The following is a 283,249-nucleotide window of genomic DNA, read 5'->3' on the forward strand; positions in this document are numbered from 1 at the left end:
ATACAATCAGACTTCCAGAGAACTCGTGCTACATTTAAAAAATATATATAAAATTTAACAGCTAAAATCTTACTGAATTTTTATTGAATAATTTAGAAAGAAATACGAATATTTTATATTTTGTATTTGAATTCCATATTTATATTTATTTGGATTTTTAAAAATATTTCATAGCTTCAAATTTTGTTAATTTCCTTCAGATTTGCCTTATAGAAAATATTATATTAATCTACTTGTGAAGATAATTATTTTATTAAAATGTACCTTATTAGATGGAGACATTCTTAGTGTACTAATTACTGAATGTACTAAATAAAATGTTAATTATATTTTTTATAATTTCTAGATAAAATTTGAAATTTGTAATGATTATTTTATAAAATAATGTATAAATTGTATATGGACTAGGATCAAGAAATTATAGCTTATATTACTTAAATATACTGCAATTTAGAATGTAGCACGAACATCCCTATTAATCTGTATTGCTTATTAGATAACTATAATAGTTTGCTGAAAATGTCTATTGAATTCATACATCTCTCTAAGAATACAGCTTAAGAAAGAATTTAAATGTGATACATGTATGTAATTCTACAGGCTTCGTTTCATTTAATCACTACATTCGTTTCTGATGTATGATGCATATATATTTACATACTGTATTAATACAAAACATGTTTCAGTTGATTGTGACTAACTTCATTTAAACAGTTTTGAACACATAATTATGAAATTGTTTTCTTTTATTTCGATTATAATAATTATTATTACTTTACTTGAACACGTCTTTAATTTTGCTTTTGATTTATACTACTTACAATTTCATTGTAAAATTTTGAGTTTTTTGTTTTTTTTTTTTTGGTTTTTTCTTTAATTAAATCATTATTGGAATGTGCGTTACACTATTAATATAATTAATGGTAAGACATATTACACAAATATCTGAGGTTTATATGAATCTTTTAATTCTGCAAAGTGATTTGAAAAAGAAAAATAATTTGGGGTAGCCCTCTGCTATGTTGAAATTAAAGCTTTTTACTATATTTAATATTCTACATATTTTATTATTTCCATATGGAAGAAATATTCTAAGATTATATAACTTAACTTATACTTTATATAAATTGATATATTTATGTAAATTTTTATTGAATCAAAACACTGAGTAAATAACCATATACAATATATTATATAGCAGAAACTTTCAAAATTATCAACAAAAACATTTCGAATTTAACATGAACAATTATATTCTGAAATAATATGATTTTCGTTAATTATACTTTAAGGAAGATATTGTATGTTTATAATTAGAATAGATTAAATATCAATAAGAAGAGCAGTCACAATCATCTGAATTTAAATTTAATACTTCATACTGAAGATGAAGACATAGAAAACAGAAAGAAGTACATGGAAATGTATTAAATGAAAAGAGAAAAGAAACAAATTAAATTCTAGAGTATAAGAGTACAACATTGGGATGTGTACTGGATGGAAACTTTTAACAATCACAACAGAATACAATATAATACAACTGAATTATTGATAATACAAGCATAATGATAATGCTATCATAATCTTTCTAACAGCGACAGAAGAAGTACTTTATTAGTATTTGTAAAGTTATCGATATAAAAAATTTGTGGTACACCAGGAGCAACATACAGACTAGAATAATATTTGCAGATTCATTTTGGCAAGTAAAGATAAAATTGCATATATAAATTTCTGATCAAGCAAAATTAAATGAGTCGTTGAATATAACAATAGAGTACTTTTTTAAAATTATGTTCAATCTGTAATTTAAAATCACAATACATAACAAAAACATTTATTCTATATTTTTTATCTTGAACAAATGCATGAATTGAATTAAACTATGTGCAATATATAGGAAGTACTTATAAAATAATAGTCTACATTACATACTAAATTGTTAAAAATTTATTTTCCAAGATCAATTTAATAAAACATAGAAAACAAGTATAGACACAGAATACTTTGTACACATTTTTTAATATTTTTATCTTCTGTTCTCAACGAATATAACAAGAAAACTTTTACATTTTCCTTGAAATGGGAAGAAATTAATATTTATTTTTTATATACTATTTTTATATTATGTTGGAAATCTGAACACTCCATTTGTTAAGATACCCTCAAATATATTAAATTTTTATTTGAATAAGATTTTCAGCACAAAATGATTAAACATAATATGAAATAATTTATGTTTAAAAGATTGTCTATCATTTCCGAAAATATAGTAACTATTTAAAACCAGTTGAAGTATCTAGTTTCATGTAAAGTACTTCCATTTTGTTTGATCTTCAGTATAACAAAACTATTTAAAATATCTATATCAATCTTTCAATTCAACAAATGTTACAAGAATACAGAAATTAATACTATTAGCTTCATAGAGGATTATGTTGAAACTTTATATTCAATGTTATCAAATTAAACCGAAGCAGACCAATATTGAAAGGAATTTGAAGTGGACACTATTCGTATTTTGGTAATTCAACAATAATTTTATTATCAATTTAATTTTTGATATTGACATTATTTCTTATTAATGTAAAACAAATCGTATAAAATAGTAAAAAAGTGTTCTTCAATTTTAGAAATTTATCTCCCTTTCAAATAACGAATATTCCCTAACACGAATGTATCATAACTACAACATAATATAATATATACTGTAACTAAATTCTGTCATTAGTTTGTCATCTTGTAAATCTTATAATTGCATTAAGAATGCAGTTAAAATAAATAGATCGACTCACTCAGTTTTTGTTAAATCAGACTACATAAGTGTTATTGAAAGTTTGAAATAAGATTTTAAAGATCAGTACATGTAACTATTGGTAAGATTATTTAATACTAGATCTTTGTTAAATTAGAATCCTACCGAATACACTCCATGATAAAAAGATAGCAATGATTTTAAGAAAAGCAGTTTACACTTAAAAAGCATTTAAATTTTACTGTTACTCGAAAGAAATTGCGACAGTATTTATAAGAAGTATAATAATGTGAGTAAAGTACTAAAATTTATAAGTGAGAGAATAACCAGCAATGATTATATTAAAATAATACTTTTTAAAAAAGTATGCAACAAAAACTCTGGACAGAAACTTTATTAGGACGATGTAAATGTCCATACAATAAAGAGAATTAAAGATTATTTTGAGCAGTGAAATATCAATATTTTAGAATGATCAACATGGTTACACCGCTAGAATATAATTGAAAATTATTAGTAACAAGATGCAAAAGGAGGACAAAGTTAAAACAAAAATGAAGTAACACGATATTAAAAGAATAAAATATTTTAAGAATAGTGCGCTATATCTTTCTGTCGCTCTGACTGCCTTCAAATATTGTGAAATAAAATAGCACTATAGACGTTGAAAGCAAAGTAACACTTAGTTTTAAAATTAAAAAAGAAGAAGCTATGATTATACAATATACCATCTTTTCTTTCACAGAGTGTAAATCGTTTCATATCATTTTTATTTCAAATCTTCAATTAGTAAAGAATCAAACATATAACTCGAGCATTACGATTATACTGTTCTTCTTTTATTATAATTGCAAGATATTGATAAATAAATGTCTCTAAACATATTCTGTGGTCACATATAAAATTTTCTGTATGCTATAATAGTTGGCTTGTTTCAAGCCCAAGAATGTTAAGATTCATTCTTTCATATAGTAGACAAGACATACTTAAAAGGTTTTTTTTTTACTTCTATTTACTTGACAAGGTATTTGGATATGGTTAATAAATATTACACTGTTGCAAAAAGCATCTAAGTTCTTCTTCAATATGAAGCTCTCTTTCCAGATAGATCACGTTGACATACTTTGATAATTAAAAAATATGCTGTTACATTAATTTCAGTCCAATACACATTCCCAACCCTAAACCTTTTAGGTCTGGGTCGATGCACGTAACGAGCCAACTTCTGCTATGTAAGTCATTGAATTAAACATTGGTAGACTCGTTATGCACTCACTACAGGCAAACGTACATACATACATATTCTATTAATACGATTAAAATTAAAGACTATTAGGGGGGAAGGATGTAGAACTATTACTGTGAGCCAGACTTAACATTGAGCCACTAAGGCTTTCATCGTCTGGATAAGATTCTTTTGATGCCTCAGCTATCGCCAGAGCACTGCAATAATTCGAAAAAATGTGTATAGGTACTGCCACAATAATACTCTCTTAAATTCTTAGATCTATCGAATATGCTTGTAATGTACCAAAAGATTGTAACGATCAACTTAACGTACTTGTAGCTTTAAATGATGGAAACGTTTTGCTTTTTCTCGATATTATCAAAATACGTTCAAGCAATTAAAATGAATCACTAACTACATACCTGAATCCTATTCTTGCACTTTCTTCATCAAACTGTTGCAATTCACGTTCCTGTCTTTCGTGTAGTAAACGTATCCGTTCGCTACGTTCACGAAGAAATTCCTGAGTTTCAAGTTCCATTTTTTGTTCAAGCAGTGCTCGCCTCACCGACACACGATCTTCTAATTCACGACGCTCCCTGTTCCTTTGCGCCTCAGCTTGCATTTTGTTTTTCGACTGGTATGCCATTAGAATTTCTAATTCATAATTTAATCTTTCCTGTAAACATACAAAAATAATATTTAATACTTATATATTAGTTTGTTAGATTCTCATTCAAATTTTGAAATAACACTGTAATCAAATTTTTTCGTATGAGCAGTACCATCCTTGAGGAAACTGAATGCAAACAACTATTAGGTTCTATAATATTTTCATTAAATTTTAGCGAATGTTGTACAATACTTTACCTTAAGATTATGGCATTCGACTTCCTGTGATTCATCTAAACGTATACTTTGTTTCTGAAGCATTTCAGCAATACTTTGTTCATATTGATCACCCAATAAAGCTAACTTCCTTCTTTGTTCTTCTTTTAATTTTTTAATAACAGTTTTTTGCTCTTCTTTAACCGTTGTTTGTAATATTTGAGCTTTCAGTGCCTTGTATTGTCGTGTTTGTATTTTACATGTCTCTCTAAATTGTTTTCGAATTTGCATTTCCTTTTGCTAAAATAATAAACATGTACGAAAACGTACTATAATTTATTCATATAAAATTTAAGCTTATATAATTCTTATTTATAAGCTATTACTTAATAAAACTGAAGTAGTTCGCTTACTTTAAGACTTTTCGGTTGCTGCTTGAGCTCCAATGCGTGTTTTTTACGCAAGTCTCGTTCTGCTCTTTGCATATAATCTTGTTGATTAGAAAGTTCAGTTGCATGTTGTCGTTGAACTTGATCTTCCCGAAGGGCATGAACTGCCCTTTGTTGCCTATATTCTAGCTCTTGCGTTTTTTCGTGATGCCGTAACAACATGTTATGTGCTTGTTCCAACTGTTGCTGTCTCTTATTTAATTCCTATATGAAACATATTGTACGAATATTAAATAAAATAGTTATTTTTATAGAAAAAGAGAATAATATACTAACTTCTCGAAGCAGTTCTTGCTCCAAACTATGAAAAATGAGCAACTTTTTTCTACGGAATTTACGAATTTCAAGATCAAGGTATTCTCTTTGCCCTCTCGCAAGTCGTTGTTCTTCTTGCGCTTCCATCTGCCGTAAATTATCTTTTTGACTTTGAAGTGTAGCGTCTCGTTGTCGTTTCGGTGTAACTTCATCTTGAGATAACTCCTTTTTCCATCTTTCTTTGTAAGCCTTGAAAACGTAAAACATTGAATTACTTGAAATTACTGAACAAATTTAAAGATAAATTTTCTGAATTTTATTTGAAAAAAGTAATTACTACTAAATTCATTTTCTTACTTTGTACTCTCTCTTCTGCTGTGCCTCCAGAGCTTTTCGATCAGCTTCCTGTCTACTTGTAATCTCTTTATGTAGTTTCTTTTCTGCATTTTGGTTTTGTTTAAGTTTGCGTTCTAGTTCTTGCAAATGCCTTAGTTGAAGTTTCTCCAGTTCTTTGCTAAATTGCTGTAAAAGTGTCTCATACTCTTTATCTAGTAATTGTTTATGGGATTCCATTTCCATCTTACAACGTTCTTCCAGCTTTACCTGTTTGAATAATTCAGATTATTATTAATGAAATTAGTTATAAAATGAAATGCTTGGATACTATAAGAAAAATAAGTAATAGAATAGAACTTACCAAAGCACCTTGATGTTCTCGTCTCATTCTCTTATACCCGCTCATTTGTTCGTGCATTTCTTCTTGCATATGTTCTTTTTGTTGCTTGGTCACAATTGATGTTGTTCTAATTGTTGCAAAATTATTGGCACCATGTTCAAGAAGATTGGCAGTGACACCGCCTGCTGATATTTTATGCCGATTTCGTACAGATCCCGTGGAATAATCATTTGCATCAGCGTTTGGCAGTGGCAGGCTATTGGTGGAGGAACTTTGAGAGCTTGCAGAAACACCCATTGAATGAATTGAATGCTCTGAGGTAATTGAGTTACTCTTGCTACTATCACCACCTGTTTGTTCATCAGGAGTATCTATAAAAAAATAAATAGGAATATAAATAACGAAATATAATTTTGAAATTCGAAATTACGTTCATGGAATTTAATAACATACCATCAGCATCACCAACTGTACTTTCAGTCTCGCAGGCATCGATCATTAAAATTTTCTTCATTTTCCGATAATTCAAATTGTCCAATTCCCTGACAGCAGCTTTCGTTCTCTGGATTAAATCTATTAAAACTTGTAGAGAACGCGTTCTGGTGACGAATTGATGCTGTAAAATTGAAAGCCTATAAGAAAACGACTAACTAAACTACAATATATCTTCTTATGCGAAGCTTGAACATTAAAGCAGCATAAAAGTCATATAATTGCAGATTAAATAAAAATTTGAACCAAAGACTCACTGATAACAGTTTACCAGAGGCTGGTCTTTCGGTTGGACTTTTAGTTAGACACACTTCAACAAAATGACGAAAAACATCTGACCAATCTGGGGAATTTAATGTTGGTGTGTCATTTTGAGCAATATGATACAAAGCACTCATAGCATTCATGTTGAAATAAGGTGGTTTTCGTTCGGCTGGAATTCAAATAATTATAATTATTATACATTTTCGGAAATTAAATTTTGAAATTACTTCTATAACAATGTCGTTCTTAATTGTACATCATAATACCTAATTCAATACATGTTATTCCCAAAGACCATACATCTACTTTTCCATCATATTGTCCTTCATCCATAGCTAATATCACTTCAGGTGCCATCCAGTAAGGAGTACCTACAAAGCTATTTGCTGGACATTTTATGCTTGCAGATCCAAAATCTGCCAGCTTTACTGTTCCATTTTCGGTAAGTAAAATATTTCCTGCTTTCACATCCCGATGAATTCTTCCAAGAGAATGAAGGTAGTGCAACCCACGTAGCACACCCTCACAAATTGCAGCAATTTCATCTTCCTTTAAGGGTCTTTTATGAACTTCAATAATGTCTGATGCAGAACCAAGGCAATATTCCATCACCAACTATAATCAATATAGGAAACATGCATATAATAGTAACCCTCTGTAATAACATATTTAATATGTTGACTACCACTATGCATTTTAAAAAGTATATGCTCTAGATCTTGCTACATTCTAAGTAGCTGTTTTCAAATACAATGCAGTTATTGCCACACATATGTAATGTTAATCTGTCACAAAAATGAGAGTGTTAAATATAAAATACATGGTGGTAAATATGTGAATATACATTCAAATATATATACCCAGGCAGTGTGGTCCCTAAGATAACAACCCTTATACTCTATTGTGTTAGGGTGATTCAACTGCCTAAGAAATCGAATTTCCTTTAAGATATCCTGCCACTTTTCGACAGTTTGCTTTCCCAAATATGACATTTTCTTGATGGCAACAATTTCTTTGGTAACCAAACATCGTGCATAATACACAGCTCCAAAACTGCCATGCCCGATCTCGCGTAAGTCCTCAAATATTTTCTCCGGATCATTTTTCTCAAATAATTCAGCAATCTCTGGGTCCTTGAGGCTACCAGGCCTTGGAACAGCTGGCATAGTAAATGTTACTAATTAAATGGCCGAGGCCTATTACACCGTTAGACGTCTTCTCGTCTTTCGATCCTCTATCCTAAATTTTATAATCTTACTTAATCCTCTGTCAGTCCATTCCAAAATTTAACATTCTATCTGTGAAAAAACACAAGTTATAAAGTCAATAAATAGCCAATAATAACTGCATTAATTACAATTTGACTTGCACATTTTTTTAACATTGTATCAAATCTTCAAGTTTGACATTAATAAATAATCACTTCTTTTTATATACAATATCATATATTAAATATATATTAAACTATTTGTAAATTAATAAGAGAATATTTTACAAATACTTTTGTAACACATCTAATACAATAGATATTTATAATCTAAAAACTTGTTTGATTAAAACGAACATTACGTACTCCACAATATAATAGGACACCCACAAATACTTCATATTTTAAAAATTCCACGATAGATGAAACAGAAACACATCATATACAATAAATGACAGATTATATTGAATGGAATTACAGAAGTTCAACGTTTAGTGTGACAAAATGATAGGATAGACATAATTTACAGAACAGCCGTGTGGTCTATCAAAATCAGATCTTTCATTGCCTGTGTGTATCACTTTTTACTACTTTCTCTTCTATATCATGTATATACTAAAGAAATTCATTTTATCCCCCATATGCCATAACATCAAGAAGCTTAACTCAACATACTAAAATTACTGATTTCTCGATTTCCCCATGTATCTATCTCACTTCCAATGTACTATACTATCGAAACATAGTTCAACATAACATTTAAAACTATATGAATCACTCAACGCTTACAACACATTGCCTCCTGCATCTTTACAATACAATTTACAACTGTTGCAATTTTCCACTAAATAAATAATCACATTTTACCTCCTCACAATCATTTCTCAATTTCCATCACATTTTCCTTCTTCCTCAACTCCAGAACAGTTTTCTCTCCACTTTCATTCAATCCTTCTCCCCATTCCATTCTACAATTAACATTGAATACCACAGCAAAGCAAACTCCCAGCAACTACTCTAAACCCATAAATCGGGCACGTCCAGATCTTACCGCTCGAATATCCGCTCAACTGTCGCCAATTTGTTGTTATCGTAATCTCGGTGCCACTATCCTATCCTTCTGTCGCACCAACTTCAAACACAAACAGAACAGAATCCACGAAAAGCGATGGAAACGATTCGCAACCATCGTCGGTACTTACCTCACACGGCACACGACCTTTGTGGATGTCAATACAAGATGTTTATATGTCGCATAGATTCCGAGAAACATTACAAATATACAAGGGTGCCCTATCTTATTGTCCGCGGAGCGTGTGTTTTTAAAAGGGACGTCCAGAAGGGAGATCGAAGAGGAGCGTTATCGGCGGTGACCGTGCGACCGTCGGCAGGACGAGGATCCCCGTGAATGGGAAAAGGAATGAATCGTATGGGAATCGGGGTTGGCGAGCGAGGAAGGCGGTCGAGTGAAATTCGCAGGAGGTAGAAAATGCGGGCGTAAGGAGGGTTGGGTCTCTGACTCGAGCGTAATCGCGTCAGATTGGTCCCGCAAATACGGCGGAGGGACATCGTCGTGGTAGCCGAAAACGGTCGCCGTGTTTGGGTCGGCCGTGCGACATCGCGTTCGTGTCCCGGTGCGTCGACTGAAAATTTATCCCAGGGCTCCGGCGACAACGGAAAAAAAGATGATATTCACCTCCAAAATGGCGAGGGAGCAGGCACGGAAGCATGCGCGCAGCTCCGAGCACTCTCTTCAGGCGGAGCACCTCTTTTTCCTGAACTTGGCCGATCCTTCGAGCATATTAAGAGGTCCGAGGATATCACGGTTTTTCGTCGCGCGAACCCACCGCACCCCGGAAAAGTACACGCCTCGTACGTGTCACGCACGTACGCACACACGCGCGAGACGCGACAATTCGCGGCAACGCAACAATACGGCACCCACCGTCGGCCCGGACGCACGAGAATTCGCAAACTTTTTCACGCCTTTTCGCCTGGCCTGGCCTGCCTCTACGCCAGACGAGTTCTCCGTCGACGGCGGCCAGCGCTGCGCGTCGCTCGATTTCTGTACTGTTCAGAGCTGTCGGTAACCAAGCGACACCTTCTTATCGATTGACGTTCGAACCGCGAACGAATTTCAAAGTACGATCGTGATACAGTCAAAACGATTGAACGAAAGAAAGTTATCTTAGATTTTTTTTTAATTTTGTTCCAGCATATCGCGTATGTATTATAAAAGTGACCAAACTCGAATAAATATGAGAATTGATTCGAGTGATTTTGAATACCCGCACACCCCTGATTGACGAAATTATTTTTTACTTCATAGAATATTACGAAAGTCTAATCGCACTTTACTTGAAAAATTGAATGTTTTCTAGTGTACACAGCTTACAAAATGTTTATTGTTACATAGACTTCGCTTAAATACATTAAAATTAATCTAGACTTATTTGCTAAAATGTTATGTACAATTATGTTGATTTAATATAAGTATACATAATTTATTATGTACGTACGTAAATGTATAAATTACGTTAGTCGACATCAAGTTAATAATGTCTCGATTTAATGTACACACACGTTTGGAAATCAGACAAAAAGAATATTTATAAATATGTCTATGTATTTATAAAAAATCTAAATGTGCAAAACGTATATACGCGAAATATACAAAATGTCTAAAGCAAGGAACAAATTATAACATTGAGAGGTTCAAGTAAATTTTTTGTAGGTTCCCTTTCTTTAGTTGTTTATAAAAATATGAATTCGCATAAACATCTATAGTTTACTTACATATGAAGAGCTTTGGAAGATATGAATCTGTAATGGTCTATACAATTTTAAATGCATTCCATGCTGTAGAAATCTGCATGGCTCTGAGCAAAAATGTATAGATAGATCACCCATAAAGTATAAATATAAACAGGGGTCATAATATTTAATGTAGATACATATATATACATACATAGAATAAGTTACGTGCTTTCCACATTTTCCATTAACGACTTTAAAAATGTGTTTCCATTTATCAGTTTCGTAGTACAGACAACAAATTCTACGTTTACTGAAAACAGAAATTGTTGATAACATACATTGTAAATACAGACATAATTAAAATAACGTTAATATTTTGATAATATATTACTTACAATCCTCCTGTTGAGACAGAAATCGAAGGGCGGAAATTTCTGCAAATGTACAGCCTCCTATAAAGAAAACCATTACCAATTTTGGTGGTTCAGAGTTAGAATCTTCACTAGTGATGGAATTTCCTAAAAATCAACATACGTAGAAGTTATAATAATATAAGCTTTATACATATCTTTTGTATATCTTACTTACTTCTTCCAGATGACACAACATTACATGGGACATTACTGATGGTAGGGCCTGGCAATAAACCCATTACATCGTTTAAACCTTGCCAACCATTTGGCTGGACAAGTTGCTCTGCTAATCGAACACTTAATGGTGCATATATAGAATGTACATAACTGATATCCTTTGGTGCAACTTCACTTTCATCTTCAACAGTAAGTCTCAACGCTTTCCGTAAAACTGCGTACTGACGAGCAGATTGTTGCTGCCTTAATAATCCAGCTTTTTCTAGGTTTAATATAGTCGGTAAATGTTGATAGCCATATGTTTGTATTATTTCCCTTTTATAATAGTCTAATAATTTTTGTTTAAGCCCAGAATTTGTTAAAGACTGTATACAAAGAAGACGCAAAATTTTAAGAAGTGGTTCTTGTTGTGCTATCATATCTTCTATGTAAGCATTTGGTTTATCTGTGTCAATACAATTCAATAACTCTTGCTCAATTTGTAAAGATTCAAGGAAGTTATTTGTATCAGTTACTTCTTTTATCATTTGTGCTATTGCAGTATCTGAGAATAAATAATATAATGAGTAAGTCACAAATTATGATTAATATTATTAAATGAAATTGAAAAAACTAACGTTTTCCTAATGACTGTTTGGTAGCTAACATATGTGGCAATCGTGCTACAAATTGTTTAATTTCTTGCACACTTTTTTCTGCATGTTTTTCATCAAGTTGTGATGATATAATTTTAGCTGTTTTACTAAGAATGGGTCCTACACCATTAAAATTTTTATCCCTGCAAAAGAAATAAATCTGTAAAAAACAATAAAATATTCAAATATAATCAGACTCACCTTATTTCTGTATACAATTCTTCTGCAGAATTAAGTAGAATTTGCTTTTTTGCATTAACAGACATTGCTCCTGGATGATCTTGTGAGTCATGAAATATGCTTGCTGGCAGCTCAACAACATCTAAAATTTAAAAAAATAAAATAAAATCAATTGCAATACAATAACATTGAACTAATATCAAATTGTAAAAATAAAAATACTTCACTGCATTCTATTCCAACAATTTCATCTATTAATCCTTCATATGTCAACTGTGTAACTAGTGGAGACAGTAAATCCACAGATCGATCCAATAATAATAAATGATCAATGGTTGTAGATTGTACAGATGCTGTTTTATTATCCTCTTCTTCTCTATGTAATCTTTCCAACAATTCCCAAACTTTAGCAGCAGCAGGACCTCTTCCTGTAATCTTTGGAATCTTTCCATATAGCCTTTGTAAACTATGAATAGCTTGTGCAACTTGATATAAGCTGGTTGGATCATTTTCTAAATGAAACTCCTTGAATGATCCACAAAGTTCCATAGAAAGAAGATCATTGTCGAAAGGAAACAAATCACATTTGAATTCTTCAATTAAGGTGAAACTTCCAAAGACTCCCCGATTTTGGAGTTTCTTCTGACAAAGAAGACTTTTTCGAGGTACAAAAAATAAATGAAACTCTTTACGTGGCCTTTTTCCTTCTTCTCTGCAAATTAATTGCCATCACAATTTTTATATACAATTGTAAAGAAACAAGTTATACTTTAGTTTACTCGTACCCGTGAACATTTTCAGCAATTAAATCCATAAGACTCAGTTGAGGTCTAACAATGAATATTACATTAACAATATTTGATGGTATTGATAAGCATCCTCCACGTAAAAGATATATTTTAGCATCATGTCCCTGAAGTAAATTATATTTCTCAATAAGACCAATTGGTCTTGAAAGGGATTGTTCCATTACAATTGCCTATTGAAACATTATTAAAAATACTTTTAGAATTGTATGTGCATTCATAACTCATAAAATATTTATTATTCTAATCGAAATTATAAAGATTGTAATATAAATAAAAATTGTTAATAATTTCTATTTGTCAAAATAAAGGTTATCACAATACCTTTGTACCATCACACTTTTCCAATAAACAAAGTAATTGTTTTCTAGCTTGTTCTTGTAGAATGCCTACATTTAGACGGCCAGTTGACAAATGTGCCGATGACATGTTAATTATTTAATTCAGACACAAAATATCAGAGCGACTGCCGACAGAACACACTCAAACCAAACTCAAACTAGCCTGACATTTATCGCTGATAGAGTGACAGATTTGTAGCTTCATTCATGTGAGTGGTGAACTGCCAATATGACCAACATTTTACAAAATATTAACTATGTACTCATCTAATCAAAAACAATTATTTTAATACAGTTTACTTACGATTAACAACTTGTTTTTGCTTAAAATGCAATAAAATATCTTACTAAAAAACTTTGTTTTCTATTCCTTACCTATTTTTTTTACAGGAAAACACCTCCTTGTCGGTTTACTTTCTGGACACCATGTACAACACTTTTTGATCCCAATTATATTTTTAATCGGTACATTATTAATTCTACAAAAAAATAAATGTAAACAGAAGTTTAAAATATTTTTTCTTGCAAAGATGCAAATGGTTCTGCCTTTAGTTTCTTCTTTTGCATATTACAAATATTTCTAGTAACTGTTGCTGTCACCTACGCAGTTGTACCTCATTCAAGTTCAGCTAATTCGCGCGAAAACTACCGCATGTGACTGCATATGACCATGTGTAAGATTACAGTTGATCATGGATAAGAGAAAATTAAAATTTGGAGGCAGCTTGCATAAAAATCTAATAGGAAGTCAAGTATCCTCGAAAAGTGGACTTTCTAGTACTCAATCACTGAATGAAGAAAGATCGACGAGTACATTATTAAGTGTAAAAACATTCTCAACGCAAAGTAAGTTGATCGAAGAAGTATTCTGAAATCGAAGCGAATTGTCGAATAACAAAATATTTTTAGGTAAAAGTAAATTATTGAGTGAAGAATCGTTTACAAGTAGCACTAAATCATCTAAAGAAAACACGGTGATACGTAAAAATAAAACAGTAATAGAAAGTTCATCGTCGCGTAAACGCAACTCTTCACATTTTAATGAATTAGGAAACGGCAGTGACGATGATTTAGGACTGCCTTTGGCTGAATCTACTGTCTTAAAAAAACGACGAAATGACTCAAGTACTTCGCCAGAAACAAACAAAAATATTAACTCTGGGAATACTTCAACTAATTCATCAAATATTTCTCAGAGAAATGATACTGCAACTAAAAAATGTAAATTTGTTGAATTCTTACATGAAGCAGGTATTAAGTTAAATAAAAACACACCACATATGCTTTGTAAGTATTAATTGAACCTACACTGTTGCAGTCATATGTTTATAAATGATAATAATGTCAACTATCAATATTTGTATTCAATTAATATAGGTAAAGACATTATAATAGTTCAGCAGAAGATGAAAACTTTGTTACATTCAAAAAAGTATGGAAAGAGAGAAATAATTGCATTGATGGAAAAGTATCTTGAAAATGAAGAAAATCTTGAACATGCATTAACTGATATGGAAATATATGTTAATGATGAAGTGTCAAATGTCCTTCATAGCTCATCTCTTATAAAAATCTTGTTACAAATCTCAGAATTACATCCAGAAATATATAGTAGTCTTTTGACTAAACTAAATGAATCTGTACTTATAGCGTGAGTGGATTTCATATAATTGGATTTATTTTTGAGTAAGAAATCTTATGGTTTTTTAATATGGTTTCACAGTAATTTTAAATGTCTATTTCTAGTGATAGCATCGAAGCAGTGCCTTGGGCTACATCATTGTTGCAACAGTTTCGATTTTTAGATGTTGTAACTAATTCTGATGCCTTGACTAGTAGTTTAGAACAACTTCTGGAATCATGTCCTACATGGTTTCAAAGTGAATTGATCCTATTTTTACCAGATATTGTGACTGATAAACAACATCAGACTGTTGCTGAGATTTTAGACAAAGTACTAAAAGAGAACTCTGAACTAACAAGTTTAATACTAAATTGTATGAGTAATCTAAATCTTGGGAAAGAATATTTAGATGAATACAAAGATAATGTGCTGAACTTGCTGAAATCAAATACAAATGTAAATGCTATACCAGCTATTGTAAAGTATGTATAATAACTTAGAAATATGTCTAGTAATAATTATGTCTAAAAATATTAATGACCTTTTTCCTTAGATTTGTTTTAGAAGATTGCACAAATATAGAAATCTTTAAAAAAACATTAACAGTGTTGCGTAACACTGAAATACAGCCACTGATTGGAGAAAAAGTTGAAGAATGTTATCAGAATCAATTGAATATAGTTAATGCCTTAAAAATGAATATGCTCTTCTCAAAAAATGCAGTGAATGCAACAATAACAGTTATCAAAGACATTAACAAAGATCCAAAACCACTAGATATTATCCTTTTACTTCTTACATATTCAACAACAGAAATGAGAAGAAAAAATATAGAAACTATATTTAAACAACATATACGATCTGGATTTTATAGGGCTAGTTTAATGAGTTTACTCTATAATGATTATAAACAGGTCTGTATAAGGTAAATCAAAAATATCGTGTAAAATATCCATATAATTATTTCTTGACAAATAAGTGGAAATATTTTGCTTCAGGTTGTACAAGAATTGCAATTATCTGCGTTACAATTATCAAGTAATTTATTAAAAACAGATGAACGTGTATTTATTGATTTTGCTATTGATTGGTTTCGTTTACAATTCATATCCCATAAGGACAATGTATTTAAACAACGTGAAATTCTAGAAAGAATCATATTTCTTATGGGTGATAATGATCAAACAGTGAAAAATGCTTTAGCATTTCTTTGTAAAATGGTAACTAAAGAAGAAGAGAGACAATGTTTAGCGCCACACTGTAATCATCTTCGCATCTTACTTGAAAAATTAGATAATTTAAATTTAGAGGAAGTTGGTACTCTCAATGATCTATTACAAAACTTATGTATGAATTCTAGTTCTGTATCTGATTCTTTACAAGATGACTTATTCATACTACTTCAAAAGCAATTATCTAATTTTAAACCATTGTACGTATTATTTGAGGTATAATTAACGTACATATTGCCTTTTTTGTTCAAGAGAAAAAACAGAAACGCAAATAATCTGTTTGTATTCCAGAACGAAGAGTAAAGGAGTTTTGGCAGCAGTTATGGCAATAAAACATTTAATGAAGAACGCAGAAACATCTGATAAAGCTTATAATTTATTTAGTATGTGCTGTAAAGTATTTAATTATGATGCTGAAAATAACGTGTTAAACTATTTATATTTAATTGTACATGAAATTTTTTATAGAGACAGTACTGAATAATGTAAAGAATTGTCCGAGATCGCAAGCTTTATTCTACGATCAATTAACACGGATTATTTTTGAAAGTCAAAAAGTTGATATGGAATTTATGAAAAATCTTACAAATTACATTGAAGAAGAATTTGTTAATACAAATATGATTGATAAAACAAACTACAGGTATAAAATATATCTGTTTTTATTATGCTCTTTAACATTTATATTTAGTATAAGGGTCATTCCACGCGAAATCGGGCACGTTTCGGAGCAAGTTCTTGTAATTTGCTCAAATTTGAATATGTTGTAGTCTTTAACGATATTTAAACGTGCCCTAAAGGATTTTTCAAAATTTTGAAAATTGTCGATTTTACAGCTGTTTGAAGTTAAGTGCTACCTTTTTTTTTAAAAATTATAGCTATTGAACTAGTAAGCGGATGGAGATGAGCTTTACGGTGCTTATAGAGAAAACATTGAAGTTTGTAAAAAAAATTATTTCATTTAAAAAAACTTGTTTTTTAATCATCTTTTTTGCAATTATTTTAAACAAATGCAGGTTTTTAAGATGATGCGCGATTTTAAAAATCTGAAAAAAAAGGAGAATATAGTTTGATCCTTCCCCTTGATGGACAAACTTTCAAAAAGATGGACATTTTAAAATTGGCCCTGTGAAAATTGCCGAAAGTTGACGCTGCGTCGAGTCGCACTGCTGTGGCGGGCATGTCGTCGCTGGCAGCCTACTCGTGTCCAGCGGACGAACGTGCGTTATTATTTGCGATCAAGGCGGCAAATATTGGTAACTCACTCTTTGTCAATGATTCTTATTGACAAGTTCACATTCATTTTTGCCATGTGAAGTTGCAAAAAAGTGCCATTCTGCATTAATACCAAAATCTTCGAAATGAAAGCTAGGATTTAAGAGATTATATTTATGTTTTCAAGAATAAGACGAAGATTGTGTTACCAATATTTATTGATTGCATTAAACCTTGCAAATGCTCGGAGATAATGTAGAGTAATGTTGGGTGAAGTCGCCTTGATTCCAAATAATAAGGCACGTTCGCCCGCTGGAGTCGAGTAGGTTGCAAGCGACGACGCGCCCGCCACAGCAGTGCGACTCGACGCAGCGTCAACTTTCGGCAATTTTCACAGGGCCAATTTTAAAATGTCCATCTTTTTGAAAGTTTGTCCATCAAGGGGAAGGATCAAACTATATTCTCCTTTTTTTTTCAGATTTTTAAAATCGCGCATCATCTTAAAAACCTGCATTTGTTTAAAATAATTGCAAAAAAGATGATTAAAAAACAAGTTTTTTTAAACGAAATAATTTTTTTTACAAACTTCAATGTTTTCTCTATAAGCACCGTAAAGCTCATCTCCATCCGCTTACTAGTTCAATAGCTATAATTTATTTAAAAAAAGGTAGCACTTAACTTCAAACAGCTGTAAAATCGACAATTTTCAAAATTTTGAAAAATCCTTTAGGGTACGTTTAAATATCGTTAAAGACTACAACATATTCAAATTTGAGCAAATTACAAGAACTTGCTCCGAAACGTGCCCGATTTCGCGTGGAATGACCCATAATATTTAGATTTTATATTTCTCACTTAGTGGAGAACTAGTTCCCAAGTTTGGATTGAACAAGGAAGAAGATGAACCGCAAAATTGTGTTCTGACATTTGAAAACAGAAAATATGGTGCAATTGTACCAATTCAATTTAAACTTCTTAGAACTTGTTATACAAAAATGAGTGAAAACGGAGATTTAGATGCTATAGATTCTCTCTTAGGATGTGCAGTGTTAATGCCAGAAAATTTTGATGTGGCTGAAAATTCTACAATGGATTTAATAATAAGTTGCATCAACTGGTAAGTTACAAAATTTAATCAAAAGATTAAAGTGTGATATAATATTATAAAGTATAAGTAATACAAAATTTCAGGTTTCGAGAAATAATCAGTGGTTTTGTTATGCAAAAAGATTCCTTATTGAAGAAGCAAGTATTACAACGTCTTGACAATTTGATATATCTACAAAGTGAATTGAGTACATTATTTTCATTATGCGATACAAAGTATCAACCACCTCCATGTTATTTTCATCATTTTCCGTTCCCACCTTTCGTAAAAATTGAGAAAAAAAGTGGAAAGAAAGGTAGAAAGGGAAAAAAAGGATCTGCAGAAAAGTCTGTCACTTTTAATGAAACTGAGAGCTGGGAATTAGGTTCTCTAATATGTTCTAAGAATCCAATGTATTTCAGAAAATTTGACGCAACGGTATAACTATTTATCTTATTATATTTCATTATTATTTATGAGTATAGTTACATATATATTTTAAAACCATTTTTGCAGATAGTACATCTGCTGGATGTAAAAATGGAATCACGTACATCACAAACTACAGAACGTAGTATATCTATTAAGCAAGTCTGTTTCATTGTTAAAGAACTTTTAGGAATTTTTGAGCACGAAAGCAATGAAAATTTTGTAAGAGATCTAATTGAATTATTACCTAAAATTTGTGCAAAATTACAAAGTGTTGTGGACACTTTGAGAGAGGAAAATGATAATGAAAATAAAGAAGCTGTAAAGCTATTGTTATATCTTTTAACAAAAATATTCAATTGGAAGGGGTTTGAAAGTGTTACTTATAATATATTATTACGAGGTATGCTAGTGAATAAATAAATTGAGAGATATTAGGATTGTTATTATTTTAATGATAATTAAATTGCGTTTCAGACGGTTTACGAACTTTAGCAAGTCAAGTAGATGAAAGTAATTGTATGCTACGATCTTGCAAAGAACTTGTTGCAGAATCATGTAAATATTTTGAGTCTTTATCTGATATCGCTACTCAGATCTCATTAGCTATTGCGCTAATTAATATATGTCAATCATTAATGAAACATTCTGAATCTTATTCAAAGCAAAATAAAGAAAAATATGGTAAGTCGTGTTATATTAAATCTACCATTCATTGTAAAATAAATCTATATCTTCAGTACATTTAAAAATAGCATTGAAATAAATGTATTATATTCCAGCAAAAATTGCATTTGGATTTCTATGTCTTCAGTGGCCAGAAGATAAACATTTTAGTCCAGAATATAAAACAGCAGTAGTTGGACTATTAAACAATTGGATTGATAATGAACCGTTACCATTAAAAACAGTTACTCAAATTCTAGAATGGTTACCAGATGAAACTTCGAAATTAGAAAGACCCCAGGACTGTTTAAATAGGATACCTTCTATAAGAAGAAGTAATTTTCATCTTTTATTCAAAAAAATATTTGACGGCCTGATTAATGGTGTAAAAACAGAACTACCATTAGCCGACAGGTACACTTTTTTTAATACTTAAATTATTTAATATCAAGTAATTATTTTATACAGTTAATTTTTTCTCAGAGATCCTAAAAGAATAAAATTATGGTCGGAAGTAGCGTCTAATGTTCAAAAATTAGTTCAAATATCTAAAACATTGACTATAAAAAATAATATATTAATCTTTCTAAAGTACATGCCCATATTATTGAAATTTTTCCTAAATCTTGGAATGCCAGTCCTCGAGCATAACTTAAAATATCAAACTGACGATATAACTACAATACTAAAAGTGATGCAAGGTATAAATTTCAATTATGTACTAATATAAGTATACAATGAAATACTGTAATATAAACTAATCATATCATGCTGGAATATTCATATGAATATTTATATTTAGGAGGTACACGATATTTACACACAATATGTTGTGATGGTGCAGAAAAGAAAGATCTTACATTAACAAAACACATTCCTGCTGCCAAATCTATACTAGAAAGATTACTTTACAGCGTAAAAGGAATGTTAGTTCTTAACAATAGTCCTGCTGCATTCTGGATGGGCAACCTTGTTAATAAAAACTTGGAAGGTCAAGAAATTCTATCACAGGTTTGTTAGCTTAATTTTTAAAATTATAATACATATTTCTAAAAAGGTGATCGATCTGTAAATACTTTATTTAATTTAAGTTTTATATTGTTATTGATATTTCTAGAATTTGTCTTCAGAAGAAAGCTCTTTACCAAGCACTAATATAACTGATGACATAGCCAATGTATCAGATGTATTAGATAGTGATTCAGACGAAGAAATTCCTGAAGATGATGACATATCATAAATTTGATACATCGAATCAGAAGAATAAGTTAAGTATTATTATAATAAATATATTTTTTTATGGTGCCAAGATTTGTATTTTGTTATATTGTGTACTATATTTTTATATTGTAAATATTTGAAATTAATGTAGATCAAATAGAAATAGATGATAATACAATTTACTGTTATTTTAATCGTGCAACAGTACGAGAAAATTTTACTGTATTTGATTTTAAAATTTTATTAATAAGCTTTTTACGTAGGTACATCAAATTAGTTATGTTAGCATTGCATGAAAATTACAAATTTTATATTGTTAATTAAGATATTATAATCATTTCATATAACGGACACATAGCAGAGGCAGTGTTCTCTTGTTATCAAACTTATAACTCTAATATTTTTTTTTAATAATATTTTTTAAATGTATTTGCATTAATTTAGAAAACTTTTTTTAAATAATCCCGAGAAATGAAAAAAGATCTAAACCTGCGAAGAAAATTAAATTTAAAGTTTCATAGTGCATTACCATTGGTGGCTTGTAACAATCTAAAGTACTTATTTCTTTACTACAGTGTTTACTACAGTCATAATTCCATCTTAGACTAAATTTGTGTTAAGTTATTGCTTTTATTGTGGAACTGAATATAAAAATAGTAATTATCATAAATAGTTTCACCTTAATGTCATAATTTCAATACAAACATAATTTTCTCGAATAGTCGCTTTCAGAATATCGCTATATTATGTAAATATAAGATAATATTTAGATGAAATATTTGATATAGTTCTAAGTTTTTCAACGATGTATTTTATCGTAAAAAAGATATTCTAGTAATCTAAAATTTCTTTTTTAAAATTACAGTAAAACTCTTATAATATTCAGGGAATCTTTTTATACTTTTGAAGAAGAAAAAAACATAATTATTTCGTTAAACATTCAGAATAACAGTTTTCACATACTTAAAAATTCTGCATAAAAATTCTTTCATAAAATCACATGTAACATTATTGTACAAACATTGTTGTACAAAATAATTGTATAAACAATGAACATATGTTTAATGATGATGTTACAGTCATGCCATCATCATGTTTGCATTAACTAAAACTGCATGTAAGATTAAAAAATTAAAAATATGCAGTTTCTACATAGGAAAAGCGTAATCGACCGACGAGTCAAATAATCGAACGAAAAATATCAACTTTATATACTTTTTGTTGATAAATTTCGTATCATTAGTTGTTTTCGATCACGAAGAGTAAAAAGAAAATATTTTGAACTTCCAAGTACTTTATACTGGAGTTTCATATTAAACTTTCATAGGTATCGCGATGTTCATTAAAATTCTTTTATTTAGATTTATATTTTACTTCATCCGGAAAAGCTTCTCTTGGTGGTACCAAACTAAGCATCATTACATGACGTTGATAGGCTCTAGAATTACGAAATTGTGTATCCGTTCCATGAAAGCGGTCTAATACTCCCAAAACTCCAAAACATTGGTTAAATCTGGAACAGCAGAATTTTTTTAACGATGTTCAATTTACAATATTCTGAACTTAGGGGAATTATAATCTTCTATATGTAAGAAACACTATGAACTAATATTATGAAGCTATACTGGCTATTCTACGCCACTGGATAAAATAAATAAGCCCTTACGAATGAATGTGGTACAAGTTAATTTCACCATATTCTAAAAGACTGATGTACAAAAGGCAATAACTCCGAAAAAAAACCATTAATAGTCTTCTTACTTACACCACTGTCATTCTTAGGGGATCAAATGTTTCTGACTCTGTTACAATTACTTACTTTAAATGATGAAAGTCATGTGCTTCTGGAGATGGGAAGAATGGTAAATGGTAACCAGAGTGAGCATTCAACGTGGAAAGAATAGCAAGCGAAAACCAAAGCCAAGCAGTAGCCACATGAGAACCTACGATAAAAACTCCCAAAAACGGTGGCAATAAGTTTGAGCCAATGTGTTCTAAGGGATGACAATATAGCGACGTTACAGCTATGGGAGCTGTCCATTCATGATGTTGTTTATGTATATATTTATATAGATAGCGGCTATGTAGAAATCTGCAATACAATTACATCGTTACACAGGCTAGACTGTCACAATGTACAATATATTACCCGAAGCGATTAAAGTCGTACAATAAATTCGTAGAATATATACGGTGTCTCGTAACACGTGGGCTATATTGCAGGCACTGGTTCAGTACCTACAGTCAATGAAAACAGTTCATATAAACATACTATGTCTTATTTGACCTTTCTGTACGAGATACGTGAAGATACTCGAAAGCCCTAGTAAAGACTTGAAAGTGTTAAAATACTCCAAATCATAAAATTGAATAAGGGTTTCAACAAATTCGGGGACCATCAGGGGGGTATTGGAAGAGTAGTATCCACTGTGAAGAAATCAGATAGGAAAATATGATGAACATAAAATTTGCTATATCTAGTAAACAAGGCCAAATAGAACACATGTTCATACGAACTTTCTTCATTGCTTTTAGGTGCTGAATCAGTCCCTGAAATATGGTCCCACATGTTACAGGACACTCTCTGTAATGCACTTTCTGTTTGCGTTGAATAAAACAAAAAGGGGTATTTTAACAAAAGGAGGAATTCACGTACCTGTGCGAGTAATAAAATCCAATTTCCTCGCATAATATGTGAATAGCGATTTCAACGAGTACCCAGTGGAAGGTCGGCAATTCGCGCACAGGGGGGTAACCGCGCCATTCCATAAAGTGATAACTGACGTACGCTAGAGGAACTCCGACAATGATCTGATTGAACAGTACTTGAGCGATTACTTTGCACAATTCCTTCGTGTCGACAGGCTCGTTTGTGCCGGGTTGTATTTTATATCTCCGCAAAGCAGCCGGTCGATTAGTTATATCTAAAATTGTATAAATGCCACCGAAAACCCAGTAGACGATAAACGTCAATCCTATCGATCCTGAAACAAATCAGTCTAAATGTGACAATTTTTCATTCCAGCAAAAGAGGGCGTTAATATTTTTCTATTGTTTTATTTTCTCTTACCGTAAACCCAGAGCGTTACTGGATTATCGCTTAGTTTATCTAATATTTTGTCCCATTGCGCTTGCCAAAAATCACCAGAAGCACCCCAGAATCTTTGCAAATGCCTAAAAAATAAAGGAATTCTAATGTGAATGTAACGATCTCGTTTATTATCGGAGAAATTTCTTTCTGAACGATGAAATCTTTGAAATTTGATCTTCTAATTTTAGAAATGTAGAATATATTGTTTGTATACCTTATGCGATAAAATTTACCATGTTAATGAGTTGCAAAAGGCGGCGAATCCGATTACGACAGTACCGATTACGAAGAGGACGCTCCTTAAGCTGGAAAGAAGGGTTGGGGGTGTCTGATTCTTACAACCATCGCCGCTCGCAGCCGCTACTGCAAAAATAATTGACTGTTTTAAAAATTTTATAACCATGGTGATCTTGGTGACAGCTTTAACATAATCTAAAAAGTGTTACTTCACCTTGGTTTTTATTCAAATGAACGAAAAATACAGAAAATATTCCTTATTAATATGAAACAAAATTTTTGTTATTTTATACATTATTTTAAATGACATGATAACAATAAATAAGAGATAAGAACCTTCTTGCGAAATTATGATAAATTTGCTATCATTCAAACTTCAAACTTAGTTTTGAAAACACTGTATAATGATTAAACATTTTGTACTCCTTTCAGTGAATACCTTGATCGTCTAAAGTTTCAGTCCCTTTGTTTTTAATATTTCTATATCTTCAACTCGTTTTTAATCAGTTAATTTTCGTAAAGCTACGTATTTAGCTATCAATGATTTTGATAGAGACATGGATAACAGTCGATAAGCGTAATGATGACTACACCTTAATATATTTTATTTATTAAGTATTTTAAGAACGAGTTAAATATGAAAATTTGTCGATCGCGTTTGGTAAAATTCAACAGAAAGGACAGAGTTTGCACAACAGGACGTTGCACAAGATAACCCGGATTCGATCGACAATGCGCTGAACAACCACTCGACTTCAGGCCCTTTCAAACCCGCGATTACATGCAATTACCGTTTTTAGCGCTTCGCAGTTAAGTTGCAGAAAAGAGTACTCTGTTGCCCACGATACGTGGACCGAAATTAGATTTTAGAAGAAATTTTCTGTAACATAAATTTTACGAAATATTTTGAACCGAATGAAAAGTCAGATAATTATAATTGAACTTATGCAAATACTTAGATATTTTCGTGAACACAGACAAAACAGTGGAACTTAAATAACAATTTGTTTCAGGCTGCAAATGCTGTCATTTTTCCTTTGCTTTTTATATTCTTTCGCATTTCTGCATATTATATGCATTCTCTATATTTTTACATATTTTAGTTTCTCATACATAGTTTCTCATAATGCATACATAGCCCTTACTTTTCTACAAATAAATACAGATGTGAAAAAATGTATCGATTTATTTCATAAGAGACGCACAAAATGGTCCATTATGACATACAAACGATGACTTGTGACTCTATAAATTCAAACCTATTTGAATGTACACAAAATACGATTGAGATTCTAAATAATTTTTATTTTTGGACAATTTTATTATTCGATTGATGAATCTCTCATCAAAAACTCATAGAAAAATATTGAACTTATATTTCTAGTTGCGAATGACTCATCCTTATCGTATTTAGCTGCAGCTGACAGTTGCACGTGGACTCGAGGGTCGGTCACAAACTGAAGAAAAGGCATCGACTTTCAAAACGTAAACAATGACGAACATTGAACGTCGAACGAAGGTCATCGTTGATTTCTATCTGTATATATCTTGATCTGAGACACTATCCTATAGCATACTTAAAACAAGGCCTGAACTGAACAGACATTTACAAAACAATCTAATTGATGAATGATTTTCATACGTGAACTCGATAACACTGTTTTATCAAGATCAACAAAACATGCATACTTATTGACTACTAGAAGAATAAAAAGAAATCACAATCTACGTTAGTTACGTAGCGACGTTGCTCACATGGCCACTTGTGACATAGTAAATGCACTATTGGCATTGATCTTAACTCAAAACATTAGAAGTTATACAAACACAGATATTCGCTGAAATGCAAAAAGGTCTATACGGAAGTGTTTTGACCGACTTGATAAACATGTTGTTTACATAATTTAGTGATAGCGCGTCAAATCTAAATTTATGCTACCGATCATTATAATATAGTATATCATCTCACAGATACTGTAATGAGGAAATGTTTACGAATAGTTTCATTCTAGGCGAGTTGTATAAAAGTATAGTAGATAAGAGTACAAGTAAGAAACGCTTTTTTCTTCAAGCTTCATGTAATAATAATTTACATAATGCCATTAATAGTTTGATTGGCTGGGAAGCCATCGTTTGGCTACTTCTACTTACTACAGTAATCCCTCGTTACAAGATCGTTGTTAATTCGCTAGAACTTGAAATTATTTGACGCAAAATATGAAATGAACCCTTCTTCAAACAGTCGCAAAGAATAAATATCTACGCATCTCGCGTTAATTCTTAGTAAACTGAATCCTAATATGACTACATTAGCACTTACATAATTGACGAAACGCTTAACATTAGATATCGTTAACTCTTTTAGGCATAGAGAAATAATCAAATTTTTAATGACCATATTGCATATGTATTGCGATAAAGATGATCCTTCAATTCAAAAAACATACTTTTTTAGTTATAGCTATAAATCAGTCTACTTTTATTCATTATGCAACATCAAAATTATAGATTTCATTCGAAAAAATCTTCGTGCATAAATTACAAATTATTTAAGTAATGACAAGAAAATAACCTAATGCAAGTAATGCATAACTATTTTTAAGACCAATTATTCAAGTAAGATTACTCTATATCAATCTTATGTATTTATTAAATAATTTGTTTCTAAGTTCATAAATCGATGGCTTAATGGACAAACGTTGCATGTCTATTTGGTCAAATTTGAGACTTCATGTTACAAAATAATACTATAAAATATATTATAAAATCTCAAACTTGAGCAAAAATGGATACACAACGTTCGTACATCAAATCATCGAAATAGACTCATACTTGCCTTGAAAAATATACTTCTTCGACTTGTGTCACTTTTAAAATACATTTTATTATTTAATACAATTTGTACATACAATGACGAGAAAAAGTCCCATAAAAATTCTACCATCGTACCCAAAAGAAATATCGAATCTATGTACCGTTAAAATTTAAATTCTACATCACGAAACGTACGGTTTCGCAACGTCGTGAATTTTAGAAAGTATTCGACAGTAGAGAGCACGCTTAACTCACGTTTCGCTGCGTGCTCTTCTTCGTATTGTCGCCTTTGTTGCCTCCTACCTTTTTTCCGGAACAACATTTCGAGTAGAGTCATTGCGAAGCTGGTCCCGCCAGGATCGAGCAAAGGGAGGCACTGTTTTAAGATTCACGCTTGTCCAACTGCGAACGGCATCACATCGTCAAGTGACATGCACTGACCACAGACGACAATGTTTGATCGTCGACTACGCTTCAGATAATAATCGCCCCTCCACCACTCTCCTTTTTGTTCGCGCCACTTAATTTTTTGCGGGCCTACGTAAATGTTAGGTCGCTACGAGATTTTCATCCAAAACATCTTGGAATAGGAATTTCGGCTTTGCAGAAACTGGTCAGGCTTGTGCTGATGCATTTTGAGATAACTAGAGAAATGCCATGATTTTTATGCTTTTTATTTAATTAATATTTTTTTAAAGTTTGAACATTTAACAGATTCATTGTTAAAGATAAGAAGAGTAATAAGCTAGAAGGTATATTACAATTATTGCATTATTTGTATATATTTAATACTGATGAATTCTCAAGTACTTTTTTGTGTATCCGTACCCTGACCTTACCGTATTAGGAGGAGCTATTTATTCGGTATTAATTTATTTATATTGTCTATGTATACGTACAGTCTTACGAGAGTATATTGAAACATTACACATTTACGATAATGACCTTCGTATTATCCTTTTTATTACCTGACGCGATTTATGTTGGATTTACGTGAACTAAGTACGGATTTACATCACATATTCGAATTAAGATTTTAATTACGATGTTCATGATAGGATGAACTCGTTAACATATTAATATTAAACACTTTTTTGTAATTTTTGTTTACGCAACGTAGTCTAAAAATTTTCCAAACGTTATTGTACGAAATTTGTTTATACCTTATATATATGCATAATTTGTTACTAATATGATATGTATAGTTAAGATTTGTTATTAGTTCATATGCAAAAGCTAATTGAATAGTATTTTTGTCGTACATATATTTTTTTTAAGATCACCCTATAGGAGAAAGCTGATGCATATCAAGCACTAATCTGCACTTAACTGTAAGTTTTTTCATCTAATCTCATTTCAGAGACAAGTCCCTGAGCTTGCATTTAAAATACCCGTATGAATGTAAAGGTCTTTGAAAGGAATATACATATAATCCAAATGTTACACACCTAATAGCTTTCTTAAATGTCAAGCTAAATTGAAGGGAAAGTGGAACACCCAGGTATTATAGAAACCAAATTGGATTAGGTACAAGCTATTAAAAGCATTTAGTCTGTTGTAGAATAATTTTGTAAAATATGAGTTTAATAATTAAATCAAATTACAAAAGATACGAGAAAAATATTTGAAAAACATTTTCAACAAATTTTATGTATTTGAATTCTGAACTGATGAAAATTTATTAGAACAAACTTTTTCCGTATTAAACTAATATCGTTTTCCTACGAAGAGAGATAATCTTAATGAGAGGTTTAATGAGTAGAATTACGTAGTCATCTATTAGAATAACAAAAAACAAAGTGGAAAAATGATATACAAGCAATTTTCCATTAATTAACCAATAGAATATTTTTATTTAAAAAAACTTTTTATCAATAAAAATAACAAATATTCTACCTTCAACATTATAACTAATGAATAAAGAATAAATTTATTTCCAAAGATTAGTAATGTTCCCTACTTATAGCTTTAATTTACATATACCTCATGAATAGACATAAATTTAACAGCAATACACATTTAGATAACGTATATTTCATACATATACATAAACATCATTAAAAATCTAATTACAGCATAAACTATATATTCTCGAATACATTTTCCATTTCTCCTAATACCACGATTGTCAACAAAGAAAGTTTCGCAGTGTAAACACATTACGTGACTGGATCAAGGACCTGAGCCACACACGACAGCTTAATCTTATTAAACTCAACATTGCCTTCGTACTATTCATTCTATTATGATCACATTTATGGCAGTTGCACGTCCCCCCATTGTTTTCGACTATTCAATGAACAGGGTCACGTTAAGCGTTTTAACGCAAACACAAATTTCGTTATTGATTAAATTCGTATCGGTCATCTCGAGTTTGCAAAATCAAAACTGTGGGATAGGTCGGTAAAATAGAAACGATCCTTCCTGAGACGCGTCGTATTTACCGAGTTGATACATAAGTTTTCACTTTCCCTCTTCACTTAACGAAAACAATTTCTAATGGAAGCAAAAAGTAGAAATACAACGTAAGAAGTCAGTAGTTAAGGGTTAATCATGTGATCTATAAAGATCAAAAATAATGGTGTGAAATTAAAAAAGGAAAAGAATATCTGTAACACTTGTTTTTTACCAGTTCAATAAAGGTATAAAAATTTCCACCTCTGAAATGAGAAAAACCATTCCTGGAGAGTCCTCTGAGTTAATGTTTCCCTTAATCAACCCAAATGTTTTGAACAGCGTCAGTGACGCTGGCACCTTGGTAGAACTTCGTCATACAAAAGCAGGTGTCATAAATATCCTTTTCCCAATTTATCGCTCCGTCATTTACGAGCTCTAAAAAACGCATCAATAACTCAATAAATTGAACAACCACGCGTATCTGTACTAGTAAGGCGATGTCATAAAACAACACAACCCGATGCGCAAATATCAACAACTGTACCGAGAGGAAAAAAGGGAGAAGCGACGCGGAACGAAGTTCTGCATCCAACCCCAGAGTTCCAGGAGACGTCCAAGCGTTCCTGTCCATAAAATCTAAACAACGTACAGCCATGCTCGATCAATTAGCAGGTGTTTTATTTACATTCCCACCCGAGAGGCATTCTTCCCTCCAAAAGCGAATGTCACTAGCCGACTGTCTGTTGATACACAAAGCGACGTCGCGTTTTCGTTCGCGCAGCGATGGGAACAGCGAACGCGACAAAGCAAACTACTCAGCGGGATTAACTGTCGATGAACCGCGGTGCGCTAAGGCGAAACGAAAACAGACAGGTTCGATGGAACGTAGTTTCACACCGAGTCGCAACTGTCACAGAGTGGCCGTCTCGGTGTTCGCTCGATGCCCGAGCGATGTTATTGTTTTCAACTGTCAACAGGAGGGGAGTCGTGAAATCTTCCTACCTTTGTATTGGCTCTGCACGTCCATCATGGTCGACGATGGTCGCGTCTACGAGAAAGACCACGTAAATCCTTGTATCTGGAGCCAATGGATCGCATTTGCCACAGTACACACGATAGTCGATAAACGCGGACCGTTGATACTGGCAAATGCGCCGTAGCGCTCAGACCGCGTTCCTCTCAACTTGAATATATGTATATACGCTACGCTTTCGCGTCTGCTGGATATACAGGGTGTGCGTGCTGCAAATTGACGTTTTTGCACGATCGAGTATTGGCGGCAATTATTGGGAATAGGGTACGGTACGACTCATCGATTTCAATGACCTTCAGATGTGTCGTCAAGGTCAATGCCCTGAGGAATTTTTTGTCGGTCGTTGCAAGGATTTCGTTTCCGAAATATCCGAAAGTGTTATGAATAATATGTAATGTATTCCGTCTTGAGTTGGGTTTGAGTTATCTTTGAATTAGTTTCAAGAAGAATCATATAGCTATGTATAAATTATATTAATTTGTGTTGTTGATGGTATCGTTCTCAACTAACACTGATAACAATGTAGTAGAGCAGTTTGATAAAATGTGTAATGACCTTTTTTAGACTGATCGAAATCTAACTTAAATACTAAAATAATACGATAAATAATACTGGAAATTCTTTTTTGTGAATTTTAATAGGTAGAATTTCTTTTTTATGAATTATAACAGGTTTGTGGCATAGCAGAAGGTATATTAGTATTGTTAAAAAGGCAGACAATCGAGTAAATAAATGTATACAATTTTATCGATATTTTTCTACCAACTACTTATAAGGGACAGAGAAAGTATCCAGGGGCTGAGATTCCAATAAAAGTCTTGTGTAAACAAATTTATTTGCAACCTTTTATTTGATAAAACAAAGGTTATCTTTACACTTTTTATCACAAATTATCGTATTTAAAAGTTAATTAGTTTTTTCAAGTATTAATTACAAAACATGAACATCGAATATTAAACGTCAACAGTAACTTGTAAATTAATGTCAGTTAAACCTAAAAACAAAAATAATCGTACACCTCTTTAGAACGAACAATATGTTTAAAACAAAAACAAGCATACATAACTTAAAATTTCCTGCTTAGCATCTAACTATTACAGTCAAAATCAATTGACTAGTCAGCTTAAAGAGGAACTGTTTATTTTTCGTGAATACCGATGGAGTCTTTGAATTTATACAAAAAACTCGTCTAAAAATGTTAAAGTTAAATGTGAACAATTTTCAAGGAAATGACTATTTAATTCTGTTATAAAGATAAAGTTGAATGAAGCTGAATTGGATTAAAATGCATACATACCAATATATTAAAAAGTTGACCGGCTCAAGCACGTGTTTCCCAACGAATCTACGATTTTGGCTAAACAAAAATGGCCGCCTATCATACTCATAAAACGTAAAATGTGCACTAACTTCACTTCGTACTTATTAATCTTGTGAAATGATTACTTTTCTAATGCTGTAGATGTGTCGTTATTTAAAAAATAATTTCATAAATGGGAGACTGACATTTAAAGCTTGTAACAAAGATTATAGACGTTTTTCGTTAGTTAGTTTTAATCAAGTAAAATAGCAAAAAATGTAAATGATAAATATGACTAATTTCGAACTCAGGAGTTCAGTGTATTAATAATAGACACGTATTACAGAAGATTTTCTTTTTCAACACATATTCAATTTTCTTTTTGAGTCGTCTCTCGTGAACATCTACCTATTATCGTATACACGTTGAATCTGCAGGTTGCTTCTGACGTATGAGTCAGCTGTTATCACCTGTTGTGTCTTGTTGCAATGTATGTTTAATATTTGTATATATATATATATATATATTTCGTCAAGCAGTAATGAGATTACTTTCTTATACTTTTTGCAGCCTTAAAGCATGTACATTTTTATTGGTGAACCACAATAATCGAACACACACAACACAATTGTAACACACAAAATGTTAACAAACAAGAATGTAGGATATTTTCCCAAGATAGAAACTTATGATCAGTTGAGTTAATATTTTAAACGATAAAAAACAAAGCATAACAAAAAAACAAGCTTTACCGGACACAAGCATACATGAACTTTTCTTATCATTTTAATAATTACAACTAATCTTCTATAAATCTCCCTCATTTTTGTTAACACCCTGTACATACAACATGATTTGAAATCTGACACTGCACTCATCACTACTAAGTACCAAAGATTTCTGTAATGAGGCAGCACCTACATATTCGTGCGACAACTAAAATTGAATTAGGAAAGCAGGAATGAAAGGGAAGCAGACATTAAATTCTGTCTATGGTATATTAGTAAAAAAACATTCAGAGAGTTTAGATAACTCTATTTTAACTTGAGGATTAATGAAAATCTATTAGGTTTAGTAACTTGCGAGAAACGATTGTACAGCTTGGCCATCTGACGGCAAATTTGAAAAATATCGACACACTAAACGTCCAACTGTTTCCGGCTGGAGGAGTGATGTAGACTTCAAACATTTAATGTATAGAATTGTGAATTCTTTGACATCCATGTATAATTAGTAATTAAATTGTTGTAAATATTGTAAAGTTAAAGTGGCATATGAATATGCGTCGATTTGTGTGTGGTTGTAATAAGATGTGAACGGTGAAAGCACTCTAGCAAAATATGTGTACGAATAGTGACGTGTTTCCATCTTGACAATTACGAGAATATAAATAAAGGTAAATTGGATTTAGAAGATACCTTGTCTCAATAAAATTAACGAATATTTCGAACCTATTTTTAAGTCACTTGGCTTCTGCATAGTGTTCACCTCTCAATGCCGCTGATCATTGGGTTAAACACCTCTTTTCCATAATACAGATTACGTCACTTTGCTACGTGTTCAAAGCTATTTCTCCAATTTTATTTATGTGTTCTGGCTGGCTGTACGTTTCTTAATTTTATTGTAACATGGGCGATCAATATGATCAAAAGTACTTTGAGGTTAACTTTACAGTATCATTGCCGAATATCATTACTAACATCTCTTTTAAATTATTTTAAATATTCCTTTTTGTATGAGCCCAATGAGCATTAAATAAATAAATAACTTAATAAGTATGTATTATTTGCATGTGTTTAAAATTTTGTAATGTGTCAAAATAATGTATGGATTTAGATATAAATAATTAACGTTAGAGTGTCTATGATATTAAAAATTCTAATGTTACGGATAATACAGGATTTAGGTTTTTGTTTTGTGATATTCATTTTCCACAATGAAAAGTCCTATTGTAGATATATATAGTAGTAAAGAATTTCTTGTTTTTTTTTGTATTTAACACTTTACATAAGATGGCATTGAAAAAGTACAGGGTTTCCACTTAGATGTTTTGTCGTAAGCATTAAATATGCTACAAGGTAACCTGTGGGTATTATGACATTCAATATCTATACAGGTGGATAATATAATTAGTTTACCCCAGTCGTGCTTTCATCCAATTAGTCTATGAAAATGAGAGCAGTGGGTGACACACTGTCTGATCACTTTATAAAAACTTTCACTGCCATTGACTTCATTATTTCTTACTTGTAAAAGTTTCAATTTATCTGATATAAATTATGATAAAGTGGTTTCTGTTGTTGTTAATTATACAGTTCACAATGTGGGACACATCAGAAGAACCACCTGGGACAGCAGAAGGAGAGTCATCTGAACCTGCTGCACAGGGAAAAGAAGACAAGTGTGAAGAAAATAAAAGCCAATTGGAATCTTTTAAAGAAATCATGTTAAAAAGTAAACCAAATTTAAAAAAAGAAGAGGAGGTTCAGGTAAATAACATTTGTTTCATAAATGTTTAGTAAAAGCTTTCTAAATATGGTATATAAATTTTGATTGAAATTTAGGAATATGCAAGGAGACTTTCTAAAATTAAATCTAGAGCTAAATTGTCACGTAGGAACAAAGAAAGAAATTTGCCTTCTAAAAATACGTTAGATACATCTGATGCAACCTTAGCTAATACATCTGAAGAAACCATAGATGATATCAGCCAAGCAAAAACTGCAAAGGCAAAATCTACTTTACTCCAAAAAAAATTGGCAGAAGATAGAAAAGTGTTTGAACAACGTACAAAGGAAAGAACTGAAACCAAGCGAGCAGTTGAAGAAAAAGTTGAAGCTATCAGACAACAATTAGAAGAGAAAGACATGTCCAATCCAGAAATAGGGATAATGGGTTTGCAGAAGGATCAACCATTCGTTACACCAATTAAACCAGTCATGATCATTTCGGATGTTAGTATTTGTTGCTTTGTTACAATATTTTAGTACAAACATTAATTAAAATAAAACAAAAATATTTCATTACAGGTCATGTCACCAATACAGGTTGAAAGTATCAGAGAAAAAGAAAATAAAATTACAGAACTTAATAATAAAATTTTAGAATTAGAAGCTACTGTTTTGGACTTGCAAGAAAATTTGAAAGAAAAAGATTCTGTCATTGAGTCTAAGACGAAGGCAGTTACACTTATGTCTGCAGATCTTTCTAAAAAAGGTAAAACAACATTGGATACTCTTGAAGATACAAAAGACGAAATGCGAACAATGCAAGAACACTTTGTACTTTTGGAGGAATCACTGAAAAATAAGAATGATAATCTCTTATTGCAGTTGCAAGAAAGAGATAACAAAATAGCAGAATTAGAAGAATCAGTTAACCGGTAATTTTACAAATTTTGTTAAGGTATATATTATAAAAGAATGTTTATTTATTGCTCACTTTTATTTAGGTTTGAACAACAAGTTAGTGAACAAAAGTTATCTGAATCAGCAAGTGCCGACTTCTCTCGTACTACAATGGATACTTTAATGGAGACCAAAGAAGCCATGAAATCAATGCAAGAAAATTTTGTACTTATAGAATCTTCACTTAAAGCAAAAAATGACAATCTCCTTCAGCAACTGAAGGAATACGAATTAAAATTAGCAGAAGCTAATGAACGAGTATTTAAACTGGAATCTGGTATTGGAATAGAAAGAGATCCGAAGGTAGATGATTTACAATTTAAGTTAGAAAAATTGGAACATGGTAATAAACAGCTGCAGGATGAAAAGTATGAATTACAAAAAAGTATTGCTGATCTACAAAATAAAATTATAAGCATATCTAGCAATGGCAATGGTGCAATAATAGAAAAGGATAATCGAATAGTTGAACTTGAGAACTTGGTAGAAGAATTAAAGCAATCTAACAAGCTTCTTGAGGAAGAATCTAAAGCAGAACTACAAAATCAGTTAGTGGATTTATCACAGAAAAATGAAGAATATGCGAATAAAATAACTGATCTCGAAAATTTGGTGCACAAGCTTGAAGAACAAAAAAGTGAAATTGCAGCAAGATTGCCAGATGAAAGTGCTCCTAAAGACGATGAAAAGCTAGCAAAACTGACTAAGGAATTAGAAGAGTTGAACAAAAGCATGATAAAAATTAAAGCACAGCATAAAAGCAAAGTCAAAAACTTACAAAAACAATTGGAGAACTTTAAGAAGGTGAGACACTTAGTACATTTCTATGTACTGAAATTTCATGATTATGATAATGTTCAGAAATCTTTACATGTGCTTTCATATTTTAGGTATCAGACACAAATGCGGAACTTGTCCGACTGGCGAACCAAGTGGCACTGTTAGAAGAAGAGAAAGGTAACCTTCAGCTGAGTCTGGTAGACTTTGACGAGCTTAAAGGTAGGAACCAGGACAGAAATTCTGTTATTGCTGTTTCCATTGTTCTAGTTTTGTTACCAGTTATACGTGCAAGGCATTGTCTATTTATATTCTGAGAACAATTTGTTGTCCGCAGTCCTACTTTCCTTAATACAAAAAAATTTCAGTGTTTATTTATATATGTATATAAAGAGAACATATATAAAGCACTTCTGTTATTATTGTTTGAAAATTCGTTTCGTACGAAATACTTGTTTATTGTGAACTGTTAGTACTGTTTTTTTATTCTTGATGCTTTACTTTTTAAATGGAATATTGGTACTAGAACAATTACGTTTGCGCTAGTTTCTGGTGATGGAATCCTGTTATATGATTATTTATAAATATATACTAAATTGTAAAATTATTTATTCAGAACACTAATCAATTATATTAGTATATGAAATATTTTCTCTGTTTTAATATAACATGGTACCTACTTTTCTTGTCAAAGTTTGCTACACTGTAATTTGTAGACGACTTATTCCTTAGAATACAATGATAATATTTCAAATAATTTGTATATACTTTTTAACATAATTATTTTATTTGCATGAAAAATTAGGAGAACAATATCCTTATTTTTAAAATGTCAATCACAATATACTATATCCAATTTATATAGTATATTATTATCAATATAGTATCGAACATAGTTAATGCTTTATTACATTAACAAACAAAGGACAGTTAAATTAACAAATAAGCCAATATATACGTGCTTGTAATGATTGGCTAACTGCTTGGTAAATTCATAATTTTAAAACTATTAATCATGCTTTATGTATAATTAAAAAAAGGGAATAATATTCGGCGAAGAGTCAATATATTTAATTAAAAATGTTTCGTCTACACTTGTTAAATTTCTATCTATGTAACATTTGAGTTGCTTGCTTTGCACTTATTATCAGTTAATGTCAATTATACATACATCATTGGCATGTTGTAAAATCTGCATAGCCTCGGCAGGAGACTGGCAAGAACGCATTGTTGACCTCGAAAATAAAGTATCTGCTCAAACAAAAGAAATTCAAATGCAAATTGAAGCCATTGCCGCTTTAGAGAACCAAAAATTGGATCTTATGCAAGGTAAATCATTGTGTAGTGTACTAATTAGATTAAATTAATAGTGAATATAAAGTTAATAACATTAACTTCATGAGACATGTTTCCATTTAGAAAAATTAATTCTTTTGTAATATATATTTCATCTGCATTTCAGAACTTCATGTAACAAAACAGGAGATTTCGTCATTAGAAGCGGAAAATGCAGAGTCCGAAAATCTTAGAGTTACTGCGGAAATGAAAGTTGTGGACCTTGAAGAACAGTTGGAAGCTATGCACAAATTGCAGAATGAAAGCAAATTGGAATCATCGTCGGAAGTTGATCGTACAGAATTAATTAAACGAATAGAAGAGAAGGGAGCTTCTGATTCTGGATCCACTGAATCGTTTGAAGCTATACAGGAATTGGATAAAACTGAATTATTGAAGAAGATTGAAGAGTTAACACAGAAAAACAATGAATTAACTCTCAAATTAAATAAATTCCAGGAGAAGGAAAATTCACAGGCAGGGTCTACGGAGTCATTCGAAACTATAAACGATACAGACAAGAATGAATTACTAAAGAAAATCGACCAGTTGACGCAAGAAAATAGTGACTTAACAATGAAGTTAAGCCGAATAGACGAGAAGGGATCTTCGGATACAGGGTCTACAGAATCTTTTGAACGTATTCCAGAACATAATGAAAGTATAACAAAAATAGAACTTCTAACCCAGGAAAATAATGAATTAGTGATTAAACTTATCAAACTTGAAGAACAGTTACAGCGTATGCAAACTGATCGAACGGAATCGATGTTGGATGTAGATTTGAGATCAAAAGTTGATACCTTGGTAGAAGAAAATAATAATCAGTCTTTAGAATTATCAGAACTTAAAGTTCAATTAACAGGTCTTATAGAAGAGAATAATAATTTACGATTGCAAATAGAAACTTTGACTGCTAAAGATGCATCCATCGAATCCGAACATTCTTCTGGAAGATCCAAGAGGGAAGCAGATTTTATGTCAGAGATTGAGACGTTAAAAGAAGAAAAAAGTCGTCTTGAAAAAACGGTAGCAGAATTACGCGATCTCGTAGTACCCGATCTTGAAAATAAAGATTTGAAGGTAAGAGTAGACGAATTGTTGAAAGAAAATGAACAAATACTCGCGAAGGTGTCGGAACTTAAACAATTTAATGAAAAATTGAAGGAAAATTTGATTGATGTGGAACGAGAGAAAGAAGAATTACATGTAAAAATAAATCAGATGTTGCAAGACAGTGAGAAGCAAGAACTCATTGAAAAACTAGACAAATTAAATCAAGAAAACGAAAATATCATGCAAGAAAAGCAAGAACTCTACGAACAAATTAAGGTTCTTTCAGAAAAATCTAATCAAGAAGTGTCTGACTTGCCTCAAGGAGATGAATCTCATTCTCAGCATACGGAGTCGCTGATTATAGCTTCCCTCGAACGTGAAATAGAAGAATGTAAAAAATTGATCGCTGAACAAACTGGTATAATCGAGGAAATGAAAATTAAGCTCGCAAATAAGGAAGAAGAATTAGAAAATAGAGCTGAAGGGCACGAAACATCTGGTCTTAAAGTTGAAAGTTTAGAAAATGAATTGAAGGAAATGTCCATTCTTATAGAAGAGTGGAAATCAAAGTACAATGAAATACATGAGAAAATGGAAAGATTAGAGGAAGAGAAAGCTTCGACGGAAGAAGAATATAAAATGTTGCGAAGTGAAAATGACATGCTACTGGAAGAGAAGAAAGAAAAAGATACACAAAATAATTTAATAAAGCAGCAATTGGAGCATACTACTTCGTTATATGTTATGACAGAAACGCAACTTCGAGAGCAGCTTGAGATAATATCCGAAAAGGAAAATGAAATAGCGAGTTTAAAAGCTAATATTGAAGATAAAGACCATGAGCTTCAAGCAAAATACACAGAATTGCGGAACAGGATGATTACGATAGACAATTTGCAAGATGAATTTAATAATTGCAAGATGGTAATGCAAGAGAAGGATACTGAATTAACGTCGATGTCTAATGAAATTGCAGATTTGAATAATATATTAAAAAATAAAGAGGAAGAAATGCATGTGTTAAAACAAGATATTGCTGAATTGAATGAGAAGATACAGGAGTCGAAACCCTTAAAAGATTACAATGATCTGATGGAACAGTTGAGATCTAAAGATATGATTCTGGATGAAACTCAGTATCGGCTCAATGCCACGATAAAAGAAAATAGTAATTTATTAGAGCAATTGAAAGGTTTGACTCAGCAAAATAATGATATTCAAAATCAACTGGCTGAAAAGCAACAGGAACTTACTGATTTAATGGCAATCAAGGAACATTTGGATGCGCAAATTGAAGAATCGAAAAATGATAAGAGTACAGCCGATAGACGAATTTGGGAGCTGCAAAACATTGTAGATAACAATGCTAAGATCGTTGAAGATCTACAAGCGGAATTAAGAACCGGATACAAACAAATAGAACAGCTTAAAATAAAGCATACAGAGGATATGGAATTACAGAATCAAAGACTTGAAAGTCTGATTGAAGAACTAAACACTAAGACACACGAATGTGAAACACTGAAAGATGAGCTACAAGAAAAAGAGAAACTTATTGGACAGAATGTGACAGAGGAATTTAAAATTGCATTGGAAAGTAAAGTCTCCGACTTGGAGCAGAAATTGAAAGATTCCGAGGATAAAATACAAATGCAACTAGAAAAGATGAAGAAAATCGCAGCGAACTTAAAGAAGAAGACGGCAGTGTGTCAAGAACTTGAGACAAGAGTAACTGAATTAGAAGAAAAATGGACCACTGAAAAGGACGAAAAGGAGGCCAAGAACAAACAGATTCAGGATGTAGAGATCTTGGTGCGTGAGAAAGATAATAGAATAGTAGATTTAGAAGAAAAATTAATGCAAGCAAGGGATGAGGCTACAGAAGCTTTCAAAACTATCCAGAAACTCACAAATGATTTAACCAACTCAAAGGAAAAAATGTCTTTACTTACACAACAAGTTACAGAACTGGAAGAAGAAATTGTAAAACTCCAAACAAAAGCTGAATCTTTAACAGCTGAGCTTGCAATAGAAAAAGACACCAAACAGAGCATAATCTCGGATTATGAAGCTTACAAACAACAAGTTAATCAAGATAATGAACAGAAGCAGTTGGAATTGGAAGAAATGAAGGAGAAAGCAAGAGAGCTTAGTGTGCGAATGCAAGTTATGGAAGCAGAGTATGTTGAACAGCTTGCATTGATAAAGAATCTTAAAGCTGAAAATGGTTTGTTGCTGTCAAAACAAACACAGATCAATGAAAAGTTGGAAAATGTTGAGAAAGAATCCGAAGAACGAAGAATGCTAATTGAGCAAATGCAAAAAGTAACTGTTACCACTGTGTCAGAGGCTACACAAACTTCAGATGAAGAAATTACTGAGGATGTCACGAAAATTACTAATATACAGCACTGCAGTCACTGCGAACAATGTCAAACACTGGTACAAGCGCTAGAGGCCAAGTTACAGGAAAGAGAAGCTGAAATTGAGAATTTGGATAACGAATTAGCTAATTCTATTGGTAATTTTGTTCAAATGCGCGAATCCCTCAGGTATAACGACTTGATGAATCAAACTACTATGAGAAACAGGTCTTTAGAGGATCCTTACAATGATCTTCTATTACAGTATAATGAACTAGTAACAAGTAGTGAAGAAATAAAAGCAAAATTAGACGAAGCATTGAAGGAAAATAAGAATTTATTAGACAAGATTGAAAGTTTAGAATCTGCAAATGCTACTTTAGAACAGAAAGTAATTGAAACAGAACAAACATTAAACGAAAACAGACAAACTATGGAAAAGTGGGAGAACATTGATTCATTAAATTCTGATGTAATAAAGCAACGTGAAACGGAATTACTAAGTATGCATAAAGAGAATCAAAGTGTTCAGGAACGTGCTATTCAACTTGAACAGGAATTGAATTCTCAAACAGTTTTATTGAAGTCCGAAGAAGAACAACGAATAGAAATAGAAAAACTGTTACAGGACACCAAACACCGTCTAGAGCAAGAAATTGAGTTACTGAAAATTGACAGTAATAAAAATGAGAAAATAATAGAAGATCTAAGAATCGAATTGGGAATGTTTAAAAATCAAAGTACAGAATCCACAATAGTTAAAAGGGAAGCGCCTACTTTTGACCATCCATCAGACAAACAAGATAATGCACCTCAGCTGTTTGACGCTTCTAAAATTTTTGGTATGTCGTTTGCTGCTGAACCTGATCTTCTAGCTGAAGCAGAAATAAAGAAGTTGCAAACATTGTTAGTTGAAAAAGAAGCTCAATGCTCTAATCTCACTCAAGAGATTAATCACTTACAGAAACTAATGATTGAAGAAAGATCACAGCTATCACAAAACTATAGTCAACGTGTAGAAGAATTGGAAAGCTCACAGAAACAGTTACAGGTAACACAAGAAAATTTGGAAACGTTGGAACAAATTTTAGTCGACAAGGATAAGCAGATTGATTTTCTAAATGCAGAATTGCGAAACCTTAGCTCGCAAATAACACAATTGCAAAATGATACAAATAATGAACCAAGAGAAGAAACATTAGTTAAAGATAGCCAGATAGAAGAATTAAGGATGAATTTGACTTCTACGAAAGAAGCTTTGAATAGACTAATCGTTGAACGAGATCAACAAAATGTTTTATTAGAATCATACAAATTACAAATCACTAATTTGGAAGCTGAATTAAGAAATTCGACAGATTCTGAATTAATACAAGATTTGGAGAGCCGTATTTCTAGTGTTACGAAAGAGAGAGATTTATTACAATTACAAGTGAATGATCTATCCAGATCCATGGAAGAACTGAAGGATTCTATCGAAGCTGGACGTAATTTACGAGTCGAAATCGAGAACACTGCACGTGAAAGGGATGAAGCCAAGGAGCTCGTTGCAAATCTTACACGGGCTTTAGAAGAAGCTTATAAAGCTACCGATAAAACTCCTACTGTTACAGGCTCATCTACTAAAGAATCGACACCTTTAGAGGAATCTACAGTTACACAAATGGCACCAGATACTTCAGAAATTGTTGATAAAGATTCTAAGCAATTAACTACTTTAGAAAATGAGTGGGATGTAGATCCTATGGAAAAACTTTATGTTGATGCAGAAACCTGGGATTGGAATGCGGAAGATGCACAATTGGCTAGTGAACATGTTGCTGCCACTTTAGTTCCCAGTGTAGAAGCGCAATTACGTGCGAAGGTAGATGATCTTCAAGATCAAATTAAAGATCTGGAAAAGGAAAAGGAAAAGATGCTGGAAGAAAATAAAGTAACACAACTCAGAAGTACTAAAGTGATAAAGAAGCTTAAGGAGTACAAGGTACAAGTAGAAAACCTTCAGCAGCAATTGAAAATACAGAAATCCACAAGTGACTTTTACGAGCTCGATTCTGCGATAGAGGAAGAGCTGAAATCTCAGATTACTAAACTGGAGAAAGCTTTGAATGAAACGAAGGAGGAGCAGAAAACTATGATTGCCGAGAAAGAGGCTTTAATGAAACGTTTAGATGTTGTTGTTTCTGCAAATGAAAGGTATATGGAAATGAAAGAAAGGCAGGATATGGATATAGAGGTGTTACGTATCCGAAATAAAGAATTATCTGACAAAGTTGAAGCCCTAGATAAACGATTACAGGAAAGTATAAATAATTCAGAAAGTAGCCAAATTGCTCAAAAAGAAAGTGTTCTTGCAAGCGAAGAAGTTAAACCAAGTACACAAAATTCTCGCCAGAAGAGTTCTGATGAAGAACACTATGAAAGTTTATGCAAAAAATACAAGGACGAGATCGATGATCTTAAAGACGAGATGGAAGCCCTTGCTACAGAAAACGAACAACTACAGCACTTTTTGGAGGAACAGAAGATTAAGTTATCCACTTTAGAGTCAAAACGTACAGCAGATGAAAATGAATCTATTCAAATCGTTGACGACTTAAATAAGAAGATTTCGGAATTACAGGGCATGTTAAGTAAATCAAGGGAAGAATATGACTTGTTGAGGAAACAATATGAACAGAGCTTAATGGATGCTAACGATCAAGTATCGGCAATGAGGCAGAATGCTGACTTCCTAAAAGAAGAGGCATTCGAGAGGACAAGTAAATTAGAAATGGAAGTAACCGATTTGCGACAACAAATTGAAGCGTCTGAAGTGAATGCAAATGAATTGCGAAGAAATTTGCAAGAAGTTCTTCAAGAAAAGACAGGTCTAGAGGAAAGATTAACAGACTTAATGTCGTCTTCTGAAACGCAATTATCATCCATGAGTACATCAATGGCAGAAGTAACTGATCTCCTAAATATTAGAATACAAGAAGTTGCAGATTTGAAGCAAGAACTTCAAAGACAATATGTAGATCACGAGGAGGCGAAGACACAATTGCAGGATAATATACAACAATTGAATCAGGAACTTAACGAAAAGAAACAGCACGTAGAAAGCTTGAAAAAGTCTCTTAACGATAAGGAAAATGAGGTCATTCAGCAGCAAAGTGTAGAAACTGTCAGTGCTCTTGTAAGTCAAGCAACTCAAGAGCTAGTGCAGAAGCATGTGATAGAAATTGAAGAGAAGGAGAAACAAATACGGTATCTTCATGAAAAGATATCAACATTGGAAGCAACTATGAATGAATATCTAATGGAGAAACAAAATAATGTTGACCAATTTAATGCTCAACAAAAGGAATTGGAAAACTTGACACATACTTTGGCAGAACAAAGTTCAATACTGGAGTCCTTGCAGTCGACTTTGGCTTTAACAAAGGAGCAGTTAAGTAGGAAAGAGTTAGACTTATCTGAGAATGAAGAAAGAATTCAGGAACTTGCAGCGCAAAATCAGGGATACAAACAAATGATTGAAGAATTCCAAAAACGATTAAATGAATCAGAAATAACTTCAATTCGTGCGTATGAATATGCTTCACGCATACAGGACCTAGAACAAGAACTTCAAAATGTAAGAAGCGCTCTGGAAAAGAAGGACTTTGTTTTAGAACGGTACATACAAGAGTCCTGGGAACACGGCAAAAGCTTGAGCAATAGGACTGATGTGGTTCTTGAACTCCAAACGGAATTACAAAAAGTTGATACTTTAAAGAACGAATTATTAGAAAAAACCGAACAAATAAACCAATTACAGTCGCAATTAAAAACTAATCATGAGATTTTAGAAGAAACTAAACACAATTTGGACGAGAAGGTACTGTTACTGGAAAAAAGTAACCAATTGTTGAATGAGAAACAATTGGAATTAGATAGGCTATCTGCTATACAGTATGATTTGCAACAGCAGCAGCAGCAACAGCAACAACAACAACATAGTTCTTCTACTATAGTTGATGGTTTTCCTCTCTTTAGAATGGATGACGATAATCAGAACTTGCAACATACTATAGATACTCTGAAAGTCGAATTAGAGAAAAAAGAGGAGGAAATTGAGCATCTCAAATATATTTTAAATGAGAATACTTATCCCTCTATAATTCAAGAAATGCAAGAGCGAATTAATAGTCTTTACAATGAGAAGGCCGAAATAGAATCCTCTTTGGAAGTGGCTACTTTGAGAGTTGCGGAAAAAGAGCAGCAAATAGATAGTCTGAAACAACGAATTGAAATACAGAATCAAGAATTTGTTTCTAAAGAAGAGACAAATCTAGTTACTAGGGAGCGAAGATCTGTTCAAGATCAAGAGGAAATCGTTAAATTACAGAACGAAGTACATGCCAAAGAGCAAGAAATAAATGACTTAAAGTACATTATCGCTGAGAAGGATTCTCAGTTGTCACTTCAAGCCAGTATGGAACCTCAGTCAGACGACTTTGAATTACGTGAAATGGTACAGAGATTATCTGCCGAATTGTACGCTAAAGAGCAGATGGTACAGCAGTTGAAATCGACTATTGCAGAACTGCAGAAAGAAATATCGCGTCTACAAGAATTCGAGAGGCTATCAGAAGAAACCAGAGAAGCTATAAGAAGGCTTGGTTTGGAGAAGGAGCAGATCAGGGTAGAGGCACAGGAATTCTTAGAGAAGAAATTGAAAGAAAAAGAAATAGAAATTGACGAAATAAAGCAAAGGTTGGCTATCGAGAATCAGAGCATCTTGGATGAATTGCGATTGAGAGATAGAGACATAGAGAATTTGAAAAAACAACTAGAAGAGTCTTTTGCTAGAGAGCAAAGGACAAAAGCTAAGTTAGATCAGAAAGAAGAAGAATTTGTTCGAGTTAATACAGATTTAACAGAAAAGGAACGTAGATTAGCGGAATTGAGTATTACCAAAGACACAGAGCTCCATAATTTGAAAGTTCAAATCCATGAGAAAGAAGTTCGCATAGAGGAACTTCTAGCTCTTTCCGATGAAGAAGAGAAGCAGCTTGCCGAGTTAAAGAATACTTTGGAAGCGAGAGAAACGGAAATAAACTCATTGAAGAAAATTCTGGAGGATAAGGCGAAGGAATATGAGCTAATTCAGAATGTGTTGAAGAAGGATGTTCCTGTTGTTGATATATCTACAACTCAAAGTTCAGATGCTGGTGACGAGATCAAAACCTCTACCTCACAAGAATTAGACCTTGCTTTGTACATGCTTCATCAACGAGACGTTAGATGCGAGGAATTGACCCACGAATTGATGCAGTTGATCGAAGAACGTGACACGTTGCAGTTGCGTTTATCTAATGCGATCAGAGTAAATGAGGACCTAAGGAAGATGGTAGGAGTTAAAGAATCAGGTAACCCTGATTCTACTCTGAAGAATGAAGATGCCTCTAGCACTATGGAACCACTTGTAGAACATCCATCACCTTCAAAGTCAGAGGGACCAGTCGAGATAGCCAAAGAAGCTCTTGATACTCCGATTGAAGAAGATAAGGAGACTCTTGCCTTGAAGTACGTATTAGATACACTTTTGGTTTTAATTAAATTCGATTTAATTATTTGTCTTACTATATGATGATTCTATAGAAACAAAGCGTTTAATTAATGCTCTTCTTCTGTATAGCCAGTATTAAATAGATTTATTAGTTTAAAGATAAGACTCTCCGTATCCTGCTAATTCAAGAACACATTTGTTTATCCCCTAATTTTGCTTAGTGTGTAGAAGATCCTGGAACAAGTTTTCCAAGTTGATCCACCCTTTCCTCCATAACTCCATAGAATTTTCAAATGTTTGAAGCTCCGAAAGAATTAATCTGAGATCAAGATATAGATGTTTTGAGTTGCTTAAATATGAGTTCGTTTCAAGAATACGCGGCAAATATTGGAGCTCCTAGAATCTTCAGAATCTTACAAACTCAAAGGTTTGATAAAACGTTTACTTTAAGATTCTGTTTCTGAGATGAATTCGTTGTGTTACTATGAGGGTTGGTCAGGAACTGAGATTCCTGATAGTCAGTGTGTTGCTAGGAAGACTTATTCTTCGTTTTCCATAGTCAAGAACGTGTTAAAGCTTTATTGGTAGTATGTATGCTCCTTACTTCACTGTACAAGCTAGTTTTCCCTTTAGGCTGTCGCAGTTGCACTCGGTGAACCACGCAAAAGACGTGCGGTTGAAGGATGAACGAGAGTTGAGGCATACACAGCAAATGTCTTTGTTAGCGCACAAAGACGTTTTAAGCACCTTACCCCCTGAAGCAGCTGCCAGGCTCGTCAATGCAAATTATACACTCTGTATGTATCATCAAATAACTTCGATGATTGTATATAGCAGTATGTTTTGAATTCTTAATTACTTGTGCTTTTCAAAGTGTAGTCATATTGAAAAGTTGTAGTAGATACATCGCTTAGTTTGAAAACGGATTCAAAGTAGAAAGAAGAGTATATTGTTTAATGTAGATAAAATATATGTTTACAGCTAGGGACGTTCAGAGCCAGTCAAGTGTCCTACTGAATTGGCTGTGGGGTAAAAGGTAAATTTTTAATATGAAATATTGAAGCTAGTTAGATTACGATTGAGTAGCAGACATTAATGTTGTATTCTTTTGCAGCACGCCAAAAGTTGTACACATGTGATAGGGGACACCAATAACATCGAAATGGTTTCTGTATTTGCCATCTGGATACATTCCTGCCAAGTGCCAACTGCCAAGACTATTCCTGCAACTACGCTAGACCGAAAAACGTAATTGTAATTACTTTTTAGTAAGGTTTCGGCTAGTATACCGTCGTTGTAAGTGCATACTTGTGAGAAGTTACATGCATCTTACACAATCCCAAGGGTCTAAATATCTTCATATTTTTGATCTGACAGTACACAGTAATGTTACTGAAGTCGTGCTTATCGAAGGTTTCTAAAAAGTCGCTCCTCTTCGAAGCAGAAGAGAGTGCGAGGAGATGACTTAATTGTATTATAATCGTTGTATAGCCACCGTTCTTAGGTACGTTGCAAGCGAAGTATTGCCTTGGAGAAAAGTTTATATTTCAATTATTTTATAAACTATAAAATTGTTAATAAAAGGTATTTCTCCGATATCGTTAGGTATTTAGGGGAAGTGTGTTCGTTCTGATAATTATTCTTCATAGTTCCAATCACTGTTGAGTTAAAACGTATTTGTGTAAAATATCTGTATTTTGTCAGCTATTTGTTGAGTATGTTTATAGAGAAAGAGATGTTGCTTGCCGCATGAAAAATGAAAATACGAAAAGAACAGTTGACAGGTTACACGATAGTCAAAGTATGATGTTAATTAATGACATTTCACCCGTCAGTGGAAATGCAATGATTATCTATTGCTTTTTCAACGCGATGATTCGAATTTCCTACTTCCACAAAATTTTGTACAGAGAAAAGAAAACGTTGACGAATAAAGAAATTATGAGACGAAGTATTTATTCATCGATGCGTTTTCATTATGGACATTGCTGTGATGAAACATGGATAAATGTATTTCTAATCTTGTTACAGATGTTACTAATATTTTATAATTATTATAATTATTTACAACAAACATTGTCGTTATTTTACTGGGATTGAGATGTAATTGTAAGAGTATTATAGCCTATTTACAAATAGTGGAATGTGTTTCATGCACCTCGTGAAAGTACAAGCTTACTAAGCAAGCGGTACCTCGTGACTTAAAGAAGTTTCTGGTCCTATTAAAATCATCCTATCAATAGTATAATTCTAATATATACTATGTGGATGACATTTCATGAATTAAAATGAAATGAGATGACACGAGGTAGAAATCTTAAAAAAAAGTGTTTTCCTAAATAAAACTAATATTTCTAATAAGTATACTCATTGAAATGGTTTCACTATTAGTTGTATAGAAAAATACACATATGTATATTAGAGCCTCTATGTTAACTTTTGACTGATATAATAGATTTTTACTGTGACTAATTGAGGTCCACACCTCGTGCATCTCTGACGAAAACATCACTTTATTTCTTCCTGTTTAGGTGTACTATTTTGTTTAATATCTACAGGTCTAGACATGGACAATAATTCTTCATTAGTATTCGCAGTACATGTGGTCATTGCGTAATCACCGCCATAATCATAATTTTCCCTGTCATTTGGAACAGATTTTCCACATTTCAAAGCGAATAACGTCATTACTCCAACTATGAAAAGACCAAAAATAATAGACATCACCGCGACTGCTGGACCAGAATATGGTTGAACCTCATCCACGTTTGTGTAGCTCAGCGCTAATGGATTAGGTTCGTCCCAACTGGTCCAAGTGTTATTCCAAAGCGATGGGTTTGCTCTAGGATCTCCATCCAAATTTCCAGGAGGTATGACAGTTATTCTATACTTCATTAGGACCCCTTCTAATATGGCTAAAATCACGGGTCTCTTTTCAGCGAGATTTACCATTTCACAAGGATCTTTTGCTATATTAAAAAGGCAAGGAGTTCTCATTGGGTCACAAGGAACCTGTAAATTACGTATAAGAAAAAAATTAGTTTCTTATTGTGTATCTCACCATAAACTTCAGGAAGCATTATACTGTCTTATAATTATTTTAGTTTTACTTTTACAAACCTTGTCTTCTGTGTTGATATTACATTTTATTTGTGCCTTTTGTCGTAACTCCAAGGCCTTGTCAGTCGTGAGTATCTCCTCCTGGAAATTTTTTTTTAAAACAGTATCGTCGACGTTTCTCACATTCCTCTTCCTTCTTTCATTCAGTTCCATCGCTTGTCTGGCGGTGATAACGCCGGAAATAGCAACGCCAGTTTTGCTGTGCAACACTTTCTTAAGATCGTATTCAGGAGAAATACCCTCACTGGGGTGTCCACTTGCGCCAACCCAAGCACTTCCGGTATCTGTCTGACCGATAACGTATTTAAAATCACCTCGCCTGATAGCAGCGTAATTACTAAGGTCATCGATATTGATCACTATCTCTGATCTAGAACTAATCTTGTCTGATACTAAAGCTGGCCAGAGATCGAATCCATCAATATTTTGAAGTTTCCTCGTATCCACTCCTATGAAATAACTTTCTTTAATCATAAGTTTCAAAATATTTACATTGCTAATTAATTTCTAACAAACCTGCTGCAGATAATAGCGTAGGAAGCCAATCAGACACGAACATCATTTGATTCGAGACCCTTTTTGACGTCTTGATCAAAGGACTCCAGATAGCCGCTACTCCCCTAATTCCTCCTTCCCATGGACTGTCTTTCATCTGTTAAATTATGGAAACCTTAGCTTCAACATTTGTACCTGCAGCTTTTGTAAAGTACTTAAGAAGAATTTACGCCTCGGAGAGGATAATTGCTGCCCTGATTGCTCAGTATGCCTTCGGTCGGTGCACCATTGTCACTCATGAAGAGCACTATACTATTGTCTAGCATTCCACGGTTCCTTAAAGCGTCCATCACTTCGCCCACGCTTTGATCCAACTTCGAAACAACGGCTGCAAATCGGTGAGTTTCAGTTCCTTATTTTTCTTACATTGTAAAGTGTTTTAAAAATGTATATACCATCCCTGGCAAAAAGTTTTGGACCAAACGCAACAATACTAAGTTACTTTAAAACATTGTAGTTTCTTGAAATGTAAAATATTGTCTATCTGAGTGGTACAGTATTTACCAGCTTGAATCCTTCTTCCAGGATCAATAATATAGGCGAACTTTGCGATTTCTTCGTCAGGCGCGCGTAAAATCTGATTCTGATTCCCTTTATGAGGAGCCAGATGAGCTAGATACAGAAACATCGATTCGTTCGTGTCGTGTTCTTTGATTAACCGTATCGCTTCGGCTGTGAAAAGGTCCGTCGAATACTTCCCTATAGTGTCCCAAGCGACTGTGAGATTTCGCCTCATATCGAAGCCTCTAAAGTCGCTGAATTGAGGATCCTAATAAAGACCTCTTCAAGATCAAACCTATTCGTCTTTACACAGTGAAAGAGTTAGTATTCAGAAAGCAAGCAATGCCTATTTACCGGTTCTTGAGTAATATGCGTGTAATAATCTTGAAGACCATTCCAGTACCCAAAATGGGTATCAAATCCGCGATACGTTGGAGTATATTCTTTTCTGAAATATCCCAGGTGCCATTTGCCTACGGCGTGTGTCTTGTAGCCTGCTTCTTTTAAATACTGTAATCAGTATATATTTGCCTTCATTATCTTTATTAGTTGATTAATAGAAATGTAATACAAAAGTGGTAGCTGTTGGAAAACCTACTTCAGGCAAGAGTTTCTCGTTCAACGGAAGCCCTCGCGGTTCAGCTGGGAAAAGAACCGAGTGTTGCATGCCAAGATGAATTGGATTCTTCCCCGTCATCAGAGCCGATCTGCTTGGCGTGCACAACGCGGGCACGTAATGATTATTCAAGATAATACCATTATACGCAAGGGCGTCGATGTTCGGCGTAAGGATTTGATCGGATCCATGGAAGCTAACGTCGTTCCACCCCTGTGCATAATTTAATTATTATTTTGCTTCGTTGTGCTCATTTCTCGCATTGCTATCAGGGCTAGTCACGCAAATTTGTTACGTTGTCTGATTGTTATAATTAGACTGCGGATGTTCATGCAAATTCCTATTTTCATAAACATAATTGGAGAAGTGCAATTTAAGTAGAGATTTGTCTCAAACTCCAAATACTATGTATAATTATAGTTAACTTGAAACTTCGCCTTGTTAACACCATGTTGACGATGGTTTGCAAACACCAATTAAACATATAGGATATTCGCTCACCATATCATCAGCAAGAATCATAATAATATGAGGCTTCTTCTTGTTCCGCTGATAAGAACCACGTAGATCGTCTCTGAAGTCCATATGATCCTTCCTGAACTTGGTAGACTCTTGGGACTCCGCTGTTTTCTTCAGTTTCAGTGATGAGAAGAAGAACGCCGCCACTTTTATTACCAAAAATTCCGAAAGGAACAGCAGGACGAATATGTGTGTTAACAATGATGTATTCATTTCGGAACTTTCTGCAAAAACAGAAACAAAAAGTGTAGGTATTCAATGTCCTTCGTAGAAATTAGCTTCACTTCCACTGTATGCACAATGTTGCAATTATTAAAAAATAAATTTTCAGACGTAGTTAAGGACGATTATTTCGCCCAACAGTAACATTATTTTTAAATAAGAATTATTACGTTGGCAATGAAGAAGGGCTACCGCCATGAGCCATGTCAATCGCGAAAAGTTTTCCATTTCTTTCCTCTCATCGCCCTTTTCGGGCGAGAGGGACTACCTGTTCAGTTCCCCTTTTGCAACCAACTGACTGGTAAACTGGAGATGTCCTGCTTTATTATCACTTTGGTTTTTCCGCCTGGGGGGAGGCGAGGAGCAAAGCGAAGATTTAGAGCATAACGAAAACGCTCCTCTGGGGAGGAATAAGGAGCAGAGCGCGAAAATTTTCAACGATATCAGCTCCTTCGACGCGCTGCCTGGTTTTCCTGACGAAATCGATGCGTCTGATAAGAAGGCCCCTTGATATTAGGTACCGAAGGGAGATCGAGTGTCAGAATGTAAGTTTATGTGCATTTCAATTTTTAAATGCATACTGTTGTCACTTGGTAATAGTGCATAGACTTTCTGATAATTTTTCTATGATTTCTTTGCCACATATAGTGGAAATTTAAAAACAATTTATTATTTCTAGAAGGATCATGAGTTTAAAATGACTTTTTAATTTAAATTTATTTTATGAGGAAATGGAACAGTTATAATCTGTTTTTCAAGCTTTTACATTTTCTGATTAAGTGCTGCGGCAATTAGTTGCACATCTCTTGAACAAGCTTCGCGTACTTCGTGCAATAGTAGCTTCGAGAAAATCTAAATATTGAGGATACTAACAAGGTTTGATAGGTATCTCCAAGATTCCTAAAGCGTTCAGTCGAAGAGTATATAATTACTGGGAAATTGATTATAAACAGAGCGGTTAATTTAAAGGAAATGATCTGAGGAAAAACTACGTTGCACGCATAAAAGGTCATTAACGCACAGTTTTATCACGAAAGTGTTCTCTAAAGAACCAAAAAAAAAGGAAAGTAACGGCAATGGTAATTGCTTCATACGATCTAATAGATACACGCGAGCAAAAATTTCAATCAGTGGAGAAACTTTGCTGCGTTCAAGATTTATCACATAAACAGATTTATGTACCTTCGTATTCAAATTAGGCAGTGAAATATTACGTAGAAATTTCGATTTCAAATATTCGCCCAGTCGTGCATTTACTTTCCCATTGGCGACCAAAAAGGAAGGTGGAGGAACCGCTATGTTTAATGCATAGTTTTGAGATCAAATTGTAATTTCGCGAAAATTTCTACCCTTCGTTAATATAATTCACATTATTACGCGGAACGGCAGTTGGCCAAATACGATTTGAATAATTAGACGCCAACGTAAATAAAATTTTGTACACTGGCCAATGGCTTTGCGCGCAATTAAATTTCCAATAGAGGTAATGTCAGGACTGTCATAAACGAAATGGCTGGAAAATCACCTCGCTAATTGCCGTTAATTCGATCGTTGCCATTGTCCCACCCCCTTCCCACTGTTCGGAACGCGATATTCTATTATTCTGTGATGGCAGACTTTTCATTGAAGCTTCTTGACGGGAAAAATGTGAAAAACTTAATTATGTAACTGTTTTCTGTTTCTGGGACAGATAGAAAAACGGAGTGCAGAGACGCATTTCAAGGGATTATTATGAAACTTAAAACAAGTCTCTTTCAGTTAGTCATATTGATACAATTTTTTTTTAAGCTCATTGGAAGTAACTATCCACATTTCCATAACAACTTATTTTAATAAAATGAAAATAACATAACATTGGTATGGTTGGAGCTGGAGGCCCCTGCTTGCGCCTAATACGCTTTTTGGTAAATGCCTATAATTATATAAAGGACTATTTAGTATTCACTCGAAATATTATGTCTACATATTATATTGATTTACGCGTTGAACGAGTAAATCAAAAGTTTTTGCTGTTACGTGTTCAAAGAATGTCTTCGATCTTTATGTTATCGACAGGCATCTGTTCTGTACTGTGGCTGGGGTATTTCTCTTAAAATACGTACGTATTTGTTTCTGCCATTTCTGTATATCCTTTGAATACGAAACAGATTGTATGTTCTTTTTAAAAGTCCCGATACATATAGGATTTTCATAAAGTCCAGTTTCTCAATGCAAAGTTTTACACTTTTTATTTTACAATTATTATTTCTTGCACACTGGTTGATTATTTGTAACAATGTTTCATAAAGTGGGCGCCACTAACGTCACTAGAGTGACGTTAAGATTTTGCAGTTTGGTAGAAAAACGGTTTAAGATGTGACGGTAGACAAATGGACTCAAACAATTAATTTTTACGTTGTCATTCTCTGAGTAAAAATTTGACTGTTTTATTTTCAATAATTTCCCCCAGAAAGTGTGCCTAAAGAAATTAAAAAACAGTATTGATAATATACGGGTACAGGTTGTCTACTGTCTCGTCTTAATAACCTCAGCGTTCGAAACAGTCGAGGTTCGGTGAGAAACATAACGGAGAAGAAAATTTCTCTTCTCTTTTTTTAAAATTACGAAGTCTTCCTGTATAGCAGTTAATCGCAGTGTGGCTCGTGCAGTGCATTAGACGTATAAAAACGTTGCACGAAAACGTGGCTTTCTCATTACGCGGTTATGGTGCTAGAAAAACCGTATGCTGATTAGCAGACGGATCATCGTAGATGGTATTCTGGTTAATGACTTTCTTAATTAGTAATTAGTCGCCGAGTTACCCGTTCAGACAGGTACGCTTTAAATGACACTAAAAAAAAAATTTGTTCGTTACTAACAGTTTTTATATAAACACGCTATTAGCAGGAGAGTAGAGACGCGATTAATATGAAGTATGTCGTTAACAGAAATTATTAAACAAGATATAAAAGTGTATAAAAAGCTGACAGATAGTTCGAGAAAAACAGTTTTTTATGGGTAAGGAGTTTCATTATTGAATGTTAGATGTGTGAATAGATTTTATATGAAACGTATTTTTGTGGCTCTGCTTGTCTGAGGCTTTGAAGCCTCATTACCATTTCCATGTCACTTGCAGCGTTATCAACGGACTGTAGAAAGCGACCATAGCGCTTATTATGGTAGGAATTAAAGTTCGAATAAGATTTAAGTTGGCCTTTCGTTTTGTGACGAAATTGAAGCAATAGTTCATGTTCGTATTCGTGGAGTGACTGCATGAGTGTATTATCTTATAATTAATAATGAATTAGATAGGGCTTGAAATAAGCGAAAGTAAAGTATTAGTATTTGAAATGCTTCAGTAAAATTTTTCGAACGAATGAGAGACTCAGAATATTTTTAGTCACACCAATCTAATAATCGAATTGAAACTATCGTTACTTCCAAATGATTTTCCAGGTATGTACTTGAATGTATTTTTATTTAAAAGCAAAATCTAGAATTTCGACATCTGGTTCTTGGTTATAAGTTGAATTCAGACAGAAATTTCTATGTATAGATAAATTATAAATACAGCGTGCAGCAGAGATCATAGTATCACAAAACATGATTTTACGTGAAAAAATAAGAATAAATTTAATATGACATTCTCTCATCCAAGACTTCGTTTTTGAGAAAATCGATTTTAAAATTTAATTAACTACGACTAACTTAATAGACGATTAATTAACTACGAATGGACGATACTCAAGTTGTACGTCGTACACAATCGTTTGGGCACTGTTCGCGTCTCGGAAGATGTCTCGTGGAACGGGTAAGGGACAGTGTTTTTCACGAGACTTCTCACGAACACAAGTCAATCTAATTTCAAAATCAATTTTCTCGAAAGCAAAACCTTGTATGAGAAAATGTCATATCAAATATTTTTGTTATTCTTTCAAGTAGAATCATCCCCTGCTTAATTGTACTATGATTTTCGCCACCAGTGTAATACAGCAGTAGCCATTATTTTGGTAGAATATTTTATAGAAAGGAAGTAAATCGAGTTTAACGTTTCTCGAGTTGTGGGTATTGTTAATGCTTAACACCCCTTCCAAGAGGGCGGAAACACGTACTTAGAGAAACACAGTCGTGTCGTAATTGCCCTACGTGAGTGGTAACGAAATTCTACAGTAACCAGTAAGTAGTGCGTGCAAAAGTTGTGTGCAACCCCAATTACTGTAATAAAGTGTACATTCACGCGACAAGCATTCCAGGCTTTTTATTAAACAGCTACACTGCTATACGCTTCTTTCACACGTGATTCTCACATTTTCGTTTATGAGCAGCTCTGCTTGCATCCTCTCTCGATTTTTGCTGACATTCATCGCGCACAATCGTGCAATGAACTGCAACTGCAGTGTTACGTCGAATATGTACAGACCGCTCGAATTCGGATGTATAAAAATGAGGTTATGCCAGCGAGGTGTACTATTATCCATAAGTAAGTATTTGGACACTTGCTGGAACTTGATTAAAACAGTCATATCTTTAAAGCTGTTCTAGGTTATACATAAATATATATTATATTACCACGATCTGTTAGTTATTAAGTTTCTCAAGTTTAATAATTCATTTAAGAAGACTTTTATTAAAATAAAAACATGAATGTTTTAATCAGGTTCCAGGAAGCTCCCAAGTACTCTTGGACAGTAGTGTATATTCATCTATTTATCCATTGTAGAATATTTCGAAAGGTAGGTTAAGCGTCTTAAGATTGAAAAGTGAAAATACAATGGATTTATTTGACAGCAATTCATTTCGAATGCAGCAGCCATTGAAAATTAACGTTTTCGCTGAAAGCGTTATTGTTCGGCCTGCTGTATTTTTTGTTCCATTTTAACAAGCGCATTTCATTATATGAATAAAGTTGTAGAGTCTGTCTGGCAGCGACTGAATCACCGCGAGCGAAATGAAAAAAATCGAGCTGTATAAACATAGCCAGCATCGCTGTTACATGATAATCGATTATTTCCACCAAGCGCGATAGATCGCGTTCGATAGACGAGTCTGTTTCGATAATCGTTAGACGTTAACGTATTAGATCAGTATACGCTGTGTATTGCAGTTCAATATAAAAAGAGCAGGCAGTCAACGACCAAAATATTGACGTTATCTCTGCGACCTGAAGGCAAAACGACGTAAGTCACGTATTTCTGTTTTCGAGATAGTGGCGTCCGCAGTTTTGAAGCTTAACCCATCAGCGAAGGGCTTATGTCGTTTTACTTTACAGCGGTGTAGCTATGTAGAGATTCGTGACGATAAGATTTGCTTCTTTTTTTTTTAGAATAGTGAAAGGATGTGTTACTTTGGGGACGAAAATCGTGTCATTGTGTACTGTGGAGGGAATCTACAGGTTTGCAGCGACTGTGTATTGGGTGAGTACTAATTAACTAATTGTTTATCGTATTTCTGTCTTTTGAACTATTGTTTCAATGTGCATATTCTCTATTTGAATGAGAGATTAACGTTTGAAAGTATATCGACTGAAAAGTTGTGTTGCCTACGACTTTGTATGAAAAATTCACGATATTTCGTTATTGAATCTATGCCAAGCGTATTTGAAAGCCATCATCGAGTTACATTTTTTCATGTGTATTCTTCCGCCATGTTTCCCATTTTCTGAATTTCACATTTGCGCCTAAGGATTTATATGTAGATTGAATCAGGATTTTTATAAATATCGTATTTTGATTGATATATTAATTTTGAATTATTACATATACAGTAATTACTATATACAGTAATTTTTGAATTATTTTAAATAATATACTAGAATCAGTACCTACTTGTTCGATAACACTTTATCACAAGACGATCACAGTTTACTTTTCAATACGCCTGCATCTGTATGCACAGTAACTCTGCAATCTGACGAGAACGTTAAATATAAATGATTCGAGGTACTAGTTGTAGATAATAACGTTGAGAAAAATGCATAACAATTTAGAGATTGACCTTAATTGTTGGGATTATGATTGAATCGAGGATACGCGATAATATTGAGAGATATGAGTGCAGTCTCACCTCGGGACGCAATCTTAGACACTCTCCTATTCACTAGTCCAATGGAGACTACAGATTCCTTGGCTGCATTTAGGCGGGCTCGATCGTGGTAACCTCGAGTTTTTGCAATTGAGCCATGATTGACTCTGCTGGAAGGGAAACAATCGAATCCAAGGCGGAATAGCTGGAAAGTCGACACACTGTTACTGTTTGACCAATTTTGTTAAACATCATCAGATTTCATGCCTGATAGTAAAACTACTCAAACGGCGGTCAAGGATTGATTATATAGAATCTACATAATCTGTTACAGTTTCTGTAATTTGACATTTTCACATCCGAGGCTTCTTTTACGAGAAAATCGATTTTGAAGTTCGATTAGCTAGTGTTCGCGAGAAGTCATGTGGGAAGCATTTCGCCTTACCCATTTCGCGAGACATCTTTTTCGACGCGAACAGTATTAGTTGTTTTTTTACGAGAAGTCTCATGGAAAGTAGTATTCTTTAGTTTTGTATGAGAACCCTGTGTGTATGTGATGTTAGCACTGACTATGTTTATGTTAAAAATAATTCAGCTGTTCGAACAATATGTATATCGTATAGACGTGTCTTTCTCCAGTAGGCGTAGGCTGTTGTCAGTTTTTTCAAACGTTCTTTGATTACCTTTCACTTTCTACATTCCATGATCGAAAAACAGACAGATTATTGGGATCTCAATTGTTACCAAAAACATCAGAGTAATTTGTTACGTAAACGCAACTAGCTTTAAGGAAAGAGTTTAAAATTATAGAATATAGGACATTTCAATGTTAGGTGACTTATGGATTTAAAATACCTTGACTATGTAGTTATTTACGCCACAGTGGTGCAGTACTGTGATTACTCATTATGAAGGTGCTTAAAAACCGCAATTTTGAAATTTTTATATTTTCAAATATTCAAATTATGAAATTTTCAAATATTCAAATTTTCGAGTTTTCGAATTTTCAAATATTCAAATTTTGAAATTTTGAAATTTTGAAATTTTCGAATTTTCAAATATTCAAATTTTTAAATATTAAAATATTCAAATTTTCAAATTTTTAAATATTTAAATTTTCAAATTTTAAAAATTTCCAACCTTCAAGTTTTCGAATTGTCGAATTTTCAAATATTCACATTTTTAGATTTTCAAATTTTTAAATAATATGTGAATTATCGTAACGTTCTAACATAATGTAAAAGTCAATTCAATAAATAGTTTCAGTCTTAACGAATTATTAATAAATCCGATTTCTCTCAGAAAATCGCTACAATTGCTCACCGTCGAAGCTACAGTTCAAAAATCGAATGAATACATAAAACAAAAATACCAGTGTTTTACGAGGAGCAAGTCTCTCCAAGTGTTTCCAAATTATCAATCGGAAGCGTTAATCGTCGCGATAGATTCCTACTCCTACAGTACGTGATCCCTCGTTTACGAGCCTCGAAATTCAACATCTGTGACAGTTTCACGTGACACATGGTTCGACTATAAAACGTCTCCTTTCATAATTCCATCATTTCATAGCTGAAAGGATATGAATAGATTTAAATCTTCTAATTGTAGCATTTCCATTTACTGTATAGAGTGTCTTATCATAATCTTTCTAAATAGCCAACTCGTAAATTATTTACTATTCAAATGATACTAAAAATCTATTTTCTGTTAGTAAATTTTTGTTCAATCTACATGTTTAATTTCTTTTCAAATAATAATATTAACACACTCGAATATTCAGTATTAATTCATAATACTAAAATATTCATACAATATTAAATTATTCGAATACTTCCAGTCCGATAAGTACCTATAATAATTTGAGTAGTATCGTAACTCAGACAAAAAAGAAAATTGAATCTATCATTTCATGGTCAGAATGTCTCTCGCCACTTCCTTGGGCACTTCCCTATCAAGTGAACGTACTATTTGGTCCATAAAAACGGTGACCATTATTTTTTACGTGCTGTTCATGCGACTTTTACGAGTAGTCGCAAGCAGCGTTGTCTCGATGCTCCTAACAGAAGAATTCCTTTGGTTTAGATGTATCAAAGGGACTGGGGCAGAACACTCAATGGCCTCTTCGTTAGCGACAATTTTACGGACGCGGTCAGAGACTCTTAGAAGCCTTTTGGTTAAAATAACATCCAACGTAAAGTTCGCACAATATGTCCGCCGAAACAGTGCAAAAATTTAACGAGCGTTTTTCCCTGATTTCCGTGTTACATACATACATAGCTAGCGGAGTGTGTCGACAACAGTGTCGGTTCAGTGCTCCTTTCAGGCTCGTTCTGTTCGCGAATGGAACGAATTCGAATTGATACACGTGGCATCTGATAGCGTCTAGATCACTTAATCGTCTATTATTATGTTAAAATAGGATTTAGGAAAGAATAGGAACTTTTAGAAGCCAGAGTCAGAGTAGGAATAGAGAAATGAAAAAAGTATTCGTTATAAGCATGCAAGTTGATATAAACCTCAAACGTGGTGCATGTTGTCGTAAAAAAGAATCGATAAAATTGAAAAGAATATTCCTAAAAAGTAAAAAGAGAAGCGACGAGAAGTTACTGGGAAAGTTTCGTGAATTTAAATTGGTAGGAACTCTGATCAAAAGTTATAATAAAACTGGGATGGAATCATGTTATTTTAATGCTAATTATATGTTCGTTGGTAGAAGAGTTATAGAACGGTCCAATGATCTTTTAAAATGCTAGTCGTCCTGGTTTCCTTCGTAGATCTTTGTGAATATATTAAAGCGTAGAACATGATAGACGTGAATCCATGGAGTGTCTCGAAGAAAAAGGGAGGATGTTGTCTCATAAAATTAAAGCTACAGAAGCGTATAATAAATGGAACCGTATAAATTATACATTCTTGATTTAATGTTCAATGATAACATACAATGTAAAATCATTTCATAGGACAATAGCGTAGCCTGTTGCCTATTGCCTAATGCCTAAAGGCCTATTGCCATTTTTTGCGGCATAATCACTATCTCTTGGATCTGAAATGAAAGTTCACAAAGTTTCATTTTTTACATTTATTGTGTGGTAAATTCTAAATTCAACATTTGTGCTCACACTTACCTCAACATTCTCTGGCGTTTTTAGCGTAGTAATCACTGCATCGGCGATATTTTGATCTCTTAACATTGGTAGTTTCTCAAGAACCTCTTTACTGACTTCAACTAGGTTCATTAACATGTCTGTTAGCACTGGTCCAGGACTGATGCTCTGTCGAGAAACAAAATGTAACGCCGCGGGATTTGACAATTTTTAATTGTATGCTTCAAGTTACTGCTTTAGGGAATTAAAAACTTACGGAGACTTTTATGTTCAGCTTAGCTAGGATTATTTCATGACGGATTTCCGTGGTCAAAGCTCGCAGACCATATTTACTAGCTGTGTACATTCCAAAGGGTTTGTGTATGGCCTCAGCGAAGTGTCCTGCTACGCTGTAAATAATAAGCTTGGATTAGTATAACTTAATTGGATCTACTCGATATCTCTAATCCAGGGAGAGTATATTTTCTAGTTTTCTCACATGGAATAGTGTTTAAGGGAATGTTCCAGCTTTTGAAGTTTGGAAATTCTCCGTTTCAGAATTTGGAATCTCTTTTCTTGTATGTTGCTTATGAATTTAAATTATTACCTGTTAATATTAATTATATGCCCCTTTGCGTTACGTTTCTTGATAGATTGTGTAAATTCTCGTGCAAATATTGCTGGAGCTATGAGGTTGACGTCTATCACATCACGGTATTTTTCAGTTGGCGTTTCTGCAAGCAACATTTATTTATATTATACCTTCTTACGAGGGAAGTCCTTTTCACTATTAAGTTCATACGTTTTGGAATTTCAATACTGTCCGCGTATTTTTAAACGTGTTATCTATCTTTTTTTATTCATGTGGTGTCTGACTTTAATGCGAATTTGATATACCTACTGCAATAAGATTTTTAAAAGGAGACGGTTCTAGGAGGAGATATTTCTTTTTTCCCTTTTTAAAAAGTTAACAGATGATAAATGTCAGCAATTATAACAAACGTCTAAATAAAAAGCCAGAAAAGGTTGAACTTAGTTATTTTTGTTACTTTCATTTACATCGCAAAATAAGTGATAAATTTAGTCTCTGTAAATTCACACTTTTACAATTCTGCTGAAGAAGTATTCTACAAACTGTTCTGCAGGGATGAAGGTTATTTGCGGTCACTGACCGGTACAAAACAGGTTCATTGCAACTGTACCATCCACTAAATCAGGCGAATTTCAGATATTTCATTCTTTTAGGGTTCTTTCGTATGATTTTTTCCAGCAGCTATGTTCTTTGTGCTATTAGATCTTATAATCCTACAACAACGTTATGATTAACTCTTATGTAAATAATCATATAAACACAATATTAATATTGCCATTACAAATTGCGATAAAAGATAAAAAAGATGCAGTAAATGAAGGGTGTGCTGAATGATAAACCTTTATCTATTTATTTTAACTGAGATAATGTAATTACTAATATACATTTATGCGAACCAAGGAATGATTGTACTCTTGAATTATTTATTCTTTGGAGGTAGGTTTTGAGCAAGTCTTTCTGAAATCTGTCGAACTATCTTTTGAAACTTAGAATGCTCTGGAAATAGAATACTCAGTATTCGACTGTATAATTTGGAAGTACATTAAACTCCAGAAAGAGTGACATCGTTCAGACAAAGTGTCTGATCTGAATCTGACCAACGTTGTTGCCAGTAGGCTTTGATTACATCGCTGGCAAAGCATAATAATACTTCCAACACATGATTTTCATTGTCTATTGTAATGGTTGTAGAACGTGGAGATTTTCCTGAGACGACGTGGAATGGGTGAAATACTTTATTCGCCTCAAGTGAATGAATTTTTATTCCAATAATACAAGTATGATGAATATTTTTATCTGGATGTAATATTTCATTGCAAAAAAATACGGGCAAATAATTATGTTAGATAAATAGGTATTGTAATACTCTAACATCAGACTGATAACTCTGATTATCTGTATCATGTTCTATACTTGATATTCAAATGAAATATTTGAATAAAGAAAAATGTGTACGAATTAGTATTAGTATCTTAAACAAGGGTTAAATAATATTCAATTCTGACAAGTTCTAATATTATTCCTCAAATGATACACTTCTCAGATACACTGAAAAGAACAAGATTTGTTAGGGAAATTAGGGAAACAAATTTTACCGATAATAGGGGACCTAGTGCTGACTCCCGCGTTGTTTATAAGAATATCCGCGCCGCCCAGCTCGCTTTCGATCCATTTGAAGGCTTTCAAGATGTTCTCTTCCTTCTTGACGTCGCATTCGAAGGGATAAAAATGATTTTTGCCAAGTACCGCGACCAATTCTTCAAGCTTGTCTTTTCGCCTCGCTAGACCGACAACCTTCACAGCGTGATTCACAAGAGCTTTAGAAGTCGCTGCACCGATCCCAGTGCTGGCGCCCGTCACGATCGCTACTTTGCCAGCCCAACGCTCCATCGTTCGCGGTATCGTTCTTCGAACTGTTCCCCCGACGTGATCTCTCCATAGCTTTATAGTAAGGACTGTCTCGCTTTCTGCCATCGCTGGCTACCAATCGCAGTTACACGTGTGTCACGTTCAGTTGATAACTTAATAGCACTTTAATATTGTTTATATATTCATTGTATATATTTGTATGTAAATACATTTATATTTCTCGTTTGCTTCTTTCTGATATAGTTTAGCATTTCTTCGCTGTAGACACACATGTCACATCGATTTTATTGTTACGTGTTAGTTCAGTCATTGAGTGTATCCAGTCTTACCACAGAGAGATGCTCAATGAGCGATATGTGTACATACCTCAAATAATTCTTGCTGCACTGATACATACACTCTCTCTTTCTCTTATTCAGTGGCTCCCGTCTAAGAGAGAGAGAGTATCGCAGCGACCAAAATTGTTTGAGATATATGTAGCGTTTATTGAGCCGCTCATTGAGCGATGGTTGTACTGGATGCATCCATTACATATACTCAAAAATTTAAAAAATTCAAAAATTCAACCCTTAAAATTCACAAGTACTCAAATATTCAATTCTTTGTGTACGCAATTATTCATAATATTTACTATAATCTTATAAGCTATTTTAAAATTAAAAATGCATTATGTGTACGAAGTAGTTAGATGCACATATCAGTAAAAGAGGCGAGTTTACATACAGTTTGAAGTTATTATTATGTCTGGCTGATAACTCGTAAATGATAGTTCAGTTAAGAAGTATGGACGTACATTCTTCAGTACATATTATTATATACTATCAGATGTAGATTAATCATTATCATGATAGCATGACAACGATTTTTGTAATTTTGATGATAATTATTTTCGGTAACGCTGAAGTACATGGTGTTAGTATTTTATATGAAGCAATTATATTTATGCGTAAGATATATAACATGGAAAGTACTGTCTATGAAAGCGATATCGATGACTTACGATTAGCGGAATTGTCTGCAAATTATTTCTAAGCTTACGAATATCTTGTTTTAGAAAGTATACCTCGTTTATTAAAATTGAAAGTTATTGCTATACAATGATAGTCACTAATAGTAACAAATTCAATGATTGATATAATTCATGCATCCTTGATCAGAAGTGGAGAACTATATCATTTTGTACGAACGATAGGTATATATTCTTTTATTCGTTTTTCACAATGTATGTTTGAATTATAATACGTATCTATGATTAATTTCAAATATCCACGTATTGGCAAAGCATATAGAATACTTAACGGTCAGTGGTCGCTATGGATGCAGATTGTGCCATCACTGTTACCTCCAGAATCTAAAAGAAATATTAAAATTCATGGCATTAACTTCTTAAAGTATTCACGCAAGTACTTGTAATTTATATTATTTTATCATAGTACCTCAGCACCTTCTGGTGTTCCTAACGCGTAAATTGCTGCATCTGCGATATCTTGATCTTTCAACATCGGCCAATTTGATGATATATTTGGGTCGTCATTAACAAATTCTTGAATCATTTCAGTATTTACTACACCAGGGCTGATGTTCTGTTTAGAAGCAAACATTATCATAATAATATTCGGTGATTTGAGAAATTTAATACATTTTGGTCAATTATATGTTTGCTATAAGCTCATCACTATTTTCCAAATTTGTACTTATTCCTTTTACTATACACACGAGTATAATAGTTTACTATTAGAAATGAGGCAAATGAACATTTGAATATATTAAAATAGTGACTTACTGTGACTTTGATCTTCAGTTTCGTCTTGATGAATTCATGGCGAAGCTCTGTACCCAAAGCTCGTAGTCCATACTTGCTTGGAGAGTACATACTAATTGGCATCGTGATTGCTTCCGCATAAAGTCCAGCTATACTGTGAATTGAATCTCCATTTACATCTACCCCCATCTTTTTCGAAATTATTGTGCAGCTTGATTCGTGAATTTAATGAGAGTTACCTGTTAATATTTATGATGTGTCCTGGTACATTACGTTTCTTGATAGATTTTGTAAATTCTCTTGCACAGATTGCTGGAGCGATCAAGTTGGTGTCTATAATTCTACGGTAGTCAGAGGTGGGTGATTCTGTAATATCATCATAGTATTTGAGGCAGTGTTTATTTTGTATAATAAAATGTCTCGTTCACTTTTTTATATCTCGTTCTTCGCTCATGTATCGTGATGTTGAAGTCAATAGAAATTGCAATAAGAGTTAAAAGTCATAAGAGCGATAAAAGTCAATAGAAGTCATTGAAGTTAATAGAAATTACAGAAGAGTTGAGAGCGATTACGTTATATCTCGTGGCCTTAACTCCACTTCTGATACATGTGTTTACCTAAGTTTATGTATTTAATGGCTGGAAAATTCTATTTATTATTTTTCTTTTCGCAATGAAATTGATCAGATAATTTAAAACAACGTGAAACAATTTGAAAATAAATATTAATTATAAGGCCATTAATTCAAACCACTATCGAAGTAAAAAATCGGTCATTTAATAAAGAAATAGTTATTTCGCCTTTGCATTCATTGAAATATTCATTTTAACTAATAATGTAAATAATGCAAATAACTTGCTACTTCGTTCGCTATTATGTGCAATTTGCAGCTATGTTAATTATCATCGACTTTACTCAAATTATAAAGAATGAGTTGGCTTGAAGCTATCTTATGATGATGTCATATACGCGAATGTTAAGAAAATATTAATAACAGAGTACAACCAAACTTTCCTGTTGGATGTTTGAAAATTTAAACAATTGAATATCCGACTACTATTAATTTAAATCTTATGCTACTACTGAAGCTGTCGACTATTTTCCAGAATAAATAATCATCAAATCCAAATATTTGGAATTTATTTGCAATATTGGCAAGGAAAATTCATTTCTGTATAACATATTTGAATAATTTCAGTTAGGTTTAAGCAGAATAGTAAAGAGGAGTTTTAGATCTGGTTCAAAGATGACAAAACTCGTACAAATATTAGAAGAGCAAAAAATCCTTTACCGATGATCAGTGATCGTCCAAAAATTCCAGCATTATTAACTAGAATATCAGCACCACCTAACTCCTCGGTCCTCTTAAATGCCGACAGAATTTCTTCCTCTTTCTGTATGTCACATTGAACAGGGTAGAATTTATTCTTCCCGAGTGTCGTGGCTAATTCTTGAAGCCTATCTAGTCTCCTTGCGAGACCCACAACGTTAACACCATGGTTCACAAGGGTTTTAGCAATTGCTGCTCCGATTCCTGAGCTGGCACCCGTTATGATTGCTACTTTTCCAGCCCAACGATCCATCGTTTACGTTGTCGTCTTAGAAACTGCTCTCAGTGTGCGATTCGTGAGTCGTTATATATCACATTTGTAAGAGGTATCTTCGTAACTTGAACAGTACTGAGATATGTCATGAAAAAGTAGAAGAGTGGGGGCATCGTCTACCATTTGACTATATTGCCTGCGGTACCCCTACTCTTCTACTTTTCTCCCAGCATATTGCAACAGGGATCTCTAGCTAGATACTAGTCAATGTTGAGGTGTTAAACTGATTACAGCGATTATCTTGTGCGATGTGTATCTCATGTTATCGCACACTCGGATTACTGTAATCGCTTTGGAAAGTATCTTTGTTGTTGTAAAGATATCGATATACTTCTCATGTTAGCATTTGAATTCAGAGGGTTTTCCATTAATTAACAGTAGACAGTATTTAGTAAAAGAGACACGAGGCAAGGAGGAAAGTTTTATCAGATGTGTCGATAAATTTCGTTGGGTGAATCACACCTTTGCTCTTATCGTAATTGGGTGAGAATGATTCTTGTGACGTTGAGGATAACGTTTTTCCTTAATTGGAAATTATTTCCTTAGTTCCTAATAAATTAATTCCTTAGTTGGAATTTTCCTTAGGGTTGAAGTAAGACGGTGTTAGTACTTTCTATGAAGTAATTAGTTTTATCCCTAACATAAGTAATATATTCGTTTTTTGTGAAAGAATGATATGGAAATCGATAATTGTTATTAAATTAAAAGTGAGATCGAAGTAATTTCTTTAATTAATTATTATTTCTGTGTCTTAGTAGGTTTTTTTATTGATCAGGTATTTCTATGTTTATAATAATGTGAAAAAATTATTGTACAAGATATCGATTATTTTTATTGTTTTATTTCTATTTTTGGACAATGTAGGTACGATATTTTAAGTGTCAAGTATAACCTAATTCACCGTAATGTGTATTAACTATTCGTGATAGAGATTGCTGTATTTTCTGCCATAATTGTTATCTCATGAATCTAAAAAAATATTGAAATACATAGAATCAATTTCTTTAAAATATTCTAAGAAAGTTTTGTTCTTGTTTAACGTGATAGATTTGTTGTATTACCTCTACTCCTTCTGGTGTTTCCAACGCGTAAATTACGGCAGTTGCGACATCCTCATCTTTTAGTACTTGGGGGAATATCTTTTTTCCGCTCTCATCATTCAAAACATCTCGAATCATGTCTGTTAACACAGCTCCAGGACTAATATTCTGTTGGAAATCAAAAGCATTATTAACGCCGTACGATTTGATTAACGTTGGAGTTGCATTTATGAAATATTTCAAAATTTTTTAAATTTCAGGTTTTTAAATATTTCAATTCGTTCTTAAAGCTAATAGATATTATTTATCTTTTTGATCAATTCGTGGAACAGAAATGCCTACTTTCTAGCACTAAGAAATATTAAGTAGTTAACATTTTGCGAAATGAATAGGATGTTATTACCGTAAGTTTTATCTTTAGCTTGCTTGCGATAAATTCATGCCGAAGTTCTGTGCCCAAAGCTCTTTGACCATATTTGGTGGCAGTGTACAAGCCCAGTGGAATCGTGAGTGCTTCCGCAAAATGTCCAGCTATGCTATAAATCATGAATAAAATGTTTATATAAGCAAATATATCAAGATTTTTACATTGACCTTAAATTACACGTATTGAAGACTTCTATAAATTTCAGCACGTAATATAGACAAAGTCAATACATATTAATTAATACAAATGTCTACAAGTGATTGTGTCATTGGTAACTTATTTTTGTAATTCTTTTTTGTTATAATTGTATATATTTCTATATTATATAATCTTTTGCTATAATTATATGGATACTGTAACAAGAGATTTATTTAACGATTTACCTGTTAATATTTATTATGTGTCCGCATGCATTGCGTTTCTTGATAGACTGTGCAAATTCTCTTGCACAAATTGCTGTAGCTACCACGTTGATGTTTATCAATTTATAGTATTCTGAGGTAGGCGAGTCTGTAATTAAAAACAAAAACATTTACAATCATTTATACACAGATTCAAGGTCCAGAGGTAAGGTATATTCAAGGTAAATGACAGATTAGCACCTCACATATTAACGTAAATTTAAAAAATTCACTAAACTATTTTAACTATTTAGTTCAAGACTATATAAAAAAGGAATGAACTCTTAGCTAATATGATCAGGAGTCACAGTACAGTAGTTAAACTTTTTAATATTTGTGTGAATGTCTTGTATCCTACTATCAATTATTTTCACAATAGAAACGCAATAGTCTCGCTTAAGCACGTTACATAAAAATGCAGTAGAACCTCTATTAACCGAGTCTCAACTAAATCGATAAGCTAAATAACAGTAGAAGTCCAAAAACCACATTTTAAAATACTTGATTCCAAAACGTAGTTTTATGTATTTTACAAATAGTTTCGAGATTATTGAACTCTTATCGAACGTACGTCACCTCCCACGTGACATTACACAACTCAGGTCTGAGAATCTGACGTCCAATAAGGGTTAAACATAGCTAATTTTGAACTTGTGTCGATCTTCATCTCATCGATTCAATTATTCTCACCTTTTTCGTTCAGGGTCCCCGTTATTCAATACAATGACAATAAATCATAACAATAATCGCAACAACTTCATTGCATGCTAAAACATCGATCGAAACAAAACAAAGCTTGAACTGTGGCCGAGGTGCTACCGAGGTGCACTAATTTCAAAGAGATCCTACTTGAAAAATCTCGAGAGGCACGTGATTACTAAAAGAACAGAAAATCCTTTACCAATAATTGGCATGCTCGTAGCGACTCCAGCGTTGTTTATGAGAATATCAGCTCCACCTAGTACCTTTTCGACCCATTTGAACGCCGACAGGATGTCTTCCTCTTTCCCAAGGTCACACTGAACAGCATAGAATTTATCCTTGCCAAGTGCCGCGGACAGTTCTTGAAGCTTGTCCAACCTCCTCGCAAGACCAACGACTTTAACACCATGTTTCACGAGGGATTTTGAAATCGCTGCGCCGATCCCTACGCTCGCGCCCGTCACAATTGCCACTTTTCCAGATAAACGATTCATCGTTCGCAATAGTTGCGGACAAACTGTTCAGCGAGCAGCTACTGCACTATTTTATATAACGCATAGTTAACTACGTAGAGGGACGTCACCAATTACCGTCCAATGCAATGTTTGGTCATAATTGATTCAGTAACTCAAGTATACTAGGCATAATACTATCATTTATTTTCGTCCTTGTGGAATTAAATTTACGAGATACGCGATGAGGTTAACTTTTTCTTGTGATTTAGTAATGTTCCTCGATAGAAATAAAATATTTATCGTGAAAAAGAACTTTGACTCTAGAAAACAAATCGTCATTGTTGTACTCTCTGGTGGTGGATGCATCTTCTTAGAAATCTGGTGGTGATTGCTATGACTTTAGAAATGAAAATTTATTGAATCAACTCTAATGGTAGAGTAAGAATTCCGAGGAGCCTTATTTCTTATAAGAATTCTTATATATTTTGTAATGTCATTGTAAATGTTACAAAAATAGTTAATAATGTTACAAATAAATATATACCAATATTGAAATACAAAGTTAACATACATATTATATACTGTACAATTTATAATTTTATAACCTTCGTTAAATATAAATTGTACAATATACATTATATCATAAACTATAAAGGTTTATACAATTTTTGCTGTATAGGCTATCATTCTTCGGAGTAAGTAGTACAAAAATCAAATCTAAACGTTTAATTTTTTGGTATCTTATCTTCTGTTAAACCGAATGTTCCAATTGCTACGTTTTGTGGTAGAATCGTGATTTCGTGAATCTAGGAAAAATGTCCCATGTTAATATAACAATATATCAATATGTTAATATACAATTATTCCTAGATATTATTATATTACCTCTACGCCTACTGGCGTAGATAATGTGAAAATCGCTGCATCGGCGATGTCCTGGTTATGCAGTTTCGGCATGGTATCGAACACTTCTTCGTCAGTAAATAGTCCTTGCAACATCTCTGTCACCACTGCTCCAGGACTGATACTCTGTCAGAATATCGACGAATTAGAACGGTCCATTGAATTGTTAGTACTTGAAAATAATTTAAATAGAGTTATTCCTATGCTCTCTACATATTTGTTATAGACTTACTGTAAGTTTCACACATAATTTATATTGGATAATTTCATGACGAAGTTCTATTCCCAAAGCTTTCAAACCATATTTACTGGGACAGTACATACCAAATGGCATAGTTATAGCCTCTGCAAAGTGTCCACATATGCTATAATACGGATACATACGCGTGATTATTCGTAATCCCGAAAATTTGGAACACAGAGACATCAAGATTGAAAATCAGTGATAGAAGTCGCGATCTTATCGTATTAATTACCTGTTAATATTCACTATGTGTCTTAACATATTCGGTGAATCGCGTTTCTTAACAGACTGAATGAATTCCCTCGCGCAAATTGCTGGAGCTACTAAGTTCGTCTCTAAGACTCTCTTTATTTCATCGGTAGACATATCTGTAACAAAACATTTATCTTCATCTTATTTTACAGTCCACTCTCTCGAGAAATGAACGCCAACAGTGGCACTTATTAATTCCTCAAAAACGTGTTCCCCAGTTAAAAGTTCGCAAACCAGATCTACCTATGATCGCTTATCTGGGATCAGTGCCTTTTTCACATTCGACTTTAACGATCAGGAAGTATGTCTATATTAAGGTCACAATAAGTACTTTACCAATGACCTTTGCTTGATGGGCAGCCCCAGCGTTATTTATTAGAATATCAGGTTCGCCGAGCTCCTTTGTGGCCAGTTTGAACGCCTTCAAGATATTTTCCTCGTTCCTAACGTCGCATTGGATCCCGCAGAATTTATCCTTTCCCAATGATTTTGATAACTCCTGCAGCTTGTCTAACCTCCTCGCAAGACCAGCGACTTTAACGCCATGTTTTACGAGGGATTGAGCGATTGCTGTCCCAATCCCTACACTCGCTCCTGTAACGATCGCTACTTTTCCAGCCCACTTATCCATCGTTCACGTTATTCTACGAACAGAATTTCGAATCAGTGATTTCTTGCTTCGTTTCGCGTAAGGGTTGCGTAAACATTATTGTCACGTCACGTGAAACCATGTCAGATATTATAGCAAAATAGGTCTAAAACAAGGGAAGAAACTTCGGCACACGCTATGGATTTGCTATAAGATGTGACGTGATTTCAAGTAGTATGACAGTATGCAATGTGTTCATACTGTTATTGAACATGTCATTTAAAGCAATTCAGTTTTGTTTTTAATAACAAAGTGTTTTACCTGAGTATGTAGAGAACTTTGAGAAAACTCAAATAACTGGGTAGACAAATTTTGACACTGTGTTCTGTTCTTCGTGAGGATGAAAAAAATCACGTAAACATAGGTTTGGAAATTCTTCCTTTTCGAGATGCTGTATGTCACGGAATTCGATGTATTCGTAGGTGTTGCATATTGCATCACGTTGCAATATTTGATGCATGTATTCACACTCCTGCATGATAATTCTGTTTCGCTATAAGATACAGTAACATTCAAGTGTATCATAGTAGAAGTATAAATCAGAGAAGTCGTTTTATCTTTGTACTGTGCTATGCGTCACTGCTCTATTACGTATGTAATTCTGTGCAATCTGTAGTAGGTATTTAATTACTACGTGTCAAGGTTTGCAGATAACTTGCATAAATAGGAACAATGCAAACCCAGGAATTTATTTAGAATCATTTTTATCACATTTTCAAAAATATGCAGAATTAATCATGAGAATAATGTCTATCTGCATAATATGCATTTCGCGGTGTTTTTGTAATGTTTAGACTTTGGAATCATGTTTTATGTATATTGAATGCTCTTCTTGCTGATATGCTTTAAAACATAAAAATCTGGCACGTACTTCCCTATAGATTACTCTTTTTACATGGTTTTTCGTTTATAGAAGTATAGGTGATAATCCTGACTTGCGCTTTAATTTAAGATTGTTATATTTCCTGTGAAACTGTGGTAGATTGTTCACCTAAGCGTCGCAATATAACTATAAGTTTATGATATTACGTAATTTACCTTTTTTTTTTGTTGCGAAATATTGTAGCTCATGACTTTGACAGGTACTTATGTAACTAGCAGAGAGGAATTTCATTTAGTCATCGTAAAATAGCAAGTAATAGACAGCAGGATGATAGTGTGAAGATAGAGTTACATGAAATATAGTTAGCTAAAAGTGATTGTTACAATGCATAGAATGTTAAGGAAATATTTCTACCTGAGTATAAATTAGGAAAAACAATTCTGTGATTCAATTACTCCTACTTACCCATGTATTCAAGTATTAGTTTTAACAGTCTAATTATCATTTTTGTAGTCAAATACTAAAAACGATGCCAAAAGACGTAAAGTAATATTAATTATTTTTTTCATTTCATAGTGTTTTGTTTTTTTTTTCCTGAATTTCCATTCGAAATTCATGTTAACAAGATTCGTAATCATGTGAATTATGCAGTATTATACAAATTTATGGATATTTAAAAATATTATTATATGAATAAAGGAATTTATCTCATAATTGAAACGTAGGATTTCAAATGAATCAGATATATTAATTGGCATGGAACTACTCCTTGCTTAATTGATATTCATATCCTAAATATAATATCTCGAGCTCTGAAACCCAACTTCGAGGATACAGATACAGAGTCGGCTTGAATGAAAGCAACGAAGTTGCCGTACGAAAATTAATTTCTTCATCGAAATTCATCTGTGGAACAATTAATCTATTTTGCAGATACAATTGCCTCTGCGTTCAGGTTAATTGCAAATTAGACGAACCTTAATTTATAGTACACGTATATGTATACAGTTTATACATATATTGATTATTTAATGTTGTCAATGTATATTGTACAATGTAAATACATACAATATTAATATTTAATTAAAAATTGAATATTTTAATTACCCATCAAGGGGCTGTTTATATTTCTCTCATCTATAGTACTTATGTAATGTGATATAAGAAGAATGTGTATAAATCGATAGCAGTTAATGATGTTATTTTCTGATTTTTGAGCTATTTTTCTATATGTATCTTGTTATTCAGAGAAAACAAATTGTCAGAGGAAAAAGGAATTTAAGTAAGAGCCTTGTTATTCTGAATAGGGTGTTGAATTTTGTATATGCGTATTCCTTAAAAGAGAAGTTTGTGGTGAGAAATTGTGCAAATAACGATCTGTCACAGGGTCGTTCCAAGTGATTCGTCAAGATGGATTGTGCTTATTCGTCACGTTGAGTCCACGCAATTTTCTAGCATCTCATACAGGCGATAAAAATAGCACACTTTACTATACGTATGAACAGAATCGTGTGAAAACACATTTTTATTTAATATTCAAACACATCAAGCTGTCGTACTTGCGTGGAATTATCAAATAACTTTTTTAAGATATTGATAGTCTAGGATAGACATCAGCGTTTTACGACTTCTTTGCTTCGTCATGGTCTTTAATTTCTGCAATGTTATGCTATTGAAACGACTGAAAATGAATTACCTCATCGTGCATCATAAACATTTCAAAATTAGTAGATATAAAATGGAAAAGTACAGTGTTACGACTAAATTAGCATAATTAATTCATCTTTGATTATATCTAAATATACGGTTTTACATAGAATCTTAGATGGTGAGGTTCCTAGATGGGCTACATCCAAAAACAAATTAAGTATTTAATTAAACTTAGGACTTTGTTAATAATTTTTAATCGACACTATGTCGGTATTGCGAAACGAGGATGGCAGAAAAATGCATAGTAAGAAGCGTCCCACGGAATCCTTCGACATGTAACAAGCCTGTTCTCTGGCGTCGTGCCAAAGCCAAGACGGTCGAGCGAGAATCGACCTCTGGAACTCGACGGGATCATGTCCCATCCGCAATGACGTTTCCCATCATGTCTCCGTTGAGGCAGTTCGCAATTTCCGGCTCTTCCGGAAAGGACGCTTCCACGTATGAACCAACTCGATCTCACCGATCGACCAGGAAATAATGAGAAAATTATTTCACGTGTCCCTTGGGTGTTAAATTTTTATCGACCAGTTGCTTCAGCTCCTTTTCTTTCATATTAAAAATAACAGAGTAATTAATCAAATATCGTTAAGTTAAAACCTAGAATACTTTATTTAAAATTTGGAAAGTCTTCAAATTTTTAAATATTCGTATCCTCAAATATTCAAAATTTCAGATATTTAAAATTTCAAATATTCAAATTTTCAAATATTTAAAATTTCAAATGTTCAACATTTCGAATATTCAAAATTTCAAATATTCCAACGTTCATACCTTCAAATATTCAAAATTTCAAATATTCATATTTCTTAATTTTTATATTCACCTTTTTCAGTTTTCAATTTTTTTAATTTTGAACTTTAATAAATATAATATTCAGATATTCAAATCGGAAAAATTTGGATGACATAAATTATTATGTTAGACTATTATTTAAATGAAAGTAGGTACTTACATCATATCAGTATTGGCTACAATATTCACGTAAAGTTGCAATATTAATATAAAATCGTGAAATTCAATCGGATATTATCTACTACAGCATGATTCAGCTTAATGATTGCAGAGAATTTTGTCGATGTTCTACCAATCGATTCCAACCACGGAGAAAATGATAACCGAAAAAGCAGGTGTCAAGGGCGATATCGAGAACCCTCGAAAGCGTTCTGCGATCAATCGTCCCAGGATTATCTTCGTTTCGCTAGACTGCATTCCTAACTTACGCTTGGAGATGTGCTAAAAATGGAACACATATAATAAGCAAAGTAGAAAAAGAAAAGGAACATTGGTAGCAACGCTGAAGAATTAAAAAATTGAAAGATAATGTTCTCAGTTGCTAAATCTTTCGTCTAAGTCGACAGATTCCAGTCGAAGCGGTATAAATATTGGTATCAATACATGACACTGACCTTTTCGATACATCTTACAAATTTTTCGTTCCCCCACCATTTCTTCGTTCAGTTATTCCAACTAAATTCTGCTACTTATAAGTTCACTTCGGTTTATATATATTGAAAAGTTGTTTCGACGTTCCCCTCAGACCTAAACTTTCCCACAGAAGTAATTTGACTATGTTGGCGGACAAAAGTGAATTCGATACCGAACTTTCTGCATAAAGACATCGAGCTTGTCGCGTTACCCGCGAGAACTTTAAAATTTGAAACACAATTGAAGTTAGATAAAATATGAATGTTGAACAAAAAATTGTTTTAATTTCGTGAATTATTACAAATTTTATTTTTACGTAAAGTATAATGAGTCTAGACTTCTATATTCAATCGATTATGTGTATTAAAAAAATTTGTAGATATTGAAACTTTAATCGTTCTATCACTTCGTTTATTCATTGTGTTAATCCTGTAGTACTGCCTGAACAAAATATTCTAAATATAAAAGACCTGCTTGATGCGTGATTTAGCGACAGGCGTTTATGAATTCATTCCACCAGATAACGAAGCGACCCAAGACTGAGAGTATCCCTGAAAGTGGAGTTCCTAGAGCACTGCAGCCCAAGCAAACATGGAATATTGCAAATTAAGCTCGCCCTCGTATCCAAGCTCGTTCTGTACCCTTTTCTTCTTCTCTGTAAACGTGCAGTCGCAGTTTATGCAGTCAAATTCGGGCTTACTTTCTTCTATCCACGATAATTTAGTATTGCCTTAGAATAATTTTTTTTTGTAAAGAATTTTATGCAACCCATGAGGAATAACATTGGTTATCATACATAATTTTAAAACCATAATTATAATTTCAAATAATAAATTAATATAAGTATTCATATTTAAATAAATAGATATTTTTTTTCTTTTTTTTATTGGGCACTTGAAACCTCTGAGGAGGTTTATTTTAGCTTATATACAGTTTCTAAATTTTTAAATTACATTCTTTCTCTTGCCACACGACATAATTACTATCTTCTTCCTTTTGGCAATTACATTTTGGGTTGCTTATAGTATTTAGACGAACTACAGAAGCAGCTAGGTTGTAATGATCGACGCGGATGCGATTTATTGTGGTTATAAATTCTCTGAGATTTTTAGACGATATTAATGGATATTATAATATTTGTTAATAGTAATATTAATATTACAAGAAAGGTCGACACAATTTCAAATTCCCGCGTAAAATAAACAGAGGTCCTCATTTATAATTGCGTTCGAGTGTTTATAAAATTAATCAGTTTGCCAGGCAAACAGAGCCTATGTCCAAATACACGGACTACCAAACACTTTGGGAACACAAGTTTTCGAGTACGTTTAATTGTGTTGATACGCGCGTTAATTGCTTGAGCAACTGTTGCTAAACGGCGAGTGTGTATGTAGTTTCCCAGATATGTAAGACTACTCGCCGAAACAGAATTATTCATTTAGACGATTTCAGGAAATTGGCAATACGTTGCGTCGCTCTATCGCTACTCCTGTTGACATTTATTACCTGGAAATGGTAGGCATGTATTTCTTGTAACTTCAGTAAATATTTATGAAATAGATGTTATCGCTGTCAGTCCAGAATTTATTATAATTACAGTAGGCATTTTAAATTTGGGTCGAAGTTTAATTTTCTTTTTTTTTTTTTTATTTTGACGTTCTTGCAATGGTGTTTCTATTTCTATATTTTTTCAAATGTCATTCTGTATAATGTATGTAAATTTTTTATGAAAAATTGTCTCGTTGCATCGATAATATGGTTACATGTTCGAATCAATATGGAATTTCCTTTTGCATACTTTATGCGTTTTTGACCACGTGCAGGGAGGAAAAATGATTTCGTGTGTCCTGAACAGAGCAACACAGAGGGACCGACCTGCTTTTTTAACCTTAACAGCTAACATGTTAGTTATCGTCGAGTGACATTTGCTGAAATTATTGCGAGAAAAATGATGAAAATTAACGAACTGCCAAGACATTTCAGATTGAGAAGATTGCAATTGACATTGGGATTTTTATATAAATAAAATTACATCAAATACGTCAGTGGCTTAGCAGTCAAGCGTTTTCCCAATATTTTTCTGGTGGTAATAAAAGTTGACGTTGATATCGAATGTTAATGAAACTTTGAATATGAAAAATAACGTCGAATTCGTGGAAAATATATAATTTGAAATACTTTCTATTCTATTTTTAATAGTTTGATATATCCTATAATATAATATATCTGTTTCAAAAATTCATAATGTCTTATTTTTGCAACGAGATCTAAGATTTTGTGGACTAAAAAGTGAGAATCGAGGATTGCATATAAGAAATCTTATCTGCTCTAGTGCGTCTTGTACTCCGGATACACAGAGTTTCCGCTACAGAGATTTAGTGCATCTCTAGAGAATACTTCGTGCAAAATCAAACGTTTTCAAAGGAGAATTTTAGGACACCGACATTCTTTGTTTGTTTTTTTCTCCGATATGCTCAAAGGGAAAAGAACCAAGTTTGGTAGAACGCATACGATGAAATAGATAACCGCAATATCGAAACTCTTGAGAATTGAATACATTCTCTAATAGAAAGCGTACCATTCAATTAAATGGCACTCGTCTGTTGACGAATTTCGAGAGGAAATGCAATTCTTTTCATTTCAATTTTTAACCGAGCATACATTTGATATCAATGTTCTTTTCTTTTTGTAACTTACGAAATAAATTACCTAAAGTATTAGATTATTTGTATTCATCTACGCGTTTTAGTTTTATTTAATTTCTGATGCATCATTCAAGTATACAAATTCCAAAATTTCAGAGCGAAAATCCATGAGTCGATCTTGAATATGTAGACCACGGAGTAGGACTATGTATATACAGGGTGATCAGTTTATCTGGAAACGCTCTAATGAGTATTGAGAGAGTGAGGGTTTCTAGATAAACTGATCACCCTATACATATATAGTCTGTATACATATACATACATATACATCTATAGTATATACATAGTCCTGCTTCGTAATCTGCATATTCAAGATCGATTCATGGCAATAGTACCCCTTTCAATATTACCAAAAATTGCGAGTGTCAATACACCCAAATAAAACTCTTGTCTAAATAATTTCGAACTATAGCAAACACAAGAACGAAGCTGCGAAAATACTGTTCTCTCGAAAATCCCCTACCTACTCTCAGGGCTGCTCGAACCTCGAGGATAGTTACGAAGAGCGTTAGTAAAAACCTAGCAAAAGGGTTCCTAAAGAGATTTCCTAGTTGGTTCCACCGACGCTGACGGAAATCAACGAGTTACACACCTTATGCAGCTTAAAAGAGAAATTCTTTCCTTGAGGTTTCGCGGGCCGCTGCGGCGAATATAGGTTATCGGGGATGTAAGGCGAAGAGAGGGTGAGCTGCGTTGGAGGTCGAAGTCAAAGTGTAAAGAGTGAAAGGGTGTGAGAGGGAGCGAGAGTGAAGGGTAGAGAGGGACAGAGGGGGCGGTAGGACAAAGAAGATCCTGAATATTGCTGACGATGCCATCTTGGAGCGCTCTTCATGCGGAGTTTCTCCGTTTAACTCGCTGTTCCCTCCTCATCCTTGTTTTTCGTCATCCATCTTTTATCGCGATTCACCAGCTTCCTCAGCCCATTCGATCCACGATAAGATAACCTGGCCATGCAGGCGAACCGAGAACTGTCGCGACGCGATTCTCCCCTTGGGCACCTGATCGAAACCTTCCGCTTTTATGATTCACCTTACGACTACATATATTCGGTTTAACAGTTGACGGGCTCGTGCACCACTGACTCGCTAGAATTCGATGATGCTGTGACTCAATTTGTGATTCTGGTTCTTTTTTATGTACAGTGTTGCTCATAAATATTCGAACGGTGTTGCATGTAGAGGAAAATACAGGTTTCCTAGTAGTAGCTGATGTATATTTACATTTACTTCGTATTTCTATTATATCTTACAATTAAGTATTTTTAATGGAGTAAACTAAAATTATTCAATCCATAATTGCCATAAGTATTGAATACAACAGAAACCAGACTCGGTGACGCCCATTCACTCCTGGTGCGCGTGAAGTGCTCGCGTTCTCTGGGCCTTGAACCTGCTTAACTATGTCCTCGTGTATCTCTTAACCGCTATCTCTTACGCCACTTACGGCGTCATAGTTAGGTCATTTGAGTTTCAGAGTTTTTAGGCTAATAGTATATAATAATTACAGTACCTGTATTTTTAGCAGTAATTAATGGTTAATCTAAGCAATAAGTATCAGTTGCTACCAATAAATCAGTAATTTTTCAAACTTCTGAAATCGTTCGAATACTTATGCGCGATGCTGTACATATGTTTCATGTTGTTGGATTTTTATCTATTATTTAGTTGGTATTGCATCTCATGCTGTCAGGATTTTATTTATTGTTTAGAATGTGAAAGAAGAAAAAGGCTAAAAACTCTGTCAATAGGTGTCGTCAGCGAAAATCATGCAGAAAACATTATCCATCGAATGGCTTTTCGCGGTCATGTAGAGATTTTCCCTTCGACCCCTTCGAAATCGTAAACGAAACCCTCCAACGTTTCTCCGAGCGATAAGGGCAAGATATCCTCGCGTTTTAGCACCTCCTCGCAGATTATCCGATCTCCGATGTTTTATGTCGATACCAATAGATTTCAGCATATAATTTGCGCATGTACTCCGTTTTCCCTCGGGGAACGTGTAGATAAATCAGCAGCGAATTCGTGGACCTCGAAACCGATAGATACAAAATATGGGGTGTTTAAAAACGTCTGGACGTAAGTTCAAAAAGTAAACTGAGGACATCGTTTGTTAGTATTGTTTCTGAACTAGCTAACTTTCCATGAGCAACGTGTCCCAAAAATTCAGAAATTTTTATCAATCAAATTTTATCTTAAGTTATAGAAACTCAGAACTACCTGTAACTAAGAAAGTAATACCTATAGACAATCTTTAATGACCCATAACTTTCTAACTTATTCTAGTAAAATTAAAGAAATTAGATTAGGGATAACTGGAGAGACTGGAACTAAAACAGATTAAAAAATGTAGCACAGGACCAGTATATCCACATGCTTTGAAACGCCCTATATAAGCGTTACTTAATATTCTCAAGTCAACTAATATAAAATGCTAACTAAATATAAGGTACCAGTTTTCACTTCCAACTGTACCCGTTTCCACTTGAAATATACTATAATGACTCGAAGAATCTATTCTACCAAGACAAATAAAAGAGATTTGCAGGTCGAGCTGTAAGATAGAAACGTTGGTAGAGAATCGACGAGGTTTCCCAGGTTCGCGACGAAATCTGAAATTACGTCTCGCGATTTCGTGGTTAAATCTACCATTAAGTTACCAGTGGAGGAGGAAAGTAAGAAGGGAAGTAGACCGCGCCTGTATTTCTTTGGGAACGACAACGAGGGAGAAGTCGTAAGATCGATTTCCGGATGAAATTACCAATTCTTCAGGATCGTGCTAGAATTTCCGAGGGAAAACGTAACGTAAATACGAGTACCCAATGGGAACCTCCATTTAGGAACTATTTTTCCCTGAATTGTCCATTAAGGAAATAATAATGAATCCTTAAATGGGTTGAAATATCCATGGGAAAATTCGAAGTCATTCTTTCCCTTTTAAAACTATTTAATTGAGAAATAATTTGATCGATTTGTATTAATTTCGTTATAATTTTTTACCGATGCATCTTCCAAAGAGTAACATAATTATTATTACAGGATATAAGTGTGTATTCAGAGGGTAAAGATTATCGTGAGGAACACTCGACAACGACATTTAACGATTTAATTACGAAGTATAAAATAGGGTGTCACAAAAGCACACTCACGTGGGAGGGCCATAAAGGGAGAGGTAGATAAAAGAACATCGGCGATTTCAGTAAACGATAACCGCGACATTAATGAAGTGTCCAAGGGTGAAGTTCCTCTTTGGCTCAACACTTGTTTTTTACCTAGTATCCTTCCATTAAAATTTGCCACAAGGAACTCTCCTATCTTTATCAGGTCTTCCTATACCCTCTGCAAAACATCGTTCCAAAACAGGATGAATTAGAAACCAAGAATAAAATTGCAAAAATTGCTAAATTTTCAAACTAACTCCATAAATTTTTTCCTATTAATATTAGACAATCTCTTCTTATAAGAAAGTTTCGAAAGTTCAACAATCTACAATCTAACAATCCTCCAAAGTTCACTTTTGATTTTTCTAGAACGTGTCTCTGGCAATTTTCATTTCTTCCTGGTCACTAGAGAACAAGCTTGTAACTTTTCGAGAGTTTTCGAATGTTTATTCGGTCCAGCGATGATTTGTGGAAATTTAAAAAATACCTACTAATTTTTTTTCTATCTGTACATATATCGTGTACGACGAACTCGCTTCCGACAAGGTTTGTCGGATTCTAATAACTTCCGTTCAAGGCCTGATGTCGATAATCCCATTGTCGGTCGGGTATCGAGAAAACTCCGGTGTTGAATGGAGTGCCACGGCACCGCAGGAGACTGCTAATGCACTGTCAACAATGGACCTTTCGCCTGGAAATCTCTTCCTCCTGTGATGAATTCGAGCACCACTGACTTCGATTACTTCGCGCGTGAATGCTACCACGCTCTCATAGGGTACGATTTTTAATAAAATCTCGCTCACAATATTGTAAATTGAACGTTGTACTTCTATCTGTCACGTTCTCCTTCATCTTTTTCACTATTGTACAGCATTCGTTTGGCTCTTGAAAACCAGTTTCAGAAATATACTGATAATACAGTGATACCTGGATAAAATGGGTCTCAATAATATATTCAGTTTCATTTTTACTTGGAGTTAAGACTGTTTGGTGCATAAACAAGGAGAGTGCAGTAGTACATTGATTGAAACTTCAATTATGTTTTAATAGTAGTCTACTTACGAAAGAGTAATAAAATTGGACATTAAAAGTGTGGGTACTTCAAACTTGACTTTCATGTTAAGTCAATGGGGGTTCTGCTACTACTAATTCATTGCCTAAATTAACATTATTGTATTGACTAATTATATTAGTATTTATACTATATTTTAAAATTTTAAAAGTTTGTTACGATAATAAGCAGAAACCATTTCGTTCTACAACTTCTTTAAATATTCACAGTATATGAAGATTATATTGATATACTTATACTCGTAAGTCTCTAAGAAACTTGCATGTTGGAAACTAGCTTGGACCAAAATGACCTATATTTACGGAGCAAAGGTTAAATTAATAAGAGTATCATTAAGATGTGAATACGCATTTAAAAGGCTGCAAATAGAAACTATGCAGAAATCATCTATTAAGATTCATTTGCAACAAACTTGTCCTAATTGACAAAGTATCAAAAACACTGATACAGAGGAAGTCCTCCTACATTAACTATTTACACATTGACATTAACAGTGATCAGACCAAAATCCATCAAAACGTTTGATTACCAATAATTACCATTTCGCAGAGCACAAATAATTTTTAATACCCTTCCTTCCCAAGTAAAATAAAATTTACCAGAATCAGTCAAAATTAAAGGCAACGTCCTGGTTCTATATCTGCCTTCTTGAACGTCCCCGTAAATCCTTAGATGAGAGATGTTCGGAAATGGGGTAAATAGCTTTCACGACCTGGTCGACAAGAATTCTTCGAAATTCTTTCTCCGTTTTCCCTCAATCCTTTCGATTCCTCCGATCTCTCGAGCTTCCTCCCAAAATACCACCAGGCTACCCACAAGGTTACCAAGTTTAACGAAAATAAAAAAAAGAAATACGGAAAAGAAAAAAAAAAACTCGAACCAAGGTGTCATAGTCGGGGAAAAGGGACCTTGGCGAAGCATACGTTTCACTCGAGTTGATAAAAGTGATAGTGATGGTGGTGGCAGGGTACAGAGTGGGAGCAGGGGGCGGTCATAGAACGCTAAGGGAGGCAGCGTGCGGGAGAAAGAGGGAAAGCGCAGGGTGGCAAGCGCGGAGTTGCCACCCTTCGTCAGCTGTCCTGTACCAAGTCGTCAGTACGCGTCGTGGTTTCGCCACGTGCTTCTCGTGTCTTTGGAAAGTTTATGCGAGCCCAAATGAACGATCATCTTTTTCGACGATTTTGATATTGGCGATACACTCTGTGTCTGGTGTCAGAGGCTTCGGACAGTCCACTGAACCTGCGTCTTTCACCGATTTCAGGATGCCGCCGATCGAGAGGATCTCGGGGACTTCGCCACTGTCCACTATCTGGCTCTCGTGACCCTGCGATGAGATCGTTTCGACGTCGTCGATGGAGGTCCAAACGTGCGAAGATCGAGCGGAATCGGTGAGTGCAAATGTGTGTGTTCAGATAACGGGGGTGGTACGACACGGGGTGGTCTGTAGGTGATGTGTGACTTTCAGATTAGTGCATGGATTTATTGGGTCATCTGAAAGGCTACTGTTGCTTCTGAGGAGGGTAGCAAACGTTTCTGTGAAAGTGGTGTCTTTATTAATAATTAATGTTTTAGAAGATCATAGTTGAAACTATTTTATATTAAATTATTTTGTTTTAATCTCTCGGATCTTTCGGATGACCTAATATTAATTTGTCTTTGGGTGGTTGTTTATAAAAATTGGACGAAGAGGTTTCGTATTTGTTCATTTGTAATTGTTTGATTTGACATTTTCTATTTATGTGACGGAATTTTATTTTTCATGGTGCATAATTGTAGGGTAAATAATTATGTATAATAATTTAGTGTATCTTCAAATGTTTGTTAACAATTGAGTTAAGAGTACATATTAATCATTGTCAGTTCCACCATTGAAATGCTATGTATGTACATTGTATCGTGAGCAAAGACGTTTCGTAGTGCAATAAAAAGAACACCACTTATATAGGTGTCACGAAGAAATTCCACACGAGACTTGTCGTTTCTCGATGTAGCGTCGATAAATTCACTAGGGAGAAATAAATTCGCGTTCCAGTCTCTCGTTACATGTCATGTTCGGAAGTAAAAAAGGATGATGATAGCAGCAATATATTTTATTAATTTGTCCTCCCGTCATATTTTCGTTATTTAATACTCTTTAGTCATACATGAAGAGAACTCATTTTCCTAAAACGTTCTATCTTAAAAAAAATTTATTTGAACGATCTCTCATCCCGTTATAATCTTCTCGTAAAGTAGATATTTAACGTACATTATTTTCCATTCGTAGCAATGTGTTGCATATTCAGTAGACTGTGTTCTAATATGCATGAATAAGTGTTCTAAGGGTCAAAGGGCATAATAACTAGGTTTTATAAGAAGATTAGTGAAAAATTAGAATAGAGCTGAATGAAATCGTTCTTTAAGTAGTTTAATAACACTTGGGTATACAACAATTTTTCATCGAAACTGACTTCTAGAGAGCTAAATTTTTAACTCTAAAGACTTCTTGCATTTTTCTCATTTATCATAAAAAATGTATCAGACAGAATTATACAAGAAACTTAGTACTTTAAAGATTTTTAAAATAATATAAATCTTAAAATAAAATAAAAAATTTTAAACGACAAAGGGGAACGATTGCCCAGTGATATGCAAAAAATATGGAGGGTATATATCTTGGCAAGAATTATTTGCCAGAAAAACGTCGGAAACGTAATTAACACGGAATGAGAATACTCGGTTGCATTATTTTTTTTCCTCGGTCATGAATATACTATTACAATCGCGTGATAAGAAATTGCAACATGCATTGGAATAATATCATACCGATCATAGACATTCTGTCTCTTCCTGTATACATTGTTATACAACATTTGCACACTCAGCTTCCCAAGCTATTCTTGTCTTGCCTACATAACTCGAACAAACTCAATGTTTCCAGTGATTCAATGTACCTGGAACAGACTCTTCGAAATAACTTTTACCTGTTGAAATCCCTTCCCACTATCGGTGAACGTGTTTGAGATACCTAGATAAAATATTCATCACTGTTTCCCTTACTTTTTTAAACGAAACTTTTTTCGAACTTTCCCTCAGATTTTATTTTAAGTCTCCATATAATTGATCACAGAAATGCATAAATTGATTTTAGGAAGATGCATCTTCTGCTTTATGTAAACTCATTGTTGATAGAACATAAGCTTATACCAAGTAAAGACTCTACTTGGTCACAGAACTGTGTTATAAAGCAAACCTACGCAGATCACATTTTTCTATTTTTGAAAGTTGTCTCACAGACATGCATATTGTATTCTCGTTTCTGGAAAAAAAGTTCTTTCGATCTAATTTATTTGTATCAAATATATAACTTTCATTTCTTAGCCTTGAATTATGGCATAAACTCAGTTTTGTTGAACATGTGACTTGCGTCGTTCTGCCTTCCAGCCACAGAACTATTCGACTTCTTTGTGTCCTCCTTTCCTTTTATAGGGGATCTCTTTCAAAGCTCGATTATTTGTTAGCCTAAAATTGTATGCGATAATTCGGTTTTGACCAAACGAACGTGCCAGTTATACTTATGTCGATGAGAAAGTTTTATTATAAAAGTTGCACTTCTCTCAGGAAGATCTTTATTGTGGAGAATTAGGTCGTGGGTATTCCATTTGCCCCTTTGGGGATCGGTTCTAAAAGCACCCTTTTCGCTCGCTACACACGACGATGCTTCACCGAACTTTCTGTTTCTGTACGTATCAATTAAATGGCATCGAATCCCTCTTAAATTCCCTCCGCGACAAATTCAATTTAACGAAATGGTATGGTCCGCGAATCGTGTCTTCGCGAACCTTGCCACGTTCACATATTAAAATCACAATCTCTCGTGGAACACAGGTACTATATCACACACGCGTTTGATCGCGATTATTTGCTCACACAATGAAGGCATAGAAATCTCCTGAAATAGACGTATCTGTATTTATATAATTTATTTGCGTTACATGCGACGCGTATGCAAATCAAACCGAACCCTCCGAAGTCAATAAATGTTTGACTCGAGTTCAAAGTGGAGTCGAAAATAATAACGTAGAGAAGGGTTTGTTTGACAATTTATTGGGCTGTTATGTAAGTAATCTGTTTTTCGTTGTGACAATGATATGACGCATAGGGATTAGCGAATAATGAAGGAAATTACTGAATAATAAACAGCGAAACGTGAATAATTCGTGGTAAATAAATGGACTGTAGTAGTATTAATGATTAATAAAACGTGAATAGTAAACTTGGTGGTAAAATATGTAAATACATAATAACTCACAGAAATTGAATCGGTGAATTGGTGAATAGTATAAGTCCAAAATTAGCCATTTTCAAATAATCTCAAAACTGCATGCGAAATGCAGATAAGTACACATCAGAATCAAATATTTCAAAATGTGGTTGTTGAACTTATACTGTCCTTCAATTGATCGATTGAATTTTTCAGGGAATTCAAATTCTGATCCATTCCACGCCATAACTGCGGACAGTTTAAACACTTATGTGTCCCTTTTTGAAACTGATATTCCACGCATGATACGCACCTTTACAAAGCAAACAAAAATATACAACATTATAGGAATTGAATCTGAACAATCGCGCAAACAAAAATCTCTTTCAATAACGCTCAACTTTGGCTTGGGAAAAATCTCTCGAAATGAAATTTCAAACGTGTTCTTCCATTCTGTCTCGCATACATAAACCGTGCAACAATAAGCTGTCACGAAGCCACTATGGTATCCCGATAAACAGGAGTTCTTCCTTGGAACGGGAGAAGAAAGTCGCTATCGTTATTTATCGCGACGTTCTCGCGGCAGGGGTTGGCGAGGGATGTAGGGGGTGGCTGGAGGCCTTGTCAGCGTCGGGAGATTTCGTTTTCTGGAGGATCGTTCGCGGCCAAACCATGCGTCCTGTGTTCACAACCGTGCGATGTAATTTCTCGTTGACCCACCCAAGATATACAGGGTGTAAAATTAAAAGTATTATGGGCTAATATCTTTCAAGCCCGCGGAAGGCACGAAATCTTTCTTTCTTCTGAGTTATAGTCCGCAACTTTAGGATTACGTTCGTCCCTTTTTAAATGGAGCATGATTTTAGAAACTGGGACAGGCTGCGACTTTTCCGTGCAGAAAAATGGAAGTAAATGTGATATCGTTTAGTACAGTGACCCACGAAGTATCACTAAATTCACATTATTTAAATTTTACTCTGTGTGCTCAAGCTGAGAAAACTAGACAAGAAACTTAAGGAAATGAGGAGAATAAATTATAAAAATGCACAGTAGTTTTCATAATTATGTAACTGATTTTGACACTCACCGTATGTTCCACATCCTTAAGATCTTTTTTATTATTCTGTGAATAGTCTCACACATCTATTGTGAATCAGTTACTATAATATTAAAAAAAATTGTCAATTTCCATAAATAATGAAAACCTTCGATTTTTAAAAAAATCTCAGAACATCGCTTGATGTAACATGGATTATGCATTCTAAACAATTTATTCTTATTCGTATAAACGAACTCGCTGGTTAATTGGTTAGATCAATCAGATAAGAAAACGCGCTTTTATTGATCATTGATATAATCTCACTGAAAATGCAGTCTATTTCTCAACCAGACAACTAGAAGCTGTTAACATAAATGTAAAAATACTATATCACATTTCTAACGCAACACACGATAACTACTCACGTAGTTGTTTGTCAATGAATTGGCACTTTATAATCTCTAATTAGGATTCTTTTCAGCTCTTCTCAATCGTTCTCCAGTATTTTTTCTACCATATTTTTACCTTGAGGAAGATGATCGCTTATAGGTAACAGACACGTTCAGATTTAAGGGAAAAAAGATGAGGAAGGAGACATATGCAAATTACTACGTTATTTTCGTAGACGGGCGCGGTATGAATTTCAAGCTATTCGAAACAAGGTAAACGAGATTTTTATTGGTCACTTAGCGACCCTACCAGAAACTTCATGTTTAATGCCACGCTTTAAGGAGACACCGACGGGTGAAGTCGTGTTCTGCTGGTGAAGACACTAGGTACTTTGAGAGACAAAATACGAGTCTAACGTGCGATACAATCTCTGCTGTATCCGAATGGTGCTCTTGGACTACGTAACACTACATTTACTCATAACGAGAAAATTGTGCCTTATTTTTCGCGGAGATATCTTGAAGTTATCTTAAGGAGGCAAGATTTCAAGACTAAGAACTATCGTGATAGTTTGAGCTGAAATTTATCGACAAGTGTAATTTTCAAATCGTGTTTTTCCTGATTGTATTAAAATTAAAAATTCTCGATCTCTCTAAATTTCTTTGAACCTCTCAATCAATTTTATTTACAGAAATCCAGAGTCTCTGATCGAAACATACAACATTCACTGTTACATTCTTCTTTTTATTACTTTTAAGGGAATTAACGAAACAATTGGTTTGTTCTTTTCGTTTTATCAGTTTGAAGAACGTTATCTTTTAATGAGCTCGTACTGTCGGCACTCAATAAAAAGAAATTTCGTATTAATTGGTTTCCCCTGTGTCCCAGCTATCGAATATTGCGAACAATCTTCGTATTACTGTCGCATCGATTAATCGAGAAGGACAGTCGAAAGAAGTATCGGTTTCACGAGACCGTTAATTGCAGGATACTTCATTAATTTTATACTCCGCTGTATTCTGTACAATTGTGACTTACGCGAAAGTTAACGACGCAATTATCACCCCCTCGACGAGGAATTGTTCACGTCCGCGCTTCAGTTAACACGATGTTTACGTCGCGCGGGGAATTTTATGTAAATCACCCACGCACTTTGCAAAGTGTTAATTCGATGGTAGAGATAGAACGTCGACATCAGAAATGAATCGTCAAACAAATATAATTATTGCTAACCTATTGTTTTACGAATAAGGAGGTATAGGTATAATTTCAGGGATATTTATTTTTTTTATACATATACTGTATTTTATATAACTCTATAAGATTATTTATGTGGAGAAACCTAAGAAATTTAGTAGCCCAAAAAATGGGGCTCTTTAAAAGATTGGAAAAATTGTCAATTTTTTTTCATTTCTGTTTGCATAAATAAAATTTAATTTAATATAATAACAGTATTGTGTGCTTATTAGATCTGATACGGGAAGTTCTACTGTGATTTTATTTGATGAGTAATTTGTGATAACTGAGAGCAGAGACATTATTTCTATTATTATATCTGAGAACGTCAGGTACTGCATATAGGCGTCTCAAAATAGTGTAGTCTAATATTAATAGAAGAAGATAGGTTGTTGATTAATGACGAAACAACAGATGGAATTGTTTCGAAACTATGCTTTGCACCTGTTGCGATGATTCGTTGTATCTATATGTTATAGCCACCGTTTCGCTATTATTAAATTTCGTGTCAATTCTCCACTTAGTTCAATAATTTATTACTGGCATGGAAGTGGTATAACCCAAAATAGATTTATAGATAAATCTCATTACCTCCGCAAACTTTCTTCAATTTAAGCACTAACTTCTACTCCAGTTAATTTTATTTTGTTTAAAAGCACCGCCTTCAAGAATACTTTACCATCAGTGAAAGTGCTTCAGAGTGTAAGCACATTTCCGCGTCGATCTTTTATGCAGTAAAAATTTTACTGCTTTTATATGCTTTTGTAGAGAGTCCGAGTGCCACAATAAATTTCACTATTTCCAAATATTTTACTGATGTTTCGAAACTTCTCCAATATTTCCGACAACGTCGATGCTCTCGGTGATCTCGTTAAGCAGTGAAACTTTTACTTCGATTAATTAAAAGAAGTAGACGGCTGGACAACGGAAAATAGACTCTGATGCTTTTATCGGTCATAAAATTGAAACTCGATCTTTCGAAAGAATCTTTTGAAATCGTTAAGAACGCATAAAAATGAAAACGCTTGAAATAAAGTGGAGAATTAAATTTCGGCGAATTGCCAGAACACTTTATGATTCGAAAGTGCAGGGAGATGAATTAAAATAAAAAAGAGTTAAGATTTTCATTTATACAAAATTCAAATCGTCAAATATGCACACCTGTGTTCACATTGTTAAATATGCAAATATTTAAATTGTCGAATATTTAAATATTAAAGTTTCTATATATGAATAGATGAATTCTATTTGAAGTGTCTTTTTATTCATTTCAATTTTCGAATTCCGATTCTAGTAAGTGATCTCTGTCTACTTCCAGAAGACGTAACTGCAACCAGACGTCCTTTTAACTTCGAAACTTTTATTTTACTCGCTTTCCCAACACCCCATTTCCTGAGACATCTCGCGAATTAAAGCACAACTTAGTTTCTGTCTCTTCTACTTGAATCTCCACTAAATTTTTTTCCCGTGCCTTCCTAATCCTTTTTTCTCCGCTGTGCGATAAAAAGAAACAGAAAAATGTGCATTAATCGTCGGTAGCGTAGCCTGAAATTCGCGAAGGAGAAGCAGCACACGGTGTAAGCTGCCACGACGTGAAAGACGCCACTGGCTAAACCGATAAACAGCAGAAAGCTTTACGCGACTACGTTGAAAAATATTTTGCTTCGAGGCTTCCGCCAGACTTGAGTTAGAAAAATCCTCGTAAAGGATGGCCCTCGCGATCGTATAACCACCGCCAAGGTTGGGGTCCTTTCTTCTGGGGCTAAAGTGCAACACAGGTACACGTCGAAAGTACTTCCTCCTTTCTATCAGCGATATTTTACTCCGCGCTCTTTCGCGTGGATCCTCGGGTAAATTTTTGTCGATCATGTCATAAAGTTTCGCCGAGGTTCATCATCAGTCCCGCGTTACACCACCTTCCAGCGTATCAGAACACGAGGATAACATGCTGTCTTCTGCTCTAAATCGACTGGGACCTCTGAAGATGGCGCAGTCCTTTCGAGATTAAATACGGCCTAGGAAACGCGATCAGTTTATCGAAAAATACGTGAGCAACGTGTCGTAGTTTAGGCTAAGATCGAGTATCGGAGGAAATGAATTACCTTTATAGTTTGAGGAGAGATAAATGAACAGCGATTTGCGAGAAAATATGAGTACATAACTTGGAGAGATATTATGATTGATCTTGAATTAACATTTGGGAGGTAGGGTAAAGTAGCCAGGAATTTACACACTTAGTCATGGTTAGACTCAGTTATGCCCCCAGTTATATGCTTAACTTAAAATTATTATGGGTCTGATTTGAAATTTAGTAATGTGAAATGTGCAAAAATGTATTATAATATTTAGTGATACTATTGTTCTATAAATTTTTAACGAGCAGATACTTGCTAAGGTTTTGCTCAAGATGTCAATTATTATGGCTTCATCCAAACGTTCGTGAGAAATATTCACCTGTATTCGACACCAGAAAAATTGAAAGATTAATTAAACTGAGATTTAACTGACCAAGTAAATATATTTAAAAAATATTACAGCAAAGACGAAAATATTTTCGTTGCCACAAAAGGAAACTATGAATACGCATATATATAGAAAAAGAAGATTTATATACGGTTAATAATTTGACAAAAGAGTTGCATGACCAAGGACCAAATTCTGACACCAAGATAAGCACAATAAATAGTATCACAAAGAACAGCCGCTTCCACTGTTATGCTCGTGATCTTTGTCGACGTTCTGATCATGCTCATCGTTCTGATCGGCGTCTTTGCAATTCTCAGAATCTAATTTATTGCTTTTAACATCTTCGCGAGATCGTTTCGCTTGCAGCTGTTGCGACTGTTGCCTCTGTGGACTGCGATTTCGGGACGCTGATCTTCTTCCCTGTTTTGCGTTTCCTTCGTATTTTGGCTCTTGACGCGCTGATGATTTTGTTGCTAATAGTATGTTAACATAAAATCTTTTTCAGTTTCACAGCAGCGAGGATTCGTTTGGTTTGAAAGCCAGCTTTAAGGCTCAGCTTTCTCAGATCATGTTAAAAATCGCGAGGCAAATGGTCGAATGCATTGACCACAGGCTAACCCTGACCCCGATACTCACGTTTCGTATCCTCGTCCTCGTAGCTGCTATCCGATAAATCCGAATAGTATTCTTCGTCTTTTCGCTTCCCTTTGCTCCTCTTACGATTACACGACGACGTCGACGCGATATCCATTTTCATCCTCTTGTTGTCTGTGATCCTGCGTCGCGGAGATCGACTCCTGTGCCCCTTCTCTTTGTACTTCAGCTTCCGCATCTCTGCGATGTGCTCGCATGGTTCGTCGCTCTTGTCGGATCCACTGCGCCGTCTTCGTTTCCTCTGACGGCTTCTGCTGCGCTTCCGTTTCTTATCGCGACGCGATTTTCTGTGCTTTCCCCTGGACACAACACAGTATCGAAGATTAGTGGATTGTAACAAACACTCGCTGACTAAAGGGCAGTCGCAATACTTGTTTCAGTGTTCCATTTTATTTGGGAACAATTGCTTCGGATGCTTTCACTTCTTGAAGGACTTGAAATGTTTGGAAAATGAGAAATTTTTGCAGTTTTTGAATATTCAAATTTTCAAATATTCAAATTTTCAAATATTCAAATTTTCAAATATTCAAATTTTCAAATTTTCAAATATTCAAATATTTAAATTTTCAAATTTTTAAACATCTATAATTTCAAATATATAAATCATAAAATCCTTATAAAAAATTAATCACTATTACTCGGCGAGCTCTTACTAGAAGGCTCTTTATTTAAGAAATTTCGATATTAATAACTAAAATAGCTGTGAATATACATTTACTGTATCTACTAACAATGCATCTAACACGATACAGAAATTAATAGCCAGAATGTCAAAAGTTGCAAAAGTGGTAATAAAAGGGCAATAGAAATATTATGTATGCAAGTTCTTAACATCTAATGAAATTCATTACTGCTCTTTTAACATCCTGTAAATATTTCGTGTGATCAAGCAAGTGTCCCAATACTCTTTTGATCGTTAGTGTACATAGAGTCATGATACATCAGGAGGAGAGAGCATTCTCACGTCCAGCAACTAATATTAATCTTAACATCTTCGGTCAAATGTAATTTACAAGGGGTGGTAGGACAGAAACTCGCCTAACTGTATTATCCAGAGGATATTAATTAGATCGTAGCGTCACGTCACGTAGAAAGTTTCCGTGTCCGTTAGAGTGCAATTAAATAACGGGATACCTGTTCTCCTCCTTTCGATCGGCAGTCTTGCCTCTTGCTTGTTGTGCATCGAATGTGATCGTTCCATCGACCGATTTCCCGTCGTTACACTCATTCAACAGGGACTGCTTAACTGGAGCGGGATTTAATGTGAACAGCGCCTTGTAACGACCACTTCTGTGCCGCAGAAGTCCAGCATTTACTGCGTGCTTCAGGGCTCGATGAACCTAAAAATGAGTTTCGCAGAGAATGAATGGAGACATTTACAAGGAATTGCATTCGCGAATATATTTATTTCGTGTACTGTCTTTGACATTTGATTGTAAATAGAAATGTGAGATTGATTGTAAATAGAAAGATTGAGTGCAAACAGGATTGGGTATTTGTAGGATGAATTATGGATTATATTTTATCGTACAAATTTAAGAGAGATGAATTATATTAAGATCAGCAATTGTCTTCTTTATTCAAAATTTTTCCTTCATACAAAAATCTTCCAGAGAAAATTTTTGTTTATTAGCTGATCTAACATGAGACTGTTCACTGTTCTAATATTTATGCAACTTAAATTTGAAATTATTGCGATGCCTTTCCTCCATTTGACTATTTATTATCGAGAAAAGAGGTGTGCAAGAAAATGGCCTGTATTACGTAAACATCGTGTCGTGAAATGTGTCTGTCACCTGCATCGTTAGATTCCTCGGCGTGCCCTTCGTGCCCTGTCGTAGAAAATCGAGCACATCTCGAGCAGTCGATCCTTTACCCTCGCAGAGATGCACGACTGCATCGAGAACACGATTCATTAATCGCGGATTCGACGAATGCACCATGCTTACTTCGTAATGTATGCTGTAAAAAAATGATATATTGCTAGAGAGAACGAGACGAGAAAATTTATGGAAAAAGAGGGAGGAAACACCTAACATTATCCCATATAGTTCATTCAAATTTGCAGAAGCATTTTGTACGTGATAAAAAAGAATTGTACTGAAGGATCTCTGTATTACTATTAAAATGAAAATAGAATTAGGACGAATAAAAAATTGAGAAATTATTCACTATGTATGAATGTAGAGTAAAGTTAAATCTTGCCTTTTGGTGGTTTAAAATGACGCAAACGTTTGGGCGAATAAGGTTCTACAAATCAATCAATAGATCATCCATTCAGTAAGAGGAAAATGCAGCCTCGCAGTGGAAACGATGTACAAATTGGAATTTCTCCAAACCATAAATTTATTTAAAACATCTTGAATTCTTGAAATGACAAATTGATGTTTAATGCAGGACGTTGCTTGGCATTTGTGCTGTCTTTTTTTTCTGAATTTCGATTCAAAGGATAAAGTTTCTATCTTCAGTACGTTTTTGTTGTTGAGATCGAAGAGAGTATGATACTGTTATTGATTGATTAGTAGCGTAGTTACAACACAATAGAAAAGTAATATAGTATTATAGTACAATATATTATTATTGTATAGTAAAGTGCCTATAAGAAACGTGAAAGAAGGAGGAGATCCTAGAACTAAGAAGAAGAGAATCTCATTTTAAAAGATCATATAGAAATTTCGAAACTGCCGAATCCAAAATTTACCAGAAAACACCAAAAGCCATCAATTACCGCTCCAAATCCCACGTGCACAGAAGCATTTCCTCACAGATCCTCTACTAACCGCTACAGGAAGAAACCCCCTGTAATCCTATATATCCTCAAAAATTTCCTACATGTAAGATTATTTACGATCATTTAAGATAAATCCACAAATATCAAAAATTAGCTACAAAAATACTCATCTCCGACAAAATGACTCCCTTAATCCGTCAAACTAATTCAACCTCAATAACAATCTCTGCCTCATTTTCTTCTTGCAACATAAACCAAAATATCAGCGCTATCTGTTACCCTTCCTTTACCCCAAAGCAAGTAACTAGTAAATACTAGCAACTTCGTGATAGTAATTCCAAATTATAGACAAATTATGTGAAAACGTCACAGAGTAATCCAAGTTTACTGTACTCTACGAAACCTTCACATTGCAATTGAGTGGATAGCACCTGCGTTCAACGTAGCCTGAAATGTGCAAAAGGCTCACGTTTCGGGCGCAGAAGTCGCGCGAACGATTCTAGCGACTGGATTATCGTCGTGCATCAGACCGAATTAAATTGCAAGTTAAACGCGTCGTTGAGAGTCGCACGTTTCCCGTGGCGACCAGTTTCGCGTGTACACACTTTGCCACGGGAAGGGGGAGCGTGTTACCAGCCGTTTTGTTTGCCAGAACTGCGGCCTGCCCGTTTCCCAGGGAGCCGCGTTTTGTGTCCCCCTCGAACGACGCTCTCAGAGAACGTTGATTTCCTGACAAAGGAGCGCCCATCACGGCCGAATTAATTCGCTAATTCGATTCCTTTCTGCGACCGTCGATCGACTGCGCCCATACTCCCTCGCCCATCCAACCGCGGTTAGGGGATAGTATTAATTATCGTCGATTCAACGTGTAATGGAGACGTTCTCGTCTTCGAATGAATCCACGCGCTTGGACGTGGCAGAGGTTCGGTCGATACGCGTTCTTGAGGAGTCTGTCTTTGAGGGGGATTCTTATTGAAACTCGGAATTGATATTTGGGCGATCAGTCGGTTGGATTCTGGTAATATATTGGATTGGGACGGTAATGTCGCCAAGGTAAATAGTTTCGAGTGGCGGGGCAGTCGTGCCTGTTTTATTGCTTTCGACGTCTATATTTTGTGTTATAGGAGGCTTGACTTTTATCTGAAGAAGGTGGTGTAGGCTAGGGGGATTCTAGGGTGAAAGGTGGCGTGAGATTCAATTTGGTATCTGTTAAAGTGGTGTTCTAATTAGATAATTTTAGATTAAAGAATTTGACCTTTTTGAATCAAGTAGGTAGGTATGCGCGAATTTGAGGAAGAACTCAGTTAGTGAATTTTATTGAGGAGTATTTAAATTAAGTTCAAGAATTCATAATTTAAAAAATTAGTTTCACAAATGTTTTAAAAGTTGGTTTCACAAATTCAGTTTCACAAATGTATAATTTAACCCTCATATATTTTTCTGATCCATATCCCTGAAACACCTTGTACAGCTCCCAGTCGCTATACTAAAGATATCACGTACAACCACTCAATAATTCTCAAAAACGTCAATGGTTAAGACCTACCTATGCTTCAAAACGTTTCCCCCGATCAGTTCTACAGAAACTACGTTACAATGGCGCTCAATTGTGCCCCGCCATACGTCAAATTGAAAAATGAGGAGAATCTTTGCGAAGTAGCGTCGGTTTTGGGGGCTCTATTTGGTTTCTCACCCACACCCTGGCTCATTCCATTCATTTCTGTCCCTATCAGGCATTCGTTTCGCCATCCTTCGCCAAGAGGTCCTTCTGTCATCAAGATATCATTCGTCGAGTCATTAACGAACTTTCGCGCCAAATTTCCCCTCGTTTCTTCTGCTTCGACCACGTGCATCATTTGCCGAGCAATCAAGCCGGAATAATTCCGCGCTGGATTCTCGGTCGTCAACGTGAATCGCTATTGACGACGCGGCCAACGAAGTTTTATCGTTGACGCTCGTATTTCGAATAACATCGAACTACGTAGACACTCGAAAGCACGTGAAACGTGACGGTACTCGACGAGCTAGGAGTACAATCGGTGGCATGAATACCGGTTGAAAAACAAGGTGGAAATGCGCTATGGCTTTTACCCATCTGACCTTTCCTTTTTGCATAAAAAATTAGGTTGAAAATGCACGTAATTCAATATCCCAGAAAATTTGTATTATCGTATTGAAATGGTGTTTGTGAATAAGAATTGCGTGTAAATAGGATTAATCAGAATATTTTTCTCATGTTTAATTATCAGTATTTCTGCTAAGAAATTGTAATTATAAACTCAAACACTTTTTTTTACTTTAGATTTGTTTTTTATTTCCTTCTCTGGTTCCAGAAACAGAAAGTGTCGGGACGCTCGGTGTTTAAACCGAATTGATGAACGAGTCAAGCTGCGTTTCAGGGGAGGATCAGTCCCAGGACACCATGAAGCAGCGAGTCCTACTGGCCCTTGCCAATTTGATCACTTCCTACGCATCATTCTTGTGAGTGAATTTCAAATTATTAAATATTCCCAATTGCAAATGTTTAAATTGCGAAATACAGGGCAATAGAAAAAATCTCGCTTAAATAATTTCTGTGAAAATTTCACCGTCAACCAAGTAGAGAACTCGTCTTACCCTCGCATGGAGCAGAGAAATTATGGAAAAGGAAATGGGTCGAGGAGACGCTGTTCAGCTTGCTGAAAAGAAAAGAGTTGCAAACGGGTCAGCCAATTTTTAACGATTTCGATCAAATTGAAGCGTAAATATGACTGTCCTCTCGTCATGTATGGCCGAAAGGAACCATTGGACTATTCGTTGGATCGGAAAGAACACGAGGGAGAATCGAGAGATCGAAAGCCGCGTTGTCAGCAAACAAAAGCAACCGCGGTATAGGTGAGCCTGGAAAATAGACTAGGCAACAGCGGCAAACAACGTGTCCGATCAAGCAGCTGTTTTCATTGTGACCTAAAAGAACCGACAGCCATTAAAATGTTGCACTTTGTTTCGATTTAGAAACGATGCCACGATTGCAAGACGATAGATTGGCGAAAAACGTCTAAACATTGAAGCTTCACTTGAATATCTTGATGATTAAAAACTTTATTCGTGGAAACAAGCATGAATGATATTACAGTATTTTCTTTCTCTCTTAGAAAAAGACAGAAATTGACAAGGATCGTTTTTGTTATAAACCCTCCAATTATAAGGGTGATTCAGAATCAAAAGTCAATCGAGAATGCATGTTTAGACATGAATCGCCCCTCAACGAAAACTAATTAAGCCCCCATTCGAATATCCCAAGAACCCCTGCAAAGAATGTTAAAAAAATAGAAATATGCAGTAAATCTATAAATGTGAAGCACGCGTATTTAAGCGCGTGTATGTAAAATATATAAGAGTATGTAGAACAATGCGCAACTGGAAATAAAGACTTTTGTCGCCCACTGATGCGTTTATACCAGTGTGCATTCGTGGAGAACCGTGCGAATGGATCGAAGGGGTATAACGTATCGACGTTCCAGGGTGGAAACCGTGATATTCCGAGACTAGTTGCATCGCAGTTCGCTAAATGCGCGAGGTCAATAAACGATTTGCCCTTCCACGCACTGAAATTGATAGATCAATTAGGACGCTCTTTAGGCAATTGACGGCGTCACGAAATGTCAATTATTCAGGGAAAAGTCTCGGGAAACGCATCGTCTCGCTGAACGTACAACATCGTGACGAAAGGAGCGTGGAATGTTTATTAGATGCTGAAGAGAATTTAGGGAGAAGCGAGTGGGCTGAGTTGGGATAATTGATATTATGCCGCAGAAGTAGGAAACTGGAAAGTGGAAAATCTTGGGAAACTTTTGATGGGAAGATTTTAGAGTTAATTATCTGAACATGTTTACAGTCTTACGACCCACATGTGGGTCAAGACGGTTTGTGATCTAGATATTTGACTTCCGTCAAATTCTGGTTTAATTTTTGATAAAAAATATGTGTAGATTTTTTAATACTTATAAAATTAATGCTTATAATTTAAAGTATGTATATTATATTTTGTGAGGTATTTAAACATTTAATGAAAAATTGATCATTGAAGTGAAGTATAAGAGATAATCTGAGAAACTTCAGTACCTAAGCGGAAATGGTAGACACATGGTCTTCAAAAATCGCTTTTCAGATTTTTATATTTTTGAAGAGCCCACTTTTTCCTATGTAAAATGCTTTTTGTATCTTCCAAATCTGATTATTAGCTTAGGGGATATGATTTTTTTATTTATGCATTACGTGAGTTGTCATTTAGATTAATTTTTCTCTGAAACACATCTTCATACTTTTAGATATCGTTAGAATCAACCAAGCAACACGTTCAGATAAAGATAATTCTGAATACTTTGACAACGTTCTTTAGCAACAGAATCAGGCAAGAAGGAGAATAATTATCGACTTATTATTTAAAAAAAAAAAAAAAAAAATGTTTCAGAGCGGCTACAGGGGCAAGAACGTCGACGAGACAAAGAACGCAGAGCAACAATCACAGCAACATCAGCGAACTGCTGGACAATCTGCTTCGCGGTTACGACAACAGCGTTAGACCAGATTTTGGTGGACCGCCAGCCACTGTTGAGGTCGACATCATGGTTCGCAGTATGGGTCCGATTTCCGAAGTCGATATGGTTCGTATCTCCTTGTTTCCTTTTGTTCCATCTCGAAAGATATTTCACGAGGATGTCCTTCGACTATTCATACAAAGTTAACGCCAGCAGAGATAGATCTACTTGTTTCATGGCACGCCACTGAATGACTGAAATGGTACACTTTCTGCACACTGTATGGACAGGGTGCTGCAAGAATATATCATCAGTTATATTTCACTTGAGTTTAACCCTTTGAATATAGAAATAGAAGTTCTTAACAGGATATGTAAATAGAAATATTCTGCTCGTGTCCATTGAGCAGGGATACCTGAAGGATTAAAGACAAAATACATTTACAAATGTAATACACGAGGTGTTGAACGACAGATGTTAGAGATAATTCGAGTGGTATTTCTATATGCTAAAATAAGACAAAAATTAGGATAGGCGAAGAAAACTTGAGAAAACGAAGAAAAAAACATGATCCCAACAAAATCGTGCGTTAAAATATCGCTCGTGTGCATTGGCCCTTACGAGTTTGCATCATTTTAATGGTTAGCACAGTGTCGCCTCAGAGTGTAAAGATATTTGATAGTTGACTGAATATTTTTTTGACCAGATGTACATTTCTGTGCAGACTTATTCCATGGACTGTTACTTCCGGCAGTCGTGGGTGGACCGAAGGTTGGCTTTTCAAGGCGGCAAAGAAACGCTCGCGCTCAGCATATCGATGCTGGCGAGAATCTGGAAACCCGATACGTACTTTTACAATGGCAAACATAGCTACCTGCACACGATTACCAGCCCGAATAAATTCGTCAGGCTCTATCAAGATGGGAGAGTACTCTACAGTTCGAGGTAAGTGAAAATATTCACTTAGCGTAAAAGATCGAAGAAAATGACTTGAAATTGAGGATTCTTTAATAAATCTAATATTCGATGCAGAGATGGACAATATTTTATTTAGATAAGGAATAATAAATGAAGATAATGAATAAATTATTGTTCTTCATAATCGAATATACTTCTAATCGAATCGTGGTATTATCTGTATAATTTTGTATTGTAATGATTTATTCCAATAAATTATTCAAATAAATTTATGGAATAATCTACCACAGAAAAGCAAATGATTATTATTCATATCTTCAACGTCCAACTCTGGCTCGAAAATATATTTGGAGATTCCGAATGGATCTTAGAACCTGCTGATCTAATCCATGCTAGAAATGTAATCAATCCTCGAAACCGTGCACGTGTTAATTATAAAAGTTTGAAGTTCAAGTTTTAGATCTGAGACACTGAACTTCGTATCCTTCTAATCTTGAAAGTTGAGCTCTCGTCCTTGATAATACAAGACGAGCTTTAAAAGTTTATAATTGCAAAACTTAAACCGTGGCTTTGAAAGCATAGAACAGGAGATTTAAAAAACATTAGAGTCCTTTTATCTCTAATGATTGAAACTTTAGTAGAATCTGAAAGACACAGAACTGATGGTCTTCCCTTAACATCTGACGCCGCAAATTTCCCTTGCTTCCCTCGACTTGCATTTATGTTAAACAAGTCTGTTCAGTTTATAGACAAATATTGTACCACGATATTCAGGAGCCAAAGATGAATTCGTGCGTAGTTCCTGCATTGCATTCAAAAAATGCTTTCAGCTTAGTCACGTCGATTGGCTTGCGAACTGATTACATTTCTTGTGAAGCGAAACAACCAATTCTTCTTATTTGCGAGGGACTATCAATCAAAGGGATAGTAAACAGAACAATCACCTTTTTATTTATACCTTACACGACAATTTTCAAAGAATTTTGAGGCAACTCTATCTCGCATCTTGTCAGCTTTGTCATGTTGGCAATCCCTAACACTTGTGCTCCTAATTAATTTCAAGAGGATTAATTCTACTATGATCCTCGGGTCTCTCCATTTCTGGTTCCTTGATATTATACTAAAAGCTCATTAGTTGCGTTCAAAATGACATAATAATACCAAACATCGTTGAACATGACTTCTTAGAGAAACATAGCAGGAATAACATAACCATTTTCTACATTCTTAAAATTCTCCAAATTTCAATATTTAACTATACCAGGTGTATTTATTTACTCTCGACTTTAATAAAAGAGATTGAAACAGTTATTCAACAAAAGTAACATATTCAGCATGCTTCATTTAAAAAACAAATTAAGAGCTCATTGAAACCCTTGTAGCTACTAATCTCAAAGAAAAGGATTCGAATCAAGTCCTGTCGACGTTTACCTTCGCCTAGAGAACGTAATTGTGCGCACACATTAAAGTTGGTCGTACGGTCCTTTGCACAGGGACAGAGTTTCGTAGAACGATGTACCTTTCGAAGAAGAGTCGACACGCGATTCTTAGCAAAACCACGTAGACAAGCAAGCCGTGTGGGTACGTGTACGTGTACATAAAGTGCCTTGAGCTCAAGGGTTAATTCTGGCGTGCACAATGGAGCCGATCCAGAAGACTAGGTCAAGAGAAAGGGAATGGGTTAACAAAGGGGAAACGTACATCGCTTGATTCCGCGCCGCGCTCCCTATATTTGTATTTGTCTTGTCGGACAATTCGAAATAGCCGAATTGTCGAACCTTTTGCCCTCGAGCCAGTCGCGACGAATTCAGACGTCATATTCCGTCAACAGCGTACAGGCCCCCTTCGAATCTGTTACTCTTTGTACACTTGACCGAAATGTTCTTTAGAGGACTTCACAGGTAGCTCGCCATTGATCGTGTAAACTTGAACACCACTGGCTGGATAATTTACTTTGAGAAAGCGAACATAGGTTTGAATTGTGAAGATGGAGAAGAAGATTGAATATTTCACTGAATGCAAAGTATAAAATTGTGAGGGTGAATCAATAACTGTTTAATAATTATATAATAAGAAATGTAGATAGTTTCGGAGAGAGAACTTATCCATTTTGATAATTCTGGTAAAAGAGTAGCATTGACAAGTGATACGGTTCAATCCTCCAAAGAGTGGAATAATTGGTAGTACGCCAGAAAATGGGTTTGGTAGGAAGTGATCGATTCACCACGAACTCCGTGTTAATTTTTTGTAAAATCGGTTATAGAAGTGTTTGTAGGAGTTCTCTCGACACGGTCGACCTGGAAAATCGAATTCCTTCGGGAACTTGGTACACTTTCGCGGCGGATTGGTGGCCATTAAACGTCAATCACGTTGCACTATTTGCACAGTACTTTATTAGCTACTACTACAGCTCACCACAAATATTTATCCGGACAGGCTCTAGTTACTTTGTGCGGATCGAACAGGGCTTAGTCTAGTATTTTTAAGTATTTGTTCTTTCTCTTGAATTCTCGATCAAAAAACTCTGTGTAATTACTTTCTACCATCCACAATCTGATCTTCTTACCGGTGGAATCAAAATTATAAAGCAGTGAAGTGTGATAAAGATTTATTTTTTTTCTGTTATAGACTTATACTCAAATTACAATTTATGAACATTTTAGTATTAAAACAATAGACAGGGTGAGATATGAGATCGGAAAAATAATAGTATATTATTAGATTGGTACAAATAAATTATTTACATTTTGTTATCTTTATTAAATGACAATAATTCACAAGAAATTGTGTATATTAAAAACTAAAGCTAAATTAGAACTAAAGAAGTAGGTATAATTTCAGGTGCTTTAATATCACAATGCATAATACAGATGATTATCGTTCACGTCTAACACAAATTTAAACTGAAGAAAGGCGATACAGAATACTACTTCCATAACATTATCATACAATTATGCTTATTATGACAGGCGTTGGTTATAACACAGAGCTGTATTCCTAGACTTAAGAGTTTTTAGTAGAAAAAGTCGGCATAAATCAGACATTCCATTGTAGCTCGAGTTTTACTCGCGATAAAATTCCAAAGGTATAAAAGTTTATTAAGCTTTTTATGAATTTGACACTTTCTTGTTCGCACGAGGGTGGGATTCGTTTATGTTAAAAGTACATATGTAGATGCATAGAGTATAAGGATATACATCAATGCAGAAATGGGTCGTCTTGTCGCAATAAACTTCGAGTTTTTCGGCTGAATGGAAAATCGTCACAGCTTCATAGAGAAAGCAACTTTACGCGTTTGGCTTTGTTACCATTGTATAAAGTGTCTACAAAGTATTCCATTATTAATGAACGCATTTCCAGGAGGACAAATTGTACACGCGAAAATAATAAAATTCGAATAAACGCTCTTTGGTTTTGCTTCTCAGTTCGAAAACATTACGATCGATTTTCACTTTTTGCTTAGACGATGATCGAAATGGTTTCAAACTTTTCGTTATTATTTCCACGGAAAACATTGCTTGCAAGATAGTTTGTAACTTGTGTGTAGCTTAATTCTATTGGCAACTCGAAATGACACGTACAAAAAATGTACTTGTTGAACTCGTAAATATGATCAGTAAACTGGTTGTAGTAAATGGGATTTTGTTTTGTCCTGGCCCAAAGCTAGTCTATATCACACAGTAATCGATACATAACTAAAGGCTCTTATATTTATGAGAGTATGGCACAGTTCTTTGCATAAAGAAAATGTATCATTACGAATACTAATATTTAGCGCTAGGGATGAATGCCAGATACTTTCAGAATGGAAATTAAACTATAAGATACGCAGAAAACATAATATAACATACACTTCTTTCTCTAAATATTAGAATCTTACAAACCAAACAATTTTCCAATAATAATCCTATTACCTAAAGATGGGTCTGCACTACATGTTATATGTATACCAAAAGTATATAAAGCTGGGTCTACACTACGTGTTACATAATAAAGTTACACAACTTTTTAGTAAACAAGAAAGAAAAATGTTATACACATGTCTTTTTTCTGTTTTCTAAAACACTTACATAACTTTGTTACATAACACATAGTGCAAACCCAGTTTAACTTTACCACTTACATATACTGTAGGCCCACCTTAACAACTGTAATAATTGTAAATAACTGATCATCATATTATTACTCAAACAATGGACATCAACTCCCTTGAAATATTCAAATTTCCCTCTTCCAGTGCTTCCAGTAATAACTTCATCACAACTTTCGCGACTCCCTCTGCCACCATCATTACGAAAGTCCCTAAACGCAGCGATCCCTGTTATAACGTAATTCCACGCATCGAAAACCTCGAAAAGGAAAACAGCCGCGGAATCCAAAGCGTTGGCGCGACGAGATCGCGAAATCACGGCACGATTTTCGGGACGGATGAGCAAGTAGTCGGATGCTCCCTTGGTGGGTTAGCATCCGCTCATTTCCGCGCGGAATAGACTTAAACGTGGCGCTATCCGTCACAGATAATCTGCCGCGTTCCACGGGATCCATCCATCCGTGTGCTGGGGATTTACCCTTGGAAAATCCACGATTTCAGATTCTGCCTACGTGGCGCGGGCGACGTGGAGGGGCGGGGACGTACGTGACCCGCGGATGCGCCGCGGCCGAAGCTGGGTTTTAGGGTTTCGTCGTGTCTGTATGCTAATCGGGTTCGTTATTTTCATGCAAACGAGAAAGACCGACCGCGAGAGCCGCTAAAGAAATACATCATAATAAACACCGTCCGACAAAGCTTTCCCAACCCGTATCGTTTTCCCTCTCTCGACCCCCTCCACTCTGACTCGACAACCACTCCATTCGAAGTTTCTTGTATTTTATGAATTTCTCGCGTGGCTGGAGTGCATGCCTCTGGCTTTCGGGGCATTTCTTTGTTTTATTCATTTCGAGACGGGCACGGCGAAGTCGGCTCGGGCTCGAGTTTACTGGAAACGAAGTGGACGCTCGCTACCCTTCGCGCGAGGGGAAATATTATTTTTTGTTATGTGGCAGCTCGATGGAAATTTCGTGCAAGTTAAATTTTGACGAGGCGATGCGGCATGGGCGGCGGGGGGTGGACGGACGCGATGGTTTCTGTTTAGACGGATTGATCGAGGTGGTTGGGCAGAGTGTGATCAGTGATGGAGATCAGTGCTTGGGTGTTCAGCGGTGATTTTGTATTTCTGGAATTTTTGTGGATGGGTTGCGTTGGAATGCAAAATTTATGAGGATATATTAGTTAGGTGTGTTATAGGAGAAGCTTCTTGGTTTCTAGTTGCAATTAGAAATGTAGAAAATAGGGAAACTATGTTAAATAAGGGATCTACTTCAGGGATAAATAAAAAGGTTGTATTCTGCAAATGAGAGTACTGATTTTTTAAGAATGAATCTTAGAAGAAACCTTGAATATTTGAGGGCTTCACTTTAGCACAGAAGCTTGTGGGACGTGTACATATATCTTTATTTTAAGGGGTGAGACAGCTTTCCAAAGATTGGAAAGTGTCATTCCATAAATGGAGCGTTTTGCCTGTGCAAACTTCAACATCTCTCAGATGAAATATACTTCAGTAGAAGTGCAGATTATATTATAAATCATCATCCCTTATTGATACCAGAAATGACAGATGAGAAGGGGGGAGAAAGGAGGGTGAAGGAATCGAAGTCTGATAGGAGTAGCGGAGACCATTTCATTAAGTTACCCTCGTTCCCTTATTTTAAATTAAACTAATTGAAATAGAAGGATGATTTATAATATTATATACAGGACACGTAGGAGAAGCTTAGGATTGACTCTTACACGAAAGAATAATAAACATAATTTATATATATCCAAATATTCTCAATTCTCAAATCTATTTTTTATTCTATTGTTTATTTTCTACTTTTTTTCTCTATTTTTTCAAATAACTTTTCCTTTTTCATTATTCCAATGATCATCGCCACAAATTCAAAGTTTTGAGGCTATAATGGTAAAAAAATTGACAATTCTACGTTTTCCCAATGATAAATAGACCTTCCATTAAACCAATATTAGTTTCCATTATATTAGAATAATAATTACACTAACTGATATTTTATTCATCTCATTTTTCGGCGCTCAGAAGTGGAACATTCAATTCTCTGCTCCGTCAGTCCCCTTCCAGTTACGAAATCAGTCGATTGTCTACAAATATATTTCTGCAGTCAACAAACACGCTCAAAGAGCATTCAGAATTGTGTCGATAAAGGTGCCAATAGCCCTCCGTAGAATCCTCAAAAGGCGAACATCGAGGTATGTAGAATCGTCCTTTGAACCGAGAACAACTTCGTAAATATCACAGGCTCTAGATATGATGCAGCCAGCGAATTCTCCGGCCACCCATACATGGTTTGGCAAATGCGAAGGGTTCCCGTAACTCTGTAGCGTATGTACACTTCACGCTCGAGATGATTTATACCCTCTTGGACGAAATCGAGGATCTCAAAATGCCGGGTTACTGCAGCGATTCCTTCGTCCATGCGCACAACAAGCTTGAAATTCTCGTGCCAGCAGCAGACAGGTCCCAATACCATCAACTCCCTAGGTCTGGTCTCGTGTCGATGTTTGTTCTAGTGATTATTCACGTTAACTGAACTCCTAACGCCAATTACTAGGTGGAATCAACGTTTGGCGGATTTAATTCGCCCCGAAAGTCCAATTTTCAAGTTGCTACCCTTTATCGCCCGTTTAAATTCGTTTTCTATGCTGCTGCGGTTGTTTAGACACTCCTCGAGTATTTTTCTTTTATTTTTTGTAGTACTTTTTTTTATAGTACCTATATTAATATAAGATTTATTTTGGGGCACACGTAGCTATGTATGTTAGTGAAAAATTGAAGTGGTTATATTTCAGTGACACAAATTGAGAGGCTCATAATTAAAACGACTCTTGTGAATTTTTTTTTTAAGGAAAGCAAAAGTCACTCTGGCACCTTTAATTCGTGTAAATTAAAATTCCGTTTTTATGGTACAGGTTTAACTATATCAGAAAGTATTCTTATAAAAAAAATTGTTCAATTTTTTACAATTTCGATTGAATCCATGTTCAAGTATAATATGAATCTCTAGAGTGATTTTACAGTGACCCCATTTGCATTATCAGTGACATCTAATTAATATCTACAGACCAATTTTAATCAAATTTATTGCAATTGAAGTAAACTGAGTATCTCTGTCAAAGATTTTTTATTATACTTTAAATTCCAATTACTATTAGTATCTGCGTTTTGCATATTTATGTGTTGTCTATTTCTGATAGAAGAAATAAAAACAAACGATTAGTGAAACGATATGGTAACCGAAGAGGCCGTTTATCTTGTACGTGGTATCTACACTAAAATTTCACGATTAATTACAAGCCTCTGATGCGCGTACTAGATGACAATCTACGGTCAGATTCAATTTCAAACGATCCAACTGATACACCCGCTACGTCGAGTAGATATGCGCGATTCTCTACTTCATCGTTGTGCACGCGCTTGTCTCGTTCGCTAATGTCAGTTGATTTGTGACTGAAGGGATGGACGTTAATCCCATTTACGGTAGACGTATTATTGTGGGGAAGGTGGTACGTAAGCGTTTAATGAATTGAAATTATTATAATGAAAATACGTGTCCACGTGAACGACGAATAATTCGAAATATCGTTTAATACTTCCCCCACATATCCAGGGAAATATTTTCACGTCAGATTATATTTTCCCAACAATTTCTCAGGTAGATTTGATTTAAAGTTATTTCGTTCGTAATCCTCGATATTTTAAAATAAAATATCAAATGCCGCAGCAGATTAACACAAACGTGGGAAACTAAAACTGTATTTCACATATTTTAATTTTAACTGTCTCTCTTTATGTGCTTATCCAGCGGATGTTCAATCTCAAACTGCGCTTACTTTGCATTTGGAAATCATAATCTAAAATCTTCATCTAATTATCGCTCGCTTAATCATGTCGGGTCATTTGGGGCACCGACGAGACCATTAGAAAGTATTAAATCCGACACTGATTACCACGATTCTCGACATATATTCGAATCCGCAGTTTGTTTCAATTTAAGGCGTGCTCATTTGGGACACAGCCAGCATTTTAATTACTAGATCTCTAACGTTAATTTCTTTCAACGTCCCTGTAACTGTAACAAACGATCGACCCAACATTTATTTATATAAACTGGCAAAGAGGTGTAGCACAGTCGTATTTTTAATATATCGCTGAAAAATGTTACCACTTCCTATGGTTCATAAAGAGTAAATAACTTCTTTGACTCTCGAAGTGCCATCGAAACTCGATGGTCTGTGGCTTCATTGCACGCACCGTGGTAATTGCAAAGAATCTGCCAAAGGGGAAGCTACTCTTCTTTCTTTGCGGTCCGCTGAGCAGGTCTTCCCGCTCCTTTTGATGTCCCAACGAGGCATTTTCCAGTCCTAAATCGTTTCCGTGTTCCGTGGCAGTGAATTCAGTGGAACTTTGTCGCTTGTACACCCTGGTTTAATCTTCCTTTAGACAGGTATGCTCTTAATCGGTATCAGTATCGTGCTACTAACTTTTGGAAGCGGTGGACAACAGCTTTGAGAATCGTCAATGGCAACTGATGTGAGAGTGTTAGTGGACGAGACTGATTAAGAAGAATTGCAATAAAAAAAAGTCGTTAAAGAAAGAAATTTTAATAAAACACTCGAAGGAAAATATGAAAAAATAGAAAAGAATGATTGTCGATGCGTGTGAACTCTGCTTTATAAATTTTCAACAAATTCTGAGTTTTTTAGTTAACCTTTTACCATAGTTTAACAAGTCAGACTAGTATACTTTTTACAGTACCTTCGCTGCCGATTACGCGGTAACGCGTGATGAGGATATTTCGCCACTAACCGATCACGCACTATCGCGTGAGGGATCTATGTTCGCTAAATGGGAGCTCTATAGTTGGCAGTTTAGGATAGTCACCCTTTTCAGATCGGCAGCGAAGGTAGACACAGTACGAAAGAAAGTTGTAAATGAAGGGGTTAAACGTATTCGTGCTAGAAGCGGAGCAAAGAATAGTGATGTAAAGATAAAAAGTGGAAAATGTCATCATTTCGACTATCCCAAAGATATCCCGCGCAAAAGGCATTGATAAATCTTGCAGATGCAAGGAATCTGGCAACGGTCCGAATTTCCGTGAAAACAGCTCGTTCAGCGAATTCAGAAGTTAGTCTGAATAGTGAATGTAATATCTACACGTTCCTCCTACAAATTGGCCGATCGCGATCGTCAGGATGATGGATTCGATTAGTCACGGATCGCCTCATACCTCTTATCTTCTAACTTATTCGACTACAAGATAACTCGGCCAAACTGCCTGATCTGCTATCCTTGATGCAGGTAGTCAATGGAAAACGTATGAAATGTTAAAATTGTTCTTGTTTCGGTACATGATAATGTGAATACTAAACTATCGCTTAAATTAATATTTTTTAATAGCGAGGGTAGACATTCAACGTCCGATTAATCTTAATTCCATTGTACATTTAATCCTACAGTGCACAGAGATTCAGAAATTTAGGCATCATTCGTGCTTTTTCTTATTATTTTCGTATTATGAGTATAAATACGAAATTGTGAACTGTTTCAGATATACATTTTAAAAACCATAATATTTAATACAAATATATGAAAAAATGAAGAATAACTTTGCTATTATTTTCTCCTTATTTTCCAGCATATATTAAAAAAGAAAATAGTTACTTTAGATCAAACTCAAAAATTGCACATTGAATGTTTAATATCGACAGAAAATGTGAACAATACGTTCAGTGATAATTGGGTCCAAATGGAGGACCCAAAATTCTATACGATATTCCACTATAATAGAAGAGACCTAGATTTCTTTTTAAGCGAATATTAAAACATGGCACGTATAGATAACAGCGGAAAGGGATGAAGAACAGCTTCCATAAATGACCATTCTACATATTGCCGCGCCTTTTGTTCAAATCCATCTGTATTAGCTATCCACCGCGGTAAAAGAACAATGGCTAGGCTAGACCATGCCCATGTTTCTCATCGTCCGTTGCTTTGGAAAATGCTCGTTCTACCGATGCTAAACAATATTTTCCGATAGTACGGTCCGCTCGACGTTTCGCTCTACGTATGTATTGTACAATAGAATTATATACAGTCTCTGGTCAGCGAGGCGCGACAGTACGCGCAGTAACACGTGGCTGACATTGGACACGGCTCGAATATTTCGGGGATCGGGAGGTGGTTGGGTTCAGCACGTATCCGTCATTATGTTTACCACTCGCAGCGATAGAACATTGGTGCTAGGATGGCGGATGTTGGTCAGATCCGTCGAAGGACCGTGTCAGACAGATGGTCGAACGTAATGGACATGAAGCTGATTTCACTGGACACGTAGAAGCTACTTAGTGGAAGGACATGGTATCAGGAAATCGGCTGTGAGAAAAATGAGGACGTGATTGTTTGCTGTCTTGACGTTTTGTAGAGTAGTTGTTTACGTTTTGGTATTACAAATACAGTTGAGTCTTCTATAATCGAGTTTCTATTATCTGGTTCACCATTATTCGAATCTCAATTCTGTGGTTGTAAGGCAAAACGATCTAAGTCATGTGTTCTTGTTTTTGAGATATTGGCGTTTAAGGTTTCCAGCTTCGATACTGTTTTGTGGACTTGTGTCTTCTTGAATCCTTACTTTTAGATAGGAAAATTCTTTTAATGTAATTTCTTCTTTTTAAAAATATAAATTCTATATTTTAGATGTCAATGAAGGCCTTAACCCGATTTTTTTGAAAATGTGACATAAGTCGTTTTGCCTTACAACCACAGAATTATCCGAATCTCAGTTATAATGTATAGAGGTAAATTTACCAAACTAATTTATAGCTATAATTAAAAACCCACGTTTTTTAAGTTGTGTCACTTTTGAAGTACATCTGCGAAGTATTATAATATCTTTACCTTATTCCATTACAAATATGTAACATTTAAATTCTTCTAGTTCCTCCTATTCATCGTATATAATAGAACAATATACAAACCTATATTTTCAGTGGCAAAAGCGATAAAAGTGATCAAGATACCATCATTATTATTATCACGTCGTGTATATAAATTTTATGCAAGCTAATATAGCAAGCAAACGCGATGATAAAAATATGCTTTCTCATGCTGAAGCATTCGAGACATTTGAAACAACGTTTCAGTAGTTCGTAGTACATTATGTACGAAGATTATCTTGAAGTAAAAGCATTTATATCTTTATAGTTTATATTACATTCTTCGGTGAAGTTCATTTATAGTTTTTTATACAGGATATATGATAAAATTATATACATTTTCCTATTAAAAATAGCAAATTTTATAACATTAAGTATTGAAATGCCAAAGTCTAAAGTCTAAAGGTACATATTTCCGTTTTTAATTTATTCCTTAACAATGTTATGTTCACTGATAAGTAGAATTGACGTGCTATGAACAGACAAAAGTAGTTGAATATCAGTGAACTTTACTTTTTAGATACTAACAGTAGCCTACTTCGAAGTTACAAATCGGTCACGTCAGACTACTTTAAAGTAATTTTATCATAAGTCCAGTTTTATATAACAAAATAATCCAACATAAACGATTTTTAATTTAGTACAATCATTGTCACCATGTTAGTTTCACTTCGTCACTAACTTAATTAATGTCTGCTTGCAGGCTGACGATCAAAGCAGGATGCCCTATGAACCTCGAAAACTTTCCGATGGACACGCAGAGATGTCCACTGCAGTTTGGTAGCTGTACGTCTGACACTTGAAAATACTTACGATTAGTGAGGATATTTTCAAATCCTTCGAATGAAACATTCTTCTTATTTCTTTCGCGTTAAAAGCTTTCTTTTTCTTCATAAGTCGATTAATAGCAGATTCAATTTACTTAATTCAAACAGAATTTTAAATAATTCCCTTCTTGAAAAGAACAAATTCAATTTCATTCTCTGACATTGAGTCTACAAATGGAGACTAAGTTTCCCACGGTTTTAATCCAACAGATATAATTTTGTGAGTAAATTAACCCAAGATATAACAATATTTCTGAGTTACTATCTAGTTAACAGCATACACAGTACTGCACCGCTGTCGCATCCTCAGCATCACGTTCATACGCGAGTAAATTCGTCGTCTTTTCGCGACACCTTCGCGAATCGAGTAAGAAATATTCTGATTGCAGTTGGCTACACGAAGCGAGACGTGATCTACAAGTGGAACAGCGCGCGACAAGTGGCAATCGCAGAGGACATGAAATTATCTCAATTCGATTTGGTCGCCAATCCAACGGCAAATTATTCTACATCACCGACCCTTTCACACGGTGAGTGAACCCTTTTTTTTTTACCAATGAAACCTTCGTCAAATCAAATCTTTTAAAAAAGTATTCAAATATTAGTTATAAGGCAAAATGACATAAATCGCATATTTTTATTTTTGAGAAAAATTGAGATTAGTAGTTCACAGTTCTGCATTGTGAACTTGTATTTTATTATATCTTCGTTATTTTAAGGAAGAGATTCCTTTAATCTAATCTTCTTACGTTAAAAATAGTTTTATCTTTTAAGAGTCACAGATATATTCAGTGCATAAAATATGACAACCCATCGTCATCTGAATATTTCTAACGTCACAAAGAATGAAGAAAAATATTCTTATTTAAATCGTTTTAGATACTCGTACGATAAATAATTGTATTTAAAAATGACAGTAGTTTAAATCTTCTCTATCGAATATCGATTTGTCATAAAACTCAAGAATAGGTCGGTCAGTTGAATAATGTAAACTACGAAAAGGAGTAGTCCTTCAAAAGTTAGGTGGTAAATTATTCATCAATTTGAGTTGAAGACGCCAGATAATTTATCGACGAAAACCCCTGACGCAGGTATGCCAGATTTCTTAAACGAGAAGTAGCCTAATTTCTCGTCCCATTCAAAAAATGGAATATTCATTGGTTGCGGCAGTCTACCGTGAATCTAATACCCGCCCTCAAATGCATAGAAAATTCGGTTTGAAGCATCTAATATTTAATATTTATTAATTTTCATTTTTACCTACCTGAAGAAAATATTAGCAAAAATCTGGAATAATTTTTAATAGAATTGATCCATTAAAAATAGGTTCTTTATTGTAATTTTATTATGGTCATATTGGTCTGCATGACGCGTCTGACTACAGACCGTCTGTTTTCCCTTCACGCGGTACATCTTTAATCAAATTGATTAAAGTTACGTAAACGTGTATGAAATTATGGGAAATTCCATTTGAAATTCTGATCGTTCCCAACAATTTGAAATTTCCTTCGTCATATAAAACGAGGACGAGAGGGAAGCCTCGATATGACGCGATTAAAATGAAAGTTATTCCGGTGCGGCGAGCGTGTTCGCGAAAACTGGCCGTAACAAAGTTAGTGAAACATCTTGTAGATGAACGCTTTTATTGAAATAATTAGACGGCACGATGGATCAAAGGATTCCCATTATACGATAATCAGACTTTTTGTTACCTAGAGCTGCACAGATTAATAACAAATTGTATTACCAGAAAATTTATAGCAAACCCTTATACAGAAAGTGAAAATTAAATTTGAAAGTATTCAAAAAATAATCCCACTCGTTCGTAGGAAACACACCACTCACATCTTCAATTATTTATCCAAATACTCCACTCAGTTTCGTTAAACAGCCCTCCACTTTACATCACATTAAAATAAAAGCAAGCCTCTAAGAAGATTACGCAAATGTACTACAGCGCAAGATAATAATTAATAATTAATTTAAAATGGACAAAGCGACAGGAGAATATTCGATGAGGAAGAGAAAAATAGGCGATAAGAGCTTCGAATTGAAAAGCGTGGACAGAGCAGGGCTCCACGCAGATCAAAAGGAAAGAAGTGTGAAGGGGGTTATGATCCTCTAACGATTGTAAAGGAAACTCAATTCGAAAGTTTAGTCGGCGATGCATTCCCGAGGAATATCGGTTCTAGGGATGGAGCGGGAATCTGAAGTGACGGGAGGATTGAAACGGCGAGGAAGTGGCGCGAGGAAACGAGGGTATGAAGGGAACAAGAAGCGAGATATCCCCGTTGAAAGTTGGCAGCGAGAGAAACGCCGACTAATTGCTGCATCCTCGGGCAGAGAACCCCGTTCATCTTGCGTCTCCATTGTACACCCGCTACCCCCTTCGAAAGAGGGCAGAAGGAGGGAAAGACGTCGAGCTGCTAAGACACTTTGACTTTTAATTGGATTAGCATCGATTAATACTCTGCAAACAAGTGTCGCGTCGAGACCGATCGTAATTGCACCCTGGAAACGTCCGTAAGCTCAACGTTTTCGCGACGCCAACGAGGACGAACTTTGTTTTCGTTCACACCAACCGAGCTGCGATGATGGACGAAAATAACTCGAGAGTCGCGTTGGAAAAGGGGAAATAGATAGCGAAATTCGTTGATATCGATATGATGGAAATTTAATCACCAAGGCAATTTTATTTGGATTCACTTGTTTGACAAGGGGACTATTCGAAAATTATATTAGACAGTTTTTGCTTTAGAAGAGATACACAGAAGAGAGTGTTCAGATATTGCTTGTGAAATCATTCTGAATAGAAAAGGTGAAAAACATTGGGTTTTCTGAAAAGAAATCTGTCGAAGATTATGCATTTATGAGAAACAGAGGAATGAGCATATAGGTCAGAATGAAATAGATAAATGATTACTCGCATTTTAAATGGTATCCTAGAATTCGTCTTCATAGATTTATCAACATGTCTGGCTCTTAGTGTGTGCTGAAATTTGCCAAAAAGGTTCTCAAGAGGTTCCAGAGGAGGAGTAAACTCCTGGTTATGGTAATCCATAAATTGGCTATTAGAGTGTAAATATACTACGTGAAAGTACATAGGGGCATTCCTGACGTGAGTAGTCAAACAAGAACTTATCTTACTTGCCGTAAAGAATTCTAGGATACAACCATCTTTTTGTACTTCTTCTCAGGCGATACTCCACAGTAACAAATTTGTAATTATACTCAAAGTATTGTTTAATTTCAGCCAATTACTCCATGCTACTAGTCTACTTTCACCTACAAAGGCACATGGGTAATTTTCTCATCCAAGTATACGGTCCCTGTGTTCTACTTGTTGTTCTGTCTTGGGTATCCTTTTGGTTGAATCGAGAGGCCACTGCTGATCGTGTTTCACTCGGTAATATATTTATTATTAGAAAAATGTACACAACATGAATAACACTTTTCAGAAATAGTGTCACCAAAAGAGTTGTTATCCTAATTTTGTTCAAGGAATAACAACCGTGTTAACCATGACGTTTCTTGGATTGGAAGCACGAACCGATTTGCCAAAAGTTCCTTACCCCACTGCTCTGGACTTCTTCGTTTTCCTCTCGTTCGCCTTCATCTTTGCCACCATCATACAATTCGCAGTGGTTCACTACTTCACCAAGTATGGCTCTGGCGAATGTTATTTCAGCTCTGATTTGAGCGAGAGCGAGAGTTCCAGCGACGAAGAAGTGGAAACACAATCGTCGAAAAAGGAACCGGTAATTCTGACTCTATCTCGTGCTTTTCTTCTGCCTTTTTTTATCTTTATTCAGTCTTTTAGAAGATGATCCTAAAATAAAACACTTCAGAAGTATTATTTTATAAACCATAATCGTTAATATGTTGAATGCCATGGCAGTCACAAATTATTGACACTTTAATTAAATTAAACACTTTCTAATAAATAAATCTGAGGATTTATAAATTTTCAAGCAGAAGTAATGTCTATAAGAATAAAAATAGAAGTACCGAATGCATCATTGAGCTATGAAATTTTATTTAAAAAAAAAAAAGAAAAAGAAAATAAGTACATTTGAATGAGTGAAAAAGCTTGAAGAAAAATGTTGAAAAATTATGCAGTCTTCACCGTATTAAAAAAGTGTTGCAAAACGTTAACTTAAAATAAATAAATATTCTTTAGCAAAACTCTACGTTCTGCAAGTCTAGAACAGTAATAATTCTTACCCACGTTTAGAAAACTATAAGCAGAAATCGTTTGGGAAGATTTCGATAAGAATTTGCACAAAGAAGTATTACCTTGGCACGATTCCACGATTATATCGACGAACCTGATTCCTGTTTCCGGTAAAAATTGAAATCGTTGCTTTGCCAACGTGACAATCTATCGAATGTATAGTACACCCTTTCATATTTGGTTTATTGCGCTGGGTATATGCATACGCGAGAACTTCATACCAGCCGTTAAGAAGGGGATGATCTAGAAACCGAGAAACATTTTTCAGTTACGTAATCATGATATTGTGAAACTATGGACGCTGATCTTGTTGCTTCTTCCGTTTCCCATTTTGGCACTGAATCAGAGCCACTCTTCATTCGTTAAACAACTCATTAAAATTGTCTGTTTTAATGCTACGTATAAATACGTGTGTCTCTACGGAAAATGTTTTAAAGTCGCGAGATACTTTTACGCGCCAACGAATTAAAAATTTTCATGTGCATTAGAGCAAGAAAATCTAGAAACATAGTTTTAATTTTCTGAATTTCACGCGACCAGGCATATTTCAACACTGGTATTTAAAAACTTTGGTCTGTGAGTGCTATTAGTTCGACAATTCGAGAAATATTACTGTTCTGACCCTCAATGAGTTCGAAAATCACCTCAGATCTTTCTTTACAAAAGGATTGCCTAAAAGTTGCTTAAAATCACATCCATCGTATCGTAAGCCCCAGTCCTCTTTGAAATCTTAAGAAGCAACACTTCCAGACAAAAGAAACTCCGTTTCAGGTGACGCAAGTTCATAGAAAACTTTCTGAAAACACTGCTGCCAGAGGACATCCGAGTCGCAACTCCGCGATGAGCGATGATGGTATGATCGAGATAATACCGTTGTCAGCGATCCCAGAGCCTATCAAGGACCCTAGTACGGGGCACTGGCAGATGTCCTGTGTGGCGTGCAGTCCACCCCCGCGACAACCGCCTCCAACCAAGAAGACATCAGGCAGGAGACGACGCAGAAGAACGCCGAGATATAATTCAGTTTCTAAGATCGATCGCGCGAGTCGTATCGTTTTTCCTTTGTTCTTCTTGGCGATCAACGTGTTCTATTGGTATGCCTATCTGTCGAGGAGCGAGCGTATAAACTATTACAACGCGAATGACGCGTGAGAAAATGTGGTCGATTGAATGGAGATTCCGATCTTGTCGGGGAAACTCGAAGTATCCGTCTTATTGATCGACCAATTTATAATACTTTAGGTGAACATGTACGTAGAAGGAATTATTTTCAATACGGAAGAATGGATAATGAAGATATGGAGGGTGTCACTGTAGACAAAGACAATGGTTACGCTTTGCATACAGTAATGGCGATACGTGTGGGATGTCTCAAGATTGATGCCGTTTGAAATAATTAATCGAAAGTATTTAAGTATTGCCACAGGTTGAATCGTTCAGGCGTCTTCTTATAGTCCTTGGAATACTCACTTCGAATTCTGTATTTAATTCTAATCAGAGAATAAGTACAGTTATGTTTTATCATACATGATCGAATGTCTTGTGACATCCCGGATCTATGTATTTGAGAGAATTAATATTTACCTCCTTCGATAGGGGGAAAGTTTTCAAGTACAAACGATGCGATGTACATAATAAATATACCAGAAGTTGTTTTAAAGGATGCTCATCGAATGTAAGTTATGTATATTAATTGACAAACGAATCGCGATGAAAATTTGTCGGCTTAAAACAAAGTACGGAGTAGGTTTCAAGCCCTAGAAGAACGTTTAGCGAATGTGAATAGAAGAATTCAACGATAACGCGTATTAGTTGGGACAATAAAAATCAATTTTGAAAATAAAACTTTGTTATTTATTACAACGACTATTGAAATTTGTGATATTTATATTTTCTGTTGCAGAACAAGTACAAACCGTTTTATTTGTTGTATTAAGTAACAACCTGATTTTATTTACACAATATAGGTAAGCTATAGGGAGCCTATTATGTTAATCTAACAAAAATAAAATTTATTATAAATGTTGCCCATGAACTTTTATAGCGATATTATCCCCAAATTTTATCATGCATGCATGCATGCATGCATGTGCAATACAAATGCATAGCTAGTCCGAGTCTGAAGACTAATTTTAGGACTAATCCTAGGTGTAGTCCTAGGGTAAACCTTACGCCAAGGGCTAGTCCTAGAAGTAAACCCTAAACCAAGGACTAGTCCTAGGGGTAAACCTTAAATCAAGGGCTAGTCCTAGAGCTAAACTTCAAACCAAGATGGTTATCCTGGACCAGTCCAGGAATAGTCCAAGGAACCTCATCAGAGGATCGCCAGTACGACCCGCACCCGCCGGAGACTCCGAAGCGAGTGACGAATTCGTGATCCTTCACAGTATATATATCTTCCCGACCAAAAGAGGGGAACCAATGAAACAAGTTTTTCGTATACAGATATTGCGAGTGAACGAAAAATAATTTGAGAAAAATCGATATTTTTCATAAAATAATAATCGTAGCAAAAATTTGTGCTATAGATATTGTTGATAACAATTGCACACAGTAGCTCATACGCAATGGCAAGCACACATTATATTGTTTACAACTAAAAGTGTTATTTTATATACATTATTTTATATATGTATATTTAATATCTATATACATATATGCTGTATGCTAGCAACTTTATTATATCACCTACATTGCGCATTCCAAAAATTCAATGTAAATTTATCTCTACCTGCAAGTTACATTTTTAAATTTCGCTCTCAATCAAAAGTTATACAGATGTCACGTAGTTCTGTATCTATATTCACTTGATAATGCATAGTGAAAATTGTCTAGGGGGCTTCGTTCCGCGAAAAGAAGTAAGAGGTTATAAAAATATTTTGCAATAATATTATATAATAACTATTTACTGATATAAAGTAATAGGTATTTCTGTTAATAAGTAATAGAAGAAAAATTAGAAATCTAAAAAATGAAAAAATGTAATTAAATTCACTTGAATTTTCAAACTGTTACGTTTAGAAAAATCACTGCAACGAACAGCTAATCTTCATCTATCTTCACACATGTAATCATAGATAAATACAAAAATACGCGGTGATTTTGAAACATTATGTTCTCCTTCGCAAAAGTGTCTAAAATAAAACACAAGTTTGTATTCTCATTTGTTTTCTATTTCAAATATATTATTTTCTTAGTGTTCATTTTATGTTTCTTTGTATAGGTTATTCTATGTACGTTAGTATAACGTGTATGATATCACTGTTCAAGAATATTGTTTAATGTGAAATAACTAACAGTTGTTTTTCACTTTACAGTCCAGAAATACTAATGCTTGCATTGTTGGCGTTTGTTCATTAGCAATAAGGATGAAAACATCTCCTCTACTAGATGATGCAAGGTATAACATATAATCGTATCGATGACAAATTCTAATACGTTGTTATACAATTAACTGAATATTTTTTCTTACAGAGAAAATATGTATTGTAGCTTGCCTGAACTACAAAAGTATTATTGTTTAAAAGTGACACGAATAGTAATTTAAAGTTTAACTAACCTCTGTGCTTTGGCAACAGTTGTAACTGCCAGAATTTATTTACTATCATGGTTACTAGGGTTGTGTGTAAATTCTTAAGTGCTTCTGTACAATGTGCCTGTATTGTACATTGTGTATGCGAATACATAGGCAGCTTAGTGATGGTAAGAAAATTCAACATGTATAAAATGTTTAATATTTCTTAAAATGGTGATGGAAGATCTATATGTTACGATCTACATGTTATCTATATGTTAAGCCTTTCTTCTAAGATATTCCATCTGAGAATACTTTATGTAGATGTTTCTTATTTCTTTCTTTATATACTTTTGTATTCTACAGTGTGTAGGTCCATCCATGGAGCCAACATTATATGACAATGATGTACTAATTACAGAGCGTATATCAATAACATTACAGAAACTCAAGAAAGGTGACATAATTATCTCAAAATGTCCTTCTAATCCCAAACAATATATATGTAAGAGGGTTGTAGGATTACCTGGAGATAAAGTAAAACATGGAGTTATAGTATGTAACACAGGCATTCAAATTTTCTCTAATGCAATACTAAAATTCTTAAAACGATCATAACATTTCAGGTACCAAATGGACATGTATGGTTAGAAGGTGACAATACCAATAATTCAACTGATTCTCGTGTTTATGGACCTGTCCCGCAAGGATTGCTACGAGGACGTGCATTCTGCAGAATACTGCCATTACGCGATATTACTTTTTTTGATACAGAACACTCACACCCTAATTAACGTTTTTCTTTCATAGGAAATCTTGTACATAGGATAACCAACAGAATAAACGCATCATTCTTATTTTTCCTAATTTTATCTCGGATTATTTAACCAAATTACGTGTTAACCTGAAGTAAGTAAACGGAGGTAGTTGTAGAAAATTCCTATAAAGAAAACGATAAAAATATTTGCAACTGAACAAGGATATTTATACGAAATGCAAAAGGTTATACTTCTATTTGTTTTGCATTAAGCGCACGAAGAAACACAAATACTTAGTACATATGTTTCCATGCTTAAATGATGATTCATAATCACTATTTTGAGTTCATAATCATTATTTTAAGTTCATAGTTACAACTATTTGAATACGTTTCGCGCATTTTAATTTTAATAAACCGTTTACGCGCTAAAATCATTCACACAATATTTACAAATTTGCTGTTGCAAACTTTACGTTTTCACGTGTGATAATAGGTAAAGCATGATACTATTTGTTTATTTTTCTTTTTTTAGGATGATTGTGAAATGCATTCCGTGTGTGCAAATGCGTAGGGATTCCGAAGTAAACAAAACGAATAATATGTTTACACGTGGGAAAGGTAGACAGCATTGATGAAACAATTTTGTACTCTCTTGGGGTATCAAACTGCGGATATACTGAACTCGTGTATCAATGCCAACGATTCTCGTTGGTCCAATGACATCGCGTGATTTTATTTACATGCTGAACTCTTCCAAATGCGTCGGAAGCTGTTTTTATATAAGTACAATCCAACGCAGCAAACTTAGTTTAGAAACGGTTTAGCAGTGAACAGCTACGTTCACGCGTTCAATCCGAAGCGACGACGAACAGTGTAAATACTGAATTGATATTATCGGTTCCTTTCGATAACAATCAGTTAACATTTATAAAGATTATAGAAATCAATTGAAAACAAAGAACGTTTTAAAATACATCGTATCGATTGTGGATAATAATTATTAGCGTGAAAAGTTGTAACTTTCTTTTTTTATAGTTCGTTCCTAAAAGAAACGAAAGATATGACACGGCCTTCCATGTATCATCGGAAATTCCTTCTTTTATCAAGGTAAATTCGATGTGTCAGGATTACAGTTAAATTCTGTTTTCTCTGTATAAATGCATGCATCATATATTCATACATACGTATGTGCATACGTATTTGGTGTACACTTATACGCTGGATGATGTACCACGTCCGTATACTTACGTGTGAGCCTGCGCACCTGCGTAAGGGGAGAAAATTAGGCTTATGTCTAAATTAATAATAGTTACACAGTCATACTTACTAACTAAACGTTGTGCTTCGCGAAAAGTCGCTGTTAAATTAAGAATTCGGTAGAACATTCTGCGATTTTCCACGGGTCAGCTGATTTTGACAGCTGATCTGGATAAGAATGGCTCCCAGTACGTACAAATTTATTCATTAATAACAAAAGCTTCGATACTTAACTCCTGTGTGTACGAATAGCTTTATAGCGAAAATAATATAATAAATTTTACAAGTTTCGCGGAATAATTATTCTTATCATTGCGGCATGATCACGTACTTTCGTGAAATGGTGGTGTAATATTTTTGTTTTAATGACAGTACTTCTGAGAATCCAGTATATATTATTCTCGTAGGTTAACTTATGTGTTATAATTCTCATAGTTTGTAAACATAACAAACCAGTTCAATGAAAAGTTCATGTTTTAGCGTAAGTAATACGCGATATTATGACGAAGATATACGAACGTAGTATTGATAATTTACAGACAATTGACGAATAGTGCAGCAAGTAGAAACGGTGGTGGAAACTTTGACAGAAATAAATTATTGGATCATGTAAATGTCCTATGGAAAACGAAAATGTCAATGCAAAATTATTCCAAACTCTTGGCACAACTCAAGGACTACTTGCATAAATCTGGTTACGATAAAAATATACAAATCATTCTATCCAAGGATTGGATAGATTTTCTACAGAAAGCAACCTACGCACGAATTAATACTTTAAGGAAATTATCACCAAGCAATCATGCAAAGGATTCAAGTCCTGAGAAGGAGACAATTGCGGGAAAGCAGAACATTGATAAAATAGAAGACGAGAAAGTTATATTAAAAGTCATAGAAGAAGAACAGATAATGGTACCTAAGGACCTTAAAGAAAAACAAATATACCAGGTACTTTAATAGAGTTCAAGAAATACTTAAAAAATGATTAGATAGACTTTTTACTAATTCTTTATAATTTTAGCCACAAACTGAAGAAAAGACAACAGGTGATAAAAAAGTGGAAGTTAAAGAACAGACATATGATCTTTCACAAATTATTGATGTCTTGGTTTTCAAATTAACTAATAAAAGCAAAGCAGCTACTTTGGTTATGCCACCAAAGTGGAAAATAAATATCCATAAAAATATACCAAAGCACAGCATTACCTCTAGGACACGTCATGTCTTACACAGTATCGTAACTGCTGAATCAAATGCATCAAGGTGGAGGAGAATTGAAGATTTGTTAATTCACATTGATCAGTATCCAGAAGCTAGGCATTATGCAATCAAAGAAGGAGCAATTAGAGTGTTACTTAATACGCAACGAAAAATTAAAGATGAACAAATAAAAGGTGTGTAAATTATTTATTATCAAGAATTTGGCTCCTTGGAGTGATCATTATAATAATTCTGAGATGTGAATATTGCAGCATCTATTAGAGAAGCCCTAGCAGTATTAGGCTACACAGATCCATTGCCTGGTCGAGGTATTAGAATCCTTTCTATCGATGGAGGCGGTATGCGTGGAATATTAGTTATAGAAATGTTAAAAAAATTGGAAGAACTAACAGGGAAGAAGACATATGAAATGTTCGATTACATATGTGGTGTGAGTACAGGAGCTATTCTTGCCGCCGCGTTAGGTACGTATACGACGTAAATTCCCTTCGATTGATCACTAAATGTGTTTTTAACAAACGTTTGCTTGGTTTTCGATTGCTTTAAAATATTAAAATGCATAAGTGATGCATTTTGTCTTTGAAAAGGATTTCATAATTATTAATTCTATTTCTATGTACAGTCCTTTCAAAGGATTCTATTGAAGGTAAGTTGTTGTACACTTTTTGTTATAACTTTTGCAATTATATTTGTGGCTCAAATGTACAACATAGTGTAATAAGAAGAAATTTGCATAGAATACAATTTTTCAGGTGTACATAAACGTAAATCATTGAATGAAATATCAGAATTGTACAAGGAACTGAGTATTAAAGTGTTCACTCAAAACGCTATAAAGGGCACGGGTAACATCTTGTGGAGTCACTCGTATTATGATACAGCGCTTTGGGAAAAACTATTGCAAGAACACTTAGGTGATAAGATTCTCATAAAAACTATTCGCGATCCAAAAACACCAAAGGTAAGATTCGTGTTTCATTTACATAGAGAGTAACAAAAATATTTCTTATTCTTTTCTCAATTAAAGGTCCAGAACTTTATTTTGAACAAAAATCCCTTCTTTCAGTTTGCGGCCATATCTGCTGTAGTAAATCATGCAGGAGTAATGGCATATGTGTTTCGAAATTATACTTTGCCCCATCGGGTAGAGAGTCAGTATCTAGGATCCCATAAGCACAAATTATGGGAAGCCATAAGAGCATCTGCAGCTGCACCATGTTATTTCGAAGAATTCAAATACGGCACATTCCTTCATCAGGATGGAGGTAACGTTTAATTCGTTTGTGTAGTTACAAACTTTTTTACTTAAATAAACTAAAAAATGTTGAAAGCTTATTCGTATCATTTTCACAGGTATACTCGTAAATAATCCATGTGCAGTTGCACTACACGAAGCCAAGCATTTATGGCCGAACAATCCGATTCAATGTGTAATTTCATTTGGAACTGGAAGGACACCATACAAAATTCAGGAACCTGACAGTGAACCTTTGGAAGTCTCTACTTCAAGTTGGACAGAAAAATTTACTAAAATTGTGGAGAGTGCGACAGATACGGAAGGTAACATTTATTGTTGATATATTAACGATGTACTTGTATTTTTAACAATGATATTAATAATTATTTTATTATATAGCCGTTCACACAATGTTGAACGATCTTCTTCCCGAAGAAGTTTATTTCCGTTTTAATCCATACTTGACGGAAATGTTGTCGATGGTAGAGAATCGACCAGAGAAGATCGACCAACTAGAACAAGATGCGAGAATGTACATACGTAGGAATGAAGAGAAATTTCAAAGAGCTGCTGAAGTTTTATTACAGAAGAAACGAATCCAACAGAGGATCGCAGACTGGATTAGACTGCGAAAACTAATGTCAACTCTATGAATTGCTTGTGGATCATTTTATGAGTTACCGTGCATTCCATAACTTATACAAATACATCAACAATTATGTAAGCATTAAGTACAAATTACTATTTAATGTAGTAGTAATAGTGTTATTAAATAGTATCTGTGTACGACATAGTAACATATACTATTTAAAATTATACATGTAACATGTTTCGATATTGATATTTTATTTAAAATCTATGCCTGATATATTGTTATACTTTGTACAGTAAAAAATAACAAGATTCATATATAATTGAACGTTTGTAAAACAGTTTTTGTTAACTAAAATTTTCTAAAACAGCAGCGAAAGAAACATGTTTGGCATGAATGTAATGAGTCTGGCTGATGTCTTGGTAATCGACTTTTCAAGGAAATAGCGTAATAAGTCGATTAAAACCTTTTAAGCGATACGAACGTACGATTACGTCATGTTTCTGGAAATGTGTAAAGAAACTCACTGCTTAAATGGTTAAATATGGATGTACATGTGTGTGTACAGATACATACATAATGTACAAATTAAATGTACTCTCTTAGTATTAATGTGTAGAGAAAGAATCTTTTATCGTACAACAAAGTATTATTAGTTAATAAAATCTTACAATATTTATATTACTGTGATTGTTACTATATTGGAGAGATTTACTGTTTTCTCTTTCTTTTTAAATTTTGCTAAATATATGATAAAACTGATATTTTTATTCTGTGGTTAAAATTTTGTGTTACCACAAAAGTCAGAGTGCAATGTTTTAGTGTATGCGCACATGCGTATACAAACACGACCAAAGTAGCTTAATATAACTTGATCAATTAAATACCTCAATCATCAATGTATATAATTTTAAGTTTAAATCTTATACTACAGTATTTACTCGTTATAAGCTTGTTGTTATCTCTATTGATTCTTTGAATTATTATGCCATTTACGACAGAAGCGACTGTACGACGTCTTATAAGCTTGATGCTTGTAACGAGTCGTGAGACTATAACGAATAAAAACTGTAACCTTGATTTTCTACTTAAGTAATACAAATGTATTAGTACAAAGAGAACTTTAAATAAAAGGAACACTTATTTATTTGTGTAACCTGTTATCATAATAATTACTTATACTCACTCAAAACAATATTATTAATTTATATCGTTGAAGTTATATGGTTATGTCTTGAACCTTAATATTCAGGGATTGAAAGATTACTTTTATTAATTAATTATTAAAAGATTATTAAAACATAATTTTAAAAAAACCTGATATGATAGTTATTCAATATTCAATAAAGAAACACATTTGGCGCCACTGTCTAGAGAATTTTCCTCTTTCTTCGCACTTCCGTTTCCGAGCTCTTGCGGATAGTCTTTGTAAGTATAAATTATTATTTTGTGTATCCATATAATCTGTGAATATTTAATATAATATTGACGATAAATTACTTTTGAAAGTTAAGCAAATGTAATTTACAACCGTCCTTTATATTTATTTTCTAAAAATCCTTTCAGAGATATGATTGTACCTAAACAGACACCTAACCTCTAATTTTGTTTATAACAGAGTATGGTATAATTGACTGAAATAATTTCTGTTTCAGATTCTGTGATACGTGAAAATGGCAAAGTCTAAGAATCACACAAATCACAATCAGAGTAAGTACAAAAATTATTTACAATATATTTTTGTGAAGTATAAAATTTATATCGATGTAGCGAAAGTATATTTTGTGAAAACATTTTATTTGTTTACAGCTAATTTTTGTGTTACACTTAAATATATTATTACATTAAATTAATTGATTTTCACGTGGGACATATAATTATATGTTATTTCAATTTACAGACCGCAAGGCTCACAGAAATGGTATTAAGAAACCTAAGCGCTATAGGCATGAATCCACACTTGGTGTAAGTTTTTAAGTATTTTTATGAATGTAAATAGATGTTCTTTAGCTGCCTTGCATTAGTTTTAAATCATTTACATATTTAACTTACATCCATGCAAACAAATTGTTCAAAGTAAAAAATGCATGAGTCTGTTTTGTAAATGTGACACCATTCTTTTCATTTCATTTGTTTTCCAGATGGACTCGAAGTTCTTGAGGAATCAACGTTTTGCAAAGAAGCACAATTTGAAACCAGAATTGCAACTGAAACGGGCGCAAAAACGTAAAGCTCTTCGTGAGGCTAAAAATAAATAAAATTCTTATAGAGAAATGACTTTATTATAATAAAAACTAAAAACAATATTTTATTGTGTCCACTTTGTTGTGTTATATAATCCCGTTCTTGTTTATTATACTTGTATAGTGATGTCTAAATTTCTTTGTTATTTAAATAATGGAGATTCAGGTCAAGTAACTCCTAAAAATTTAGAGGATCATTGTTGCAAGACTTTCACACCTTTATAATTAAACAAGGTGTTGCTTATGAAAAAGCAAGAAATGGTTTTTCATATATTAATGTTGAAATCGAAAAAGTAGCGATTTTATTTTTTGATAAAAACATTCCTATTTCATGAGCTTTAAATATGTACATATTCATGTCTGATATAACGTAACGAGTGTATAAAATAACTGCAATCTGTAATACTTGAACAATATTCAAATGATTATATCGCAAAGTCAATATGGCGACTGAACATAGTGCAGGTGAAGAGTGCGCGATAAATTTTAAACATTCATCAAAACCGCGATCAATTTTATTATTCAGCGGTAAAAGAAAATCCGGCAAGGACTTTGTTACTAACATTTTACATGAAAGGTAATAAGTTTCTAACTATATAAAGATAATAATATTAATGATCGAGATCTAATCTAATACGATTGGTAATATATTTCTGTTAGGCTCGGCTCTGACAGGAGCGTCATCGTGAAGTTATCAGGACCCATCAAATCTCATTGGGCTAAATCATTGGGACTTGATATTGATGAATTGTTAGGGGATGGACAATATAAAGAAAATTATCGCCTTGAAATGGCCAAATGGGGGGAAAGTGTAAGAAAGAACGATTACGGTTATTTTTGTCGCGCAGCGATAGATATGTATAATGGTAAACAATTAAATTTCATACAAAGTACCTTCAAAAGATCACAATCAATGATATACATCATTTCCTTTCAGCATACGGTAAACCGATATGGATAATAAGCGACACACGAAGAAAAACGGATGTACAGTGGTTTTCTGAAAACTTTGGTGACGTATGTAAAACAATTCGAATTGTGTCGGATGATTCGATTAGACAGAAACGAGGTTGGACTTTTGTTCCGGGTAAGTATGAAACTGCGACAGAAATAAAATTCTTAATTTACGAATTTCACTGAATTTGCACATATAAATTATAGGTATTGATGATTCTGAAACTGAATGTGATTTGGATGATATAGATACGTGGGATTTAAAAGTGACTAATAATGATGAGAACATAGAACATATATTACAACAGATATTGGAATTAATTAATTAAGATAAGATAAATTGCAATGTATGTGTGAATTGAAAATAATCATTTCTATGCATACTTGTACATGTGCCACTGTTAATTTTGGTATATCTTGTAATAAATGATAGATAGAAGTGAAATAAAAGATATTCAAAAGTGTATCGATTTTTTAATCAGTATAAACATACATACATGCTAGTAAGTAAATGGCATAAAAAATTATACGATAATTAAACAAATTAAACAATTGAAATCGTGTCAAATATTGTACACGATTGTATGCACGTTTGAAATTTTCGTTACGACCTTCCGTGTTACGATTCAAAAGAGCGCGAACTACTATATTAATCAATACTGACTTAGCAAAAATTCTTCCTCGTTATGTGTACAAATAAAAAAATAGTATTATTTTAGAAACACTACTTTTACAATAAAATTTTATTTTTATACAAGTTTTAAAACATTGCAATATTTTAAAAATATATCTAATTTTTTATCTATCTGTCTTTTTGTAATCTTATCAACTACATGTATATGTACATATTGCAATTTGATACTTTTATACAATTTAAGTAGTTATATACAAACTATATTATATTACTTATTACGCTTTATTAATATATTATAAAGTTCATTCCTATGCTCGCCTAAAATTTCATAAAATTGATCAAAAAATAATTTAGCAGATTCTTCTATGTATGTCCTTCTTCTACGAACGGCTTCTAATTTATCCTCCGCTTCTTCTAATTCTATTGCTAATTTTTGTTTATCTGGCATCCGATCGTGAATCTCTTTAATATCATTCTGCAAAGTCCTTATTTGTTCTTTTAATCTTGCCTCCTCATTTTTGGCGCCGGTCTTGATTTTATTTATACGACTTTTCTTTTCTTGAATTTTATTAGCAATATCGCTACTTTCATCTTCTAAAATCTTCATTCGTTCCTGAAAATGTTCTAATTCGTTAGATTTTAATTCTACTAAACGTTCTTTTTCGATCAGTTGTTTCTTCATTGCATCCTTAAGCTCATTCATTAAATCTGCTTTCGCGTTCAGTATCTCCATAATTTGAGGATCTAATAGACATGTATCTGGCATTTTTAATTCCTCTAAATTTACACCCATGTCATCATTAAGGTGCATTATTATTTCTTTATTATACGCTAGGATTTGTTTATTTAAATTATTATGTACAGATGATAACTTCATGTCCATATTGTACAATTCTTTTCGTATCTCTTGTAAATGTTCATCAAATTGAATAATGTAATTTTCAATTTCTGTACATTTCCCTACTATTTTATCTCGTTCTATTGTAGACATTGGCTGTTCTTTAATAACTGAAAGTATCTCATTCTGTTGTTCATTTTGCAAACGGATTTGTTCACACAGTACATTAGATTCAATGTTTATTTTATCTGTTTCAAGATTAATTGTTTTTATAGACTCCTCTTTTGTACTTAAATCACTTAGCTGCATTTTTTCTTTATTTTGCAAAGATGATAATACTTCTTGTAAAACTTTTACTTCTTCATCAATTTTATTTCCATTTTCTTCAGCTGCCTGCAGCTTAGCCGTTTCTTCTTCTATCTCAAAAAGTACATTCTTTAAATCCTCTTCATTCACTCCTTGTTGAGCTTCAATTTCTTGTAAATATTTTTCAACCATTGCTGCTTCTTCCTCAAGTTTTTCCTCATTCCAGGCATTGTAAAAGTCAAGCATTGAGAAAAAGGCATTCTTATTGCTTTTGGATTCCTTATCATCACCCACAAAGGGTAAATTACTTAAACTATATTTTTGAAGAGCTATTTCTCTTACTTTACAGATTTCTACCAACCAACAAATCCAGCCCAGAACATTAGGCCAAGACAATGTAGCATTAGCAGTCTTTAACCATGATTTTGTAATAACACCAGGATAATGAAGCTTTTTTGCAATTTTTGGCAATTCCTCTACATAATTTGATACTGTAAGAACTTGTTTAATATCTAGCATTTTTACTAAATGAGCAGAAACTTCTACAAACATCTTTAAAGTAATTGGTTTCAAACTACCATTGCTATTAAGCATAAAAGAAAGTTGATTCATAGCAAAGTAATTATCTATTGTAGTCAACATGTGGGCTTGAAACACTTTATCTGTGAGAGGTCTTGTATCTTTCCTGGAACTTTTTATGCCAAGGCTACTAGCACGATCGGCTGATAAAGATCTACGCCCTGTTGGAAGGGCCGCATGAACCCTATTAGAACTTCCAACGGTAAGGAGAACAGAATGTTTGCTAGCATTTGTACTTGGTGTTCTAGGAGTTGTTGGTCCATGTCGAAGGGGAGTTCTACCTAAAAGAATGACAATAGTCACAAATATTTTCGAAGTTAATTAATTCATGCTGTATATTCAGAATGACAATGTTACCTGTTGCCTTTAGAGTTGTTCCTCTGCTTGCTCTATCATTCGAAGAAACTGGAAGACGTGATCTAGGTATGTGAGAACTGTCTGCCGTAGAAACTGAATGCTTTGATTTTAGCGTTTGTGTTTTCCTCGAGTCAAGTCGTGTTAAACTTCTATCTTCTCTCTCGAACATAGATATTCTCACAGGATTTGTGGATGACCTACGTCCCACAGAACTACTTCGCATTTTTTATGAAAATACAGTACACTTTTTCAATTCAATAACTGCAAATTCTATTACGACAATTAAAACGTTTTTCAAAGTCCCTCACATTTTGAATTTCGTCGTTATGCATAGAAATGCAAGATATAAGATGGATAACACAATGTATATTAATGAATTTATGTCCTACTTCAAGTCGGTATAAAACATGTGCTGACTTTTTAAATCTAATAAAATTTATCTTACAAAATAATTAACAGAGCAATTAAAAGCAGCGGAAGAACAATTTTTTGGGGTGTATTTTATTAAAATTGGTGAATGTGAGCTGACTTCACACAGGAAGATTGAAGTTGGTTAGAGTGAAATTCTCTGTACAGTTGGCTACTTTGAAGAAACGAATATTGTGTATTACTAACTTCAGTTCAATCTCTGCTAATAAGTCTTTAGTTGTGAAAACGTGGTGGTGCTTATCAAGATGCAAGTTCCGCCGATTTTTATGGAATTACCCTTAGAAGACCAGGTATGACATACCAGTATTATATTAGACAATATAGTGCTCCTAATAATGCTTATAATATCTTATAATATGTGATAAATGTAATTATTATTGCAAACGTCTGTAAGGTATAGGTTATATTTCTTCCCTAATAAATTTGCTGTATTTTCTAGGCACAGGAACTAAGGGTATATTTTAAGAGCTTGGGTGCTGAAATTAGTGAAGAAAAATCTCCAAAAGGTATAGAGGATGATTTGCACAAGATTATTGGTGTATGTGAAGCTTGTTTCAAAGAAGGAAATGAAAGTGAAATAGAAACTGTTTTAAATGACATTGTGTCTATTATGATAGTAGTAAGTACTCTGTGCTTGAATAACCAAAGCTTGACGTGTAATCAGCAGATTTCCTTAAAATATTTCATTGTAGATACCAACTGAAAGAGCAGAAAATTTAATATTAGCATTCTGTGAGAAACTAATAAAAGCCCCTGGTTACAAACTTGGTTTAGTGTGCTTAAAAGCGTAAGTAAATAGAAATGGAAGTATATTAATAATATTTGAAAGTGTATACATAATTTAAAATTATTTTAGATTATGGTTGTTGTTTCAATCCCTCTCTGATGATTCTCCAATAAGATATCATGTTTATTATCACATAGTTCAAATTGCTCGTAATGTAGATCAAGTGAAAGCAGTATATGGTGGAATACAGCAGCTAAAACAACAATTTGCATCGTTCCCACCATCAAATGAACAAATGCAAAAGTTACTTCGATTGCTTCATGAAGTATTGCTAAGCTGTAAACAAGGGTAACTAAAAGTCTTATTTCAAAGAATTTTAAAATGGAATGGTGTATTAAATACAGGTGAAAATTATGCAGAGAACAGGCTGCTGCAGTAATGGTAGAACTCCTAGGCACTTATACAGCAGAAAATGCCTCTGATGCTAGGGAAGATGCACAACGTTGCATTTTAGCTGCATTAGCAGATCCAAACACATTCCTACTTGACCCATTACTGGCATTGAAACCTGTAAAATTCTTAGAAGGAGAACTCATTCACGATTTACTTCTTGTATTCGTGAAAGACAAATTACCTGAGTATTTACATTTTTATCAACATCATAAGGAATTTGTGGAGCACCAACTTGGTATGTAAACATATGACTAGAATCTTGAAACAGTGTTATTATAAACATATTAATATTAATTAAAATATATACTTTATATGATCTTTTTAGGATTAAATCACGAACAGAACATGAAAAAGATGAGGTTACTAACATTTATGCAACTTGCAGAAACAAATCCAGAAATGTCATTTAGCACAATACAGGAAGAATTGCAAATTAATGAAAATGAAGTTGAAAGTTTTATTATTGATGGTAAGCTAGTTTAAAGTTGCATATAATTGATACTAATACTGTAGAATAAATAACACTTATTCACCCTACATAGATAAGATTGATCTCTAAATTTAATTATAAAAATGGAGACAATGTATGCAGGGTATATTAAAGAATTATTACTGGCTTGGTAGAACTTCATTTTTACTAAGTTATCGAGATATTCGACATTCATAGTATAAATTAGATTTACTTAATATTTTTGGTACTATAAATATATAAGAGAAATAAATATTTCAGTACTGAAAACGAAACTCGTCAGAGCACGTATGGATCAAGCTGGTCGTAAAGTTCTTATTTCAAGCACTATGCATAGAACATTTGGCCGACCACAATGGATGCAATTACGTGATTTACTTGCAGCTTGGAAAGCAAATTTATCTGCTGTGCAGGAGGGTATGAAATCCGTAGCTACTGCACAAATGGAACTTGCAGCCAAAAACAAAGCCATTATCAATCATTGATAACATTCAAGTTATGTATATAAAACTCATGACTTGCATATATGAAGATTTTACCTGAATAAATAAAATGTGTCGTGATTACAGTATTATGTTTCTGATTAAATCATACGGTTAAAAACGATTGCGATAAAAAATATCTACTAAATTTGTAACTATTACACAATATTTAACGATTATATAATATATTTTTTTATTTTTAATTCAAAATATGCAAGAAATGTCAATACTATTCAGGAACAACATTATCCTTCAAAATAGATTTTTTATCTGATGATTTACAACTTTTGTAATCAATTTTAAGACTATTAAATTTTTTAGGTATCTTTTGATATACACTAAATATTTTTTTGTAACGATGTAAAATAATAAAATATAGAAACTCGGTAGATTTTACAGTGTAAACAATCACAAAATAAAAATAATGGTGATAATCTGATTATGCATCTTTTTATTTCTTTTTTTATCATATAGCAACATTTTATTATTATCAATCAATTTTATATGTGACATAAAGCTTTATCATAGGAGCATTTCTTATATCTTATAATTTGACCAAATAGAACGTTCATATACAATTTTATAACTGCATTACACGATTAGAAAAGCCACATATCTTTTGTACTAGTTCGCCTTATTGTTTGTTTCTAATCTGTAACTTGTTGCTTATCACATGATGCATTTAAGTAGTACAAAAATTACAAATCTTAAGAAACTAACGATACAAATCTATAAAAAAGTAACACAGCGGTGGTTTGAAGCAAATTCATAATGTAAAAGAAAAGTAAAAATATTTATTATAATATTTATCGATACTTGTACAAAAATCTATGTAAAACTTTTTACCTAGGTGTTCTACATATATTTTTGTACAGCGACGCATATACTTGTATACTGTTTCAAGTTCAATTTATATACGTTTACAGAATATGTGTATCAAGAAAATTGTTTTTTGTAAACATACATATATTTCATTCATGATTGAACTAAGACTTGTCAAATAATAAAAAATTTAATACAAAATACCAATAAATGTACTAAGTCGTATAAGAAACATGAAAAAACATTGAACTTATTGCATGAACATTCTTAGATTTGACATTCGAGACCAATGAAAAATAATAATTGATAAGATCATTGAAAACTATTCATTTTGACTTAATAAAAATATATACTATGTAAACATTTGATTATACCAAAGCACACTTTGTTGTACATAATAATAATTAGAAAGTATAACAATATTCATGCGAGAAATGTGCAATTCTTGAATATGATAAAGAATTAACTGGTAAAAGAAACAAACATGAAAAATTAATGTAACACAGTGAAACATTGTATAACATGTAGGCAGTCTATGACTGTAATTCGTTTCGAGAGTTACCGATATAACTTATAATAAGTGTTTCTACATCTAAAGATAATAGTACGTTGTAAAAATAATAACTATTGTAGTAAAATTATCTTTCAATAGCTTAGTTACTAATTGATACATAAGAAACTTTCTTTGTTGTCCCTTGATTTGTTTTTAGTACGATTTTTTTTTCAGATATGGCATCATAAATCTCACGTTGCTCTAACTTTTTGTATTCTAAATATTTCATTAAATTAAACAGTACATGATTAATTATAACTGTATAGCACACCTATAATATAGCCTCAAGACAAGTATAAAAATCTTTTTGTATTATAAAATAACAAGTTAACAAAGCCATGATTCTAACTGATTTTCGACTTTCAAATGTATTCAAAATATGTAAGATATTAATAATTATATAGAGTTTTATATTTATTCTGTCTTTGCATACATCAATCTCGTAGCATTTACTGAAAGATAAATTACGAATAATAGGTACTGTACGTGTATATTGTTTTCTTAACACAAACTTATTCTGTTTCTTTGAAATTGTTGCAAAGTCAGATTTGAGTAGAGAAACGAGGACGTGGCAGATCTCCAAATACTGTATCACCATGAACGCTCTTAGCTAGAGCTTTAATTGAAGCTCGAATGTTATGTGGATCGTGTGGATCTCTTGACAACTGAAATAATATTTCAATCATACTAATAAGAAATGTTCTTGTATAACAATACGCAATATTTGAAAATATGAAACAATATTTTAGATTGTAAAATAAGAAATGTACCTGATCATCATCTTCATCTTGAATTGTTTTACGTACGTATGAAGGGAAGGATGGGACACTAACTGGTAATGACTTAGCTAATGTAGGATGACCTCCTCTCTGTCCTCTTGGCATGTGAATACCTTCATCTTGACCAGAATCTAAACATAATATCAGTAACATTACAGGTTTATTACACTCCAATTAATATTCTAAAGTTGGTAGTTTTGAAAAATGTAAAATAAAAATGAGAAATCTTGTGAGCAGTCTGTCAAGTATTAATACATATAAAGCAAAGTGTAAACTAACCGTCTGTATCAGATCCATCTTCTGAAGATTGAATTGTATCAGTTGTAACAGTATCTTCTTCCATTCCTTCCAGAGGAAATAAAGTTTCTGAGTCAAAACTACTTGTTTCTTTAGTATATATGTATAAACGGTCTTTTTTATCTATGTTACCATTCTGTAAAACATTGATCAAGCGTTTGTGTTACATTAAAAAAATTAAAATATATGATTTTACAGTGATATACTTACAATAAGAAGATTAGGAGAATATTTAGCACCTGATTCACGCTTAACATTAGGACCAATAACAATTTTCGCTTCATTTGATATTACTTGAGATACTGTATTTACTGCATTAGTTGTAGAGGTAGTTAAAGTGGTTGTAAAACTGTCTGGGGTAGTAGGAGGAGTCTCTATATTATTTGTTAATCTATTTGTTTCTTGTCCACTGCATATTAACCTGAAAAATATATAGAAGATATACATTTAAAAATATAATCCAACATTAATACACTATGTATGCTAATTTATGAATAAAACCTTGTTAATAATCTATGTTCATTATGAACTCTTTCACGAAATTGCTCCAGTATTCGATGCTGCTCTGCTGTGAAAGCACGAATTTTATCTTCTATTTCTGCAGACCGCCGTTGAACAGCTTCTTCAAGCTGCTGTTGGAGACCACCCAAAGCCACTTGTATATTGTTGGGTAACTGCGACACTGGACAGATAAGATGAAATATGTAATGAGGATATATTTCCCAAAGATTGAAATAAGTCTATAATTTTTATTTGGATTATACTTGATTAATCATTAAATTAAATTGTTAATAGATGTACCAGAAAATTTGGTAGGTTGTTGAAGGTAATCGAGGTCATCCAAAGTATTATGAGCAATTATTATTCTAAATACTGGGCTATAGTCTGGACTGGATTTTAACTTGTTTATTTCTTCAGGGAAAGTCTACAATAAAAAGGCATGACATGACAAGAATAAAGTGTAAGGTTTAAATTAATAACATAAATGTACAACTAACATTATAAATAAAATAAAAGTTTGCAGAGAAAGGTTTGTACTCACAACAATGTCACTATTAATAAGAACTAAAGCAGCACCAAAATCTCTGTGTACAGCATGTGTGTACATCGAGCAATTGTAACAACGGTGAATAGCCCATACTCCTACATTTCTTATCTCTACCAAACCCGGTTGTTCCTTAGTAATACCTTCCAATTCAGGTACTGTTGCAAGATTCTGTTCAAGATATACAAAAGCTAGTTCTAGTAAACAGTTTCACATCTTTGCAACACCACACCATAGTCTCCAAAAGAAAATCACCACATCAATCACACAAAAAAGCTCCACAAACGACTTATTCATCGTTCACACTCAAAGTAAATAAACAAATCGTAATCGAAACATTTCACGAAAACAAAAAAAAAAACATCTCACCTGACGGAAGAAACCATCGGTCCGTTCTTGTGGTGACACTTCGATATTATCAATGTTGACCTTTTGCAGTTCAGTGCCCCTCGATTTTATGGACACGTTCAAACATTTGCACACAATATGCATCTTACACAATCAGCGCGGAACGTTCTTGAAAAGAGACTCAATGGAGCGCACTGTTTCACGACGCCGGGACTCGTACACTGTGTATGCACAGCTCGCTCAAATCCCTTCAAATCTCGCTTAAATCCTTTGAAATCTATCTTTGCGAGGGTCTAGTCCCTTCGACACTTTCAATTTTTAAAATTCGAACAGATCGAAGCTCTCGTGAATGATCGCACAGTGCAAGACAATAGAAGGTGCGAAACGGCGGTTCGAGAAGTAAGGTTGTCGCAACACTGTGCGTTCCGCGCTACTGTTGAATTTCAAATCGTGTATCGGAGAGTGCGTTCGACCGAAGGCACCGCGATCGGTGGGATATTCGCTACAAAAGAAAACGACAGACGCTTCGTCCGCGGCTGTGCTGGTATTTTCGATTCAGCTGCGTTCTGATCCGGTCTGTGGTTTAATTCGTACACCGTTGACAGGCACGCACACTCGAGACGAAGTATATAAATGAATTACCGATTTACCGAAGAGGCTCGGTGGCTAGTGTGTATTTGCGTTCGAGAGTACGTTTTCACCTTATACGGAGGCAGTTTTCGGTTTTAATATGCGGCTATCTCGCTTGTACCGTCCTGTATGGATCCACGGGTTAAATAACGAATTCCTACATTTCTTGGCTACAGAATGCGTATTTACAAGTATCTCTGAAAATCTTCGGAAGCTTCTACTAAAAATAAACACTGATTTATAGATGCGTGCAAATGCGTACGTGATCACCCCAGACAAAAACATACTTGCCTAGTCAATTGACCGACTTTACCATATGACATCGGTTCCGTTAGTGTGCGGCACATGAATAGACACGCACGTGCGCACACTCAGGATGACAAGGTTATTTAAAATTGGAAACGCAATACATTATTATCGTTTTATCTATTTCATAATTTTTTCTTTATTTTATGGCTTCCAATGATGCGTGAAAACCGATAATTCACTCGTTCAATAAATTTGTAAGTTGTTGATAAGATGTCTCTTGACTTGAAACTGGTCAAGCAATTTTACTTGTACATACATTTGATTGCAAAGTGGTTTAGAATGTATGCTCGAACTGTTTTCTTTCTTTAATTCTAATTTTTTAACGTAAAAATATGGTGAAAAGTAATGCTAATTTGCGTTCGTTAAAGTTATGGGCTAGGATATAACGGGTTGTATAAAAATATATTTCTATTTATGAAAAGAACAGTTTTACATTGTTTTTTAAACAACATATATGTATTATGAAGATAGCACCGGTATGCATATCCTTTCACATAGATGCATATATAATCATTTATATAATACTGTTTGAACATATTATACGATATAGATTAATAACAAGATTATATAGACATTATTTAGTATAAAATCTTAATCTGTACACAACAGAATATAAAACAATATCATAATGTAACTATTGGAATGTTTGTATGGTGATATAACAGATCATAAAGATATGATTATCTGTTTAGGTATTACTTTGATAAAATGTAACAAACAATAAAAACAAAACAATGATAGGTTTAAATTTCATACATTCATATCAGGGAATGCTTCTTTCCGCTTGAAATATTCATTAAACCGTGTTGCAGCATACCTACAAAGTAGCGTACTAAATGTTACATGATACTGATACATCGCTTCATAAAATTTTTATCTTGATGTGATAAATAGTATTAAGCACATTTATGGGTTTGTATGTACTTACTCTAAAAAATCAAAGTCGATGTTTGAATGTTCGCTTTGTATAAGCCCCCAACAACCCCAAAAAAAGTGTGCTAAAAGTACGAATTTATTCACTTGCGTATACAGCAAATTAATTTCATTTTCAGGTACATAGTTTACATTATTGTATTCCTGAAGATATATGTTTAACCACGTTTTCTGCAGTTCTTCTTCAGGATACAAAGCATAATCAGGATTGTCAATACCTAAAATAATTTTTGTATAGTTGTAGTAACTTAATAAATTATACTCTTCAAGCATAATTTGACATACTTCAAAAACAGATAAAGACTGAGTACTCAAAAATATATCTAGATTACCAGCAAATTCTGCAAAGTGATTGGCTATATCAAAAGCCTGATAATTATACGCTGTGTACTCAAAATCAATAAAGGTTACAATATTTTCCTTTTGATTATAAAGTACGTTTCCTAGCAGTAAATCATTATGAGCAAAAACAATGTCGCTATTTAAGTCGGTCAGTGTCCTTTTCAAATTCTGATAATTTTGTTTTAACACAGTAAATGGTTTTATAAGTTTTTCAAATCTGAAAGTGTGAAAAATGGATATGGAAATAATATGAATTAAAAATTTTTATTCTTTATAGTAAGATATTACCTTGTTTGTTTGGTTTCATTAGAGAATTCCTTTGGCATTATCTCCATAAATTGTTCTACTTTGTCCCAAATAAATGCTTCTTTGGGAATGTCAATGTGACTAGGTTTAAGCTTATGCATTTGAGCCATTTTTTTAGCAATTAAAGTATATACATCAGGATTTCTTACAGATTCTGTTGTAAGTGTAGTACCTTGAATAAATTCATATGCTAAACCATTATTAAATGTGGCATAAAGTGAGTGTGTGAAACCTGCTCTGTTCAATATCTGTTAACAATATGAATGTTCTGCCCATTACACTTATTTGTTTAGCAATATTATGTATACTTTGTACATAATACTGTACATCTGTATTATGTATACTTACTCGAATATTTCTTGTTTCATCTTTACGATTAATGAGCAAATCTGTCTTGTTTCCATATACTCTGACCAAAACCATCTCATTATAATGCCCAGGATACCATACTCCCACAAGCTTATTTGTGATCCCATCTGTAAATGTCTGAAAATAAAATAGATCATAACTATACTTTTCTATTGAATCTAGTTATTAAGTGATGTTACAGAATAAATGAAACTTCAAGCAATTTAAACTCTTGAAACACATATTTGTTATCAATAGATAACGTCACATACCAGATAAGCCGTACATTGACTTCAAATTTTTCTTGACTATTAGTTTAGTACTATAATCTTCACTTCAATAACTTTGTTTTTGCACCATATTAAAAAACAAAATACGAAGTAAATACAATTATAAAAAATGTTATTGCCCGTAACATTTACTTATTTGACTATATATTGTATTTTAGCTAAAAAAATGTATAATCATGTTTTTTTCACAATATAACGATTTTAAAGCATGAATACACGTATATATATAAAAACTTGATAATGTTATGAGTCTTAAAATTATTTACCTTGAAGCGTAATTTATCCAAAGGCCACGTAGGCCTAAGTTTCTTAATTATCTCTTTGGCACCATTAATAATTTCATTTTCATCTATTGTCAGGTCAAAATGTGGTTCCTTGCATAGTTGATCCATGATTGAACGTTACCTATAAATAAAAACTTTTCATTATGATAAATATGTGAAATTACATAGATATGTTAGTTTCCAAGTTTAAAATGTTTATGTAAGAAATGTTTAAAAACATCGAAAGTATTTAGAGAATTATAAACAAAAAATTAAATGGTATATTTAAGTTAATGATACACATAATTGAAAATTGAATTTAAATAAGATTTATGAGGTATGAGTGACATACAACTATGAACTGCTCTGTGCAGTAGTTCCACTTTAACTGGAAGAGTCATACATATTTCTACATAGTATATACTGACTGATAATGATTGAGCAAGAGAAGGCTAGGGTAATAGGTATGAAGACCTTGAATTCATTAATGATTCCATCCCCATCCAATTTCCAACCCCAGCGGAAGTCATTCTGATTTAATATATTAAACGACTTCGTGTTCCACGTATCTATATTCAGAAATAACAAATGGAAAGATACACCATACATTGTTGTGTTTGTTTATTGATAACAAAATTACGATTACAGGATTTTGTATGCTCGTGTAAATTCAAAAAAATTCGATCGTGACAAAAACAATATCGCAAATTTTAGATGAATTCTAATAATTCCCGTCTAAATGTATAAATAATAGATAATGGAATAATTAATGGTTTGTTTATTAAAGATGATTTATCAGAAACAAAGGAACTCTACTTTTGTATTCGATATTTCATGTTCCACGCGACTGCAGTGCTTATGTTACTTTGCACACAATTATTCACATGTTATTTCTATGTAAACAATTGTTGTATTTCAAAAGAACGTAACAATTAACACAATTTACATGTGTGTTTACGCTTACATTATAGAGTAGAATGAGTAAATTGAAATAACGCACCATTGATTTTTATCCTTTTTGAGTAGTAACTAGGGACTGTTGTTATGAAAATGTTGTAAGACTGAAAAGATTGATGCTATTTGAATCTATTGGTGAAAATATTAACAAATTCTGAAGCTAATATAAGTAAAATACAAGATATGTAGAACTTTGCAATATAATGACATTCATTTACTAAATTATATCAATATATACATATTTACATGCATTTGTAATATTTTACAGTCATCTTTGCAATTTGTTGAGCAGTTTGAAATCTCTAACAGATAGAAATATTAAACTTCATAAATGTCCCTATTATAGTACTTGATCCCAGTTTTACACACTTTTGTATCATATTATACTTTAATTTCATATTATTTATGGTTCATTTGATGTTTATATATATGATATATGTTCATTACAAAACATTCTTAATTGTTCTCATATATTTTGTGTCACATGTAGAAAATTTGTAGCCAATTACAATTGCTAACTTCACGTCAAACAGTATGTATTTATAACTAACATTTGGCGCCTGGAATGTGGCACACGAGAAAAATACTGATTGCTCTGAGAAAATAATATAGTTTATTAAAATAGTATGTTATTATACATAATTAAAATACTCCAATAAACTGTTAAAAGTCAGTTGTGTAATATGTTCTTCTGTATTTGTGTTAATACTATTTATTTCGAATTCAATTTTGGTTGTTTGTTTCGTAAATACAATTAAAGGCATCATTATACTACATAAAAACACGTTGTTGCAATAAAATGTATATTTCTCCAAAAACTATAATTTGTTATCATCGATGCTGTGTTTCGTATACCCATATGTAATCGCGTAATACAAAACAAACGTTTACAATTTTTCGTTCACTACGTATTTATGTATTTTCAAAACCAGAAAATATTTAAATGAGTGTTAAAGTTTTAAAAAAAATGTCAAAGAAAAGCTCAAGTTTAAGTGATATACAACCCACGTTTAAACATTTTCTCGAAAAAATGAAAAATAAAAAGAATATGCAATCCAGGTATGAAAAATATATTCACAATGTAGTTTATTAATATCATTGTTACATTATTTTAATACATACACTAACATTATTACATGTGAAATGAAAGAATATATTATTTTTGCAGCACTCCTAAATCATCTAGCACAAATTTAAATGAAAACCAGAATGCTCAAAGCACCTGTGAATCTCATAGTAATAACAAACAATTAGAAACAAATTGTAGAACATCCATCATATCTCTTGTAATCAAATTTTCTATGATTAATACAAAATATTATAAATTTCAATATTTTATCGTGTGATAAATGGGTTTCAGGATAGTTCAGAAGATTCATTATTGTCTGATGCTAATAAGGCTTCTAATAAGATAAATGATTGTAATTTAAAGGAAGAACATAGGGAAGATTATATAGAAGAAGTGTTATCCGATGATGAATTTGAACAAAAATTGTCTAGATTCAGGAAACCAAGACAACAGTTCATTCGGTCATCGGATAGTGAAGATGATGTAGGAGTAAAGCCACTTTTGAGTTTAAACAGAAAAAAAAGAATTCCCACTGATAGTAAACAAAATTCAGTATCAAATCAATTATCTTCATCTATGAACAGTGAGCAAGAATCCCTTGAAAACATTTCTAGAACAGAAATTGAAGAAACCAAGTCAGTAGACAGTGATGGTCCAAAAACACCAAAAAAGTATTTGAAGACAAGAAAGAAAGACGACATTGTGATATCAGATTCTGATAGTAACAGTCCAAGTTTTAAAAAGAGTCCTAGGGGAACTCCTAAAAAGGAATGGGTAGGACCAGATTTTAAATTAAATTTAAAACCTTTGGGCTTAGGTAAGCAATTAGAGTCTTGGATAGAATCTGCGAAAGTGAAACCTATAATGTCTTCAGTACCCGTGAGTGTTCTTTTGAAACATTTGTTATTATTGTACTAAATATAAAAAATATTTAAATAATCATACTGTTTCCAGATTACGAAAGATAAATTAGAAGATAGATATAAACAGTTAAAAGATTTTCAAATAGAAATTCTTGAAAAATTTTATACTGCCATAGATCGAATTCCACTACCTGTTCTAGAAAAGTTTCCAAATTTTAATGCCCGTACATTTCAAGATTTAAAAATATTATATCAACACGCTAAAGCAAAAACACGTTTAGTTGAAACAAAGTTAATGCACGTAAAAATTAACGAAGATCAGAAACTTACAGATGAAAATTCGTGGGAAGTTACAAATACTTGTTCAAATACTGCTAACTTACCTAGAACAACAGTAGGAACATTAAATCAAGAATTAGTTGTAAGCATTTCGGATGGCGACAGTTTTAACACATCTACTTTTAATACTAATGATGTAGAACCACATTATAGTAATGCAATAAAATCAGGAAGTACAGTATCACCACCAGTAAAAGAATTCTACCAGTCCTTACAAAAAAACAATGAAATACAAATAAAAGAACAGAAAAATGATACAACTTTTCATTGTTCACCCATTGAAACTAAATTAAATGATTCTACAAGTCAGGGCAAAAAAAGTACCTTTCAATTGAAAAGACCTATTAAAGCAACTGTGGGTTCACAAATTTCAAAGCAGATAGGAGAAATATGGGAAAAAGAAGAAAAGTCTAAAACTACCAATATTAAAATGACAGATTCTAGTCTTGACTTATATGCACCTTCCAATAGTTCCTATAAACCAGGAGGAGTTGAAATCAATAAAAATTTGTATTCTGTACAAGACAAGAAAGAAGATATGCCATTGAATGATAGATTAAAACAAGAAAAAGTTCAAAATAGTCAAAATAATAGGATGGATACATATGGTAAACTATCATAAACTCACAATTATATTTAAAGACTTATTATAAACATTGTGAATTATACAATTGGTTTATTATAGATAATAGTTCATATTCTGAAGACATAGTCGACTGTTTAACTCAAGAACTCGAGCTGTTTCCTGCATTAAGTAAAGATTGTAATATAACATCAAATTGGAATTCATCTGGTAAAATTATTCTAATCGTAATTATAAGCTACTGTACTGTATTTCATTTTTATTCAGGCATCAATAATTAACTTATTTCAATTTGTAGGATTTGAAACAATGACCACACAAACCACTAATAGTAATCAAGGCGAGAAAGAACAGAACAAATCAACTAAATCTAACACTGAAATTGGTATTTTTACTGGAAATTACAAAAATGACGGTATTAGCGGTGAATTTGATAGTTTAACGTATCCACATTCACGAGAGATGTTGAAGGTAAAACATTCCTGTTTTCTTCGATCTTAGAAGTTTTCTACTTTTAGTATATTAACAAGTGTGAAGATGTGTGTTAATAGAATGGTCTTTTTATAAAATATTTGTGAAATCTTTAGGTTTTCAGGCAAAAGTTCGGACTGTACTCATTTAGACCGAATCAGTTGCAAGCTATTAACGCTGCACTATTGGGATTCGATTGTTTCGTTTTAATGCCAACTGGAGGAGGAAAATCATTATGTTATCAACTGCCAGCACTTTTGTTAAATGGAGTTACTGTTGTAATTTCGCCATTAAAAAGTCTAATTCTTGATCAAGTACAAAAACTTACCTCTCTTGATGTAAGTTTTTCTAAATGCCATATTTATATATTATCATATAATTATAAACTAATAACAATTCTTGCGTAGATTCCAGCTGCACATATGTCTGGAGCAGTAACAGATAGTCAGGCAGAAGGAATATACAGAGAACTTTCAAAACGAGACCCAGCTCTGAAATTATTGTACGTAACGCCAGAAAAAATATCCGCGTCACAAAAATTTTGTAGTCTTTTGACTACATTGTACGAGAGAGGATTATTGGCAAGATTTGTTATTGATGAAGCACATTGTGTAAGCCAATGGGGTCATGATTTTCGACCTGATTACAAAAAATTAAAGTGCCTCAGAGAAAATTATCCTAAAGTACCAACAATAGCTTTGACAGCAACGGCCACTCCAAGAGTTAGAACCGACATATTACATCAATTAGGCCTTACTAAACCAAAATGGTATACAATTATATAAATATTGATTTGATTGTTCATGGTAAAAACATCTTTGTTTTTTATTTTTAAGGTTTATGTCAAGCTTCAACAGACCTAATTTAAGGTACAGTATAATTGGAAAAAAGGGAAAAAATTGTTCAGATGAGGTAATAGCAATGATAAAAACGAAATATCAAAATGCGTGTGGTATCGTGTACTGTTTATCTCGTAAAGATTGCGATGATTATGCCACGCAAATGAAGAAGAATGGCATCAGAGCACTAAGTTATCATGCTGGACTTACAGATAATAATAGAAGTGATACTCAAGGTCGATGGATCTCAGAGGAAGTATGAAAAGTTTGTAAATAATTATGACATTTGTTTATATATGCAGAATTATATAGTGTAACAAATTTTAGATTAAAGTTGTTTGTGCAACAATAGCATTTGGAATGGGTATTGACAAACCGAATGTGCGTTTTGTCATACATGCAGCTCTTCCGAAGTCGATTGAAGGTTACTATCAAGAAAGTGGACGCGCAGGTCGTGATGGTGAAAATGCAGATTGCATATTATTCTACAATTACGCTGATATGCATAGAATCCGAAAAATGATTGAGATGGACAATTCGAATCCTGCTGTGATAAAAACTCATATGGATAACTTATTTAAAATGGTATCTTTCTGTGAAAATCGAACGGATTGTCGTAGAGCGCTGCAACTTAATTATTTTGGAGAAGTGTTTGATCGAAAACAGTGTATGGCTAATAAAGCAACATCATGTGATAATTGTAGATGTAAAGTGAGTAATATTTAAAATGTCTATTTTATGATCGTCAATATTTTTTTCGATACAAATATCCTATAAAATTCTGTACATTTTTTAGGATGATTTTATCATGCTAGATGCAACAAGCCAAGCAAAACAAATTATGAAAGGTGTACGTGACATCAATCAAATGAGAAACTGTAATCTCACATTGGTATTTCTTACAGATATATTTAAAGGAAGCGATCTTAAAAAGATTAGAGAATCAGGTATAAGATACAAATTATAGTTTTACACGCATATTTTTCTTGTCTGATATAGCATACACTTAACTACATATTTTATAGGTCTTAATAAGCATGCTTTGTACGGTGCTGGAAGATCATGGAACAGAGGCGATATAGAACGATTACTACATCACATGGTACTTAAAGACTATTTGCAAGAAACTATGTACATTAATAATGAAATTGCTTGTGCATATATAAAGATTGGTCCAAATGCCAGTGAACTTATGACAAATAAAGATGTAAAGGTAAAAACAACATTGCTACTGCATGAACGATTAATTTTTCTTAAATATAATACAAATATGACATCTACAATTATCTCAACAACAGGTTCAAATTCCTATGAGATCGTCTAATAGTACCACTGCTGCAGTAGCAACAGTATCTACGGTTACCAAGAAAATTGATAAGGTTCTTGCGGAGTTACAAGAACGTTGTTATAAGGAACTGATGGAAATAATAAAAGGAATTGCTGGGGCACTTGACATTTCGGCATCTTCGGTCATGAATATGATAGCAATCAGGGCAATGAGCCAAAAACTTCCAGATAGTGAGGAAGCGATGTTACAAATACCACATGTTACCAAAGCAAATTTTGAAAAATATGGAAAGGCATTACTGGATATCACACAAAAATATGCTGCAGAAAAATACGGTAGATAGATTATTCAATTTTAATAGATTAAATATATTGATTATGATCCTTGAATGTTTAATCAATTGATTAATTATAGTATTACTAAATGAAGAGCAAGAAAATAATGACGACGATGATGACAATGATGACGATGATAACGGTACATGGAACTCCAATTCTTCTACGTATTTTAATACACAGAAATTTGGTGGCAGAAAACGTAAAAGCAAAGGCAATTACCGAAATACTACTAAAAAATTTAAACGGGCAGCATCAGGGTAAGGCACATATACATATATGTACCTGTATGCATATTTTACATAACAAATATATCGCCTTGTTTTCATGTTGTTTATATCAACAGTACACGAAAAGGAAAAGGTGCAGCAAAGACAAAATCTGCAACTTCAAAATCTACAACTACAAAGGGCCCAGGACTTGTCAGTTTTTCACAAAAGAAAGAATTTGCATCAAACCCACATAGGTATATGCAATTTGGTTGATGCTATCTGTGTACTATACTTGTGATCGTAGATTGACTGACATAAAACTTGTAATTATTTTATGTAACTCAGGATACAGTGTATCCGTGTTTGTAAAAAATTGGCGATTTTGCCATTTTATAACTCAAAATAATGCAGTATTATGTATCATTTTTGTAAGAAATGTTTGCAGCAGACTTGTATATATATGAAATTTTGTAATAAAAAGATATATTTTTGATTAACAAAAATGTGTATTTTCTTTTACAAATACACATTATAGATTGTTTATAAAGTTATTTAATTCATATTTACAATAAATACAATGTACCTATATACATATTCTAGAAAAATATATTTTTTAAACAAATAAATAATACACTACTATAACTACAGAATACTGATCTATAATTCAGGCTGCATTATTCTCGCTTGACGATCCTCGTTTTTTATATGTTTCTTCAGTAGATCCATAACTTCATTATCAAATTCAGGTGGAGTAGGTTTAGCTCCCGTAGCCCAGTAAAATATATCCCAATCATTGGATGGTAAATTTATGAGATGATCGTACAATTGTAATTGTTTATCATCGAAGTTAGATAAATACTTTTTGGCAAATGTACTTAGAAGAAGACCATTCTCTAACATACCACGTTTACGAGACTGATAGACTAATCTGTAACATAATAACATTAAAATATTTTGAAATTATTATTTTGTTGTAAGAGCTTTCTTTATTAATACCTAGCTCGTTTAATATCTGTACCCTCTTTATCACGTTCAACGTATAGCGGTATGCTGGGTTCACGACTGTCTGGGTGAATTATGTCTTCAATATTATCTTTACATTTTGGATAACATAAAGAGATACTTCGTACCAAAGGGGTCGGCTTAACCTTACATGACATGGTGCAATATTATTTACATGATTCAATAACATTATAATTGTAGCTGATTATGTTATATTTTATTCCTTACCGTAGATACTAGAGATTTCATGAGAGCACTCATTTTCCTCAATTTTCCTTGCTTTATTCTTTACGTTTGAGAAATGAAGATTAACACGCTCGTGGTTAACTGTGGTTAACTGAATAGAACTGCAGCCTGCAGCCCTGCAGCTTCGGAGTGCAGGGTGTGGCGGGGTGTAGGTGTAGGAATAGGAACCAGCTAATATTAATAAATATAATTATCAGTATTAGCTATAGTATTAATATACTACTTATATTGTTATTACCAGTTTATGCTTTTTATTTGAAAGTACAACTTTTCTGTATATATGAATTGTAAATACGTTTCGTTTCGTTTATTTGACATACTGTCATCAATGAAGTTTTTCGTTAGGTTAAGTATAATCCTTAGTTACAGTCGGCTTTCTCCTTTAAAATGATTTAATAATATGTAATGTGTTAAATGTGAATTTAAATTGTGAATTTAAATACCAATCATGTATAAAGAGATAAATAAATATACAAATTTCAAAAATCATGGCAAACTTTCTCCTGAACCGGTAAAAAGAATTGATTCAATTCTTTGCTTGGATTTGGATGATACAGTGCTAAGAGATATTGAAAAGGATAATGATAATAATAAAGTTGATGGGGTAGCTTCTGTCAGTCCTGGCATGAATGACAAAACAATAAACAATCTTGCTCATGATGAATGGAGCACTTATGATAAGTTTGAATTACATAAAAGTTCTGTATCACACTGTACTAGTATAAAAAAAGAAATTAAAGCAGAAATTACTGAAGAGGATTTAAATATTTCCTATACAGCATATAATGATAAATCTAATAATTGGGGAGATGAGACATTCATGAATGAAGCTTTTACACAATTGGAATCTCCTAATGGTAAAGATAATTGTGGGAAAGATTTCACTCAGGTCAGTGTTTGATGACTTGAACAAAGCTTTAGTAGAGAAAGTTTGTATGTAATATTTAAATATACTAATTATGTTTTATTTTTATTTATAGGTTGTTATTGAAGACTCTAAGAATCATATTAATAAAACAACTCTCACACAAGACATACATTCATTGTATTTATCAGAAAATGGACAAAATGAATTTTCGTTAAAAAGAAACCTAATTGATCATACTCATAATATACCAAGGAAAACATGCCGTATAAGTGAAAAGGAATTAAATGGGCAGCAGAGGAGCACATCTATAACTCCAATTGATAATTATACATTTTATGGCTTGCCAAATAAAGTAAAAGAAATTTTTTCAAAAGTTAGGGGCATTGACACACTTTATAGTATGTATTTCCATTAACATTAATCAAATTTACTTATAAATTATTTATTATTGTATACTCTTAACAACTGTTTAATTTCTTTAGAGTGGCAAGATGAATGTTTAAATTTAGATGCAATAAAAGATAGGAAAAATTTAATTTATGCTCTTCCAACAAGTGGAGGTAAAACATTAGTTGCAGAAATTTTAATGCTGAAAGAACTTATATGTAATAAGAAGAATGCAATATTTGTACTACCATTTGTTGCTATAGTACAAGAGAAAGTTAGTATTTTGATCATTAATTGCAGTCAATATTGTTCTACTATTGAATAATATATCCTTTATAATTTGTAGGTTCAATCAATGGCACCATTTGCATTAGAATTAGGTTTTATGGTAGAAGAATATGCAGCATCAAAAGGAGTTTACCCACCAAAGAAACGTCGTCAAAAGAAAAGTGTATACATGTGTACTATAGAGAAAGCATTAGGTTTGATAAACAGTTTAATAGAAGAAAAGCGGTTTCACGAAGTAAGTTGAGACATTCTGAGAAAGAAATATATGAAATCAATAAAGAATCATACTACACAAGCATACTTTAATCTATTTCAGATTGGTATTATAGTTGTGGATGAGTTGCATTTACTAGGTGAAAGTGGAGGAAGAGGTGCTTCATTGGAAGTTCTTTTAACAAAAGCATTATGCGCTAATGGTACAGTATATATCAAATCATTAGGTCATTTTTATATGTACAACCATTAAATAATTGACTGGTTTTTAATATAGAAAAAATACATATTATTGGAATGAGTGCAACAATAGGTAATTTAAACGAAGTAGCAGAATTTTTAAATGCAGATTTGTATACTGGAAATTTTCGGCCTATTGAGATTAAAGAATATGTAAAATGCGAGGATAAAATTTGGTTGGTCGATTTACGAACAGAAGAATTGTTAACGGATGTAAAAAAAATTAATTATAAAGTAAGTTTGTATACTTATGAATTTTGGATTGTATAATTATGAAATAATTAATATTTGTTTCTCTAAATAATTCCTTTTCTAACAAGTATACAAATAAAGCAGCAATCATAGACCCAGACCGAATAGCTGGTTTAGTAACGGATGTAATTCCTCAAGATTCGTGTCTCATATTTTGTTCAAGTCGAAAAAATTGTGAAAATGTGGCTTTGTTATTAAGTAAAATGTTATTTACGTAAGATACTTTCTCATAATTGAACTGTTTTCATTATATAATATAATTAAATGTAACTCATATTATATTCGATAATAATTTTAGATCATTGGAGAATTTTAAAATAGATGAAAAACAAAATTTACTGAATGCTCTACAAACTGAAGAAGGACTGTGTCCTATTTTAAGTAAAACTATAAAGTTTGGTGTAGCTTATCATCACTCCGGTCTTACATCCGAGGAAAGACGGTTATTGGAAGATGCTTTTAGAGCAGGAACTCTATCTGTAATATGTTGTACATCGACGCTAGCGGCTGGAGTAAATTTACCAGCAAGAAGGGTACTGCATTTATTCGTATATTCTTTCATTATGGCATTAATGGATTCGTATTTATAATAAAAACAACAGGTGATACTGAGGAGTCCATATGTTGGCAACCAGTTTCTGAATTTGAGTAAATATAAACAAATGATAGGAAGAGCTGGCCGTGCTGGTATGGGAAATGTAGGAGAAAGTATAATTATATGCAAAGAGCATGAATTACCAAAAGTAATAGTTACTTTATTGGGTTATTATATTAAGTATACATAGGATTATTTTCTATTAGTATTTATTATACAGGTAAAGGAACTTTTAATGTCCAAGATGGATGATTCATTAAGCACTTTACACGTGGACAAAGATAAGGGCTTAAATAACTTAATCCTGAGCTCTGTATTGTCTTCTTTAGCAACAACTAGATCTGAAATACATGAAATAGTGCAGCGAACACTTCTTAATATTCAACAGCAACGTTTAAACGTAAATGTCAAGCATATTGCGGATCAAACAATGATTGAGCTTTTAAAAAGCGGTGTAATGAAAGTGAAAGAAAAAGAAAAAAGTTTGGATACATACAAACCGAACATAACGGTTGAGATTCCAACACAGGATCTGTATCCTGATAATGAAAGTGTAGAAATAAAAAGAAAAAAAGTAGTAACTCTTAGAAACGATACTGAATTAGAACTTTGTAATCTAGGACGTGCAGCTATGAAGGGTATATTTAATTCGTTTAATGAGTGAATTACTAATACTCATAATTTATAACACGTAATAATAATTTGTACAATTGAACAGGATGCATGGATATGCAGGCTGCATGCATGTTATATCAAGACCTAAAAAAAGCCCAGGAGCATTTAATACTTCTTGATTACTTACACCTTTTGTATCTTGTTACCCCATATGATATGTTATCTCAAGTAAAACCAGTAGGATCAGTTTATTATGATGTGGTAATTTTTTATTATTATTATGTTTGATACTTTTATTACAAATAACTTATATTTAATCCTTTTATTATACTTGTAGGTACTAACTTTATCAGAGACACAAATGAAAACAGCAAGACTCCTTGGGATTAATGAAATAACCGTGGGTAAAATACGCAATGGTATAATACCTAAAGTAAGTGCATAAATCTGAATTTCTTTATATTAAACTTATATTAATCATTACGTTATTTGTATTTAACAGAGCACTGAGCCAATAGTTAATAGATTCTATATAACGTTAATATTGTATGACTTATGGACACAGCACGCAGTTTACAATATATCTGAAAAGTATCAAGTGAATAGAGGCATCATACAAAATCTTTTGACTGCAGTGTCATCCTTTGCATTTTCTGTAGTTCGATTTTGCCAGGTCAGTTGATGAATTATTTTATAAAACCGATTATGGAATTAGTTTTGTAAAATGTTAATAATCATTCTAGGAGTTAGATGAGTTTTGGGCATTTAGAGATTTATTAAATGAGTTCAGTAAAAAATTATCTTACTGTTGTCCTGCGGAGTTAGAAGCGCTGATGGAATTACCACTAGTGAAAATTGTAAGATATTCATATCACATTTATTATGTAAATTAAAAGATTATAACAAACTTGGATTGTAAGAATATTTTAATTAATAGGGTAGAGCACGTCAGTTGTATAATGCCGGATATAGAACAATAAAGTGCATAGCTAAGACAAAGATAAATGATTTGCAAATGAAAATTCCATACTTAAGTAAAAGAGCCGCACAACAAATTATTGAAGCTGCTAAGGTAACTGTTTTTTAGACTGAATTTTAATATTTTGGATTTTCACATTATATGTTTTGTTTTTACAGTTGTTAATATTAGAGAAGATAGAAGATTTAAAAGATGAAGCTGATGATTTTTTAGATGACATAGATGTGAATACTTTAAGAGAATTAAAAATTTAATATTTAAAAGATAATTCATGTAAATCAGTAAATTGTATAATATGAACTCTGTACATGTAGATACAACTTGTATGAATAAATTGTTTCATCTCTAATTATAAAATTTTTTTAGTCACATTACGTTTACTTTTTCCTAGCTTGTTCATGAAAATTGTGCCAAACAGACCAATGTGTTTTAAGGATAGCACATTGTTTAAGCTGGCACATATATTAAAAAAATCCAAGCTGTGTTTGATGTCATTTCAAGGAAATATGACCTCACCACAATATGGAACAATTTTTATACATACAAATAAGTAGTCATATTAAACACAAATATTAAAAAAATAATAACTTTATTAAAATGCATATTTTTCTAATATACATAGTCCACATGTTAAAAAATATCTTAATTTCTGTTTCTTCGTATAAAAACGTAGTTTTAAAGCAACAATCTTTTCTTAATATTATTAACCATTTCTAATACAAATATGGTTTTAAAGTAATAGTCTCTTTTTTTATACAAACATAGTTCTAAAATAATAATCTCTTTTCTTTAATACAAACATAGTTTTAAAATAGTAATCTATCTTTTCTTGTACAAACATGGTTTTAAAGTAATGGGAGATAACTTAGCTTTTTTATTACCTATGTCCTTTACTTTCTTAAAATCTAAGAAATAAAATAAATTATTAGACAAGTCTTTCCAAGTATTTTTAAAACCATATTCACTTAATACTTTTATAAAGTCTTCGATTTGTTCAAATCGGCTTTCTACTTCAGCTATTTTTAAAATACCGCTGTAAATTATATTTTCATACATTTTTAGCATGTTAGTAACATATATAATATTATTTAACATTAATATATATAGTATACTTACTCTTTCTTAAGAACTCTATTTGCTTCTATGATGTAGTCTTTAAGATTAGTTCCCATAAGTGATAAACAGAATACAACAACATGTACTCCATTTGTTAATAAAGGAGTATGTGCCATATCACAGGCAGTTACATGATCATTTAAAGACACAAAGTCAAAAGAATGCACTTTATGGGCAACAGAAGTAGCAAGTCTACCTTCACCACAACCGAAGTCTGCAATAATGTATTCTCTTGGCCTAAATAAATAATCAGACATAAATAAAAGATTTAAAGATTAGTGAATCGAAACAAATACTTACATCGTTTTGATTGATGATATTATAACATCAAGAGGATTTAAAGGCCACTGTTGAACTTGCTGTTTATATCCATCATGATATGCTTTAAATGCATCTGGATCATCTTTAAAATATTTCTTGGACTCTTGACTGTGGTTTTTGTAGATAGACTCATTTAGAAATCTGAATCGGGATGTACGTAACTTTTGTAACATTCTATCCCTTAAAGTTACAGGGTTTACAGTCTCTTTTTCTTTCTTAGTTTGCTTTTGCTTCACGTTAAGTATTTCTTCTAACTTTTTAACATCTAAATTATGACGCTTTTTAGCTGTTGTAGTATTGTTCTTCTTTGGGGAAGTCATAGAAGATTGTATTTGCTTCATAGGTTTCTTCTGTTTCTGTAACATTGAATTCATTTTTGCTGTTGCATTATTTGAGTTTTGATTTTTCTTCTTCTTATGTTTTGTTAATTCAGAAACATGCATGTCATTTGCTTCAGGCATTTGAACATTATTTTTTTTCTTCAATTTGTTAGTAGTATTATTGTTTTTATTAAATTGATTGGTAATTAAATCACCAGCATGCTTTGTCCCTTTTCGTTGTTTTTTAGTCTTAACAGAAAAATCAGAATCTTTAATTTGGCCCTTGTGTTTTGAATTTAATTTTGCAAAATCGTGTTTTTCTTGCTTTTTCTTAGTATTAAGTGTATATTCCAATTTTTTTCTTTCTTCCTTAGTTACCTTTGCTTTCTGTTGTTTCTTTTGAACAGAATGATCTAGCTTTTCAGTATCAAATTTCTTTTTTATATTTGCTACTTTTACGAGTTTAGAATTAACAAAATTTCCTTCAGTTTTCTGTACTTGCTTCAATGTTTTAGACAACTTATTCATATTTTTCTTTTTGTTGCTTTTAAATTTCAAGTTATTATCTTTAGCGATACCAAGATTCTGTTTACCCACGTTATTTGCTTTCTGCTTTTGTTTCTAGAACAAAGCATATTATTTCGTTAAAATGAATGTAACGTTATATTCACAAAATGTACATGCATGGGATTTTAAATAATCATACATATTTTTATAATTCATCATAAGCAAAATTATGTACAGCTCGATAACTTTGAAAAGAATCCAACGCCGCAGTATGCGATTTCAAGCTTCTCTTCAAAGTCGGCGAGTTTGAACAAAAATATGAAAAATATATGTAAAGTTATCATAATTTACCTTGGACATATTCTTTTTGTCAATATTACCACTGTCATTGGTCAGACTAGCTTTATTCTTTCTTATTTTCTTACCCATTATTCTTTACACAAGTATAGCCGCTAGCTTTGAGAAATCTCGACCGTTTCAACGTTTCAACTGTTACTGGTTACTGCACGTGGTCGAGTCATGTACCGCGCACAAAACTACAATGTAGTCGTCCAGAAATAGACTGTTACTTACATGCGTTTTCCACAACTCTACCAGATGGCGTTGAGTGTATGAACCGACAGCTGCTGCCACCTGAAATATAAAATACGTATCAAAATTACGTGTGGTTATATCATCTATGGTAATATCACAGGACCTATCAGTGGCTATCAATTATCAACACCTTTCATCCTTCTCTTTTAGCCATTTTTTTAATTTCATCTGATATACATTTGCACCCAATTGCGATAATTAATTACAATTGCTACACCTGTATCCGTTTCCCTTTAAAATAATTGAAATTGTCTCCATGTCTGTTTATTCGGCGGACTCATTAGAGGATATATCTGAAATATCTCCAAGGATCCAGGATCCTTTGCATAGAAAAAATGTCGAATCTAACCTGGTACCATCCAAAACTTCAATCAAATTATCTTCAGATGAATCATTTTATTTGAAACCGACAGCTGCAGTATTAGCTCAGAGACGAGGTTAGAATTAAATTAGCAATAATTCATACATTGCCTATTTTGGAAGTATTATCATTGCTATAATAAATCTTCCTACATCTGGCGATATTGGTTCTCGACTAGTACTAAACGCTATGGTTCAGAATCGTCAAATTTTATCTAAAGTTTATAGAGAATTCTATCATTAATAACTGATACAAAATTGTGTGAAAGAGCTAAGCGATGTTCTCATAAAATTGTTTATTTAGCAAGAAAGGGTTAGCTATGAAAGAAACGAGACACCAAGTCATCGATCCAGTCGAAGCGTCTGACTTTTCTGTTTTCTCCTTTTCCTTTTTTTTCATCCGAAACGTTTCAGATACCGGATCTAATGAAATCGCACCGAGTGCCGGTACCGACAAAGTCACGGGGACAGCAGAGGGCAGGAATGCGATAATTGCGAATGGGGGATTCACAGACGCGCCTAAACGACGACGCTCTGCGTCCTCAAGGAACAGGAAACGAGACGTCACGGATAGCCTTAAAAGAAATGTAAGTCCACGTGCTAAGAACTGTCACGAAACTAGAGATTAAGTTGCAGTGGTATTCAATTTAATGACTGTAACAAGAAATTACGGCAATGGAGTCGATGACTGAAATAATTACATTTAGAAGAAACATTTGTAAAGCATTTTTCAACTTATTAAAAATTCTTAATATACTAAAGTTAATAGGGATACAAAAACCTTCGGATAAGAGACTTTTCAGATAACAGAATTAAATTCTTGTTTAAGTCTAGGTTCTTAGTTATGTTTCAGAATATGAAGAGGTGTTCGCTTATACAATCTATGTAACTACGTTTTTCAGCTGTAGTATGATGTACCAAACAGATTTTGAATACTTTTAATTAAAAATTCGAACATCTAAATATTTGAAAATTTGGAAACTCAAATACTTGAATAAGCATCAAGTCACTTAACGTTTTCCTTTCCTCCGACTAGCTTCATAAACATCGATCTACCTTTGAAAAGGAAAACGAGATCAGCCATTAAACAATTTTATTTTCACCTCGCAGAACAGCCCCAAGCAGGAAGGCGGAAGCGTCGAGAAAGGAGTGACGTCCAACCGTTCGAAGCGTTCCTCGAAGGCGTTCTTAGTGAAACGAAGTTGCTGTTCCAAAGAAAATTCGATGCCTATGAAGCCGGACAAAAAGCTTGGCAACGTGCTCGGGCCGAGTGTTCAGCAGGCGAGGAAGCCGCGCTCTTATTTGGAGCTTTATCGTCGTAGATTCAGTTAGTCCGAAACGAGATGACGTTCCTCCTTCTTGGTTCGTGACCGTCACGAGGGAAGGGACGGGAGGGTGGGCCAGGGGATGGGCGTTTACGCGAAGACGCTTGAAACGGCACCGGAATGATGCAATTTTCTCCGAGGACGTTTACTTTGGGTCGTGATTAGATGTCATTTCCACAGCGGTGATATATATCTGTACCCGGCGAGGGATTAGAACGTACGCCAGCCTTCATACGGATCTCCCTTCTTGTTTGTTTCTTCTTCCACTCTGTGTTTACCCTCGCTACCTTGCTTTGCTTTATTGTTATTCGGAGCCGAGCTGAATCTTTCAGTAATTCCAAGCACCATGCGTTAGCAGTCTGGCTCTGTAAAAGCAGAAGATATTTTTCAAAGCGTAGGTGTCTTGAATATATAGGCGTTTGAAGAATGTTTAGGGGTTACGTCAAAAATGTCAGATTTTACAGGGATCTAGAGGGTTAAATTGGATTCGTGGCCTGGGGCAGGGAAGTGGCTTGAGAGAGACTTGGTTACATGGACTCTGACAGTCTTCCAAGTGCCCGTTTCAGCCATTGATCTCGAAAGTATAATAGAATGGCAAAGTGCAAAAACTGGTCAGTTTCATTTTTTCAAAATTTGTAGTGTTAACAACAAACTATTTAATTAGCTTAGTAAGATTATTGATCTATAAAAAAAAGGTTTCTGCTAGAGCTGACTGGTTTTTGCACCAAGTTCCTAATAAGAAGTTTCTCACATCCACACTTCTCATATACCTATTTATCTAGAAAAATTCTTTCAACGAGAACTATCGAATATTCAACCCAAACTGTAATAGTATACACACTTCAAATATTAACATGTTTCGAATAGTGGGTTTGAGAACCCCTCTTTCTTAACATTTCCAGGATTAATTTATCCTCCCACAACTGGCGCAACCCCTGCCCCCGATTGACTGTAGTTTCTTCGTGACGCGACACGCGTGTATGTCGGGTCTCGTTCCAAGGCGCCCCCAATTCGAACATGAATAGAAAGATGCATCCTCTGTTTCTGGTTGCTGCAGGTGGTGGGCCATCGTACAACGCCAGGTCCCCAGAGGGTTCCACCTTGTCGGTTTGCGGAGACAGCCAACGAGCAGAGCTCACCGACGAGGATACGTGCTTGCCGTCCACCCCGAGGGACGATCGAAGCGAGCTGAGTTTTTACCGTCGTCTAATCGAGGGATCCACCGATCCTGCGGCCACGACCACACTATCCTCCGAAACCGTGCATCAACACGTGTCAGAAGACACGAACAGCCACCCACGTCTGGGCAGGGTTAAGCGCAACGGCGATAAATCGAATGGCCTCGGCTACCGACCGTACACCATCGAGGAGTACAGGACTTTGCCGATACCGAAGCTCGATCGATCTCTGGGGCCCGATAAAGTTGAGATGCAGGCGAAGGTAGATGGTCTGCAAGTTTTATTCTTTTTTCTGTCCGTTCCCTCAATCCGTGTTACGCTATTAAAGTGTCTGAGATTTGGATCTCCAGTAAGCTATAATTAATTAATTATTATTCGGAGTCTTGACTGCTATGATCGTGGGACTACTAGGTGGGTAATCGAATATTATATCATCCGAAAAGTGCATAGTGTTTCATGTTTCTATTCAATAAAAACGGAATTTTTAAATTGGTAATATATTAGAGAACGTAATTGAACTGCATAGTAACTGAACGAGAATTAAAAGTATTTTATATTGGGTTTCATCTATAAAGCTGTAGAAGGTAACTGAGCTACACAGCAACTAAATCAAAGTTAAAAGTATTTTATATTGGATTTTGTCTATAAAACTGTAGGCAATTTGTTTCGAATTACGCTTTTCGGATGAACGAATTAAAGTACCGGAAACTGTATTAAAGTTTCGTGGATTTTAAAATGCTGGCACTGAAATTAGAATCCGCCAGTAACACGTTAAATTTAGATGAAAATCTACTTGATACAATTTTATATATTTCCCAGAGCTAGTGCAGTATCCTCAATACTAGGAGTTAGTCGAAGTAAGCTTTCGCATTCACAAAACGCGAATTGTATTTTTGATGATCTGCGCACGATCTCGACTATTCGGTTCCAAAGTCGAGTCGGCAGAAGTTCGAACAGAGACGTTTCGCAATCTTGTTTCCTTGTCCCGTCGGAAGTTAACCCGCCAGAGTCGAGAAAGCGAAGTAGAAGAAACTTCGCTTCCGTCGACCCATCGCAGTTTACAATTTCACGGAAGACCTAAAGCGAGTTAGCTTGTCGCCTCGTCTTCGTAACTTCAATTTAATAAACATGCGGCCGTTTCCTCACAGCTACCTTATCATTCACCGTCTCCGACTCTTATAAGTCATATCGCGGTCGTATATGTATGGAGGAGCATGCGTGATCGAGTGAGTCCGAGATGATAGTCTTCAAGGCATTGCTATCTCAACATTTTATAACATCGAGAGAAATTTCAAATCTAAATTAATTAAAGTAGGATCTGTAACTTATGTCTCTAGATTTTCTCCTCTGTTTAGATTGTGTCCTTAGATTTAGGTTTTCCTTTTTAGATTTTCTTTAAACTTGTGTCTCTAGATTTAGATAAATCAATTTTTAGAAGTTAAGTGGATTAGATTTTTAATAGTTTCAGGGTTGATTTCGATAGTTATTTCTAAATACAGATATTAGTAGAAATGGGTGCAACAAGGTTTAAAAGTAATACTTTTCAGTATCTACATTTTCATCTCGATGGTACTACAGCAGTGTTGATTTTTTCAGTTTAAACACAATTCTTTTAATCGTAAAACTGAGGTATTTTAGGTGACGTGTCGCTGCAGTAGCAGTTGTGTTAGACAGACGACAGAAAAGAGTCGTCGTCATACTCGAAGAAATAATTCTTGAAGGCAAATACTTCAGTGGTTGGCTGGGGGTGGTCTTAAATTTTTCAGCAGGAAGTAGATACATACAGTGTCCCATACGGACTCAATCGCGGTGTCCCATAGGTACGTACCCACTTTATTCCTCTCGAAAGGTGGAATTCCATTTCATCGTGAACTGTTAGCACAGGAAACGATTTTAGTGGATTGGAAATTAAAATTTCACACAGCAGTTCAGCGGAGCACCTTTATCGAAATCTGTCTACTTGGGTAGCTCTTCTCTTCGATTTGAAACTCGGAAGCAGTAGTCTCCCGGATCTCTTGGGAACATCTTTATGTTTGATGTCTTAAAACCTACCCGACGTGTTCAAACGTCGATTGCAGAAGATTAAATTTAACTCTATAACATTCTTTTCTTGTATTCTGTCCAGAGTAAATTAATTAAAAAGTTTGCTCAAACTTGATTATCTTCATCGTTTGCCGGAAGAAAGTTCAAAAAATGAAAAGTGAGACTCATAAAACAAGAATGTTGAAGTTTTTCCTGGATACCACTGTGTATCTGTTTATAAACGTGTTCTCAGGGACCGTTCCCTCGTAGACAATTTAAATGAAACATCAGCTGAGTGGAACAGAGGGATGAACCATAATGCCACATAATTATACCAACTCCTGAGAGGTTGTATTAATATTATCCGCAGTTTAACTCGCCGTGACGGTAACAGTACAGACGCGCATTAACGATGGTGGCTGGAGAATGACAGCACGCGTACTGGGAGAAACGAAACGACGACGTGGAGGAGGAACTGGCAGGTCGTCCGTTCGACGTCGTTCGTTGGTTCATTTAACTTTTAAGGATGGCTCGGCGTGATGCATCGAGCCTGACCCTTTCGCCAGATACAATTCGTCCTTTTGTTCTTCCTTTCCACCCCTCCCCGCCACCCTCTCCCGCTTCGTCCTCAACCCCTTTGCGTCGTCCTCTTTCGAAGAGCATTTGCATAATCTACTTTGCGCTGGATTCGGCCGAGGTAGTCGATTCGGTACTCCACGATTTTCGCTGTAGCTCGATCGATCGATCTTACTACACTTTTAACTGGCGAATCGGATTCTCGACACTGAAATGAGGGAGGTACTGTGTACAAGCGTCTCCGTTCGAACATTGCTGGGGGTGTAGAGGGTGTCCAAAAGAATGGGCTACAAAGGCTTAGAACAGATGTTGGCGGTCCAAGTAAAAGTGATAGCAGATGTATGTAGAATAGTAAAATAAGTAACAAGTAGAGGATAATAGTGGTTGATAGATACGATGATTCTAGTTCATTTGTAATCGTATAATTATCTGTATGAATATTATATCGTATTTGTATAGATAATTCAAAAGAATTTTACTAAAAGTGTGTCTATAAATATACAGGGTGTTCGACAACAGACGAGAGAAAATTTAAGAGGTGACTTTATATAAGGATATAAGACAAAATAAGAGCGATCAAGTTATGATCGCTTCTTTATTATAAATTCAATAACGAATTTATAAGGGACCTAATTCTCAAGTTAATATGTATACTAATACCCCATTAAGGTCTTCTTAAAGGCGTGAAAGCAATTTACAACGAGTAAAACTCGTCTGTTTTAACTAATTTCAAGGTATACAGAATAATAACAATGAGCTTATATAGGGACAGCACCTACATTCGAAAGAGGAACGCCTTGAACTAGGCAACCCGCCGAGTAAGAATGTACGTTCGATGGATCACTAGGCGCGCGTGTACTCTCTTCATGTTGCACAGTAATAACTTTTTTTACTCGCTTAGGTAGACTGTATGGAAGCTCGTTGTTTTTTTTTTGAACACCCTGTATACATGTCATGTTCACGGAAGGGAGGGCAGGCTGGTCGTGGAGCTTTCGTAAAAAGTAAATAAAGCCCGCGGCAGCCGTCCGAACAGTGGGTGTGTTTAGTTTGGAAAGTTTCATCGAAGCGATGGCAGCTTCAGGGATTGTTTGTTGTTGCAGAGAGAGTGGCTGACGCGGCGAAGGTCATACGGGAATTCAGTTAGTGCACGTAATCGCCAGCGGATACTGGTGCAAGCACAGAAGCTCGAGGTACGTGTCATGTGCACGGGTTTTGATGCACGTCCCTGTGCCTGGGATATAACAATACCAACTTTTTAATGAGTTAAAAAACATTTTTTGGGACGTTTCGTAATTGCAACGAAAAGGGAGTTGACAGTGAAATGGGTTTACGTGGAATTTCCCATTTAACAAGTAGTGTTTCTTCAAATCTGTGTAAGAATCTTTGATATAGGCTGTTTCAAAAGTATAGTCTAATTAAGTACGGTAGGGGACAAGTGGTCATTGGACCATTCCCTAAAGAGACGAATATTCACCATTTACTAGTAACTATCCGAGTATGTAACGATCTGCTCATGAATCAGAATCAAATGTCCGTGGGAAATCGTTATGATACCGCAGGAAAAAAAGAGTCGATCCGTGACAGCATGAAGCATTAACCAGTGTCGGCCACTCGGTTGATACTTAATTGCCAATTAGAGGACGCAAAGAGGCATCGCGACGAAAATTAGTTCGTTTTACTCGTTCTCTATGCGCGAAAGTCAAGCCTCTGTGGTAATGGTCCCCTAGAAGATTTATAAATGAAATTAATTATGTAGGTACTGCTTTTGTGTTAACAATGGCGGGTGTCGTTTTTTCTCTGCTTGCTGCCAGTTTCGTTTTCCCTTGATGGCGCTTTCCATCCTCGCGTTGTTATTCATTTTTTATTACTCTGATATTGTTATTATCACCAAAAAAATGATCTTCAATCCATAGATGTATTTTTAATTACCACTACAATTTAAGCAATGAAGTGAATCAAAGAATATGCGATCTCTTGATCAAAAATTTACTCAAATAGATTAAACCATGAACGACAGGTTGCATTCTCAGGCGTCAAATGTACAGCGGGTTGCTCGCCGATAGGCGCTCGGAACCTGCAAATCTCAAAACACAAAACGTACTTTTCTCATCGTTTCCCAACACCACGTGCCCAATTTATCCATAATATTCAATTCTCCTGCATTGAATTCTCCTGTATTAATGAAAACTGAATTCCTTTGTACAGAACATCGTTCCCAGATAAGTAATCGCATTACCCACGCTTTGTTCCTGGCACAAAGACCGCTCCCAGTTTTACGTTCGAGGCACTTAAAATCCGCGTGTACCCGAATAGTGCAAACAAGTTCCCAATTTATTAATCGCGCTCTTATCACAAGGCAGTACCTGGTAACACGATGTACGCGAAATTAGTCGTCGGATGGTGCTGTATCTAATCATAGGACTCGAGTAGAATAGGTGGGCCGTGAAAGGCGGTGGAAAAGGACGAAGGGCCGCGTTGGTTGGCCGTCGGGCGAAGTAGAGACCGGTATCCGAACCTAAATCCAATTATATGCACAAAGCGAGGACTGCAGGCCGCAACTACCACAGGGACAGGGAGGAATTGAGGATACGAGGGCGAGAGGAGAGCAGAGAAATTCTCTACACGTGGATAAACCTACGTTACATCTCTGGAAAGGGGTCCCTCGGTTCCCGTGACTCGCCTACCGCCACCGGAATTAGATTTTGCTTACTTTCGTCCTTGCGAGAGTGGCCCCCTGCTTGTATCCTCATCTGTCTGCTCCCTCGGTATCGATAATCGCGGCCTGAATATCAACGAGTTACCGCCCCTTTATGCATATTTCGCCCCGGGAATGGGTTCTTTGTTCGGCGGCTGCGTCAATACACCAGTCACCGCAAAACAATTTGCAAAGGAATTCGGCGCGGGACTACGCTTCTGTTCCGCGAGACTGTCGCGTCGAGGAACTTCCGAGGAGAAACTATTTCTAAATAATCCTGCGTTTAGACGGCGCGGCGTGTCGGGCGGAATTGTTACGTGAACAATTGAACTACAACCAACTCACAGTTTGTAAGATTCTGACGGAAAGTTTAGTATTTCTGTATCTGAGAGCCAACGTCGCCTAAGTCTTTTTTTGTTATTTTTTAGGACAGCCATAAAATAAATGCAGTTATCCATTTTTTAACATAGTATTTGAAGTAGTTTATGCTTATTAATTTCCTTCTCTTATAACATAACTTAACTAAATTCCTGTTATTATAATAAAATGAGGAAAAAGCAGTAAGGTTCTATAAAAAACTTAATTTTGGAAAAATGGATTTGGGCTAGTCTGGCTCTCAGATACAGATTTATATTCGGTCTCTCATGTTAACACATTCGTGCAGAGTGTATTGCGTTCAATGTATGGTAGTTCAAAATTCTGAATCAAATATAACATTTTTAAATGGGATGTATTCGTATAAAGCACTAAGTGAGATGAATGAAATAATTGATATAATATTCTTAAAAACGACTAGAGTTTCCTACTTTATCTCTATTTGAAGTGACTTTTCAATTCGCTACAACGATCGACTTGTTTATGTCTACAGACGAAACGCAGTGCAGTAGAGAAATGCTTTCTGCCTCCTTTGAAGGATCAGGAAATCGATGGAAAGGTAAATCAAGATGATCCTTTTCTTGATATCTCTTTGTACGTTTGTCCGAATGGCGGATATTTCCTGTATTTCTCCTGAAATATCCACAATCGACTTTGATGTTCTAATTGCTTTAAGTTGCTTGAATCGTTGCTGGCTTGTTAGTTGTGCAGTATTGTTTTCAATCCTCAAAGAGAACAAAATTTCGCATTCCCTCTAATTAGAGACACATTAATGTAATTCTATGTTATCTTCTTAAATCTTCATAGTCTATATTTTAGAAATCTTAATCTTTTTGCTTCTCATTTTTTTATTCTATTTTTGCAATATTATAAGAATGGATTTTATTTTCTTACAGACGCAAAGTGATTCAGTATCTTCAATGGTATCCGTGAACCGAGCAGCTTCTCAGAAAAATGGCAGCGAAAATTGTGGCAAGTGTTTTCAGAAGAGCATCGATGTCTGCAAGATATCGTCGTCGAGGAAACTGAAAAAATTGAAAGGAACATCTACTTTCAGTTCGTCGTTAAATTCGCACAGAATCATTGAAGATTCATACGTAGAGTCCCTAAGGCAACGTCATCTTTACGAGAAGGAGATGGTGGATCGTATTATAAGCCAAGCACTGTACCCATGATTATATCGCGAACGATTTCTTGCATAATTTAGTCTTCTTTCAGAACAACCCCGCGCTCGAGGCATATTTGAAATTGATCTTTAAATAAACTCGAGGATCGTCTGAATACGATACGAAATCAAATCTCCATTTTCTTTCGAAATTACGCGTTTCCTCTATGTTCGTAGCTCTATTCTCCGTCAATTTCTATTGCACAATTCTCACACTCTTCCTCGAGCACTTGTTCCATCGGTTATTTCGATCTTTTCGATTATCCATTCTCTAAGAATACGATTTTACGAGAAGCTCGATATTTAAATCGGTTCTGGAGCCATTTGCATAAATCGACTTCCGTCTATCCTCTCGTCTGTCAGTCACTGCTTTTTTCCAGCAGTCTCCGCTCCAGACTTCTTGCCTGGAACTCTCGAGTTAGGACCGTTTTTCTAAGTTTAGTCGCGCCGAGACGCTGTCTACTACCGTGGATGCTGCTTTCCTAGATAAATCATCCCGTTGAGATTAGTCGTCGATGAAATATTTAAACTTAATTCCATCGCGGTGACTTATTCATCGAGCGTCATCTTGGAATTCCCTCGGCTGGGTGGGCAGTGGTGACATCAGTCTTAGTGGCGGTTACATTGCTTGCCACGCATGAGTACGCACACTTTCCCATTCATATGGACCACTCGGTTGGACGACACACTGGGGACTGCATGGACCAGCAGACTGTCTCGTCGAGTGCAGAAATTATTCAACGCTTTTTTGACGTCTTCGCCATATACGTTCGGTCAAGAGCTGTAAGCTGCGCGAGGCTCTTCCAGGCGGACATAACCGAGGCTTGCCATTTTTATCCGCGATCATGCGCCAAAATATCCACGGGGAAAAGAATTTAGAAGCTCAGAGGGCTTTCTTTACTGTCGTCTGGAAGCTTCATGAATAGCTAAACGAGCACACGTATTATAAAAATAACTTCACCCCTGGTCAACTGTCTGACCTTTTTCTATCTGAACTTCCGCTAATTATCTCGCGTAATAATCTCGCGGAATATTCGGGGGTCCGCGTGCAGCGGGCAGCTACAGTCAGAAGTTGGATTCTGATGCGGCTATTTAATTTCCGCGCCGCGGAGTGTTGTTATCGAGTTCGAGTTTTAACGTGTTATCTTAGAGTGAGGGGGAGGTAATCATGCAAATATGATAACACCTGTTCACTGTTTTCTGGGGATTTAAATGTTTCGTTGGATGGAAGTTAAACTCAATTGCGAGGGAAAGTTGGACAAAGGACGTTGGACATGGGGGATATGAAATTCGAAGGTGAATATTTTATTTCATTCGGATTTAAATGCTTCTATCATATGTGGTGCTTGGGTGGAGGTACAAAGAGGGTATTACAACACTTGTTTTATGTTTTTTGACTTTTAGAGACCCTCAGATCACAGTACATAGTGCTACATATATGTAACTTTGAATTTTTATTCGCTAGAGAATTCTGTTTCTTTTATTAATATTATTTATTTTGTTACTATTGTTTGTTTATTGTATATTTATTGCTATCATGTTTTTGAGCTCAAAGAAAGCGTTGTATTTTCCCTAAAAAGCATACTTTTTTAAGCCGTCCCTCTCGCGAAGCATACCTGCGATAAAAAATTTAAATCAAATTTATATTAAAAGTGAATTTAGACTTTTCATTTTGTGAAATATTGTTTCCATCTGCATTTCATTCAAAATGAATTTCTAAATTCGCCTTAAGATCCATTTATTTGAACGCCAAATTTCAAAACTCTCAATACCTCAACCTACGCTCCCATGTTTCGAATGACCTCATGCATCACGATCTCACCCCCGCTCTATACCCAATAAACAATTCACAGCAATCAACAAATATGCTTCGAATAAAAAGTTAGCCGAACTCTGAGCCCATCTCGAGGAGATTTATCGCGGGCAGATTAAGATTGAGCGCAGAAGAGCGGCGAGCGATCGATTCTCGTTCGCTCGCGCCAGCGCGTTTCGCGCGGTCGCAGTGGCGCCCCTGGCGAGGGGTGCGCGCACTAGTTCGCGTACGGTCACCGATTCGGCATAGGCGTAAACAAACGCGCGCATTTTTTGTTCTGACGGAGGCGTCGGCCTCGTTGCCTGCGAAAAGTTCGTCGGCGCGTGGGCGTGAACGAGCGGCGGGTCGGTTGCGTGGCGTGCGGCGGTGTTGTGCGGGTGGTCCCGATGCTGGATGTACGGGGCGCGAGGCCAACGACAGGGGTTGGCACGGACTGACTTCGCCATCAGACTGCCGCCAAGCGGGGAGGTCTGTCTCGCGTGCCGATACACATCAATGGTTCAGGTGAGTGGCGCTCGACGATTGCTTCTAAACAAGAATTTCCGCTGTGATCGTTGCTCGGTGGAGCGAACGATGACGAACGTGTTGCAATGACACGCTTCGAACTGCTATATTCGCGTGGTCGTCGTGCGTCGAAGGGGCGAGCGATCGTCGCGTTCGAGAGGGCGCTACAGGCCGCGAGGTCGACGGTGGCACTGCGCTCACGTGGCCTCGTGTCTTCGAACCCACCGTGCATGACCTTGCGTCTGGGGTGGCTTTTGACCCCACTGGTGAAAGCTTCTGGACGCTTATTTGCTTTGTGCTACTTCGTGTTTGATGATTCTTTTCGTTTGTGGTAATGGGCAGAGGGTGGAGCTTTGCAAAGGCGCAATGTATTGAGGTAATATTTAGGCAACATGTGGCTTGCCGCAATAGAGAATTTTTTTAAATGGTTTTTCAATCATTGAATCACGACAAATGTATGGAAAATATTAGGAAAATATTAATGAATTATATTAAAAGTTGGGTATTTTGTTTTGTATCACATTAGAGTCTATATGTTGTGACATGTGTCTGACTAGGAGACTTATTCTACTGACACCAGGCATTAAGTCAGGCGTAGCAAAATCAGTAGAATAAGTCGGTAGAGTAAGTCAAGTCAGACATATTTTATTCTAGACATCTTTTTGATCAATTAATATGTTTGAAGAATTTCCAAAACATCTTTTAAACTGATACCACATATTCCTGAAGCATCTATAAAATATTCTTTGAAAGTCTTTGAAATATTTTTCCTTAGGCCTCTTAAATAGTGAACAAAATTTCACCCCATGCAAATTCAGTATTAATATCAATAAAAAACCGCAACAACTGGTAACATATTCCTTCAGGCAGGTATAAAAAATACTAAACATGTACCAGTACTCTACTCGCTCTACAACAGAATGTCCCCGACTCTCCCAGTACCCGTACATATCGAGTTAATCCCGACCCTCAGTTGCAACCCCTAAAAATGGTGTTGCCCTCAAATTCAGCAGCTATTAATCCCCCCCACGAGTCCCGGAAATTCTCAAGGGTTAAGTGAGCGGTGTAAACCCTTAGCTGGGTCGTTGTGGCCCTTTATGTAAATGGATAATGGGTCCCGCCAGCACTTGGCTGGACTCCTAGACGAGGCCAGTACCAGCGTGCATCGCAACGCCGAAGGGCAGTTCATTAACTGCCGGACTCTGGTTCGATGAGAGCTACGGAGAGAGGCGGAATAGCTTTGAAGTGGCGGACGCCTCGAGGGCGTCCACTGCTGGAACAATGAGAATTATCTTGTCTTTCTCTCTCTTCGCCACCCTCTGCCTCTCCACCCCTGCTGCCTCGTCCCTGGACCCCTTCACATCTCCATATTCATCTCTTTTCATACATGTGCCGCGTGCATGTTGGCGCGCCTTTAATTGAGCCGCTTCGGGCGAGGAAACAATCATCGCGGGATCGCCATATATGAAAGGCGATCTTAATGAATCGTCGGACGAGAAGTATCGAAGTGTGTCCCTCGCTGCCAATTATTGTGGCTGGCGAGCCGTACGGAATGCGTGCTCCTCCTATCGTCGATACGGTTGCATAATTATGGTTAGAAACGAAGTGCGTCACTCTGTGCGCGATCACAATAAAGGTAAATTGAAAATTGCCCGACTGAATGGAAATTCGTGCCCCTACGTCCGATATACGGCGTGGACCTTCTGCACGGATTGTCTTCCTGCGTCGCGTCGGGCTTTCGGTCGAGCTTATCACTGGCTATTTGTTCGGAACTCTGACCCCACAGTGAAAGCGTGAGTCTGTGGTTTTCGGAGGTATACAGAGTTCTATAACAGGTTCTTAACAGGTGGGAGAAAATTTAAGGAGAGTCTATGCGAGGAAATAAGACTATGCAATTGGAGGACTCATAACAGAAACAGCTTTTGTCAATTTTTGTATGTTTTCAGGAAAGTAGACAGATATTTTAGCATCTTTAAGGCTTGTTTAATAGATTCATATTAGTAAGTCTTACTTTTTACTGGAATCTGTTTTTTGTAAAAAAATTCTAGAATTTAACGAGGCTTGTTTCTGTTACGAGTCTTTAAAGTGTTAATTGGTTATTAATGTTTGCGTGGAAAGCTCCTGAGAGATGGCAACCATGGTTGTCTCTGTAGAAGCACTCTGTAGAAGTTGATTTACTTCTGAGGTTCATTATTTTGAGAAATTAAATGTTTTTGAGAGAAATGTTGGCAATTTCTGGCTTCCATTACACCTAAATTATTTAGATATATTAAAATTGTGAATGTTTTATGCAAAATCGTTATAAGTAGTTTAGAGAAAAGTATTGGATTATTTTTTAACAAGGCGTCCGGCATACAGAGTATTCACAAAAAAGGGATTTTATAAAGAGGGAAGAAGGTGAAAGATTTGTTGGTAAACGTAGGTCCGTAAATCATCCCTTTCAGAGATACAACCCCCTTTAAACCGTATAAAAACTTGCCGTTGTTTCGCGTGAAATACGACGTCTGCACAATCGAGGGGAACTTTGTTATTGCCGTTGATTTGAAAATGTTGTTTCGACAGATATTTCAAAGTTTTTCATTCAATCAATTTCGCAAAAATTTGAAATATCGCTGGCGTTGGTTTAAAACCGCCTTGGCTCAAACAGTCGTCAAGGTTTAATAGCTTTTCTCGTATCACGAATGCTTCCTAACATTTTTTTGTAGCTCCCAGTTATTCGTTTCCAATATTTTTCTACATATTTTTAGTACGCCCCCACCTCCCGCTGTATTTGAAGCACGAATTTTTTTGGAAAATATTGTGAAATATTGTTTTGCATGAATTTAGTGTATTCGTATTGCTATCTATTAATATTGATATTGGATAGTTGATTATCGTTATTCACACGACAATATCATCGCAAATTTATTTTTTCATTTTTAGTTAGCATCGAAATAACATGAATTCTTTTCGTGTTGTTCCGATGTAATCTTTGCAGAGCTTCGTGAAAAGACTGGCAACTTGTAACTTCATGCGTGACTGTTCTTAACTCTAAAGTCTCACTGTTCGTAACTGCTACGTATCTGATCATGGCTGTGGCAGCTTACCTAATAGCTCGCTATCAAAATAATTGTCGACGGCGTAATAATCACCCGGGGTGCATAAATTGTCGTTCCCTAAACGCTGAATTGTAGACGATGATTTCATGTGCCTGTGCTTCTTCGCTAATCGAGCTGCTGCCTTAATAATTCTTATATTTTCGTTTTCATAGATAAAAGTTCTCAAAAATTGATAAACAGAATAAAGCCATCAGAGAACTTTGTGACCGTGAATTAAAGGCAGCTTTTTCTAGGGTAGCAATTTTTATAATTTGAAACACTTTACTTATTTTCCTTCACCCACAAAAAGAAGATTATATACTTCAAATTAAATTATAATTCATAAGTATCGTGTCACAAAAAGAATGATTTGTAACTCTAATATGTTCATGATGTTACTTTTAACTAATTAAATAAAATAAGGAATAAAGAGTACTTACATTAATTTAGCTACGTCAGTCTTATGTTACTTAGTGTAGGATTAATTAAATACTTTGATAAAATTCAAGTGATAGTGGAATTAATCACATATTCTGGTGTATACGTAGAGTTTCGTTTCCCATCCACAGCTTGGTCGTCTATTCAGAGAGAGTATCAATGCAGCATGATACGCCCTCCTATAAATCATGAATGTCCAATATATTCGACGTGTCACACGTGACCATAGGAAAGAGAATATCGTGTCTGGATATGTATTATACGTCTTCTACGTGTCCATATTTTCTGTTACGCTTAGACAAATCTATACCTTCGCTATGCATTCTTAAAACGGTGAAATATTTCTCTCCCAATATATTTCTAAACACTTTCAAATTCAAATTTGAAGGTATCTTAGATCCTCTTAATTATCTTCTAAAATAGTATATAATATGTGAATGACAATCACTACAATCTGATTGAAATAATCTCTGAAAAATTTGAAACTTTGGAAATTAGAATCTTTAGAAATTTGAAAGTATACATATTCGAAAATTTGATAATTTAAAAACTTCTTCTTGTTCTCTATACATATAAAAGGTTTTTCACTATAAATAATCTTAATTCTCACAAAGTCTCTACAAATGGATAAACGCCTTACCATCCATCATATCTCACCTTCTCACACCACAGTAGTCGTATCAATGATGTAAACCTCCTAATCTACTCCCTAAACAACAACAGTAACCTCAGGCTCCTATTTCCTCGCGCTAACAAGCAAATCATTGTCGAAACTCGATCATCATTGTTGACCGATCAATCGCTGCTGACAAACTACTGGTTAACTCACGGCTGAGTTACCGATCGGTTGACGAGTTTCCATCAGCTACGATACGCGCAATTTATCTGCTTCATAGGTAGTATCACACCGCGGCCGCGTGCATCCGAAAACCGTGCATTCGATCGGGTGGCGCGTGCCGCAGTTGCGAGCGATTGGTAGATAGATTTCCCTTGTTCCTCCGGTAACTTGTTTGATTTCAATCATTTACAAGTGTTTTCAATACATTTTCGAAGTGCTTTCGAGGGGGAGGCTGCCAGCGGCGCAGGCCAGCTACGTATATTGTTTTATCGTTTCCGAACGTTTTCAATGAGACTTCGACGCGGTTGCTACACAAATGGGGAACAACGAATTACACTTTCCAGTCAGCTGGCGTCGATCAGCGTTTTCTGATGTCCACCGTGTCCATCGAATTATTTTTTCAATGTATCACGCCTCTATTCCCCCTTTTTCGTCGCGCGTTTCGTTCATTTCGAGACAGTCTGTTCGATTTGATACGTTTCAATCGAACGAAATTCGTCGTTCGTTCGTCGGTGGATTTTGCATTCTCGTTGTTTGTTTCTGTCGAGGTTCCTCGCGAACGTGGTATTTTGTAACATTTTTTTTTCAGTAAAATCGGTTTTCCAGGGGAATATAAGCTCGAACGAGATGAACATCGGACAAGGATTAACGAACGAAGTTTACGCAAGGATTTTTCGCATATAGATTTAAGAAACGGGTAGCTGGTGGAACTGGTTTTTAAATTAGACGCGTTTTACTTATTGCCGCATGCATCGGTGAATGGTTAATTGTGTTTGCTTTTCATTAGTCGAGTCGCGCTGCTATTTACTTTAGCGTGTTTTCACGTGATTGTAGAGGAACGTATTTTTCGATCATTTAAGTGTTTAATTATGAAGTGGCTATGCAAATACTATGACCAGTTTTTATTTCTCGAAAAGCAAATGTGTATTTTTGTGACCAGCAAAATGTATTTACTGTTCGAGAATTATTTTGAGTTTGGCAGGGATACTATTTATGGGAATGAGATTTTATTCATCGCTCGATTCACTGCACTTTCTCCGAGCTTGATATCTAAATTGTAGCCAAGCATCTGGCTCTATGAATGCTGACACTAATCCAAGTTCAAAGAGCAAGAAAATTATTAGGCAAGTGAATTACTTATGCGAACATAATCTCCAATTATTTAAATTGGAAATTAAAGGCAGCATAGACTCAGAAAATTCCTCACAAGCACACGTTTACTCTTCTCACGAGTCACTGGTACTTCAATCGAATTTTCCCACAGAATACAGAGCATCTTGAAACTCAAAAATCTATTGCGAGCTCAGCTGCTCGAGTTCCCGTGGCACAGACAATACAACTCTGCTTTTGGAAGCCTCAGCGAAGTTCTGGCACGTGTTCGTAACAGTTCCGTCTTGTAACAGTCGATTTCTTCACCCTCTGTTACCTTCCAGTTAAAGTTAACTGGAGGTTCAAATATAATGAGCCTCATCGATTCGCGATTCTCTATTAGGCTAGATACGTTACATCGCTTAAAATAATAATATTAAGCTGCTGTTGTCGGTCAGTGTCATTGTCGATAAAGACTTGTTGGGAAAATCTGAAGTCGGTGAAATGTTAGAGAAAACAGTATCGGGGAAATCTGTGTCGATGATTTCAGTGGGACCCACGATAACTCAACATTGATATTTTTGGATGTAACTAGCCTAGGGAGTCATAAATCGATAAGACTCAGCGTACTTGAATTTCCTTGAAAGTTAATTTTAACTGAAGGGTAACTGGATATGAAGAAACCAGCCACGACTCTGTCACCATTCCCTATACTCACACTAGAAGGTATTGTCCTCCCAAGGTCGCTCCATCCCTCACCCCCGCCACTCCATCTCCCTCAGAGCCACTTTCCTTGCACTCGCGACACTGCAACGCTTTCGTTTCACCTCTCGCTGGAAGGGACACGTATCTTCTTAGAGACACAGTCACCCGTTTCTTTCGCGAGACGCTGCACTGGCTGTTTACTCACCGTGCACGACAAAGCACGCTAATTACTCGACAGGGAGGCCCGCGCGTCTCTCGACACGATTTACACTTGCAGACTGAAGGGGTGGGGATCTCGAGCAAGGGATAGGGGTTTCGTACAGGCGCGTGTCCCCGTCGACGGAGTGGGTCTTGCCGCTCACTTTTTTCCCCACCCCGTCTCTTCCAGCCCCCAGTGTCTGTCCGTGGCGGATCTGCGAGTCATAGCTTGTTTAATTACCTCGGTAGTTATGCAAAGCAAATACGCGCGCCGCCGAGGGGGGAAAATTGAAGACCTGCTAATTATCGCGTAAAGACGTAAGAAGGAGGGCGGGAAGAAGAAGGAGGCGAGGATAGAAGGAGCCGAGTGGAGGGGGCGGAGGAAAAGGAACTGGGGTAAAAGGATGAAGGAGGGAAAGAGGGGCAGTCGTTTAATTGCAGCGGTTCGCCACTCGACAAAAGTGGCTTTCGTGTTTCCACGGACTACGACAGTCGTGCCTGACCCACAGCCATGAAAAGAAATCCCGTTTTGAGATTTCATCGGGGCTAACTAATTATTTTTTTTTTTTTTCTTCTCCTCCTTGTACATCCGGAACCGAGCGCGGGCAATTAGCCCTGTAATTGAAGAGGGGACGGTCTAAGCCACAGACGTAAATTCTCATGTTTGTGGTGCTCGTTCGTGATTGGTCATCGTTTTTTCGACGATTCTTTGCGAGTGGTTTACGTCGAATTGGATGAAAATGAATGAGGCCGGTGTGTACAGAGCTTTTGAAAGTAGCTATTATTTGTGGTAGCTTATGAAACACGGTTATATGTAGCTTTCTATTTCTCTTTGTGGTTTGTATTTCGTACGAGGCAAACATCAGATTTTCATCAAACTTGAGTTTATGACTTAGGTGAACTTTACAAGATAGAAGCATGCCATTGATGGAAGAGTTCATTGGCATTTCGTGATTTATAGACTGTTTAGATATTTATAAGAAATTTAAATATGTATGACAAAAGTAGAAAGAAAATATTTAAAGTAGAGTGCACGTTGGGATACTTAAAGAAAAGCTCATTCAAAAATTTTGTACAAATATCGGCAATGCACATCCCTTTGCCAACGATCACTAAAGAAGAATAAAGTTGCAGCATAAAGAACCGTTCCACAGAATCCTCAACGGGAAGCCCCGCAGGCGTCGAAACCGTCACCTATCGTTACAGCTCCGTGGTTAAACCTCACGAGTTCGATAATACGCAGTTTGCGTGGTCCTTAAAAATTTAGAGGGAGCTGTCTGCAATTCGTTTATTGTCAGAGACCGCAATCCCTCTCCAATAGCTCTTTCAGCGGTTGCATTTGAATAGTAAGAGAGGTCGAAGCCATAGATGATGCCGCGACGTTTGGTACCGCGTAACAGGGAAACCAAGAAAAGGTAGAAAGAGAAAGGGGATTGGATGGGAGTTCCAAAGAATTTCCAATTCTCAGCTTTTCGCCTGACCGCGTGGGACGGTTCGTCTGTGAGCGCGGGGATCCAGGAGGATGAAGATACGAGGCTGGCGAGACAGGAACGTGCACAGGGGTGCGGTGGGGGATGATGCTGGAGAGTCGTGGGAGGGTGTTGCTGTAATGAATGGTATTCAGTTTATTCTGGGCTAAGTTACGTTGCAGCGGCGGCATCCAGCCACTGAACTAGAAGTAAAATGGGACTGTAGCGGAATTGAAAGGCGGAATTTACCCTTTATCCCTGGCCACGATCTTCGTGTTCCAGCCTACGACGGGGCCCCTTTCGTTATCCCTTTTTTCGCCCTGTCTCGCTCCCTTCGCCTCCGCCCGCCAGGAGGTCTCTGTTGTCTCGACGAGCAAATAGAGAAGCAGGAGTGAAAACTCCGACGTGTACATCAACTATTCACCACCTCTGAGAACGGCTTTCAAGAGGTAACCGAACCACCGTGAATACGGCTATCGTTAACGGAACCGCTCTCCCTTTTCTCAGCCACGTCTATCATCGCGATACGCGCGTTGGCCTCTCGCTTTTGGACCGCCGCCACCGTCGCGATTTTCGAGCAAATTTAACTTCCACCTTCCGTTGAATACCTCGACGAGGCGAACCAGCCGCGGTTCTGTTGATTTTCGGATGAAAATCGGGGAAAGTATTAATTGCTCGCCGCCCGTTCGGCCGAAAAATTTCATTCCTCTGAACTCTGCCACTTCAAACTTCAGATGAATACCTGTCTTCGTGGAAAGTATAAATAGTAGACTGGAGATATTTCAGTTGTTAGAAGTAGATGGATCAATGTTCAGGGAAACGTGGAGAGGATTAATAGAGGTATGGGGAATTTTTTGTGTATCTCTAATGAGGTTCAGGTTTTCAATCATGTTCTACTGTTTTAAGCGTCAATCGAGGGCGCCTGTGGAATAGCAACCAGCATTAGTTGGATATTCTCAGTAAATGTTACACGTTGTAGGTTTTACTTTCTCAGTAACTGTTGAAACGAAATTAATTAAATTTCGGTTATTTAAATTACTCATCGCTCCATGCTTATTTCTGAACATTAAAGATATTACTAAAACCTAGTTTTAGCTCACAATAGCTGTAACAACGTGTAACATGGCTTTCGAACGTTTTGACTTGGGATCTTCGATCAAACTTGAGATGTTGCGATACTAACTGACGTAGACTTAATACCGAAAATTCTGCTACCCATGTTACAGGATGTTATAACTATTACCAGCGTAAGTTAAACTTCAGTACTACCTCTAACATTCACAAATCCATCAGATACTATCAATACTGTTCTTTCAACCCTTGTTCACATAATTACAGTCTATTTCTCTAATAACTTCACTCTAGTGACATAAAAAAAGGGTAAGCTCAGCAACGAGTAACATTAGTCGACAATATTCACTCAGCTGCTACTGGTTGCCATTCTACAGGCGCTTGAACCAATATTTCAACAATACTGTATAATTGAAAACCTAAACTCCGTGGGGCATACAACCTCGTTTTATTACTTCTACTGTCTACAACCCAAGAAAGTGTCCCACATTTTTATTAACATCCTATATGAGCTCGGGCGTGCTCTTCAGAGGGGCGGCATATTACTTCAAGCATTGTAAGTCACGGTTCTCTCCTCGTACAGGGTTCTGAGGTAAAAAAAAAACGAGGAAAAGGTGGAAAAACGAAATAGAGTAGTCGGTGCGTCCGCTGCAGCCGGGATTTTTACAAGCCAAAACTAACCTTCCGTACAAACGTGCGCTGTACTGTGAAATGTGAGAAAATTCCTGGCCGCCCCTCGTGCTACCTGAACCTCGAGAGGCGTTTCCGTCGCGGTTTACGCAGACGTATTAACTTATTCTGACGCGACACGGAAAAAAAAAAGGTCGGAAGACGGGGAAGAAGAAGAGAGACGGCCGTCTCCATATTTAGCTTACGGTATTTATTTGCATACTGTTCCGTGGGACACCATTTGCATACTATTAGCCGTGACGAGACCCGACGAGGGAGCAACGTGCGCACACACGCGCGTGTGTATGCCAAAAGGACTGTTTGTGCGTCTCTCTTAAAAAGTATACCTTGCCCATTTAATAATTAATATCTGTGAACACGCGCGACGATGTGCATGGAATTTGGTTCGCTTGTTATTGAATTAGCATGTCCGAGATGAAAGCGCGAGAAGGTTTGAGTTATTCAATTTTTTAATTCTATGCGGGTATATGCATAGAATATTCCGACAACAGGTGTCAGAAATTTTGAGACCTAATTTTATGTGATCGAATAGAAAAAAGAATGTTCAAAAGAATTTTCAGGAGAAATGACGAAGTTCGTGTGAAGCATGTCTGACTTAGGACTTATTCTACTGTCGGTGTGTACTACTTAGAGCGATGCTGGATTAAAGGTCTGTAGATCGGGACCATATCTGGACCATTATTAAGGGTGGTCCTTGTTCGAGGAAGACTCGAACGTTTTTTTATCGGGCTAACTTTCCTTCATTTCCTTTATAAGTAATCATTACCTCTATCAGGACCTTCAACGCCTTATTTCCCCACAATTTTCCTCGCAAACATCGGTTCAATAATTCTTTCGGAAACAAAGACCAACACGGCGACTACCAGCGGCTTTTAACACTGCAAACAGGGTAGGACGTATACGTATCTGAGAGGATAATGTCATCTGTCCTCAATCTTCTCTCGTCGAAAACACGACGTCGTAACAAGAAACAGGAGAAAGAGCATGATTGATTATGCAAACACGTTGTTATTACTGATTCAGTGTATCCCCGTTGCGCGGCGTGTACCACGGCCGGCGACCGTGTGCACGTTACACAGCTAACCCATTATCAAATTGTGTACCCGGGCTTTCGTTAGGTCACACACGAACCACAGTGCAGGCTTTGCCTGTTACCGAACGTACGATGCAGGACGAAAGCTTGAAAGCACGATTCCAGCACCATAGCTACTACCGCACGGTTTTCGAGCGGAACCTCTATCCCTCCCTGTAATCACGATCCCCAGCGTGTAACGAACGGTACAGGGAATGCATTTAGCAAGGCTACGTCCGCGGTATCACGCATCATCGGACCGGATGATTTTTAGCGTACAGTGAAACCACGTGAAGTGACACGCTTTTTGCCAGTTTTTCTTCCCTTTCATTTCTACGATCAACGAACTTGTATAAATATATTAGTGAAATAATTGCTTACTGGATTTTACGAATTTTTAAGCATTAAAGTGGATATTTCAATATTCAAACAACTTTTTTAATTTGCTGGGATACTCGAAGTTCAAAATTTTTAAATATTTGAATTTTCAAATATTTAAATATTTACTTATACGAACCGTCTAATTTGCGAATTTCAAATTTTAGATTTATCAGGTTTTCAAATATTGGAATAATCAAATTTTCGAATACGTATTTAGATGCTAAGACTAGGCGAATATTCAGAACGTAAGATTATTACTCACTATCACGTTGTGTTAGGAGTTTCCACACACCTGTATGAATTTCGTGCGTACTTCAGCTGTGCTCTAACTTCCCTTACGTGCCCAAGTGCCGATTAAGCCAGAATCTAATGAGTTTCGTGTATAGAGTGTACTCACTTGTAGCTAAGTCGTATCACTAATGCATTCTCACATTATTTGGTACTTGTAGTGTTCCACACGACCGAAGAACTTCACATTTGATCTTTGGATCATAGATGGAATGAAAGTACTTAAAACTTCTCAAGGAATATTAATAACGTTGCTGGCTCAAAGAGAGAATCTGAATAGTATTATTGGACACGGTGATTATTTTTGAACCTGCGAAATATTGCGTTCATTAAACGTTTGGTTTGTCCATGTACTGTAGCTTGTAATATGAGCTCGATTTTAAAGGGCCCCAGGAAGCTGTACGATCCATTATCGTTCTAGTCACTATTTCCAAGCGAAATCTCAGCGAATCCCGCTGGGAGTTCTGCGCACTTCGGTGGCTACTCCACAATACCTACAATCTGTTTCTTCCGTTTAGCACCGTAATTGCGCTATTATTACAAGTATCTTGGTCCCTCGTTCACTGTTTCCCATTTTTAAGGCGTTTATGTAGCCGCGAAACTCTTGTCGAGGAGCCATCTGGGACGTGTGTATACCTAGAAATGATATCGAGAGCGCTGGTTGCTAAGTAGGTTCGAAATAGTGGGTCAGCGTTTATGAAGTGGCTGCTTTAAAGGAGTCAATTCAATTTACAGACTTTCAGACTTACTTCATACTTAAATATGTAAATTACACGCTTCTTTGAGAGTTCATTTAGAATATCGAATATGTCAGGTAATGAATTAAAAGTAAAATGAAGGAATTTCTGTAAGAATTGCTCCTGCATCGATTCCATAAAATATTCTTCAGTAGCTTTTTTTATATCGGGATCTTTGCTTCAGGAAGTCTGCATAAAATAATTGTGTAAATTGCTCCCCTTTTTTCCACGACGGGAAAAAGTAGAATCCACATGGACAGGAGAGTTAATGAAGTTTTACAGTGCAAGGAAAAGGCACTATTTATATAGTAGAACTTCATTAAAGCTGCCAGTTCCCGCGGGTTATATCCATTCTGCTTTATTGTTTCTGTTCCCGTGAAATACACTTTTATAGAAATCATCGTGGACCTCTCATACATCACGCCCTTGAGCCACACAATTTTAGCACGACGAGTTTTAAATTAAAGACCTACGAGTAGCATTCGTCCGTAATTAAATTATCTCGAAATGTTTATAATGTGGATTTGAATCATTTTCGTAACTAAATGGAATAGAAAGCGATAGATTTGATAATTGCAGAGTGTGTGAATATTCAGGTTTAATCTACATTGGACATTAACGTATTCTAATGGGTTACCAAAGTTTAGTGCCCGATTTTTACATTGCCGCTGAGAGTAAGAAACTGACGTCGTGGTAATTAGAGCGATAAAACAAGCAAATTGCTCTGGTTTGGACAGACCCAATACACTGTTCCACGGCGGGCTTCATTTCTTATAGCAAAACTTATTTGCACGGTGTTTCACAGCGAAATAGTGGTCGTAGGATTTTTGCTCCGACAAACTCTGCTACAAAGTTTCAGAGTTGTAATGTTAGCTATCATTCGCACAACGTTTAATTTCTTACGATTGAAGTTGCACGTTTCCTTCTTTCCAATTTTCTCATTCTCAGTTCCATTATAGTCTTTCATATTCTTTTGTTTGCAACAAGTTTTTCTGCATCTAAATTACTTACTTAGAAGGAATACAGCGGCGTGATATTATCGTGGAAAATTCGAGAGGGATAATTCTGAAAAAAGAACGCTAGGAACTGTGACAACTAAACCGCTTAAGAACTTCAGGTTCGTGGCAAAAGTCTATTTCGTGGCAAGTTCTATTTTCCACTTCATTTGTATACTTCGTTTCCCTGTTTAAACACACCTAATGGCACAATTTTCCAAGTCCCACTAGAGTCACTAAACCTACAAATAAATTTCATTTTAGAAAGCACAGTAAACATGACTGAGAAGGTTTTTGCAAGAAAGCATTTAAGCGGCACTTAAACTTTTTTGTTTCTAGTACATATTACATCTATATATTCATAGTATAATGTTATTTTTAAAATGGATTAATAGTCATATGGACCCTTTTACCATAAATTGAGGAAAAAGAAGTGATCCAAAAACAAGTGTCCTAGGAATAGGCAACATATTTACAAAATAATAATTCAATAATGATAACTCAACAATCTAAAGAAAATAATAGGCTGACAGACCTCTGGATCCTTTTCTCAGAAACCTCCTCAACTATTCTTCCATCTTTCAGTTCGGATGCCGACCATGGAACCTCAGTCTGACCAGCGTGGTGGTTCTGGCGCTCTCGAACATGCTGCTGACTTTCCTGCTGCTACAGTCGGAGACCTGTATCTCCGAGAAAGCCCACAGGGACATGGAACCGAACGTGGCGACCGAGTGGAGCCTGGGTACCCTGATGAAGGAGCAGCAACCCCAGCAGTCGGACTGCACGACACAAGACTACCAGCCGCAGCCAGTTGACGGGAGCAGCTTGAAGCTGGACATAAAGCTGGGCAGATGGGACGCCCGTAAGCTGTACAGGACCTTCGACCACGTCCTAGTAGGGTCCAGCTTCGTAGAGCTGTCGCAGACCTATCGTGTCTGTCTGGCCACTCAGAGCTCAGTGGAGAAGCTGCACTCGTTGGTCCAGGGTGCCCATCACTGGACAGGACCCATGTCGGTGGCCCTCTACGCGGCTGGCGACGAGGAGTTCGAGGTCCTTCAGAAGTACCTGGTGTACCTTAGAAGATGCTACGAGCCAATAAGGGAGAGGGTCGCGTTCTCGTTGGCAGTGCCAAAGGTCAGGCCCCCCAGGAAGCAGCCCCGCGATTACGAGCTGCCCGAGCTGTTGGATTGTGCCAAACCCGAGGCGACGTTGAACGAGATGATGAACGATATCTCGAACGAGCAGACCAACTGGCGGGTACGGAACGTCTATCCCCAGAATCACATGAGAAACCTGGCCAGAAAGAACTGCCAGTCGGACTACGTGTTCCTGACGGACGTCGATATCGTGCCCAGCTTCAACCTGACTGGGACGCTCGATGAATTCCTAAAGACCGATACCTGTGATAAGTGCGCCTACGTGATACCGACGTACGAGCTGGACTCGCGCGTCAGATTCCCTCAGAATAAGACCGAGCTGGTGCGGTTGGCCAGGAAGGGGCTGGCTAGGCCCTTCCACCAGAAGGTCTTTATACATAACCAGTTTGCCACCAATTTCACCAGGTGAGAATAGTTTCTGCGAGGGGGATTCAGATTTTCTGGGGCTCGATTCGGATGTGGATTAACGCTTCAATTCGTTTCGAATGGGGAAATGTTTCAGAAATTTAAATCATTAGTCTGATTAAACCTTTGCCTTGGAATAACGATTCATACTTGGAGTTTGAGTTACGTTTCAAATATTTTATTAGAAGTCGGAGTTGAAATCTATTTGACTTTCAGTAATTATTTAGTTAACTGCTAGTTAATTTGGGGGTTTTATCTGTGGGGTGGTTTAGTTTAGATTTCATAATTTAGAAGGGAACGATGGTGATCTATAATTTTTTGATTACTGTTTCAGGTGGATTCTGGACACTTCTCAAAATCATAAGAACTATGGCAATGTAAAGACTGGCAAGGTCTATATTAGTCATGATGTGACGAATTTTGAGTTCCTCTACGAGCCCTTCTACGTTGCGAAGGATATTGTCCCACCCCATGACGAGAGGTTCATGGGTTATGGATACACCAGGAATACTCAGGTACACATATTTCATTCTATCTCAGACATCGATGAAATTCTGTAATCAACTTGAAACTTAGTTGCTTTCTTTACCTTTATACTGATACAAAATTATTTAACAAAAGTTCAAGCCTTGATTACTTAATTTACTACCACTGAAACTAAGACCAGAAGATTGTTTATTCTCTATTAGTTATAGTACTCACCTTACTATGGTACCTTTAGCCATAAGCTTCTTGATATTTCCATCAACTTTACATCCTAATATTTTTATTTCGGTGACTGGAGCGTAATAAAAATTCTATTACGAGCACTTTGTCCCGATTATACCTCGTGGAATACTGAAACAGATCGAGATCCAGATAAAAATGAAAGAGTGCATATTTGCCTAGCGCATATAGAATAGTGTACATAGATCGCGTGAACATGTTCGTGAGGTTCAGAAGGATCACCGAGGGTGATGGGTGAAACGAATAGGAGAGCGACAGGAATGGAATGGGGTAGTTTGGGGAGTACGAAACTCCAACGAGCAAATCCCGCGCGCCTAGGAACATTAATTGAATTACATATTATCATTGCCGCTGTTATCGTGCGATGGAGGCCCATTTTGCAGAACAAGCATTATTCAATTTAAACTTGATACATCTTGCGCCCGTCTAATCGAACGTTTGCATATCGAGGACGCGCGTACCCTCGTTCCAGTACTCGTTGTAAACAGTAATTCATGTTTCAAACTGCACTTTCCGAGCTCGTTAACAATTTACGGCGAACATCGCGTCGTCAGCTAATATCTACACTAGTGTGGTACTTTCGTGTCCTCGCACTGTCATGCGCGGAAAGGATTTGAATACTGTTATCATTCGTCTGTCAACGTTGAAATTAATGATAATTCAAATATTCATGTACTGAAGCAATTATATATAGAGTTAAAAGTAATTATAACCTGTATCGACTGAAGTTGATAGGATTTTATTTTCGACTGTTCGATACAAGAGAAACTGGGTCACAGTAGTTCAAGTGTGTGCTTGGTCAGACGATTAGATGACGTTCATTACTGGGATTTTTATTTGGAGATTCATTTTGTTTTATGACAAACTGCGTTCTAGTGGAATAGATTTTGTGTATAGACAACTTATGATGTGTATTTCATAGAGATTTCTACCGAGAGAAAAAAATTAAATCACCTGCGGTTTTGATTAAAATTTTATTGTATGGTAAATCTTCCTGCATTTTGAAGTTAATATTTCAATGAAATTGGAAAGATTAACACATTTCATTTATTACTAATAAGCTATTAATAAGTTAGTACAGTTTTGCCGGTTCACGTTCGTACAGTTACATTTTGACCGTGTTGAATTAAATATTCATACTTAATTATATTTTACTAATATTATCACTTTATGAACATTAAGTTTATTAAGACATTCACATTTCTATTGATTAACTATTCATTATTGCACACTATACTTAACGAAAACCAGCGCTTGACTTATTGCTAGAATCACAGTAAAACAGTTCCACATAAATCAGACACCCTCGCAAGTAGTACATTGAACAATAACTCCTCCTTTCCACTATAACCAGTACCACACAATAAACTACTAAATCAAGCACCTCAAACCACACCTGCGGAGCCCAATAAAAAACTATCTCTTCAGCATACAAACCTGCTCTCTCTACCCATTCCATCAACAATATACTACAAACCTCATAAACTCAGACTATCACTTATTTCAGGGCTAGTTAACTCGCGGGGCTCGCGAGCCCTAGGCGTCTCTTTCCCCCACTGACTTGCTCCTTACCTCGTCCCCACTATTCAACACAGACATCCCTCCCACTTGCACCATCGCTCATGGAAAAGTAGTGGTGGCTACGGGACCCAAGTAGTGGGGAAAAAGAGGGACTGATGGTGGGAGCATGTGACTGCCGACGTAAGAAGTTAGCTAGCTTCCTTCAACAATCTCCCAACACCAATGCACCCTCCTCTCAAGATACGTTCCTCTTCTTCTCCTAGCGATCCAAACCTCCCATAAAACAGAAATTCCACTGAAGTTCCATCGAAGCCCTCACTCTGCGTCCCGTCTACCTCATATCCAGGTCACGCAGTGCTGCCATCCCCTCGTAACAACGTCAGGAATCACCGAAGCCGCGTTATCCCGCGCGTTTGAGCGGGCGGATAAACCGTGGGGACGTATCGCGTGTGCTCGCGTCGCGGGTTGCGCTACGCCAGCGCGTCGAGGGCTTGCCAATGACGGGTGACGTCGCCGCCCGTGAGCCCGCCGCGGGGCTTGTCGGCTGGAAATAACGGAATTCCATCGCGCGGCGAAAATCCGCGCGGCGACGTTCCGTCGGCTTGCTCGTGGAACGAAGTATGCGCCAGCGACGGCAATAAAACGGGCGTAAATCTACGCGGGCCACGTAGCGCGGCAACACCCGCGCGGAACAGGGGCGAATGTAAGCTGGTGTACTGTTACGAGCGTTACACGCTCCTTGGCTCCCGTCGACCACCTAACCGTACATTGGTATTCGCGTCTTCTCTGCGGTTCGTTCGCACAACATCCACTTCCCGCGGAGGAATGAGAATGGATATCGTTCGCTTTCCCTACACCCTTGTATTTCGAGCTCCTGCTCGAGCAACCAGACCCTCAGTGGCTGCATCCCGATCCAATGCAATCCTGTCGTGTCGTTCTTTGCTCGTGCTAGCCCTCCGCGAGTTTTGTGCTCCTACGTTTGCCCCGTTTTGTCATCGTCCTACCCCCGTTTTACGACGATCTCGCGTAAGTTTGAACGACTCGTGGTTATTCTGAGGGGAGTTGTGGGATTGTGAATTGGTCGAGGCGAATTTGAGAAGGGGTATATTGTGGATGAGGAGGTAGGGGGAGAGGGTGGTTTGGGTGTTGGATGGTTGCGAATGGAAGAGAAGGTTCGTCTGTTGGGTGATTGTGAGTGGAAGGGGAGGATTTTTGGGGGGTTGTAGGAGGATGGGGAGGTTGGGTGGGGTGCTTGGTTGGGGGATTTGGAATGTTTATGAATGGAGTGGGAAGTATAGGTTTCAGTAGATTTTAAGGTGGGTGTTTGATGTGAAGTTCTTTCTTTTTAATATTTGTGGGGATCTTAATTATTAACCTTATATTATATGCCTAAGAACGAGGTATTTTATTCTATCAATCAATTATTTGATCATACTCACTAATTATTTAGTCATCGAGAAGTCAATTGCATTCGATATTCAGATAATACTTTCGAGTAGTATTCGAGGTGATCGATTCGCTATCGTGATTCGATTCTACAGATAAGCCCACCCTTGAAAGATTCATTATTGTCGTATTTATCGGGGTTCCGCAATCATCGTCACGAACGAACCGAAGTGATATCTAATCGTAGCAGCGAATCAGATTGATTGCAATTTCTCGCCTGGAAATGTACTTCTCCGTGGTGTAGTCAAGATTCTCTAAGATGGTCTATAATTTTCATTCATTCACACCCCGATATCGTAACACGCTAATCCTCCTAGCATTTAATTTAGCACTACTGAACTGTGAAAATACCTTGGTGCCGAATCAAATAAATCAATTGAGTTTTTAAGCCAGACGAAATCGTATCGAAAGCTTTATAATTTCAGCATACTGAGAGAATATTGAAAATTATTCTGCCGAATAATAAAATCAAAAGTTGGGATTCTAGAATTATTGTTCTCATTTATCGGGCAACTTTTAATTAATTTCTTATTATATCGAAATTTGTGCAATACAATTTATGCTTGATGGATTGCATATACTTTATACACCATTTTTAAATCTGTTTTATTACATAAACAAACGCTGACGTTGATTTTTAAATTAATTTTCCTGTTTCACTTCTTTAAATCTCTGTCAACAAATCTCCTCATTACTATTCATAACTATATTAATTAATATTATGAGTTCTCTACATAACGCTGTCATCCACATGTCACTGGCACGATACTCAATATCAAAAAAGATATTTTTCTAAAGAAAACGCTACATTCAACATAGAAATATCTCCAATCAAGAAGCGTCGAACCTTTTAATCAGAATTTAATTTTAGCACCTCCTCTTCGAGAACGTTTCATCGTCTCGCTCTTTTACCATCAACTGTAGCGAGGCACGCCTCCCGAGATAGTGCATCCAGCCAAACAATAAAGATGGACGAGTGCACGCCGAGTAACAGCCCGAACGTCGCTCTTCAAAATATTACTCGCTCGCAACTAGCAACCAGTTTCCTCAATGAATTTCGAACTGTCTCGTTTCAATATTGACTTTTCGACGTTCATTTCGAAGATTGACTTTCGATCGGCAACGAAATTGATTCCACGACGCGGCGTACTCGTAGCTACACGAGACACGCGAGCAACCTGGGCCTAGCTGGCGTGAGTAAAACGGGCAAAAGTAGATATTGTTGGGACGAGCTAACTTTGCATTTGGATCTAGTGATCGTGTTGAAATTCCTCTGACACATTAATTCAGTTATTTATAAATATACTTATATCAATACGAAATTAGCAAGATATATTCCTAACAATAAGGCTTGAAGCTTTTTAAGTGTATATAAAAAAAATTGGAGGCATTAAAGAAATTCACAACCGAGCACTATTCATACAAAAACCTACAGAACTACATGACCCATTTTCTCTTAAACCACTAAAAGGGTTTCAATCAAATTTTTATTGAGCACTGTACTAATACTGCTAAATAAATTGTATCAGCGGCTTTTCAAAAACCCCTGAAAAAAAAAAGTTACACGATGTTCAATAAATCGCTAAAAAAGTGATAAGGTGATGCATGAGGATGCACGTTGTCAAAGTTGATAATAAAAAACTGATCTTTTGATAAGTTTTTTAACCATAAAGTCCCTTATACAGTTTTGACCACTAAATAAAATCATAATTCTTTTCCTACATCTTTTTCAATTTTTGTATACAAAATCTCTCTTCCTTTCTGCCTCACGTTGTCGATCACCCTACATACCTAAGCGTAGCTCTTTCTTCCAGAGTCTTTTTACCTCGTAAATAGACTTACAATCACGGTTGATAAGCGTCCTTTCGCCTCAGAACTCGTTCGACTCAGAACTCATCTGCCCTCAGTTACAGACCGATTCCCTTCGACTTCGTCGATCGAGCGATTACCTAGACGCGAAGTCGTCGATCAGGAAACGGGTAGTCGGGTCTGAATGGCGCGATTCGACTGGGCTCATTGAAAGTGAGCGAAGCACGAAGCTGTTTCCGCGGCACGGACGTCGCTCGGCGACGAATGCGAATTAAATTTTGTCGAAAAGATTAACGGGGTCTATTAAAAGTTTACTCGACGCTGATTCGGTCGCTGAGTTCCGAGACGAGCCGTTTCTCCGTCTGCCCGATATTTCGTCCTTTCGCTTCGATTCCGCCGCTTATTAGCTGGATAAAATTGCTCATTAAACGCTTCCTGGTATCGATACGTTGTAATTAACTCAATTCCGATACAGAAGTTGCTCCATTCTCCGCTGGATTGTTCCAGCGAGGAGTTTTAAGATGCGTTGACCTGGACGGGGCTGGATAAAAACGGGGAGGCATCGTACTTGTAACTTCGCGAGTTAATGAAACGCTTTAATGTTAGATTATAAGTTCGTTCTGCATAAATAATTGTCAGATCGTAGTTAAGCATTTTTGCGAGGAGGCTTGTTTTTGTTTGAACGATGCAGGACTTCATTCCAGTTCAATTCACGTTCGGGGATATTCGGTGATTTCATTGCGGCAGAGATTGCAGTATTTTCGCTGTAATGTTTATGAGGAGACTGCGGACATTTATGCAAATGCATATTTTTAGAAGCACAGCTAAAGAAATGGAATCTGAACATTTGTTTCATCTTCCAAACACTGTAACTTGTACTTTACCTTTTAGATTTTTTGTGTATCTTGTACATTATTAGCATTCTGTAAGTGTTCATACATTTAAACTCCTTGCAAATGCATAGAGATTTGCAGCCTATCCTCGAATTTATAATTGATAAGGAATATTTTTAAACTGTGTTGTGGATAATGTGACGTTTCGAATCATAAAAAATGAAAAATGGTGAACATATTAATGAGTGTGTAGTGAAAGACTACTGTGCAATAGGACCTCGATAATTGCAAATAAGCAGGGTTAAAACTGTATACCACTATCAGAGCATGTATCAGATGTTATTTAATGTGCTATTTTATTGCCACTTTTGTCATCTTCTACAAATTAGCAATGTTAATAAAACACAACTATGAAGCCTGTACATTCTACAATATTATATATACAGAATAATCAGCTTAATTGAAAAACCTCTAATGGGTGTCTTCAGCACTTACAATGCTAACAGCATTTACAATAATTGCTGCCAACACTCAGAGGGTTTCCAGATAAACCGATCACCCTGCAGTTGACCACACCATTCTCTCGCTACAAGCTCACTTTCTTAAGCCTCCACTTCCAACAATTTAAATCTCAGTGACGCCACCTCAGAACCGTGTCTCGTTCACTTTACAAGATCGTTGCCAGCGACTGGTGAATTTACATCCATGAAATGTCGCAAATCGTAACCACCCCTCTTCGTTACTTTTACGCGCAAGCACCAAAATTGTTTCATCCCCTCGAAAAGAAACGCTACAAGGTTTCCCTAATGAAATCGCCGAACGTCCCAATAAAATTCGGTATCGGTGATAACAACAGGACGTTTACGAGTCTCCACTCTTAACAAACTCTATCACGGCGAGCTTTACGATCGGCGCCGTTTAATAGATAATAATCCGAACGCGTTATTCTTACGCGTTCACCGTAAAAGCCTAATGAATTCACTGAAAGCTCCGTTATATTTACTCGGTGAACGTACCAGCTGTTTCAATCGAATAATAAGGCACTTATGCGCCTTCGTTCGCGGCTAACTCCATCGCGAAGGGGGCTTTACTGTCGGCGTCGTTTAACGGTTGGTAATTTGAGTGGCCACGCTGGAGGAGGTTTATATCTCCTTAAAAGAGTTTACCCGCATAAATCCAGGCATTAAAATCTCACGGTGATTTCCATCCACGTCGAATCCGTCCAAATGGAGTGGATCGTTTTAACCATCGGTTTCGTACACACATGGGCTGGCACACAGACGAGCGAGCACGTGCACCGACGCAGGCGCGCAGCGGGCCCCGCGTTGCAGGAAACGTAAGATAAGCGGAGTCGCGCCTTATTCGGGAGGATTTACGCCGACGTGCGATCGCATAAAGCTCAATTATCAGATTCACCCTGCGGTTCCCGCCACCCCTGCTGCATTCCGCGCCCCCTTCGCTCGCTGCTGCTATCTGGAAAAATTATGCGCCAGTGTTTACCAAACTTCGCTGCGATCTGCTGATGCATCGTCACGTATGGTCCTAATGCGCGGATCTTCGCAAATTCATCAGCGAATTTCACGACGTTCGTGGATTTTTTCAGGGAAATGTAGTTACAGTTCCTGGAGTGTAATTAGGCGGGAGATTGATGGAGTTGAATCGCGGCTCATTCGATCGGATTTTATAATGGATTATTTGTACGTGAATATTGTTAGGGCTACAATGTTGTGGGGGAAGTGGTGGGTATTTTGGGAAATGAAATGAGGGAGGTTTTGGTTCCAGGAATATTGAGTTAATGAGTAAACGTACTCTTGAATATTGTATTGGGTATTTCAGAATGGAGGTAAACATTTAAATACTTTAATGGTATTAAAAATACGTGTTTTAGTATTTCTCTCAGATCCACGGTATACTAGCATGAAAGCATTGAATATCATACGATTAATATTTTAGGATTCTCTGAATTTTGATAAACAGTCGATTTTTACTCTATGCTTTATGATATACCTAATATTCAATTTTTTATGTTCTTTATAATATCGTGAAAAAACTGTATAATTCTGTTTAGAAAAAGAAATGCAGAAAATAGGAATTAATTTTCGTGTACAATGGCTATTGGTTTCCCATTAAAAATGAATTGTGTTTCATTGGAAATATTTTTTAACCATCAAGTACACTTCAATAATCGTGGCAGTAGTCTCAATCAATGTTTCAAGCTCCACACACACTATTCACAATTTTCTACGACTATTTCCCACGCCATTCAGACAGTTCATCCTTTCTCGTTTCACTGAAACGAGATCACTCATAATTTCCCCCAGAAAAGTTATAAGTTTCGAGTGAAATTTTTCCGATCGCTCTCCATCGCATAACTATAACCATTACTTTCAATCGAACCACATCGACAACAGCCGATACACCGTCAGCCACGTGATACTCAAGGCGAGGATAATGTCTTCATCCCCTCGTTAAATTTAATCACCAAAATTCTCCAGAAACAGGGGATCGAATAAAATGTACTAGCTGGTAGCATGGCGTGTCATGATCGTAATGGGTCGCGGTGGCGGCGGTGGGTTTCCCATCGATGCCGAACCGTGAAATTAAACCCGAACACATTTCCCCAGGGTACACGCGACGTAAACCAACCCCCTTTGCGATGTCCAGTCCCATCTACCTTAGCTATCGTGGTCAGGAGTGTCATAAAATTGTAACCTTCTGTCAAAAATCGATCAAAGATTGGATGTAAATTTCATGCCTCTCGGAGGATCGTGAATTTTTAGGAGTCTTTCAGGAGAATCTCGTGAAAAGCTCGATCGGAACAGATTTGATCGCCTTTTTTACGTGACATCAGTATTTTCTGTGAATATTCTTCATAATTATATGAAATTCTAAAATTCCAGATATTTTCATATTTCTGTCTTCTATTCATATCGTATAATTATTATAATTAAACTCCCTCGCTGACAATTCCTCTCGAGCTTTAAATAACAAATCAAGTACTAACGTTGTCGACTGCGAGTCAAATTAACGTAGAAATATATCGTTCTAATTTTCTCTGTTCCTCGTCCTGTTATACTCTTTTAAGTAAAGCTTGTAGCTTTGTGGATCAGATTTTCGTGGAAATTCGAATCAACGTCGAAACAGCGAATTTCTAATTTTTCAGCTGTTTAGTAGCGTGGAATTTTCTCATCCTGTTATCCTTCTCTCTGTTCTCAAATCAGAAATAATTTCATGCTATTCCGTTTGATGATCTCTCTCGCGAGTGCACCGACGTGTGCCCATAAATAAATAGAATATTCCGTGTGTGCGGGAGCTAATGACTGGTGAGAAGGCTGACCACACCAGGCCGAGCTCCAACGTTCTGAATTCCTGCTAGTGCCCCATAGAAGCCCCAGAAACAAGCAAAACTGAATGGAATATGCCAGCAGTGGCCGCGGGAAAGAACGATTGCTCGCTACATCTACGGAAATTGCGTGAATTTACATTAGTACAACGCGAGGATATCGTTTGAGCAGACCACGGAAAAGCTAGTCGCGGCTACATTAAATTTCTGGAATGATTTCGTTTGCTCTCGAAAAGTTCCCCTTCGTTTCATCTCCAAATTTCATGCATTCGAAGCTTCATTGGCTTTGAGGTACACTATCGGAAACGTATCATATGTTTGTTTATAGAACAGAGGAAAGATTAGTCGAGTGTCGCTGCGTTTGAAGTTTGGGGTTCCTAAATGCAGGGGTTAAGGTACGAAAATTGATGAATCTTCAGAAAATTGTGAGTGTTAAACTAGATACGAAAATAGAACCTGTGGTGTGTACGAAAAGTTCTATACACTAGGATGTTACAGTTAATTGTTCTGATAACAAATATTCACCTAATATGGCATATCAGAATATGAAGAGATTGCAGATTAAAGCATATTTCTTGAAACACAGTTAAAAACGTACATATTGATAAATTGTGTGAGTAAGTTTTAGAAGGCGTTATATTATTTATTCACAGAGTAAAATATATTACTACTATTATATATAATTTAATTTTCTCTACTCCAGTCATTTACTTACTCTACTTATTTTCTCTCATTTTTCTAAGGCGTTATTTTCTCAGCCTATACTCGTTATAGCTTCTACACTATAAAACTCACTATTATTCTCATATTTCTCTTCGTGCCTGCTTCGTAGATAACGATTCACACAAACCCCCTCGTGAAACTGTTAGCCCGCTGGCGTGCAATCATTCGAAGCGGTTCTGTCAGCTGGTCTCTATAGTGAAAGCAAAGTGTCCGGGTCCCGCTAATTAGGAAGATGCGTCAACTCGTTATGTTGTTTAATGTAATCTGTGTTACCTCGAAACTCGGGACAAACTGGGCGAGCTCGTGTCGTCAGAGCTGGAAATGCTTTACACCCTGCCCGCAAGAATGTGACCCGCGAGGAACGCTGTAAAGGGAATTAATCCCTGTCCGCTGACTAATTAAGACGAATAATCGTGTGTAACGTATATTACGCGGACAATACAGTTTTACTAATCAACGAAACAAGCGCTTACATCAAGGAGGCGTAATTCAACCTGATCAATTCCATGTTTCATCTGCATGATCAGTCACAAAGTACGCTTTGATGTCATTAGTTTAGTAGAATGTGTCTTTGGATACTTTTCGTTGGTATAATTGATACCTTAATCATAGAGAAAGATTTATATTGAGAATTGGTATATTTTGTACAATCACTAGTGCATCTCATACATTTTTTGGTTTCCTATTAGTAATGCACAAGAGACTAAGTCCTCATTAAACATGGCAAGCGATGACAAGTCTACGTTCGATTCGATGTAATCCCAGTTCGCAAGATTCAGTTCTTGTTCATTAACGAAAGCATATACAGTTGATGTTGTGATTATTATTGTGTCAGGGCTTACGTGTAATTAACGCAATGCTTGTCTGAGAGGACAGTCAGAACGTAAGAGAACCTGTCATAGTTTGTCGTTGTTCAGTTACGTACGTATAATTATTCACTGACATTTCCCCGAAACATAGGAGCCGAAGATTACGTGCTGCCTATCAGTTCCTTTTCATCTTAACATATCTGTCATGCATGTAATTACGACTATTCTCCTGTGGCACTAAGAATATGTAGTATTATCTTCATTGTCTAAATAGTTTTCTCTAGATCATTGTTTTTTGTGAGGTATGTCGACTGTGGTATCGTCATTTCCAATTAACGAATTTTTAAATATTCAAATATTAAAATTTCCAAATCCGCAAAGTTTCAAATGTTCGAATATTCAAATTTTCAAGTATTCAAATATTCAAATATTCAAATATTCAAATATTCAAATATTCAAATTTTCAAATATTCAAATTTTCAAATTTTCAAATTTTCAAATATTCAAATTTTCAAATATGCGGAGTTTGAAAGTTTCAAATTTTCCAATTCTCATGTATTTAAAATTAGAAATTTTTAAATATTTAAATTTTCTCCAATTTTTTCTCCAGCTGTTTCATCCAGATTGCAACTAAAATAGAAAATTCTTAATTTTCAAATACTACTGAGTAATCATCAAACAACCTTCACCCAAACTCCTCAAAATAATCCAGAATCGATGGGCTCACCAACTCACACTTCGAGCTCTTTTCACGTCCCAATCATCCGAGTATCCATTCACTCAAAAGTCCTTACTCCCCCACGTCAATCTCCCAGCGAATTGAACCTAAACCTTTAAGACGATCTCCGCCACCTTAATTTCCACGGCAATAAATTTCGCCCGATGATAAATCGCTCATTGAAAAGCGTTCGTCCCGCCATCTCCGGCTGGTAATCACTACGCGTCTGTTAGGTTTGTGGCCAGCTGTCACGTATCACTTGCCATTGTTACGTACGATTATTCACGAAGACGCAGCCAGACTGTGGAACACCGAGGCCGGATCCCGTCTGTTAGGTCTGTCTGGCCTGTCTCGAGATTGCCAACCGTGCTCTCTTCCTTCTTGCCGTCTAGCCGACGCAATGTCGGAAACACGGCGTTTCCCGTGGAAATGTCATTATCCGTTGCATATCCAGGGGACGTTTGCGGAGGCTGCACAACTCGCACAAAAAAGCCCACCGAAACAAGCGAACCTGGAATACCGAGGCTGCGACATCAATGGACAAAGTTTCTGAGGTGATAACGTTTTTCGCGACGCTTTGCCGTCGAAACGGTTTCTAAATTTCAGGGATGGGATCTGGCAAAGTGAGGACGCCGAGGGTGGAGAATATTGGGGCGATTGGAAGTTTAAAATGTAAAATGCAAGTGAGATGCTAGCATGGTAAAAAGGGACAGACAGATCCTGCAGAAGTCTCCCAAATGGATTAAAGCAGAGTTTAGAGGATTTACTATAGACCTGTGTAAAATTAATGAAGGTAGTTTGACTACAGTAGGAGCAGCTTTGTTAAATCTACAAAGTCTACTGTTATCGATTCTGTTAAACTCAGGCCTGGTAATGTGCTATTATAAATTTTACCTACCACCTTTTTGTAGCTGACAGGAAAATTAAAACCATATTATAAGCACAAAATTATAGTGATTCTGACACCATTACCAAAGGTCCTTTTTCGCCATCGTCCTTCATGATAACATTCACACCACATCAGCTAATTGTAAGATATCATTAATTTAAATCTCAATAATTAAACTCCCCTTGAAAGTGTATCTACTTTTTTGTTTAACAGGTGTACGAAATGTACGTGGCAGGTTACCAGTTCAAAGTCCTGTCCCCAGTCTTCACTGGCCACTGGGGCCTGCAGACAAGGAAGACCAGGCCAGCCTGGCGCGAGCGACAGAACAGTGCCAACAGGAAGCATTTCGAGACGTTCAAGAAGGAAGTTTTCGCGCGGTACATGCGCGACCCTCTGAAAATGATGAAGAACGCCAACTGACGAAAAGTCCGTCGGAGATATCGTTGATGAAACACGGGATCTTGTTCGCCGTCCTTTTTATTCGCCTCAAGGCACGCGTCTGGCAAGTCGACATAACCATCGCGTCCTTTTATCCAACTATATTAGCCCCCACGCCAACAAACTTTATCCGACACGACGCTTTAAAGTGTAAACTTTTTTTTTCCTTGTACGCTGCAATATTCGTTTTTTATTAAATTTTACGAAGATGAGCCATGGTAGGACGACGGATGGCGAAGATGGCCGAGGAACTATTCAGGGCTATGGTTAGAGTAAGGTTTTCAGTTTCTGTAGGTTTTTGATTGTTGCGAATGGAGTGAATTTAATGAGGCGTTGGCCACTGTTACTGTCTCAGTGATTGTTCATACTTTGATGTTGTTTCTTCGAGTTAGTGATGCATTCTTGATGTATTGATGATCTTGAAATGTAAATTGTGTCTGTTCTTATGATCGTCAGGTTGATAATGTTTGAGAAACTGTGAGTTGTGAAGTAGATAGAGATGATGTATCTTCAAAGTGTCTCACGTCTGAGTACTCTAATCTTGATAATGGAAGGCCTATTTCCACTGACATGTCACTGTCGTTATTAATATCGAAAATTATTCTTCTTATCCCTATGAATATTTTCTAGTATCAGTTATTTAGTTAATTTCTAAACAACGCTGTTTATAAGAATCCCAAATATTCGATTGATTTATGCAAATACATCTCAATGTAAGGTCTTTGTTATGTAAGAGGTCGCTAAAATTGCAACCCACACGATTCTTCACTCAAATGGTATTTTTTAAAGCAGCAATACTTATACAATATCCAGATTAACCTAGGATGGCTAGTTCATCATTCACTCAGAGGTATTCAGTATCAAAGTTCAGTCCACAAGCCTCTCTCGTTTCTGGCTGGTACTTCTCATCAACTATTCTTGCAATATCCGTCCTCAGTCAATCGGTGACATATCATGTGTAGAGAGACAGCTATGAAGGCAGGAGGAGTCAAATTCTGAGCTGTCTTCTATTCACGCTGAGGACTAACCTTGCCATAAGACGACACGAATCTCAGACGCCAGGTTTAATGATAGATAGGTTGTTATCAATTCACGATTTCAGGTAATGGGTGTCTTGGAACTGATGATGCAAGCGAAAGGGATGTGGTTCTGTATGAAAAAATAAACTGAATGTATAGAATAAAATTCTTTGATATAGCGCTTCGTTTTCGAGAAAATTGAGTTTGATTTTTGTATATTCCTAGTTTGTAGTAGATTGAGTAGCATCGGTGATCAGGCTGCCACTGGTCTAGAATAATTGAGTTTAAATTGTGAAAGCTTCTAGTTAACAGTGGAAGGAGTAGAGTCAATGGTCAGACTACTAATGTTCTGGAATTGGCTTGGTATTTTTACTGTTTCTGGTTTACAGTAGATAGAGTAGGGTCAATGATCAGACTTTCAGTGTTCTAAACTTACTTTTGAATAAATTGTGAAAGTTTCTAGTTTCTAGTTTAGGCTATTAGACTACCGGTGCTTTAAAATTGACTTTGAATAATTTTGAACACTTTTAGTTTACAGTAGTAAGTAGATAAAGTAGAGTCAATGGTCAGACTCTCTGTTATTGTGTACACCATTCAAGCACCTAGAATTGATTTTTGTGAAAGAGGAAATACAATAAGAAAGAAGTTGTATTTTATATTTTTGACTCATTTTTTGACACAGAATCACCAGTTTACCGCTTGTAAAATTGATTCTGAGACATTTTGAATATGTGGTAACGTTCAGGTCTTCTGACCGCCAGAACACTTCCTATTCAGGTTGTATCAGCACCATTAACAAAATGGTACTATAGTTAGGGCTTAACGTACCTGTCTTGAAGCAATTGATATTTAAAAGAACGTAAACGTTCATTACATTCAAGAATAATCGCTTGATATAGTTTATTACTGCCATTGATAATATGCTTTAGTATTTCGTTAGTTATTCATTATCATTATTACTATACGTATGAAATCCTTTTAGAAACGAACCTTTCCCACTTTCAAAGAACTGCAAGCGAATTTTGAACCAACGATTCCTACTCACGAAGACTCAACAATTCATGTCGTTCAGCTTTGAACTACACTCGAGTCCTTACAATGTTACACGACTCGAAAATCCACACGAAGTTATATTCGCAATTTTTGTACCCAGTCTAACACTATTTTCTACCACAAACAGAATCCTCCCAAAAACTTCGCAATTTTCAACAACTTCCCCGAACAACTGGAATTGATAATCCCAAACCACAGAGAACCAACAACCCCCGGCACTGAGTAGCGAAACATACTCGGGTAACTGATACCTAAACTATCTGTAAACTCACACAATCGAGACGCACAAAGTTTCCACCGAAAAGCAAGAATTCCTGAGTGGACCTAGAACAATTGCATCCCCGTGCCAGCGAAAAATCACGGGAGGTCAACGACGGTGCAACATTGAAAGGAGAGATGGAAGCAAGGAGGAGAGGATTCGCGTACAGAGGTGCGGGGGCGGGCAATCAAGTAGCCGCGATCAGGCTGTCGACGTAGCTCCTCGAGGCTTTCGGTGCATCGATTCCCCTGGCCGAGGAACGGGGCTAACCGCGCTTCTTGTTGCTTCCACTCACGAATCCCCAAAGTCATCAGGGACCGCCATGCGGGATCGCGGAATAAATATCTACCGCGGCACGTACTCGACGCATGGGCCAGGAAAACGAGGCAACTTAACGTACCTCGTTAGCTGTCTGTGATTTAAGAGGGCAGCGTTCTAAGTTCAAGATCGATCTGACTGAGAGCGGGCGTCGGGGCGTTCCTTTGAGCGCAATTTGCGAAACGACGTTGGGGATGCCTGCCCTCGTTATCCTGGACACGAAAATTATTTGGAATTGATTGGGGGAGTGGTGCAGCGAGGACTGGCTGGGGTTGGTATGAGAGATTTATAATAGTGTAAGAATGGACGCGCGTGAAGATGCTATAAGGTAACTCAGGCGATTAGTTCACACGATGCGGTTTTTCATCGATTTGGTGATTTTGCAAAATCGATAATAAGGCAGTGTTTATATAATTGCATAGGTTCATTTCAGCGAAAATTCAACTGACAAGTGTATAAGTACTTTCTTTCAGCAAGATTACTAAATTGGTTACAAACTGCATCGTCTGAACTAGCTGTAAGGGTACCAATTATTATGCCCCTCTTCTCCTTCATTTTCATATACATTTTATTACATATGTAACAAGTTGTAGATTTGGATTGGCCATGCAAAAGACATAGGTAAATATGTTCAGTTTTATATTGCTACATCTTATTATGTGAGAGAAGAAAAGGGAGGAAACTTATCAGTTAGCATACTATTATTAGTAATTGGTACTCTTATTCTAGATGAGTTACAGGGTTTCTTCTCTGTGGACTCGTGGTTATAAGCCTACCGCAGAGACGAGGATTGAAACCATAAATTATCCAGCGAAGAATTCCTGTGCTCGTTTCCCCCGTGGTACTGCTTTTGATGTTACCCAACTGTCACTGACTCCCTGATACCATGAAACGACAAAAGACTTTACGAGTCCGCTCCCCACACTGTCTTACTCTAACGGCAATAACGATTGCTCAATGACACGTCACCAGTAATCTGTGTGTATCCAAAACATTTTAAGGCAGAGTTATTATATATTATAATGTTTTTACGAACACGTGTAAACCGCCAAAGAATAATTGTGAAACGGGAAGAATACTGTTAAAATGCAATAAATTAATACGAAGCGTGTGAACGAGTTTTATTTTGTTTTAATCTTTCCAGATCCTAAATCACTGGTGGCCAAATCCTGTTGTGACAGGAGGCAGATTTATTAAAAATACTCGAAAGCCACATTCTACATTGGGACAGTATTTCATACATATGAATATTAGTTCTTATAAACTTGGAGGCAACATTAAACATAACTTTTTTATAATAATAAGCACTAATTTAGAGCATTCAGTAAGGAAAGATGACTGTAACTGAACTCTTCACGTTGATATACGCGATCTTTATGATATTACCTATAGAAACATATCCCATAAAAAATGTTTTCCACTAACCAGGTCCGAAACTGATCAATTTCTACCATTTTCCTTTCACACAGAAGTCAATAGCAAAGCATCCAGACGTTCTGCACACGGCAACAACAAGTGTCAAGCTTACACTGAGCACACAGATGCTTGGATTCGAGGTAAGTGAATTCCCGTGCATTTGCCAATGCATCTTGGTGTGAGATGGAGCACTTAAACCGTTTCCAAGCTTTCACCGATCGTTTCGGTTTAGCGAAGACTGTTTACGACTTTCGAACGATAGTTAGAAGGCATAACCATTGCTCTCATCGTTCCGCGAATAATTCTTTCGCCTTGACTCCCTTCGACCATGACTCCAGCGAGCTGGAACACCGTAAAAGGGAGGGACAATTAAATATAGGGTGTTCAGCGTCGTTCAAACTGCGCGACAAGTTATTTCCTCAAAGTAACTAGCAAACTTTCACGTGACGTGATGTAAGTTCCGAGCGGGAACTTCGTAATCGGCTGGTATATTGGTTTCAGGGCAAGTGTTTTCAACCGAGGTGGTATGTAAACTTTCCGAAGAATGTGCTTTATTACATTTTTTCTCGTTTTCCTGGCGCAGCGGCACGTCGCGCGAGGCTACGCTCGTCGAAACGTGAACGTTCTTAAATGTCTGAGGTATCTCGTGTTTCTTCCAAGGAATAGCTAACGGTTGAGGAATTTGTTAGAAGCTATCGTCACTTCACGGTAGCGAAGTATTATTATTCCAGGACAGCCTTAACTTCGTGCAATTTTTTACTTTTCTTGCTTTCTTCGAATTTTTGAAAGTTTTATATGTTCAAATTTTTTAAGTTAGAAATACACATTTTCAACTATTTGAAACTTCAAAATTTCATATATTTAAATTTTAAAACATTCAGATTTTAAAATCCTTAATTTTTTGAAATTTCATATCTTTAAATTTTCAAATTTTTTAATTTTTAAACTTTTAAATTTTCAAATTCATCAACACTTTTTTTTCAAATTTTTAAATTCCTATGTATTTAAACCTAGAAACTTAAATATTTACAACTTCAAATATTTAGAAGTTTAATGTTTAAAATTCATTAACATGTGTGTTACATTTGGAAAGTCCTTCTCATTAATGGAATATTTAAAGTTCTACTATCTTATGTCCTACTGTCCTAGTATCTTATTCGCTTCCCTTATCTTATATTTCATTGTCCAATCTGAGTGCACGGACTGCATTTGCGATTCAACAAAAATTAATATTTTCGGTGGAACCCTGACTACAACTTCAGCTAATTGTCTCGTCCGTTTAATGTTGACGATAATTCAACGCTTGCGTCGAGCTGCGCGTTCTCTTACGCTTTCTGGTCAGACAACTCGTTTCAGAATGGTTTAATTTCCCTAGCTACACGTGGCTGGCTATCTAGTTGCTTTCCAGGTGGTTATGCATTAGCTCAGAAGAGAAGTAGAGGGTAGAAAAACGAGGATCAAGAGAGGGTGCAAGGTACATATAAAATACGCAGTATGTGATGAATATTATACTAATACAGACACTAACTGTGAGAAACGACGGAATTCATTAAAAAAAAAATGGTACATACGTGTTCAGTAAGGCTTCTACTTTCCTGACTTTTACATTTTTTTTCCACTTTCATAGCTACTTCATATCAGTTTCTAGTTATTGTCAATATTGCAACATTCTACTCGTGCAAAAGAAACAAAGTGGTTTAAAATCTTCCCCAATCCTCTCCAAGCGTCAATCACTTAATATTCTACTCTCCACGAAATCCCCTAACTGTTTGAAATATCAATCTACCACCATAAATAGCTGCAGACCAATATCAAAACCCCTGCCTCACCAACAATTGTTAACTCAAACCCTCGAATATGAATTCTTCGAAACGGTCCAAATTGTTTTTATACCCATAGTCTTCCAATCGTCCATTTTCCCGCCATTGAAATCACGAGATCGAGTGAACGCGAACACTGTCTCCTCGGATCACAGAGGCTGAACGTGAATCACGCTCCCCTAGCTTCGTTGTTCCCGCGATATTCGCAGCTTTGTACAATTTCGATTTGCTTTTCTGCCCCTGAACGAAGCCTCGTCAGCCGAAACGGACGCATGTTCCGTTTCGTCGCGCGTCGTTTCGCGATTCGTTCGCGCGTTCAGCCTCGTTCGAGCGATCGAGGGGGGATCGAAGCAAGAAGGCGCAAGTGGCTGTCGCGAGGCTCAGCATCCCCTGTCACGACAGGGGATCGTACTAATTCTCCCTAATCTCGAATAATCTGGATTAATCTCGTGCAATCCAACGACAGCTTCCACAGGCGCTTGGAATAGGTTCGTTTTCAATTAGAGGGGACGCCTCGCTGATAGCGGACCGCCTTCGTTCGGCGAAACGCGAAACTTCGCGAATTCGTGGCCGAACCGACGACAGAACAAATTGCACGGATAATCCGCGGTGCACCGTGAAATTGCGAGCCATTATAACTTCGGTGGAAGTCTGTCCGCCAAAGGATGCGACGGTGAAGTAATGGTCACGTGATGCACTGTAGTTTTAGCGAGAGAAGAAATTGGTTTTGGGGTGCAGCCACTTGGGGAGGGTGGTTCTGTGAATTCCTTGACGAGCTTTGGAGAGCTTGATTTTAGGATTTTCTTATTGTGATCTTTCAGAGGAAATTTAGGGGGTTTCAAGAGTGAGAGTTGAGAAAAAGTTTCGAACAATAATGGGGAATAGTTTTATCTGTACTAAGTGTGAGTAAGTTAAACAAGGGAGGAATAGATTGTTTGACAGACTTGGATCGAATGATTCAGTGCCATGGTAGAATGGATTTTTTCTGTCAGAGGTGTGAATAGAAGTGGAATAAGAATGAATGAAGGTTTTAATCCAGCGCCAAATGGCTGTGGTAGTTCTGAACGATAACTAGGGGATTTTCTGGCTTCAGCGGTGTCGACAAATAATTACATTATATCGTTAAGGTATTATTAAGCAGCTAGTTCCGGGGAAATGGCCGTGTAACTGTTTAGAGGATCGTATGCTTCAGACCTTTATCCAAGGGAATTCTGTTCTACGAGTGAGTCTGTTTCATGGTACCTTTGTAGCTTAGGTTAAAACGATTATGCGTTTATACTAGTCTGTGTACTATTCTTAAGCGGGTGTTGTTAAATATCAATGAATTCCATGATAATCTCTTAAGGTAAATAATTCACAGATGTGTACTTCCGTAAGTTGTTAAATATAAATTGTTTTTTCGTTAAGAGCTTTTTGTCGTTTCCACTATTTCCCTAGAAACTAATAAGAAAATTTAGAATTTTGATTCAATTATTTCTTGGCGTTATAAGCTCGTTAAATGGTCACTTATGAGATCAGGACGAGAACACACTGCCCCGCGAATTTTTATATATCCTCCATCACTTAACTTGTTACTACGTATCTACTGACATTATTACTAGATCTATCTGTGTCTTAAGCGATCTAAATACCTAATAATTGAACAACGAAATCCCTGTTCCAACATTCTAGAGGGTTGATAACCTCGCGACAGCCGAAAATCTCTAGTTAAAGCGTATTTCACGACCCCTGCATTGCAATTGCCACTTCGTATCCGTTCCAAGCTGTTCTCTCGGAGGGACCACTGCCAAGAGCACAGCAATTGACCGTGTAATCGTAGCTTTCTATCTTATCGTAGTACACCTTTAATATTAATCTGGAAAGTGCTCTTCCGAGCTGCACAATAATAGGCTTTGTTCGGTGGGATCAACGACGACGGTATGGGGCTATTCAACCGCTTGGACTTTTAAGAATATTCTCGTCCAGATTTCCAGAATTTCTCTACCGTTCAAAGAGTCGACGTCTTGTTCCCTCGACGATCGATTCGTGGACGAAAGCCCACGATTTAAACAAAGAACGACCGACAATGGTAGTCAGAACAAATGGAGTATTTACCTATGTCCTATGTTGAGTACTGTTCGATATAATCGATTGATAGTCGATAGCTCTGTACTCATAGGTCAGTGATGAAGTAACTATGAAAGTTAAGAAAGTTCGTGATGTACTTATCTTTTTTGTCAAAGTGATAATAGCATGTGGAAGAGATTTGTTTAGATGACTGCTTTTCTAAGATTTTGGAACTGGACCTGAGCTTCCTTTACAATATTTGCAGTATTCTGTGATTAATGCATAAACCTTGCAGCCACGTGCACATGTAAATTCTATGAAGGTCTGTTTTACTTCAGGCCTATGGAATGAATCTATCGAGAGTGAAAGAGTCTGAAGTATCTGCTTATTATTTTATTACTATTACTATTTTTAGCAATGGATTTACGTGATGAAAATTTGTAGAATATTAATGAGAGTTGTATTCTCTTCAATGTCTCACTATTCATTTAGCTTTATCCACACAACTTCACTTTAACTTCTGAAAATAGACTTTCATCGAGCATTAGTAATCTGCAACAACAGTCTCGTCTCGTCTTAATGAAATAATTCATCGACCTTCTATTACTTGCCCACTACAATAACAAGAAATTGTTTTTCAACGAGCGAAGAGGAATGAACTCCAACAAAAACATTTTTTCGTGGAATTACTCTCGCAACAGCGTCACGCAGGTATGTCTAAAGCTCGAAGCTGCAGCGCACAATGGTCGAAACAAAAGCGATCGGTTTCGTGTGACGAACCGTTGCGTCGTTTCGTCGCGTCACTCGGGCCCGAATTTTGTGAGACTTGGCGGAATTCTCGTTTGATCGCGAGCCAGCGCGGAATTCGCGTCGAAGGGCTTCCTCGAATAGAAGGGAAACACGACCGCGAGGGGCGCGCTAACCGACGCAGCCAAACAATTCTGTCAACGATTTTAATTTCCCCTACGCGCAATGTAAATTTCTATCCGTTCGACCGAGAGGAGAAAAAAGGGAATCCAATTAAAATGGAATACCGTTGGCGACCATGCGCGGAACGCTCTTGAAAAGCCTGGGTAACAAGAGCACGACGACTCTGCCTTTTTTCCGTCTATTCGCTGGTCAAGATCTCGATCTTTTTATTACAACGAAAACTATGAGTTCGTTCGTGGAATGCTTTCAATCTCGACAACGAATTTTATTTCGCGGAAGGGGCTGGACCTTTTGCTTTTTGTGGCATTGTGGAAAGATGTGAATGGCGATGGGTGATGTGTGAGGGTTGGAAATCGGTGAAGATTGGGAGCATTTAGAAATGGCCAAATATTCAAATTTTCAAAGCCACAAATTTTCACTTTTTCCAATTTTTCAATTTTCCAAGTTTCAAAATTATCGAATTCTTCAATTTTAGAGTCCTCGATACGTTCAATTTGGTCTGGAATCCACCTACAATGCTCCAAGGAAATTAAATGTTCTCCATTCCCATCCAAGACAGTGTCTTTGATGAAGTAGAATTCCACATCACCGACACCGAGCATCGTTTATGGGGGTTCGAGGGCTTTCTACTAAATGTATGAAAATCCCAAAACGGTCGTTACGAATAATACCTCTAGAACGTTGGCCATTGCTCTTAAGGTCTCAATTGTTAGGCCTCCCAGGTAGAGAACTTCAAGGCGAATGATAAATAGCGAAGATTATGTTCTTCCATGATAATTCTATATTTTTCAGAAGATTCATTTTACTCTAGGAATCAGGTAGTGTTTCATCTATGGATCAAGCGGGAAGCATACGAACGATTCGTCGTTATCGCGATAACATCGTTCAACTGCCTCTCCAGAACTTGGTCACTCGACCCCTCAACTTTCCACTTTACCTGGGGCACGAACTTTCAACTGTGTCTCTAATCCAAGTTTCACGAGCCACTGTCAAGCGAGCCACGTTATACATGTGATCGAGGGCTGTATTCGTGTTCTGCGAGAGGAACTGAAGTTCATTGAGCAGATATTTTCCTTTAAATACTGGAGCTTGATATTTCTGAATTTTGAGGAGTTGTAATTCCTTGCTTAATTAGATTCTCCTTCTGGGAGTACCGCTTTTAGACAGATCAGTGAAAATGTCAGGGAGAGAATATTCTTTGTTTAAACTGTTAACGAAGTAGAATATTCTGTCAGAAAAGTAGACTTGAAGTTTTTCAGTAACTACTCAAGATATTTCTTTGAAGCCGACAGTAGTCGTCGCTGTGATTTTAAATTACATTTTAAAGTACTTACATACATCAAGTAAAGTTTCTTTTCCATGGAATTGAATAATGGATTCCACTTGCCATGTTGTTATCCTAATATACACACTTTGGAGAATTTTCTAGCAGCACGTAACGGTGGATGAGGATATAGTAAGCTCTTTCTAGGAACTCTACAGTATTTCTGTGATCTTTGAACTTTTCTTGTCACGTCGATATTATCGATTCACTTCAGAATATTTCTCAGCACAGTTTATTGTTAGTATTACCATACTTCTATAATGTATCATTGTATGTACACAATTATTAAATATAAATTATTTAAAAATATAACAGCTTTTGGCAAAGTAAAATACTACCGTACGAAAGCCATCTAATATTCCTATATGTTTTATATCCATACAGTAGCATTTTACATTTTAAAAACTATAATATATTTTTCTTCATAATGTTGCGTTTGATCGAAAACTTTTTGCCACCCAGGTGTAGCAGTAACTTCACATAGAGAAGCGAGTTGAAACTAAAGTTGCATAAAGTTTATTAATATCGCGCTTCATTTTAGGGAAAATTTAGTTCGAATTTCACTCAAGTACATCGAAGTACAGTTTTAGGTGCTCGAAAAATACACAGAGCGAGAGATGCTTCCAGTTCACAGTAGACAGAGCCAGTAGTCAGACAGACAGCCTCAAGCACCTAGAACCGCACTTGGCTGCACTCTCGACGTGGTCAAAGTTCAAACTCCATTTTCTCGAAAACCGAGCACGATATCAATGACTTATATTCTACATTATTAAACCATTATCGAACTTCTTCATACCAGATAATCATCCCCCACCGTCTCCCATTTCAACTACACCTCAATTTTCCTATTCTCCTTCAATCAGCCCCATACACTCCCGAATCGCTTAATCCCATCGAAATCAACAATCTCAACCTTCAGCTCCCTTTCCACTCGTTTCCGTCGCCCTCCTGATTCACAGCGTCATCTTTTTATCCCCCGATTTCTGCTCCCGTCCGACGCGGTCCGACGCAGAAAGACCGCGTCGCCTCTTCCCCAGTCGTCGAGCGTCAAATATTTGCGAAGCCCGGGGCTCGGCAGGATCGTTCGCGAGATTACACGGGAATGCGGGTGATCAAAAGTTCGTCGCTCAAGTGGAGAAAGGAAAGACGGTGGGTCGAGCGAGATGGGGTGGTGGTACGAGAAGGCAGAAGCAGGCAGAAGCAGGCAGAAGCAGGCAGAAGCAGGCAGATCGGGAACGAGAGGGTTAGAGTGTGTAAGGGGAGGGGACAAAGATCGGGCTTCAGGCTGGAAGACGCTTCCGATGCCTGCAGCGAGGGAATCGTTTTGTAATTGATAGAAGTGTTTGTTCGCGTTTGTAAATACTGTTCCATTAGAGGCGCGGGGAACACGAACTACATGAACTTCGACGTACATCGAAGTTCTGAGCTCCTTCGATTGTCGACGAAGTTACCACTACCTTGCGTGCATGGGGACGTGGAAGTGAGAGGAATGGAGAGAAATCGAGAGCCTCTATCGCTTGCATCCTCCCTTTGGCTTGTACCCCTTCTCCAACTGATTTTTTTTCCTTTCCTCTTTGCCTCTTTTTTGGTTCCTTTTTTATTTCCCCCTTTTTCTCCTCTGGTTTTTCCTTGTTGGCCACTCTGATTACAGATCTCCCAGCTTTCATCGCCTCACCTTTGCTGGTCTTCTGTGTTCATTCTTCTTTTATCAATTTTCAACTGCACCCCTTACGGTGGTATTTTTGGGTATCCTTTGTCTTCTCGCGTTTTGTCTGCGGGCTCTTAATCTTTGGCGGAAACGCGACTATTGTGTGAGATAGAAATACGTGTATGAGAGTGTAATAATGTTGGGGGAAGTTGAAGAAACTTGGATGTTGCGATTAAGTGCGACTCTACAGATTTTTAGCGAGATGAGGACTGATAGCGAAGTGAAATTGAAAAACTTCGACCTCGTGTGATGAATTTTTAGCTTTGCGGTGACTTAAATTGAGAACGTGGATAAATAATGAATAGTCAGTGAAAGTCACAGTATCGATTAAAAGATTTTTCTTTTCACCTACACAGATGTTCCTTTAGATCTGAATTTTTTCACCTTCACGAGATAAAATCGTGACCAAAGGAAATTAACCCTTCGTTGGCAAGTAGGCATACTCAATTTTCCTACCTTTCATGGACTACATCTTGTCTGCAACTAGTTGCCTTATTGTTCTAAGCTTTAAAAAAATCTGAAAAAATTCTGTGATACTTACTGAAGTCTCTACTTTAATATACAGTCAGTATTTTAGTCATATGTCCAATTAAAAAAAATAAGAATTCAGAAGTTTACCAAAAAAATCTGAATTCACCGTGGACAAAATGGACCCACTGTGCTCATAAGAAGTTAACAATTCAAAACTCGACGATTGCTCAATTTCCCTTATTTCCACGACACCCCATTCGTCTCTATCTCAGCTTTATCTTCCACTGACATTAGCTGATTTACCACGCCCACACCGTTTTCTCCACCTTACATCCTATTTATTCCTCTTCCTCCCCCCCGATCTCCTCCATCCCCTCACCATCCCAGCTCTCCCTTCCTCGTCAGCCCCGTGCCCTTCCTCCCTAATTCCAGTTCTACTTCTCCGTCTGGCGTGCTCTCGGGCGAGCAGCCTAGCGCACAGTCCCGCAAACACGATCGCTGCAAGTGCACCCCACGTGGAATTACGCGTGCCACGGTTGCCCTGGCGCTCAGGCAAAATGCACACGCACGCTGGCCTCGGTTCGCACACAACCGCATATCGCCGTCAGGCTAACTCGATGGATTATGCGGCTAATTTCTAAAGTGCTCGGCAGCCTCCCTGAATTATGCGCCGCTGCCCTTAGTGTCCCGACAGCCGACCGATCGATTAATATCGGTCGTAAGGCAACCTCTGTCTGCGCTGCACCGATCCCACCCCCGCCGCCATGTCGGCCGTGTCCTCCGATTTGTCAGCGTGATGCATACGTTCGCGCATTATACCGGAAATTCCGCAGGAACGACCTCTGCCCAGGCTCGATTCCGGTTTAAGGAGCGCCTGCTCGCTTCGCCCTTGCCTCGAATGGAAGGGGTTCTGTGGGGTGTTTTGGGATTGATGGAGGGAGTTGCGAGTTTCTGAGAGTATAGTCGTGTGAGTGCTTGAGATTTCTTTCGAGGGATTTTGTTTCGAGTTTTAATTGAAGAGTGTTTTGTTATGGAGTATAATTTTCACGGTTTGGGGAGAGTATATATGAAGACTGCAGAGGAAGAATTTGATAAGTCTATCTTTTACGATTTTCTACTTTTTATCGTATCTTTTATTGTATGGTGGGTGTACAGGGAAATGTCTTGACAAATCCATGTGAAACGTAGGTTTGTTCAGGTGTATGTTAATTGTGAAAATTAGTGTAGTTTGTTGATTCTAGTATATGTCTCATTCCTAAGTTTTAAGTTTAATTTCTGTGAATTTTAATTAATTTTAATACAAAGATTGAAGCATTTCTCGAGCTTGAATATGTGAAATTGATATTTATCTTGAGGTTCTATTACACAATGTTTCCTGGTTATAGATTTTCGACTCCCTGAAGCATGTGTAGATTTATTTATTTACGTTGTAGTCCTTTGGCAAGCAAAGTAGAGATAAGAATGAGTAATGTGAAGTGTAAGAATAAAGAAAAACGTATAACAAAAGTAGACATACATAAAGCAAGGATATAAAAGACAAAACGAAAACAGCAGATAGAAGCATAAAGGAAGACATTACAAGGAAAGCAATACCTAAAGATTAATGTACCTGAGAATTTGAAACTCAATGCATAATACAAGCTAGAAAAACCACTAAGAAAATATAAGAATTATTCATAGTGAGACCCACGTGTCTAAAAGCAACTCATAATAAAAAAATTCGATTTGCTGTAAAATAAAATTTTTTGGATATCGTGTTTCCTTTTCAAGAAAATTGAATTTGAATTATTGTCGAGTACACGAGGTAAGTGGAATACCACTCACGGTCTGACCATTGACTGTCTCTACTTACGCTAAGCTAGAACCATTCCCCTTTTCTCGCTTACCCCTTAAGTGCCTGAAACTATGCTTTGGTAACCTAGTCCTCCGTTAAAGTTCAGTCAATTTTCTTGAAAACGAAGCATGATATCAATAAATTTCATTGTATATTTTCAACTAAAATTCTCATGTAAAATCACCCTCTTTCCACTTGTACCACCACTTCTGGAGCATCTTATATGTATCGATAGTTATGAAAGTGGTCTGAGTAAAAAATCTGGAAAAGTTGATCTTATCACTTATTTAGTATAACATTAATTCAAATTACAAAATAAGTAATAAATTCAACTTCCACACTGTTTTACTTAGACCACTTTCATAACTGCTAACACATATATTACTTTCATTATGACAAATATTCACTTATTTTTCGTAAAACCCTCAATTGGACCGCTATTAATCCTAGAATAACAATGAGCTTCTAACGAGGGAATCTTACCACTTCTAAACTTCCCATCACCAATATAAGTGACTACTGACAGAGGCAATAACCATAAAACATTTCTGTTCCTACTTCTCTATTTCGACTCGCCGTCAATCTCGCTCCTCGTAAGTCCCGAGGTGGACGACCGCGTAGAAGGGAAACGATAATCGATGAATAGAAAGCGGCGTGGCAGTAAACAATGGTGGATAGTTTTATCCCGGGCAGGGTATCCGAACAGCCACGATCGTAGTTGGGTCTCGCAACCGTGAAAACGAACGCGAGATTTTATTCGCGCAATTTCGAGGCAGCCTCGGCGACAGCGTCATCCCGTGGCTGGAATTTTACGACTGATCACTCAGCGAGACGTCGTCGTCTTGGTCGTCTTCTATCGCGGCCACCGACCGTCGCAAAAAAGAGAAACGAAATTCCACTTGCGTATTCTCCTCTGGCCCAGTCGAGATGGAGGGCGAGATTTTACATCGAGCGTGGGAGGTGCTGTAAAATCTTTGTTTCGACGGAATCCAGGTACCCACAAACGCTGTCTGACGGATAATCGAGTCAGCGAAATCGTTGCCATACCTTCGGCGAAAGATGAATCGTTCTGGGGGCAGCTTTGCTTGCAAATTTTACTACTGTGCTATATTAAATTCATTATTCTTGAGACATTGTTGAGAGATTACAGTGAAGCTTGTACGATTTGATAAATGCAGTATTGCGGGTGCCTTGCAGTTGGAATTCTAGTAAGAATTATTTTATTTTTTACCACTGCCACTATAACTCCTTAAATCCGAGGGCATGTTTGTTATATAGTTCCTTACAGTGCACAGACCTGCTAAAATTTTCTGCAGAGATGTCGTTCACAGCGATATAAAGCTCAAATTCTCCCTTTAATTTAAAAAAAGAAGTGAATCGCTGCAATTTTTGTTCACAAAGTTAGAGCACTTTAAAGTAACCCTTGCAACTTTTGTGTAACTGTTTTTTCGCAATGTTATCACACTGAGCTTTCTATAATACCTTCACTAATAATACTGTCACTATACTGATCATATTAGAGGTGAAAATCTCCAAAGAGGACATTAATGGGTCCAGCTCAATTCTCAGCTGAATTTTGAATGCAATCAGCTAAAACATAGAGCGTTCTAACTCTACAGCTACAGTGGATCACGAACTTCTCAGTGGTACGTTTGTCGATACCACCACGTTTGTGGATTAAGGAACCAGTGATGGTGGACTTGTCAGAGTCGATGTGTCCAATGACGATAATGTTAATGTGAATTTTCTCTTTACCCATATTGAATGTTTCTAGAGAGTGATGATTAAATCTCTAAAATCCACGACAGAAAGAGCGTGTTCTGACGAATCTGTGTTCCGCAGCCTAAAGCTTTGTTCAGATTAGTCAAGCCACTTGAATTCAAGTAATATATCAAGTATATGAACCAATCTAGACGAAACAGAAGCTTAAAGGGATATTTCAAGTCAAGTAAAATAACAGGTTCACATTGGTCAAGTTGCTCCAAATTACTTTCACACAACCCGCTTGAATTCCAGTAACTCGACTAATCTGAGCAAAGCTTAAGTCACAAAGGAACATTTCAAAATATTCAACTGTGACGAATCTTCTGGTTGAAGGATTATACCATTGATCGGGGAAATCCTCTCCTAGTATCGCGGCAAATTGTCGTGAGCGTAGACGGCGCGGTCTGTGAGCGAAACCTAAACCCCGCCGCATAACGAACCACGCAATATTTGTCCTGGCAATGAGTAATTAAAATGCAAATTACGAGTCGCGAGTAAATATGTTTGCACGAGTCGTGCCAAATGCAGCAACGATCGCTAGGATTACCCTTTCAGCGGGATCTGATAACGCGTCGCGTCCCTGCCGTTTGGTGTTTTCCAAGCTGAACGGGGTGGAAATGTCGGCTCGTTTTCGGGAAACAATTGAATCAACGATTTACACGGTCGTATTTTTTCAGACGCCTCTGCCAACACGCTGTCGCTATTATTTTTTAATCTAACTGCGCCGGCCAGTCGGGAAACGCAACACTCCGGCGATAATATCATCAGGTGCTATTTTCTCACTTGTCCAGCGCACAACTGGAACTTTTGTCGCGCTGAACGTCGGGCTGGAATTTTTCCATTCCACGAGGGCGCTTGTAATTGAATTTAATTGCGATCACTGCGAAGAAAGGGCAGAGTTTTTGAGAATGTTCTATTTTTAGAAAACAACCCCTTTCTTTTGTTCTGGCCTGAATGTCTAGCCCTGCGTTGCCACTGCGTCTGTCTTCGCGCCAGGCAAACCATTTCATTGTCTCCAACCACCCCCTAAACTCATAACTCGCGGCATTACGGAGCGTGATAATTACTGCGGTTCTGATTACCCCCAGAGTAGAAGGGAGATAATTGTGTGCGACGTATTCGCCCCTGTGAAGCTATAACTACGAGAAAATAACGTTGCACCCTTTCCCTTTGTATGGTCGTTGTGTATATTGGCTGGCCTGTGAACGAAACTACTACTTCCTAGTAATTTAAGTTAAGAAACTTCATTTTAGTTTTACACAAATTTGAATAGCTACTATTCGAAGAATAGTACGAGATTACGTAATATTAAAGGGTTGGGTAAGTTTACGTCTATTATTTATGGTCTATTTTAGGGTAACTCATAGTAGTCTTAAGTTTTCAATAATATTATTTACAATTACACTAATCTTCTTCTATTCTATTTAATTTGAAATTAAAAATTCAAAATTAGTATTATATTATTTCATAAATTAACTATATAAAATCAACCACAGTATTTTACCAAGAATATTTTCCTCATCGCAAATAAAGGCAAATTTTGTTCAAAGATCCTAAAGGTTGATATAAAATATCCTAAAGTATCGCACCACTCCTGATTTCCCTCGTTTCACAAGCACCTATTCAACCTCGCAACCATTCTTCATAAACAAACATATCTACTTAAAACACTTTCCATATTTCTCCTAATATGATAATACCAAGCATTAGCATCTGTTTATCCAAACACGTTGCAGGAAGCAGGACGCCGCATTTATCATCGATTCGCGTGCTGTGTGTGTGAGTTGGCGCTGTAATTACGAGTGTACCGTGTTGGTCACGGACGGGTGAAATTCATTTGGCACCCAGTAATAGAAAACCGGGGTGCAAGTTCAGAACTCGAACCTTATCGAGGGGAGGCCGGTTGACCGGATGCGAGAACGGGTTCGCGGCTAGCCATCCGGTTCCGTGAGGTTGAGGTTAACCTGCTGGTCGCCTCCCAGAGGCTTTGTACTCGGAAATAGACTGTGGTATATACGGTTGATACTGTAACTCCAGCAGGAATTACCGGCGCGCTATTGATAACACCTTACATTCCACTTAGGTACACCTCGCCGATAAGTTTCCACTTGGATTTATTCGCCGTTTCCTTTGGACTCTATTCCCTGGATCGAGCTGTGGTCATCTAAATTTCTGATTGAGAAGCATGTCTATCGTATATAAATAAGCATTTTATCTGGATTTTTACTTTCTCCTCTTGGTTGAATTTTTGTATCATGAACTAAAATTTTGGAATTATTTTAGTGAACTGATGAGGGCATGAGCTTCCTTATTGTGTAATAATATTTGATTAGAAATTATTACTTGTGTTCGGTTGTTAAATTTATTTAGAATTGTAGCTGTATGATTTAATAAATAGTGATCCATTGTTATGACTCGAAATAGAAATATTGTAACCTTAAGTGTAGTTATTTTCTGTAGTGTTGATTCTATCTGTATCTGATTATGAGAAAAGGGGCTTGGGGATTGTATGAATATTTCTTATTAATTTCTCGCCTGTTTTAATAGACTTCTTCTTAGAGGCTTTATGAAACTATTAAGATCTACGAATTTAAATCACTGTGATAGGCATGGTTGTATGAATTCGACTAATGCAGTCGTAATAGATCATAATACTGCAGGCTGGAATACGCAATAAAGCAATAAGCGTCATATTTGCTTCTATTCGAATCGGTTCTCAAGGAAGGTTCCACAGGCTACGCCAAGAAATATTGGTCAGCTCATATAGCAAACTGCCCATAAAAGTCTACATTCCGTGGTACGTAAAGTTTAAACGTGGAAATTATTCAGGTCCCCGCGAATATATTTAGTTAACGACCGTTCTGTTGACTACCGCCAAGCACTAACTACTCAACTTAAGACATTAACTCTTTATACACCAGACGAGAATTCCTCGATAACGTCTAGAAAAGTTTCTTTTCGATCCTGGGTATGCAAACTGATTCGAACGAAGGTGATTCACAGCTGAGATTTTATTAATCGTTATTAACAATATCCTACTTGGAGTTTCAGTATCTACAATTTTCATCGACAAAATTGTCATGCCTCATATTTCCCTCAATTTACGATTTCTTCCAATAGCTACACTATTTTTTCTACCTTTCTCCGTGATCTTTCACCCCCTCATCCCTTCGACTTTCTCCTGAATACCTTAGGACACTACATACCATAAGAGTCACATTAAGAACATGTTTACTGTCCACAGGCGTTTTAATTCGACCAGTCGACCTTGGCAGGGTCAAGTTAATTCTATGTCCATTTGCGTGGAGCGAGAATTCCTCGCGCATCGAAGACGATGCTGTCGTCGCGTGAGGAATTTCGTATTAAAAGTTTACCTCGTCGTCGTTACGATGGGCCAGTTGCGGGGAACAGCTGGAATTCCGTGACGCGACCGAGCTGCCCAAGAATTCCGCAGTTACGTTATCCGCCAGCTAGACGTCGCCTCGTTGTCGGCGTAATATAAACTGGACCTTTGGACTTACCCTGAAATCGCTACCCCCTCAAGGTCCTATTCCCTTTGGCGATGAGCTATCTTGTTCGAAAGAGTATTTCACTTCGGCGAGGTCTTGCAGAGGCGACTTTGGTTTCTTCTCTGATTTTCGTGCTCCTTGTTGCAAAACAGAGGAATAGAAATGTAGAGCGATCACCACACAAAATGAATTTAATTGAAGATTTATTCATTAAATTCAAAGTGAAATGAATCACACGTATATTATTTATTCACATACTTCACAATTAGAATTAATTAACTCTACACAAGTATAACACTAAACTGGTATAGATTTAAAAAAATGTGGATTGCTTCCGTTCACTTCGACGTTTCGCGAGTGACTGTCCTGATTGCTCTCGTAATTCTCAATCGGTTTCCTCGAAAAGCATTGGTTCGCCCTCCCTTTTTTCTCAACCACTAAGACCTGTCATAAACTGCTATTGGTCCCAAGTAGGGATGTCAGGCGAGCAGAACTTTCTGACGTCACTATAATAACAATAGAAGTGGGGTAGCATGGGGACCCAATACGGTTGGATGTCGTCATTCTCCTACTGTTACTCTTAATGTAGTGGCGTCAGAAAGTTTTGCTCCCTTGGCATAGTTCCCTTTCTCTTTTTTCTTTTTGTCACTATTCATTTCATACAATGTAAATTCAAATTCAAATATTTTATATAATATAAATATTATAATACGTACTGCATTTATATTATAATATTTCCTTTTTTCATTCCAGAGAAAATTAACCCTACTATTTAAGTAAAAGTCTCAAGAGTGTATATTCTGAATTTGATGGATTATAGGGTGGCTTATATATTTGACTAATAATTTTTGCATTCTAGTTATGTGCCACTCAGTACACATGAGAGACAAGAGTTTCCTCAGAAATATAAATTTTGGTAAATGTGCAGCATTAAAGAAATTTTAATTCTCGTAGGATATTTCTCAGCGGCTTTATATGAAAAATTCAAATGAGTGTAATACTATTATCAACGGTGAGGATTTTAAGAAGGAGCTTTTTAACCATAATAACTGTTTTATTTTAGTTTGTAGAATCAGGGAATTCGTGCCATTCGTAAGAGATGTAAAGTTGCGACTTCGTACACCGTCAGAACAAATTTTAGAAAATTTCTGTCGTCTCAGTGGTATGCACCATACACGCAAGGAATGTGTGGGACATAAACACAAAAGGGAATTGCTGGAGGGTCTCATGTAACGAAGGCCGCTGTACTTACAATAACGCATTGTTTAAGAGCACCGTGTTAGTAGCTGTACTGTTCACTAGACGCTTTAACCATCTACTGCTGTAAACAAGTCAACAGCTCTATAGCGTAACAATAAAGCTGTTCTGTTTTGTCTATTATGGACATTGATAATTTGTAGATTTTTCACAAAAATTTATGCTAATTTCGTTGCTTTAAGGAAAAGTACTGTAACTTTGAACACGATTAATTTTACTATACTACAGTTTTTTATTATTCTTACACGTATTTAGTGATTGCTAAAGTTTCCCTTAAACTGCAATCTTAACATTATTCTTCCAAAATATGTCTGTACCTCAGAGCCAGACTAATCCAAGGGTATTTTTTTCAAAATTAAGTTTTCTATTCATTTTATTAGAATAGTAGGAATTTAGTTAAGTTACGTTATAAGTGAAGGGAATTAAACAGTATAAACTACTTGAAATAATATGTTAAGCAATGGGTAATCGCATTTATTTTCCAGCTCTCCTGAAAAATAACAAAAAAGGATTTGGGTTACTCTGGCTCTGGGATACAGATATGTTACGAATGAATTTTTCATAGAGTATGCATTGGGTACCTATTTATAAAGGCGCTCCATTTCTACAGCTACTGCATCGTAAAAATCAAAGATTATATCAACCATACAATTTGATGCTCCTCACTTTTCTCTTACGTTTTAGTAGCTAAACAGTGAAAGAAACTACCTAAAATTCAGATGTCCGATGCGATATGTCACACACGAACTCTGGAAGATATAGCAGAATATGTGTCCCAAAAATGACGCTCCTCCCCTGACGATTCGGCCGGTTTTCCCGTCACGAAGGCCGAATTTAAAGGAGTATTTTCAGTTACGAATTACCTCCCAAAAGTTGACTTCGGGTCTCCTCAGCCATTCTACTCTCGCGCACTTTCATAGCATTTTACTTGCAATTTCTATACCTCCCCCGTCGCCGCTAACATTCTGAGGGTCGCGCGGCGCATAAAAGCGACTCGCTCAAGGAGAGTTCACGCAGGGACGAGAGAAGGAAGGATAACCGCCTATACCTCTGCCCGTGAAACGTGGGTACATACGTTACGACGTTTTATTTCGTCATTGTTTTCCCGGAACTTTTCGTCCGCCTCTGCGAGCACGCCGACTTGCTATTTCCCTCGGCGCGCCTCCTTTCACCTGCACCCGACACGTTTCTCCTTATTTCCCGACCCTATTCTCCGTTCCTGTTTCGTTTTGCCCCTTCCCCACACTGCCCTTGATTTATTGCTTCATCGTGTAATTTTTATGCAACGCCTTGAACAGACGCGAGAAGTTCGTCGCCCAAGTTTCGCACCTCTTGTACATGTATGGGAACGCTGCATGCATGACATATTCCCATCCTTGAAGGGACTAATAACTTTTCGGTAGTACGTTGCTTCAGCTTGTTTCCGTTTGCATCGCAGTTCTGCCACGTTCGTGAAAACTGAGGGTGAGCACGTGTGGAATTGCAAGGGTGGTGAACTATTCTTTATGGATCGAAGTTAGTAAGTCAGATTTCTTTTATTTATTCATGGGCCAGTATACCCCTCAACTAATCCAGTGCAGATTTAGTATGACCTCGTATTGACTCAATATGGATTCAGTTTGACCTCGTCCTCACTCAATGTGAACTCAGGATGAACTCAGTGTAGCCTTCTACTGATTCAGTACAGTCTCGTACTAACTAAATATGGCCTTGTATTGACTCACTACAAAGTCAGTAGCTATTATAAGGTGACCCTTAGTACTATCCTAATAGTATTTTATTTTTGTAAATGAAGAAAAATACGAATTAAGCATTCCCCATACTAGTAGCTTCTCCAACTGCAGTAGAACAGGTCAACATTAATCAGCCATCGCAGACATAAAAAGATTCTCCCACATAACTCGATCTTTTCCTCAAACGAAACACGAAGCAAGCACACCTCACCACCACAACTTCTCCATTTCCTATCTCAAATAGCTCTCGAAACGAACAAATTAGCTCCACTCAGGAATCACGTTTGACGCGTACCTCCTTATATTTCTGCCAGTAGCGCGACTCAAGCTTTGTGCAGTCACCTCTTCTGAAGAGCTGCATCGAGGTGTTCGCAGCTCGTCGCTGGCTAATGGAACTCTTTTATCGCAGCTCTGTCCAGCTTGGTTGATACTTTATATTCTCGTGGACGAGTCGCGCGTCATATTTCCGGCAGCTAAGCAGTGAGTATAACGGGGCTGGGCGAAATGGAATCCTGTCTGCGGGCTCGTCACGCGCGATGGGAGCCACCAAACGGCTCGGTTTTGCGAGGGTCGTCCAAGTGGAACGGTAGGGAAGCAGAAGACGAAACGTCAAGGTCTGTGGGGGATTATTTGCACATCCGTCGGGGGAGCTTTGCCAGGATCTGCAATCGTACACATCAGTCGTGGGATCGCACATTTTGGTGTGATTCTGGACGATGTCTAAGGAGTACATAGACACACGAAAACATGGGGTGCCTTTGGAATGTTGGAGAATGAAGATTAGAAAGGAGACTGTCACAAGTCGAGAACATCAGATTCCTGAGGAGAGAGAGGAGGACAATTTTAATATCTGCAAAATTATTCAATGACTTAGAAATACTAAGGGATACATCTGCTTTAATTGCAAAATATCAGTCGACCTAATACAAAATGTTACGTACCTAGTTTCCAAAAAATCTCTGAAGCTTCAATATACCTGTGTACATATTATATATAGGATGTTTTTGAGTAGCACGACATAATTTTAAGGGATAAATTTAGATACCAAAATAGGACGAAAATGACAAAAAACGATTTCGCGTTTAAGGTTTCGTTTGTTAATTATAGACGTCTGAATATCTGGTGGAAATCACCAGGAATGAGCCTATTAGTCGCTTGTAGGTACGTAACATTATATGATTCCAGAATTTTCTGGATCTCAGTCAATTTGAGATTCGCGAAGACTCGAGTCTGAGCGACCGATATGAATGTGCCGAGTTGCTGAATAGAGTGGGAGGATGTCTGGTGTTTGTTTCTCCGTCGTGTGACCGTTTTTCTTACTTTACGTCGTTTAGAGGGGCGGCGTGGCCGTCGCGACGCGCTAACGAAAATTTAAAAGCGTTATCAGACAGAACGCTCGCGAGTTCTGAAAGCGGAGACACTCGTTTAAAGAGTGGCTGGGAGTCGTGACAAATTCCTGATTTGCAACTCCATCCCGACGCTCATTTATCCGCGGGACTCTGTAAAATTTAACAGCTGACGAATGGCCCGCATTTCTTAAGATTACGCCTCCTCGCTTCTTTCTAAGGACTCAGGGACCGCGGTGGGAGCCTCGTTTCCGGCGTTGTGCTGCTGTCGGTTAATCTGACCGTAAGAGAACGGAAGTAGAAGTAATACAATGATAAAGATGCGCGGGAAGTTCGGAAATTTGTAGAAACTCTTTTCGTAATTTAAGCTTCAAAATGGAACTTAATCCTTGTAATACTCAGATTATAAGGCATTATTATTCTCTGTAGTATTATATCCCTGTGACAGAGTAACCAGATGGAGAATTAAATCAATAGTACTACCTCGGCCAGAAAGTTTTCAATCAAACCAAACAATATGGAGTTATTTAAAAATATTGCAATTTTTGAAATGTAAAATTCTTGTTATATGAATATGAAACATATGGGAATATTAGATCTATATTGGTGATGCATTCTCTTCATTTTCTTATATTTGAAATCTCCAACAATATTGTGAAACTCGCATCAACGATAGGATATTTCACAAGGGGATGAATTATCCTTTTGGTGTACTGAATGTATAAAACTGTGGCAAAATTTTCACATAAATTAAACATTGTTCAAAATATTGCTTTCAGTTTCTACTTCAAATCTTTATAATCCACGAGCTTGCGATTCCCTTTCTCCTTTTTCCCTTCCTTCCTTCTCTTCTCCCCTTCGCCGACAAGTTTCCGCTGCGGCGTTGGAAATCGAGAAACGTCGGTGGAATCAATGTCAACATGGGTGCGTAGAACGAGGGGTCGATGCAATATGTATTTCGATACATAAATCATAAAGCACTGGTATTAAAACTGCGAGACGGACGCGTGGCGGATAACGTCGTCGAGCGAGAACGACCCCTCTATCGGTGCACGTTTCGAATCCATAGGGGAAAAGGTCGAATCCTAATACAGTATGAAAAACGGAAATGCAACGGGCAGTATTTTCAATCCGGCGACCTTGCGCGTAATGTTTCAGATATCGATTCTTAATATCCGTGCTCGGGAAGCGGAAAACACGATATCGGAGTCGCGAATGGAAATTCCGCGAAACGGTCACTCCTAGGCGGAAAGAAACGTGAGGGACGAGGTTCCTCTTTTCGCGAACGCTTGTGGTAAAAGTAAACCGTGGAAATGTCCATTTTTTTGGTTAAAATTGTACACTGACAAGGAGGGTTTTGTTCCTTAGAAATTTCACTTCAAAGTTTTATCATAAATATAGGCAATGTTCAACGCAGACACTTTGATAGTTGTATGTATGTATATTTCTGATGTTTATATTTGGGGGTACGTAGAAAAAGGTTTCGTATGTGTACTTGGAACTATAGTTGGAACTTTTATTTTAAAGATACCCATTTCGTGTGAAACAATTCGATAGTTCGTTCTCGTGATGTCAACGAGACAACCACTTAATTACTGTTTACCTTCTTGTCCCGAAAGGTTATGAACACATCCTGTCAGACGATAGTCCTTCACTCAAGTCTGTGACTTCTTGAATTCTTTAGACCTCTGTGATTGGAAAGTTACTGAACCCCCAATCCACTCCACAGGGTCTCCAGAGGCCTTATTCCCTCACTTCTGTGTTATGTCCTAAGTACCTTCTACGACTACACCATAGAACAGTAGATCGTTAGGTCGTAGGTCAGGAGTGGAAGGACAAATTTTTAATCCTCCTCTTCTTCTGCTTTTTCTTCAAGGGACTATAGTCCTCCCACCCTTTCTAACAGACGACCCAGGTCCTACTGCCTCGAGAAACAGGATTGCTGTATGAATTTTCTCCTTAGGTATGGCGGGAGAAATTGGAATGTGGGAAGAAATAAAGGGTGTTCTATTGTATCGTGCTGGATCTAGTGCCCAGACCTATACCAATAGGACATCTATTACGTCTTCTTTCACGCTCTAATTTCCCTTACTATATCCAAGGAGGGAATTCGTGCGGCAACTCTGCTGAGGAATAGACAGAAAACGTGTGGAACATAAGACAAGGGTGGAGGCACAAGGTCTCTAGAGATTATAGGGTCAGGGAAGATTAGAAACCTTTTTTTCTAGTAAAAACTTAGAACAAGGGAAGAAGGGTATTGTCTGATTTTTCCTGCTTATCTTTTCACTGTGGCTCTCCCTTCTAATCCATGATACAAAACTATGGAAGGAAGTTGGAAGTATTCTCTTACCCTTCTTTCTAGTTTCCCTTTTTCTAGTGGGGACAAAGAAAGAAGGACTAGGAGCTCGTCCCACAGGGGAGTTCCAAGAGTCTTGACCTCTCCTAACCCACACTCCAAGAGGCTTCTACCTCTACATCCTTGCACTTGACATATTTTTTAAGTATCACGCACTTAATTTAAATTTCCCTAAATTTCGTCATTTTCCAACGACCTACAATTTTATTTCAAGCATTCCATTCGAGGAAAATGTGTTTTACTTTGAAACCCGCTTTACTATTCCAAAATCATTCTATCAGAGAATACACACCACGCTCGCCACCTTAAAAGTTTAATCAAAGCACGGCGCGGAAAGAGAGGGACACGGAAGTTGGCATCAGAATGGACACGCGTTTCGGTACACGAGCGACAGTAGGAAATTAATGTTATGCCAAACGACTCTCGTAAACGTAAAAGGCCACGTTGCACGCGTTAAAATTATATGATAGTGTGCCGTCAGATATACGGGTCGCATACCTATCTCAAGTGTATTATAAATGTGATGCATGCGACTCGCAAAACAAGCAACGCGCATTATTTATGGTGTACTCGACCGAACGCAATGAAAATAAGGCGGCATTAGGGGTCGGGAGCTGAAAGTGAGGCAGGAATAACCCCGTGACGCGTAATCCGACGAAAATTACCATTTAAATTCCGCCTGTACCCTCTCCCGCGGAATGCCGCGCTACACTTCACCATGGGACGTGGGCCCTTGATTAACTGCCTTGAAATCCTTGGTTCGAGGATAATCCGTTGTGTATCTTTTTTTTGTAATTCGCGATGCAGTGTAATTTCGGGAAAAAGTCTGCGGTGTCGCAGCCTCCATATTTCCTTTTTCTGCTATGGGTAATATTAATATAGCACCTCTTTGTGGTATGCTCCTACTCTAAGCTCGTCGCTTCTTGTATCACTTTTTTCGAACTAATTTCATTTTCCCTCGTTTCTCTTTTCCTATAGATTTTTCTCAAGAACGTATGCTCTTTCGTGCTATACATTCGTTAAAAGTTCCAGTTCGCGAGATTATAATAGGAGAACACTGTGCTGGTAATTATGAAAGTGGTGCAAGTCAACAATCTAAAGAAGTGGATTTATCACTTACTGTGTAATGTAAATCGATGCAACATTAAATAAGTGACGAAACCAATTTTTTTAGATGTTTTACTTATTTTTAGACTACTTTTATAATTACTGACTCATGTAGTAGCCAGGAAAAAGGGTGTGCGTATAATCGAAATAAATTGGTGTGCTGTTCGATATAATTCCAGAAGATAAATATGCAGTACGTAAATATTTCGAATAAAAGTCACTGCTGTGGGATTGCAAGTTCTGTAAGGTGACAGAGACAGAGCAGCTTGGATAAAGCGTGGCTATAATAATATATTAGTTGGGGAGGAACCACATGTAGTTCAAGGTCCGTGAGTTGAGGTTTTGAACTTGCCTTCAAACATTTATCCAATCCCAGAACTTGGTAACCATAGTATTTATCAATTCACACAGAAAATTTGAAGATCAGAGAAAATTATGATACATGATACAGATTCGTCACACTTTCGCTTCTTAAAATAATTAATATACGATTCCTTATAAAACAGGTGTATATATTTAAACGAGAAGCCAGTTTTCCTGTTCAGATTACATTAATTACGGAATCAAATTGAAAATTAAATTAACAAAATCTCGTTCAGAACCACTAAAATTTTCAAACGATCCAATTTCACCTGCGATTAATATTTCATTAGAGCGAACATCAATGTTTAGGTTCAGCTAACGCAATTTTATTCCATTGTCGTGAAATTTTCGAAGTACAAAACCCAATTTCGCTTGCGATTTTGGTTCCATGAAAACGGAACCCAACGCTTTCATTAAGTTAATGCGATTACATTTAATATTTCAAAAATATTTAAAGCAACAGACTTAACAATTTCGAGCGGAGTTGAGTAAAAGTGTCGTAATCGTTTTTTACAAAATAACAATCTCTATGCAGCACTGTTTCTCGCCCCGAACGCGAGTAGACGCATCCCCTCTTACACGTGAACTTCCCTCCCAGCTTAATTCGTCGTAATCTCTTTGAAATTTCCAACTCCTAATACTTAGTTTCCGCCGCGACGCACTGCACGAAGAGCTTAACACGTACACACAGCCGAGCTTTCTCGCGAGATCTCCCGGCTACCCAAGAGTTTCCAAAATTCTGACTCATTGTAATTCGTTGGACTCGTTGGAAGCTGCGCCCACACGTTCTTTCGCACGTTTTCAGCGTGGAATACGCGTCTATGAGCAAGGTCCTGCTCGCGGATGTGTAAAATAGCAGAAATTTGAGCAAAATGTACCGGCAGCACGATTTTGTTGCAAATGCACTTAAATTAACGCAAATTTGGCATGCTACGAATGTCGGGAAGGATTAAAATTTGGCAAATTTCGCAAATTCCTGTTGTTCCGCTCTTTTTTCCGCTTATTTTTCTATTTAATATTTGAGAAATGATTTCGTTCTAATTTATTCATTACTGGGATAAGAATTTTAGTAATGAGAGTTGGTGTCGCTAGTTTAAATAATTCTGTATGATCTGCTTTGTTCTTTACATTTGGGAAGTTTATAAAATTATTTAATCGAAAATATAAGATTTTTGTTAAATTTCTATTTCTCGTTGATTAAGAGCTATTTTGGTATTGTTCTTCCTCTTCTGTTCACTCATGGAATTTGAATTAAAAGAACAGTACTTATTGTTAATATTCAGTGAGTGTTTATTTTGTACAGTTCATTTTACTCACACCAGAGCAACACTGTTGAAAGTTTAACTTTCTGCTAGTTAAGTTAAGTCTATAACATCTCACAGAGGAATAAAATTATTCGAGCATAGAAATCCAATTTTTATGCAGTAACACATATTTATGATCGATTCGTCAAAATTGCTAAACAGTCTGCTCTATAAAGACTAAATTCTCAGTAGTAAACTGAGCACAGCTACGAAAGGCTGCATTCAAGTCCCATACGGTGGATGGACGAGTTCTGAGCCATTCGGCTAGGAAATCTGATTTTCGTTACACTGAAGCACCAAAAGCCCGAGTCAGAGCCCCCCTTTATTGCATTTCGAGGCAATAAGTCTCGACAACGTATAACAAAGTGGTGAAACATTTCAAGTCGCATGTTCCAGGGGACACTGAAGGCGAATTTACAAGGCTTTAGATTAATAAGTTCTATCAATCAATTAATAATCTTAGGTTTCAGGTTTTAAAAATAGAATTGATTTTAAGTAATAGTTCTATACTTGTACTTATTGTTAGACAGCTTTTAGTGCAGACATTTTCAGTAGAATAAGTAAATTCAGTATAAACAGCGCTCAAATTAGGGTTTCCTATGTACCAATAAGAGACGCACTTCAATAGTGTTGTAGAAATTCTGAAACTTTTCTTGCACGCATGCATTTCACAATAATTCATACGAAATCATTACATCACATATTCTGCCTTTAATCCTGCCCCATTTGAAGTTTCACAGGGAATCTCGTCAATTTCTTAAAATCTCAGAAGCACGTCCACCTGGAGAAGATTTATGACCGTCATAAAATGCCTTCCCCTCCCTCCTCCCCATGAAATAGAGTAAATTTTATTTAAAATCTTTGTGAAACGAGGACACCGTGTCTATGGGATACCCAACACTACATATTCATGTTTCTATATTATTCTATCCAGTAAATGTACACTTCGTCTATGCTTCTCCATTCTACTACAGCAGAGCCTTCCACCAGTTCAAAACAGTTTCTCAAAAATGAACAGGCACCTGACAATTAATTTGCATTATAACACAAGGCCTCACAATATTCAGTCAACAAAAACAACGCACTAAAACCCTGCAAGCCCACATTAGAAGATAACACACCTCCACCTTTCAAGCCCCCACACAATTGCAAATCATCCATGCACGTGCATATCTGCCTCCATCGAAAGACGCTTGAAACAAGGCCAAGCATCTCAACCGAATTAACGCGGCTCGCGAGGACGCTGCACCGTTGCGCAAGAGAAATAATGCAACCTGGTTTTATCTGCATACGCGATCGTTTAATCGAGCGAGTGAGTCAGCCACGACGGAGCGGTTATGGCTGATAAAAACTGTCGAACCAGTAGTATCGTGTCTCGGGGCGATACGATTATTGAAATTACGGGTGAACGTGGGTGGACGACGTTCATCCAAATTTATGGCGGATTCCCGTCGACTCGCTGGATTACGAATGCACATTTTACAGGGTGAACTCGAACGAGATCCGCGTGTGCACACGCGTCCGCGCGTGGACGCGTCCCGTGAAATATTTTCGCGAGCGCGCGCCAAACGTCGGATGAATGGGGGGCAGAGAGGGAGCCTGGCCGAATGAAATACACCAGCGTGTTACGAAAATTGTTGCGATAATTTTTGCTGTAATTAACGCACACCAACGCGCGCGTGAGAACCTGCGCCGCGCGGGCAGACCGTGTTCATATTACGCGGACCATGTAATTGCAATTGCACCGCGTTTTCCAGACGATCTTTTTAATACGAAAACACGCGAGTTGGTGTTTACGCGCGGATCTGTCTTTGCTAACGTCGCATTTGTGGACGCTGTTGACGAGGCATCAATTTTATTCGAGAGTTATCTTTGGGAAACTGTTGCTTGTCCCAGTCATTGTGTGGCGATGGTATCGTTTTGGGAATGGCTGCGTTGGTTTTGCATTTTTTTACTGGCGACGGGGGATGGCTGTGGGTGAGACCTGGGTCGGGTTGCATGCTCGATGGGAGAGCTGCTGGTGGACTTCTGGTTGTACTGGGTGTTCGTGAAATTGGGAGGAAGATTTTTGTTTTGTTTATGCTTTAGGGTATTTGTGCTGCTGGGAGTGTGACTATCGCGTGTTGCTCTTGAAAATCAAATTCACTGTATTCGGTATAATGTAGTTAATAGATACTGAGAGTATTGGTGGAGGACAACTACATTACAAAAGGGTAAATTGATATATAACTTGAGAGTATTCTTGAAAATAGATATTATAGAAATTCTTGAGTGGACACATATCTAGTTTTATAAAATATAGGCTAGGAAAACGTTTGGCAGTTTCAAGAAAATTCCAAAATAAAAAATTGGTAATAGTTTAATATAAAGATATTACCTTCGTTTTTCAGTCTATCCACCTTTGAATTGAATAGCCATGCATATTTCTGATAAAAAGTATTTTTATATCACCAAAAAATAATATTTCTCTTTATTTTAGTTTAGTCTTTTCAAAACCTGTCATTTCACGAATGCACTCATACCCCCATCTGTGACTTGTAATAAAATTACTTGTTTTTAATGGACATTTTATCATTGAACCTTCATCATTCCTGAATGATATCACTGAATTGAATGTAGGCTAGGAGTGCATATATGTAGGTACTATGTATGTACTAAAAAACATGATCTCTTTTAAAAGAGGTGCAATGATTTCGAAACTTGTATCAGTTTTACATATTAGGGAAAACAAGTTTTTTTCAGTAATATATTTTGATTAGTACGCTTCACGTGTCTTACATAATATTATACAAGACACGGATTCAAAGACGATCTGTCTTCGAGTTATAAAATAAATATGTTTTTATTGGTCATGGAAGGTGATCGATATGTCTTCCACCTATTTGAATGCACGCAACTCGGTGGGTTTCTTTGTTTGGAGTGTCGTCGACTCGGAAACACGAAACGGAGGGATTTCTTTTTATTTTTCTCTGACAATCCTGAATTTACTGTGTCGATTCATCTAAATGCAAAATAATAGCAAACATATCTATCATTCAGTTCTTCTTTATAGAGAGAAGCTATAAAAGAATCGCTTTATAATGTGAAATGAATCGATTCCTCGAAGTTGTTCCGTTTCCTTTGATCGTGTCAGAAATTTGTTGGCACTCCATACAGGTATACTATTTCTTTAATATTTGAACCACCAAGTCAGGCCAAAATAAATACTGTATCTAATATTTTTCTTCCAAGAGTAGTGTTATGTACAACTTCAAAGGAAATATTTCTTACTTCAGAAAATTATTTTATTTTTTTAAAATTCTATTATTTTCATTTCTGTCAAAAGAAATGTCCCTAATTTTATCCCTACTTGTGAGTAAGCTTTGACAGCTGCATCACGTTAAAAAATAATAGGCATGAGTCATCAGCAACGAGATTCAAAAAAGCAGAAAATGGTACAGTTTAGACTATACTGTACACTAAAGTGTATGTTGAAAAAGGCGAAAATAGGTCTCTTTTTGAGAGTGCTCAATTGTTCACTTGCTATGCACAAAAAATATTCTATCGTCTCCAAACATTGAAATCCTCTCGAATATCCCACTCTGTGGTAGCAACTAAAGTAAATCTCTTTTTCATTTGCTGCACGGCAATTTAAAAAGCTGCATTTTCAGCGAAGCAAGTCCACGTCCAAGGGAATATAAGCTATTATAATATTAATCGCACGTTGAAAATCATTTCATACCCCGATGGTTATTTATTACGAGGACTAATTGACGCGTGGAAATAGGGAGTTAATGCACGGTCAGTCAACAGGGCTGCGCCCGTGATTTCATCATTTTCACTTGTAGCCTCTCATTTCTGTCGAAACATCGAATTCATTGGTCGGAAACGCGCGAACGTATTATCTACAAAAATAATTTCAATTGCTCCCGGTATCGCGTCGCGCCGTCATGAAACGAATCGTCGACGCGAGATAAATATATTCCGTCTGTTAACGACAGCCGCTGCCGCCCGCGTGCGCACATTTCGCGCATAAACGGGACCAAGTAACGCGATATTTATTATTCAATTAACATATATCTACGCTGCCGGCGAATTGCTCGTTGATTCCCGCTCGAAGACATTAAACCACACAAATCACCCGCGATCGCGTGACGTCCTGGATGCACTTGCTGAAATCGCTTCTAGTAATTTATTGCGATCGTTGAAATCTGGGGATTTCATCACAGAGAAGTATCTGTGTGGATACTTGAAACAAACTAGCATTCTAAATTATCGAGAGCGCCAAGAGAAACTAATGAATGCATGAAAAAATGAAATGTAACGTCAAAGAGTATTTTTAAGGAATTCAGAAGCTAATTAACTCAAGAAGAAAAGAAATGAAACGTCAAAGAGTATTTTTAAGTAACTAAAAGTTAAAAATTTTGAGGAGTAAATCTACGTACGTGTCAAAGGAAGACAAAAGTGAAGAATGATGAAATTGTGCTTGAGGCTCGGTCTCCGAGTTACTAATTGTTGAGAAAGCGCCTAAAGCGCGTGAAATGTGTCTGACGTGGAGGCTTATTCTACTGACACTACTGCATGTGACTCGGTTATTATATGATGGCAGTAGAATGAGTCCCTAAGTCAGACACAAGTTCAGGCACAGTTTAGGGGTATCTGTAGCAATTAATAACTTGGAAACAAAGCTCCAAATACAATTACATCATACCGCAATTGCGTAATTAATTTTCGTCTTATTTTGGCATGAGCCCTTTATATTCCTGCCACCTACTGTCGGTCACTCTGTATATCTTAAGACTCAAATTTAGGTCTTACAAAGGTACAATGAATTTCGAGGAATGATAAGCGACATATATCAACATTTCCTAAAATGTATGACGAAAGTTTTACTGAAGTCAAAGTTCTAGGAAAACACGGATTCCAAAGGTGCATCCAATTTACGACCCATTGCGACACGTGGGAACTACTGTTCACGTTTTATCTTAATAACTTGAGTCGTCTTCTAATCGTACGTGGAAAACACGTAGTACACTTTAAACGACTATTTAGCGCTTAATGTCGCAGCATTAGTGGTATTAACCGCTGTAGATACGCGGGAAGAAGAGACAGTAACCGCGGGATCACGTTGTTTATGCATCAATTACGCATCCGCTGCTTTATAAGGAATTGAAGCTTCCTTGACGAGTGCAAACGTAGTTACAATGTATCGCAAAGTGTCACTGGTGCTACTCGGTGTTTCCGTGCTTTGTACGGATTCCATACGTGTACCGAGTAATGTTTATTTTTTAATTTTCACAGTACTTACATTCTTTTAACTTTATATACAGTATTTGGTCGGTGTCAGACCGATGTCTGTCCTAAAATAAGACGAAATGTACATACTTACAAAACTTTATCTTGAAAATTATTCTTAACTGCCATTCGTAGTATTGTTCTTCCTCAAGTTCATTTAACCAAAAACGACCACAATACGCTCGTTAACTATTTAAGTCTCACTTCTGAAATCTCATCCCACCACAGAAACACATTCATAGACTTTCCTCCAGTACATAACACTTAAAACTTGAAACTACGTCGACCCCACTGACTCTCAACATTTGAAAACATCATCCCCCAAAGAAATCCACGATTGCACTCGAACTTCTCAACTCGGAACGAAAATCAAGCGACAGCAGTAACAGAATTCGCGACACGAATCCTCGGTCCATTGACATTCACGAATGATCACACATGCTGGCAAGCTCGCAGCACTCGAACGCATTAAACATTCCCTCTGATTTGAATGTTGTACAGGCGATTATCGAGGAAGAATCGGCCCCGAGTCAGCACGATCCCCAGGCTCGCCAGAATCCAGGATTATTGGTGGAGAGAAGGCCGCCATAGAGAAATATCCATTTGTGGTTAGTATAATGTGCGATCGATCTTCACAGTCGATTTGGCATTTGGAAAATCGTGGCCTACCTTTCTTACTCTATCTGTCTCTCTCTGTCCTCCCCTCTGCCTCTGTCCCCCTAGGTCTCGCTGCAGAACAATGGCACGTTTTTCGGCCACGATGTCGAGCATTTCTGCGGTGGCGGTATCGTCGGGGAAAAGTGGATAATAACGTCAGCGCAGTGCGCTCTCAGGCAAGATTAATATATCGCTTTGCCAGCCGAGCGAGACTGGTTTGCGTGCATGATTGCACGCGCCAACTTCCCTCATTCATGCGTTTTTCTTCGACGACACGGTCTGTTACAGCATACGCTCGAAAGGGTTCCACGTGAGAGCTGGCACCCCTCATTATCACGAGAACGGCGACATCTATGAGGTTCAGAGCGTCGCGATTCATCCCGCCTTTAATAAATTCAATTATGACTTCGACGCTGGACTCGTTCAGGTAAAATGAGAACTGCGGACGCGGTCATGTGTCTTTCGATAAATCCTAGAGTCATGTTGGTACCATGGTGATGGAGTTAAATTATGCTTTCTATAGAGCGGCGCTATTCTGAGCGTAGAGCGAAAGTATGGATTGAAAGGTTGGTGATTGTAGGCTAGGAAAGAAGGTCTTTGAATTTGTGTACGTGAAGAAATAATTTTCTGGGTATCGTAGATCTGGTGTGAGTGATACTAAGGGATAATGCAGAGTTTGTGAATTTTATAAAAAGAGTTAAGTCTTGTTTGGTTGTTCATTAGCTACTGATTGCTTTTGGGAAACTTAATGTTATTGATACTATGCTCATTTTACCTCTACCCCAGAAGCAAGCCAATTTTTAAAAGTACCTGCTAACCTGTATATTATGGTTCACAATTCCTTCAACATTAATTTAGCATCAACCCTCATGAATCAAAGAGAAAAACTTCCCCTTTGCACTCAGTGTAACAAAAGTCTATTCCAGCTTTCTAGGAGCATCAAATTCGACAAAACGAAACAACCGATTAAATTGCCAAACGTGCACTCGAAGGTTCGGGACGGGTCAAAGGTCCGAGTGTTCGGTTGGGGTGCATCTAAGGTAAGAACGATATCAAAAACGTAGTAAAACGTTGCGTCATAGAACTGGATTTTGCAAGCGAGGCTGTTTAGTTATTAGGTCCTGTCTCAGAGGAACTTTTATGCAGCACGATGCAGAAAATTAATAACGAGGAGTGCCAGAGAGTCAGCGAGGGTGACATATTAACGCCCAGAATGTTTTGTGCCTTATCAGACACGACTAGTGCCTGCGTAGGGGATTCTGGTTCACCCCTCGTTTCCAACGACACCCTCTTCGGTGAGTTTTAAACACCGTCACCCTCTTCATTAATAATTCCGTGGCTATATCGAACGCGACCTTTTTTACCGATTATCTTCGCGAGATAATTTTGAGGGAATATTGTGGCAATTTTAATTGGCAAATATTCTGTGCTTTTCTTGAGACCCAATAGATAGAATTTGTTTGTTTAACATCCATAATAGAGGATGTTTAAAATGCAAGACTGATGCAATTTTGCTTTGAAACCACAAATACTGCATCTCGTCTATATTCAGTCCTAATACAATTTTCTATAGTCATATACATTGTATAACACCCGAGAGTTTATTGTTGTAATTACCAGGTATCAACAAAGATATGATTTTATTTTGTAGGCGTAGCATCGTGGAGTCGGTCTTGCGCTTTCAAGTACCCCACAGCGTACACTGCAATAGCGGAAGTGAAAGACTGGATCACTGAAGTGACTGGAATAGCTTGATCCCTCGAGTACCATGACATAATACGATCCAGGCCATGTACGATACATTACAAATTATTCAGAGCATGTTCTGCTGCAATTTTGTACTGCATCCCTTGCAATCCTCAGAAAGCATCCTGAGTTACATTACAAACCCATATATTTGTATTATTTTGTACATAGAAACGATATTAAACAAAAATGACAAACCTTAGCTGTCAAAAACGCGTTTTAGCTTCGAGTTCAATCTACTGTCCCTTCCTTCGCTGTCAAATTTGAGTTTCTCTCTGAAGTCGTGAAGTATAGAACCAAAAGTATAGAGAACACCATCAATAAAATAACGGGGTCGGAGAAATGAGAAACGGAAAGTCTAACGTAGCAACTCTTCGGTGTTCCTTTTTACACTCATAGTGAGAAGTTGGTAACAAGGAGGGTGAAAACTGCACACGATGAAAATATCGATACTGCCGTCGGAGATCCGTGCAATCCAGGGCGAGGGGAAATGCTTCAGCGGAATGGTGGGAAGGCACGGAGAGAAATGTTTAATTTCGAGACTCCTCGAGACATTGCAGCGAGAGCTGATAGCTTTCGACTGGCCATTGCAGTAATCCTATTAAACCACAGACGCGATCCAATAACTTTTCTGTCACCGGCTGCTCTGGCGTCCACCCCCCATTCGACTGTTATTTTTATTCCGTTGCGTCGTCGCTTATATCCGCTTGGAAAACAAACACACCTCTCCGATAAAACGAATCAACGCCAGATTGCTTCTCTTTCACGCACCAACGATGCCTTAATTATAGAAAGTAATACTGTGGATAGTCTACTGCATAGATACACTTTCGACTGAAAGTATTATTTAACTAAGTATTTACCTAGATGGGGTGTACACCCCACAGGACGACAATTTGAAATATTTTAGGGGCAATTCTTTCGTTGATCACCCTCTACAGAGTGGTATCGAAATAGGTGGTATAAAACCTGAAACATAACTTCGTCTATCTGCACTTTCATTTTATTTTGACAAGTAGAATCACCATTTAAAATGTCTGACACTTGTCGAACATCTTATACAACACAACCTTAATAAGCATTAGTCACTGATTTTTAACTTCTAATATCTACACGAAAGAAAATTTGTGTAGACAAAATTAAGATTAACTCGGTTCGAAAAGAAGCGTATAACAATGTTAGGGGATAAATCTCGTAGGACGATAAATCCCGTAAATCGTGGTAATAAATTTCTAGCCGAGATTCAGTGGCAGAAAAGGGTAATGAAAAAAGAGTTCATGAAAGTTCCCACCTCGTTCAACCCTGTTCTCGGTTGCAGCAGTTTTCAATGTTCCAGTAGTTCTGGTTTGAAATCGGGCAGGCGTAATTGAACCGCGTGGAACGTTTTCCATCAACCCTTAGCGTTCACACCGCGAAGAGATCACATACACAACGCGACGACACATTTGCAAGAGTAATTCAAAAGTATCTCGATGAAAGTTACAATCTCGATCGTCGCCATGGCACCGCGACACGTCGCGTCTCTGTCGACCGCTGGATTAATCCAAACACCATGGCATCGATTCAATAAACTTCCTGACTCTAATACCCATTTACGACCGTCATTCGCGAAAGCTCGTTTCGCTCGTTTGACTATTTTCCGCGCGAACCATGGACGAGTAAAATAAAAGGAACCGATCTACAGGGTGGTCCACTTAAATAAGACTGTCTATGTATCTTTTTTAACTGCTGTTGAAGATATAAAAAATATTTTATTCAACACTTTGAAAAAGAAATATTCCTAGCAGTATATTGGTCCCTCGATATCATTCAAATTACATGCAAAATTCTGTCGTCACAATTTGAAAAAGAGACAGTGGACCGCCCTGTATAGAATGTGGATCAACGTAGAAACAGAAACTTCGAAAATAAGATATTCTTGATATTAAGTTAACCCTAATGCACTGGAAATAGGGGCGTAATTATAGAGGCACGTTTATGATGTTGCAATGACTCAATGTGTATTTAAGAGAGAAATGTATGGAAACAATACGTAGGAACAATGACCTTTGCTCGTTTCAATGCTTCAGTGAAGTACTAAGAACAGTGTGTGTAGTGTGTAATCGTAGGCAGACGCATTATGCGAAGCAGTATTGTCAAGAGCTTGACAATGGAACCATATGTTGAGACCCAGATTCTGGGGAAATTTGAGTCTACTCCAATTGTCGTAGTAATATTCTAGTTTTTGTCGTCATTTCGATAAGAATTATAGAGCATACAAGATACATATAAATTGATGTTGAGCGTCATTAATTAAACAGCAAAAATTCAAATTTGGAAAGTGGTGGAGGAGACTGACTTAGGAACATCTTTCACAGAAGATGCAAAATTAAAATCCTAAAAATTGTACTCACTACTGTAGTGCCCTTAAAATATAAGAGCAATTAAAACTTTAGTCCTAGAGTTTTAGTAAGTATAGCCCAAAAACTAGAATACCCCGTAAAATATTCAAAAACACGAGTTCCAGAACCCTACCTTCATAATCTCCAATTTAGAATTCCCCAGAAATTTATGTTTTCGATTCCCGACAGTTTCCCCGCGAGGACGCGATACGCGAAACTATCCAAGACATCCCTCGAAAAGATCAGACTCCAACAAAAGAAGTTTCTTCCCAAGAAGATAACAGTCGCGAGCGGAGCTGCAGCAAAAATAGTTCGCGAGTCGAGCATTATCGCGTGTCTACGATAAAGGAAAAGGAGTTTCTCGTCGGGCAATGAGGCCAAAATTTCTTCTCGCGGCGGCTCGATTAACCCCCAGGGTCGTAGTGGGGGTTGGTAATCACCAGGCGGCAGCAAGTTGCGCGACATCCACGCTGAAGCTGGCTGGGACGTATCAGAATGTGGTGTCGCGAGAAGCCACCGACGTCGGGACGCTTATTGCTACAATTTGGCAAGATCCTTGGGCAATATTAGCGTTGCGCCGAGTTAACAGCGGTTGCCCAGACTGAAACGCATCGCGTCGACTCGTTTCAGTACGTTTGAAACTTAATAATACAAAATGAACGAACAAGCATGCCGAGATACTCTGAATTCTGTGCGAGAGGGTTGTGCTCCCGACGTGGCGTTATTTCAAACGAAGAAATAAAAGTACTCGGAGATCCAGAGGGGACGTGTACACCCCCGAGATTGTATCGGTATTTTCTCGAGCGCGGCCAAGACTCCGCGAACTCCGTAATTACTGTTTGCTCATGGCGGGGGCGCGAAATGGATCCGCCGCTGGCTTCTGGTTTATCACTCAGTTTGGTAGAATGACCATGATATGCATCTTTTAATAACGTTTTGATGTGAGGGGATCAACTTGCGGTTAACACGTTAGAACGGTCGGAATGAAACGTGTTTGCTTGTCGATATTTAAAATGTATAAGACAATTACAGTTATATAGTTGTAATGTATGAAATAATTTAATTCAATTAAAGTTTTTAATTCGGTTAAACTTTCTGTAATTGAAAGCTATTTTGTACTGTTATTTCGAAGTGTCTTCGAATTTTCATCAATGGTCTATGAAATATTGAAAATTATGTGTATTCTACTCTCTTGAACAATGTGAAGATTTGAAATTTTGATTATTTAAAAATGTGAATATTTGAAAATTAAAATTTATGGAAATTTGAAGGCACCTACTGCAAATTTTTAATTCAAAAATTTGAATATTCAGAAGTTAGGATTCTTGCAAATTTGAAAATTTAAATATTTGAAAATTTAAATGTCTAAAAATTTGAAAATTTAAATATTTAAAAATTCAAACATCTAAAAATTTGAAAATTTAAATATTTAAAAATTCAAAAATCTAAAAATTTGAAAATTTGAATATCTAAAAATTTGAAAATTTAAATATTTAAAAATTCAAACGTCTAAAAATTTGAAAATTGGTATATTTAAGAATTTAAAAATTTGGAAATTTCTATACCTATAGGATATATGTTGTATAGGATACAGGATGTATGTTGCTCGGCGAATTACTGCAGTGTTAAGAACCTTTCGTTTGTATCGGGCTTGAAAATGTTAAAAGTTTACTGTTAAAAATTACTAAAGGCTATTTACAAAGATTCTATAAATGCTTTCTGGAATCCGCCTAGCAATCCCCTTTAAATTCTCTTTGATATATTGCTCATTTTAGAGCGGTATACTTCTATACCTTTTTACTCAGAAACTTTCTAGACTTATAGGCGACGACTACAGAAAGAAATCAATAAGAATGTCTGGACACTGATAATTCTGTGCGCCTATAATACAAACAAATCGTATTTTTCTTTCTTATTTTAAAACTTTGATCACTGGTGGCAGTATTTGTAAATGTTCGCGTACTCGAATGTTAAAACAGACTTGAAAAAAATATGGTTTTACGCACAGCAAACCGTTTGCCGTGGTTTCAATTGTTCTATTTTTGCCTGACATTTATTTATCGCCGCGTAATCGAAATTGCAGTTATTCGTGGTAAAAAATACATACATACATATGTATAGAGAGACAGCTTTCACGAAACGAAGCGTTCAAAGCTGAAACGTCGTCGCGTGTATCACTGTTTAAATGTCATTTCTACCACGCTTGTTGATTGTTATTTCCACATGCATGCCTTTTGATTGTATTTAACATTCACACTTTAATTTTTATCTTTGTAGCCGTCTGCGTTAATCCGTTTACCGGTTTAAAACTGATCACTTTTTTTCACCTCTTCAGCAGTGAACAGTTCTCTACATTTCACAAGATTAAATTAATCACCGCATTATTTAATATTCATACGTGTACAAAAAGATAAAAAATGTTCGTATCATAAAATGCTCACATACATATATTTCTACAATTTTATTGATCTTAAATAAAATCGAAGTGGACTCGTTATGATAGTACCTTACATTAGCCGAATAAAATGATACTAGCAAGATCCAAGAAAATGTAATACGAGAAATTTCATTTCTCTCCTATCATGACTGTCGCGTTGAACTAGAACACTATCAAATCAAGATATATCGCCTTTGCCTTGGGTTCAACATTAATCACTTGTGCAAACCAGAAGTGAAATCATGACAGCATCGGTGACAGGATAGGGCGAAACGTCGGTAAGTTTTTTCGTCCTGCCTGTATCTACGTTTTGACAGCCGTTCGCGCAGGCATTTGATAGTGGCTTCAAGCTTCTGTCAAGTCGTGACGTACACCGAGACCGATTACCTACCGCGAACCCGCGCGAATGTCCAGATTCTGTTTGTCGATCGGTCCACAATGTTTGGTCGTAATGGCAAACTCCCGCGCGCAGTTTGTGTAGTTTGCTCAAACGACAGCAGCTCGGAATCGGCTGGCATTTCGCGCACTGTGCACTAGCTTGCAGATTCATGACCCACTCTCTGACACGCTGCAAGTGGTGGAGGTGCTTTTGATCGGCCACGAAGAGTACAAGAATGTCTATAGGACAGTAAATATGACAAACACCGACACGATGTTGTCTGTGGGTAGACTATCCAGGTCACGATTATGGAGTTAGGGAAGGTTAGAGCTCTGGAGCTCATCTTTCAAGGGGTCTCATTTTTTCGTATAGTAAAATAAGTTTTTAGAAATACTTGAGATAGGAATTATCTTCATTAATGTTCCTCAAATGTCATATTTAATTTAATTTCACTAGGGACAAAGAATTGACAGCAATTATCCTTTACAAAATTCTATCTAAAGGTAGGGAATATTCTAGTACAGCATTAACCCCCCTCTCTCATTTTTTATATTAAAGGGTGTCTTCAGAATAAGTAATTTTTTCACTTCCAAGATCCTTCAACCACTGAAGTCTAAAAACGATTTACTTGTACATATATAGATACTGATTACTAATGCAAGGAGACTCTGGAAGATCTCTAGTGCAAATTCAAGTACAAATTTGCAGTGTACCTTAGGGCCACCCTAAACAGGAACACGGATGTTCTGGTGTTGCACAAGTAAGTGTCTTATCCTAGCGTAGGATCTCGTGTACATCTAGTGTACATCCATGGAAGATTCGTTTTTACACTGACCAGTCCTTTACACCCCTAAATCATGTTATACACTTGTAAAATATATAAGAATATACCCTGCTTTCTATATGAATTACAAGAGATATTGTATGTAAGCATTTTACAATAAAATTTATTTTCAGAAGGTAATATAATGGAACAAGGTATGCATTGTCACTGAAGATTAATTACTGTAGAATGTATGCACCATAGTTTGTGAATGTGTTGCTTCTACATAGAACTGAGGAAAGAAATTAATCTCTTCAAGCATCGAACTAACGTCGACTAATAAAATAAAAAAAGGAAAACACGATGACGCTTCCAATTCTCCCTACCATCTTTCTTCCCTCTCTAGATAGATCAGTGCAACCGTTGCAAATTAACTTATACAGAAACCATCGAAAAACTAAATGAGTCTTTACTTAAGAACCATCCCAGAACAGGATATGAAATAAAATAAACCGATCTCCTCGTACTTCGTATTCAAAAATCGTATTATACATTCAATTGAAAGAAAGAAAAATCGTTATCTCCTCCTCCTCATCGATCGATTTTTGCGCAACACTATCCATCTCACTGGTACTTATAGCCTGCATAGCCAATCGAGTCTGCTCCATCTACATTCTCGCCAGGGATCCCAGTATCCATTTAACGCACACAGCCACGCGTGGAAGAAAAAAGAACGGAACAAGAGTCACAATTCTTTCCATTGAATAAAACGTCCGTTCGAGGGCCCATTCATTGGCCGCCATTAAGCTGGATTTGCTGAGGCTGGCGTTAACTCCAAACGCGAAAACTGAGCCGCGCTTGAAAGCGCGACGGTCGAAATTCGAACGTCATTTGGCCCCGCGTTTTAAAACGCGAACGAAGTTTAAACTGGAGCTGCCCGGTTCGCTCTCAATCACCGCTGAGCGAAAAATAATTCGCAGTGTGCATCGCCGTCGCGCGGAGTTTCCCCGCGAACACAGAGAGGAGAGTTCGCGGAAAAATGCAAATTTCATTTTTTGACTCGGCGCCAGCGGCCCTGTAACGGTGCACGGGGCTAATCAATTACCGAGGAAACTCTTTTGCAACCGTTCCGGAACAATTAACGCTCCTTGCGCCGCGAAATACGATCGTTGCCCAATTCGCTCTCCATCCGGTCGCGGCGATTGCGCGCTGCGCTGGGAGGCTGCGCAATTTTAAGAGTCGTCAAAGCGTATCGAGGACTGACTTGCGACATTGTCTTGATGCCAGGCCATTGGGAAGGTCGATGAGACGATTTGAAGGAACACTGTCGTAGAAAATGATGCTAATATTTGAGCATTCTGGCTTCTGAATTTTATCATCTCGGCCCGTGATCAATGGTCAACTTTTGAGACATCGAAGAATTTATGCATATAATTGTATCTGTCTGCTATGAAATAATAGAATTATATCTGGCTATTTATATGATGTTTATCATGCATATGTGTTTCTGAAGGAATTCTGGTGATTTTTTAGCTGTAAATTAAGAATTCAGCTGTCTTTCAATATCAAAGCCATCATCTTTTAAATAATTCACTGTATATCACAAGGTTTATTTATTTTAAACTCCATATTGAAGTAGCTACATTATTTATCGTACAGTCTGTCTCCTCTGTTTTTTGTTTTATATTATTAGCTTTGTAGTTGAGTCACTTTTTTTTGCTGCTGATTTTATCTTCGAATTTATAGGAGATGCTAATTCAATAAAGTGACTGAAATTTATATATATATATATTTCACACAGATTTCCCCTCTGAATTCCTTTCTTGTTTCTTCTTCTTTTTATGGATATATTTATCCTAGGTCCCTGTTAGCAAAAAGTGTTATCCATAAATAACTAAATAAACAAATTTTTCGAGGAATTTACGAACTCTTGTTGGTCGTGTGCGTTAAACCTTGGTTTGTTAGAAAATCACTCTTCCAGATCCTGACGTTTCGATGTTAATCCCTTGGCTGTGTTTCGAATGGGGAACTCGCTACTGTATAGATTTTCACAGTGCCAGGATATTGTGATAGAAACCGAAAAACAATGAATACAAAGCCTACTGGGATTCTAGGATTACATGTACACGTCTTTCGTAAACAACTACATAGGTTAGCATACAACCACCTGGAAACATTAAAATGGAAGACCCATTTTTTGGAACGCACATAGTGTTGTCTCCAAACAAGCCTGATGGTATGCACGTATGGATACTCTATCTATCTCTTGGAGAGAAGTCCTCTGGAAAACATTGATCCTGAGGCTTTTCAGGGGACTTCTCACGGAACGCAGACAGTACATTATCTCTGATTTGCTCTTTCATTTTGTCTTACTCTCAGCTTTGAGAATATGAAATTCAAGATATTATTGTATACTCTACATTTATCCTTCGTACACATCAGATAGACCTCCAACTCCAATAAATTTGGACCTTGACCTCACTGACTCGTCCTTTACTAATCTCCGTACCGTTTTCTTCCAGTTAGACAAACCTTTACTAACAGTTCTACACTTAATATCTATTGTATAACACGATTTTGTATAGAACTGTATTCTGAATAACCTACTCTCAAGATCAGTTCAACAAATGATCACAGATCCGAGTTAATCACATTTTACAAGTCCTTATTAATTGATTCCTTTCAAGAGCTTAAAAGCTCGTAAAATATCGATAAATGCCTGACTAATTCCTCTTAAATTCACGTAGATGTAAAAATGACGCCTCACTTTAATCGGCTGATTAAGCAACAAGAAGTCCAAGTACTCGCGACAGGTGCTTGTTGAAAGAACTACTCGTTTAATCGCTAATGCAATGCGTCCTTATTGGCGTACACAGTGGACGCTGTTCGGTCCACGTTCCCTCGTTCTCACTTCCTGTCGTCGAGATACGGTCGTACGCTATCGGGAATTATTAATTTTACAGTTGACTCGAACGTGCTTCAGGTTTTGCTCGTGCCGTTGCATAAGCGGTTTTGCAGGCCAACGCAGGTGGCCACCTCGTAAAGGGCTGCTTAAACGACTCTCGTCGTTGTACGAGCTGTCGTCGATCGGCGTCTTCGAATCGTAAAACGACCCAGCATCGATTCTGACAGAGCTCGCCTTGTCCTCTTTCGCTGGTCGGTAAGAATCATGGGAGGCGTGGCATGCAAATGCAGCCAGGGACAACGGTCTGTCTGCTGGATCGCAGGTTTCTCTATTTGTTATGTGGTAAACGTGACAAACGATAGTTCGATATACTTGTTCTGAGAAGTGCAACAGTGAACCTGCTGTATATATATATTAGGTTGTTAACTAAGTCAGCTATTGGCTGTGAAAGAGTCCACTAGGTGATGAGTGTACCTTTATGCTTAATTTGTGGTTCTACACTGTGCTCTCGTTATAAGCTCGTTACTGTGTATTCAATATATTGTAAGGGTATTTGGAATTTAGAGACACACTAGTTCAGAAACACGTTTCTCTTTATAAACTCACTCACTAATTTATAGCATAAGAACACTGTACAAAGAAAGTTTTAAACAAAACCGTGATTACTGTGATTTTTTGAACTACTATAGCAAGAATTAATTTTACGTTTGTCTGTTTTATAATATCAAGTCACTGTCTGCTGTGTTTCTATGCATATGCATGTATAAAAGAAACCACAGCAGCAGTCTCGTTGAATTTGAAACGAGGCTCGTAGAAAATTTGCCTTATATCTTCAAACACGCGTGTTTTTCTTTTCCCGCGCTTAATTAGTTTGTAGAAGAGGAACGATATCGTGCAGATACTATCGTTCGCTGGCGGCATTTTATTTCATTCTTGTTCATTTTACGCAATCGACGCGGAATGTGGGTCGACGATCCGGGACTTTCGTGGATCGGAAATTTTTCCTCTGTCCAGGCAAATTGATACAACGGCATTAACCCGAATATCGAAATAAAAGAAGGGCGAGCCTGATGGCGAACAGGTAGTTCCTTCGCCAGTTTCCCGCCATGTATACGTGGATCCCGTTCCTGTGGTTGCAGCTGGCGTCGGTCGCCTTCTCACAGATTTTCTTGTTCCATCGTATGTACTTTGCTTTAAAATACAGTAATTTAAGGGTAAAAAAGGCGTCTCGATTCTTTACAAAGTCTGAATTAAATATTTTTATTCAGCAATAATTCTTTGAAAGATTGTGCAATATTTCTTTTACTGAAAATGCTTCTATGCATTTTTAAGCTTCCTTTGCACTTAAATTGTAATAAAATCGATAATCTCGTTATAGTATAAATATTATATACGTTGGTGTTCAACATCTTCCGCAGAGAATTTAGTTTAAAATGTTATAATTTTTAATTAACTGTTTAATTTTGTAGTGTTCTCCTGATTTTTTCAAATCCCTTTAGTATTTGCGATTCTTACTTTCGTGCGTGTGTCAGTATTATATTTTCGCGATGTACCAATTCATTCTGTCTCGAATTGTCACATGACGAATTTAGTTGTCCCTGTCGGTTAACAAATCGCTAAGTTTCTCAATTGCATTATCGATTATTTACAACCGAGTTTACCTATCTTTTTTATATTCTATTATTCGTGTACTAGTATCTTTCATTTTTATTTTGAACAGATGGAAACGAGTTTAAACATCGATGGGTCTTCGAGCGCAATCTCGTTAATCGTTCAATTATTTTCCATTTAAACAGCATCGTTAAATTTCGTTGAAATTCATTGAGTGATAGTTAAAATTTAGTTTTTCGATGGCTGCTGATGTGAAAAGACTAATTCAACTGTCGATTCTTTCAGTTGACGAGAGTCGTATTGTTGGGGGCCAGCCAGCGAGTATCGATGAACATCCATACCAAGTAAGTGTTTCAAGCAATCATCATTACCACAGGCAGAGATTAGTTGTTCTGAATCTACTGAATGGAAACGTTTTCTATACGATAGAAATGACTCTATACCTATACACTACCAGAAAAAGGTTTAAAATCATTTTCGACACTCAGCAAAATGAATGTTACTTTGTCGGACACATAGTCTAATTAATATCCAATTCTATTAATTTGTTCTATTGTACTGAAATAAAGAAGGATCACAAATATCGCCGAAAGTACTAATTTCAACTTAAAATACTTTGTACAATTTAATCTGGTATTTGAATAGCTTCATTTTGTTCTAAACAATTTTTTAATTCATTTTGAATAATACACGTTCCGCATGTCGCTAACAAAAAGTAAGCGTAAAGAGCACAATAGAAATATGCAATTCATGCAAGGATTAAATGAAATGACATGGAACGACTGTTTTCTTTCGTATGCCGTCCAAAAATAACTTCACTAGTTAACAATGGAAAAGCACGAGTCCACAGTAATCTAATCGATCGTCACGATTTCGCGAGGGAATGTTATGAATTTAATTCAGAATATAACGACTAAATTTGTAGGTATCCCTACGATATAACAATCGTCATGTATGCGGTGGGGCTATCATTAGCGAGGAATGGGTCCTCACGGCAGCGCACTGTGTTCACAGGTATGCATAGCTTCTTGTCGATTGCGCATTAGGTTGTGGTCACAGTGCACGAATTTTCTGACGAACTGATGTTCAAACGAATATGTCTGAACGTGTCTTGCTCACATGATAAATAGTTCGAACATATTCGTCAGAACATCAGTTCGTCAGAGAACGCATCCACTGGAACAGCAGCCTTAACAAGCGTTATCGATCTTCCCAGGAATACCAAGCATACATGCACTCGTTAATGTTCATTCTTCTATTTCACTTTCTTCCAGCGCCTTCATTCGGTCCCTTTCGATAAAAGCTGGCACATCTAATCTCGACGAAGAGGGGACTGTTTCTCATGTTCGGGAAATTATAGGCCACGAGTTGTATGATAGAAGAAGCTCCGATTATGACATTGCCTTGATCAGGGTGAGGAATGTTTTAGTTCATGTTGATATTTCTATGAAAATTTCTAGTTATTAAATATCCCAACAATGTTTTCGAGGGGAAGGTATCTATTTGTGAAGATGAAGATCGAGTTGAATGAATTAACACATTACTTTAAAGCAAGTAATAAATAGTAAAAATATCCCTATTAACCAAAATACTTAAAAACTCACCTATTCATTAACAACCTCCCCTCAATAACCAAGCAAATTCAACTTATCAATTAATACACTTACTCCTTAACAACTCACGCATCATTCCTAATTAAAACCAAAGACTTCAATTAGCATTTAAGTATTTAACCGTAAAGTCCACTGGCGCTCTCTCAAACCAATTACAATTTCAGTTGGACAAGCCGCTGGTGTACAGTTCTCGAGTGAGACCGATCCTATTGGCACCGATAGCCGATCATTACGCGAGCGGTAGCACGGCGTTGGTAACTGGTTGGGGAGTTTTGAGAAGCAATGGGCCAGTGACCAATCAGTTACGTAGGGTCGAGGTGCCTCTCGTTTCTAATGCCGAGTGCTCTCGATTATACGCGAGTCGCGCGATAACGCCGAGAATGCTCTGCGCTGGTTACGTAAACGTCGGTGGCAAGGATGCGTGTCAGGTAATTGCTTCCATTAATCGTCGTTTAGACTGTGTGCATACTCGTGCCGAACTAATACCTTTTTAATCGCTCCGTTGGTCTTTATGACGTTTCTATGTTTGGGGAAACTGTCATTAAGTAAACGACGGTGAAACGACGACATGTGATGTCACATTTGATAAATGTCTTGAGATAGTGACTCTGTATTTTTATTAACATAGGCGTGGTAGAAACGTAACACTTATGCTGCTTAATTTCAATTTATGTATTCAGTGCACGGGAAAAATGTGCGTGCAGAAATAATTTATGGAGATTGATAAATTGAACGGTCGTGAAGTTTTTGTAGAGTCGAAATATTTCTGTCAACAGTATGGCAGTGATTCTATCGTTCTATGTTATAATACTGCTACCACATCAAATAAGAATTAATAGCTCTATTCTACTCATTTTTTAAAGAGAAGAGATAGTGAAATATGGAAAGAAAATTCTAACTAAAAATCCAGTCGTTTCTGTATTTGAAAAATATTCTCTGCGTAGAATATTTCATGTTTCTGCTTTAAAGTTGAATTATTGGGTTGGGTCTGAACAGGGACGAGAAATTTCACTGCACGTTCGCATTGATCAGAGAACAGAAACCTGATTAATCTATCACGATATTTCACATCAGATATAACATCAAATACAAATGAATCGCTCTTGCAAAAAGTATTGTCTATGAATATACAATAGATCACCTCTCATCTTCCGTTTTTGGAACAGTGTTCGTTAGCGAGTCTAGTTGAGCGTTCCGCCTCTGACTCTCTCGACTGTATCATCTAACGAAAGAAAAGGACAATACATCGCGACCAGTACCATCGATTTTCCTTGTATCAATGGTGAACATCTCGTTCACATGACCCCTCGAAGGAAGTATCGTTAACCATTTACAGTCCAATTACTCCTTTACTTCTCCATCGTAAAACATTTAAGTTTATTCCACTTCCACTTCAACTCAAGTCATCAATATTAAACCTCTGAATATTCATGATCACATTTCAATACAATGTGGCTTCCTATCGGCTCATCAAGACCAGAAAAATGCCTCGAGGGAGCAGAAAATTGCAGGAGCTTCAAAATATTACTTTACATTTCCACAGAGTTTCCACAAACCACTTTCTTCACATCAATTTCTTCTGACCACATTTCTCCCGCAGGGCGACAGCGGTGGCCCCCTGGTGCAGTACAACAAATTAATCGGAATCGTGTCCTGGGGCTTTGGATGTGCACGACCTTTCTACCCAGGTGTTTACACAAGAGTGACTGTTCTTCGAAGTTGGATCACAGAGAAGACTGGCTTATGAACATTCACCTCCAAGGCAGGGAACTTTCTCGTACAAAGCACGAAGTCTTAGATTTTTCTCACAAACAACCCCTTAGCTTCGTTGCCCCCCTCAAGGGGTCGACTTCGCACGTATCTCAGGGAGGATCCTATCTGTCTCCAAGCGCAACGCAATTTCAATTTGCTCGACTTTAAAATTCTGTCGACGATCGGGGACTCCTATGAGCGACTGTATCGTTGCCGCTACTACTCAATAATAAATGTTATTTCGCGTCTTTATACCGCTCGTTCCGCGTCGTAATTGAACCAATTACCGCGTAGGGGGACTGTCGTCCATCACCATCAGCGAATTTCTTTTTAAATATTTCACATCTGGGGATCGTTAATAACAGTCGACGTTATCGTTACGTTTCGCAGCGGAATAAACGTCAGCGAGGGACAGGGCTGGTTTTCAGCGTTGCTCATTTATTTAAACGGTACGAAGTAGGCGGATCGATAGGGAACAACGTCGCGGTTCTAACGTATGAACGTAACAAGTGGTCTCATAATCGAGGACGATTGTACCTCATCGGAAGTATCTGATATTAATACGGACGTTGGGCGCGTGGAAATACTATTAGCTTGCTAATGAACACGCCAGCTCGGAAATAATCACGTTTCCGTTCGTTTTTGAATCGCCAAACGAGCGACATCGGTCGCGACGTGGTGTGGGCACCAGTAAACCGCTAATTAGCTACCTAGATGATCGATAATCCTTCGAGGCTTTAATTTGCTGCGCATAAAATTGAGGGTGAATAAATGGCGTCGTGAATTTGTTACTCGGGGAGAGGGATACTCGTTTGGAGCGGTGTTGAGGTTTCGCTGGGGGTTTTGTGGTGCTCATATTTTTCGATCGTTCGCTGTACGGTGATCGTTAATGAAGGTTGTTTAATGACGAAATTAGGTTCGGGGATATTGAAGACTGGGATGTGGGTTACTATTCAGGTGACCTTCGGCAGGTATGAATGGACTATTTTTTATTTATACGGCACTTAATTATGAAGAGGTTGCGTTAATACGAGCAGGAGTGACCTATTCAAAATGATTGATTGAAGTATTATGTAGTCTGTGTGCCTTCAACAATTTCTTCCATTAACCTATTTTTTAAATGTTGAACGCTAGGCTAATGAAAGACTTTTATTACTGCAGTACAGTAGGTTTAAAAAGTTTGTCCATTTTTTTTAATTTTCTTCCTACAATAAAGTAGAATATTAAGACTGTTCTATAATATTTTCCATGAGGGTAGAAAAATTGTATAGTTGACTGTAAAGTATGGAAGGTACATAATTGATAATTTCTCTCTTATGTAAATTTACCTTTGATTAATATTGTGGGATAACAATAATCCACATAGAATCGTATCTACTAAATTACTCCTAAAATTGATGGGGAATAAAATTTCAAGAAACATTGCTTACAAGTGAATTATCTATTATTCCCAACTTTTTAATCAGCACACTCTCCACACCTATATCACAAATGCCCACTCCAATTCCCAAAGCATCCACCTGCAATGCCAACAGAGCTCCACACTCCCTTCCCTAAAAGTCTCGCAACTCGCTCGTTGAAATCCCCAACAATTCCAGTAACCCTGCTTATACTTCTATCGTGACAATACCATATTTCTAAGTTTAAAAAAGCAAAGTCAGGAATGTTTCAAAATTCCTTTTCTTTGACAAGGTACGCGGGAATAAAGAAGGAATTTTGCGTGAAGAAATGCGAAACATCGAGCTCAATATGTTCAAGGGAATCATCCGTGCGTGTGCAAGAGGCGAAATCTCTTTTGCAAATATTCGTTGTATTTCCATAAAACCCTTCTGCTGCGTTCGACAAATTTGTTAAAGTTACAGGGACCGTTTCACAGTCGCGAAAGAGGAAAAACTTCTTTCCATTTTGACGACGAGGTTTAGACTGGCGCCGAGTGAAGGTTGTGGCGTTGTTGACATTGTGGTTCCGCGAGTATCGTCTCATGTATAGTGGATGCCAGAATTCGCCGAGATCCATGATAGGTAACTGCTGACACGAGTGTACACGCCCGGATGTATCATAGTTTTACACCCTAATCCATAGGATAGAACGCCAATCAGCGTCTGGCCTTCCATCAGCGGAGCACCTGGATCACCCTGCAAGTAGACGAGGGTTGACAGTTTCAGTGATTACTCGAAGCCGCGCACGCGTCACCGTCTCTTGATTCCTTAATGTGCCGCTGAATCGGGAACGACGCGACAGATTGTTAATGCAACGGCGAAAACTAATTATAGGATCATTCTTGAACGACGGAAATAGGTTTTTATTAAGATTCTGCTCTTGCCAGAGAGCCTTGAGTATGTATTTTTAGTTAGGATTAAGAATGATTGAAGATTGTACTGCAAGTTGGGAAATTAGGAAATTGGAAATCAAAGAAAATGTAATATTTAGACCTGGGATGCTTATTCTCGAAGCGATTATGAGACTAGATACGTTTTGGAACGTACGTTTACTGGTTTGCACGTCTACAAATAACGATGAATTAATTTTTAAGTAGTCTTCAAGTAATCTTGATTATTCCTCAAGTTACTAGAATAGAAAAAACGACTTTAACAATTACATCGAGCAGGGATAGATTGTTGACAAAGTATACGTCAAAAATTTGAATCGACTTTCCTCCCACTCCTTTCTAAAAAATAATCGTTTCTTATTTGTTTATTTTCAAAAGGCAATGAGTTCATATAACTTTCACGGGATTGTGTATTCTGCTTGGAAAATGGAAAAGAAGAGAAATTGAAATCTATCACGGGCGGAGAGGTGAAAGATATCGCTTCTTGTATCGTTCTGGCGAATTTATTGTTATTATTGTAACGACGGAGCTTGGAGAAATCTTCGCGCTTTCTGACAATTTTCTACTGTGCTCGGTGAATAATGCTCAGTCTCTATTCACCAGGTCGTATTCAAATGTTGCTTATAACGCGGCGCGCGCGTCTTTTGTGCATCTTCTGAGCGACCGTTCGCACGTTCGCAGTCGTAGAAATGGAGCAATGGAAAATATCACTATTGCCATTTCAATATTTGCGATTAAATGTGCCTCGTTAAAAAGTTCGTGAAAAGTGTTTCATCGACCAATGCTCATAAAAGGAGATTGTTAGATTGGATATCATTCAAATATCGCTGTTGTGTCTATAGCTACAATATAATCCTTCGTGGCTTGCTGCTTTTCATGAATCAATCAGGAGCAAAGTACAAAAAGTAGTATTCAGATTGCAACAAATAAAGGTTGATCCATATTTGCAGGAATGGTTTGAAGATTTAAGAATTTTTAGATTTTAAATATTCAAATATTCAAATATTCAAATATTCAAATATTTAAATATTTAGAAATTCAAAAATTCAAAAATTCAAAAATTCAAAAATTCAAAAATTCAAAAATTCAAAAATTCAAAAATTCAAAAATTCAAAAATTCAAAAATTCAAATATTCAAATATTCAAATATTCAAAAATTCAAATATTTAAATATTCAAAAATTCAAGTATTGAAGTATTCACATATTCAAATAATCAAACATCGTGCGTAGAACCTTTTCTGAAGCCGCTCGTGTATTCTCTTCTCTAGAAACCTGAAGATCCTTCCCTAATTCTCCATAACACGGAAAATAAAGAATAATCTACGTACGCAGGTCGACATTTCTCTCGTTTCGCGTTCCAAATTTATTCTCGAAAGCGGCAGCTGTGCATTATTCTCCGCGACGCTAATTAATGAAGAAATATAGTATTTCCATGAGTATGCGGGCCGAATACTAAAACGGCCACCTCGACGACACGAATCTACGATGATTTAAGTTACACCGTATATTCCCTGATTGAACGCGTGCTCAAATGTTTGTTGTTCGTTTTACACGTTAATTATCGTCGATATAAATTTCCCGCGACTGTGTTTGCCCACTCCCGAATGCACTGAGCGCGAGGATCGACGGGAGTGGGGATGGGTCACGATAAAATTCATCAGGCACGGAATCCCTTAATTTATCATTCGATGTTAGATTGCCAGCCGTGTCGAAGCCACCCCTGAAACTGCATGCTCGAGTCGAGTGCGTTGCCATTGTTTGACCATTGGGTGCAATCAACAACCAAATTAGCCGCGTGTGCGATTCGGTGAGACGTCAAATTGTCGGTTAATTGTACGGCTAAGTATAGCTGGCTTGCGTGTATAAAAGACGGTCAGGCTTGCGTTAACGAGCCCAGTAATTTGCTTGTTTCACGCACTTTTCTGCTCCACCCTGTGAAAGCGTTACCACCCCTTCCATGCGTTTCGTTATCGACGATGAAGGCGATATCTCAAAGGTGAATAAAATGGAGTTGAATTTTCCCTTGATGAACTATTCTGTGGCGAATAATGGAAAGTAGAAATTAAATTGGGACGTTTATTAATTTGGACTTTTAACCTTTTGACTACTACGCTGTTCATATGCGAGCGGAGGTATTATTTGATTTGAATGGGGATAGTACTAATTTAGTCGGCAAGGAACGATGTTGGCGGAAATTATCAACGATAATTAATAGAAGAGAAGACGTGTTATAAAGTGAAACAACAGTCTTGTTTAAATTGAGGATCATTGATGGAATTTTAAGTGAATATTATATGAAAATCAAAGCGCTAAGAGTAGTGCTGAATTATATCCAATTAATGATAAGTTGATTGGATGTAAGTCAGAGTGAGTAGGTGTTAGACGATAAGTTCTTTAAACAGTTATTAAAATTCTCATGGTTAATCCCTTTTTCGTTTTCGCTACTATCTAGTTTGCAAGAGCTTCTACCGAAGTTTACAAGAGATTGCATATATTAATTCCTGTTCACCATACTAGATAGTGCATCAGTCAATAGCTAATACTGTTTCTTAGATTCTAAACAGATACACCGGAGCAAGTCAAATTTCATCAGTTCTGAATTCTATCCTCCTATCGCCATACTCTATCATTCGAGCCACGATTTTACATCAAAAGTTTCTACATCTACACCTCGAAGCCAAAGTTCAAATTCAAATTTCTGTAATTTCCAATCCCCGAGTTCTCCGAAACCCTCCACCTATTTCCCACACAGTTACCCCCCTCGTTTCTTACGTATCGAACGGAGCCATTCGTCTTGTTAACCGTCGGAGCTGCCAAACCTTCGTCTCGCGGAACTTCTCGTTCGCGTGCACGTCAAGTACATTAGCGGCCCGTTTTTGGGAGCCGAGAGGAGCATTGTTCGCGAAACGGTTGCGTCTGACACCGAAGCCCACAAGGAACGGAGTGCACGGGCTGGAGAATCGAGGCGCACCCACACCGAGACACGCGACTCGAGCGGCGTCACACGCCCAGAGCTCCAGGGATCTCCTTAGCAAACGCTTCAGGATCTTTGTTAGATGTCGCAGACTTGTCGCGGCTCGCGAAACTACCTCCTCACCCCTCTTAGCTGTAGTTCCAACCCCTGCCTCGTGTTTTCTCGTCTCCATCTTACCTGACACGTCTCCACGCCGAGGGTCATGTTGCCCGCGCAGAGCATCGTCTCGAGCACGGCGCTGTAGCAGGGCATCGTCAAGCTGCAAGTGTCCTGATCCACGATCGGTACTGTTGTCACAGAGAGTTGACTCTCGGCTGGGCCATTCTGGAAATCGATTGCTGTTTAGTGGTGTTCAGTGTTTTCTGTTTGTCTTGTAGAGGGGCTTGCATGGGGAAATTGGCGTGGGGAATTGTTGAGAGGGAATTTGAAGTTGGTAGTTTAAGGTGGCAAAATTATTAAGACTGGAGGTAAAGATCATTTAGTATAGATACACAGGACTGAGGGTTTTGTCGGTCTGACCGAAGGCAGATTATTATAGACTCAACAATCCTTCTTTTTCTATCTAATGGTTAAACAGATAATCGATGTATAAAATTCTGTTAAGGCTGTAAATGATCTCTACATTGTCGGTTGTGTATGCCTAAGCTTATGCTGAAGGGTCTGTGTCTGTATGAAACCTGATAAGTGTATCAAACATATTATTTTGTGTTAATCGAGGGGAGAGGGATGAAGTGCAATTTTTGTTGAACATTTAGATAGATTTAGGAAGCCTGTAAAAATTAATATTTAGAGTTTATCGAAAGTTAGTATTCTATGTGAAATATTTTTAAAAAGATTGACAAGCTACGCTGTATCCTAGATTATCAAATAACGCTCACCCAGTTATTTCTCCAGCCCGTCACAAAGCACGTCGCCCCTTTACCCACTGGGAAGTCCTCTCTGTCGGGTATTCCAATGGGCAGCAATTTCTCTCCAAATTGCACTGGTATTTTCAGCTTCATCGAGGAAGAGAAAAAGACACTTTACGATTACATATTCGCTCGTCGATTAATTTCTCTCTAATAAACCCTGCGAATGCTCGTGTCCCGTTCTAACGATTAACTCTGAAACGAACGTCATACCTGTACGCATTAAATTCAATCGTCCGAGAACACGTATCCGAGAGCTCTCGATAAACCTTTTTTCCCCCGCGAAAACGCGCTCGTTCGCGACATCCTCCCTCCATAAAACAAATTATTAATATTTCAACGTGCTGGGCGCCCATTAATACGTCCCTACAGAAGACGTACGAGCATTCGGCGAAATAGTCGTCCATAACGATTGCGTCGCGGCACGGTTCACTGTATCGAACCGTGAAAACCGTAATAAAATTTCCCGCCGTGTGGCTCGCGTGATAAACGTTCCCTCTCGGCGGCGAGGGGGTACAATGGAATAAAGTGGCGCGAAACAAATGTGCTTTTAGCCCTTTTAAAAGTGCGCTCGTGCTCGCGCTCCCGTCCACGTACCTTTATTAGCGCGATGTCATTGAGCAGGACGTATTTATCAAAATCCTCGTGTACAACAACGTTGCACACTTCCAATTCATCTCCGCCGGCGGCGAGAGAGGAGGCGCGCGCGCGCACGTACACCGTCGACGGGTCTGCGCTGTAAGCAATTACGGTTTCGTTATTCGTTCCCTTGTTCGCGCTGATGCAATTTGTACGGGGCCGTATAAATTACAGGGATGATACTCGCCGGTAAACGCAGGACGCCGCGGTTATCACCCACGACTCGTGCACCAGCGCACCGCTGCACACGTGATTTCCCTGTTTCTCAATGGATACCTGTGTTCAAGACATATATGTATAAGACTATATGAGGCATTGGGTATGCTTCCAATGAGAAGTTAATGAAGCGAACATCAGAGTACAGATGTATATCTCTCTGTCTCTTTTCGTCACTTCTCTCACGCATGCGTATTACACTCCAGGGAACATAAAAGAGATGGAGCTATGTGCTTTCTATGTATCTCTATCCTTCCAGCTTCAGCACGCAGTCCTAATGTCCCATTAGGTCTTATACAGATATGGTTAAAGGTAAGACGAGCTAAATAAATGATTTGTAATTTATCTTTATCTTTTTTCAGGAAAATAAGGTGCTGCTTCCTTGGAAGTTTTCTTGGGAAGATTGGTAAAATTTGATGGTGGGGAAAAGTAAATACATTATAAGAAATATTATACTTATAGTTAGATATGTTTCATGATTGAAGTATAACTTGGAACTGCATTTATTACGGTTGCATAGAGTTTGTGTTGGGGGTACGATGGTTTCGACTTGCATTCCGAAGATTATTTATCGGTTATTGATTATATGTCGTTTTCTTAATTGGGGTCATAGGTCATAGGTTATAGGTCACAGGTCGTTTCCTTTTTTTAGGGTTTATTAAATACGAATATCTTCGATTTAGCATGAAAGGCGAGAAAAGTTAGAAAATATACTAAAATACTTGTATCGCAGAGTTGGACAATTCTTTAACTAATATTGTTAATTTTTCAAATTGCTGTTTTCAGAATTGGACGCAATACAGGCATTTCAAAACTATTTCTATATACACTGTATGTGTACTGTATCTGATGGTAAAAAATGATATGCAGCTTAATGTGTCCATAATCAAAAACAACACAGTAGAATTACAACAAAAGTATTCTGACTTACGTGATATGGGTATTCTGTGATGTTCACATATTTAGTGTTCCCAAACGCGAGCACTGTACAGAAAGTAAAGAATGTATGCGTAGAAGGGCGCAAGGAAGTCGAGTGCCTTGACGAAACAAGGGTATACCGAACTCACCACCTTCCAAGAAGACGCAGAACAGAACTAGTATCCTCTTCGACATTTCAACGCGAAGTGACACGGAAGAACAAACGGTCTGTCAAATTATTGGACCCGTGGCTGAGTTGGGACACGTCGATACTGGAGGGGCCAACCTTTTTGTCCGACAAACAATGTTATCGACCATTAACCGCTGTCAAAGGTATATCGTCGCGCGGACTTCAAAGAATACTGGGAATCCATTTTGACGTGTGCCGTTGTAACGAGAAGACTTTGTTACCGACAACAAATGTTTCTGCGCGCTAGAGTGTCGGATATATAGACTGTGGTTCGCGATATCGTATCGAGAACGAGATAATGGAACAGTCGTGTCAAGATTAGTCACACACTCGCTTTGATACAATTTATAATCACTGGATGGTGTGTACCTGGTAAAACGTATTTCTTGTTACACATTACGCACGCACTTTGCGTGCTTTCGAGCACTCGATGCTCATTGCGCGCGTTTTTCATCAATCAACGCTACGAGTGCTTTCTTATCGATGAAAGTGAATGAAATGATAATTTCAAATTAATTCGTTCTGCTGTATTAAGTACATGAGATCGTTCATGCTATATGCTAATTCATAGTGTCAACTATTTGGAATTTTCCAACTGTTATATATTCTTGAATTTAACTTCTTCGCGCACGTTGTAATCGATTCAAAGGACCTTTCATTTCGACAAGCGGCAAAGAGAAAAATACCAAATTACGTTCAAAAACAGCGAAAATGGGGCAACCATTTGAAAGGCATCAAATTTTCAATAAGACAGCTATCTTGATCGGGTCGTCCAACTTGGCGAACTATCGGAAGAACTTCATGGTGTCTTCGGAAGCGAAGCAAAGCAGAGAGAAAAGTACTTGGCGTTTGAACAAACTCTGCCGTCAGTCTTTTGTCTCGAAATAACGTTTCCCCTAGTTTGCTACGTATCAAAGACAGTCGATGGTCCTTTCTTCACCCAATAAAATACCCTTCCCTTTCAGTGCTTCGTATATTTCAATCTCACCATGTACAAATTTTTAGAGAAGCATTAAGTGTTCATAAATATTCTATACTAATTATATTAAAGTATTGAAATCTTCGTTCTCCTATTAAGTTGCCAGCATTAAGGTATCCCTATTTAAACTCCGCTGTTCTGCTTGATCCACGAGCGGAGATTAGCCACGTTCGTGTAAACACCAGGGTATTTTGGTCGAGCGCAGCCATAGCCCCAAGACACGATGCCATAGAGGACACCATTGGCGGTCAAAGGTCCTCCGGAGTCACCTTGACAGGAGTCCTTTCCACCTTCGGTATAGCCAGCGCATATCATCCTCTCGGTTATCGGGTTCAGGCTTCCGTACGCGCTCTGACACTTTTTCCTGTCCACCAGGGGCACGGACACCCTCATAAGGTTCGATGAGGTCATCCCACCCTCCTGCAAGCGGCCGTTAAACGGGGAATTTTGAAAAATGGATCTTTCATGTAAAACAGATTACGCGACTGTTGGACCGTCTCGATATCATTCGCACTTGACGCTGAAATATGGCTTTGAGGAAGCGTTGTAAATGCTTGAATATAGCTTCACTGTGATTAAAGCAATGGAAATGTCTTTTGGTGATTTGTCACTCTGCGTTGTGTTTTTCTGAGGGATTCTTTTCTTTTTAGATGTATCGCATTAGATGTCTTTGAAGTATTTGGATTCTCTAACGTAGTTTTTGAATGGAATAAATAGATGGTAATTGGACTTACCTTAGTGGCACCCCAACCAGTGATGTTCACTTGTGAGCCAGATGGAAGTTCTGAGCCCGCCAACTTCACAGGCTGCACGTTGCCGCTCAGTTTAATAGCACCATCGATCTGGAATCAAATTTTCATGATTTTACTTTTAATACGTGTTAGCTTTTGACAAACTATATAGCGGTTGACTTTTAGACCAAAATATAACTTCTAAGTGTTCTATGCATTTAGATCGAAGTTTCCTTTTTCTACAATTTAAATCGCTAATTCTATTGTTAAATCTTTGTATCTTGTTCATCTTAAAATTAACTTGGTACTTAGTATTCAGTACGTAATGCTAAAAATATTTTCAAGCTTTTTTTTCCAGTTTTGGACACTACCAACCTCCAGAAGAGCAACGTCATAATCGATAGTGTACGAGTCGTAGTTAGGATGTCGAATGACTCTTTTGATAGCGTAACGTACGCCTTGGTCTTTATTGGTGCTACCGGCTCGTAAACTGTATCGGCTGGCTGCCTGACTGTAAACGAATGGGTCATTAAAATATCAACTATTTGGTGCTCTATCATACGTGCATCCTGTGCAGAAAAAGTGCAGTTCTGCGCAGTCAAAAATACAATCCTGTGCTTTATTGCTATTGCAAAATGAGAGGTAATTGCGATGGAATTCAACTCGTAAATGTGATTTAATATCAGGATGGCTTTTACAACTATTATTTCGATCAATCTCTCAACATTCCACTGCGAAGTGAAAGCACCAGGATCATTCGCATGACAGCGTTGCGATATTCTAGCTATTTATTCGCTTAATTGAATTATTTCAGTAAGGAAAGTAATAATTTAGCGGTGAGCCAAAAATATTGTGGGAAATTTTGCAAAATTCCGTTATATATTGCAAATTTATTTGGTGGAGGAATGTGGTGGTTACATATTTGTTAGGTTGTATCAGATGTAGAATCTACTCTGACCAGATTTGTTTTACTATTCTCAATGTAAAAATATTTTAAGTATTTCAATAAAAATATATATAAATTATCAGTTGAAATAACCTCCTACTGGAGTGATTGAGAAATTTTTCAAATATTATAAGTGTTTTCGACCTCAAAATATTGTAACACAATATTAACTTAATATTAGATAACTCTTGATACTTCTCAAATAGAGGGATTAGAACTCTATCTTGAACATTGGGAAATTTAAAATGCTCAAGACTTTGAAACCTTTAAATATTAATACTTAAAAATTTGAAAATTTGAATATTTAAAAATTTGTAAATTTGAAAATTTAAAAATTTGAAAATTTAAAAATCTGAAAATTCAAAAATTTGAATATTTAAAAATTTGTAAATTTGAAAATTTGAAAATTTAAAAATCTGAAAATTCAAAAATTTGAAAATTTAAAAATTTTTAAAGTTTGGAGTTTCAAAAATCAGAAAATTTAACAGTACTAGGCACATTTGTAATAGGTAGTATAATATTCACCAAAGTGATCTGCACTAGAAATCGCAACCAAAAAGCAAACACTCCTTTCCCAAGCTTACACAATCCACACACCACTGTCAACTTAACGAATTCGCTTTATTACCCCACGCAATGAGCAGCAGTGATAGCCCAGTTGCTGCTGATGACTGAGGCACCGCAGATGTGTCCAGTAGTTTGGAAGCTCAATTGATAGGGATGATCGCGTATGTCAACGGCGGATCCTCCGACAATCCTGGAGTCAGGAAATATAGGAGCATGGCTCTTCAGGGTGGAGCCTGCAATATTAAACCACAAACAGTTAGACATTTCCTCATATCAAGGCAAAATTTTTCAGAAGGGCCTACAAATCAAAAGACGCATTTCCAATAACCGCAAACTCAAACATTCGCTTCAGTTTCTTCTCTCAAATCTTCACCAGGTTTCTACTCTGTTCCTCAACACAAGAGACAATATAAAATCTCAAAGGGCAGACTTACTAATCTTCACGATTTTCAATATACGCAAAACGACAAGGGAATCGCGGAACGAAACAGCTTTAGAATCTCTTTGCACTCACCAAGGCATCCGACAACGAAAACACTGAGCAGAACGGTTCGCAGCATCTTGGAGGAATATCAAGGTTGCGCTTGCGGAACGGCTTTTATAGGGGGAAACTTGTTCGTCTGATTCAGCGAAAAATTCTTATCTTGTACACGACAATGCATCCGTACTTTGCACGAGTGGCATGTGGTGCAAGCATCCGTAATATCGTAGTTAGAAGGGACGAGGGGAGGCAAACAGGGTTCACGCGGGGAAAGAATACCTAGTTGCGTTTTTTCGCAAGGTGCGATTGCGACGATATCGCGAGATAAAAATCACGTCGTAGCACGCGAGCCAGCACGAAGGGATTTTGAATGAGCCACCGATTCGCTCGATAAGAAATATCCAATGATGTTACTCGTCTTTGTGCGATCTAGATCGCAGAGAAGGGACCCAGCGATTCCTTGTAACAAAGATTTCGAGTCCTTTTTGGTAAAGGATTGTTGAAATGAAATTCTCGAATAGTTCTTGGAAGTAAAATTCTTTGTCGCTTTTACGCTTGAACTCGACCAGGTATTTGAATTCTACTTTATCGGTGGTCAGAGTGTTATCTCTGAAATTGAATTTTTCGAAAGTCTTCGGAGCAAAGATTTTTGTGACATTTTTGCGGGCTACTTAACTGTTCGCAGATCATTTATACACTAGTTTAGATAATTTTATAATTTAGTCAATTTCTAGCTAATAGTAACGAAATTTGAATTCAATATTAATAGGTATAATTTAATAAATGGTTAAAATAGAGAACCAAGGAATTCTGAGGCACATAATTAACGATCAAAAATAGATCTTCAGACATTTATTACTCTTTCATTTGCCCCTGGTGGCTTGAGAATATCACGTAATTTTTCAACTATTTTTCCCACAATTGTGCTCGAGTAGCAAGCCGATTTAGCCGAATGTATAGTCTACATCGTAACTGATCACAGGCTGTTCACACGCCACGTTATTAGCGGCCTGGGACCAATCGCGCGTCCGCGATCGGCAGTTAGAATTTGCGGGTCGATTGCCGCCGTTGATTTACACATTTTGTCAGCAAATATATATGGATCGGTAGCGATTGTCCTGCGATTAAACATTCCGCGGGCGGGCACCCTGTGCCGTGAGCAGGATTCAATGAAATAAAGCGGAACAACGGCAACAGGCATTAGTTTGCGACAGTTCTAAAAGTCAATCGTTTAATCTATCTCTCGGGCTTTGTTCATCGTCAACAAATCCCTGTCGATTGCATCGGGATCGGAATTAGTCACGCTTTTTATTAATCACTTTCGGCCGTTTTGCAACGAACCGTCATGGAGCGTTTCGTAATGAAAAGGAAATGATATCCAATTCGTAAATAGAGTCTGAATATTTCGTAGGTGAGAAATTGGTAATATGTGACGAGGAGAGAATGAATCATTTATCAGGAGCTGGTGATTGATATGTTTCGATACTTCGTAATATGAAGAAAAGAGTTGTAACAGATAAAAGGTAGAAAATTGTATTAGAGGCTTTGTTTTTGTATTATTAATGGTTGAGAATGCCTAAAATATAAGTGTGAAATGTGTCTGACTCGAGGCAGATTCTACTGATTTCGCTGTGTCTGTCCTGAATAAAGTAAGCTGGCAGTAGAATAAGTCTCTAGCTAGACATACATCACTATTTTAGGTGTCTCCTTAACAATTACTAATTCGGAAACGAAGACCCAAAGATAACTTCGTCTAACTTTATCTTTATCTTATTTTAGTATGTAGAATCGTTTCTTAAAATTTCTGACATCTGTTGTTGATCATCCTGTATATTAACAAAATTTTTAGATATTAGGAATTCTACTCCTAAAAAGTGCTAGTACAATATTAGACCCTACTAAAATAAAAGATAGAGGTACAGATATTACTTGTGTCTGTGTGTGTGTGTGTCAGTCAGATTTAGTTCTATTACTGAAAAGTAAAAACATTTCTTCTGATCTTCCTAAACTTTATTTCTGCATCATCGTTCCATCTCTCAGATGATATTCACCCAAAGAAAAGACGAATGTCGTTATCGTTCATCTTGTACGTGCGCCTAGTTCATTTCAGTCGGCGAGATTTAATTACCCCAGAAGTGTCCAGAGGAACGTACAAAGTAGAAGGCTCATCAGGACATCACGTTCTCTGTACCATATCGCATCCTTTCCCCGAGGATCCTGCTTTCAACGAACCAACTTCATTTTCGTTTGACACCGAGGATATCGTGTTTCGCAATGGTGAGCAGCCACTGATGAGATTAACGTATCGTATCTTTCTAATCCCCGAACTAATTACTTACTGTGCCTGATACATCCCCGATACACACCGCACGTTTTTCTTTCCTTCTGATTATTGTGCCTGCTTCTGTAACTATCAAACGGTCCCAGCTTTATCGTATAATTTGTCGCGCGACCAGAGATACGTCTCTGTATACCTTGCGATTTCGCTGATCGCCGATAAATCGACTTTTATCGCGCAAAAATCGGGATTGTCGATAAGCAAAAAGCCCAAGCGGTATTTAGGACGGCTTCCAGCTGATAAGATTGCCTTTCTAATTGCATCGGGGATTAGAATTAACCTTATCTCGCGTGATCGTCGAAAGAGAATCAGTAACACGGGTGCGGGGTCGAATTTTCCACGACACTCCTCTCGAGCGCCGATTAATTCCCCGTCGAATCGACGTTCTCTATCGCAGAAACTTTTAATCCGCCGAAGACGACAGCACGGAGAAATTACGCGAGTTTTCATAGTTTTCTGGTAACAGGAATTCTATCGACGTCGCGTCGCCGATTCATTGCTAATTAATTAGTTTTGGAACTGACTCTCGAGGAGTGCTCTGTTATCCTGTAATAGAAATTCTTTCACTGAATTCTTAGTAATCGTTTCCACGTGGAACGTATTAAAAAGCTGGATTGCCAGGTGTCCTGCTGACAAGCTTATGGCGATGGTTCAAAGAAATCTGGATTGTTGGAATTAGAATAGAAAATTAGAAAAAAAGTATATAACTGTTGGTAAGTGTGTCAGGAAATATTTTGAAAATACACTTTACTTCAAATTTTAGATAGGTACTTCAGAATTTCACACATGTAGATATTAGTCCCGAACCATCAGAAAATTAAATTCCTAAATCTCTTACTTAACGACGTCAGATTTCTAAATTTAAAGAATGTGTAAAATTTTAAAAATTCTTGGATTTAGAAATGAAATCTAGTATTTTAAGGTCAACAAATATGTGATGGCTATCTTAAACTGTAATACTTAAATTACATGTATACTTAGGTACATTATACCCATCTTCAATAAATAAGAGAATAAACTCTATGTTCTATGACTACATTGAAGACTGGTCTATTTCATATACCAACTTCCAGAAAATCATCAGGTCCCGATACCTGCCAATATAGCGTCCCAGACAGCAGGGATGTCTACTTATACGCCATATTTCGAGGATTGTTACGACAGAGTAAAAGAGTACGAACAGCGGGCCGTGCACTTGCCGACATCGGCCGCGATTAACATATAAATCAAATCTTCGGTCGACAGACTGTCCTCCCACCCCCGGCCCATCCCCCATTCAATCCCTTATTCCTCGTACTTTCCGCTGTTCCCGCTCGCAGGATACGTGTCCCTCGCAGACTGTGCTAGTCCTTGGCAGCCAGTTGAACTTTCTCCCCCGCAGAGAAGCCGAAACCCATCCGGATACAAGGTTCGATGCGCGAAAACCCGAGCGACTTGATATCCCGATTGAATATGTCGCTGGAAGGGAGTCCTCGGTTTCTTCGAGAACGTAGGACCCTTCACGAGTTTCGTGTAACTTGCGCTGAAGATCGTGCAAGATTCGTAGAGTACGTGTTCCCGAGTATGATTTAGTTTCCACGGCTGTCGTCAACTGATTCCACCTGTACTAGGATGACAGTTAATTTAGAAGATCTTGGAATGTGGAGAACTGTCTATATTACTGTTTGTCTGCTTCTTTTTTTAGATTTAAAAAATCTTATTGAGGAATTTTATGATGGTATTGTGGAGCAACTTGAAGGATCAGTCGAGATTCGTGATGCTTCTTTGATGGGACGAAGTTTCTGTTTTCAGACACAGCAGTGCCAGGCGTCTGCATGGGAACTTCCGAATTTGAGGGCAAAGAGGTTGTCATTTTGTTATTTTAGGAATTTTTAGACCAATTTTAAGGTTTAGGCTCACTTTTTGGTGAGTTGTTTCTGGACCTAGAGACTTGGATACTTCAAATGTATAACATTTTTTAATTTTAAATCTTCCAAATACATATTCAAGTTCCCAAGTTTTCAAAATTGTTCATTTTTTAGTATTTAAATTGGAATATTGGTTTCTGTTGCCAAGATAAGGTATATGAAACTTGCTGGCGATGAGTTCTACAAACTAGCAAAGAGTGTAAGTTATACTTAAGAACTTTTTGTGACTTATGTTAATTCTCTCAAGAAAGAATTTATAAGTTTAATTTTCATCTAGCTTTAGTAATAAATGGGGTGAATAATATTAACATATCTGAGACAAAGTAGAATCAGAACGAAGACCACTCTTCACCATTAAAACCACTCTCGACGCAACATTATCGTGTGCGCTATCATTACGATCGTGTCAGCGGACAGAAGCTGGCTAGACTTAGAAAGGCATCCTCAGAATTTCCCGATATCTCGAAGGGGGTGCTCGTCGACAAAGAGATTGCCAGCGCAATTTGAACGGAAGGAAGGGAACGCTCTCGCCGCGTCGGTTCGTTTCGCTTTCGAGCCATGATGTGTGACCAAGGTGGGAGAGAGCTCGTAAGTCTGCCGTGAAAGGACTAACGAGTCCCATCCTGAGAGAATTCTTCGACGTCCAAGCCACCGTTACCTTCCAGCTCCTTCCTCTACCTTGTATCTGTCCCTCGCTCCATCCACTTCCTGTTTCTACCTTTTCACTCGTACCGCAAGCTTCCCTCTTTCTCTGGCCGCTCCTTCGATGTCCACGCTACTGGCACTTCCTTTCCCGCTGTATCCTCCTTCCTCCACTCTATCTTTCTCCTATGAGTTCTTCCTTCTACCCACTTCCTGTTTCTCTTCTCTACTTTGCACCATCGATTCTCCCCGACTATTCTGGTCCTGCAGTTCTGTCTCTTCTTTCCTTCTTTCGTTTCCTCCACGGTCATCTTTGATCCTACCGTTTTGCCCTTTTTTCTGTCACCATCCTCTGCCATCGATGTCCAAGATTTCGAGCGTGATTACCGCACGCCTGGGACATGTGTGCCGTGTCGTATGCAATTTCCACGCCCTTTTAGAGCGCAATTTATCAGTGGAGAACGAGTCGAGGCCTCGAAAAGGCAATGAATTGAGCAGACAGGGGTTCACTATGAACTTCGTGCTAGCTTCGATTGTGGTCGTGTCATTTTGCGGTGGGAATGGTCGGGAACGTATCGCTAATTTCGAGATAGTTCTGCAGGGATGAAAGGATGGAAATTGAAGTTAATAGAGGCTACACTTGTTTGTAGATATGATTTGTCGAATATTCTGCAGATTATTAGATAGAGGTAAAAGAGGTGATTTGCAAAATAATTCACCTTCTGGATTTTGTTTTAAGAATATAGAAGTTTGAAAATTTTAATACTTCAAAATTGTAATAAGTAGTTCAATATTTAGTAATCGAAAAATTTGGAGACTTAAAAATTTGAAAATTTAACAATTTTTAAATTTGAAGATTTAAAAGTTTGAAAATTTGAAAATTTAAAGATTTAAAAGTTTGAAAATTTAAAAATTTAAGGATTCAAAAGTTTGAATATTTGAAAATTCGAAGAGCAACATTTCTTGTTAATCACATTTCCAAAGAAGAAAAATATTCACAGAATAACGCAACAATCCCCATATTTCGCGAGCAACGAATAACAATTTTTCTGATTTTCACAGGATCCATTTAACTTGTTCGTGCAGGAGCCCGAAATTCCTCTGATGAATCCGAAGCTTCGTAAATACCCCACAGAATCCAGCCGCATCGTTTGAAACGCGAGACACATCGGATACATAATTGGCTGGCGCGATTGCGTCGAAGTCGTTGAAGGCGCGAGGATTACCGTGGACTGTGGACCTGATTGCAACGGAGCTTTGTGCCGCAATTTGGATTTTCCTCTGTGTTCCTTCCCTTCCCACTTGCTTCTCCTTAACTCCACGAGGCTGCGCGTGTACTCCTAGGACACTCTACGAACCGAGCCTGCTTCCTTATTAAGCTGTCTAATAAATTGAATAATGAAACGCCGCGCACCTGAACAGTGAATCCCTGGTATCGTAATTCTGAGAGACGCGGAGGCTTAGTATTACTGATTGACGGATAAAGTACGAATTTACGATGATAACATATTGCTAAGGAGCCGAGTTCGTGGGACCATTTGCCAAATTAAATCAGTTTAGACGTCCGTGATGCTGGAAGGAGATTATCGTGTAAGATTGTGAGTTTTATCAGTGTTGAGATAAAACCGGCACTACAGGAAGCTAAACATAAGCTTAAATTCGAGCAGATGTAGCGAATTCCACGTTCAGCTGTAGAGCGGCCGCCATGAATATTACATCTTGACCCTTGTTAATACTTTATTTGCAGCCATTGTCCGCTGATGAGTGGCAATGGGCGTTGGTTGGCGGGGGATCTAGGGGATGGTCGTCGACAAGGATGGCTGGATGATGGCCTCCCTTCCCAGGACGCAGACCGCGGAGCTTTCTAAATGAGAGCTTGAGGGTGGCAAGGGGGCAAGGGTTCACTCGTAATTATACCTACATGCATCGTTCCCGCGTTGCATTATAAATGGCCGTGCATTATGAATCAACCGGCCGACGAATTTGCTGGCTTATTCCACTGAAAGAATGGCTACTCTGCTTTCCCTAAATCGTGCCCATAGGCACCGTTTCCTGCCCGCCCCGTTGGATAGCAAGATTACTAACGCAATTCCAGGAATCCGTTGCAAATTCCATGACGGAGGAAAACGGCGAATCTGCACAATGTTAATTTGTTTGAGCTTTGTGGTGTTTGATGAATGGTAGAACGTAAAGAAGGAAATAAGGTTTAGTTGTTTTAAGCTTTACTCACTTCTTGTGAGTTCTTAGTAGAGATTAAGAGGAGGAGGCTCTAGAGACGAGAGACTAGGGGCTATTTTAGGATCAGACCTGATTTATCTCTTCTTGGGATCCATTGTTCGGGATTAATGAAAGATACAAGAGGTGGAGGAGAAGGGGCTAGTGACTGAGACAAGATTTTTATTGCCTTTTCTTGCCTGTCTTTTTATTGCTTTCTATTTCTTAGAAGAATTGGGATATTGGTTCCAGTTTCAATTGGTCTTTTATGGCAAACCTGTACCAAAAATTATCGACATGAATTCTTATTCGATTAAAATGTTTCCCTATGTTCACATTTGAGCCTCCTTCATTTGTAACATTCTGTATATCACTAATCATACTGCTCAGCTATGAAGAAAAGCAATATCTACTAAAAAAATTATATTGCTATTTTGCACTAAAACGAGTCGTAAAATGTTGATAATTATAAAAAAATGTAAAAAAACTCAATTTCACAGTTTCCTGTAGTTATTGCCTTCCCTCATAATTGGACAGCATAGCCTTGCCCTAACTTCCTTAATACCCTCAAATATTAATTAATGTTAACGCCATGCTGCTCCGTATCTATATATTTTGTTTCGCATATAATGTTTCAAATCGCAATTAGGAGCATCGAAGGCACCCAAATTGTACCAATCCATTAGGATATTAATCACAGACCTGTGCCTGGCATTTATGGATGAAAATCGCCCAAAGATATCGCGCAATCCATTTCACAATATATTTCATCTCTCCAAGAGGGGTTGAAATTTCTCGCGTTTCCCCTTAAAATATTCCCCGTACATCCCAGTAATATTGCGTAATATTATTTGTAATAAAATTTAATTAACCCCGCCGCTGCGACGGCCATTAATGTCACGGTTCCTCCATAATATACGACAGTAAATTACGTTTGATGTAGTACCGCGCGAAACTCGTTTCTGCCTACCGTAACATCCCAGAATTGGACACCGCGGCGCCATCAACGATTAGCTTCGCGTCTCGTTTAGGCCAGTCGTGTCTCATATTTTTCTAAACTTCCCACTGCCGCGGTTTAATTCCCACGGAGGGTCGCGGACCTGGCCCTGTACGAATTGATCCCCGCGAAATCCCGACCAAGTCCAGGCCCGACGCTGCCGCGGCGAGAATCGCGTCAACGTACGAACGGTTATTTCCCATGGCTGTCATTGTCGAGCTAAATTAATTCACTCGGTTTGCCGAGTCGTGTAAACAGCGACAAGCGCGGAGAATTAAAAAGGAAACGTGTACCGTTCTGATGCTGTTTTGGTATTTTATCGTCAGAGAATAAAATCGAGCCTGATATTGTATCGAATTGAAGAGGGAAATGGTGATATAAGCTTTACAATGGTATTTACTCGAGTATAATAATACCTTGTTGTGTGCTTGTTGTTATATGTGTAGTATTGTCCTGATACAATTTCGGTGGTACGTTTGTGTTTCTTTGAGTTATATTTTTACTTCGCCTAGCTCTCGTCCCTGAAAAGGCAGATTAAGTCTAGTATGTCTCTTTTTTTTTAAGACACAGTGGTGGTTATTATTTCTTTAAATAACTTTCACATTATTTTACATGAGGGTGTCAAGAGGAATTTAATACGATTAAGCATGAGGGTGTAAATCGATATTAGAAATGAGTTCGCTATACTTTCTGCGCTCCCAAATGATTCTATGTTCTATGAGTTAAATCTTCGCTATAAATTCGTCATAGAGTCCTGAAGCTACACCCACAAGACTCTGTACCTTGCATCACTTTGCCTTCCTCTCCACACAAATGAAAATTCCGAGCATTTCACGAGAAAATAAATTTCGTACTATTTTTTTACGTAAAGTTGTCCTTAAATTTTCTCCTATCTATATCGAATTATCTATAAACTAAACCTCGTCCTTCAGTCCTGTCAGTTCGAGAATGAAAATCGATTCCACTCTTGTTACTACGTCGCACTTCTGTTACCACGTACTCGCGACAATATGAGGAAGATTCTTCAGGCATGAAGCAGACGCGAGTAATCCGGGCTCGTAAGTGATTGGGAAACTTCGCGGGGAAACCAGCGTGATAATCAACGTTCGCGCTTCGTACATCGGCTCTCGATCGCCCGATCCCCGTCAGGGTTGTTCGCTGCCGTCAGCGTGTTACATCCAAGGCGTAGATTGAAAACAAGGGGTTGCAGGGAAGCCTGGCTACCTATCTGTCTGACAGCCAGTCGATTCCATCCCTCGGTCGTGAAAACTGCTTAGACGAATTTTCTGATAGTTTGCCTAGCACGGTGGATGGAAGGGTTTGTCTATAGTTATCGAAGCTTCCAGTCGGTGGCAATTAGTGAGAGAGGTGGGAGAAAGGAGTATTTGTTGTAAGTAGTATTTTCATGTCTTATTTTAGGAGTAATATGAGATACTACGAAAAATTTGGATTCAAAATTTATGAACTTACAAGCTGGTAGTATTTCCTGAATATTAGGAGTACAGCTCTTGTCACTCGATAACTAACAGGTACTTGACATGAAGTATGAGCTGTTCAGACCACTCGACATTAGCCAATATTGTGCACCTAAAAATAAAATTCTTTCACATAAGGAGAAGAGTTGTCTGTGTATGACTTCTCACTTCCACTGTCCTTCAGTTTCTACTTTTGTACTGGTTTTTGTTTGCCTGGCACCAGTCTAAAAACACTTTAAATCTTAATTGAAGATATACATGTATGTAGCTCGAGAGTATCGTTCAAGTCAAGTCTACGTCTAACCGACGATTGCTCATTCGTGACACTTGATTCGTTTCCATGTGATAGGTCAGGGTTAATTGGAATCGGCGAGGCTCCAGCGCCGTGGCGTTCAAGCGGTAATTTATTTCGGTTCTCCGACAGTATGGAACGAAGGGTGCAGCTTGCTCCAATGGGACCATCTCGATAACGTTTTACTGGTGTATTCTATTCAAATGTTGGCCCTCGAACTCGGGAAATGCTATTTAATTAACAGATTCGATGAAACAATACGCCGTTGACCTCTCGACAGTGTGCGTATTGGGTGATTGGCAGTAGTCAATTCGGGTCAGCGATTTTATGAAAACTCTTAAAAGAGATGCCTGTAATTGGATGTTCTGCAATATATAGTTTCTCTACCCTTAATTATCAGTTGCATTGAATTCATTGTTGAACGGCTTCATTCGTGTATTAATGGTAGAAGATTGGTAACAACTGTACTAAATGGATTCTCAGGGTTTTAAAATTAATGTAAATTTCAAGAATATATTGATTATGAAAAAATTGTATTCAGTTTAAACGTAGTACGACGATATTGCATTTTGAAATTGTTTGTTTTATAGACATTTCTAAAAATTATTACTTTAAGTAAGTATTTAGATATGAGTATAGTTTGATTTCTGGTCCAGAAGTTTCAGAATTTCCAGCTTTCAAAAGAAATGTGAAGGTCTCAATTTTTATACAACATTACTGCTAAAGAAAGAATATATTTCAAATATAGACAGAACTGTATAGAAAACTCCACAGCATTAAATATTATAGAAAAATAATAAAAAATACCCTTTTACACTACGTCCATAACTTCTTCATTACGAGACACTTAGAATTTCCAAGTACCTCTTTTCTTAAAATCTTGAAATATTTTCCAACTTTCATACAAACTTATCTAAAATATTTTAGTTCATATACCACATCTGGGACGTCCAATTATTTCTCATACACTACACGTACATTTCTTTAGAGAGTTCTCAAGGATAAAAAGCGTTTCAAAAATCGTTAACTTCAACGATGAAAAACGTTCAACGCGTGTATAAAGTAGCGTTTCAGTCCTCGAAACGGAACGATTTAAATCGGTCTTTTCGTTCAAATTTGCTCGTGTCTCGAGCATTTGTTCTCATCACGAGGATAATCTCTTAGCTTTCATCTTACTAGCAATGTCGCACAGACTTCCCCATAATCCGTTACCACCATTACTGCCTTTTTTAGCGTAACTATTCACCTCGTTTCTTTTCATTGCTCCCGCCGTAAATCTGTACATCGTGAATTACGCTGTTTGAGGATGGAATTCAGCGGCGAACATTCGCGGTAAAAATTCCTTAAATTATTTTACTGTCCACTCCTTAAATTGCATCGGATTTCGCGCGAACATTTTCACTATATTTCGTATAATATCTTTGTACTGTATTTTCGTTAGCTGTAAGCTGGACAATTTCAACCTGAAATAAATTTGAATTAATTCCGCTAAAATCGAGAGCTCTCGAGCGTTCGATTGGACGAATAATCCTATATTTTCTACTCCTTCATCATAAGTGTGCTTCCAACAGAAATTTTGTAAATATTGGTCGAAAAATCATCGACCAGATAGTCACACGTACCACGGTTCAATTGGTAATCCCAATCTGCTCGTGCCCGTGAGTATTAATTCCATTTGTCTATTTTCCACAAACCTCTGATGTAAAATTAATATGGCAACGAACATGACTTCCCCGCGGCAGGAATATCCACGTGCTATTCGCATTATTGCTCGCATTATACTTCCATAGTAGATATTAAAAGAATTTTCTGTCCACCAATCAGAAATTCTAAAACCGAAAGCAGACAGACCTTCAGCTAACACTATCAATCACAAAAAAGTTTGTAATACCTCGAGTGCGCTTTAATGGGAGTCCTGCGGATATCCGTTATCCTCGGCGAGTGATATAGCGAATAAAATGTAAACCAGGGAATGTTTTTAATTCGTTGCATTTGGTGATGAGTCAGTCTCGATTAAAACCATTGTAGACTGTTACGGCGATCCATTTCAATTCCCCCATGCTCTCGCAATAAAAGGTAAAAAATGGATTTCATGGACAGTGGTTATTAGAAATATTACAGGCAGTTACACTCGAGTGAAAAAAAATGAGCATTTCCTTTGCGGCGTGTACATCACATCGGGGCTACGTGGTCTCGTTTAAGTGCGGATGCTACTGAATAATGAACATCACAAAACGTCCCAAATTCCGGAATCGAGGCGCACACTATTTCCGCCAGGGGAGCAACAATTTCGTGCGGTTTTATATATCTGTACTGCAGTCCCTATGCCCTGCATGTACACCTTTTTTGCTGTATGTGCAGGCACGTTGAAAGATACGTTCGTCCATTCGCCGCAACACGTACTACTTACATACGTGACAGACATTGTGCGGCTCCTAGTATTCACCCCTTCTGATGGACGCCCTATGGCAAAGGGGGAGCTCGATGGTGTGATGAGAATAGCACCTTGAGTGGCCAGTTGGTTTTATTCCTGTTATAGATGGTCATGAGAGAATATTTATACTTTTAGTATCATTGATAATGAATAGCTTCTAATTTGGACCATGTGAGGGTACTAGTTCTGGACTCCAAACATAACTTGTTGTACATGTAGTTGTATTACTATTTGATTTAATTGGGGAATGATAAATTAAAAGTATTGGGGTTACCGAGAGAACTTAATTTTTGTATCTTTTAAATTGTGAAATTTTTGGATGTTGCAAAATCACTAAAAGATTGATGTTATAAAGGATTTTTGAATAGGCAGTGGGAATAAAAATTGATACAAAATTGATGTGCCCCTAATATTCGTAAAAATCAATTTTTATTTTAAAGTATAAAGTTTTAAACTGCTCTACGTTTAGTATTTCATTGATTAAAAAAGTACTTTTACGCGTGATTTATTATTTGAAAGCCACTGAAATAATGAAACCCTATTCATCTAGTTGCTTTTCATAAAATTTAAATTAATTGCATTATGGAAAGCGGGTTAATTTACACACCGTCGAGTTTCACGATCTTTCCCGATTCTCGATTGGAAGCTCATGTGAAAGCTCGTTTTCGACAGCGCGACAATGTAAATTGAAGGCGCATACCGCGGTCGTTCCGACTAGTAAACAATTTACTGTGGTCACGGGAAAACACTCGCTCCCTCAAAAACAAACGCATCGATTCAATTTGTAGGAAATACATTCGCTTCGCGTCGATCGAGAGACACCATTGATGAAAAGTAGATATTCCGTTAACGCCGATAGCGTTAGACAAGTCGTTAAAAGTAATGCGATATTGCCTTGATGCCACGTGAAACGAGCTCCACCGACTGGAATGTCTATTGTTCGTATTTTCTCGTTTCTCCGTTTTTTCTCCTAAACGTGGAACAATGGAATAACTTGTCAATGAACGGATTGAGTGGAAGTATTTAAATTCGTACTTTAATTTTGCATGATATATTTTTATCATTGCTTCCATTTAAATATCAAAGACATTATAATGAAAGTTGGGAATATATGTCATATCTCGTTTCTACAAAGCAATTAACATCGTATCAATTATAAGAATATTTAATATTAATAGGTTTTAATCAAAGTCTGTATATCCTAAAACTGAATATATAATGTTACCAAAGTTAAAGTTGCTATAATGTACTACATATATTGTAAATCTCAATTGTTAAATTATTAGGTTATTAAGTTATTACAATGTTCAATATGTTACATTGATTAATCTACAGACTAAAATACTTTAATTCTTGTACTTTCTTGTAAGTTATACCTGCCGCTCAGAAATATTTGCTATTAAAGATCTAATCTCTAATCCCTCTGGGATTAGAAAAAAGCCAAAAAATATTTGCAATCTGCATTAGCGTCACTATCGTTGTTGGACTTTCCACTTTTTATTTTAACCCGCGTCCAATATTAATCATCATTTTTTACACTTTTCTCTATCACTTTACTTTCTTGCGATCTTATCTCTCTAGCAGCTCTTTGCTCACTCATTGATAACACCAGTACCCCATTATTATCAGGTGCATTATAGAACACACGTGATGCTCCATCTATTTCGAGTGGCTTTCTTTTCTTCCTCTATCTTCTAATATATTCCAGTCTTGCCACATTCTTCACTTTGTATAGATAATGAAGTTCACTGAACCTGTTAACAACGATCCTCTTGTTTCCTCAATCTATATCTCCAAATTCGTTAGCAATGCTCCATCAACGTTCAGTAGCACCCCATCACCAGGATCGGAATCCTAATCGCGGTATCGTCACCTTGGAACGCGGTCGATCCTCTCGTGAAACAGCTATGCCATGGCTATGTGTATAGAGATCGCGCATAAATCGAGCCGCGTGGCCGATCGGGGTTGACACGTGCAGCGTGTCACGCGTGTCGCGTCTACTGCACAGCTCGAAGGCATTCGATGCAGCCGGGCTGCATTGTGTGCAACGCGATCGGTGCGACTGGCAACGTGCCGGTATGCATTTTTGATCGGCTGTCCGAGCACGCCAACTCCCTAGCCAGGCTTATCGCGTAGCATGCCTCGAGAAATTGGCCCTTTGCGCCTCTACTACTTTGCTGGATACCGTTTCACGACGATTAATCTAATTTCATTAACATGGACTTTCGATGAAGTCTTTGAATGATTGAGATTGTCATTTCCTGCGAGCTGACTAATGTAGGGTGTTCGTTTAATGGTCCCAGGTGAACTTTTTTTATGCTTGATATTTTAGGGAATGGTTATAGTGATTTTTTATTTTCGTTTATTTATTGAGGAAGTTTCTATTTTTTTTTAAATACAGATTGCGTGTTTTTCGCTTGTTTATTGTATAAGCGATAATATTAAGTATGAATTATATTACAGCTATATAGGATAACCCATTTGAAGTTTCGCACGTAATCACCTCCTACACTATAACTCGCTTCAGGAAATCTTTTAAACGAAACTTACCCTGTTTCGGGGGAGACATCTTGATGATTACAAATTTTCTGTAGATGGACGTTTTATTTAAAATATTTTTTGAAATCAGCTATAGTTTAGGAGATTACACGTGGAACTTCAAATAGATCACTCTGTATAGTACAGCGACGTTATGTAGTAAGTAAATTAACAAACGTACATAATAGAAAAAAGGAAACATTAAGACAAATCCAACTTCTCTTTAATTAATTAGCAATCACTGGAAGGTATCACGGACTAACTCGCAAGACGAGGAACCTCGTCTAAGACGTAGTCGTCTCGAAGATTCGGCAGCTCGAAAATTAAGGATTCCTGTTTGATCTCGAGTCTCCGACACTTTGAATCATTATGCGCGTCTCTGTCAATTCCGTGCACGAAGCGGCGAAACAACTTTCCCTGTGGAAAGAGACGAGGCGTTGGCTGAACGATCGCTTGGACCAAGACGAAGCGACGATAGCTACGATCTCTCTCCTCCTTCGTTTCGTGGGGTGGTACCACCCCTGCATAATGCATCGCCAAACGTCGCGCCCGTTAAGATGGATGAAATTTCCCTGACGCGAAACGCCAGCAGCACATACGTCGCACACCCGCCACTGTTGCCTTCTCGAACCCTTTGTTACCTTCGCCCAACTTCCTCCACTTGCTTTCATCGAACTATTTGTTGCCTTCTCAACGACAGTGTGATGAAGTACGAGTGTATAGTGACGCGAGATCCTCTTCATCAGTTATTGAGGGAACGAGCCACAGAGAAACCGCGCGCATTTTCAACATCAGATAGTGCTTGTTATTGGTCTGTTTCTGATGTTGACATGAAGTATTAATCTAATTGGTTCAGGTGGATTTTCATAATACTTTGAATATAGGTGAAATACTAAATATCTAGTGGTTTAAGTTTGAGGTAGTAGAATCACACTTGGAATGTGAGATAGATGACTGTTACTGTTAGGTGGAATAAAAAGTAATTGTACTTGTTATTTAGTTTCTGATGTGGAATTATATGACGTTAATAATTTGACTTGGACTGGACTAAGGAGTGGACCAAGGACTGGATCAATGACTGGACCAATGACTGGACCAAGAGTGGACCAAGAAGTGGACCAAGAAGTGGACCAAAGGCTGGACCAAAGACTGGACCAATAACTGGACCAATAAGTGGATTAAGGGCTGGACCAATGACTGGACCAAGAGTGGACCAAGAAGTGGACCAAGAAGTAGACCAAGAAGTGGACCAAGGGCTGGATCAAGGACTGGACCAATGACTGGACCAAGAGTGGACCAAAAGTGGACCAAGATGTGGATCAGTGACTTGACCAATGACTGGCCCAAGAAGTGGACCAAGGACTGGATCAAGAACTGGACCAAGGAATAGATCACTACACTGGACTCACTTCAGAGTCATGGGTGGGGGCGTATGGTCCTGGCGATCCTTTGGAAGGACACCTTGGACCACTTCCTTGGCTATCCCCTAGGGTGGGCTGGTCCATAGGATAGTCCAGTGAGGTCCTCCAGAAGAATGTCAGGACCATCCGCACCCGCCGGAGGACCCGCAACGAGTGAGGTACTTATGGTCCTCCAGGGGTATTTATATCTTGCAGGCTGAAAGTGGGGCAACCAATGAAATGAGTTCTCTGGTGATGGAAATTCCACGATTAATCGAACGAAGAGTAATTTGCGAAAATTTCATATTTGCCATGAAGTAATCGTCTCAATAACAAATTCTGCTACACATACAGTTACTAACAATCGCACACAGTGACTTGTTCAAATTATAAATACTTATTAATCGTTATTTGACGAAATATTAGAATATTTATAACCTTATAATTTTGAAATAATATCCCTGTTGTACTATTAGTATTACTGCTCTAGTTTAAGTTGAATTATGATCATCTTCTTGACCATGACTAACACTTCAATTTCAATCTACATACTTGTATTGAAAAAATACTGTCATTGCTTTAATTTCCACATATCACCCTTGCTTCTGCTGTGTCAGCTATAAACAAGGTCCACAGACAAGTCCCTTGCGCCAAATCTATCTAATTCTTCAGGTTATAACAACGCTCAACCGAGGACCGTAAAAAACATACGACTTCTGCATTTCTGTCAGAAGAAGAAGTTCATGTCAAACAATCGCTCAGGGTTCCCATTGAAGCTGCAGTCCGATGGGATTCTTTGGCGAAACGAATCAAAGCAGGCGGCGGCGCGTCGTTTCGTCAGATCGCAGAATGCAAAACTTCGCAGACGTACCCCGCCATGTTAATTCCGAATTCCTGTACACCGCTTTCAACACGGTCTTGTCTACGCTCGCCTTCTCGACGGCTACCAGCCAAGGTAATCTACTTGCTACGAGTCCTACCAAGCCTGGGTTGAGTCGGCTGTGCTCTGTAAGCCTCGAGCGTTACCACAGCGAGAAGGGCTAGTGAAAGAGAACATGCACTTTAAGCGGGACAGGAAGCGATAGGTTGAGGTATTTCAGTGGTCCGTGTTTAAATGACTTGTGGTGGAGGCGGACTTCTTGATGGTGTTTCACAGAGACACTTTTTCTGGGTGGTACCAAGGAGTTTGAATTTCTGGTACTTCGTGTTTCTTTTAGAGTGTTAAAGCCTTTCAGATTTATAGTCACTAGTGGAAGCGATACTATTGCTGGCTTGAGAGGAGATTTTACTTGAGTGGAAAAATGTTCAAATTTGGATGCCGAGTTGCTGTGATTCTGTGACTTCATGGGTATCTGAAAACTTCCAGAAAAAAATCTTTAAAATTAATAGAATTGTAGAATCTCAACTGAACGACTGTCTGAAAGGGTTTATTCTGAAACACTATTAAAAAGTACATGTTTTGCAGTATTAACCATATATCTAATATTTTTGGAGTTCGAACTCTAGTCTGATATTTTGAAAAGGTCAGAGATACTAATTTGCAAAGAAAATATTCGAAGAGCGAAATATACAAGTTAACATTGATTTTATTCTATGCGTCAATAATTTGTGTCACAGCTTAACATGGAATTTGTACACCAAGTTATGCTTACGTTTCACGATAATAGGTTTTCATATGAGTAAGTGTCTAAAGTGGAGCAAGTCCAAAGATAAGACTAATGAAATAATGTAGTCAACGAGATAAGTTAATGTCAGTCGTTAACAAATACAAGCTATACTTTATTCAGTATTATTGAATGAGATTTAAACGAAAAATAAATAATGCATTCGACGATTCAGTCGTTTTTCTTATTTTTCCGTGCATACAAAGCTTTCTTCGTAGACTCGCGTAACCAGGTTTTATAGATCCATCGTATGCTTTGAACGAGAACTATCATACAGACTATTGTTACGAGGAACAGAATTATCGATAGAAATGCAATCACATCAGCGTTTTGTCGCTGATACCAAGGATAGTCTGCTTCGGTGAATCGAAGATGCGTTGCCGTTTTGTGCCGCATCACGTATTCTACCCACCACACTGCATGGTCCTTGGAATTGTACGGTTTGTCATGCTTTAGTGCCTTCAATTCCATCATGTTCCTCTTGTACCTAAGAACAGAGCGATTTATCGAGGGTTCGCTTTAATCTAACATAGTCTATGGATCGATTCGAGGCAAGTGTTTGTTCTCTATATATGATTAGGCCAGCGTATGGAACATTTACAAGCTTTCTACATAAAATAAAATTATGCATAGGTCTCTTGATATGAAACATGAAGAAGTTATTAACTTATGTTCATGAAAAGATTTCAGAATTTCAGGCGACTTTATGGTTGTACAGTTAACAGCAGAGAATTGAAAAGTATGGAAATTTAACATTGAAGTACTTAAGAATTTGATATCAAAAAGTCTTGTTTTATCGAAAGATGAGTATATTACGCCTAATATCTCATTCTTTTGTAATTATGAGGTTAACGTATTAGTATACCGTTATAAGTAGCTAAAGTCAGGTAACTTTACCTAAACTCCAACAGTAAGCAAACTCCGAAAAACACGCAAAGCCCGAAGTAAACGTGGTAACAAGGTTATCGATTTACTCTAGCGATTATTAATACGTTGAGCATGGCCTAAGCTACCTTTCGTTGGTAAGAACCTCGTAGACTGTCTCGTAGAACACTTTCTCATTGAGTTTTGTGAACTCGATTTGCTTGCCAGCGCCTAGTGTCACGAGCCTCCGGATCCTATACATTTGGTCAAACATAACGGGTATTCCTACGATCGGTACGCCGTTATGTATAGTCTCCTCTGTACTTTGGACTCCGCCTTGGAAGATGAATAGTTTGATGTTCGGATGGGCTGCAATTAATTACCCGAATGTCAGTACCAACGTATCCTCGAATGAAATTGAAGACGGATTGCCTGACTATTTTGGTGTCGATGGATTTATAATAGGGGATTTACAGTGCCCATATGGTCGCATGAATCTTGCAGCGATTACTGGCGATTTGACTTCACGTATGGGAATACGTGAAGGATAGTGAGGAGACCTGAGTGATCATTGTTCAAAGAGTAGCGACACTGTTAAGTCTTACCGAGGACATTTTGCTGAGGAATCCACTTGCTAGTAAGGATATTTCCTTTCTTCCTTGGCAAGTAATCCGTTTCAAATTTCCAAATAACTCTACATGGTAACTTAGAGAAGGCGTTATAGAGTCCCTTCACCACTTCACGTGACATCATTGAGGACTTCACATTGGTGCCAAGACTCATGTAGATGAAACCATCGGTTGCGTTCCCTATAAACTCGTTTATTTCCTGAATAAAGATAAGTAACAATGCACCGAGAATGTCCAACCTTTGTGACGGTACTTAACATAATGTTTCATATAAATGTATTAATTTTACTAACATTTGAAATTGTTGGATACCATATGTGGTACCTATACAAATATGTTTGGTTTCAATCAGTACTTTTTCTGCTTTAATTTTTTAAATCAAATCAAATAGAATGCGTACCGGTGTCAAAGCAGAAGGCTTATCCTCAATGTGGAAACTATCAACATTGATGACATTTGGAGGTAGTGGCATAGCAACATCGAGCACAGGGTCGTAGTTACATATCTGCAGTTTCAGGTGTGACGCGATGTCTAGGACTGAAGGAATATCGTCTCCGAGATACTTCCTCGCGATGTCTGTTTGCGGTTCTATACTGTACTTAAACCAGTCATAGAGAAGATGAAACATATTTTTGAAGTTCATGAGCTTGGTCCAGAACGATAAGTCTTTGCCCCCTGTCGTATCGTGAAACTCCCAATTAGATAGATGGGAAGGCAGTAGTACGTTACCAAGCGAAAAGTGATTGTACATGTGCAGCTGTTGAGTTATAATACCTAATGCAACGAATTGAATCTAGTTAGAAGTATTCTTAATTAACTTGTGATTAATACAACCTACAGGAGAACTGGGACAAAGTCTAGTCATTTTCCTTACCAATTAGAGGAATGTTAAATTTGTATCCAAGAGCCATGGGAGCAAAACCTGTTGAACTTTCTACAATGATCACGTCGAAGTTGTCACCGTTGTTCTTGCATATTTTCTGTATTTCTGGAAGCTTGAACATGTGATCTGACAAGTCATGCAAGACTTCGTACAAATAGCGATACATTTCTAACATATTTGTGTTTAGATAGTTTGTTATTTTTTGGTTTATTTTGTCCAGGACCGTGTACGCTACACTAAAGTCAACCTGCGTATAGTTGGCCAACTTTATATCTTTCCTAGGGTTTGCTGTCACTATGACTATCTCATGTCCACGTTTGTGCAACGCCAATGCCATCGCATGGTGAACAATCTGATGACTGTATGATGGTGCTGGAACTAGTATCAAAATTTTTCCACAATACACTTGATCGCTAATCATCAACACCAATGTCAGAGTCGTCAGTAGGGAGACAATGTTCCTCATCTTTGTAATGTTTCATGAAACTTATGATGAAACTTATGTTTAGTTCTTGAAATAATTCTGTTTTGTCACCAGTGATTTGGTACTACTCACAGTCTCGATAGTTAGTAACGAAGCGTATACACAATGCTTACTTCGTTATTACTACACGTAGAATTTCTGTTCATACTATTTTACAAACAGATTGTTTGAAATAACCTGATTACTTGTACTTAACTGAATTTTTTATGTGCGCGCTATCGCTTCGAGCTGCATTAAATACACTATTTGCTATTACTGCTGAGAATTGTAATAAGTTTTATCCTTGGAACACGAAACTAATCAAAACGATACATATGTACGCGTTCATGTTTATTAACAGGATACTGAAACATTATTTTCTGATTACTACATGTTTCCCGCATTATTCGAGCGTTCCGCTTACGATTATTGACAATTGCGACCTTTGCTACTGATAAGTCAATTTTGAAGGCTTCAATTTTTCAATTACGCTTCCATTCCTTTTCTACAGAGTGACAGAGAATGATAAGCAATGTTTATTCAAAGTAATCACATTTTCATGTACCTATATAGTGATTTCGCTTGATGAATTTTCTCTTTATAAAAATCTCTTGTTCACATTAGATACAGTGATGTAGACTTTCAACATAATTAAGTCTTGAAAAAGAATGATAAATCTGGAATATTAATCTCGTTCTACACACCGACTCATTTTTTACCACAAAATCATCTTTCTTCTATTTTTACAATTTCAACTGTATCGAATTCTTAGCTCCAAATTTTAAAGTTACTACAGGGTAATTAAAATCCAAAGATTCTTCACATTAACTGTATCTCTCACTCCCTCGATTTCACTTCTTCCACAATCCCTACCAATCGTTAGGTCGATCCATAACATCAACCTTCAGGGAGGAATAAATCTTTCGCTAGCAGCCCACGCCCGAAGGCGCGAATTTCGCCGAGATGAGTGCAAGTTTCTCTCTGTCTTTCACTCCCGTATCGACCAGAAGCGCCATGCATTTTCATAAATTACGCATTTAGTTTCGTCGCGGCTCGTTCCAGCCGGATGTTGCGATTTGAAAAGTCGCAAGTCTCGGGGCGCATTATTTATGCAAGAGTGCTGGAAGTCGGCGAACTCCTTTCGCCAAAGTCGTATCGCAGTTGTTTGCCAATTACGTTTGTCGAGCATCGAGGGGCTGCACGTTCGACCGGGATTAAATTCGGCGACGATGATGAAAGTCGAAGTTGCCAGACGGCAGTGAGCTGCACTGCTAACGATCGTTCTTCCTCGGAGTTGAGATATTGACTCCTTTTTAGTCGGGAACGAAGCATTCGGAACAATCATAAGCATTTACTTTAGTAACATTTCTATGTAGAAAATTAACTAACTGTAAGCTGAATACTTATGAGCATATTGTAATTTAAAAATGGCTTTTAAATGAGACTATTTAAGACAGAAATAAAAAAAAATGTGTAATTATAGAAAAATTGTGTTGCGTAATTTTAGTTCTCAAATAGCACTTCAGTCTATGACACTGCTTGTCATATGGCTTGATAATTGCATGCCTCCTTATTGTATTTGCATGAGTGGTCAGTCATACTTTCTGCGGTAATCGAAGTTTCACTATGTGGTAGATATTCATTGTTTATCCAAATATTTATACAAGTATTAATTAAATTAACAAACACAAGCGAAAAATAGTCTTATTTTAAGTTCAAATATTTGAGTTCCACATGTTTCGATCCTCTCCAGAGTTCCCACAATGTTATGAGAGGAATGAAGGGTCTGTTGAAACGGAAGAGGAGATTTGAGACAGGACATCAATAGCGTATAATGCAACGTTCGACGTTTCGATTGTAACAGCACATATCGCGTGCGAAAGAGGAAGTTACAGCCGAATCGTCGGAATGTCGATTACTTTTCAAGTTGAGCGTGACGTGATGCCAACTACGCTATCCAAGCGAAAACTTGTCTTCCTGTGGGAGATTTTCCATCCCGAGACAACGTGACTATCCTCTTTCCTCTTATTCGTTCCTGCGTGTCACGATTATTCACTTACAATATCTCTAAAATATGCAAACAAACTATCATCTTGAAGGAACTAACTTCGTGTTAAAGCCTTTTCGCAAAAAATAAGCATTAGAAAAATCTCAAGTTTCCTTTAATTTTTAGACATTTTTGTGAACTTTTAAATTTTCCATAGATTTTGCGGACGATGAATCAAATTTTGTAAAATAAAATTTTAATAATATTTTAAATGCCTCGGATGAAGCACGTGTTAATATCAAATCGTGTTGTTGAAATACAGGAAAAAATTTGAGTGAGTTATGGAGCTAGTCGAACATAAAAACCACGCTCAATTTTTCCCCAACGTTGAAGGCAAGAAAAGGCCGAAGCCTTCGTATGTACAAGCAAGGAGGTTCAAAGTATCAGCGCGACTTCCGCAAAAATTCGCCCGGTTGCACCCCATAACTTACCGATTAATCAAGGATCAGAAGAATGAGCGAGTCGCGTTAGCTACGAAGTCGAGGAAGGAGGCGCCTTAAATCGGTCGTACGAAAATCTCGGGTCACTGGTGACGCATGTCCCCAAAAATATTCACCACCGAGCTTACCGTGCTAGGTGAAGCAGCGCTATCCGCCCATGCACCGCTCTCTTCCCTTAGCCTGGACTGTTCGCGTGGCTGGGCACATTCGTCACGGATGAGTATCGCGGTTGTACCGCGAAGCAACGTAAAACTTTCAAGTAATATTAAACCTCCTGTCAAACTGCGAGCCAGAGGTTGGCTGACAGAGGGGATGAGGGTAGGTCGAGTCGAGGGTGGCTAGGGCGAGCGATGAGAGACCTGCCCCCCCTGAACCCGTGGAATGGAGTTACAAGTGCTTCTCGGGATATTATGTTTGAGTTGGCCCCGTAATATACGCTCGCACCGCGAGTCCCACGTACGCCTCTCTCAGTTAGCTAACGATGGACGAGTCTCCTGGACCGACGATTAATAGCACCGTGTCGGAAAAAATGCATTTTGGGAAAACCAGTAGCGAAAATCTGGTGCTGAAGAAATTCATTGATTGTGGATCGCTGAGTCGTTAGTGGGTGGATCTAGGAATAGGTACTGATCTATGTAGATACATATACTGGACACGATATATGGCTTTTGAGTGTAGGAAAGCTTTGTGGCTAGTTGAACTGTGTCAGGTTTGAGGACAAACTGTATTCGCTACCTGGGGGGAGCTAGAGGTAGTAATTGCTGCTGCAACGATTGTTTTATGACAAATACCAAACTTTCGTAAATTGCTCTTCGTGTGATTAATCTTGGAATTTCCGCCACCAAGGAACTTATTTTATTGGTTGCCCCACTTTCAGTCTGGGGGATATAAAGACCCCTGGAGAAGCATAAGTGTCTCACTCGCTGCGAGTCCTCCTGCGGGTGCGGATGGCCTTGGCGATCCCCTGGACTATCCCCTGGACTATCCCTTGGACTATCCCT

General features: G+C 36.6%; 31 protein-coding genes and 2 long non-coding RNA genes across 53 annotated transcripts; 15 read left to right on the plus strand and 18 right to left on the minus strand.

Annotated features, from left to right (window-relative positions):
• Nucleotides 1-2,451: 2,451 nt before the first annotated feature.
• On the minus strand, nt 2,452-10,135 carry Tao (Serine/threonine-protein kinase Tao). 3 transcript variants are annotated; one of them, XM_076374700.1, is made up of 12 exons: nt 9,851-10,135; nt 7,808-8,245; nt 7,214-7,562; nt 6,941-7,116; nt 6,645-6,807; nt 6,213-6,562; nt 5,873-6,118; nt 5,537-5,764; nt 5,225-5,464; nt 4,854-5,111; nt 4,406-4,662; nt 2,452-4,198 (listed from the first exon to the last, which is right to left on the minus strand). In XM_076374700.1, exons 2-12 carry the CDS (start codon nt 8,111-8,113, stop codon nt 4,078-4,080), a joined length of 2,694 nt encoding a protein of 897 aa, XP_076230815.1. In that variant the 5' UTR covers nt 8,114-8,245; nt 9,851-10,135; the 3' UTR covers nt 2,452-4,077. The 3 variants fall into 3 exon arrangements, with proteins under 3 accessions (XP_076230815.1, XP_076230816.1, XP_076230814.1); XM_076374701.1 differs by having other exon boundaries at nt 7,808-8,186; nt 9,357-10,135; XM_076374699.1 differs by having other exon boundaries at nt 9,357-10,135.
• A 6-nt stretch (nt 10,136-10,141) lies between these two features.
• LOC143176998 (uncharacterized) lies at nt 10,142-11,985 on the plus strand. The gene is made up of 3 exons (XR_013001522.1): nt 10,142-10,296; nt 11,509-11,690; nt 11,849-11,985. It is a non-coding gene; the product is annotated as an uncharacterized LOC143176998 (long non-coding RNA).
• Car (vacuolar protein sorting-associated protein 33A) lies at nt 10,365-13,604 on the minus strand. Of its 2 annotated transcripts, XM_076374704.1 has the most exons (9): nt 13,447-13,604; nt 13,102-13,295; nt 12,544-13,028; nt 12,338-12,458; nt 12,119-12,279; nt 11,500-12,045; nt 11,307-11,429; nt 11,123-11,221; nt 10,365-11,033 (listed from the first exon to the last, which is right to left on the minus strand). In XM_076374704.1, the coding sequence occupies exons 1-8, from the start codon at nt 13,549-13,551 to the stop codon at nt 11,133-11,135; spliced, it is 1,824 nt and encodes a 607-aa protein (XP_076230819.1). In that variant the 5' UTR covers nt 13,552-13,604; the 3' UTR covers nt 10,365-11,033; nt 11,123-11,132. The 2 variants fall into 2 exon arrangements, with proteins under 2 accessions (XP_076230819.1, XP_076230818.1); XM_076374703.1 differs by having other exon boundaries at nt 10,365-11,221.
• A 551-nt stretch (nt 13,605-14,155) lies between these two features.
• On the plus strand, nt 14,156-20,956 carry Fancd2. The gene is made up of 16 exons (XM_076375182.1): nt 14,156-14,309; nt 14,373-14,750; nt 14,841-15,114; nt 15,210-15,569; nt 15,641-16,001; nt 16,086-16,519; nt 16,611-16,702; nt 16,788-16,962; nt 18,394-18,651; nt 18,726-19,059; nt 19,138-19,453; nt 19,528-19,734; nt 19,833-20,130; nt 20,200-20,417; nt 20,519-20,727; nt 20,834-20,956. The coding sequence occupies exons 1-16, from the start codon at nt 14,156-14,158 to the stop codon at nt 20,954-20,956; spliced, it is 4,191 nt and encodes a 1,396-aa protein (XP_076231297.1).
• Nucleotides 20,957-21,178: 222 nt separating this feature from the next.
• LOC143177356 (fatty acid hydroxylase domain-containing protein 2) lies at nt 21,179-27,544 on the minus strand. Its single transcript, XM_076375231.1, has 6 exons — nt 27,383-27,544; nt 24,262-24,391; nt 24,008-24,111; nt 23,594-23,921; nt 22,757-23,029; nt 21,179-22,450 (listed from the first exon to the last, which is right to left on the minus strand). Exons 1-6 carry the CDS (start codon nt 27,414-27,416, stop codon nt 22,291-22,293), a joined length of 1,029 nt encoding a protein of 342 aa, XP_076231346.1. The 5' UTR covers nt 27,417-27,544; the 3' UTR covers nt 21,179-22,290.
• A 1,549-nt stretch (nt 27,545-29,093) lies between these two features.
• LOC143177357 (uncharacterized) lies at nt 29,094-30,458 on the minus strand. Its single transcript, XR_013001552.1, has 2 exons — nt 30,021-30,458; nt 29,094-29,911 (listed from the first exon to the last, which is right to left on the minus strand). It is a non-coding gene; the product is annotated as an uncharacterized LOC143177357 (long non-coding RNA).
• A 2,526-nt stretch (nt 30,459-32,984) lies between these two features.
• LOC143177513 (uncharacterized) lies at nt 32,985-48,234 on the plus strand. 4 transcript variants are annotated; one of them, XM_076375459.1, is made up of 11 exons: nt 32,985-33,205; nt 34,125-34,298; nt 34,374-34,763; nt 34,839-35,191; nt 35,261-36,020; nt 36,107-36,215; nt 37,194-37,322; nt 37,456-46,300; nt 46,917-47,080; nt 47,265-47,319; nt 47,398-48,234. In XM_076375459.1, the coding sequence occupies exons 2-11, from the start codon at nt 34,131-34,133 to the stop codon at nt 47,420-47,422; spliced, it is 10,998 nt and encodes a 3,665-aa protein (XP_076231574.1). In that variant the 5' UTR covers nt 32,985-33,205; nt 34,125-34,130; the 3' UTR covers nt 47,423-48,234. The 4 variants fall into 4 exon arrangements, with proteins under 4 accessions (XP_076231574.1, XP_076231576.1, XP_076231577.1 ...); XM_076375461.1 differs by having other exon boundaries at nt 36,107-36,173; XM_076375462.1 differs by lacking the exon at nt 37,194-37,322.
• A 547-nt stretch (nt 48,235-48,781) lies between these two features.
• Nucleotides 48,782-51,691, minus strand: LOC143177514 (arylsulfatase B). The gene is given in 8 exon segments (XM_076375464.1): nt 48,782-49,295; nt 49,404-49,849; nt 49,896-50,055; nt 50,129-50,286; nt 50,463-50,727; nt 50,814-50,969; nt 51,058-51,288; nt 51,577-51,691. Coding segments are annotated over 8 exon segments (2,004 nt in total). The 5' UTR covers nt 51,661-51,691; the 3' UTR covers nt 48,782-48,791.
• An 8,795-nt stretch (nt 51,692-60,486) lies between these two features.
• On the minus strand, nt 60,487-64,407 carry LOC143189005 (farnesol dehydrogenase-like). The gene is made up of 5 exons (XM_076393594.1): nt 63,087-64,407; nt 61,507-61,633; nt 61,177-61,309; nt 60,942-61,088; nt 60,487-60,859 (listed from the first exon to the last, which is right to left on the minus strand). The coding sequence occupies exons 1-5, from the start codon at nt 63,463-63,465 to the stop codon at nt 60,812-60,814; spliced, it is 834 nt and encodes a 277-aa protein (XP_076249709.1). The 5' UTR covers nt 63,466-64,407; the 3' UTR covers nt 60,487-60,811.
• Nucleotides 64,408-64,532: 125 nt separating this feature from the next.
• Nucleotides 64,533-66,772, minus strand: LOC143189008 (farnesol dehydrogenase-like). Its single transcript, XM_076393596.1, has 5 exons — nt 66,414-66,772; nt 65,362-65,488; nt 65,144-65,276; nt 64,797-64,943; nt 64,533-64,711 (listed from the first exon to the last, which is right to left on the minus strand). Exons 1-5 carry the CDS (start codon nt 66,703-66,705, stop codon nt 64,655-64,657), a joined length of 756 nt encoding a protein of 251 aa, XP_076249711.1. The 5' UTR covers nt 66,706-66,772; the 3' UTR covers nt 64,533-64,654.
• Nucleotides 66,773-67,547: 775 nt separating this feature from the next.
• On the minus strand, nt 67,548-69,801 carry LOC143189006 (farnesol dehydrogenase-like). Its single transcript, XM_076393595.1, has 5 exons — nt 69,496-69,801; nt 68,577-68,703; nt 68,170-68,302; nt 67,788-67,934; nt 67,548-67,695 (listed from the first exon to the last, which is right to left on the minus strand). Exons 1-5 carry the CDS (start codon nt 69,788-69,790, stop codon nt 67,639-67,641), a joined length of 759 nt encoding a protein of 252 aa, XP_076249710.1. The 5' UTR covers nt 69,791-69,801; the 3' UTR covers nt 67,548-67,638.
• Nucleotides 69,802-70,421: 620 nt separating this feature from the next.
• On the minus strand, nt 70,422-71,781 carry LOC143177313 (farnesol dehydrogenase-like). Its single transcript, XM_076375183.1, has 5 exons — nt 71,487-71,781; nt 71,131-71,266; nt 70,887-71,019; nt 70,637-70,780; nt 70,422-70,557 (listed from the first exon to the last, which is right to left on the minus strand). The coding sequence occupies exons 1-5, from the start codon at nt 71,779-71,781 to the stop codon at nt 70,477-70,479; spliced, it is 789 nt and encodes a 262-aa protein (XP_076231298.1). The 3' UTR covers nt 70,422-70,476.
• An 11,456-nt stretch (nt 71,782-83,237) lies between these two features.
• Nucleotides 83,238-118,970, plus strand: Grd (GABA-gated ion channel). Of its 2 annotated transcripts, XM_076375697.1 has the most exons (9): nt 83,238-84,079; nt 97,784-97,931; nt 99,904-100,096; nt 100,695-100,915; nt 112,636-112,718; nt 113,149-113,289; nt 116,013-116,165; nt 116,261-116,517; nt 117,765-118,970. In XM_076375697.1, exons 2-9 carry the CDS (start codon nt 97,825-97,827, stop codon nt 118,143-118,145), a joined length of 1,536 nt encoding a protein of 511 aa, XP_076231812.1. In that variant the 5' UTR covers nt 83,238-84,079; nt 97,784-97,824; the 3' UTR covers nt 118,146-118,970. The 2 variants fall into 2 exon arrangements, with proteins under 2 accessions (XP_076231812.1, XP_076231814.1); XM_076375699.1 differs by lacking the exon at nt 97,784-97,931.
• LOC143177594 (uncharacterized) lies at nt 92,288-94,662 on the minus strand. The gene is made up of 4 exons (XM_076375629.1): nt 94,516-94,662; nt 93,854-94,059; nt 92,702-93,018; nt 92,288-92,538 (listed from the first exon to the last, which is right to left on the minus strand). The coding sequence occupies exons 1-4, from the start codon at nt 94,660-94,662 to the stop codon at nt 92,288-92,290; spliced, it is 921 nt and encodes a 306-aa protein (XP_076231744.1).
• Nucleotides 118,971-119,831: 861 nt separating the features above from the next.
• On the plus strand, nt 119,832-121,368 carry LOC143177000 (mitochondrial inner membrane protease subunit 1-like). Of its 4 annotated transcripts, none has more exons than XM_076374709.1 (5): nt 119,832-119,851; nt 120,311-120,393; nt 120,468-120,695; nt 120,874-121,062; nt 121,134-121,368. In XM_076374709.1, exons 3-5 carry the CDS (start codon nt 120,600-120,602, stop codon nt 121,299-121,301), a joined length of 453 nt encoding a protein of 150 aa, XP_076230824.1. In that variant the 5' UTR covers nt 119,832-119,851; nt 120,311-120,393; nt 120,468-120,599; the 3' UTR covers nt 121,302-121,368. The 4 variants fall into 4 exon arrangements, with proteins under 4 accessions (XP_076230824.1, XP_076230823.1, XP_076230821.1 ...); XM_076374708.1 differs by having other exon boundaries at nt 119,840-119,858; XM_076374706.1 differs by lacking the exon at nt 119,832-119,851 and adding an exon at nt 120,025-120,143.
• Nucleotides 121,369-122,078: 710 nt separating this feature from the next.
• LOC143177631 (calcium-independent phospholipase A2-gamma) lies at nt 122,079-126,730 on the plus strand. Of its 5 annotated transcripts, none has more exons than XR_013001611.1 (10): nt 122,079-122,374; nt 123,064-123,472; nt 123,546-123,918; nt 123,997-124,209; nt 124,368-124,391; nt 124,498-124,706; nt 124,812-125,010; nt 125,099-125,305; nt 125,382-125,702; nt 125,945-126,730. XR_013001611.1 is itself a non-coding variant. In XM_076375694.1 (9 exons), the coding sequence occupies exons 1-9, from the start codon at nt 122,328-122,330 to the stop codon at nt 125,633-125,635; spliced, it is 1,935 nt and encodes a 644-aa protein (XP_076231809.1). In that variant the 5' UTR covers nt 122,079-122,327; the 3' UTR covers nt 125,636-126,730. The 5 variants fall into 5 exon arrangements, 3 of the variants coding, with proteins under 3 accessions (XP_076231809.1, XP_076231810.1, XP_076231811.1); XR_013001612.1 differs by having other exon boundaries at nt 125,948-126,730; XM_076375694.1 differs by having other exon boundaries at nt 125,382-126,730.
• A 175-nt stretch (nt 126,731-126,905) lies between these two features.
• Rpl29 (ribosomal protein L29) lies at nt 126,906-127,880 on the plus strand. The gene is made up of 4 exons (XM_076375701.1): nt 126,906-127,002; nt 127,230-127,284; nt 127,475-127,539; nt 127,716-127,880. The coding sequence occupies exons 2-4, from the start codon at nt 127,248-127,250 to the stop codon at nt 127,830-127,832; spliced, it is 219 nt and encodes a 72-aa protein (XP_076231816.1). The 5' UTR covers nt 126,906-127,002; nt 127,230-127,247; the 3' UTR covers nt 127,833-127,880.
• A 126-nt stretch (nt 127,881-128,006) lies between these two features.
• On the plus strand, nt 128,007-129,235 carry Pmvk (Phosphomevalonate kinase). The gene is made up of 4 exons (XM_076375700.1): nt 128,007-128,394; nt 128,478-128,683; nt 128,755-128,904; nt 128,979-129,235. The coding sequence occupies exons 1-4, from the start codon at nt 128,261-128,263 to the stop codon at nt 129,098-129,100; spliced, it is 612 nt and encodes a 203-aa protein (XP_076231815.1). The 5' UTR covers nt 128,007-128,260; the 3' UTR covers nt 129,101-129,235.
• Nucleotides 129,236-129,276: 41 nt separating this feature from the next.
• LOC143177630 (kinetochore protein NDC80 homolog) lies at nt 129,277-131,708 on the minus strand. The gene is made up of 2 exons (XM_076375693.1): nt 131,486-131,708; nt 129,277-131,409 (listed from the first exon to the last, which is right to left on the minus strand). The coding sequence occupies exons 1-2, from the start codon at nt 131,706-131,708 to the stop codon at nt 129,674-129,676; spliced, it is 1,959 nt and encodes a 652-aa protein (XP_076231808.1). The 3' UTR covers nt 129,277-129,673.
• Nucleotides 131,709-132,131: 423 nt separating this feature from the next.
• Nucleotides 132,132-134,132, plus strand: Eif3m (eukaryotic translation initiation factor 3 subunit M). Its single transcript, XM_076393189.1, has 7 exons — nt 132,132-132,204; nt 132,354-132,533; nt 132,607-132,701; nt 132,771-132,989; nt 133,061-133,329; nt 133,420-133,563; nt 133,825-134,132. The coding sequence occupies exons 1-7, from the start codon at nt 132,160-132,162 to the stop codon at nt 134,046-134,048; spliced, it is 1,176 nt and encodes a 391-aa protein (XP_076249304.1). The 5' UTR covers nt 132,132-132,159; the 3' UTR covers nt 134,049-134,132.
• A 347-nt stretch (nt 134,133-134,479) lies between these two features.
• Nucleotides 134,480-138,796, minus strand: Pras40 (Proline-rich Akt substrate 40 kDa). The gene is made up of 8 exons (XM_076393188.1): nt 137,911-138,796; nt 137,539-137,712; nt 137,298-137,421; nt 136,998-137,178; nt 136,707-136,917; nt 136,479-136,632; nt 136,191-136,330; nt 134,480-136,085 (listed from the first exon to the last, which is right to left on the minus strand). Exons 1-8 carry the CDS (start codon nt 138,031-138,033, stop codon nt 135,963-135,965), a joined length of 1,230 nt encoding a protein of 409 aa, XP_076249303.1. The 5' UTR covers nt 138,034-138,796; the 3' UTR covers nt 134,480-135,962.
• A 169-nt stretch (nt 138,797-138,965) lies between these two features.
• On the minus strand, nt 138,966-142,282 carry Eas (ethanolamine kinase 1). 4 transcript variants are annotated; one of them, XM_076393191.1, is made up of 7 exons: nt 142,127-142,282; nt 141,314-141,452; nt 140,758-140,895; nt 140,392-140,657; nt 140,094-140,320; nt 139,757-139,979; nt 138,967-139,645 (listed from the first exon to the last, which is right to left on the minus strand). In XM_076393191.1, the coding sequence occupies exons 2-7, from the start codon at nt 141,437-141,439 to the stop codon at nt 139,579-139,581; spliced, it is 1,047 nt and encodes a 348-aa protein (XP_076249306.1). In that variant the 5' UTR covers nt 141,440-141,452; nt 142,127-142,282; the 3' UTR covers nt 138,967-139,578. The 4 variants fall into 4 exon arrangements, with proteins under 4 accessions (XP_076249308.1, XP_076249306.1, XP_076249305.1 ...); XM_076393190.1 differs by lacking the exon at nt 142,127-142,282 and adding an exon at nt 141,663-141,795; XM_076393193.1 differs by lacking the exons at nt 141,314-141,452; nt 142,127-142,282 and adding an exon at nt 141,030-141,184 and having other exon boundaries at nt 138,966-139,645.
• Nucleotides 142,283-143,140: 858 nt separating this feature from the next.
• Nucleotides 143,141-148,761, plus strand: Blm (Bloom syndrome helicase). 2 transcript variants are annotated; one of them, XM_076393173.1, is made up of 15 exons: nt 143,141-143,326; nt 143,436-143,553; nt 143,628-144,215; nt 144,291-145,146; nt 145,224-145,331; nt 145,420-145,592; nt 145,709-145,930; nt 146,000-146,361; nt 146,429-146,687; nt 146,759-147,142; nt 147,228-147,378; nt 147,457-147,644; nt 147,730-148,054; nt 148,134-148,314; nt 148,401-148,761. In XM_076393173.1, exons 1-15 carry the CDS (start codon nt 143,211-143,213, stop codon nt 148,537-148,539), a joined length of 4,170 nt encoding a protein of 1,389 aa, XP_076249288.1. In that variant the 5' UTR covers nt 143,141-143,210; the 3' UTR covers nt 148,540-148,761. The 2 variants fall into 2 exon arrangements, with proteins under 2 accessions (XP_076249288.1, XP_076249290.1); XM_076393175.1 differs by having other exon boundaries at nt 143,667-144,215.
• A 41-nt stretch (nt 148,762-148,802) lies between these two features.
• On the minus strand, nt 148,803-149,655 carry LOC143188753 (succinate dehydrogenase assembly factor 2, mitochondrial). The gene is made up of 3 exons (XM_076393180.1): nt 149,497-149,655; nt 149,263-149,414; nt 148,803-149,194 (listed from the first exon to the last, which is right to left on the minus strand). Exons 1-3 carry the CDS (start codon nt 149,527-149,529, stop codon nt 148,924-148,926), a joined length of 456 nt encoding a protein of 151 aa, XP_076249295.1. The 5' UTR covers nt 149,530-149,655; the 3' UTR covers nt 148,803-148,923.
• Nucleotides 149,656-149,947: 292 nt separating this feature from the next.
• On the plus strand, nt 149,948-154,292 carry Mus301 (mutagen-sensitive 301). The gene is made up of 16 exons (XM_076393176.1): nt 149,948-150,403; nt 150,495-150,780; nt 150,865-151,043; nt 151,116-151,292; nt 151,374-151,473; nt 151,548-151,744; nt 151,831-151,976; nt 152,061-152,295; nt 152,365-152,505; nt 152,578-152,995; nt 153,076-153,233; nt 153,310-153,405; nt 153,475-153,645; nt 153,716-153,829; nt 153,910-154,044; nt 154,110-154,292. Exons 1-16 carry the CDS (start codon nt 149,963-149,965, stop codon nt 154,203-154,205), a joined length of 3,090 nt encoding a protein of 1,029 aa, XP_076249291.1. The 5' UTR covers nt 149,948-149,962; the 3' UTR covers nt 154,206-154,292.
• A 478-nt stretch (nt 154,293-154,770) lies between these two features.
• On the minus strand, nt 154,771-156,705 carry LOC143188752 (uncharacterized). 3 transcript variants are annotated; one of them, XM_076393179.1, is made up of 5 exons: nt 156,567-156,705; nt 156,087-156,329; nt 155,368-155,744; nt 155,068-155,304; nt 154,771-154,984 (listed from the first exon to the last, which is right to left on the minus strand). In XM_076393179.1, the coding sequence occupies exons 1-5, from the start codon at nt 156,642-156,644 to the stop codon at nt 154,771-154,773; spliced, it is 1,149 nt and encodes a 382-aa protein (XP_076249294.1). In that variant the 5' UTR covers nt 156,645-156,705. The 3 variants fall into 3 exon arrangements, with proteins under 3 accessions (XP_076249294.1, XP_076249292.1, XP_076249293.1); XM_076393177.1 differs by having other exon boundaries at nt 155,368-156,329; XM_076393178.1 differs by having other exon boundaries at nt 155,368-156,317; nt 156,567-156,676.
• Nucleotides 156,706-157,359: 654 nt separating this feature from the next.
• LOC143177314 (uncharacterized) lies at nt 157,360-166,599 on the plus strand. The gene is made up of 8 exons (XM_076375184.1): nt 157,360-157,389; nt 157,478-157,756; nt 158,280-158,496; nt 159,552-159,934; nt 163,371-163,460; nt 165,834-165,899; nt 166,237-166,505; nt 166,548-166,599. Exons 1-8 carry the CDS (start codon nt 157,360-157,362, stop codon nt 166,597-166,599), a joined length of 1,386 nt encoding a protein of 461 aa, XP_076231299.1.
• A 1,966-nt stretch (nt 166,600-168,565) lies between these two features.
• LOC143177213 (beta-1,4-glucuronyltransferase 1) lies at nt 168,566-196,669 on the plus strand. The gene is made up of 4 exons (XM_076375053.1): nt 168,566-168,822; nt 182,456-183,432; nt 183,767-183,947; nt 196,463-196,669. Exons 1-4 carry the CDS (start codon nt 168,712-168,714, stop codon nt 196,667-196,669), a joined length of 1,476 nt encoding a protein of 491 aa, XP_076231168.1. The 5' UTR covers nt 168,566-168,711.
• Nucleotides 196,670-231,326: 34,657 nt separating this feature from the next.
• On the plus strand, nt 231,327-233,316 carry LOC143177315 (trypsin-7). The gene is made up of 7 exons (XM_076375185.1): nt 231,327-231,342; nt 231,400-231,506; nt 231,622-231,731; nt 231,844-231,982; nt 232,482-232,595; nt 232,667-232,850; nt 233,207-233,316. The coding sequence occupies exons 1-7, from the start codon at nt 231,327-231,329 to the stop codon at nt 233,308-233,310; spliced, it is 774 nt and encodes a 257-aa protein (XP_076231300.1). The 3' UTR covers nt 233,311-233,316.
• A 10,570-nt stretch (nt 233,317-243,886) lies between these two features.
• Nucleotides 243,887-247,137, plus strand: LOC143177316 (trypsin-4-like). The gene is made up of 6 exons (XM_076375186.1): nt 243,887-243,930; nt 244,010-244,121; nt 244,703-244,791; nt 245,052-245,190; nt 245,555-245,818; nt 246,991-247,137. The coding sequence occupies exons 1-6, from the start codon at nt 243,887-243,889 to the stop codon at nt 247,135-247,137; spliced, it is 795 nt and encodes a 264-aa protein (XP_076231301.1).
• Nucleotides 247,138-249,121: 1,984 nt separating this feature from the next.
• On the minus strand, nt 249,122-255,322 carry LOC143177317 (trypsin-2-like). Its single transcript, XM_076375187.1, has 7 exons — nt 255,277-255,322; nt 255,141-255,193; nt 254,181-254,269; nt 253,952-254,090; nt 253,325-253,441; nt 252,624-252,770; nt 249,122-249,277 (listed from the first exon to the last, which is right to left on the minus strand). Exons 1-7 carry the CDS (start codon nt 255,320-255,322, stop codon nt 249,122-249,124), a joined length of 747 nt encoding a protein of 248 aa, XP_076231302.1.
• Nucleotides 255,323-256,419: 1,097 nt separating this feature from the next.
• Nucleotides 256,420-259,100, minus strand: LOC143188623 (trypsin-1-like). The gene is made up of 5 exons (XM_076392970.1): nt 259,055-259,100; nt 258,602-258,773; nt 257,403-257,538; nt 257,031-257,138; nt 256,420-256,716 (listed from the first exon to the last, which is right to left on the minus strand). Exons 1-5 carry the CDS (start codon nt 259,098-259,100, stop codon nt 256,420-256,422), a joined length of 759 nt encoding a protein of 252 aa, XP_076249085.1.
• A 17,821-nt stretch (nt 259,101-276,921) lies between these two features.
• Nucleotides 276,922-279,764, minus strand: LOC143177318 (UDP-glycosyltransferase UGT5-like). Its single transcript, XM_076375188.1, has 6 exons — nt 279,290-279,764; nt 278,816-279,189; nt 278,709-278,739; nt 278,392-278,667; nt 277,936-278,155; nt 276,922-277,409 (listed from the first exon to the last, which is right to left on the minus strand). The coding sequence occupies exons 1-6, from the start codon at nt 279,762-279,764 to the stop codon at nt 277,094-277,096; spliced, it is 1,692 nt and encodes a 563-aa protein (XP_076231303.1). The 3' UTR covers nt 276,922-277,093.
• Between the last annotated feature and the right edge of the window lie 3,485 nt (nt 279,765-283,249).

This window comes from Calliopsis andreniformis, chromosome 3, assembly GCF_051401765.1.
Source record: "Calliopsis andreniformis isolate RMS-2024a chromosome 3, iyCalAndr_principal, whole genome shotgun sequence".
Lineage (NCBI taxonomy): Eukaryota > Metazoa > Arthropoda > Insecta > Hymenoptera > Andrenidae > Calliopsis > Calliopsis andreniformis.

Coding starts and splice junctions, on each gene's coding strand:
- LOC143177000 (XM_076374709.1), top strand. CDS start 120,600: ATGGTTACTAGGGTTGTGTGTAAATTCTTAAGTGCTTCTGTACAATGT. Junction 120,696..120,873: donor ACATAGGCAGCTTAGTGATG/GTAAGAAAATTC, acceptor TGTATTCTACAG/TGTGTAGGTCCATCCATGGA. Junction 121,063..121,133: donor AAGTAAAACATGGAGTTATA/GTATGTAACACA, acceptor ATAACATTTCAG/GTACCAAATGGACATGTATG.
- Rpl29 (XM_076375701.1), top strand. CDS start 127,248: ATGGCAAAGTCTAAGAATCACACAAATCACAATCAGA. Junction 127,285..127,474: donor TCACACAAATCACAATCAGA/GTAAGTACAAAA, acceptor TTCAATTTACAG/ACCGCAAGGCTCACAGAAAT. Junction 127,540..127,715: donor GGCATGAATCCACACTTGGT/GTAAGTTTTTAA, acceptor TTTGTTTTCCAG/ATGGACTCGAAGTTCTTGAG.
- Tao (XM_076374700.1), bottom strand. CDS start 8,113: ATGCCAGCTGTTCCAAGGCCTGGTAGCCTCAAGGACCCAGAGATTGCT. Junction 7,563..7,807: donor TTAGGGACCACACTGCCTGG/GTATATATATTT, acceptor TATTGATTATAG/TTGGTGATGGAATATTGCCT. Junction 5,465..5,536: donor AGCAAGAACTGCTTCGAGAA/GTTAGTATATTA, acceptor TGTTTCATATAG/GAATTAAATAAGAGACAGCA.
- LOC143189005 (XM_076393594.1), bottom strand. CDS start 63,465: ATGGCAGAAAGCGAGACAGTCCTTACTATAAAGCTATGGAGAGATCAC. Junction 61,310..61,506: donor CATATAATTAATATTAACAG/GTAATAATTTAA, acceptor TATTATTTACAG/CGTAGCAGGACACTTCGCTG. Junction 60,860..60,941: donor AAACGCCAGAGAATGTTGAG/GTAAGTGTGAGC, acceptor CTTTCATTTCAG/ATCCAAGAGATAGTGATTAT.
- LOC143177313 (XM_076375183.1), bottom strand. CDS start 71,781: ATGGATAAGTGGGCTGGAAAAGTAGCGATCGTTACAGGAGCGAGTGTA. Junction 70,781..70,886: donor AATTATGTGTGAAACTTACA/GTAAGTCTATAA, acceptor ATATTCTGACAG/AGTATCAGTCCTGGAGCAGT. Junction 70,558..70,636: donor CTACGCCAGTAGGCGTAGAG/GTAATATAATAA, acceptor CATTTTTCCTAG/ATTCACGAAATCACGATTCT.
- LOC143177631 (XM_076375694.1), top strand. CDS start 122,328: ATGACACGGCCTTCCATGTATCATCGGAAATTCCTTCTTTTATCAAG. Junction 124,210..124,367: donor TATTCTTGCCGCCGCGTTAG/GTACGTATACGA, acceptor TTCTATGTACAG/TCCTTTCAAAGGATTCTATT. Junction 125,306..125,381: donor GAGTGCGACAGATACGGAAG/GTAACATTTATT, acceptor TTTATTATATAG/CCGTTCACACAATGTTGAAC.
- LOC143177315 (XM_076375185.1), top strand. Junction 231,507..231,621: donor TAGAGAAATATCCATTTGTG/GTTAGTATAATG, acceptor CTGTCCCCCTAG/GTCTCGCTGCAGAACAATGG. Junction 231,983..232,481: donor TCGACGCTGGACTCGTTCAG/GTAAAATGAGAA, acceptor AGTCTATTCCAG/CTTTCTAGGAGCATCAAATT.
- Grd (XM_076375697.1), top strand. CDS start 97,825: ATGAACGAGTCAAGCTGCGTTTCAGGGGAGGATCAGTCCCAGGACACC. Junction 100,097..100,694: donor CGATTTCCGAAGTCGATATG/GTTCGTATCTCC, acceptor ATTTCTGTGCAG/ACTTATTCCATGGACTGTTA. Junction 116,518..117,764: donor AATCGTCGAAAAAGGAACCG/GTAATTCTGACT, acceptor ACTCCGTTTCAG/GTGACGCAAGTTCATAGAAA.
- Fancd2 (XM_076375182.1), top strand. CDS start 14,156: ATGGATAAGAGAAAATTAAAATTTGGAGGCAGCTTGCATAAAAATCTA. Junction 14,751..14,840: donor AAACACACCACATATGCTTT/GTAAGTATTAAT, acceptor CAATTAATATAG/GTAAAGACATTATAATAGTT. Junction 16,703..16,787: donor TAAAGCTTATAATTTATTTA/GTATGTGCTGTA, acceptor AATTTTTTATAG/AGACAGTACTGAATAATGTA.
- Eas (XM_076393191.1), bottom strand. CDS start 141,439: ATGGATCAACTATGCAAGGAACCACATTTTGACCTGACAATAGATGAA. Junction 140,896..141,313: donor TGGATAAATTACGCTTCAAG/GTAAATAATTTT, acceptor TTTTATTTTCAG/ACATTTACAGATGGGATCAC. Junction 140,321..140,391: donor AATGAAACCAAACAAACAAG/GTAATATCTTAC, acceptor TCACACTTTCAG/ATTTGAAAAACTTATAAAAC.
- Pras40 (XM_076393188.1), bottom strand. CDS start 138,033: ATGCATATTGTGTGCAAATGTTTGAACGTGTCCATAAAATCGAGGGGC. Junction 137,422..137,538: donor TTATTAATAGTGACATTGTT/GTGAGTACAAAC, acceptor TTTTTATTGTAG/ACTTTCCCTGAAGAAATAAA. Junction 136,086..136,190: donor AAGATGAAGATGATGATCAG/GTACATTTCTTA, acceptor ATATTATTTCAG/TTGTCAAGAGATCCACACGA.
- Mus301 (XM_076393176.1), top strand. CDS start 149,963: ATGTATAAAGAGATAAATAAATATACAAATTTCAAAAATCATGGCAAA. Junction 150,781..150,864: donor GGGCATTGACACACTTTATA/GTATGTATTTCC, acceptor TAATTTCTTTAG/AGTGGCAAGATGAATGTTTA. Junction 153,646..153,715: donor CTGTAGTTCGATTTTGCCAG/GTCAGTTGATGA, acceptor TAATCATTCTAG/GAGTTAGATGAGTTTTGGGC.
- LOC143177356 (XM_076375231.1), bottom strand. CDS start 27,416: ATGACTCTACTCGAAATGTTGTTCCGGAAAAAAG. Junction 23,922..24,007: donor AGTAACGCTCTGGGTTTACG/GTAAGAGAAAAT, acceptor GATTTGTTTCAG/GATCGATAGGATTGACGTTT. Junction 23,030..23,593: donor GGATTTTATTACTCGCACAG/GTACGTGAATTC, acceptor ATTGTATTGCAG/ATTTCTACATAGCCGCTATC.
- LOC143177314 (XM_076375184.1), top strand. CDS start 157,360: ATGGTTCAGAATCGTCAAATTTTATCTAAA. Junction 158,497..159,551: donor GCTTTATCGTCGTAGATTCA/GTTAGTCCGAAA, acceptor TGGTTGCTGCAG/GTGGTGGGCCATCGTACAAC. Junction 165,900..166,236: donor ATCAGGAAATCGATGGAAAG/GTAAATCAAGAT, acceptor ATTTTCTTACAG/ACGCAAAGTGATTCAGTATC.
- LOC143177213 (XM_076375053.1), top strand. CDS start 168,712: ATGTACGGGGCGCGAGGCCAACGACAGGGGTTGGCACGGACTGACTTC. Junction 168,823..182,455: donor GATACACATCAATGGTTCAG/GTGAGTGGCGCT, acceptor TCCATCTTTCAG/TTCGGATGCCGACCATGGAA. Junction 183,433..183,766: donor TTTGCCACCAATTTCACCAG/GTGAGAATAGTT, acceptor TTACTGTTTCAG/GTGGATTCTGGACACTTCTC.
- LOC143189008 (XM_076393596.1), bottom strand. CDS start 66,705: ATGGATCGTTGGGCTGGAAAAGTAGCAATCATAACGGGTGCCAGCTCA. Junction 65,277..65,361: donor CACATCATAAATATTAACAG/GTAACTCTCATT, acceptor TTCAATTCACAG/TATAGCTGGACTTTATGCGG. Junction 64,712..64,796: donor GAACACCAGAAGGTGCTGAG/GTACTATGATAA, acceptor TATTTCTTTTAG/ATTCTGGAGGTAACAGTGAT.
- Car (XM_076374704.1), bottom strand. CDS start 13,551: ATGTCATCGGCACATTTGTCAACTGGCCGTCTAAATGTAGGCATTCTA. Junction 13,029..13,101: donor ATTGCTGAAAATGTTCACGG/GTACGAGTAAAC, acceptor ATTAATTTGCAG/AGAAGAAGGAAAAAGGCCAC. Junction 12,280..12,337: donor GAATTGTATACAGAAATAAG/GTGAGTCTGATT, acceptor TTTCTTTTGCAG/GGATAAAAATTTTAATGGTG.
- Blm (XM_076393173.1), top strand. CDS start 143,211: ATGAGTGTTAAAGTTTTAAAAAAAATGTCAAAGAAAAGCTCAAGTTTA. Junction 146,688..146,758: donor GTCGATGGATCTCAGAGGAA/GTATGAAAAGTT, acceptor AACAAATTTTAG/ATTAAAGTTGTTTGTGCAAC. Junction 147,143..147,227: donor GTGATAATTGTAGATGTAAA/GTGAGTAATATT, acceptor TACATTTTTTAG/GATGATTTTATCATGCTAGA.
- LOC143177318 (XM_076375188.1), bottom strand. CDS start 279,764: ATGAGGAACATTGTCTCCCTACTGACGACTCTGACATTGGTGTTGATG. Junction 279,190..279,289: donor ATTTAACATTCCTCTAATTG/GTAAGGAAAATG, acceptor TCGTTGCATTAG/GTATTATAACTCAACAGCTG. Junction 277,410..277,935: donor GAGGTTCTTACCAACGAAAG/GTAGCTTAGGCC, acceptor CTCTGTTCTTAG/GTACAAGAGGAACATGATGG.
- Pmvk (XM_076375700.1), top strand. CDS start 128,261: ATGGCGACTGAACATAGTGCAGGTGAAGAGTGCGCGATAAATTTTAAA. Junction 128,395..128,477: donor ACTAACATTTTACATGAAAG/GTAATAAGTTTC, acceptor TATTTCTGTTAG/GCTCGGCTCTGACAGGAGCG. Junction 128,905..128,978: donor AGGTTGGACTTTTGTTCCGG/GTAAGTATGAAA, acceptor TATAAATTATAG/GTATTGATGATTCTGAAACT.
- LOC143189006 (XM_076393595.1), bottom strand. CDS start 69,790: ATGAATCGTTTATCTGGAAAAGTGGCAATTGTGACGGGCGCGAGCGTA. Junction 68,704..69,495: donor TACGAGCATGCCAATTATTG/GTAAAGGATTTT, acceptor TTTTAATTACAG/ACTCGCCTACCTCAGAATAC. Junction 68,303..68,576: donor CACATAATAAATATTAACAG/GTAAATCGTTAA, acceptor CATGATTTATAG/CATAGCTGGACATTTTGCGG.
- LOC143177317 (XM_076375187.1), bottom strand. CDS start 255,322: ATGTCGAAGAGGATACTAGTTCTGTTCTGCGTCTTCTTGGAAGGTG. Junction 254,270..255,140: donor TCACAGAATACCCATATCAC/GTAAGTCAGAAT, acceptor TCTTGAACACAG/GTATCCATTGAGAAACAGGG. Junction 252,771..253,324: donor CGGGCTGGAGAAATAACTGG/GTGAGCGTTATT, acceptor ATCGATTTCCAG/AATGGCCCAGCCGAGAGTCA.
- LOC143177594 (XM_076375629.1), bottom strand. CDS start 94,662: ATGGTGCATTCGTCGAATCCGCGATTAATGAATCGTGTTCTCGATGCA. Junction 94,060..94,515: donor CGAGGAATCTAACGATGCAG/GTGACAGACACA, acceptor ACTCATTTTTAG/GTTCATCGAGCCCTGAAGCA. Junction 92,539..92,701: donor CGAGGACGAGGATACGAAAC/GTGAGTATCGGG, acceptor ACATACTATTAG/CAACAAAATCATCAGCGCGT.
- LOC143177513 (XM_076375459.1), top strand. CDS start 34,131: ATGTGGGACACATCAGAAGAACCACCTGGGACAGCAGAAGGAGAGTCA. Junction 34,764..34,838: donor CAGTCATGATCATTTCGGAT/GTTAGTATTTGT, acceptor ATTTCATTACAG/GTCATGTCACCAATACAGGT. Junction 37,323..37,455: donor AAAATTGGATCTTATGCAAG/GTAAATCATTGT, acceptor TCTGCATTTCAG/AACTTCATGTAACAAAACAG.
- LOC143188753 (XM_076393180.1), bottom strand. CDS start 149,529: ATGAGTGCTCTCATGAAATCTCTAGTATCTACG. Junction 149,415..149,496: donor TGAAATCTCTAGTATCTACG/GTAAGGAATAAA, acceptor ATGTCATGTAAG/GTTAAGCCGACCCCTTTGGT. Junction 149,195..149,262: donor ACAGATATTAAACGAGCTAG/GTATTAATAAAG, acceptor ATTATGTTACAG/ATTAGTCTATCAGTCTCGTA.
- LOC143188752 (XM_076393177.1), bottom strand. CDS start 156,644: ATGGGTAAGAAAATAAGAAAGAATAAAGCTAGTCTGACCAATGACAGT. Junction 155,305..155,367: donor ATATCATCAATCAAAACGAT/GTAAGTATTTGT, acceptor TTATTTATTTAG/GCCAAGAGAATACATTATTG. Junction 154,985..155,067: donor AATAGAGTTCTTAAGAAAGA/GTAAGTATACTA, acceptor TATAATTTACAG/CGGTATTTTAAAAATAGCTG.
- LOC143177630 (XM_076375693.1), bottom strand. CDS start 131,708: ATGCGAAGTAGTTCTGTGGGACGTAGGTCATCCACAAATCCTGTGAGA. Junction 131,410..131,485: donor AACAACTCTAAAGGCAACAG/GTAACATTGTCA, acceptor TCATTCTTTTAG/GTAGAACTCCCCTTCGACAT.
- LOC143188623 (XM_076392970.1), bottom strand. CDS start 259,100: ATGCTGCGAACCGTTCTGCTCAGTGTTTTCGTTGTCGGATGCCTTG. Junction 258,774..259,054: donor TTTCGTTGTCGGATGCCTTG/GTGAGTGCAAAG, acceptor TTAATATTGCAG/GCTCCACCCTGAAGAGCCAT. Junction 257,139..257,402: donor ATGACGTTGCTCTTCTGGAG/GTTGGTAGTGTC, acceptor ATTTGATTCCAG/ATCGATGGTGCTATTAAACT.
- Eif3m (XM_076393189.1), top strand. CDS start 132,160: ATGCAAGTTCCGCCGATTTTTATGGAATTACCCTTAGAAGACCAG. Junction 132,534..132,606: donor TTGTGTCTATTATGATAGTA/GTAAGTACTCTG, acceptor ATTTCATTGTAG/ATACCAACTGAAAGAGCAGA. Junction 132,702..132,770: donor GGTTTAGTGTGCTTAAAAGC/GTAAGTAAATAG, acceptor AAATTATTTTAG/ATTATGGTTGTTGTTTCAAT.
- LOC143177316 (XM_076375186.1), top strand. CDS start 243,887: ATGGAAACGAGTTTAAACATCGATGGGTCTTCGAGCGCAATCTC. Junction 244,792..245,051: donor GCAGCGCACTGTGTTCACAG/GTATGCATAGCT, acceptor ACTTTCTTCCAG/CGCCTTCATTCGGTCCCTTT. Junction 245,819..246,990: donor GTGGCAAGGATGCGTGTCAG/GTAATTGCTTCC, acceptor TTTCTCCCGCAG/GGCGACAGCGGTGGCCCCCT.